A 288,358-nucleotide genomic window follows, 5' to 3' on the forward strand; every position below is an offset into this window, starting at 1 on the left:
AATCATGGTTTACAAACCATAAAAAAACTTCCACTCACAAATCATGGTTTACAAACCATTAAAAAAATGTGCACTCACACAAATCATGGTTTACAAACCATAAAAAAAAGTTGCGTACACAAATCATGGTTTACAAACCATAAAATTCTATTACGATCGTCTCTAAAACCTCCTTCCCAACTCTGATCGGTTCCCATTTCACCCCCATTTCACCCCCATTTCCCCCCATGCAACTATGGCGTGTCAAACGTTGCATTATTCGATAATGTACAATATATGTGCGATGTTTCTCATATATATGCGATAATTGTCACATATGTGCGATATTCATTTGATGTATGCAATAAATGTAATATATATGCAATAAATGTAATATATATGCAATAAATGTAATATATATGCAATAAATTGTAATATATGTGCGATAAATTGTAATATATGTGCGATAAATTGTAATATATGTGCGATAAATTGTAATATATGTGCGATAAATTGTAATATATGTGCGATAAAATGTAATATATGTGCGATAAATTGTAATATATGTGCGATAAATTGTAATATATGTGCGATAAATTGTAATATATGTGCAATAATTTGCAATATATGTGCGATAATTTGCAATATATATGAGATAATTTTTAATATATGTTTGATAATTTTGTAGTATATTATATGCGATCATTTGTATGCGATGTTTTGTGACGGTATACATGCGATAATTTAATATACATGTGCAATGTTCGTTCTTATATATGTGCGAAAACGGAATTGTGGGATATAGTATGGCTTCCTGTCCACTTGATCCCCGTATCCGTAATGTTTTAGATCGGGCCAGACTATACTCTGGACGGTATAGTATGGTTCCTATGGTTCAATGAGATTGGCGTAGGGTTTATAGTTATGGTCAGGGTACGAGACTCGAGCAGCGTATTTCTGGGGCCTTTCTCAAACCACGGCTTGGGCTCCGGCTCAGGCTTAGGCTCCGCGTGCTGTGTACGCAGCTTGCATATAACCTGCATTATGGAGCAGCGCGTATTGCACGGATATCAGCACGCGGAGCCTGAGCCGGAGCCCAAGCCGTGGTTTGAGAAAGGCCCCCGAAATAGTCAGCCAGCCGCGTATTCGGATAATAGAACACATACAGTACAGGGAGGTGACAAAATATTGCATTTTGCTCAAATCTTAAGGTGAAGATCTGTTTTACTCGAACGAATTCTGCAATATTAGCATAGTTTAGAATTGTTAATTGATAATATGTCAATTTCATAGCTTCACATGATTAAAAAATAATTTATAAAAAGTGAAAAACATTAACAAAACGTCAAAAAATGACCCGCAAACAAAAAGGCAAACATTTTTATTTCGTATTTTTTGCATTTTTTAATATGTCAAAAAATCATCACTGTGAAATACAAAACCATAACTTGAAAAGAATTTATACCCTTCGTTAAAACAAAACATTTAATTTGTAATCCAGAACTTTCAAGACTAATATAATGGGCGTATCAAATTTTGGAGCTGGGTAAATTTGGTTCACTATCTAGTGGTTAATTAACCACAGTTATTCTGACGCCATTGTCAATGTACATTCCGCCCAATTACATAGACGGTGGACTTAAACACAATTTGAAAAGAATTTGAACCCTTCGTTTAGACAAAAAGTTGCTTTCTTGTTCCAGAATCTTGAAGGAAGATAGACTGGACGTATCAAATTTTGAGCTGGCTAAATTGGTCAACTATTATTGATTTTGCCATAAAAAGAAAATGTTTGTCTTATCAATTACTAAATAAATTGTTTTATTGTTCGTAAGCATATATTTTTATGTTTGAAAGAAAAACACTTCTATTTCCAGGTGACTTTAAATTGTAGAACAGTTTAAGTTAGTAAATTACCGAGCTATATCTGAAACACTCATGATTGATTATTTTGATTGTTGTCAATAAAATTTAAAAGTTCTTGTGCTATAAAAATTCAACTGTGTCTTGTGTGCAAAATCATTTTTCAAATTTTTGGAATCTTAGTCACCACATTTATAGTTATGTCAGCCGCGAGCAAAAGGTGGTGACACCCTTCGATAAGACAAACATTTTCTTTAAACATTTTCTTTTTATTGCAGAATCAATAATAGTTGACCAATTTAGCCAGCTCAAAATTTTATACGTCCAGTCTATCTTCCTTCAAGATTCTGGAACAAGAAAGCAACTTTTTGTCTTAACGAAGGGTTCAAATTCTTTTCAAATTGTGTTTAAGTGCACCGTCTATGTAATTGGGCGGAATGTACATTGACAATGGCGTCAGAATAACTGTGGTTAATTAACCACTAGATAGTGAACCAAATTTACCCAGCTCCAAAATTTGATACGCCCACTAAATTAGTCTTGAAAGTTCTGGATTACAAATTAAATGTTTTGTTTTAACGAAGGGTATAAATTCTTTTCAAGTTATGGTTTTGTATTTCACAGTGATGTTTTTTTGACATATTAAAAAATGCAAAAAATACGAAATAAAAATTTTTGCCTTTTTGTTTGCGGGTCATCTTTTGACGTTTTGTTAATGTTTTTCACTTTTTATAAATTATTTTTTAATCATGTGAAGCTATGAAATTGACATATTATCAATTAACATATCTAAATTATGCTAATATTGCAGAATTCGTTCGAGTAAAACAGATCTTCACCTTCAGATTTGAGCAAAATGCAACATTTTGTCACCTCCCTGTACTGTATGTGTTCTATTATCCGAATACGCGCCTGGCTGGCTATTTCGGAAATACGCTGCTCGAGTCTCGTACCCTGACCATCACTATAAACCCTACGCCAATCTCATTTAACCATAGGAACCATACTATACCGTTCAGAGTATAGTCTGGCCCGATAAACATTACGGATACGGGGATCAAGTAGACAGGAAGCCATACTATATCCCACAATTCCGTTTTCGCACATATATAAGAACGAACATCGCACATGTATATTAAATTATCGCATATGTATACCGTCACAAAACATCGCATACAAATGATCGCATATAATATACTACAAAATTATCAAACATAATATTAAAAATTATCGCATATATATTGCAAATTATCGCACATATATTGCAAATTATTGCACATATATTACAATTTATCGCACATATATTACAATTTATCGCACATATATTACAATTTATCGCACATATATTACAATTTATCGCACATATATTACAATTTATCGCACATATATTACAATTTATCGCACATATATTACAATTTATCGCACATATATTACAATTTATTGCATATATGTTACATTTATTGCATATATATTACATTTATTGCATATATATTACATTTATTACATACATTAAATGAATATCGCACATATGTGAGAATTATCGCATATATATGAGAAACATCGCACATATATTGTACATTATCGAATAATGCAACGTTTGACACGCCATATGCAACGTGCGAGCCAGCAATATGCAATTCACCGTGTGTGTCATTGCTGTGATCAATGCACCGTGTGTGTAATGCTGATGCAATAATTATGGTGGCCCTGAAGGGACATCGCATATCGTAAACGTGTGCGCATACGTATGCAATGTCGTGAAACAAATCGCAAATATGTGCGCACACGTATGCAATCTCGTGAACCAAATCGTGAATATGTGCGCACACGAATGCGATTTGTTTTGCAATGTCGTGAATTTTATTGCATACCATGTTGCATACCATTAGGATGATGTCATAGTTGTGGATAATTTGTTACCGATCTAGGGAGTACTGTGGCGCTACAGCAGGCTCCCTCTGTAAAGCATGTGTATACCCAGGAACTTGGCACCAGGCCAAGGAAGACCATCCGCCTCGCTTGCCTCACAACAAAGACTACTGCTTCAATGACTACCGCTTATCTCACTGTTGGAAAGAAACCCCCCAGATTATTAGATATTTTATTCAAATGCAACATGGTATGCAATAAAATTCACGACATCGCAAATAATATTCGCAGACGTGTGCGCACATATTCGCGAATTGTTTCACGACATTGCATACGTGTGCGCACATATTTGCGAATTGTTTAACGATATTGCATACGTGTGCGCACATATTCGCGAATTGTTTCACGACATTGCATACGTGTGCGCACATATTCGCGAATTGTTTCACAACATTGCATACGTATGCGCACACGTTTACGATATGCGATGTCCCTTCAGGGCCACCATAATTATTGCATCAGCATTACACACACGGTGCATTGATCACAGCATTGACACACACGGTGAATTGCATATTGCTGGCTCGCACGTGGCATGGGGGGAAATGGGGGTGAAATGGGAACCGATCAGAGTTGGGAAGGAGGTTTTAGAGCTGATCGTAATAGAATTTTATGGTTTGTAAACCATGATTTGTGTACGCAACTTTTTTATGGTTTGTAAACCATGATTTGTGTGAGTGCACATTTTTTTAATGGTTTGTAAACCATGATTTGTGAGTGGAAGTTTTTTTATGGTTTGTAAACCATGATTTGTGAGTGCACGTTTTTATGGTTTGTAAACCATGATTTCTGAGAGCACATTTTTTATGGTTTGTAAACCATGATTTGTGAGTGCACGCTTTTATGGTTTGTAAACCATGATTTGTGAGTGGAGTTTTTTTTATGGTTTGTAAACTATGATTTGTGAGTGCACGTTTTTATGGTTTGTAAACCATGATTTGTGAGTGCACGTTTTCATGGTTTATAAACCATGATTTGTGAGTGCACGTTTTTATGGTTTATAAACCATGATTTTTGAGTGCACATTTTTTATGGTTTGTAAACCATGATTTGTGAGTGCACGTTTTTATGGTTTATAAACCATGATTTCTGAGTGCACATTTTTTATGGTTTGTAAACCATAATTTGTGAGTGCACGTTTTTATGGTTTATAAACCATGATTTTTGAGTGCACGTTTTTATGGTTTATAAACCATGATTTCTGTAGTGCACATTTTTTATGGTTTGTAAACCATGATTTGTAAGTGCACTTTTTTTTTATGGTTTACAAACAACGTTTTTGAGATGTGTAAATTTTCATGGTTTGTAAACCATGTTTTTTAAGAAGTCTCAATTTTCATGGTTTATAAACCATGTTTTTTTAGAAGTCTCGATTTTCATGGTTTATAAACCATTGTCACAAACCATGATTTTATGGTTCATTTGTTATGGTTTATAAACCATGATTTGTAAACCACGATATCTTAAATTTTCATGGTTTGTAAACCATGTTTTTAGATGTCTCAATTTTCATGGTTTGTAAACCATGATTTGTAAACCATGAATTTGATGCTTTATTTTTTATGGTTTATAAAACATGTTTTTAAGATGCGTAAATTTTCTTGGTTTATGAACCACGATTTGTAAATGTTTTTTGTATGTTCATGGTTTGTAAACCATAAACTTAGACGCAACAAATACTTTACTGGTATGTAAACCATAACAGGATGTGGCAACAGTTTTTATGGTTTACATCTAATTGCTGTAAACCATGGTAAAAACATGCCTTAAAATTGTCAAACAATTAATGGACAAACGGCGCCCCATACTTCTTTACTGAATTTTGAAGCAAACAAATCGGCCTTTCCTGTGATGAATTATGACATTTGTTAGGTTTTGCTGATCGGGAAAATTATGAAAAATGTGGTATTGATTGTTTTATCATGAAAAGAATGTCGGTGGTCTCCGGCCGTTGGAAACGAACTGAGATTGTTTGCAAACGCTTTTCCTAGAGGGGGATATGCATTTGAACGGTAGACACAATTAGACACAAACTGAAAAAGGGGAATATAAAAGGTTTTTTTTTTCTCTTTTTTTCTTTTCTTCTTTTCTTTTATACAATTTCGCGTAGGATATTTTTGGTTAAGAAGATTGAGAGAGCCGTAATTATTCAACTGATTTTGTGTTTGTTTAATAAGAATACTACAAAGAGGTAATTCCTATTGCATTTTCTTTTGCCAAAGTCATTGAAATGTCGTTATTCATAGCTAAAATAATCCTTGCCTTATGTCGTTGGTTGAGAAGGACGCTTGAACGCAATGCAATCTGTGTATTTTTCTGTGGCGTACTGGGTAGCTAGTTCTTTATACTTCGCTCGTTAGGAAATGCGCCCACAGATGTTTCTGCCGATTAGCGCTGGTCGTTATACGCCCGCGGTAACACACATGGAACCTTTGAAGACGACTAGTTGTAACTCCTTCTGTTCCTTGCTCTATGGTTTGCCACAGTGATTTGTATTGTGACCCTGCCCCTCAACTCAGCCTCCCCAACACGACGCTACATCTGCAGCATTTTATACTCATAGTTTTCTAGTGGGGTTGCCGCGCTTCGCGCGGCATCCCGCTAGTCATTCAAAGATGGCGGCGCCCATGAAAGAGTCACGTTAAATGAATTTTTGTTTCAACCTTCAAGTCATCACAGCTGGACAAAGTCATCATTTGGTAAGCCCTGTTATGTGTCATATGAATTCCACAAATGTAAGGAATAAAATGAGGTACGTTGGAGTAGTAGGCCCTATAAGGCTATTTTATATGATTTTTCTAATTGAAAGAGAGAAAATTGCCATCAAACAACCACGCTTTTTTAAAAATGATTTTGCGACCTTTTGAAAACTTAGCGTTTTATTTTAGACACATGTATTTAAGGTGGGCCGTAATGGCGATTATGATGAGACCGATGTTCAAAGAGAGACATTTATTTACAGCTCAACAAGGAGGCCGATGTTCAAAGAGAGACATTTATTTACAACTCAACAAGGCTGGTGTCATAATTTCCAAAAGCAAAAGCTGGACAAGTTTTAGATGTGCCCCTTTCTTCATTTTATAAAAAGTTGATAAGAATTAGACAGTGCAATCTCCATAAAATATTAGATTTTATTATGTTTTCATCCATTGCTGTGTACAAGGAAGTCTACTTCTAGAAACTATAACTATAAGGCTCCACTGTGAGCAGTACAGAGTCTAACCTGTTCCGTTATAGCACGAATTCGCGCCGTTGCCAGATTTTATTTTCAGTGCATAGCTAGAAGTTCCTGCCATGGCACGAATTGAAAACTACGGTAGCTAAAACTATAGCCCTAAACGCCTTACCCGCGGGACTTGTAAACGTGTCTATAAATGATCTACACACAAAGACTCCCTAAAGGCCTAAGTTGCTGAATTTTTAAAATTGCTACCGACAGGTGCTAATTTGATTATTTGATTTAGTCGTAGTTTCGCTGATATTTTCAATGGAAAATAAATTGCTGAATAAATAAATTTTGAATAATAAACCACAAGGGAAACTGACTGGGTAAATTTTAAAATGATTTTGGGTTGAACAAAGAAAAATTGACTAGAGCGGGATTTGAACCAACGACCTCCGGTTTAACGTGCCGGCGCACATAGTCATGATACTCAGTTAACTTTTTTTAAACTTGATGACTTGGCAAATAATTTATGTCTAACCAAGCGAACCAAGGTAGTCTGTGTCCACATGTTGTTTTCATTGACGCAGCGCTGTAACATGACGAACGCTGAGAAGACCGGTGCGTACAAACTCTGACAATTCTACGAAAAACAACAATGCACTAAATAACGGAAATACGGGTTATAGACTCTGTACTGGTGAGTGGGGAGGCTTAATAGTTTCTGGAAGTACAGGAAGTCCAGGCTCTGTGGCTGTTGTGTAAACATGTTACAGGGGTAAACATGTCTCATAGTTCTCATAATTCCGTGGGGCCAGAATTTGTTGTCAATACTGAATACGTCACCTAGACATTTTTTATACGGCTAATTGGTAGCTGAGAATCCTTTACCGATCTGGTAAAAAGATAATATCTGAAATATTGTGTTTTTTTTAAGTAGTTTTTTACATTTTTAGGTGTTCGGGGCAACAGCCCGGAACACCTATTATTTTTGTTCGTTTTTTTAGGTGTTCGGGGCAACGGCCCGGATCACCTCTTATTTTTGTTCATTTTTTTTCTCTTCTTTTTAGGTGTTCAGGGCAACGGCCCACAACACCTTATTTTTGTTCGTTTTTTTCTTCTTCTTTTTATGTGTTCGGGGCAACGGCCCGGAACACCTCTTATTTTTGTTCGGTGTTTTTCTTCTTCTTTTTTGGTGTTCGGGGCAACGGCCCGGAAAACCTATTATTTTTGTTCGTTTTTTTCTTTTTCTTTTTTTCTTCTTCATACTTATTTCTTCATCTTCTCAACGTCCCTTGTCTGCTAACAGAAACAACTTTCCCAAACTAGTATGAACTTGAAACTTCGAACATTGTTTAAATTCACTAGGAGAGGAAAAATGCATAAGTTACGTCATGATGACGTCATCCATTCTTGAGTTATGAAAATTCAAAGTTTATTATTTCAAAAAATCATAACTTTTGATCCACATGACGGATTCCTACAATCGATACATCATCAGAAAGGCAATTAAAAACTCCGTAAACGCCTCACAGACATGACCCCATTTTGACCTTGTCTTCCAGTTCAAAATTGAGGTTGAAGAATTCCACCATTGGTCTTGCGTACAGATTTAACACATAAAACACGTGTTGAGTCAACACGTGTTGAGTCACGCTCCAGTGCTCATCCATAGAGCGCAATGCTTCGCGTATAATTAATAGTCTTCGTTCAAGGCGTGTTCAACATACAGTTCCCTTACGGTATAGTCTCTTCTGAAGTCGTCAATATTTCATAAGTTCGTATTATTTCCTCAACCACACAAGCGATTTTGACAATCTATACATCATATTAAAGGGCTTTACATACTTTACAAAAATGGATATGTTGGTGACCTTCTCGTTACCTTTTGAACTGTCCAAACTGGAATTACCTGTAACATACTTTGAAAAGGCGTGATTTAATTGATTGTAGGTTGATATACACATTTTGATGCTTTACCATTTATACCTGGGGCCTTATTCATGAAGCCTTCTTAGGCCTTAGTAAGCACTTACCAGTTAATAGTTCGTTCTTAGCTAGTTGCGTCATATTCACGAAGCACTCGTAACTTCAATCGAGTGCGTAGTGTCCTTACTAGTGCTACGTGGGGTGTTTTCGGCTTTGTAGGGTTTTCTTAAGCCCTTTTTAAACATTCCTGGCCAATATTTCTGGGCGAATTGAGCTTTATGTCAATAACAACAACTTTTTATATGTACTACAATCCTTGCGACATTTTCTCAAACTTTCTCAAAATTTTTGAATATTAACTAACCTATTTTTTCTCACTTTTTAGTAAATTTTTCATGATTTTGTTATTTTATTTCATCATTAAATAATTATTTATGTTTATTTATTTAGTTAATAGTAATAATGTCAGTGGGAATTAATAATGCGTGGGTATCCGTCTAAATATGCTCATCGCGCAGTGACACATTAAACGGGAAAAAGTTATGAAGTCCTCATTAGATGAGGCTTGAGGGAAGTTTTGAACAAAGCTATCGATGGAGAAAGTTTAACATGATCCGGCAAGTCGTTCCATAATGAAGGGGCAGCAGAAGTAATTGATCTTTCACCCCATGATGTTTTGGCCAGGGGTTTCCTTAAAAGATGTTTGTTATTAGATCGCATATAGACTGGCGGTTGGAAGTATGTGGTTGGAGTCCTTCTGAGAGATACATGTATGGTGATACAGTGCCTTTTGATATGAGCGATAGACATACACAAGGATCTTGAAGATGATTCTATCCTTAATGGGTAGCCAATGTAGATCTTGTAGGATAGGTGTGATATGTGACTCTAGTGTTGGACCGGGTTACAATTCTGACAGCAATATTTTGAAGGCGAGACAAGCGGTAAATTTGATTATTATGCAGTCCAGAGAGGAGAGAGTTTCCCATGTCAAGTCGGGAGGTTACAAAGGTGCGAACGAGTTGCTCTGTAGTATTTACTTCATTTACTTTATTTACTTCGTTTATTTACTTCGTTTATTTATTTATTTTATATTTTTAGTTTAGGGGTAACCAACTACATTTTGTACTCTCAATGCATATTTGCGTCGTGTGAAAGCTTGCGAAATCTCAGCAGGCGAGAAACTTCGCCTTCCAATGATCCCCTCTTTGCCTCCTCCTCGCGTTGCGGACCATGGTCTTCCTCCTTGCTTTAGTCTGGCTCTCCATGTTTGCAGGGTGACAAATATCTTCTAAATGACTTTAGCCAGTCCAGTCACTGTATAAATACTCGTTCTGGACAATGAGATCACGCTCCAGTGAATTACATAACAAATGCATGACTGTTCAGCTCAAGCGCGTTCCCGCTTAATAAGCGATAAGAATGCTTAGTGAATAACATGTAAGGGCTTACTAAAGTCTTACTTAGAGCCACGTAAGTGACCAATTTACGAGGGCTTCATGAATAAGGCCCCAGGTCAAATGTAGTTTTGAGGAAATATTTCTATAATTATGTAGCTGAACTGACACAAGTGTGTCTTTGATTTCTCCGTTTCTAATCACTAATCGGTCACAGCTGCCGCAGCATTGTACAGTCGACATCAATACAATTGTAAATTAAGTTTATATTAGTGTCAATATCATAGTACTTTTTACAGGTAATAAGAATTCGTGTGACAGTTACACAGTCGATATACTAGTTTATAAGTGTACAAAAAGAAAATACAAGAAAACAAAACAGCTTTTCCTACATCAATAGTATTTCCAAAGTACTTAATGTTGGGGTCAACAATGTCAACAATTCCTAGGAAAAAGTTGTTGGGAAACGGGCCTTTGGGGTGTGATAGTCACTATACTCAGTTTCTCAGAGAACACCAAGGTGCGCCTGCTACGAGGACTGGTGTTGTCGGTCGCGCATATAAATCGCTATGAATAATGAATGGAATAGCATATTGCATAATGTGCTGTGCTTGGTAAATGACCCTGTGAATAATTTGCAAAAAAAATTAAAAATGATATAACAGACCACATCCTTTGTATGCTTCATTGACGATGTAAAAATTAATGAGAGGTTGTTACATTTCAATAAACATTAGTGTTCACCCAATCACCCTTCTTCTCGTATAGTTTTTCACTTTTCCTTGCTTTTTAACTGACCGTTTTGCGCATCATTTTTTTTTTTTTACACGTTAATGAGATAAAAAGCAGACCCAAGCAGATGAAAGTCGCCATATTGTAGGGCAGACCGTATGCGCGTCTCAACGCGTACGTCAATGCAGCATGCAGCGTTCCCGGTTTGATTTCTACGGCACCATAGATATAGAATAGAATTTACGGCACACGTACGAACAGGCTCACGCACACGCTCACAGACGCCATGTTGTAGGGCAGATATTTTAATGGTGACGTCATATTCAATACGGTCTACAACGATAAAGACTGCCTAGGTGCCTTAAAGCTATAGTCCATTTGCAGCCAAGTAACGAGCGTATTAATAATGAAAAAACACACTTAGTTGAAAGATAGTAAAGTGGACTAAACTCACTGTGATTAATCTTTCTTGCAAGCTATCAAGTAATCAACGAAAGAAGGCCTTTCAACGGTGCGTCTTAAGACGCACACCAAAGGAAAATTTTAATAAGAAGTTCGTTTTGTTCATAGATATAACTAGATCGGGTTCTGGCATGGGTCCGCCAATGGCCTATCTCCCCTGTTCATTTTCTGTGCGTTGCCGTGGTCACGTGACTTGTTGCCGTCGGCACGTGACATTTAGCGCGTCCAAAGCCTATCTCCCGTGTGCATTTTCTGCGCGTCGGCTTTCGAACGTGAAATCGTTACCGCGTCCATGGCGAACCAAAACATTTTCTACACAGGCAATGGCGCGTGTGTACGCGCGGCCGTTCATGTTATTTTAATAGACCCTTCCCATGAAATATGTAAATTGCACAAAGCGCGTGTGCACTAACGTTTTGGTTGGCAAAATAAGGGAACATCGCGCTGTTTTGTACACGGCTAATGGGTGCGTGATGCAGACGCGATTGCGCGTCTGCTTAGTGCACAACTCTATGGCGTTTGCCAACCAACAGGGTCTGTACGCATGCGTGAATGTGATTAGCATATTTCATGGGAAGGGTCCATTCTATATCTATGGTATAGCCCGGTTCTAGCCCTGGCAGCCTTACACTTTTGTATTGTAATACAGTGACATCCTGGACATCAGGGTACATTTCTGGGGCGGCAAACTTTCACAGCTTCATAACTCAAATCTTACCTGCAAGAAAGCACCAATTTCAACAGATTCACATTCCATGGCAGCATATGTTTTTCTGCGGTAGGTTTTGATCAGCAGTTATTCTTCACAAATCCGTCATTTTCATGAAATAATGCAGCTCCTAACGTTAAGGAATTACCATTTTTGTCCGCACTCTCACAGTCTGCCGTGTGTACGCAAGACGCACGACGCACAAATTTTGAAATGTGTGGCGTGTTAACGCTGTGCAGTCAAGATACGGTGATCAAGAATTCATGCGTCTGAGCTTGCATCATGCGTCTTGCACGCGAATGTATACGCGTACACACGACAACAGACAACACTGTGAGAAAACGATCGAAACGGGAATTTTTTAACGTTGGAAGCTGCATTATTTTACGAAAATGACGGATTTGTGAGGAAAATATGAGGACCGAAACCCACCGCAGAAAAATGTATGCCACCATGGAATGTGAATCTGTTGAAATTAGTGGCTTGTTGCAGGTAAGATTTGAGTTATGAAGCTGTGAAATTTTTCCGCCCCAGAAACGGGCCTAAATAGTTAGGACTCTGTTCCTGTGTACAGAGAAAGAGTCCTACATGTTAATGTATTTATGGCTAAGCCTGGTTCATACTTCCTGCGAATTCGAATGCGAAGCGAATGTTGACGTCACAATTCGCAACGAATAGTTCGCAGCAGTTGAAATCTGCTCGACTCACTTGCGAATATTGCTTCGAAATGAGGGTTGTGACTTCTTTAATTTGGACTTTTCATGTAAATTCGGACTTCATCGAACCTTAGTGTCGATTCGGACTATCGAACCTTATTGTCGATTCGGACTATCGAACCTTATTGTCGATTCGGACTTTCGAACCTTATTGTCGATTCGGACTGTCGAAACTTATTGTCGATTCGGACTTTCGAACCTTATTGTCGATTCGGACTGTCGAACCTTATTGTTTTTGATTCGGACTATCGAACTTTATTGTCAATTCGGACTATCGGACCTTATTGTCAATTCGGACTATCGGACCTTCGAAATATTTACCCTTATCCTATTTTCGGACTAACAGGCCATTCGGACTATCGAACCTTCGGACTGTCGGACCTTCGAACTATTTAACCTTCGGACTAACGAACCTTCAGACAATCGGACCTTCGAACTATTGAACCTTCGAACCATCGAACCTTCGGACTATCGAGCGGTAACCGCTTTGCAGAGGGCGCCTTCAATATTTGTTTCTAACACCTAAAAAAATGCGCTTAAATAATGGAAATGCTAGACTAGGCCCCTGTCTTTATCCGCAAAAAAGGATAGGCCCTAAAGACAGGTAGGTACCTATTCAGATCCAGTGATTATGATACCATTTAGTGCTGGGCGAATAGTGAAATTTTGTTATTCGGATACCGCTGGCCAACTATCCGAAATTAACCGGATATTCGAATAGTTTTTTCGCCGCTAGAGGGCGCTATTTAAAAAATAATTATAAAAAAAAAGAAAAGATTTTAGCGGTAGAGGGCGCTATTAAAAAAATAATTATTAAAAAAATAAAAGAAAGGGCGCTGTTTGTTTGTGAATGAGATCTTATGGGCGGATTGATATTAGTTTCAGACAGTGTCACTCGGTTCATTCATAAAAATGACCGGATCTAATTTAAAGATGGCGATTTGCTTTTTCTTCTGATCGTGATTGACTCAACGTGAAGGAAAACTTATGTAATCTTTGACCAAAATACGTCAGAAAGGTCATTGTTTTAACTCTTCACGGAGGTGAGCATAGTTAAATACTTAATTAATGCTATTTTATGCTGTCTTAATAGAAGTTTCATAAGGAATTCAGACAAAACATTCATGTCAGTTGTCGCCCGACGTCCGCGGATATTCGGATATTAAAGAATATCCGGTTGCTTGGTCGTAATTACAGAATTATCCGGTTTATAAATAGCTATTCGCGCCTTATGTGGATATCCGGTTAAGAAAAAAAAGGCATTCGCAGTTACGGATAGGAAAACCTATTCGCCATTAACCGGATATTCGAATAATTCGCCCAGGCCTAATACCATTGGATAAATGCAGTGCCTAAAAGCAATCAGATCTGTACAAGTAATTGTTGGATATTGATAGGTTTGGTACTGGAGGCTAAAATAGTCAAGCTACAGTGTACAGACATTACCTAAGAACCCACTCAATCATAGTCCAACAGCACTGAACCGTTGGAGTATGATGGATTGTGTATTCTTCCAGTAGGCCTATAAGCTGCTGGAATTATGATGGGTTGTGTACTGTTCCAATAAGTAAACTATTGGAGAATTATGGTTGTGAAAGCATTCTGGGACAAATGTTTCAGCAATGTCCTTTGAAGCTTAGGCAACATCCCCGTGACATTTATCTCTGCGTCTGTAAGCTTGGTTGCTAGCTTACATTAAACTTATACTAGTATTCACAGCTTTTGTGTTTGAAGATATAGGCCTAAGGCCTACATTTAGCTGTCGTTTCACAGAATGTTCTGTTGTATTTTTACCAAACTGGCTCTCGAAGATTACTTTTTGTGTGTCACTTATTCTGTTCGCGAAACCGGAAAGCTTTGTCGCAACTATGGAAATCATAGTTAATAATGACATTCTGGAATGTGTTGACTGCTTTAAATACTTGGGCATTCACCTGAATCAATCTCTAGACTGGAACAATCATAGTAGGAAGATTAATTCTAAGCTTGCTGTATTAAGGCATCTACGACCCTTTCTTACTGAACAAAGCTCTAGACTGCTCGCTAACTCCCTACATGTAGTTCAACCACACTTTGATTATTGTAGTTCTGCCTGATCAAATTGTAATGCCAACCTCAGAGATAGTCTTGTCAAACTGCAAAAGAAAATGGGACGCAATTACTGCAAGCTGACCCTTGGACCCCTACTGATGTTGTATTATCGAAATTAAGATGGGTTTCTATCGGGTTTCTTTCAAATCAAATTAGTTTACAACGCCATCAATGGTAACTCACCCCTTTATCAACAAGACTTATTTTCCCGTACGGCTTCAAGGCATAACTATTCCACCAGAAATGCAGAGAGTAACGGGTTGTGTGTGCCTAAAGTTAGGACTGTTATTTAAAGTAATTTACCCCGTGAGTTTGGTTCTATTCTACTATGTGCTACATATGTGCCTCCGGATGCTAATGCTAAATCCGCTATTGATCAACTTTCTCGTATTATTACGCAACATGAAAACAAGAACCCTGGATCGATCAGCATTGTCCTCGGTGACTTTAACCACACCAATCTGAAGAAGGGCCTGCCCAAGTTCTACCAACATGTTAGTTGTGCCACTCGCCTTGACAATACTATTGACCACTGTTATACTACAATAAAGGGTGCTTATCGATCTCTAAAGCGTGCTCCACTGGGCAACTCTGATCACAATATGGTGCATTTAATTCCCACATACCGTCAGCAACTGAAACGCGAGAAGCCCACAGTAAACACTGTCTCGCAATGGACGGATGCGGCCACAGAGCGACTTCAAGGGTGTTTTGCATGCACGGACTGGGATATGTTTATTGAAAGTTCAGCTGATCTTGATGAGTGCACTGACGTAACGATGGAGTACATCAAATTTTGCGAAGAGTTATGCATTCCCAAGAAAACAGTGAAGAGGTTCCCTAATGACAAACCCTGGTTTGACCGTTCCGTTCGTACCGAACTTCTTGCTAAGGAGCAAGCATTTAGATCCGGCGATGCTCCAGCCATCCAAAAAGCTAAATACGCCGTTCAAAAGGCAATCCGGAATGCAAAACTAAGGTTTCGCAATAAACTCGAAGATGACATCTCTGCGACTAATTCAAGGATCAACTGAATGGATCAACTGAATGACTTTTTTACACGCTTTGATCGTCCAAAAGACCGTTTACCGGATAGGAGTGAAACGCTACCTCCCCCATTTGAAATAACACTCACAGACACTTGTCGTGTCCTACGTCAGCTAAAACTCAACAAGGCACCTGGACCAGACGGCATCACCCCACGACTTCTCAGATCTTGTAATGACTTTTTATGCAATATTTTATGTAAATTATTCAATTGGTCTTTGAAAACAACAACAACAACAACAACAACAACAACAACAACAACAACAACAACAACAACAACAGCAACAGCAACAGCAACAGCAACAGCAACAGCAACAGCAACAGCAACAGCAACAGCAACAGCAACAGCAACAGCAACAGCAACAGCAACAGCAACAGCAACAGCAACAGCAACAGCAACAGCAACAGCAACAGCAACAGCAACAGCAACAGCAACAGCAACAGCAACAGCAACAGCAACAGCAACAGCAACAGCAACAGCAACAGCAACAGCAACAGCAACAGCAACAGCAACAGCAACAGCAACAGCAACAGCAACAGCAACAGCAACAGCAACAGCAACAGCAACAGCAACAGCAACAGCAACAGCAACAGCAACAGCAACAGCAACAGCAACAACAACAACAACAAATTCCGTAATTCTCGTTATCGAGAATTGATATTGTTTTAATGTTTTCTCAAAAAGTAAAGCATTTCATGGAATAATAATTCAAGAGAAGTCTTTCACCATTACCTTCTGTAAACCCTGTAGTTATTTGTAAATCTGTGAACTTTTTTTTTTTTTCTGTACCGAAAGTGTCCAATGGCTTTAAATCTTAAAAAGAAATCTGAAAATAATATTATATATTATTATTTTTTTATCATTTTAAGATCGTAAAATGTCAGCTAGAGGTTTGTTCGACACTGACAGTGAGGAGGAGTTACCAGCTGGATGGGAAGAAAGAAGCACCACAGATGGAAAAGTGTTTTATGCAAAGTATGTGTGTAACTTTGCCTTTTTATCAATCTGGTTCTCAAACATAAAACACAACAGATATTACAATAACTTACCATTACATGAAACATTTTAAAGAAAGTGCATTCATGTACCTCAAAATACAATTGTAATGGTAATGAAAAGAAAACCCTAATTTTGAGCACAAAGAACTGATCTAGACCAAAGTAACTTCCGCTTGTATTCACACATTTTTTTTAACCATGTGTTCTTACATATTGCTTTGTGTACAAAAACATTCAGTTATAAACCGAGACATGCAGTGTTCAAAATAAGTATGGCATCTTCTTCTTTATAAAAAACATTTGCCTTGTACGTGAACGTTTGTGTATTCTGTAAATGTGTGGCTTTCGCAGCACCATCGGTTCTTGCCCCCAAAAAACCCAATTAGTATGCCTGTGGATTTTGTTTCACAGTACTTTTGTGATAAGTATTTGTTTTTGAATGGATTTTCACAGTGGATTGTAAATATTTAGCCTACTTTTTGCCCATGTTGCACACTCTGTGTACATTTAGCCTACAGCTGTATACAAGCTTTCAGGGTTCTCCATTGTTTCATACCCGCTCATGCCGCTAGGCGCCCTTTGTGATGTCAAAGTCATAGCGCAAGCATCCAGTAACTTTGTGCGTACAGTGCAAGCAAATAACAACACACGGGAGGCAACAAAAAACGAAGCGGGTATAAACGGGAATGGTAAAGAATCACTAACTGGACCCTTGCAAAACTGGAAACATGAGTTACATTATGTGCATTTTAATGCACATGTATTTGTATTTTAATTCATTCTTTGGACTGCGACAAACAGATGTTTTTTACAATAAACCAGTAATAATAATAATAATAATAATAATAAAAATAATGTGCAAACATTGGCAGGCAAAGAACAATGCAATGCACAGGTCGCGTGTTAAATATGGGACAGGAGAGGGAAGGGGCACACGATGGGACAGGGGACGGGGGAATGGCTAAAAAACAAAAATGATGAGAACAAATGAAGTGGCTGGGGATATAATACGGGAAAGGAAAAAGAAAAGAGGCTTATTAAACTAAACTGTGAAAAAAATAAATGAAACAGAGTATACGGGACTGGGAAAAAAAGCACTAGCGGGACCCTCTCAAATAGTGAGAAACAGTGGAACAAAAAAAATGGGAAGTGTACGGTTTCACAAAGCACAAATATTCATCTTATTTTAGGATTGGTTGCTTGCCACAATGATTTGTATTGTGACTCCGAGGGTCCCTCCATTTGCCCCCATCCCCCGTACACCACGCGACACTTGCAGCATTCTATATGCAATGATTTTTAGCAGGTGTCGCGCTTCGCGTAGCATCCCGCTAGTGTAACGGTTTTTGCTTTCAGATGACAATTGTTTTTAGAATGTATGGTTTAATATTCTTTGATTTGCTTTATATGTTTGTTGAAAATTTCAGCCACCAGAGTTGTGAAACACAGTGGGAACACCCTACAACAGGCAAAAAGAAAAGGATTACAGGGGGTAAGTAATAAGTTATGAAGAAAAAGGCCTGCATGTGTGTCCTTGGTAAACATTGGTAAACAATGTCTTTGAGTTTTTAACACACAACATTGATAACAAAACAAGATTTATCTAGGGATTTTGGTTGGGGTTTGTATGACACAATATCCTGTACTTCTCATCATAATATTTTTGGATTTTTATTGATGTTTATAGAGCTTCCATATGGTTGGAGTACGGAAACAGATGGCCCATGATTTTTTGACCAAATATTATGTTCTAATACATGTATATGTGTATAATATTTTTGGATTTTTATTGATGTTTTATAGAGCTTCCATATGGTTGGAGTACGGAAACAGATGGCCAGAACAGGAGAGTTTTTGTTGAGTAAGTTTGCTTTGTGTTTAAAATATTTTAACTGTATAAAATAAATAAAAAACTATGAGGGAAACTGGTTTGAATTCTTGCACAAAATTGACAATGGCCTGGCATTTCAACCCCAACAGTCTTTTTCAAAGGCTAAATGACAATACAACACAATACAACACAACACACATACACATAAACTAGTCATACATTGAACACTGTAATAGAAGCAGTCAAGTTGAAATGTATAAACAGGGAGAGAGAGAGAGAGAGAGAGGGGGGAGGCAGAAAGCACACAAGAAGCAAGGGGTAAACATTGAAAAACATACCAGGCATGCCAGGGAGTTTGGATGACCGTCCACAAAGTCGGAGACCTAAACGTCTCAAATGACATAACCGTGGAAACTACATTGAAGATGCCATACCCCCCCAAAAAAAACAATATGTAGGAGGTTCTAATCGTAATCTAAAATCGATGCGCAGGTTAGGGCTTTAATAGTGTACAAATAACGAATGTTATACAATTGCACTCATAAACAGTCGTTATTTGTATACTTGCGAGACACAAGTAGGCATATCATTAATAAAAACAACAAACAGCATTGGTCATAGGATTGAGCCCTGCGGAACACCAGAGGTGACTGGAAACCAGTCTGATGAGCTTATTATGGAACCAGGCAAGGAGTGTGCCATCGATACCAGCACACCCGAGCTTCTCAATAAGCTTATTAAGAATGATTGACGGAGTCAAAAGCCTTTGAGAAGTCCAGGTATACCACATCAGTGTCACACCCCCTGTCGTAATTAGAACCAAGATTGTTCGTGAATTCAACTAATTGTGTGATGCAAGAACAATTCTAAAGGCATGAACCCCTTTTGGTACATGTATATGTCATGTTCATGTACATGAGTGTACAAGCTAAAGTGAGATTGTTATATACTTGCAAGTATTTTTTTGTAATTTTCAACTAAGTTTGTCAATAATTTGTTTAATTTTTTTTTCCAGGCTCAAACATTGACCTCTCCTGGATTAAAAAAAAAACAAAACTCAAACTAAAGTCTTAAGGTTTTGAAATATATTGTTTAAAAAAAAAAAAACTCTATGTTTTTAAATTTTTTTACATGATCCTAGGGTGCGCGTCCCGGAAGGATGTACTGTCCAGAAAGTTTACATGACAAATTATTTGAGAATAATGTACAAAATTAATGAGGCGGACACTCGGTGGTAAAAAATAGTGGATAGATATATCTGCTGCACTGCATGTTCATATAATTCGCTTTATTTTTTGCTCTGACAATGTTTTTATGCAGCTTGGAATGTGACGCTCGAATAAATCAAAATGAATTAGATAAATAGCTCAAGATTCTAAAATCGTGTAAACATTAAAGGAAACAAAGTAACAAATCATTCAACAAAGCAACCAATCATTAAAGACACTGGACACTATTGTTAATTCACAGTTCGTGTATCTCAACATATGCATAAAATAACAAACCTGTAAAAAGTTGAGCTCAAACGGTCGTTGCAATTGCGAGATATTAATGAAAGAAAAAAACACCCTATGTCGCACCATGGTCACATGAAGTTGTGTGCTTTCAGATGCTTGATTTCGAGACCTCAAGTTCTAAATCTGAGGTCTCAAAATCAAATTCGTGGAAAGTTACTTCTTTCTCAAAAACTGCTCCACTTCAGAGGGAGCCGTTTCTCACAATGTTTTATACTATCAACCTGTCCCCATTACTCGTTACCAAGTAAAGTTTTATGCTAATAATAATTTTGAGCTTTTACCAATAGTGTCCACTGCCTTTGAGAGTATTTATTTTTGATCAAATTTTGTGGAAATGTGGAACTTTGTCGTTAGCATCTGTTCAACCTGATTGAACAGCCGTCCATACCATTCGGCGCGGTGTGCTAAGTGTTTACCGACATCTTCTTTTTCATAAACTTGGCTATTATAGATGTTAAGTTTGCATTGGGGATAAAGAATATTTATTTTTGTTTTTACCCATACACGTGTTAGCACTGTATACTCAGTACTTTCCTGAGTCCTGTGGAAGAAATATCACAGAGTAATAGTACTCGGATGGGATTCGAACCCATGACCCGTGCAATTCTAGAGCAGTGTCTTATGTTTTGGCAGCGGGTACCGCAATGATATAATAGATGTTAAATTTGCATCGGGGTTGAAGAATATATATATTTCGTGGCTACTGGCCGTAATCTTACAAGCCTTTTTAATCGGATATCTCCGCTGCCATTACTGATGGTGATAATTGTTGAGGAGGGTACCAGACTCTAATGAGCCTTTGGTCGCGTAACTAATTGACAGTGATTAGGGATTTGTTAAGGAGGGGACCAAAATACCACTGCTGATGCCAAATTCATTGTTTTATATTAAAATATTGTCTGATTGGCTCTTTGAGTATGACCTCATGATTGGTCGACAACTATTATAACACTTGTAAGTGAATTATACCCATCATTACCATTTTTACGGTCGCAACGAGATTCCTTTCACAACGTCCCGCCAGATGTGCTTATCAGACTTGTTTGAATTTACCCATGCACTCAATATAATAAAATAAGTGTGTGCTATATTTTTATTCAACTGGGTAATTACCCTTGGAGTCAACTTAGAGGGAAAACGTGTAGTAAACAAAATTAATACAACAATGACAGAGCCGATTGAGTTAAAACTATGCTAAAATGAGGGACGAAATAATCTACATTTACCGGTTTACGGATTTTGCATACTTTGTCTTCATCCACGTCTTTTTTTATAGATTGACATGGCCTCATAGTATTATTTCCCCTAAATATTTTTCTCCTAAATTGTAATGTACTCCTATCCAATCTTAAGCATAATAAGGCAAAATAAAGGTAATACACAATTGAAAAACTGTCTCGTGACACACTCACACCCCTGTTGCAATAAAATTATTATTACATAATCAACAATTTATTAGTCTAACAGAACGAAATGAAGAGACACACAAATCCACAAAAAAAAGGAAATACACAAAACTAAAAAAGGCCTTAGGCATATAACATTGTCCACCACTAAACTTTAACATCGATATCAAGGAGCAATTAGTATTTCATTATTTCACCGACTCAATATAAAAATCTGTCTGTATTCCAAGCTGTTATGACAACCCTGTTTGAAAAAAGAATTTTGATTATACCATGTTCGATTAGCAATTAATGACTTAAGGTGCAAAAAGTAAAAAAAAAAATCATAGTTTGTTTTGTGATGGCATCATCATGACGTCATTTCTTAATTTACCGGAATTTGCCAATACCTAACAATCTACCAATTTTCAACATGATCGCACTAATACTTTGGGAGTTACACGACTTCAAAAAGTGCACCTATAATGCCACGTCACGTGACCCTCAATGACATCATCTGAAACTTCACACATATGATGGCTGCCTGACGATCAACATGTGTGGCAATTTAGAAGTGATGACACAAAACTTCAGCACACACATCTTAAAAAGAAAATCCACCTTGAACTGTTTTTTACCTGCAGCTAGAGGGTTCTCTTGTTTCGTGATGTCATCTGTACTTTTTTAACTGCACACCCTTGCCAGGCACTAACATCGTTGAAAGTAACTTTATAACTATTCCCACTTATGAATTAGAGGGCACTTCTGGTTTCGATCGGAAGTAGAGGTCATGTGATTTCATGCACACAAAATAAGATGAGGACCTAATTTATCCCTACTCAATCCCACAAACTAATAAATGAATAAATTTAACTGCTATGCCAAGGCTATATTACTAATAAACTATACCACACAGATATTGAAATGGATTGAGGTAGTGATCAAACTTGCAAAAATTGTCAAAACAACATGATTATTATTATTATTATTTATTCGACCAGAACAACACAAAATAACAAACAAGCAAACATAAGAAGTACACCTATTAACAACTTAAACTTAAACGTCATCATGACGTCCTTTCGAGTTCAAGAAGTTAATATCCTCACAATACACCAAGTTTCACCTCAGTCGAACTTTTGATTTGGCAGACAAACAGCTTTGAAAAGTGAACCTTGACAGCATACCACATGCCACATGACATGTCATTAAGCTATGAGTCCACAGATATGTTGCTGTTATGAAGGAAATTATTTATACCAATTTTGAAACAATTATCATAAACTCTGACACAGACATCTAGTTAAGGTGTATATTAAGATGTTTTTAATTTGCCGCTAGAGGGCGCACTTATATTTGTTGACGCATCGGTATATATTTTTTTAACCAGACCTTTGCCAGACTTGTATTTTGTGATGGTAAAGCATCAAAAGCTGTACATTTCAACCTAATAAAAGCCATTTATTTAAATATAGTGGTTTAGGAAATATGAACTTATGAAATATTGACGACTGTTGAAGAGACTAACTAATCGTAAGGGACATATTTGTTTTAAACGCCTTGAACAAAGACTATTATACCCAAAGCATCACGCTCTATGGATGAGCACTGGAGCGTGACTGTGCACCGCTTACAATACATATGTTGTACATGTAAAATCTGTACACGCGACCAATGGGACATTAGGTTTTGAATTTTTCAACCTCAACTTTGAACCGGAAGACAAGGTCAAAATAGGTCATGTCTGCGAGGCAATTACAGAGTTTTTAATGACCTTTCCAATGATGTATCGATTGTAAGAATCCATCATGTGGGTCAAAAGTTATGACTTTTTGAAATTTTTGGAATTTTCATAATACAGGAATGGACAAAAGCACCTTTCCCAAACTGGTATGAACTTGAGAAGAAGAAGTATTAAGAAGAACAAAAATAAAGAAAAAAATATAAGAGGTGTTTCGGGCTGGGTGTTCCGGGCTGTTGGCCCGAACACCTAACAAGAGGTGTTCGGAGCTATGCTCTGCTCTGCTCTGAACATCTAAAAATCTTTAGGAAAACAAAGGTGGTTTCATCTACCAGGCCGAAACACTAAATAAAAATCTTTGAGGAAAACAAAGGTGGTCTCAGCTACCAGGCTGAAACACTAAATAAAATAAAAATCTTTTGAGGAAAACAAAGGTGGTTTCAGCTACCAGGCTGAAACACTAAATAAAAATCTTTGAGGAAAACAAAGGTGGTTTCAGCTACCAGGCTGAAACACTAAATAAAAATCTTTGAGGAAAACAAAGGTGGTCTCAGCTACCAGGCTGAAACACTAAATAAAAATCTTTGAGGAAAACAAAGGTGGTCTCAGCTACCAGGCTGAAACACTAAATAAAATAAAAATCTTTTGAGGAAAACAAAGGTGGTTTCAGCTACCAGGCTGAAACACTAAATAAAAATCTTTGAGGAAAACAAAGGTGGTCTCAGCTACCAGGCTGAAACACTAAATAAAAATCTTTGAGGAAAACAAAGGTGGTCTCAGCTACCAGGCTGAAACACTAAATAAAAATCTTTGAGGAAAACAAAGGTGGTCTCAGCTACCAGGCTGAAACACTAAATAAAATAAAAATCTTTTGAGGAAAACAAAGGTGGTTTCAGCTACCAGGCTGAAACACTAAATAAAAATCTTTGAGGAAAACAAAGGTGGTCTCAGCTACCAGGCTGAAACACTAAATAAAAATCTTTGAGGAAAACAAAGGTGGTTGCAGCTACCAGGCCGAAACACTAAATAAAAATCTAAAACAAAGGTGGTTTCAGCTACCAGGCTGAAACACTTAATAAAAATCTTTGAGGAAAACAAAGGTGGTCTCAGCTACCAGGCTGAAACACTAAATAAAAATCTTTGAGGAAAACAAAGGTGGTCTCAGCTACCAGGCTGAAACACTAAATAAAAATCTTTGAGGAAAACAAAGGTGGTCTCAGCTACCAGGCTGAAACACTAAATAAAAATCTTTGAGGAAAACAAAGGTGGTCTCAGCTACCAGGCTGAAACACTAAATAAAATAAAAAATCTTTTGAGGAAAACAAAGGTGGTTTCAGCTACCAGGCTGAAACACTAAATAAAAATCTTTGAGGAAAACAAAGGTGGTCTCAGCTACCAGGCTGAAACACTAAATAAAAATCTTTGAGGAAAACAAAGGTGGTCTCAGCTACCAGGCTGAAACACTAAATAAAAATCTTTGAGGAAAACAAAGGTGGTTTCAGCTACCAGGCTGAAACACTAAATAAAATAAAAATCTTTTGAGGAAAACAAAGGTGGTTTCAGCTACCAGGCTGAAACACTAAATAAAAATCTTTGAGGAAAACAAAGGTGGTCTCAGCTACCAGGCTGAAACACTAAGTAAAAATCTTTGAGGAAACCAAAGGTGGTTTCAGCTACCAGGCTGAAACACTAAATAAAAATCTTTGAGGAAAACAAAGGTGGTTGCAGCTACCAGGCCGAAACACTAAATAAAAATCTAAAACAAAGGTGGTTTCAGCTACCAGGCTGAAACACTTAATAAAAATCTTTGAGGAAAACAAAGGTGGTTTAAGCTACCAGGCTGAAACACTAAATAAAAATCTTTGAGGAAAACAAAGGTGGTCTCAGCTACCAGGCTGAAACACTAAATAAAAATCTTTGAGGAAAACAAAGGTGGTTTAAGCTACCAGGCTGAAACACTAAATAAAAATCTTTCCCCACAAATCTTTCCAAAACATTACCCCACTGTCTTTCGACTTCAGCCACCGCCAATTAAACCTTTTCTTTACCTCGATCAATTTGTTTCAAATTAGCTTCTCTTTCATCATCCATAATGACTCACTGGTTAGCGCCAAAAACTCAGTCGGTATGTCTCAATGGTAACGCAAATTGTCCGCAAAACAACATTCTGAGAGCAATTTCATGTACGGTCCAATGATGTGTATGGATGTACGCAGAAAATAAACTGCACCAATAAAGTATCTAAACACTTACAAATGGTCAGATATATCGCAACCTCAAATAGTATGCACCAAATTAAGTAGTTAATCCGATGCACAGTTATCTTCTGCATATTTTGATTTCACTTTTGTTGCGTTATGATGTTGTTTGGGGGATTTATGGGTACTTGAGTGGCTTAAGGCCAAATTTCAAAAGTTGCAAAAGCCCCTATTCAAGCAAGAGCGATGTACTGTGACGAAGTAGATGAGCATTTTTTTGCCAGCCTTTTATAAATGATTTGTTTGTCGCGGTTTGGATAATTCGATTGCCATGAACATCAGCACTTATTGTCAATAACATAGCAAAGGGGTCAGAGATGGAAGGCATAAACCAATGGGTTTGAAGCGAGATTCCCTGGCAAGACATAGTAGAAATGTGGTTCGAGATACAAAGCAACGATGCGTCGGCTGAACTGACCAAACAGATCAGAGGTATTGAGAGTATGAGAAGACGTATGTATCCTTGTTGCTCAGGACAGTGATGGAGGACGCACTAAGTATTGAGGACTGTCTTCAGTCAGCAGTCAGAGTTTGTAAGATAAAAGCAGAGAGTACCTTTAAGCAGTGAAGTTAGAAGTCTGAGGAGCTACACGTACTGCACAAAATTTCATCGTTAAGTGAACAGAACAAATTGGTGTCTTTTGTCTTGATTTTGTCTGTGCGAGTTCCCTTCTGGAATTGGGGTAGTCTTGGCCCAAGACGATGGTGCTTGATTCTGGATAGTGTACTACGCGCGGTTGAATCGCCAAAGCGCGCCCGCCACTGTATGATTTAGTTACGTGGACGGCTCGAAATCTAGACTACACTCTGCAAGCTACCATCGTCTTGGCAATCCTGCAGCGCTGTGTTAACTTTTTCATTGTTTTCTTCTACAGCTTTGTGTAGAACCAATCAGCGTGCGATCGTTGTAATAAATTAACATAATGTATTAGTTGACCCCGGGGTCATTCATGTTATGATTACACGGCATTGGCAGCTGCGTGTTTGTCGTGGAGGAAAAATCGTAAGAAAATAGGAAATATTCACGATTATGAATGCTAAAGATGAACAAGTGAGCCGAAGCTATATTGATCTGCTATCTAGATGGCAATTAATGAACGACTATGTCAAAATATACCAGCTAGTGCCCTCTCTGCGGACGGTCTGGTTTTGCGATAAACTCCGTCAGTTCTCGTGTGCTTCGTCTGCTGCATGCAGGCAGCAGTTGGACCATGGAGGTAGGATGTCCGGGTGTGAATAAACTATAGGGAACTAGAGCATGATACCACATACGACCAACGTTTGCAACTGAGCAAGTCATGGATCCCAAGTCATTATGTAACTGTCAGTGTCACAAAGTGGTGAGTGGAGAGAATCTTGTTTATATTGATCGAATCTGTATAGAATTAGAAAACGTAAAGTCATACATTTGTAAGTAGTCATTGTTTGTCATGTTTGAATACTTCAAAACTTGTTGTTATTTATGTAGGTAGACCTCCTTCCTGCTAAATAGCAGTGCTATTTCATCATGCGAAGCACAATTTTCTTGTGTCTCACTTATGGAAGGGCAGCTCGTAAAAGTATTGCCTCACCAAAATCCACTTCGCATTCGCATTCGAAGGAAGTATGAGCCTACTCCTTGGTTTTGTTTCGGTTTGGAACGAACATAGCCCAGCTTTATGTGAGATTGGATTTGTCTGACTCGAGTCACCAACACTTCAATGCACACAGATACATATCCCTCGATTTGAAAATGGCTCATTGGCTGACATTTTTTTTTTTTAACTTACATTTTTCTTCTGTGCACAAGCAATTAACACTTGTTTGCAATTGCTATAGTTGGGTTGATTGATGATCGTAACCCTCGCTGGTCAACGGTTTAATATTAATAATCAAAACAGATATACATTTTACATTAAGCTTGATGCAGAAAAAGTTTAGCACAATGAGACCCAATATAATCACTGAACTTATTCTATGATTTGTATTTGTTTCATTCTTCTGATAGGGCACATTTCCAGGAAAGGAGTCTGCTTTTAGAGAACTGCTGCATGCCCACCTTGGAGTACTGATACTTTTTAGGCCTCGTCTTGTCAGATGAATGGGTAGTCGACTGCTCTGCAATTAAGGAATGGAGTTCTTGATTCAAGAGAGACAAATCTGTGACAGAATCAAGATTCAAGCGTATATAATTGTGGAAGAGATATTTTGCTGCAGAGGAAGTCTCAAGAGAAAAGGAAAAGATGGAACATCATATTAACTGTCAATCAAGAAAGACGTATGTGAAGAACTGTACTCTACATTTTGCTGCAAAGTTCCACCACTGTATCACAATTTATTGTCGACATGTATCATACCATACCAATACAGAGATTGACTTTCAAGATGAGTTTACATAGCTTTTTCAACACTGGGGGAACTGTGTGCATACTCTTAGCAACCGATGCTTTTGGACTGGGGTTGATGTTTGTCATTATTTTGAACACCAAGATGAAAATGTACAACTAAGTGGAAGAGTTGGGCGAGATGAGCAACATGGTCTTTCAACTGCCATAAACTATCTAAGACACAGAGAATCAGATGAAAACTGCATTGTACCCCACAATGTAGAAGAGTGGTCGTAGGCTCAGCCGCTCATACAGGTACATAGTACAAACAGTATTGTGTATAACTGCTGTGATACCTGTGCACTTTAAATGCTGCTGTGGGAAAGCCTGTGATTGGCGACTAGTGGTACGCACTACGATTGATGTCGAAATCGCAACTAGTTATTGCTTAGTCGAGTTGCGACTGCCATTATTCACCTACTCCGTAAATCGAGCCACCACAACAACTAAAATAGTTGCGACTATTCCTGCTTGCTGAAAAAATTGTGTCGCTCACAGTCACGACTTTTCATGACAACATAATTTACCTATGAAACACAACCAGACATCATTTAGCCTGGGCCACTAGTGTAAGTTACTACTCGACTAGTCACACCTCAAAAAGTCATGACTACGACACTAGTCACGACTTGTTTGCCGCAGGGGCAATATGGTAAATTTCGTGCTTAGAGGATTGAAGGATTGTCACTGGTGTCACCGACTGTGTTTCGTAAGTAAATTATGTTGCCATGAATAGTCGTGAGCGATACAATAGACAGTTCACCAAACAGGAAGTTGTTACTATTTTTGTAGTACACGATTATTCAATTAGGAATTTAAAAAAAGTAGTCGCAACACGACTAGTGATTTTAATAATCTCGACTGTGCGACAAGTTTGACACTGTGTCGCACTAGTCGCCCAGCCCTAGACATAAAGTGACACAATCCTTAAATCCTTTCAGCGTGAGTTTTACTCTATTGCACCTGCAGCAAATAATACGTCGCAATGCATTTTGGGGCATGAAAAATGACTAGTGTATTGAAGTTGCGACTATTTGAGGCACGAATAGTTGAGAAGCAAATTTCACTAGTCGCTCAGGCTTTAATTGTGGGGTATCGTTGTTATAGCCTGTTTACAAACCTGATCATTTTAATAGCCACTGTTCTGTGAAGAATTTGTGTTTGGCAATAAAGAAATCAATTTTATGAACAAGTAATTTGTGTTGGCCTTTATTTAGAAATAATTTTAATTAAACTGTATCAATTGTTTTTAGACATTATAACATACTGACTATTAGGTATTCATGTGATTGTGACACAATTAGTAGCCCTAAAGTTTAATACATGTGCAAAGTCATATGAGTCGATGCCTGAACGACAATTAAATTGTACATGTACAGTGAATAGTGTTTGCTGTAGTAAAACTACTATATACGGTAGTATCATGGAGGTTTCTACCTCCATGTGAGTATAATCATGGAGGTACCTCCATGGTATAATATATGCACTGCGGGTAGTTCGTCTGTCTGTGGTTCATGTGATCTGCCCACGACAAATCATTCGGGAAGTATAAAACCATAAAACAAACACGACACGTAACGAAGATGCAAGCATTTTGTTTCTTAATTCCTCCTTAGTCAGTTTTCTCTCAGACATTCTGTAGTCAGCTATTCTTCAGAATAACGACAATAATTATTATTTGGTTTTCTGGGAAAAGGGGATGTAGAATTTAAATCCCTGCATTGCGTTCGTTTAGTATGGCTAGGCAAACCATACTATAGTATCACTCGTTCGTCCCGTACGTACGTCCGACCGTGGCCCGACTTCATTTCATGCTGCTGGGCGCTGCCATGTTGTTCACATATTGAATATGCATTACACAACCTTGACAACGGCCTTATTTACATAATACGGCAACGCCCACAGTGCACGCAGCGCTGCAGGATTGCCAAGACGATGGTAGCTTGCAGAGTGTAGTCTAGATTTAGAGCCGTCCACGTAACTAAATCATACCGTGGCGGGCGCGCTTTGGCGATTCAACCGCGCGTAGTACACTATCCAGAATCAAGCACCATCGTCTTGGGCCAAGACTAGAATTGGGGTGAATAGGGGCTTTTGCAACTTTTGACGTTCGACACAATAGGGGTCAAAATGCGTAGAAGATATTGTGAATCGAATTAACTAATTATTTTGTTGCATATCTGACCACTTGTAAATGTTTAGATACTTTATGGGCGCAGTTTACATCAGTGATACATGCACACACGCACACATTCAACAGAAAAGTCTAGTCTTCGCTCAATACTTGGGGGCATTAACAATACACATACGAACGCTCGAGGGCGCTTTCAAAACATATTATCGTTAATATGAGATGCTCCAAACGAGCGCCCTTGGGCCATATCTCGATATTATCGAAAATCGCGATACCATTTCTTAAACGATTACCATATCGTCTCGATTTTTTGTTAAAGGGACACACCGGCCGAATTTGGCTATTTGGGCTACAAAACAGACTAAGAAATGAATTCAACGGTCTTCCAGGAATGAAGAAGAACAGTCTCTAAAAAAATCATAAAATTTGGCCGTTTTTGGGCATTTTAAAACAAAAACGAAGGTCACGTGATTGTTCTCACCAAAAAGTGGTACAAACAATCACATCTACCTGCTTCCGGGCTAGTTTGTCTTCCAGCCGTCAAAAAGTAACTTACCAAACCAAATTTAAATCTTTTTTTTTACAAAATTATTAACGAGTAATTGACGAAAAAGATCATGTATTCAAATTACCGCTACAAAATGTAAATAATGGTGAAAAAATCTAACGTAAGATTCTCATTCAAAGAGTCCGTGAAACGGAAGCTTGTTATATGGCCCCACGGCAATTGGAACGTAAGCCTCGGGGCATATCACGTACCACACACGCTGTGTCTCACGGGGGCTGGAGGTGTAATCCCGGGCGCTATGAACTCCTCGCTTGCGGGTCTCGCTGTGAGCTTGGGAGGGGTTGGGAGTACACGTTTGTCATCGTGGGTTTGTCAGTCGGTACACCTCGTGTCGAATCCGTTATTTCTTATGATCACAACGTTCCAATAATATGCTCTGTTTTGTTTCATGGCTCCTAATTTCTTTTTGCTAGGAGTTTTCAGGTAACAATAAAAAAAGATTGATGTCAAAATGTAGAAATACCGCATTTTGTTATTGACAGTGTTATTCTGTGAGTAGCTTTAAAAATGTTTTATGAAAAAGAAAAAAAGGATTAAAAAAACGGAGCCCCCGATCGAAAAAAAAACAACAGGTGAATAATAATTTTGTATTAAAAGGTTGAAAAAAAATTCTCTCAAAGCATAAGTTCGACGTGTATGCAACATGTCAGAGATGTCGCGTTTGTTCGCCGAAAAAAATGTGCGGGGTCTGCTCCGGCTGGTCTTCCGCGGATTGGAGATATTTTACGGCCTGGCAGGATAGTCTGGCCATGCCTACTTGTACCCAACGGGAAGGTTTCCAGGTTTTGTCGGAGACTTCTTCTTCAATCCAAACGATGTTTTCACCAGCTCCCCCGCTGGAGGTCAACTCGTCAACGGCGAACTGTGGAGCTTTGGAAGATTTGTCTTTCCCCAGTCATGTTTTTTTTTTGTCCGTTCCCCGCCTCTGCCGGACAGTCTCATCTACACCGGGTTCCAGCGAAGGAGTTGCGGGCATTCCCTTCACACCGCACCGCCAACTTCCGGCCCTCAAAATGGTCTTTCTTCCCTGGCGATCCTTGCAGATTTCAGTCAACACCCTTTGGTATTTTGCTGGCTACTTCCCGCAGGAACAGCCACCGAATTACGAGGATCTTTCTCGCTTGGACGTCCGCCCACCACCGCGATAAGCTTCGGTCTGATAAACCTACCCGAAAAAATATCTTCCCGGATAAACACACTAAAGACCTCAACAGTTCTCTTGAGAAGCAAGACCGTCATTTATGCTATGGGGCCAAGGTTTCGAACATGTCTGTATTATTGTCCGATACTCTCGCTCGGGCTTCAAAGGACCCTGCGACAGTGGATCCAGAGCTCCTGCCAGTCATGTTTAGTTTTCTTGATGACTGCCCCGGTTCATGTTTACAGTCAATTACTACCAGTTCGGCTATGGCTACTTCCCTGCGTAGGTCGCTCATTCTCGATCAGCTCTACTGGCCCTCACAGTGCTCCAGAGAACAGATGGAAAATTACCTTTGCTCGGGAGTGATCTCTTCGCAAATGAATTCAACGATACTATGCTTCAAGAGGCCAAGCTTCTTAAGACTGACGGGAAGATCAACCTGTGTCGACCCTCGAATAAATCTTCTATTTCAATGCCCCCACGCACCAATAATAAGGGCAGGAAAAGCGACAAATGGCCTCTTCGTCGCCCCTACCAGTCCAATTTTCGTCGACCAAGGGCCAACTTTTCTTGCTCAGCAGCCAAACCAGGTTATCGCTCCCAATTCTCTGCAGCTGAGGCAACACCCTCTAGCTCAACCCACTCCTTCAAGACGCAGCGGTCACGAGGACCCAAGAGACAATGACTCCAACATAACCGCTTACCTCATGTCTCACCTGCTCCGGGATCGGTGGGTGGTCGGTTGTCAGACGTTGGGACTTCAATCGCAACAGATTCTCAAAAAAACAAACCCCCAAAACGCTTCAGTCCCTCTTCCTGAATACTAGATCGGGCTTCATCTCCTTCCTTCTGGCTCCCAAGTTTTTTCAACCAGTGGCGACCGATCATCAATCTTCGGCCCCTCAGTGCCTTTTTTGAACCAGGCATTTCCTGATGAAAACGCTAGGAGCTGTCCTTAAGAGTCATACATATCACCGGAGATACCTCCAGTCAATTACCGACACAAGACCTACCAGTCCCGATGCCTCCAAGGGTCTTTACCAGAATCACTTTCTAGGTACCTGGTCGACTGGCTGATCCACTATTCGGACACTTGTCAAAGCTCTTTAACGAACCTAAGGCTCATTATCAACGTAGGGAGGTCTTCTCTGGTCCCATCTCAAAGCCTAACATTTCTTGGGGCATCCCTCAACATGACGACCGGGAAGGTTAATGTGGCCTCACCAGAGCGGCATTAGTTCAAATATTCCTTACTCCGTCAATTTTCCCAGCCAGGGTCTGACTTCGTCTTTTGAATTTGGCCAGTCTTGAAGACCCAGTACTGTCGTGCAGAATGCTCATGCGCCATCTTCAGCTTTTTCTGATTTTCTTTTTTCTTTCTTAACTGACCCCAAACAGACATAACCAAACCAGTTCTGGTCAGCTCTCTCATCCAATCCCATCTCAAATGGTACATTCTTCATTAGAATCTCCCCTGCGCTACAACATTCCTGCCACCCACTCCATCAGTGACTCTCAATACAGATGCCTCACTGTCATGTTGTGGAGCACGCCTAGATGAATTCTTCAGTGGCGGGAACTTGGTCACCTACAGAAAAGATACTTCACATCTACCTGCTTCTACCATTTCAAGGGGCTCTTCAGCATAAAATAAAATAAAAACAATCGTACAGTCCTTATAAAGACAGACAATTCCACAGGGTTCCTACAGAAATCTGCTAAGAGGGTACCCACTCACCTTCCCTCTGCATGCACACGTGGGAACTCCCAAAGTGGTGCATTCCCAACGGGTAAGCAGTTTTACGGAGTGGTCCCCCCACTACCCTCTCAATCACAAGCTGCCAACTCTCGTACACAACACGCTTTTCCCTGACAGGCCTCCTTTTTTCCCATTTTCCCTGCTACATTGAGTACTACAAAGGATCAAACAACAGATCTGCAAGGGACCTTGCAACATTGGATCAAATGGTGCAGCTAGAAAGTATTCAGCCCCCATTCTGCATCTGTAAAATCTCAATCATCCTTTTCAAAGCTAACTGTTCGGCGCTATGAGCAATGACTGTTGGATTAGCATCTTAAAAGGGGATGGGGATTCTTCTTCTTCACCTGTTTCACTCAGACTTTCAAATTACAACCATTCTTGACAACAGATCTGTCATTGGTGTCTTACTCGGAGGGCTGGGCTATAACTCAAACCTATATAAACACCACTTCCATTTTACACCGTTTGGGGGGCATGTTCGATGACATACCACGCACCAAAAAGCTTACCCCTTCATGGGACCTCTGCAGCGTACTTCTCAGTGGTCAAAGTCTCCCTCGGACCCTGCGGGATCCTGTTCCTTCATTTGCTGACAGTCAAAACAGTCTTCCCGCTAGCAGCTTCCATGGCCCGTCCCAGAAGTAAATTTCACGCCCTGTTCCTAAAACCACACTTGCGCTGGGAACCAGGGGGCATTCAACAAATTCCACACTTGGGCTTCTTGACTAAGAACCAGTCGCCAAATTTTTCAACCCCAGATATCTTTGTCGTAGTTAAACACGCGTTTCAAACATCTAGGATGACAAGCTGCCCTGTCCACATTCTAAAATATTTTATTTTGTTCGGACGAAAGGGCTGTGGGGTGACGCAATGCAGAGCTCTATTCATCATGACAGTTCTGCCATACCATGCAGCCTCTGCAGCTACTTCTGCTATGTGGATTGTTGAAGCTATGAGCCCAACATAAACTACAACAGCCTGCCGCAGAGCCGCTACTCAGTCACTTGGGTCTATGCCTGGTCCTCCAAGTAGAGCATATGAAAACCAGCCAGCATCAGCTCTGCCAGGTGAACCGTTAATGGTGCAAAGCGTCTCAGGTTCAACAAGGCCGCCACAGGTGCGACATGCATCTATTAGGCCATACCCATTCTACCAGCTCAGGAAGAACCGTTTACGGCCTTGAATTTCCGCCCAGGTTCAATCTCAGCCACCACAGATGTGGATCACATCTCAGCTGGCTGTGGGTAGACCCTCTCTGCAAGCCAAACAGGGGTTTGGCCAAACAGTCGTCCAAGTAGAGCATATGAAAGCCAACCAGCGTCAGCTCTGCCAGGCAACCGTTAACGGCGCGTCTCAGGTTCATCATAGGCCGCCACAGATGCTAAGACATCTTCTAGGTCGTACCTATTCTACCAATTTTCCTGAAGGCCACCACAGATGCGAATAGACAGCTCAGCTGGCTATGGGTAGACCCTCTCTGCAAGCCCAACCTGGGTCAACGTCCGGTTCTCCAAGTAGAGCATATGAAAACCGGCCAGCATCAGCTTTGCCAGAAAAAACCGCTAGCGTTGCAAATAGCATCTCAGGTTCATCAAAAGTCGCCACAGATGCGAATGGCATGAATATCTTTCCCAGGTTCAATCTCAGCCACCACAGATGCGAATGGCATCTCCGCTGGCTATGGGTAAATCCTCTCTGCAAGCCTCGAGTACATCAAAGATGATGTGAAAGGCATCAAGGCTCCGAACCAAGCGCCAAAGGCAAACAGGGTTCCGATCCGAGCTCACTAAGCAGGAAGTGTGACTACATCTTAGCTCTCTTTCGGAGGGTGACTATTCCAGGGATTGTGCATGCAGCCTGCTAAGAAAATCCCTCAACATTCACTTCCTGCAACCTGCAAGATGTGCTGCAGTCAGACAGTCGCATGGACAGACAAGTTCAACGCTCAGCAGCACAGTCAACAACCCGGAGACACAGTAGAATTGCCGACTTGACCTCTTAAGAGCACCTCAAGTACAGCATACTGGTATGTCTTAACATCTCCTGTTTTTCATTGTTTCAGGCATAATTAGTTAAGATATGTACTCTCTGGGCACTACACTGCATGTCCTGTTCCCTCCCTATCTTGCGGCTTAACGGTGCTACTCTGTATTTGTAGGTATCGGAGGTGAGCTATTTTCTGTAATAAAATCTCCCAAAATCTGCAGGGATTTTCTATTCTATATAAGAAAATACTCAGCTCCGATACCTTCCCTCCAAAAAGGTTTAAAAAGGGTCCAGGGACTTAACACAGAAAAGGCTCAGGTAAAAAGAAGGGCGTTATTTGTGTGTACACACGGCACCTGCAGTGCAAGGAGGGGTGCTTTGTTTTTGTTCAGCGGAGTCGCTTGCGCTTGCGCATTGTAAATGCATTTGTAGGTATCTGAGGTGAGTATTTTTTTATATAGAATAGAAAATCCCTGCGGATTTTGGGAGATTCCCAGGGAATTTTTTTAAAGATCTTGGGTACGGCGTAAAACTTTATTTGAATTGTCAAAATTGTAAAATTGTTAACTTGATCAAGTCCTTATTCCATTTATGACCGATGTTATTGCGTTTTTTTGTTCAATGTACATGTACATACATTTCTTATGGTCACCGACTAGCACAAGTCTAAACTTGTTCCCAAAATTTGACAAGCTCTGAGCGTGGTGCGTCGAATGACCGGGTTCGTTTCAGGCGACAAGCGTGGACGTCGAAAATAGACCGCCTGGGATTTCGAATGATTTACGGGTAAAGTCACCATGTTTGCGCCGGGGACCTTTTGCCTAAACTAATTCCAGTATTTCGCTTTACTTTCGGAAATTAGACCATGACAAACAAAAGCTCTTTGTCAGGAGTAAAAAAGCAGAGATTTTATTATGCTTACGATTCTCTGATGGTTGAGTGGCTAAATTTTATAGAGCTGTTTATAACAAATAGGCAAAAAATTTTGCTTTAAAAAATTGCAGAAATTGAGCAGAGTACCTGGATTCACAACTTGTACATGAGGCATGGTATTTGCTGTGGTTAGCTGCTTTTTGTTTAAAAAGCTATATGTGGTTTGGTCCTGGGCCAATGGCTTTTAAAGAAAATAATCGCAGTGCTTACGTAATCAGGGAATTGTTCTTATGCTTAGCGTATCAGCTTAGTCGGGATTGTGTTCTTGAGCGTCACAATTCGCAACAACAAAATTGCTACAGTTCGACTAATTGTGCTCAACTCCTGCGAAACTTTCACTGAGAAAACAGTGACTTAATAATTTGATTTGCATTCGCAAGATAACCGTGCTTTACTTGTGCAAAAGTACGCCGGGGCGACTAGTGTGCTTTAGTGTTAAAGACGCGACTACAAACTATTATTCGAGTCGCGACTACTGTTTTTCTCTACGGCGTTATAATCGTGCCCACACGTTGACTACAAAAATTGACCCGACTACCTGTGTGGTGAAACAGTTGTGTTGCTTACTACTATTCGCAACAAGCGATAGTCCCTCAAGGAACTATCTTTGGCCCATTATTATTTTCTATTTTTATTAATGATATCACCTCTGTGACTGAGCATACTAAAGTTGTTCTTTATGCCGATGACACTTCTATTTTATTATTAAAGTAAAGATATCCATCAGATTAATTTATATCTAAACCATGATCTGCAGAAAATATCTAACTAGCTCAACTACAATAGATTAAAATTGAATACTATCAAGTCTAAGAGCATGTTGATTGGTTCAGCCCAAAAACTTGCCAGATGTGAACATCCCAATCTTGATATTTTTGTGAATGATAATTGCCTGGAGCAAATCACCAGTTATAAATAACTTGGTGTTCATATTGATTGTAAATTGAAATGGACAGAACATATTGACCATGTAGCATCCTCTGTCTCCAAAAGAACAGGTATCTTAAACAGACTTAAAAATGTCTTGCCTATGCATACCCTTAACCTTATTGTAAAAAGTCTTATATTACCTCAGTTTGATTACTGTGATATTGTTTGGAGTAATGCATCCAAAACCCTGTTACAGCGGCTTGATGTTCTTTTGAATAGAGCAGGACGGACTATTCTTAAGGTCCCATCTAGAACATCAACTTCAGTTGTCATAATGAACTAGGCTGGAAAACTCTTGAAGAAAGAAGAGCCGTTCATTTAAATACCATGGTTTTTAAGTGTTTGACAGGCACTGTTCCAAGTTATCTTAACAGTGTTTTTGTTCCAGTCAGTGAATTACACCGTCACCAAACTAGGAATAGCACTGTTGGTAATGTGACCCTCCTGCCCCCTAGAACAGAAAGTGGGAGAAGAACGTTTAATTTTAGGGGTGCCCAGGCTTGGAACAACTTGCCGCATAATCTGAAATCTCTACAGCCAAAAGAGCTCAATCAATTTTTAACTCGACTCAAACAGCTCAGTTTATCCCATTTTTACTGACTTTCTTAATCCCAATTTTACAGGCTTTTGTTTTTACTCCATTGAGGTTCATCTGTTTGTTTTTTTGTATTTGGTTCTGTGTTTTTAATGGATGTGTATTTTTCCCCCTTTGAATTTCTTCGTCCTTTTTAAAAACGTTTTTTTGTAGTTTTCAAAATGTATGTGTGCTTGGATCTTGTGCTTTTTTTAAATGAATGTGCAATGTTTTTCGGTGTAAATTTGTAATATTTTTATCTTAAGTTCACTTCTGTAGTTTGTTTTTAGCTGGGATCCATGGGAAATCAGTGAGTTTTTCTTACTGAATGAAATCTCCCAGGATAAACAAGAAATAAATAAATAAATAAATAAATAAATATAATTGATATTGCGCTTGCGGCACATTGCTGCACAAATCTTGAGAATCCGTAATTTATCTCGACAAGTGTCGTAGTTGGGTTTGAGGTGCGACTAGTCGAGTAGTAAATTTCACTAGTCACCCAGGCCTATCATGATGGGAACTTGCTTAATGAAAAATCTTGTGCGAATGGGCCCAATGTCATGCTCTGCTCAGTGCTTAGCAGAGGCAGTGAATTCTGTGCTTACGTCAAGCAAAATAGACTGCTTAGCAGGGCCGTCTTTTGTTTGTGTGCAAACATTATATTCCCCGCTTGCAAAGTTATCGGAAAATGGTGATTGTAAGCGCAGAGTTTTGTGTTTATCAGAACCATGAAATTTTGCCCTGTAAGTAGGTTTGGTAAGGCCTACACTTCCAACATGTAAAAGTGAAGAAGAAAAAAATTAGTACATGAGGGGAAATCTTGTGAGACTGGTCCAATTTGACGCTGTTTCACTGCGTAAGCAAGGAATTGACACTTGAATTGAATTGAAGCATGGATATTACGCGCTTACATTGTACATAAAGCATATTTCACAGATGAGCAGGGATATTTTTGCGTGTGCGCGGGGAAACTCATCATATGTAATCTTTGATTCGAACTTGCACAGATATTTCAGCGCTTGCACAGTAACGAAGAATGGTGGTTGTATGGGCAGAGTTTGGTTGAAACAGAGCCATAAAACTGGGCCGTATGTGTTCTATAGGGGGCCTACATGTATATGAGGGGAAGTTATAGCTTGACATTTTATGCCAGATTTGGTCTCTGCGATGTACACGTACAAATACAGAGTCAGATACAGACATTGTGCAGAAATCGTGCAATTGAAATCTCTCATAAGAGCGCACCTATTGGCAGGAGCAGGAAAGGAGTACCCTACAAAATTATGTGTTTTTAAACACGTATAATCAAATGGAAGCTTAGGACGTCAGCTTAATTCGTATCGTAAAAAATATTAACATTCTTTATTAATTAACCATGTGACCCACATTCGCTTATTTAATTAGGAAATCTTTGCAGCATCATATCTCACCAACTACACAGCCGATTTATAAACTGTTTGTAGTTATAGACTCCTTGGGGGGTTAGAGACTAATTTTAAAAAAATGTGACCTCAAGTTAACCTCTACTTCCTGTTCAACCGGAAGTGGGACCTTTTTGGGGCCTTTTTTCAGATTTAGACTCCTTGGGCTTTCAAAATCGAGCCTGGGTTAAATTTATTGAAAATGATGGCCATGACCTCATGTTGACCTTTTATTATTGTTTTTAAACTCCTGTCGATTGAGTATCGGAATCAAGACAATGTTAACGACATGTCATAAAGTTGTAATGTGTGTGTTTTATTGGAGATTAGAAAACAATTAATTAGCGGAACAGCTGTGTGATTGTTTACAATCACTATTTCTAGTTGTTTTTATTGTTATTTTTTGTTTCTGCCTAAAACCCCATTGCATTTGTACATGTTTTTTGTTTAAAGGCACTGTACACATTTGGTTATTGTCAAAGACCAGTGTTCTCACTTGGTATATCCCATCATAAGCATAAAATAACAAGCCTGTGAAAATTTGGGCGCAATAGGTCATCGAAGTTGCGAGAAAATGATGAAAGAAAAACAGCCCTTGTTGAACGAATTTGTGTGCTTTCAGATAGGAATAAAAGACTTCCAACTAGAAGTCTTTTATTATTTTAGTGAGAAATTACCTCCTTCTCAAAAACTATGTTACTTCAGAGGGAGTCATTTCCCACAATGTTTTATACTATCGACAGCTCTCCAATGCTCGTTACTAAGTCAGTTTTAAAGTTAATATTTGTTTTGAGTAACTACCAAACATGTACCTTCCCTTTAAGCCTAATCTCCCAAACCATAAATTCAAGAGAGTTAAATCATATACCAAATTGAAGCTTAGAACATAAGCTTTACTCTTTAATGTAATTTTTTTTCAAGTTCTTAATTAATTAATTAACTACATGACCCTCATTTGCATATTTAATTAGGAAATCTTTGTAGCACCATATCTCAAAAGTGCTCAGGCGATTTTTAAACTGTTTGTAGTTATTGGCTCCTTGGTGATTGAAGGTTAATTTTGAAAAACCATGACTTCAAAATGACCTCTACTTCCGGGTCAACCGGAAGTTGGACCATATCTCAAGAAGTACAGGGCCGATTTTTATACTGTTTGTAGTTATAAACTCCTTGGGGATTGGAGGTTTTTGAAAACCGTGACCTCAAGTTGACCTATACTTTCGGGTCAACCGGAAGTGGGACCATATCTCAAGTACTATACAACTTATTTTCAAACTTTCTCAGTTTTAGACCTCTTATGCGTATAAAATAAATTTTGAAAAACTGTGACCCCAAATTGACCTCTACTTCCAGGTCAACCGTAAGAGGGGCCATATCTCAAGAACTACACAACCGATATTCAAACTTTTTTTCAGTTATAGACTCCTTAGACATTAATATTGACTTTAAAAACCATGACCCCTTATTGACCCCTACTTCCGGGTCAACTGGAAGTGGGACCATATCTCAAGTACTATACAACCGATTTTCAAACTATACATAGGTACTATACATTAATAAAGAACTATACATTATTTTTCAAACTGTTCTTCGGTTTTAGACTCCTTGGCACAAAATCCAAGCAAAACAACACGGAACAGATTTGTGTTTGTCCTCAAACACCTAATGTCTAGTTTCAATTATTCTTGTGTTTTCTTTTCTTTGATTAATTAAGTTAGTGTACCATGTCTACTTTACCTTTTTTTGTTTTCACAGTGCTTGGGAGCTTTAATTTGAAGTATGGATTGGCGCTGTATAAAGGCATTGTGCTCTTGGTTTTAATTGTTTGTATGCAATTTATTTCCTGTAGCCATGTGAATAAGCGAACAACCTATACAGACCCTCGTCTTGCTTTTGCTCATGAAGATTGTGGGAGACCTGACGTTATATCCCAACGGTTTGATGCTTACAGTTCAGCACTTGGTGTGTTACAGGGCAGAGATCTCTCTGACAAGTATGCAGTGGTAACAGGGGCAACTACAGGAATTGGTAGGTGACTCTTAAGGCCTTTTCACACAAGGAAAATAAACAGGGGGTCCTTGGGCCTAAAGAATACTATGTTGTTAAGTCAGTCTCGTGAGAAAAGTGTACCTCTACTCTCCATTAGCAGAGGTCCATTTTTTTTAAGACCACGGTCAAGACCAGCGGAAAAAGAACACAACGTTGTGAACAATATACCATGATTGTCTGTGCGAGCTGTTGGAGCTTACATGTACCACGTGTGCACTCAAGGAAAAACGCATGATGCAAGCATAGAGGCAAGTAAGTCAAGATGCTAGACCCCATTTATACAGTACATTTATACAGGTCCATTTTTTTTTAAGACCACGGTCAAGACCAGCGGAAAAAGAACACAACGTTGTGAACAATATACCATGATTGTCTGTGCGAGCTGTTGGAGCTTACATGTACCACGTGTGCACTCAAGGAAAAACGCATGATGCAAGCATAGAGGCAAGTAAGTCAAGATGCTAGACCCCATTTATACAGTACGTTAACCTTGAGAAGCAATCTTTGAACGTAAATATGAGAACTTGTGCAGTACTCCTTTCTGAGCAAGTCATCAAGATTGTTGAGATACTTTGAAAAATCACTCTCGAAAATCATTTGATTTTACCCCAAAACGTTAGATGTTTTAAATCAAATTTCAGCACTTGAGGTCCAAGAACTATGAGGTTTGAGAGGATAGCTCAATGAGACGATAGCGCAATGAGACGATAGCTCAATGAGACGATAGCGCAATGAGCTGATAGCTCAATGAGACGATAGCTCAATGAGACGATAGCGCAATGAGACGATAGCGCAATGAGAAGATTGCTCAATGAGACTATAGCGTAATGAGACGATAGCTCAATGAGACGATAGCGCAATGAGACGATAGCTCAATGAGACAATAGCTCAATGAGACAATAGCTCAATGAGACGATAGCGCAATGAGACGATAGCTCAATGAGACGATAGCGCAATGAGACGATAGCTCAATGAGACGATAGCGCAATGAGCTGATAGCGCAATGAGACGATAGCACAATGAGACGATAGCTCAATGAGACGATAGCACAATGAGACCATAGCTCAATAAGACCATAGTGCAATGAGACGATAGCTCAGTGAGGCGATAGCTCAATGAGACGATAGCTCAACGAGACAAAAGCTCAATGAGACGATAAGGCAATGAGACGATAGTGCAATGAGACGATAGCTCAATGAGACGATAGGGCAATGAGACGATAGGGCAATGAGACGATAGCGCAATGAGGCGGTAGCGCAATGAGGCGGTAGCGCAATGAGGCGGTAGCGCAATGAGGCGGTAGCGCAATGAGACGATAGCGCAATGAGACGATAGCTCAATGAGACGATATCTGAATGAGACGATAGCTCAATGAGACGATAGCGCAATGAGACAATAGGGCAATGAGACGAAAGCGCAATGAGACGATAGCTCAATGAGACGATAGCGCATTGAGACGATAGTGCAATGAGACGATAGCACTTCTGTTGTTCATTAAGCTCCACATTTATTGCATGCTTCATCGCACATGAATAGCCCGTTATTAAGAACCTCCAAGCAATTGCTGGGCTAGCTTGAAAAAAAGCAATTAGTCAAAGCATAAGGTTATGTATACATTTTTAAGCAATTACTTTTGCTTCAGCTTCTGCTGAAGGACATTTTACTTTTGCTCGGTGCCTGTGCTTGTAAGTAATTGCTAGTTTTTATGAATTTGGCCAATGAAGTTGCGGTAAAGTTGCGATATAACTATGAAAGAAAAGACACCCTTGTCGCTCGAGTTGTGTGCTTTCGGATGCTTGATTTCGAGACCTCAAATTCTAAATCTGAGGTCTCAAAATCAAATTTGTTGACAAATACTTCTTTCTGGAAAACTACTTCACTTCAGAGGGAGCCGTTTGTCTCAATGTTTTATGCTATCAACCTCTCCCTACTACTCGTTACCAAGTAAGGTTTTATGCTAATAATTATTTTGAGTAATTACCAAAAGTGTCCACTGCCTTTAAAAGATAAACCCGAACAGGTTTAGACTTAAGACCGCCCCTCTGGACGGTCTAAATTTTTGGGTTTAGACCTGATCTGTTCTATATTTTTTTGCATTCAGATGCAGAAAAGCTGAACCCGAACCAGTCTAAGTTGAGTTAGACCAACTTTAGTACGGCGTGTGAACAACCTCTAGGTGAATCAAATAATAATCAAGGCCAGTGTAAACGCAATGCTGGATCAGACCGAGCAATTTGGTCGAACAGACCGTATGAGTGTTGAATAAAAAAAAAGCGAAATGTAAATTGGTCAGAATGAAAGGATTCATAAGTATCAAATCTTGTGCATATTGAAAAAAAAAAGTGTCGTAAACAAGTGTCGTAAAACAAGTAATAATAATAATAACAACAAATAATAACATTTATAAAGCGCCTTTAATATAAAGGCGTAAATTTACCAAACAAGGAAAAACACTAGTAGTTTTGTTACTGAGGTTGAAATTTAAATAAGGGAATAATAGGGTAGCTACTAGTTCTTTCATGGTCGAATTGCCGTATGATATAAAGGCCCTCGCCGCGAGGGCCTTTATCACATGGCGATTCGACCATGCATGGTTTTAAACGGCTGTGAAAGAACTAGTAGCTACCCTATTATTCCCATTCATAAATACCTTTTTGGTTAAAAGGCACAATAAAGTAAGAACCTCTGTAAAACTAATCTGTTTCCGAGTGCTTGAGCTCTGTATGTTTCCACCTCCATGGTATGTTCAGTATACATGTACGACGTCCGTACGCGTGTGTTTTCCGGTTCCGTTCGTGCGCATGCGTGTATAGTCTTGGTGCACATTCGCTGGTTTTCCTTTCACACACAGCACGGCCAACTCATGGACAGCGCCTGCATTGCCCATAACAAGAAACGTCTTGCATCACAACCGATTATAAACACTGGTCATTATCAAAGGTTTAAACACCCCCACGTGACGTGCTCTCCACCAATAGGAATAGCGAAACTGTCTGAGGTATTTATGAATACAAAATTGTTTGTCAACTTACAGGATTTGAAACTGCCAGGTCACTTGCACTACATGGTGTTCATGTAGTCATAGCCAGTCACAACCTGAAGAGTGCCAATACTGCTGCAGGCAAAATCAAAGAGGAACTTTCACTGGCTGAAGTCAGTACTATGATTCTTGACTTGGCGTCTTTCAGAAGTGTTAAAGAATTTGCTGACAGCTATAAACTTCAGGGTTGGTAAGTGTAGCACTTGATAAAATAACAGTATGAGGAGATTGTGTTTACTATAGCCCCTTTCACATGTGAGGAACTTATAGTAAGGGTTCCTTGCTACATGTATATTGTACCATGTTTGTACATTTTTTACAAAATGTATCTCGTGTATCTCGTGTGAAATGACAATAATTTTTGTAGTGTCCAGGGTTCCTTGTCTTCCTTGTAAACCTTGTTACATTTTGTCTGAGGCGCGAAATCATTGTGTGAAGGGAACCCTTGTTTAATTAACGTGCCCGAGGTGAAACAGCCCGTACAGCGTATGCATGGCGGCCATCCATCTTAATCTGGGTGCTATCTTTTCCCATCAAGGTGATCAGGATTACCATTTCATCATATCCCCATGACTTCTTGTTCGTCAATTTTTATGATTTGATATCCAGCACCACAGTGGCAGTTCGGTTTTTTAAAGACCGTACATATGTAAAGAAGGAACATTATCTAGAAATGTCTGGTCCATGTCATCCATTCTGAATCTGATTTTTATTTTGTTTTATTTATTAGGTTACTTTTTTCGCTTGTTTCCCCCACTCTATGGCGTCCAATCGATAAAACAAGTATCAGTTTAAGGTTGCTAGCTGGTTGGCATATAAACACAACATAATGTAAAGCATAAAGCTGAACACCAACCAAAGTATTTCTGTTATTACGTTGATATTTATTTTCAAAGCTCATAGTCTGGTTTGGCAAATATGCATTGAAAGTTAAACCTGGTTGGGGTTTTAACAAAATGGAAAGCGCCAACATTGGCTAGATGTCTCAGAGAGTGCCAGCACATTATTATTGATCTCTCACTCTAGTCAAAGTTCAACACCAAATTATTTCCAATTTACACATTCATTTTCCCTTGTGTTTTCTTATGTGTACATTGTGGGTAGGCAGGTGATTGGTCTGATGCGACTGTAACTCTCCTCAATGGTATTAAGCAAGCTGACATTGACCGTCTACAAAGGCTCCAAAACAATGCTGCACGTATCATTTTCTCGCAACCCAAACACACACACGCATCCACTCTTCTCAAACAATTACACTGGTTACCAGTTAAACAATGCATCACCTTCAAAACATCAGTGAACATGCACAAAGCACTCTCTAACGTACTTCCACAATACCTTACAGAGTCGCTAAATTTCAACAAACCTGGCCGAAGTGGGCTCCGCTCCAGCCAGAATCTAACAATCCCTCGCACACACAAAAGAGGAGGGGACCGGTCCTTTTCAGTCGCTGGTCCCCGGTGCTGGAACGCCCTACCAAGTCATATTCGGAACACCAACACACTCCAGACATTCAAGAGTAAACTAAAAACACATCTATTCTCATAATCGTCTTTTCCGTAGCACTCTTCCAGCGCATTGAATTTTGTAAAATGCGCTTTATAAGTCTTGTTTATTATTTATTATTATTATTATTACAAATTGGAGCTCCCAACTATGACGTTTTGAGAGTGATTACATGTACGTAACAGAGCTTTTCGCAAATCTCTTAGAAAAGCTGGATAATGGTATTCAAAATGATAGTTTTTTTTTACACATTTAAAATCTATTTATAATCATATGACCGTGGGCCTTTGGACCGGCGCGATGACACGCAGCGGCCCTTGCTCCGACATTTCCTTCTTTTAACGTCCGTTCCTGTCCTAGTTCCACGTTGTTTTGCATTCCATCATCAAGTATTATCGTCAGTGTTTACTTCGAGTGTGCCGCTGGGTGAATTATAGAAAGACTACTGACTTTTCGAATAAATTTTGTAATCTTCAGTCATCGAAATGCACCTCCACGTTTTTCACCATGTGTACAACACTGTACTTGCGTATTGAACAGTTTAGCTGGTACCCAGCAATACGATGCAGCAAGTGACCATCATCGTGTACCAGTCCTATATGGCCGCTGCAATAAAGGACCACAGAATCACCGTGACCGTCATCAATATTCCTGTTCTGAACTCTTCAAACTCAGGACGCACACAGGTAAACAATCAACTGAATTAACCCATGAATTATTGTGTACATTGGAGCCTCTCAACATTTGTAAAATTAAACGAAGAAGAACTAAACGGGGGACGAGAGCGGGTAGGCGTGGTACTCGCCGACCCCGTGGAATAAACGTCACAATTGATAACAAACGTCGACTACTTGTGAAAAACTATGACGATGGACGATCTTACGGTTCTTGCCCGTCTAATTTGATCCCACTAGCCCAAGAATATCGACAAGTGCAACCAATAAAAACACCCAGTTTTATTCTGATCAACACAAGATCCCTTGTTCAACGCATTGATGAACTCCAAATGATTCTTAATTCCAATCATACCGAGATCGCTGCTATCACCGAAACATGGTTTCCACCAAGTGTCAACCCATGTTATTTTGATGTTCCAGGCTACACCTTAGTCAGTAAACCCCGGAGGACCAAACGAGGGGGTGGTGTCGCCCTTTACCTACATGACTGTATTCAGTTTAGAAACCTCACATACATAGATGTTCCCGAGGAACTTGAGGCATTGTGGGTCTGGGCCCGCCCAGCCAGTCTTCCCAGAACAGTGAGTGGACTACTAATATGTGTCGTGTATCATCCGCCATCATCACCACATGATGCTCTGCTAATTGATCATTTTTCTACCTCACGGGGATCCCTACAAGCCAAATATCCATCGTCGGGTGTTGTAATCCTTGGGGATTTCAATCAACTAAATACAGATCAATTGTGTCGTTTAACTGGTCTTGTTCAGACGGTTAACACCCCAACCCGAGGTCAAGCCATTTTGGACAAAATCCTAACGAACATGCAACACCACTACCGTATTCCGCAAATAACTTCACCAATTGGTTTAAGTGACCACAACTGAGTTCTCTGGATTCCATTGGAAGCTGACAAGAAACAAAACGCCTTTCATCAGAAGATTGTTCGTCCAATTAGAGAATCTGACAAAAGGAACTTCGGACAATGGATCACTGAATGCGATTGGAATGATGTCCAATCGGCACCATCTACATCTACTAAAACTGACGCCTTTTACCGTTTACCAAACTGTTCAAAGTGCCTTGGATCAGTTTCTCCCAACAAAGAATGTCTCAGTCCATTGTAATGACAAGCTGTGGATAACACCTGAACTCAAGTCGCTCATAGTTAAACGACAGAAAGCCTTTAACAGTGGCAAACTTTCCTTGAGGAGGTTACTACGCAACAAGGTGGTTAGACTCATTAAACAATCCAAACTTGCTTTTTATAACTGCAGTGTGGCTAGACTTTAATCCACCAACCCAAGACAATGGCACCGTGTTATCCAGAAAATGAGTGGCCTCAATTCACGCAAAAACTTGATTCTGCCCGGTTCCTCCCCATTGGACATAGCCAATGAGATCAATAATACCTTTATCGCGGCTACAAAAGACATTCCGGCTCTGGATCATGCTCGTTTACCTGCATACTTGCCTTCAGACTCACCACCTCCTACCATCACCCCTGAGGAAGTCTACAAGAAACTCAAATCAAAATTGGCAAGAGTGGAGGTCCTGACTGCTTTCCTCCCCATCTCATCAAAGACTTTGCATACAAACTTTGTTTTCCATTAACAAATATTTTTAACTGTTCAATGCGTGAGGGAATTGTTCCTGACATCTGGAAAATGTCTTACATCATTCCTATACCTAAGTCTAATCCTCCCACATTGAACAATTTACGCCCAATTTCACTCACATGTATTTTTGCCAAAATATTTGAAGACTTTGTGGTTGATTGGATACTTGAAGACATCAGAATGCTTATTGACAAACATCAGTTTGGGTCACTGAAAGGTTCTTCAACTACACATTATTTAGTCAAACTTTTGGATGACATTCAAAAGGCCGTTGATTTTCCTAAGCATTCTGCTGCCTTGATCACTACTGATTTTAATAAAGCTTTTGATCGTATTGACCATCACATTTTAATTGAAAAGTTCATTCATTTAGGTGTGAGAACCTCCATTTTACCATGGATTTGTAGTTTTTTATCTTCTTGTTCACAAGCAGTGCGGTATAATGGGACACTTTCAAACTGGGAAACCGTCAAAGCCGGTGTCCCACAAGGTACCAAAATTGGACTGATTGCCTTTTTGGTCATGTTTAATGATTTTGTCACTGATCATCAAGAGGTTACTCACTATAAGTATGTAGATGACATGACCCTTAGCCAGTCTTTTAAAAACTCTGAGAATGCTACATGTATTGGTTTGCAAAACGAATTAGACTGTCTCCAACAGTGGGCTGACACTAACAACATGAAAATCAATCCTCCCAAGTGTCAAGCTTTGAGTATTTGTTTCCAACGCACCCCAGCTGTACCACCTAGTTTCCATATTGGTAATTCAGCCATCACTAACAGCTGTATGAAAATTCTTGGGGTTCATCTACAGAGTAATCTTAAATGGGATACCCAGATAAGTTCAATGTGCAAAGCCTTCAACTATAAATTGTACCTTCTGCGCCAATTAAAACGGTGCTGCACTTCTATTGATGATTTGTTGAGTGTACATATTATGTATGTTAGACCAACTATTGAATATGCTTGCCCAGTCTGGTATTCAAGCCTCATGAAGTCTCAACTTGGATGCCTTGAAAATTTGCAGCGCAAGGCTCTTTGTATTATCTTGTCCTACGATTACTGTGAAACTAAGTCTTTTGCTGAAATTTATTCCCAGCTTGGCCTCCCTGCCATGGATGTTAGACTTGAGCAGCTGTTTGATAATGACAATGTTGTAATTGGGGGAATGTACAGCTCTTTCCTCAATTTTCCACGTGGTGGTAAGGAGACACTAGGGGGTGGCATTGGAGTGCTCTATAAAGTATAAGACTCAATTAAACTGCATGTCTTTAAGTAGTCCTATTGCTACCACTACATTTGAGCACACCCTGGTTACTGATCAACCAAAAGAGAAGGGGTTTGCCCTGGTGTTCCTGGCTGTGGCTGCTAAATGCGCCGTAGCACCTTGTAAACCCTTATAAGGTGCTACTTTATAATTGGGTCTCATACATGTAATTCATCACTTCAATAACATATCTTTCTGAAAGTTTGTTTGTACATACTCAGCGCCTTGAGTACCTTGTTTGGTACATGTAGATACGTGCGCTATATAAGACTTCGATATTATTAGCTGTTCCGAACTTCAGTCGGAACAGCTATTGAAATCGTCAAGATTTTTATTTGTTATTATTATTATTTGTTTCCGTCAAAAGCCCATAGGTTTAACCAGGGCATTTTGTGAAAGCCAAAAATCATACTTGGCTTAGTATAAAAGAGTCAGACCCTATATCATATTAAAGCTTAGGTCTTGAAGTTGCAGTTAAATGTAATTTGCATAAATTAAATAATTAATTAACTAAGTTATAACGACATGAATATTTAATTAGCCAATCTTTAGACTGCCATATCTCACAAACTATACGTCCGATCGCAATTTTTTTTTCAATTTTGTACTTTTTGGGTACTGTATAACTATTCCATGGCCTTAAAATCCGGACGACGTCACCATGACGTCATGTATTGCACGTTTTGTGTCTGTGCACAAACACAATGGCTCTTCAAATGTCAACATTTAAATGGTCAAAAACTTAATAACTTCAAAATTATTCATCTGTTTGTTTCCTAAATTTGATATTTTGTGTCAAAAATAATACTGATTCAAAAAATAATGGTTTCCGTCCATTAAAACCAATCAAGGGATGTCTATCATTAACGAATAAATTAAAATCTTGGCGTCATGGTTACAACGTAGTACTTCTGGATGTAGTCACTAAACTGGGTGCGGTCATTTACATGTGGCTGTACACTTTCTCTATGGGTGTTTGCAATACAGTGTGGACCTGTTTGGATTGAGGACTTACTTGAGGGGAGTCTACCACGCTGTCCTGATGTTGGCATCATTGTATTTTTTTTTCTAATCGTGTTCTGGACATACTCCATTGGATTTGTACACAACCAATAGGCACACATTGGAATCCTACGATGGTTCAGGGTTTTCGTTAAAACGAATGTACGTTCTAATAGGTTTTTTGTAAAAGGCATTGGATTGGGGTAAGTTACACACCATCGTGTACCTTATGAAATTTGTTAGTACGAAAAACATAATTTTAAAACTGTGACGTCATCACGTGATAATTTATTATAATTAGAAGCTTTAATGAGTTTTTCTTTGCAGCACTATATCTCAAGAAGTGAACGGCCGAACTCAAAGTTGTTTTCAGTAATAGACTCCTTAGGCATGATAGATTTGCATTGGCTAACCGTGACCCTTATTTGACCTCTACTTCCGGGTCAACCGGAAGTGGGACCATATCTCAAGAGTTACACAACCGATTTAATGTTTTTCTTCAGTTATAGACTCCTTAGGCATTAAATTTTGTTGGGGAAAATTCGTGACCCCAATTTGACCTCTTTTTCCGGGTCAACCGGAAGTGGGACCATATCTCAAGAACTACACAACCGATTTTCAAACTTTTTTCAGTTATAGACTACTTAGACATTAAATATTAACTTTGAAAACTGTGACCTTGTGTTGACCTTTATTTCCGGGTCAACCGGAAGTGGGATCATTTCTCAAGAACTATACAACCGATTTTCAAACCTTTTCAGTTATAGACTCCTTAGGCATTAAAATATTAACTTTGAAAACCATGACCCCCATGTTGACCTTTTCTTCCGGGTCAACCGGAAGTGGGACCATATCTTAAGAACTACACTACCGATTTTCAATTTTGTTTTGGTTATTAACTCCTTTGACATTGGACATTCGCATTGGCTTGCCGTGACCCCATGTTGACCTTTACTTCCGGGTCAACCGGAAGTGTGACCATATCTACAGAACTACACAACCAAATACTTCTCGATCTTTTCCATCTCCTTCGAAGCTACCCTTATATCACCTGGCACAGCTATGTCAATGAGATGACACATCTTCTTCGTCTTATCTAATAGCACAACATCCGGACGCCTATGTGGTATAACATGATCGGTCTGAATGTTAAAGTCCCAAAGGATCTTGACCTGGTCGGTCTCTACAACTTTTTCCGGAACATGTTCGTACCATTTCGCAAGCACTTTGACACCATACTTCTTACACAGATCCCAGTGAATCACCTTGGCCAGCTTGTCATGTCTTCCTTTGTACTCCGTTTGGGCCATCTTACTGCATTCGCTAACAATATGAAATACAGTCTCCTCTGCTTTATTGCACATTCTACACATAGGAGAGACGTTTGCTTTCTCTATCCTTGCCTTCATTACATTTGTCCTTAGAGACTGGTCTTGCGCCGCAGTAATCAAGCCCTCTGTTTCCTTCTTTAGTTCTCCACTCTTTAACCAATTCCATGACTTGCTGCTGGCCACTTCCTCAGTACACCTCAAGAACCGGCCATGAAGTGGTTCGTTCCTCCAATCTTTATGTCTTTTCTCCTTCCTTTCTCTCTTGTATTCCTTCGGCCCAACTTCGTCTGCCCTCGTGTACCTTTGTCCAACTTTCAACAGGCTCTCCTCGGTCCTCCTGACATGACAATGCAAGCTTCTGAGCTCGATGTTAACACTGTCCGCCACGCTAAACAACCCCCTTCCGCCCTCTGACCTCGGAAGATAGAGTCTACTAACATTTGACCGCGGGTGTAGCATGCCATGCATGGTCATTAGTTTTCTTGTCCTCCTGTCAGTGACATCTAGATCTTCCTTAGTCCACTCGACAATACCCGCACTGTACCTCATCAAAGACACGGCCCATGTGTTAATCGACTTAATCATGTTCCCCCCGTTTAGTTTAGACTTCAAACATTTTTTTACACGCCTGATGTATTCTGCCTTCAGCCTTACCTTTGATTCCTCGTGAAGGACATGTTCCGATTCAAGAACACCAAGATACCGATAACTCTCCTCCTCACCCAAAGCCCTCAACTGTGCACCATCAGGCAGAGCAATGCCATCGGAATGTACCCTCTTCCCCCTCTTCATGTTCATTGAAGCACATCTCTCCAGACTGAACTGCATCCCAATGTCATCACTGAAAATCCTGACGGTTTGCACCAAAGAGTCGATCTCGGCCTCATTCTTCGCAAACAACTTCAAATCGTCCATAAAAAGCAGATGGTTGATCTTGCATCCGTCCTTCTTCATTACATAACCTGCACTCACCTTCCTTAGAATCATCGACAGGGTCATCAGTGCAAGAACAAACAGCAGCGGAGACAGAGAGTCCCCTTGGAAGATACCTCTTCTTATGCATACCTTGCCCAGATTATCATCGTTGGCTGTCAGATTTGTTCGCCACGTCTTCATGCTCTCACCTAAAAGACGTTTTACTGCATCAGCCACTCCAACCATATCCAGACATTCCATTATCCATGTGTGCGATACCATGTCATACGCCTTCTTGTAGTCAATCCATGCCATTGCCAAATTAGTCTTTCTGCTCCTGCAGTCCTTCAGTACAGCCTTATCGATGATAAGTTGATCCTTCGTACCTCTGGACCGCTTCTTACAGCCTTTCTGCTCCTCCGGAAACAACTGTTGGTCATCCATATGGCGGTACAGGTCTTCTGCAATCATACTGGTGAAGAGTTTATTATTATTATTATTATTATTATTATTATTATTGTTATTGTTATTGTTATTGTTATTGTTATTGTTATTGTTATTGTTATTGTTATTGTTATTGTTATTGTTATTGTTATTGTTATTGTTATTGTTATTGTTATTGTTATTGTTATTGTTATTGTTATTGTTATTGTTATTGTTATTGTTATTGTTATTGTTATTGTTATTGTTATTGTTATTGTTATTGTTATTGTTATTGTTATTGTTATTGTTATTGTTATTGTTATTGTTATTGTTATTGTTATTGTTATTGTTATTGTTATTGTTATTGTTATTGTTATTGTTATTGTTATTGTTATTGTTATTGTTATTGTTATTGTTATTGTTATTGTTATTGTTATTGTTATTGTTATTGTTATTGTTATTGTTATTGTTATTGTTATTGTTATTGTTATTGTTATTGTTATTGTTATTGTTATTGTTATTGTTATTGTTATTGTTATTGTTATTGTTATTGTTATTGTTATTGTTATTGTTATTGTTATTGTTATTGTTATTGTTATTGTTATTGTTATTGTTATTGTTATTGTTATTGTTATTGTTATTGTTATTGTTATTGTTATTGTTATTGTTATTGTTATTGTTATTGTTATTGTTATTGTTATTGTTATTGTTATTGTTATTGTTATTGTTATTGTTATTGTTATTGTTATTGTTATTGTTATTGTTATTGTTATTGTTATTGTTATTGTTATTGTTATTGTTATTGTTATTGTTATTGTTATTGTTATTGTTATTGTTATTGTTATTGTTATTGTTATTGTTATTGTTATTGTTATTGTTATTGTTATTGTTATTGTTATTGTTATTGTTATTGTTATTGTTATTGTTATTGTTATTGTTATTGTTATTGTTATTGTTATTGTTATTGTTATTGTTTTGTTATTATTATTATTATTATTATTAATCTAGATCCATACTGTTCATTGTCATCTACAGACCGCCACCATCTCAAGCCAATAGATTAAAACATCTGAATTCCTTGTTGAATTTGAAAACTTTATTTGTGAAATTTCGTTGTTCCCTGGTAAACCTATCTACCTAGGTGATTTTAATGTAATAATAATAATAATAATAATAATAATAGTAAACATTTATATAGCGCCATATCCATCGAAAACAATGCTCCATGGCGCTAATACAGAGAAACATTTAAAATATAGATAATCAGCAAAAACAACAAGATATAAAAATAAGTTTAAAATCAAGCGAACAATGACAAGCAATTAAAGAAATTAACAATATACAATGGAAAGGTATAAAATATACAATAGGAGTATGCACAATTTAAAGCTGCAAAGAGATTGTACAAACAGACCAGCTGTACATGTACATACATGGATGAATTGTCTGAATTTGTTAACATTCTCTTCAGTGCCAACCTCCATAATTTTGTTGAGGGCCCTACTCACAAATTAGGTCACCAGCTGGATTTTGTCATTGCTATTGTTGAAGACCATTTGGTGAAGGATTGCAAAGTTCATAAAAATCTATTGTCTGATCACCACTCTGTTCATATCAAACTTAATCGCAAGAAGCCTCAGTTACCCAGATCATATACTCATTGTCGGGATTACAGGTCTGTTTAATAATATGATGAAGGATTTGGAATCCAATCTAGTTCCTGTGATGAGTATTGGTAATGTTGATGACCAGGTATAGTTTTATGAGAATACTATTCAAGCGGTTCTGGACAATTACTGTCCTGTCAACACCCGTAGTAGAATTGTACGCCCCAAAATTCCATGGTACAATGAAATCATCTTGCTACATGTAGAAGGGTTAAAGATCTAGTAGAGTAGAACGGATTATTGATATAGCCTATATTGCTATTTTTGTTCAAGAAATGTAAAATAAGGACTGATATTTGAGTACTATTCAATAAAACCTTTTCCTTCATGCAAAAAAACACAAATTTGCGTGGCGTACTCCGACCCAGAAAACCTCAGTTTCGGCAAAAGCTGGTGACCCACGAACCATTCATACTCTGTGTGTGACGTCACACCACGTACGGAAGCTCTGTACACAGTGTATCGGGTCAATCGTGTGCGTGCATTTTTATATATACATGTACATGTACATTGAATGCGGAATAACATCGGACACTAATAGGCTGCATTTTTTTTCGACCAAAAAAAACCCAGCGAAAATGTCCGATGGTAGCGGTATTGGGAAAACCACAATAAAGATGAGGAAAAGGCATTTCCGGGAGGCACTTGAGAGGAAAGTGAGGGCTCTAGCGATGAGGGGAGCTCACCAGACGAGAGAGAAGCCGAAGACGTGTTACGAAGAAAGAGTACGTGGCGTTACCGTTGATGAGCCATACCGGTTCGAGCCATTTGCGGTGCATGTAGTTAACCAGCCCGGGAACGGTGATCGTCAGGCCAAAGAGGATGAGCCAAATCCTGATGATTGACAGCTAAAGACAGACAGGTAAGGCCACAAAATGATTCATGAAATATACTGAATGATGCTTCGTTTGATCAGTTTATTTCTGCTGCCAAAAATAGTTGAAGGCATCCTTGACTAAATTAAAACATGAACGAACATGATGGACAAGGTTTATTTTTTACCTCCATTCACGTTATAATACATGTATGTGAACAACACATGCACTTAGTCAGTAGAAATGTGAGGGGAGGGGTAATTTATGTCTTGCGTTTTATAACTTATTGGCAAAATCCATACATTATCAATTTAAACTGATAATGTAGATAAAGCTATGTTGTTTTTCTCCACCAAGTAACTGCGTGGTGGTTGACACATGTGCATCTACACAAATATCTCACAGCATTCATTACATACATGTACATGTAAATGTACATGTATGTAACTTTTACTTTGGATTATGATTGCCTTCTGGCATGGGTATAGTTTTAAAGCAATTCAGGTACACACATACAATATCGACACTTCACCAAGCAAACCACAAATCTTTTGTTAATAATTTTGTATGAATTCTCTTGTTTTGTTTTACAGAAAATATTGCAATGTTGAACATCAGCAAGTGGTGAGCTTAGGACTATCTTGTCCGTTCAACCGCTGCCACTGACATCATGTTTGATGGCAGCAACACGAAGGACGTTTCCAAACCCTGATGTACAGTACAGTGGAAGGATTTTCGTATCCACCAACGGATTAGGCAGCTTTGCTTGGGTTTATTTGTCTTACAATGTAAGTCGTAACAATTTTCCTAGTTTTAATGTTCCGGAGGGAGTTACAAATAATTTTATAAGCCATAAGTTACGCATATATTATTTCATTTTGTGTCTTTCAGAGGGGTGGGTGGTTCAAATTGATTAACTTAGCACTTGTGTGCAATAAACTTGTCCCATGTTGTCAACAATACACTATGATTAACATGGTAACATCATTCAACTTGGTGAGCAGAAATATGAAAAAAAAACAGTAGCCTACATGTACACTTCCATAATAATGACAACACAAAAAATGTATGTATTTGCAAACAACAATAGAGTTTATTTTTGAGTTTAAAATATCAAAATTGAAAAAAGGTTGCCTAGTGATAGCGAAATCATCTGAACATTCTGTCTTCAAATAAAGTTAACTGTACAACCCTGTCAACGCCCCCACCCCCCCCCCCCCTAAAAAACAACCTAAGCCATGTACCAAGTTAGCTGTGGTTCTTTTGTAAACTGTAAATTGTACAATAAAAGAATATAATAAAATCAATGTGTACAGACCATGTCATTCTGTCTTCAAACAAAGTTGATTCTACTACCCTGGCAACCCCCCCCCCCCAAAAAAAAAAAAACATCAATGTGTAGAGGCTAGGGCCCAATTTCATGGATCTGCTTACTGTAAAAGAATCGGCACTTGCGGAAGCAGGGAATTCTGTGCTTACCGCATGTAGCCACTCTCAGACACCCGTCACAGATCACCCAGTCCCCATCCCAGTCGCTATGACCGTAGCTGCCATGACGACCATTACTCCAGTAGTACCCGCCGTCCTGAGTCCCCTTATAGAGGTCGTCACAGTCATACCAGACCACACAGTCGAGATGACCGATCACAACCTTGTGACCCCTCCCCACCTTCTCTTCCACCCGAGAAGCGCTCCACACCTTCAGTGTCTGAGCCCCCTGTCACCAAGCCTGTATATGTTAATAGTATTTTCACCCAGACCCCCATAAAAACTACAACAGCTCCTCCCACTAAAGCTTGCAACTTTCAACCTTCATCATTTATTATTGATGCACACCTTATTTGTACTCTTTCCACCGAGGGTTACAACATTTAGCAATGTCAACAAGATGACCCAGACCTTTCATTGGTTACATGTATTTCTTGGGTCGAAAATGGATCCCGTCCCCAACGTTCCACATTACCCAAGCAACCGCATGTCTCACGTCGCCTATGGTTGGATTTCCATAAACTCCACCTAGTCGATGGTATTCTATGCCGACGCTATCAGCCTTCTTTTGCTGCTAAGCGTGTCAATCAAGTAATTATCCCCACCTCCCTACAGGCCACAGTCCTTGCCTATTCACATGGTAACTCCTCTTGCAAACAAAGTGTCCACATGGCCCATCCATTCGTAATGATGTAACAAAGTATTGCCAAACTTTCCACCAAACTGAGATTACAAGTACATATACCTCCCTTTCTCAGCCTAAGGTTCGCACAAGTACTCCTACCAAATCAAAGCATTGTGCACAACCCAAGCTCTATTCTCCGGGTTTGGATCGGGTTTGCTGCCCATTCCAAAACAACACCTCTCTCCTGTTGTTGTTTTTCTCCATTCCCCTACAGCCCCAACCATCAACCACTCTACCTCTATCTACCCTCCCAACTCTCTGCCCATAACCCTACGCCCAACTCCATCATACAAATTTCCTCCAACCCCAATTCATTTGCCTTCTGACCGCAGTTGATAATTTGATTGCAACAACTTGTCTTTCTGATAAGATCTTTGTTCTGATTAATGCCACAATTAACTTTCCATTGTATAAACTTGGTAAATTGTATCGTAGGCCCACCATTGCCTATGACCATAATTTTAATTTCAATAACTTAATGTAATTGCGATATTCTTTGCCGTTCATACATAATTTCATTCTAAGCACTTCTACTCATTTATCAACTTTTACTTGATATAATTATCCAGGTGTTATCTTGCCATTATTATTTTTCATGTTCAAATGTTTACAAAGTTTGAATGCTTTACCAATGTTTTGTGGGGTGCTTACTTAAATTTCCAAATTCATTCTATACTTGTATTTGGTTTTCTTTCGATAATTATGGTTTCTTTTAATTGATACCTTGAAAATGGGGACATTTTCTTTTCCCCAGATAAAAGTAATGTAAGGATGATTCCCACGGTTATCTCTAGAATTCCCAAATAGAGGAGGCAGTGCCAAAACTGAGTAGTGATCACAAGTTCCTTCAAAGATGAAGAAGTTGGACATGACTGACGTCCTTGTAGCAAGCCGCCAAGCGTGTTGTACCCAATATCGGTAACTGATGGGGTGAGCCAAATGCAAAGAGTTTAGTATCCACGGATTGCAGCATGGTGTGCGAGCGTTTGTTGATACTGTAAGGATGATTCCCACGGTTATCTCTTGAATTCCCAAATAGTTGTTCCCACCTCAACAGGTGGCCCATATCCTCTGTTAGGTTAGCCCATGTCCAGTAATTAGCCACCACTCACATTCCTGACCACCCACTCATACCCCCCCCCCCTCTGTTGAACATTACATCATCTCACTATGAATGTGCCAATTTGGCAATAACCACAGGTCTTTCCTGATGCTGGTAATGATGTCACCAATATTATGTTATTTCTGTGTGACATCATTTCTAAATTAAGAGTTCCCCCCACCACCAAAATCCTATATAACCTCTGCCCAACTTTCACTCTGGGCCTCGACTACTCCTTCAACTTTCTCTATACAAGAGACTTGTCTCTCCAACCTACGAGCTAGGTCCAGCACCTCTGTAACAATTGTACTGGTATAAGTCAACTTGTAAATAAACCAAGACCGGACCCAGACAATTGTCTGAAGTGTTTTCTTCGGTCGTCGTCACCACTCTCTACTCCAGTCCACTTGGAACACATTTCTTCAAGTAATAGTTAACCAGAGTCTTGCCAATATTATCATCTAAATCTCTGCGTTAAAATACTGTCAAATGTAGAGCGACCCATTACATCCACAGATGCACATGTATCGATAAATGCATCATTATTGGGTTGATTAATAAGAATCTGTTTAGTGTGTGAGCTATGAAGCATGAAGGCATATTCATCATCTGATGAATGTGGAGCTTGCCCTGGAAAATCAGGTTCCTGCAGATCCACTGCATATTGTACATGTACAGTAGATTTTTGTGTCTTCTTAGACCTGCACATTTTCGCAAAATGGTTAACAATTTGGCAATAACCACTGGTCTTTCCTGATGCTGGGCAAGCACCTTGGGATGATGGGGGTCACTGCCGCTGCAGTAGCCACAAATGCCCTTTGGCTTTGCTTGTGTTCAGGAACAGATGTACATGTACATGTAACACCGGAATTCCACTGGTTAGATGGTCGATTGGAGGGCTTTTATTACATGTATATTGTTTCGTGATTGTTCTGGGTGACAACGAATAGCACTACAGGGGAAGGATTAATTGCCGCCATGTTGCTGAGTTGAGCAAAGGCCGTTGTGGATGCCCTGATTTTACATGTATATTGTTTTGTTATTGTCCTGGGTGACAACGAATAGCACTACAGGGGAAGGATTAATTGCCGCCATGTTGCTGAGTTGAGCAGAGGCCGTTGTGGATGCCCTGATTAATGTGACTGCTTTGTCGAGAGTGAAAGATACTGGACGCTGTTTGTAATTGTCACTTGATGTATCTCAACATATGCATAAAATAACAAACCTGTGAAAATTTGAGCTCAATTGGTCGTCGATGTTGCGAGATAATGGAAGAAAAAACACCCTTGTCACATGAAGTTGTGTGCTTTCAGATGCTTGATTTTGAGACCACAAAATCTAATTCTGAGGTCTCAAAATCAAATTCGTGGAAAATTAATTCTTTCTCGAAAAATACACGTCACTTCAGTAGGAGCTGTTTCTCTCAATGTTGTATACTATCGAAGCTCTCCATTGCTTGTTACCAAGAAAGTGTTTTTGCTAAAAATTGATTTGGAGTAATTACAAATAGTGTCCACTGCCTTTAAAGATTGTAAGCAATAAAACTGAGGTGTTGCTGTGGTTATTACGGAAATAAAAATGAGCAATAGTCACGTATGAACAATGACAGACACTTTTGTGACAAAATTCTGTCCGTGTTTGTACGCACACATTTGTTTTAAAAACTTAAATTTCTTAAATACCAGGGAAGAAAAGTTCTTAATTTTGGCTGGTAACTATCCCTAAGGGTTTATAGAATTGGTATTTGGACATCATTGGACAATACTTTTGTTTTAGTATAACTTCAAATGATAACCAAAGTGTATGACCCGTTACGTATGTATAAATCTTGAAGACTTATCTCCTCCAGTTTCTTAAATACTCGGTCGTTTAACTTTTTAAATTTTTTTTTTACCACAATCCTCATGTGCTTGTGAAGGTACACAGACAAAAATACATGATAACATACTCCATTTTATTACTACTATTAGTGTGGAATTGCCAAAGTTGAAAATTAAAAAATGTATGTCAAGAACTACAAATTTCCCCCCATTGGTCGTGCATTTTACATGTACATGTATGTATAAACACGTGTAGTTTATGCGGTGCAGATTTATGCTCCTGTGCTCATCCTTAGAGGGTGCTATGTAGCTTCATGTATAGTCTGTGTTCAAGGCATTTTCAACATACATTTCCCTTTCGGTTACATGTAGTTAGTCTCTTCTACAGTCGTCAATATATCATAAGTTCATATTTCCTCAACAACATTTAGGTATTTTGACAATCTGTACATCGAATGAAAGGGCTTTATGAACTTCCCAAAAATTGATTAGTTGGTGACAATCTCTTGACCTTTTGACCTGTCTAAACTGGAAGTGCCTGTAAAATGCTTTGGCAAAAGTGTTATTTTATGGCTTTTTAGGTTGAAATTTAACCTTTAAGATGCTTAACCTTTACCATAAACGACATCCATTAACTTTTTGATCTTCTGCCTTACAACATACATTTCCCTTTTGACCTGTCTAAACTGGAAGTGCCTATAAAAAAATGCTTTGGGAAGGCATTATTAAATGGATTCTAGGTTGAAATGTACACCTTTTGATGCTGTACCATATTACACATCAAGAATACATATTTATTCTGATTTCTTTGCATTTTGACGAGCTATTAACAACATTCTTTTCATAATAACTCAAAAAGCTGAACACCTGGGGCGGATTGCAATAAAACGGTCCAAGTAAGTGGTCTAAGACCAGTCAGTTAGGGTCGGCTATCTGCCTTAGACGGTCTTAGCTTAGTCAGTCATTAAGCCTGTTGCCATAAGCCGGTCTTAGATAAGTCGGCGAAAAGTAATGAATACGAACAATGTCCCCATAAGCACTTCTGCAGGCACTGGCGGTATGGCATTGCTTTGGTTTGAATCATCGGATATCCAATCTGTGAGTTGTATCATTTTTACTCTAAGGAACATAGTTTTTACATTTACGATACAAAGTATCACCAATGGGTGTTATCTATTTCTAAAATAAAATCTCATCGTAGAGCTCTTTGTATCAAATCATCTGCAACTAATAAATGCAGCACCATCTTTAAAAACCAAAACAAAGACCGATTATAGCCAGCTCAGAGCAGGCTTAAGATTTAAGACTGGCTATAAATAAAGACCACGCTATTGCAATTGGTCTATAATTAAAGACTGTCTAAGCGCGTTTCAAGTTAGCTGGCTATAGCACATAGACCGGTTTAAGACCGCTTGGTGCAATCCACCCCTGGTTTTTGTTTACATACATGTAGAAAAATAATTTGATTTTTTTTTTAAATTTATTTACTTTCTCTTCTTTTTTTTGCAGGCCTTTACACATGTTAATTTGTAATGCAGCAGTATTTGGTATTAAGTGGCAGCTTACAGAAGATGGCTTAGAGAAGACTTTTCAGGTCAACTATCTATCCCATTTTTATCTTGTAAATCAACTTCAAGATGTTCTTATCAGGTCCTCTCCATCAAGAGTGATTTTATTGTCATGTGAGTCTCATAGGTAAGTCTTTTTTAAGGTACCATACATATGATTTGGAAGGAGTACATTGATTATATAACATCCTCTTGTTTCTAACATCTACCCAACCAACCAACCTGAGACAATATACTACCCAACCAACCTGAGACAATATACTACCCAACCAACCTGAGACAATATACTACCCAACCAACCTGAGACAATATACTACCCAACCAACCTGAGACAATATAGCTTTTGCTCTTTTATATGTGTTTTTTTCATAAATATAAGGTGTTGCTCTTATACATGTATATATGGTTTTGCTTTTGTAAATATGGTTTTGCTTTTATAATATGGTTTTGCCCTTATGGTTTTGCTCATTTCGTCATAAACGGCCCCTTAAAAAAAAAAAACTTGTTTCTCATAACAAGTTACATGTAGTCGTTTAAATTAAAATGTTTTCATTTTGTTATTGTGTTTTTCTCAAGGTTCCTTGATGCATCATCTACCAGTTTGGACCTGAATAAACTTTCAATGCCAAAGGCAGATTATCAATCCTTATATGCTTATGGACGATCCAAATTATGCATGATCCTCTTGAGCTCTGAATTAAATAGACGCCTAATGAACAATGGAGTAACATCTAATTCGGTTCATCCAGGAAATATGATCTACACAAACCTACAACATAGTTGGTGGGGATGGCAATTGCTATTTTTGCTGGCAAGACCATTTACAAAATCCAAGGTAATTATCATTCAGTATCAAACAATAGATTGAAATAGGTTGACTTTGTACATTCACTGTAGAAAGTAAAGATAGAGCCCAGAAGAAAATTCCTCAATGAATTGGCCTGTCACGGCCTAGCGGTTAAGAGCACTAGATTCAAACTCAGTGTTTCTGATTAGCAGAGTGTGGGTTTGAGTCCCAGTCATACGCCAGTGTCCTTAAAGACACTGGACACTATTGGTAATTGTCGAAGACCAGTCTTCTCAGTGTATCTCAACATATGCATAAAATAACAAACCTGTGAAAATTTGAGCTCAATTGGTCATCGAATTTGCAAGATAATAATGAAAAAAAAAACACCCTTGTCACCGAAGTTGTGTGCTTTCAGATGCTTGATTTCGAGACCTCAAATTCTAAACTTGAGGTCTCGAAATCAAATTCGTGGAAAATTACGTCATTTCAGAGGGAGCCGTTTCTCACAATGTTTTGTACTAACAACCTCTCCTCATTACCAAGTAAGGTTTTATGCTAATAATTATTTTGAGTAATTACCAAAAGTGTCCACTGCCTTTCAGCAAGAAGACACTTAACCATTCGGATAGGATGTAAAGCCTGTGTGTTGTGTAACCCATTTAAAAGAACCAGTGCACTTATTGGAAAGAAAGGGTTGGTTCCGTTGTTCCTGGTTTGATGGCAGCAAATTGTCTACAGCAACGTGTAAACCATTACATGATGCTATGTAAAAGGATCATTGTGCATGAGTCTGTTCAACAGTTAGCCCTGGCGGCCTTCCACTTTAGTATTGTACTACAATGATGTCCTGGACATCAGGGTACATTTCTGGGGCGGAAAATTTGCACAGCTTCATAACTCAAATCTTACCTGCAAGAAAGCACCAATTTCAACAGATTCACATTCCATGGCAGCATATGTTTTTTCTGCGGTGGGTTTTGATCATAATATATTCTTCACAAATCCGTCATTTTCAAGAAATAATGCAGCTCCCAACCTAAGGAATTCCCATTTTTGTTCGTATTCTCACAGTCTGCCGTGTGTACGCAAGACGTACGACGCGCAAATTTTGAAGTGTGATGCGTGTTAACGCTGTGCAGTCAAGATACGGTGACCAAGAATTAATGCGTCTAAGCTTTCATCATGCGTTTTGCACGCGAATGTATACGCGTACGCACGACAACAGACAACACTGAGAAAACGATCAAAACAGGAATTTTTTAACGTTGGGAGCTGCATTATCTCATGAAAATGACGGATTTGTGAGAAAAATGTATGCCGCCATGGAGTGTGAATCTGTTAAAATTTGTGGCTTGTTGCAGGTAAGATTTGAGTTACGAGGCTTTGAAATCTTTCTGCCTAGAAACGGGCCTTAATAGTTAGGACTCTGTATCTGTGTACAGAGGAAGAGTCCTATATAGGGCTTTTCAATAGTTATGGCTCTCCTTGGAACATAAATCTTTACCGTGACCCCATCTTGACCTTTACTTCTAGGAGATGCAAAGTTCAGAGGCAGCTAGGCGTGAGATTTTTCAGAAACTTTTTCAAAACCTGGATTACAGAATCATCGCCTAAAATAAAATTGATTGTCAGTAAAAAAGAAACAAAATTAAAGAACAAACAAAATGCTCCCAACTAACCTTCTGCATTTGAAACATCATGTTTCATTAGTACCTTACCGTATTGCTAAATTTGTAGTCATGTTTGCAAAATTTCACGGTGTCTGTTTTACAAGTTTATTCGTAAGAATCTAACATAAAGGTGAGGTAAATGTACACCATTCTGAGGTCGTTCAGACACAGCACTAAAGTTGGTTTAACTCATGGTTCAACCCGATCGAGTTCAACTCTGTGTGTCTGAACGGTTCTAAAGTTAGTCCGAATCGAGTTCAACCCACAAAAGATAAACCATCCAGGGAGGGGATTTATCTTTAGACCGCTTCGGGTTTATCTTTTAACGCTGTGTGTGGACAGAATAAGAAAGACCTCATCCAGTTTAACTCACAACAGACGACCCATTGACCTCCGTAATCATTCTGTAAACACACGGTGACCAATGAACAGGCCAATAAACAGGATGTTAGAGTAACGGGGTCGCGTTTTTTTTGACCTCTTAAAACCAAAGATAAACCATATCGGGTTTAACTCAGTGCTGTCTGAACGCAAGGGGGTTTATTTTAACGGCCACCCCCTGCTGCTCGTAGAAGTTAAACCGGTTCGGGTCTAACTTAGTACGCTGTCTGAACATACCCTCTGTGTTGTCCCGCAGTGTTCAAGATGTTAAAAATTTATTATCAGTGTCTTTGCGCCCACACGTTTGTCGTCGTCGGCCAAATCTGGCTCAACCAACCCCCGAATATCCTTGGATTCCACTTCAGAGTCATCCTCATCAAGTGGAGATGATTAACAATACAACTGTTCACAGCTTGCATTTGATACTTCTATATAATCGAGGTCGCTTTCAGACATTGTCATGCTTCCTTATTTTTACTGTGGCTGTGTGTTGTTGTTGTATGTGTGTGTGTGGTGCGCGATCGTGACATGTCCGCTAGTGCTACACGGCAGGTCCGCGGCGCAGTAAACAGTCCTTTGGTTATCTCCCACGTCCAGTGACATCACCTTCAGAGCCTTTCTCAAAATGCACCCGACAGCTTGTTTGAGTTTTTGCTGCGTGCAGGCAGACCCAAAGCAATTTTCCATAATTTTTTGTCAGGAACATAAAAATTATGACATGACAAAATTTGGGTTATTTCAACTAATAAATATAATATATATGTTTAAAATGGTGAAAGTTTGTTGTACCATTTTGAATGGTCTTAAATAAATCAATTTTGTGTCTGACGCTCATGGAGCTCATTCAAGGAATTTGCTTAACGACTTGGGACAAACTTGTGAGCAATCTGCGTTTTGCCACCTTCTCATGACACCCCACAATGCCACCCAACAATGCCGCCCTACATGTACAATGTCACACTACAATGTCGCCCTAAAATGCCACCCTAAATGCTGCCCTACAATGCCATCCTAAAATGACGCCCTACAATGCTGCCCTAAAATTCCACCCTTCAATGCTGCGCTACAATGCTGCCCTACAACGTCGCCCTACAATGCTGCCCTACAATGCCACTCTACAATGCCGCCCTACAATGCCGTCCTAAAATGCTGCCCTTCAATTCCGCCCGTACAATGTCGCCCTACAATTCAACCCTTCAATGCTGCCCTACAATGCTGCGGCGCTCTAAAATGCCATCCTACAATTCCACCCTTCAATGTTGCCCTACAAAGCTGCCCTACAACGTTGCCCTTCAATGCTACCCTACAATGCCGCCCTACATGGCAACCCTACAATGCCGCCCTACAATGACTCCCTACAATGACGCCCTACCCTGCCGCCCTACAATGCCGCCCTTCAATGCCACCCTACAATGCCACCCTACAATGACGCCCTACAATGCCGCTCTACATGTACAATGGTGCCCTACAATGCCACTCTACATGTACAATGGTGCCCTACAATGCCGCCCTACAATGCTGCCCTACAATGCCGCCCTACGATGCTGCCGCGCCCTACATAGCCACCCTACAATTCTACCCTTCAATGTTGCCCTACAAAGCTGCCCTACAACGTTGCCCTTCAATGCATCCCTTCAATGCTGCCCTACAATGCCAACCTACAATGCCACCCTACAATGCCGCCCTACAATGCCACCCTACAATGCTGCCCTACAATGCCAACCTACAATGCCACCCAACAATGCCGCCCTACAATGCCACCCTACAATGCTGCCCTACAATGCCACCCTACAATGCCACCCCACAATGCCGCCCCACAATGCCGCCCTACAATGCCGCCCTACAATTCCACCCTTCAATATTGCCCTACAAAGCTGCTCTACAATGTTGCCCTTCAATGCCACCCTTCAATGCTGCCCTTCAATGCCGCCCCACAATGCCGCCCCACAATGCCGCCCTACATTGACGCCCATCAATGACGCCCTCCAATGACGCCCTACAATGCCACCCTATAATGCCGCCCTACAATGCTGCCCTATAATGCCACCCTACAATGCCACCCTGCAATGCCGCCCTACAATGCCGCCCTACAATGCCGCCCTACAATGCCGCCCTACATGTACAATGCCACCCTACAATGCCGCCCCACAAAGCCGCCCTACAATGCCACCCTACAATTCCACCCTTCAATGTTGCCCTACAAAGCTACCCTACAATGTTGCCCTACAATGCCGCCCTACAATGCCCCCCTACAATGCCGCCCTACAATGCCGCCCTACAATGCCAACCTACAATGCCACCCTACAATGCTGCCCTATAATGCCGCCCTACAATGCCGCCCTACAATTCCACCCTTCAATATTGCCCTACAAAGCTGCCCTACAATGTTGCCCTTCAATGCCACCCTTCAATGCTGCCCTTCAATGCCGCCCTACATTGACGCCCATCAATGACGTCCTACAATGACGCCCTACAATGACGCCCTACAATGCCACCCTATAATGCCGCCCTACAATGCCGCCCTACAATGCTGCCCTATAATGCCACCCTACAATGCCGCCCTACAATGCCATCCTACAATGTTGCCGTACAGTGTCACCCTACAATGTTGCCCTTCAATGCCACCCTACAATGCCACCCTACAATGCCGCTCTACCATGCGCCCTTAAATGCCGCCCTACCATGCCACCCCACAATGTCGCCCTACTTGCGCCTACAACGCCACTCTACAACGCCGCTCTACAATGCCACCCTACAATGCCACCCCACAATGCCATCCTACAATGCCGCCCTACAATGCCGCCCTACAATGCCGCCCAACAATGCCGCTATACAATGGTACCCTACAATGCCGCCCCACAATGCAGCCCTACAATGCTGCCCTACAATGCCGCCCTACAATGCCGCCCTACAATGCCGCCCAACAATGCTCTGAACATTTTCATAATCGAAATCCTTCCAGTGTTAACAAAATAAAAAAATAAAAAAATATTAAGGGTCAAATTAGTTTCAGTCATTGCATTCAAGTTGATCGTTTAAGGGTTTTGTTTTATTAATTTTGGTTTTTACCCATCTGCCCATACACCGATGTGTGTTAGCACTGTATACTCGGTACTTTCCCCTAGTCCTGTGAAAAAATATCACAGGCATGTTACACAGGTTTTGTTTTTGTCTAGACTTGTCCAATTTCAGCTGAATGGATTTCTTTAATTTTTGTTTTATTATAGCAACAAGGAGCAGCTACCACTGTATATTGTGCTACATCTAGGGAGTTAGAAGGCAAAGGAGGTATGTACTTCAACCATTGTCAATTATGCCAAGCATCAGAAGAGGCAGAGAATGAGGATCTAGCTGCTGCCTTGTGGGACCTTAGTAACAGTATCATCAAAGAACATCTCAGCAGATACTCTCTCTAATGTAATACTCAAAAAAGAATTGTGTTAGTCTGATAAATATAACAAAGAAAGTAGCGGTAGCACCTCAAGACTAAGTACATAAAGAAGCTGCAAAACAGAGCTTTCGTATCAAAAGCTACATGTACTTTATCAGATGCAAAGGAGGGGGGAAAAATCCAAGTTCAAGTTATTGTATATACAAGAAAGTAATGGGTGCATGAATTTGAAAACAAAAGGCATCTATTCCTAGTAGTGGGACATGAGAAGATGGTCCCTAAGGTGTGTCTGGTTATGTGACGGTACAATGTAAGTACTGAGTATACAGTACTAACAAGCATCTCGGTGTATGTCAAAACCAAAATTTATAACTAGACATGATTGCATTTGTGCACAAAGCATAGCTGTGATGATGTCGTCATGTGATGATGCCATCATGACGTCATTTCACAATTCACAAGAACTTGCCAATATCTAACAACCTACAAAGTTTCAACTTAATAGCATCATTACTTCGGAAATTATACGACTTCAAAAAGTGCACCTTTGAAGGAACACGTTGCCTTGGATCGGTCCAGTTGGTCTTTGTGATGATCCTTGATTGAGACACATCATTGCACCAATACCTTTCATCACTGAAAGTTTCTTCGCAATTGCTCTTAAGGAACATTGCAAATTAGCACTTATAAAAAAACTTCTTGAGATGTCAAATAAAATAAAAATAAAAAACTTTAACAAAAACAAGAGCTGTTTCGCTGCGCGACGACACAGCTAAAAAATAATTAACTAGACATAACTGCATTTGTGCACAAATGCAGAGCTGTTTTGAATTTGAAATTCTTCTGGCATCAAAGCAGTTATGACCAATCCAACCTATTTCAATTTTTTTTTTTTGGATTATACCATGTTTAGATAGCAACTAATGACTTAAAGGTCCAAACTGAAAGAAAAATCATACAAAATCATGTGATGACGTCATCATGACGTCACTTCACAATTTACAAGAACTTGCTAGTATTTAACATTCTATCAGTTTCAACTTGATCGCATAATTACTTCGGGAGATATACGATTTCAAAAAGTGCACCTTTAATGCCACGTCACGTGACCTCTGGTGACGTCATCGATCTGTAACTTAACACATATGACAGCTGCCTGACGATCAACATGTGTGAAAATTTTGAGGTGATTACACATAACTTCACCACAAACATCTTCTAAAAGTTCATTTTACCGAGTTTCCAACCTGGAGGGCACTGTTGCACTTTGTGATGTCATTGACATGTTTTTTGAACTGCCCACCCTTGCCAGGCACGAACATTGTTGAACGCAACTTCATAACTTTCCCCACTTTTGAATTAGAGGGCACTTCCGGTTTTGACCGGAAGTGACGTCACGTGAGGTCACGTACACAAAAGAAAATGAAGACCTGATTTATCCCTACCCAATCGCGCACACTTCTGTCTACGGTCTCTTGTGGCTGAATTGATATAGATTTTCAAATATTTAAAATTTTAAACTTTAAGATGAAGTCCCGTGACATGTGATGACGCCATAATGACATACTTGTCTTGTGAGGATCTTTGCATCATTGCACTGAAAGTTTCATTGCAATCGCTCAATGGCAACATTGCAAAACAGCGCGAACAACATTTTGGGTTCTGAAAAAAAACCACCCAAAAAACACTTTAACGAAAACCAGAGCTGTTTCCCTGCGCTCAAAACAACTAAAGACTTCTCTACTCACTCTCTGATACTATTAGATGAAGGCAATTTCAAAACATTTGCATTTTTCAAATATCAGGAAGTTGTACAACTTCATTGGGAACCTGTTCACAAATTAAAAAACATAAACTAACCGGTGCAAAAGCCTGTTTGTTTTGTCAAATCAAAACAAATAGTAAACGTTTAAATATAGAATTATACTTGTTTTTCCATTTGCTTTGGTTTATTTTCAACTCGGTCCAACTCTTATCAGACTGAATGCCTTTCTACCAGTGTGAAATTAACAGCCACCATTCATCACTCTGAAATTTGCAAGAGCTTATGGCTTTGATTTATTAAGTTTTTGTTTGTAAATAAATTTTAACACTTTATAAAGATTTAAATCACTAAAAATTAAAGGATGTCTGTAATTTAAACAAAATACTAGCATTGTGTGGATTGACAAAGTGTCATTTAAAAAACTTAACACCAAGAAATCAAAATGTTTACAATAAAGTTGAAAGATACACAAATATTAACCTGGTGACAAGTTATACTGGTGAGGTTGTCTTATAGCTAATAATTATCAATATAACTGTAAAAACAAAACAAACATAAAGTTACATCAAATTCAAACAAAGTATAACTATGTACATGTAGTTGAAATCATTGACATGTACATGTTCAAGTATATGTAAGTAAACAGAGATCTACAGATAAAAGTGAAGGCACACACAATGACTGGAAGCCGGTGGCCCTGGGAATTATTCAAAATATCAGGGAGTACAACTTCATTGGGAACCTGTTCACAAATTAAAAAAACAAACTAACTGGTAAATTTCCTGATAAGACAATTTTTTTCACTGAAAGTGCGTTATTTGCAAATTAAAGGACTAGACTGAGTATGCTTTAAATGTTTGCCCATATTATGCTCATTATTTCTTTGTCACATACATGTACATTATATATACATATAAGTTGTAAGACAAATGCAGAAACATGTATGTGTGGAGAAAGCAAGCTAAATTTCATTATAAATTATGAAACACTACTTAAATCGCTGAATGCACTTACATTATCACTAAAGTATACTATAGTTTGTACAGATTAACTGGTAATAATCACCATTTACAAATTACTTAATTAACATCTCTTTTTAAGAAATCCCAGTAGTCCATTAAATTTTGTTAGAACAAACTGTCATTTAATTGATACGTGTCCCATGAAATATTTGTAGTTTGAAGTCAATTTCAGTACCATACAATCAAATGCAAAACACTTGATTATTACACCTACATTTATAACAATATTGGGCAAACAAATTTGCAAAAAGGACAACATTATTTGGGCCAACAATCCTGTAGTGGCTTAAAAGTTAAATACAGCAGATGTTATTATCAAATAAGCTCCATTTTATACAGGGCTTATACCAAGAAAAGGGGACACTATTGGTAATTACTCAAAATAATTATTAGCATAAAACCTCACTTGGTTACGAGTAATGGGGAGAGGTTGATAGTATAAAACATTGTGAGACATTGCTCCCTCTGAAGTAACGTAGTTTTCGAGAAAGAAGTAATTTTCCACGAAATTGATTTCGAGACCTCAAGTTTAGAATTTGAGGTCTCGAAATCAAGCATCTGAAAGCACACAACTTCGTACGACAAGGGTGTTTTTTTCTTTCATTAATATCTCGTGACTTTGACAACCAATCAAGCTCAAATTTTCACAGGTTTGTTATTTTATGCATATGTTGAGATACACCAACTGGGAAGACTGGTCTTTGACAATTACCAATAGTGTCCATTATCTTTAAGCTACAGGTAGTTTCACAATTCAGGGTCATCCTTTCATCATGGCTATGAAGATGTTGGAACATTTTAATTGTTCTTAAGGTATGGTATGGTGAAATAGAAATGTTGGTAGTTTTTTTTTATGGTATGGTCAATTATTTGCAATGGTACTACAAAGTAAACCTTGATACAGTTATATGGAATTGGTGAAATGAAAGAAAGTTTGTGTTATTTAAGTTGTGTTAAGCAAGACATTACGGAATGTTTCATCACATTTTAGTGCACAAGTTTTTTGGGCAAATAACATGGAATTCACTGACAAAACAAGCTTAATTTCATTACCACTGCACTATATTTTGTTATACATGTAGGTCAAATACATTTCTCATGTTATTAGGAAATGACATGTCGGTAACATAGTACAAATGTCGGGTTCACAGAACAAATATATTACAATGCAATGCAACTACACAACCTTTAAAGGCAGTCGACACTATTGGTTGTTACTCAAACTAATTGTTAGCATAAAAACTTACTTGGTAACAAGCAATGGAGAGCTGTGGATAGTATACAAAATTGTGAGAAACGGCTCCCTCTGAAGAAATGTTCACATATGTAGTTTTTGAGTAAGAAAACTATAATATTTGAATTTGATTTCGAGACCTCAGAATTAGATTTTTGGTTCCCGAATTCAAGGATCTGAAAGCACACAAACTTCGTTTGACAAGGGTGTTTTTCTTCCATTGTTATATTGCAACTTCGACGACCAGGTAAGTTCAAATTTTCACAGGTTTGTTATTTTGTGCATACATGTATGTTGAGATACACCAAGTGAGAAGACTTGTCTTTGAGAATTACCAATAGTGTCTAGTGTCTCGAAACAAAAAAATACATACAGGCTGTGGTAAAAAGACCAATTCAACTGAACAGATTTCCAGAAAAGTTAGCAACTATATGACATATTGTCTTTTTTCCCCGTTTTATCTTTTAAAAAAATTATTGGGGGAGGGGGGGTTAGATAGTGTCAAAACATGTCAACATATCATAATCACACAAAGTTGCTTTGTTTTCAGGTGAAAAACAAGTGATGACTGTTTGATTGTTCTTCTAAAGCTACATGAGTGACACAAATGAAAATCCTGATTAAATTTGTACAGAGGTATCGCCCAGAATTTTCAGGAAAATACACTTCAGGCAAATTCTCTCTATCACTTCTTCAAATAGTGACATATTAAAAGTGGTTGGCTCAAAGACGTGAAATGGTCATTAGCAATGTTGTAATGGACGAGGTTGATTATTTATATATAAGAAAGATTTAGATTGCTTGTAGCCATAATGTGACGTTTGAATTGGTCTGTTAAATTGGGAACAATCAACTGTTTTGATTTGAATACCCCAGCAATTAGTTATTGTGTAATCCCAGACTCCAGACCTTTTTGTGGTAAAAAATGGTTCATACAACAAAGGATTGCCACTATTGTTTGTATTGTATTGAGAAGGTCCCAATACTTTGAGATTTCAGCATACCATGGCAGATCAGCTATCATTGCTCTGTGAATCACACTGAGTGCCTACTCATATTTTCTCAAAGACCACACATCCCAGTGCTAATAAAGTTTTATTTCCTTTGTGAAGTCAGCGTTCCATTGTAGCAACGATATTTTCAAAGGAAAACGAATACTCAGTGTATGGGGTATGGAATTGTTTCAGTGAACTGATGATATTACATTTTACTATACCTCATAAATATATTGATGACCGAGTAGAGTTCTCATTGGTCCATTCATCACCACATGCCAGGTGTTAATTTTGCTAACTACCAAGCGCGCACGTGAGTATTCACACAAGTGGTAAATGCGAATGACAAGTAACATCAAGGGCGCTATTGATCGTGGCACTATTTTGTATACACGCATGAACAGCGCTCTCTTGATCACAGCGACATCCAACACATGAACAAACTTATCATGTGCATTTTGTTTCACAGTCATCATTTTCTCTTGCTCAAAACTCATGTTCCGGTACCTGAATATGTATGAAGTATAGTAAAACAAATATAACATGGTTTATTTCGGGTGACTAGTCGATATTAGCTCCCCTTGGTACTGGAAGTTGACAAACTAGTTCCCGAGGCGAACTAGTTTGTCAACTTCCAATACCTCGGGGAGCTAATATCGACTAGTCACCCTCAAACCATGTTATATTTGTATAATATTAACTACCACAAAATGAACATGTGAATGTATTTTTGGTTTTGGAAAAGCCTTTAGCCTTTAGGTTTTCCAGGATGCAAAAATGAGGTTTAATGAGGAAAAAGTTGTTGTTTGTTGGGGGGGGGGGTTTGTATTAGCTTTAAAAAAGACAGATTTTTTAGAAATTTTTTTAACTTGAACCCTCTTATTCAAACTTTCAAAAGCTCATCTGTGTACAATTGGTATACAAACATGGATATCATCAAGTTTATAACTCTTTTGTAAGCATGTCATCTAATAGTCTGCCCCATCCCTTACTTGTTTAGCTAAAACCCTAACCTTCCTACAAACAGACACCTTAATAGAAACGATGAGTATTGACTGACATTGCCATCACTGTACCATTACAAGAGCCAATATAATGTAGTTCCTTATTTCACACACAAAATTGTTTTATAATGAAGTGTTGTTTGCTATATTGTACCAACTTTGAATGACTTTTGTTGGCATATGTACATGTACTGTACATTGTCTGTATATGATTTACAACATAATGTATTGAAATCCAATACCGGACACTTCAGCATCTCAAACTTGGCACCTTGCAAACGCGGCACCCACCAGGCACCAAGAATGTCGGCACCATACATACTCGCATCGGCCTTTTTTGACTAACAAACTCGGCACCAAACAATATCATCTCGAAGAGTCAAGTGGTTAAAAAAAAAAGTAACGTACATGTAATTACACAATAAAAAATTGTTTGATAGTTAATAGGCTAGTAGCATTGTAAACGCTGTTAATGGCGAAATCACTAGTTATGTTAGCTGATAAGAATTGACCACTTCCGAACTTTCCAGAAAATTGGGGCACCCGGGAAATTTATCATCCATTTTCAGTCATGGAGTAGAAAGTTAGTCAACAAGTTTTTAAAAAGTTGTTTAGGCCTACGGATGAATTGCATCCATATGTAGGTTAAAGTGCGGAGCTATTTTTGATGTTTTGGGCTTTGTAAAATGTTGCGTTTGGTTTAGGGTTTTAAATGGATTTTTGCTTTTTAACAGAGCGTGATTTGCCGAAAAGGGGACGGCTCGGCGACAGTTCTGTGCATGCATACTCCATTCTGTGTTATTCCTGCCCCTTTGAGATGAAGTATCAAGAATGCTCATGATCAGTTCATGAACATTCATCAACAGTTCAAAACTGTTCATCACAGCAGTTCAAGTTCATGAACTGTCCATCCATTCATTTAATGAACATTTAGTGGACTTTCATGAATTTCATGAAATTTCATGAAAGTCCATTAAAGCCATTATACACTTTCGGTAAACAGTATTGTCCAAGTCCCACACTTCGTGTATCACAACTTATATATAAAACAACAAACCTGTGAAAATTTAGGCTCAATCAGTCATCGGAGTCGGGAGAAAATAACGGGAAAACCCACTCTTGTTTCCGCGCGTTTCGCCGTGTCATGACATGTGTTTAAAATAAATCCGTAATTCTCGCTAACGAGAATTTATATTGTTTTACCGTTTTCTCAAAAAGTAAAGCATTTCATGGACTATAAAAAAGTAAAGCATTTCATGGACTAATATTTCAAGAGAAGTCTTTCATCATTACCTTCTGTAAACACTGTAAATTGTTTGTAAATCTGTGAACTTGTTTTGTTTTTTCTGTACCGAAAGGGTCCAATGGCTTTAAAACTTTGTTTGCAGTTAATGAACTTTAATGAATAGCAATAAACTCAATTTCAGATCAACAATTCCAAGGTAATTCACGTAATGTTTGATAAATATTCATGGTTGATCGTGAACAAATTCATCACAACTTTGTTTTGTTTTTTAAATAAAGATGAACAGTGATGAACATTCATGAGCTTCATGACCTCATTATATATTCATAATGTAAAAGAAATCAACTAATTCCAAGGTTTTTATATATAGAAAATGGGTAATTCATATGATAACCAAATCTTGGGTTAAAATTTGATGGCCCAAAAATATCATTGTTCTATATTATTTAACTGTAAGAAGTAAAATAAAAATAAAAATTAAAAAAATTAGATATAAATAGACGTTTCCCACCATAACTAAAAATGAATACGAATAGGGGCACTTAAACAGGAAACCGGGTGTTTATATTGATGTATAGCAAAGCCCTATATGTGTGTGTGCATAGTGTGATAATTGTTAAGGTGTATACTCAAAAAGGATCTATATACAATATTAAAATGTAATGTAGAGAGTATTAATGTTGATTAAACCTTACCAGTAAGTGAGTTACATTTATAAGTTATTAACTGTCTGCCACTGGGTAGTATCAAGAATTTACATTTGAATTTTTAATGAACATTGAAAAATGTTCATGAAAAATGTTCTTGACAAATTCATGAAAACTGTTCATGAAAAGTTCATCAACCAATTGTTCCATTTGTTGTTCAAGAACATTCATGAACTGTTCAAGAACATCATGAAAAGTTTGATGGCCATTTCATGAACTGATGTCAATGAACAAACATGAACTGTTCATGGATATTCATGAACAATTCATGATCATCTCACTAGGGTAATAACTTTACAGGATCAAGCTTTTTATGGGCATGTGGCTGTGGGACTGAACTGTTACATCAAATTACATACTGAGGCCTACCACGCAGTGTGAAAATCAAACGTTTTCAACTGGATGCCGAGTTTGTATTTGTACATGTGCCGAGTTTGCAAGGTGCCGAGTTTTTTTGTACCCTCGAAATGTAGTCATCATGTTACATATAAGAGATGTTAAATTTGCAACGGGGATAAAGAATATTAAAGAAAAAACATGTTTCTCAGCACTGTAAACAAAAACAATGTGTGGACTTGTGTCAGTCCCTACAGTGTGTGAACCTCTTTTGGTGTCGGGTCCACATGTTACACTTAGAGAGACACAATGCCTTGAATCGAGCGAGTTCGTCTATGAAAAGCGTATGTTATAAAATGTATATGGTTAGAAAGATGTTTTAAAAGTAGAATACAATGATCTACACAAATATGCCTCGCATTGGCATGGTTTTCCTTTTACGTTGTAAACTAACACTGCACACCATTTTGTGCAGTCAAGTTCTTGATTCCATAAACTAGTTGACTAAGTTCGCAAAGTAAAAGGAAAAACCAAGAACTTTTGAGGCATGTTTGTGTGGATCATTATATTCTACTTTTAAAACATCTTTCCGACCATATTGATTTCATAAGAAATGGTTTTAAATGCTTTTCATGGACCAACTCCACCGATCCAAGGCAACGTGTCCCTTAACACTAACGGGTGTGCACACATGCCTATGGACACATTATGCACATAGGGCATAATATTCACACATGACCACGTATACATGTACACAGGGGCCATCACATTGAGCTCAAGCACATATGGGCCATAGCATACAGTGTGCACAAGCATTATTTAGACCAGCACAATGCAGACATGACGTCAATCACGTACAATATTTTTCACCTACATGATAAACTAGACATCTAAACTAACAAAACACAATTGGATACAAGCCATAGGATTAGAAAACTAATGTCTGCAATTATTGCCAGTTTGAATCATTCACAGTATGCAAACAAAAGATTTGTAACAATGTTTGTAACAATGACACACTAAAACTGCTGTGTTTGAATTACTGTTCATAAATACCTCCGACAGTTTCGCTATCCCTATTGGTGGAGAGCTTGTCACGTGGGTGTGTATAAACCTTTGTTTATGACCAGTAAAAAGTGTTGAAACATGGGCGTGACACGCGAGCTTGCACCTGTGCTTATAAGACAGTTTTTTCATTCCTATTGGTCGAGAGCAACGGCTGAAACAGTTGTGCCACATCACGCGATACGCGCGACGCGCACAGCATTCCCTTATAAGGAGTTGTTTACCCGAGGGCCTTACCATTTCATAGCTGGAGGGGTGTTGTGTTGAAAGAAATCATTGAACAATTATAATTTTTGCATTTATTTTACTTTTTTGACCGAAAAGGTACTTATAAATGGGAATCAAAGTGTGTTGAATCAGTTTTCAACTAGTGGTTTAATCCCCCCAAGGCCTGGTTCTTGTTAATTTACCTCGACTTCGTCTCGGTAAAATTATCAAGAACCAGGCCTCGTTGGGATTAAACCACTAGTTGAAATCCTCTTCACTACACGTTGATTCCCTTATTAATCAAACTTTGCTGTATTAATTACAGCTTAAACTCTTTAACTCTTTGCTGGAATCACAAAGACCTACACAACAAAAGCCACATTTTCATTGTCTTCTTAACAATTTTCATTTAATTTGTACAGTTATTCCTCAAGAAGATGTTTTGGGGTTTTTTCTGGGTTTTTTTCTTCTTCTTTTAGGTATAGTTTTTGTATTTTTAATGTTTATTATTATGGGTCTAAACAGAATCACTCAGTATACAAAGAACAGAATGCGAATTTTAACAGTCCAATAATTTGAGTCAACCTGTAAATATCTCCAACAGGTTCTGTTGTTACTCTATTTTGTTATTATTGATTTGCCGGTATATAGTTAGTACATGTAAGTTAAGTTTTGATCTAAACTTCTGGTCCCAAATTCTCAGACAAGAGGATGGAAACAGTAACAGATGGCTCCAGTGTTCGCAACTTTTACAAGATAACCTTGCCAATAAGAATTCCAATGATAATGGCAACAACCAGCGCAACCACAGATGGCATGTTGTTAATCTTGGTTTCCATCACAGATGGTTGAATGGATGTCATCTGAGAATCTCCACCAGCTCTACGCTGCCGAACACCATCCTAAAACAATCAATCAAATACTAAAAATAAGTTCCCTAAAACATAACAAATTCAATTGCGGGAAATAAAACAACCATGCCAATACTATCAAAACCGGTTAAGTTTTTCTGTTCTGTATCATTATGTTTAATTAATTTCATGTTGTTAGGAATGTAAAACAAAGTGCTAGGCAAGTAACAAACGAACAGGCAAGTAATATTTAAGAAATTTCAAAATAACTAATAGACCTAAATCCTGATGGTTACACTTGAACTCGGCTTCCATTTACTGGGAACAGATTTAGAATTATAGGATTTGAGGCATTGCATGGTGAGGTATCAATGTATATTTGGTTTGTGGTAACACCATGTGTGTATCTACTTGCCAGGTAGAGTTTGTTCTTAGAGAACTGTCTTGCATTTATTCTACTACCGCGCAGTAGATATTCAGGGGTTCGGGAGACTTCTTTTTAACTATTACCAGGGCGGATGGTATAGAAAATAGACTACTACTTTAGCTTATAGGATCGTAATTAACTGTACTGCTGCGAAGTCAGTTCTGAATTGGTCTCAACGTTTCGACTAGCTTGCTCTAGTCATCGTCAGGAGACTGAAGAGGTGAGAGAAGAGTGGGCTTATTTATAGGGGTTCATTGGATCCACTGCAAGTCAATCAATGCTCTGATTGGTTGTGTGGTTAAAGGCTCAGGGCTATTGTTAGGGTTGCCCATTGTGTGAGAAACCCCTTGGGTGTAGTGAGGCGTGTCAGTAGGTTGGGGGTTGTTACAGCAGGAGGGTGGTAGGATAGTATGCCAAATGCTGCTGATGAAATGACCTTAATCTTGTGGCACAGTGTCGTGTCTGTGTATTTTGATAGCTTCCCTTATACGCCATGTATACCAATGTCTCTCAGGTGCTATGATTTGAGCCTGATCCCAATCTATAACATGGTCTAAATCGGTGGAGTGTTTGACAATGGCAGATTTGTCATATTTCCTTCTGCGGCCGTGTGCTTCAAAGTAGTAGTCCCAGTCTATTTTTTATACCATCCGCCCTGGTAATAGTTAAAAAAGCAGGACAGATTAAGAATGGTTGGCCACATGATCATGAAATTGATGTAAACGCTTGTTTTGGTCGCAATAAAATTGCCTGACGCTGTATTTGCCAGACACAAAGCCTTTTCACTGCAGTCTATGGTCAATAAGGTGACAACACCCTCTTTAAACTGCGTCAGTTTTACACCAGTGCAACCATCGTGTGTCTGCATACATAGCAGTTTTTAGTGGTCATGGTGGTTACACAAATTTGGGGATAGGTTTCTAAAACGTAAAGCTCAAATAAACATCTTTGCCCCAGAGTTCATTTTTGTCACTATAATAATTAACTAAATATTAAAAACAATCCAATCCACCCACTTCACTCAGTGGAGAGCCAGTTGGCTAGCAGCTTAAATCCAGACACAGCGTCCTTGACAAGCCCATTAATAACCAAAGGATGACCTTGTGGTCTAACCACCTCTCCCTCAGCCCCAAGGAATCCCTTGCATCCAGCTCCAGCAAGATTTTGTACTTGATACTTGATGAAGTAATCCCTTTACAGCTGGTGAAAGCTGGGATGATGTGCTGTGCATGACGCCGTGTGGTGCAATAAAAGTGTAGGACAAGACAAAATTAACATTATACACTACATTGGAGGGAGAAATGAGAGGAGTCTGTCAGACAATTGCGGGCCCATCACTCGGATCTCCGGAAGGGCTGCAGCCTAAATGCTTGGATGGAGGGTGCACTGACGACAGTAGAAGATAATCTATTCCAGATCCTGATGGTACGAGGGTAGAATAAATATTTGTAGCAGTCCAGGGAGACAGAGGGCATGCCATATATTAGGTGATGATCATATCTCAATGATGGGGAGGTTGGTAGCTGAATGATTGATGGAAATGGTATATTGACAAGAAGGTAGTGGATTTTGAAAAACATGCACAACATTTGGAGAAGGTCACTGTTGTAAAGTGTATCCCAGTTAAGAATTGATAGCATTGATGTTACATAAGCTTGGGCGGTTCCTTTGATTACCCGGTTAAGAACCGGACCCGCGGGTCCATTCTTCCGTGGAACCGAACACCCGCTTTTAATCGGTTTCGATTATGTTAAAAGACCGACTCCCAATTCCAAATGACTCTGTGGAGCCGGTCCTAAGACCGAACAGACTCAAAAATTTGAGGCTTTATGTTGAAAGCACTGACCACAGATACACTGCAAAGGCTTCAAGCCGACATAAGTATAAAATATCACCTGTGGCTGCATGTACATGTACAACACAGTAGGCATCCATGCATAGGCATCTACAGCCACACTCAGTGTAGTGTAGCATGCATGAGTCCAAAGTCCACAAACTAGCCAACAGTCGACACGTTGTGATTGGCTGCCGTTATATCCATATTCATATAAGCTTGCCCCATCCACAACACACAGTGCAGTCTATACACATAAACAGTCTACAAACTGCAAGCACTGTGTGGGTTGGCTGTTGATGAATATTCATATTCATGCTGGGCTGTGTAGTACTGCATGTACTGCCAAACCACGGACTTGTTTATGGAGGGAGAATAGGCGCTCCATGGCGGTGGCACTGTGCCGATGTCTGATTGACTTATTTTTGGTGGGCTAAATTAGATTGGCTCAATTGTGTGTGTGTGAGCTCAGGACCGATGTCTGATTGACTTTTTTTTTCTTTTCTTTTTTTCAGTTAAACCAAGTTTCAGAACCAAGTTTTTTTTTCAGAACCGGAACCGAGTCCCAAATTTCTGGAACCGCCCAAGCTTAACGTTACACTGGGTCGGTAGTCATAGGCAAACCGCGCTCCTTGCCGCTGGACCTGTTCAAGCTGGTTTATATCAGTGATGGTTGTTGGGTTCCATGCCTCACATGCATAGTCTAGTTGGGGTTTAACAAGAGATTTGAAGGCTTTTGCTTTGACCTCTGTTGTACATGGTGATAGTGTCCTGCGCCAGGAGGCAGAGAATGCGATGAGTTTTTTTAAATGACTTTGGTACATTGCTTGGACCAGCGAAGATCATTGGAGATAGTGACGCCCAAGTATTACGTGTTCAGTGACCCTATTCAAATGGTCACCAAGCATTGAGTACTGGTAAATACTCTGTTTTCTCTTACAAGTGATTGAGAGAGTGGCACATTTGGTGATATTGAAGGACATCAGCCATGATCAGACCACACAGCAAGGGTGTCCAGGTCTTGTTGGATAATTATGTGGTCTTCTTGTGAGCAGATCTCCCTGTATATAGGATGCTTTCATCGGCAGAGAGACGGACAGTGGATTTTGTTGAATCTTGAATATCTTGAATATAGTGTAAAGCAGGAATAAGACTGGTCCCAGCACTGATCCTTGGGGTGCCCCAGATGTGACATTTATGCAAGGTGAGTGGACACCATTGACAGAGATTGCTTGGGAGCGATCTGCAAGGAAGGCCTTAACCCATCCTAGTGTTGGTCCTCTGATGCCATAGTGATCTAAAGACTGCCAAAAAAGTTACGCGACTGTTGTAAAAGCACCTATAATTTCAAAATTGTTACTCATATTCTAAAAATGAAAATACCTGGAGACATCAAATTTAATTACAATGATTTTGACATCTTGTTTGTTACAATCGGTTGAGTATTGTTGTCCCGGTAAGTGATTACAGGTGAAAAGTGCCCATTTCCATTGTTGCAGTTACTCCTATTGACAAAAAAATTGCCGCTATTAGCTTCGCGCTGAATCAGAGGAGAGATCAATCATGTCAATAGGAATTACTGCAACTATGGAAATGGGCACTTTTTACCTGTGAGCACATACCGCGACAACAAATGTAACAAACAAGGTGTCTAAATCACCGTAATAAAATTTTCCGTCTCCTGGTATTTTCGTTTTTAGAATTTGAGTAACAATTTTAAAATTATAGGTGCTAACAGCCGCGTTACCTTTTTTGCTGTCTTTAGTTTAGCTACTAGAAGCCTGTGTGGAACTTTATCGAATGCCTTACTGAAATCAAGTAAGGCTACGTCAGTTTGGCTGCGTTTGTTTAGAACGTTGGCCCAGTCATCTGTGGCTGATATGAGTTGTGTTGCATGAGTTGACAGGCATTGACGGAAGCTCATGTTGGTTGTCTATCAGGATGTCGTGGGTATTGAGATGTTTAGATATATGACTCAGGATGACATGCTCCATGATCTTACAAAGGAGACAAGTGAGTGATATAGGTCTATAGTTTGACGGGTTGACTTTGAACCCTTCTTGTAGATGGATGTTACAAGGGCTTGGCTCCATTGCTGGTAGTTTGCCACTGTCATAAGACTGCTGAAACAAGAATCTCAATGCAGGGGCTAAATCATTTGCAACGATCTTTAAAAACCTTGCTGCCAGCTCATCTGGCCCTCCAGACTTTGTTGGGTTTAGGTTCGAGAGTTGTTAGCAATACCAGCAGTGTGAATCTTTAGGCTTGGTATACTTGGGTACGGTGAGGTGCCTTTGGAGGGGACTGCAGAGTCAGGTTCCTCAGTAAACACAGATTTGAAATGAGTGTTGAGTGCGTTGGCTTTTTCTTGATTTGTGGTGAACAGTCTGTTGTCTTTCCTCAGTGGTGGGATACCAAGGTTTTCAGTGCGCTTGAGTCGCACAAAGTTCCAGAAAGTTTGGGGGTTTTCATTAAAACTATCACCAATGACGTTGTTGATATAAGTTTGTGAGCTTGATCAACAATCTTTGCGACATAGTTTCTTTGCTTACGAGAGGCATTCCAATAATGGTGTAGATTTGACTGACGAGCTCGACTAAAAAATTTGTCACACTTCCTCATCTGGCGTTTGATGGGGACTGTTATCAATGGTAACTGTCGGTTGTTTTTTTACATTTTGGAAGGAACATGCGCCTCCATTACCTTTTGAAGGTTGTCTCTAATAGTACACCAGTTGAAGTCCACAGTGTTGTTCCCTGGGTTAGAGGCTTGAAAGTCGTGAACAAAATGAGGACACTTTGGATCGTAGTAAGAGAGGGTCTGACTTTTTGTAAGTATAGACTTTGCGAGGTGGTTTGTTCTGGAAATTTGGTCTAGTGTTGATGTCGAATAGAACAATGTTGTGATCGGAGATGCCTGGTAGGACTTCTACGTTGTTCACAAGTACCGGAGCATGAAGTAAATTTAAGTCAACTTGAAATCGGTCTGGTAATTTGTCTGACCATTTGGGAGAGCGAGTTCTCAAATAGCAGCGATAGAAGTTTGGGGTGACTTGAGGCTGTAGATGAATTTGTAGTTTGCCATGTGTCCCAGTTTATGTCTGGTGCATTAAAATCACCCCCAATGGTTATGTTTATACATAAGTTTGGAGGTGGAGTTGTTTAGTTCCTCTAGTGAGACAGAACTTGCTGAGGGCCGTCTGTAAAAGCTTGCAATGTAGAGCGGCTTTGAGTTGCTAAACTGGAGATATAGAGCGGCAGCCTAGAGCACTTTGGTTAAAGGAACGAGGTACCAATATTTGAGTACAGGAACATTTAGTGGATAACCTGACATAGTCAGATATGGATGTCTGCCGGAGACCCCCCGCTGTGTAGCGCATGGACCCCCAACAAAGAGGGCTGAATCAAACATTCTAGGTACCACATGAAACCAAGTGAAAATGGTCATTACCATGATACTAAGTAAAAAATATCAACCGCCAGTAAGCTTGGGCGATATCGATTTATTTTATTCACGATATATCGCCGACAATATATCGCAATATTCGATATAATCGCGATTAATGAAATTTGACATCATCAGTCTTAAAACTCCAAGTGAAAGTTGTAGAAGAGACAGTCCTAGCATAAGAGAGGTGTTCTAATGACCTATTCTTCTGGTTTTACTCCAAACCTATGGGGTGCAAGATGTCTCAGCTAGCAAATACATCGCGATATTTAATTGATATATCGATATATCGCGATTATCGCGATATATCGATATTTCGATTAAAACCAAATCCATCCGATATCGAAATCGTGTCCAAATTAATATCGCGATATTCGATAATATCGTGATATCGCCCAAGCTTAACCGCCAGTCAAGTTTTCTGCTGCATTAGGCCTGCCAGACACCCTCCCCCAAATATTTAGTGTACAAACCTATGGGTTGAAATTAACCAGTTGTCAAATTAGCTCAGATTTACATGAAACTTTGTCTAACTGTTCCACTATGGCTTAAATGAACACACACCAAAAATTAAATCCATACTCCATATCGTTTCCGAGATACAGCCTCTTAAAATATGCTAAAATCTCCCCCACCGTGCGTTGTGGTGGTATTCTTTTCAAACATTAAGAGCCCGTAATTTAATAACGACACCAGAGGTGTATGCTATTTAAGTTGTGGCCCTTGATTCATAATTTGGCTGCATTGGGCCTGCCAGACACCCCCACCCCCGGGGTTAAACATCGGAGGAACGACCTAAAACCAAGTTGAAATTACCAATAGGCCTAATGCACTATTCTTAACACAAGACAGTATCAGCCGCCAGACAAATGTTTTGCTGCATTGGGCGCGGCCCGACAGACCACTACCCTCCCTGAATTAAACATCAAAGGAACCACCTGAAACCAAGTGGAAATGACCAATAACACTATTCTTAATACCAGTATCAATCACCAGACGAAAGTGTTGCTGCATTGGGCCCGGCAGACACCACCTCCCCTCCCCTGGGTTAAACATCAGAGGAACCACCTGAAACCAAGTTGAAATGACCAATAACAATATTCTTAATACAAGGGGAAGTATCAACTGCCAAACGAAAGTTTTGCTGCATTGGGCCCGGCAGACACCACCTCCCCTCCCCTGGGTTAAACATCAGAGGAACCACCTGAAACCAAGTTGAAATAGTCAATAACAATATTCTTAATACAAGGGGAAGTATCAACTGCTAGACGAAAGAAAATCGTTTGTACAACGGCGACGTTTGTTGGGCCGAAAGCTGGACACATTGCGGCATTGTTCAAGTGCAAGCACGCTCAACAAGGGGGATCAACACGTTGCGGCATGTTGGAATGAAATGACAATCTGGAGGATTGCGGCATTTTTCGAACGAAAATACGGTCTCAGTGTCTGAATAGCCTTGTTTGACCGCATTATTGAGTAAGGATTCTTCACACAAAGATCGTTGATTTGAACTGGACAAGAAGGTAATTTTTATTTCACGCAGTGATCATAAAAAAAATGTTTTGTGGGTCTAAAAGTCAGATAAGATGCGTCTTATCCGCAGGAAAATATGGTATTCACCATTGAAAGTCATATGTATGCAGACTCTGGCTCTCTCTCCCCCCCCCCCATACCACATATCTTTGTTTTGAGTTAAATGAAAATGACTTACCCTTAAGGTTGTGTTTTCTGTCCTAAGATTACTTATCTCCTGTCTTAAATTCCTACATTCTTCCACTACAGACTCAAGATCCCTCTCTGCTGACTTCCCTGGACTCTCCACTTTACCAGTTTTTCCTGAGTTGCCCGTCTCCAACTATCATTATTTTAAAGATATAAAAACAATCACATTATTAATCACAATGGATATTGTGAAATAGAAATAGGAAATGTGTTTTGAAAACGCCTTCAACGCAGATAATACACAAACCTCCATAGGGTGCTCTAGGTAAATGCCTCTCTTAATATTTATGCATGGGGTACGTCACAATGCTAACCCATAACAAGGTGATAGGCGCAGCCACTGCAAGTGGTTGTGACATGCGGCGCCTATAGCCTCATTTTGGGTAAGAATTATGACGTCATGCATAAATATTAAGAGAGGCACATGGAGCGTGAAACTATGGGGATTGACATATTTCTTTACTATATGAATTTTTGAATTTTCAACTTCCGATTTGAACCGTAAGACAAGGTCAAAGTGGAGTCAGTGTCTGTGAAGCGTTAAAAGCTCTTTGCAAGACCTTTCCGATGAGGTTATTCATTGTTGGAATACCTTTTTAAAACTTCTTGAGTTATGACTTTTTGAAATAATAAACCTTGAATTAGTATATTTCACCAACAGATGACGTCATCGTGGCAACTTTTGTATCATGTACTGGTTATTATCTACCTGCATGCAAAGTTTCACCTTAATTCAAGCTTCGCAACTATTTTTTTTCTTGCGGAAAATCGACGCGGAGAGGAATAATACCCCCCCCCCCCACCAAGAAAAACCACACAACTAGATTTAGTGTTTGTAGAAACAAATACACAAACACTAGATGTTCGGCTATTGTTGGTTCAGTGTTTGAATCAATGAAAAAATTGTTGTTAATAGCTCGTCAAAGTTCAAAGAAATCAAACATTTCAACCTAAAAGCCATTAATTAACGCCTTTATGCAGGCACTTCCGGTTTAGAAAGGTCAAACGGTCAAGAGAAGGTCACCAACATACCCATATTTGTGAAGTACGTAAGGCCCTTTCATGTGATGTATAGTTTGTCAAAATAGCTTTTGTGGTTGAGGACATAGGAACTTATGCATAATGACAACTGAAGAAGAGACTAACTAACCGGAAGGGAAATGTTTGTTGAAAACGCCTTGAAAACAGACTAAAAACGAAGCTTTTAATAGGAGAAGAAAAAGATTAAAGAAAAAAATGAATAATAAAAAATTTGGTCATCAACTGGTCTCCCATCCAAGTACTGATCAGGCCCGATGTTGCTTAACTTCAGTGGGCGGACGGGAACCGATGATTTCAACACAGTATGGTCATAGATAAAACCAAAAATTTCTTTTTGAAGAAAATATACACCTGTACAATAAATTTGATTTGAATCAGCAGACAAGGTCAAAAGGAGGTCATGTCTGTGAGGCGTTTAGAGAGTTTGTAATGACCTTTCCGATGATGTATTGATTGTAAGAATCCCTCATGTAGATCAAAAGTTATGATTTTTTGAAATAACAAACTTTGAATTTTAGTGTATCTTGTGACTTAACAACTTTTGTATTGTCTACCTGTGTGCAAAGTTTAAACTTTGCAAGCTCCGCAAGTATGCTTTTTCTTGCGGACAATCGACGCGGAGAAGACGAAGAAACCCCCCCCCCAAAAAAAAAAAAAAAAAAAAAAAAAAAAAAAACACACAAAACGAACAAAAACAAAGAGTTGTTCGGGCAAGAGTTGTTCGGGTTGACATTGCCTGAACACCTCACAAAGAGTTGTTCGGGCTTTTTCCGAAAAAAAAACTAATTATTTTTGTATTCTAAGCAGTTATGACCTTTTCAAACTTCACACATACATGTACATGTGTACGGTTTGAGGCCTGCCTGACAATCAACATCAGAGATGCCAAGTCCAGAGGCCAGCTATGCGTGAGATTTTCCAAAGCTCAACCCCCCCCCCCCCCCCCGAAAAAAAAAATTGCCAGTTTTAGAAGGCCTTTCTAAATCGCCGCCCAACTTTCTTTTTTCTTTTCTTTTTTAAATTAAAAAAAAATCAGAAATTTAATTGTGGACAAAAAAGTGTTCCAAAATGCATCAAAAACGTCTTCAGAATAATTAAAACTCACATGAGGTACACAGGAGATGTTGATGGTTAATATGGAGGTACGATTGTGTCAGATTATTTCCTTCCAAACTAAAAAATTTTTTACTAAAAATGATGTCCAAAATCCTCCGCTCACTTCTTCTGCCTGTTGTGTCTTCGCTAGTGGAGTGCACTTAACGAATTTTCTAAACGAATCGGGAAAAACTTGTGCGCAATAAAGCGTGCGCAATCAGCAAATTTGCGCTCTGTTTGTACAAAGTTTGTACAAAAAATGATGATTCTGATAAACTGCGTGCAGTGAAGATTGTGCAAACATTGTAGATTGCGTTTTTTTGTACACACGAGCGCGATTTGGCAATGCATGTCGTTAATTTTTATGTTTTCTCGGTCTGGCCCCAATGCGTGAGAAAATGGTTGCTGTGTGTGTGAGCGTGAGACAGAGCCCAAATGCGTGAGTCTCACGCCTAATGCGTGAGACTTGGTAGGTCTGCAACATGTTTGTAAATTTTTAAGTGACTACACAAAACTCCACCACAAAATTCCTTTTTGAAGACTTTTCAACCTGCCGCTATAATAATATAATAATAATAATGTAAGGGTTAGGGTTAAACCGGAGGTCGTTGGTTCAAATCCCGCTCTAGTCAATTTTTCTTTGTTCAACCCAAAATCATTTTAAAATGTACCCAGTCAGTTTCCCTTGTGGTTTATTATTTGATAGATAATAATAATGTAAGCATATTTATAGCGCCCCACAAAGATCGGAGCGCTTTACAATTTACATACAAACAAACAATGCAATGACAAAGATACAAAAAACAGTACAAGCAAAAACAAAATGGCCAGATTAAACAAATAAGTGAGTTTTGAGCATATTTTTGAACTGTTCAAGTGTGTTGGCTTCCCGGATGTTACTGGGAAGGGATCTCCCGTGCATGATTTAATTTTGGTGATGTGAAGAAGTGTTTTGTCGTGCGATGAGCGGGTGGCATAGGCGGATGAGTTAAAAGAAATTCAAAGGAACCACACCTAAAACCAAGTTGAAATGGCCAATTACACTATTCTTAGTCCTTCTCAACCAAACGGCATACAACAAGGATGATTTAAGCTAAGAATAACGACATTTCAATGATTTTATATTAATTTTTGTTTTTACCCATACACTGGTGTGTGTTAGCACTGTATACTCAGTACTTTCCCTAGTCATGTGAAAAATTATCACAGACATGTTACTCAGGTGGGATTCGAACCCGCGACCCTTGCAATTCTAGAGCAATGTCTTACCAACTAGCCTAACGAGGTTGCCCGGTAGCTAGAGGCAGTTCGAATCCTATGTTTTGGCAGCGGGTACCGCAACGATATAAGAGATGTTAAATTTGCATCGGGATAAAGAATATTATTATTTTTTTTTTTACCCATACACCGATGTGTGTTAGCACTGTATACTCAGTACTTTCCAGAGTCCTGTGAAAAAATGTCACAGGCATGTTACTCGGGTGGGATTCGAACCCACGACCCTTGCAATTCTAGAGCAGTGTCTTACCAACTAGCCTAACAAGGTTGCCAGGTAGCTAGAGGCAGTTCGAGTACTATGTTTTGGCAGCGGTTACCGCAATGATATAAGAGATGTTAAATTTGCATTGGGGATAAAGAATATTAATTTTGTTTTTTTACCCATACACTGATGTGTGTTAGCACTGTATACTCAGTACTTTCCAACTGTTTACTCAGTACTTTCCAGAGTTTTGTGAAAAAATATCACAGGCATGTTACTCAGGTGGGATTCAAACCCACGACCATTGATCAATGATTTTAGCAAAAGAAAATAATAATATCGAATTCTTATATAGCGCACGTATCTACCAAACAAGGTACTCAAGGCGCTGAGTATATACAAACTTGTGTATAGGAATCACCTCTTTGTAATATTCTTATAAAACAAACACAAAATCAGTTGAATAATTACGGCTGTCTCCATTTTCTTAACCAAAAATATCCCACCCCAAATTGCCTAAAAGTAAAATAAAAAAATCAATTTTATATTCCCTTTTTCAGTTTGTGTCTAATTGTGTCTACTGTTCAAATGCTTATACCCCGATAGGAAAAACCTTTTGCAAACAATCTCAATTCGTTTTCAACGGCCTGAGACCACTGACATTCTTTTCATGATAAAAAAATCAATATTACATATTTCACTATTTTTCCGATCAGCAAAACCTAACAAGTGTCATTACTCATCACAGGAAAGGCCGATTTGTTTGCTTCAAAACTCAGTAGAAAGCTCAAAGTCGACAGTTTCTAATGTAGCACTGTGCGCATGCAACGTGGCTAACATCGTCTTCTGCGCACAGCGTTGAGCTTGTTTGTTGCTACTTTACCACTCCAATAATTATGAATGGAAAACGACGTGATACCAGCGACGGCAGCGAAAGGCGGTAACACACATGGGGTACAAAGAGCTAGCTGCGGTCGGAATGTGGGCAGCCTTTTACAGGCGCTGCGATTCACATCCATAGTGTTTCCACTGGAGGTGGATGCAGTACTAATCGGGTTAATTTTGAGCTTCGGTGATTAAGACCGGAGTTGTAACTCATTCTGTTCCTTGCTCTATGGTTTTACGCTGTGCCGATGATCAATGCATATAATAATAATGGCGGAACCTACGCAACGGAAACGAATGCATGTTCGGCGTCAAATTATTTCCTTTTTGTGAAGGTGGAATTGAAGACAAAGTTTTGATGAGATGGTCACCTACTTCACCTAAGACTTTTAATTACGTGAAAAAATACAAGCACAAAAAGACGAACTTTGGTCATGTTTTGATCAACCACTGGAATGAACAATTCAGCAGAATGGTTTTGGATCCAGTGACAGACTTCCACTCACTGTGTTGCATTCCTTATTTCCATGATACACGTTACAGGTAGAAATAGTACTTACATTTGTAACTCATTATGTTTCTAGTCAAAATTCAAGAGGGGCTTAGGTTTGCCGTTTCCTCGGTTTGCCTTTGTTTTACATTTTGATTAAAAACAAGTGCCCCTTTCAATGACCCTTTCAATTCTGAAGATGAATTGAACAAAATCTTCCTGCGCCTTGGTGAGCAATTTAAAGTATCTGGCCTTCCGACAAGTTCGCACTGTATGAAATAAAGTTTGACCCATCCTTTAAATTTACAGATAATGACGTGAACAAGTTAATATTTGCTTTCGTCTGCTGACAACATTTTTTGTTAGTTTACTAAGTACGTACATGTACTTAAATTCAAATCTCTCGATAAGAACTTAGCTATGACGTCACAAGTTTAGAAATCTGTTTAACAAAAGTTTACTGTTTTGAAAAATGCTATCAAGAGCAAAATGATTTTCAGCTTGTTTTTTTCTTGTGAATATTCGTTGTATGCATGTTGTTTATAGTTCCCGTTGAAACCATGGTGGTAGAAATAAACAATTGAAGTGTATACAAGTAATCCGTTTTCACTTTGATTTCTTTGGATTTGACGAGCTATTTCCAACAAGTTATTCTTTTCATAGATTCCAACACTGACCCATAGATACCCGAACACCTAGTGTTTGTTTCTACAAACACTAAATCTAGTATATTTTTCATTTAATCTACATTTAAGAAGCAATATCAGATTTAAATTTTAAATCGGTACATCCGTGCAATAAGGAGATTAAAGGTTATCATTGTTCTGGAACATGGTATCATTCAACTGGAACAAGTGATACATTCTTTAAATCTAATCTTTTCATGTAAATTCACATGTTCAAAGCAATATTTGATTCAAGTTTCAAGTCAGTACGTCACTGCAAAAAGGAGTTATGACCATTTAAGGTTTTCATTGTTTCAGCTCATTCAACTGGAACCAGTGTTGCACTCTTTGAGTTTGATTTTTTCATATGCATCTTTATGTAAGAAGCAATATTTGATTTCAGTTTCAAGTCCGGACATCATGGAAATAAGGAGTTATGCCTATTCAAGTTTTCATCGTTTTAGCACACTTAACGGAAACCATTGATTAATTCTTTGAGTTTTATCTATTCCTATGAATCTACATGGGAGAAGCAATAGTTGACTTGAGTTTCAAGTCAGTACATCATTGCAACCAGGAGTTATGATCGTTTATGTTTCCTTTTCCTTCGTATAAACTTCTTTGTTTTTGTTTTTTTTCCTCTCCAGCGCCTCAGATTTGTTGCCTAGATAGATGGCGCTATATAAATGTTTATTATTAAGTTTTTCATTGTTTCAGCTTATTGAACTGAAACAAGTGACAGAGAGTTTGATTTTTGCTTAAAACAAGTTATTTAAAACTTTAAGATTTCCAGATGTCAATGTTTGAGCCTGAAAAAAATTATTTTTGTTATTTCAAAACCTTTAACATTTTTTTTATTCAAAATACTTTAAAAAAAAATTATTCCAAAAACTTCAACATTATTTGAAAATATAGGTGAGAATTACCAAAAAAATGACTGGCAATTATATATAACAATCTCACTTGGGCTTGTTCATACCAAAACAACTCAACTCAAAGACTTAAACTTAAACCAAAAACTTTAACATTTCCAAAAACTTCAACGCAGACGGCCGGACGGACAGACGGATGGAAATTGGTATTACATAGGCTCGCCAAAAAATGGGGGGGAGAGGTGAAATCTATCACTGATGGAGCATTCGTGTGAGAAGCCTTTACAGCTTGGGGTCCGGGCCCGCTTAAGGGCCCGCTAAAAAAATTTCATTTAAGATGCTTTGTGGTAAATCTTAATAATATGGATTTATAATGCGCACTTCTCCACTTCTCCAGTAAACCGATCAAGGCGCCTGCATACTCATTTTTAAAAAACATTTTACAATAGAAAATGAAGAATAAACATAAGTGAACTTGGATAAAACCCAATGAAAGTCTAAGTAAAAAAGTGTGTAGGGAAACCGCCAATATAGGGCTAGATAGCTCAGTTGGTAGAGCGCCGGCACGCTAATCCGGAGGTCAAATCCCACTCTAGTCAATTCTTTGTTCAACCCCAAAAATCATTTACAAATTTACCCACTCATTTTCCCTTGTGGTTTATATTGATATAAATAAGTGTGTATTTAGTTCCCTCTTGAAGTTGATGAGTGATGTTGTTTTGCGAAGTGAGACAGCTTATTCCATAGGGGAGAAGTAGCTTTGGCAAAAGCCCGGTCTCCATAATGAATTGTTCTAGACCTTGGCTCTACCAGCAAGTGAGATCCAGCAGACCGTAGAGCACAACTTCTGTGCTTAGTGGAGATTAGTTCACAAAGATACTGTGGGGCTTTTCCATGCAGAACTTTGAGCACAAGGAGGCAGATTTTGAAGGTGATCCTCTTTGCAAGGGGGAGCCAATGTAGGCGTCTTAGGACGGGCGAAATGTGGTCGTATTTTTTGGCTTGGACAACGACTCGAGCGGCATTATTATGTACACGTTGCAGACGAGAAGTAGATGTAGCTGGAAGTCCAACCAAGAGCGAGTTGCAACAATCCAAGCGGGAGGAGACCAGAGCATGGATGACTTTCTCAGCTGTACCACGAGCCAAGTAGTTACGAATTTTGGCATACATGTATGTCATGTATGTTACAAAGATGGAAGTTAGCGCTTTTCCACACACTTGAGGTGTTGAACAGTTTGTCAAACACAACTCCAAGGTTGCGTGCACTTTTGGAGGCTGACAAATCGTGGTTGCTGATTGAGAACTGTTTGTCCAATTTTGAAGGGGTACAATTGATATAGTGTCCCCCACCCTTCAAAAAGTCATGTCATCCTTTGCCCCCAGGATTAATTAGCCCATCATGCCCATGGCAGGACACAGGGTTTGGCTTTACAACTGCAATACTTGGGCTTCACAGACCTGCCAACATTTGTATCCCAGAAATAAGGACAAATCTGGACTGATTTTGTTGTTGCGGGAGGTGAACATCGAAAACTGTATACATAACTATTTTAGGGTCAAACTTTGGTTGGGTCGCCTGCAAATTTTTTGTTACTAGCCCATTTGTAAAATTATTTCCCCCCACAGAAGTGTGGGCAGGGTCTACAAGGGAATACTTACCTGTAGAGCACAATACTATTTTTGCATATTTCCCTATACCGGCAGGCATCGGTTAACAACCCGCCCCGGTCACCCGTGATGTATTGCACTGTGCCAGGGGGGCCCGAGAGGCCAGAACCCATTGAGCCATGACGGCTAGCCACAATGGGCTGCCCGGTACTCTGGGTTTGGTCGGTGGCAAGCATCAGACCCGGTACCACGTCTTGCTTACCAACTCGACCTTTCTTAGACTTAAGTTCCGCCTTGGGGGGCTCGGGTAACTCGCCCCTTGGACACAGCCTTGCATTTGCCAGTCCCACTATCTTTGGCCGATACCGGGAACCGAGTACTCGGCCCCCCGACATCACCAGTGGGACTGCCAGCACCCGCAGCCGACAGTGGCTGTGGGTGCTGGGCGGTAGACTGGGACGGCAACGTAGTGTCGCCGACACAGCCTACCGAGGACTCGGACTGTCCCGAGGGGGTGTAATTTCCCTCAGTTACGACAGACTTTGTCCTCCCAAAACGCTTCATTTTCTTCTCACACAATTAAATCAATCAAAACACCACAAACTACGACAGTTCCACGAACCGTACTGGTCGTAGGATTTTATAAGAAAGCTTCTCAAAGCAGAAATGGGGACGTTTTAAGAATAAATCTTGCTAGTTATTAAAAACCACGTCTCACCCTCCTGCCGCTAAGAGAAAAGAGGAAGATCACTTGGTACCCTGCGGGGCACTATGGGGTGCTATTTAATTCTTAGCGATATTACCTGCCGGTATAGGGAAATATGCATAATAGTATTGTGCTCTACAGGTAAGTATGAGTGAAGTAGACGCAAACAATTTTCAAAACATGGGGAAAAAAAGTGGGGTTTTTTCGTTATCCATTTTTGGACAATCTTACCCCCTAATTTCTGCCCTTGGTAATACTTTTTTGGTCAACAACCCTTTTTATGGGTTCGTAATTTGAGGATCAGTTGTATAAAAAACTCCTTTTCCAATAAAATGTTCATGATTTAACAGTCGGTCAGCAACGCACATTGGGAAATAGGGTCCAACTACTTAGGGACAGCGTTAAAAATACTTTTATCGGCGAGAAGCGCCGAGGGTCGGCGGGCCGCGGCCCGACAAACCTCGGCTTAGTGCGGCGCATAGAGTATCATGCGTAACAATGGACCATGATCATTGTCCTATTTTCTAAAGATTGTGACCGACTGCAGCGCGCCGCTCACTGTGCATGCAGAGGATTAAAAAAGCCCCCCAACACAGAGGCAAGGATCGTAGCAAAGTCAACGGACAGACAGATTTGTGTACATTTTTTCTGTGGGTACGGCATGTAGGCTACTGCCCAAGGTTGTTGGTGAAGGAAAACCCGCCGAGCTCTCATGATTTCCCGCCCGACCACCACTGACGAAATGTTCTCTCCTTCCGACCACCATAAATTGTACAATGATTTGAAATGATTACCTATTTTGCCGAAGCATGATTTATTTAGCTGAATGAGAAATAATGAATTGTGTGAAAGAAAATCTACCTCTAAATTATAGATACATGTATCCAGCTCGAAGTTCCACCGTTATATTTGGTCGAATTCCCCCACATCCACATTTTGCATGATGATTTTTCCTTTGTGTTTTCGCTGGTGTTTCCATGTTTTCGTGGTCATTATTTTCATTATCTTATTCAAGCAAGTTGTTTCATCTGCGGGCTGGATGGGAACTCAAAACTTCCGCCCAGCACCTTTTAGAGCAAAAACAATGTGCCACACAGCGCAGATTTCTCCCCAGATATAGATCAAAATATTGTCTACTGTTCCTTATGTGTCTGCTGAGATAAAGGGATTGACCTCGGACACATAATCAGCCCTGATACTTCACGACGGCGACGACGGCAATGTTTGCCGTGCCCTTTTCTCATCAGTGCCCTTTCTCTCAAAATTTTTTTTATTCAACAAAGTCCAAGTTCGAAAATTAGCCAAAAAGTCCCGATGTACTATGTCTGTGTAAATTTCACGCACAGAAATCGCACCCAATTTCACGCACGTAATGCACAACAACAGCAGATTTCAAGCCCGCTAGTCATTGTTCTTTACGTGCGACATAATAATACAAGAAACATTGAACGCTAGAGGGCGTTTAAGAACAATGCGATAGTGTGAGACTAAACGCCCTCTGTTGGTAAAATTACGCGAACCAGCAACACACGCCTTGAGACAACGACTTGACAACGTCTGCACATGCTCCCCCACGATGCATGCATAATTGTACATGTAACATACACCATGTACAACATAGTCGTCGCGCACCGCATGGATGTATATCATTCTGTCAACATCTTGTCAAAATGGAGCAGTTACGTGGGAATTTTAGCGTCTCAACGATATTATTTTATTGTGTATTGTAAGATTTTTTCTTTATCTTGTTAATTTTGTTGAGTTGGATGAATGCTTTCTTTTTCTGTGGGTTAGTTGTTAGTGCATTCATTGACATTGGGTATATTATGAGGCAATCGATTGAAGTGGACAAAATTGAAGAACTATTTTTTACTGGCATCACGAAGTTGTGGTTTTTTTTCAAATTGCCGTTGTGCCCTTCGCAACTTTTTATTTTTGCCTTGATGCCCTTTGAAATTTTTGAAAATTGCCTTGGTGCCCTAAATTTTTACAAAAAGTCAAGGCAAAACTGCCTTGCCCCTTAAAAGCTGAAGTATCAGGGCTGCACAATGCTGAGTGGCCAAGTGAGCAGCGGCGGACAATTTTTTTTCCCTGTCCCAGGTTTATTTCCCATCCAAGATTTATTTTCCTATTTCCGTTTTTTTCTTGTTCCCGTTATAATTATTTCGTCATCCTGGGAACTGTTTCCCCGGTTTTTCTCTGTCCCTTGATATATTTTCCCATCCCAGGTTTATTTCCATTTCCCGTTTGTTTTCTTGGTCCTGTAATAATTATTTCGCTGTCCTGGGTTGTTTCCCCGTTTTTTCTCCGTTTCCCGTCCCAGGTTTATTCCCCATCTCAGGTTAATTATTCTACCTCCATGATTTCCCCTTCCTGTTTTTTTTTTTCTCCCTTAGCAATTCCCCGTACCAGGTACCAGGATGTTTCCCCAACCCAGGTTTATTTCCACTTCCAGATTTGTTTTCCTCAGTTCTGTAATAATTATTTCGCCGTCCTGGGTTGTTTCCCCGTTTTTTCTCCGTTTCCCGTCCCAGGTTTATTCCCCATCTCAGGTTTATTATTCTACCTCCATGATTTCCCCTTCCTGTTTTTTTTTCTCCCTTAGCGTTTTCCCTTACCAGGTACCAGGATGTTTCCCCAACCCAGGTTTATTTCCACTTCCAGATTTGTTTTCCTCAGTCCCGTAATAATTATTTCGCCGTCCTGGGTTGTTTCCCCGTTTTTTCTCTGTCCCTTAATATTTCCCGTCCTAGGTTTGTTCCCCTTTCCTGTTTTTTATCCATACGCATTTCACCGTCCCAGATCTATTTCCCCGTCCCAGGTTTATTTCCCAATCCCAGGTTTATTTCCCGTAGTATTTCCCCGTCCCTTCCCCGTCCCAAGGTTATTTCCTACTACCCAGTTTTTTATCCCCTAATATTCCCCCATCCCTTTTTTATTTCCCAATCCCTTTTGTATTCCCCCATCCCTTTTTTATTCCCCCCTTCCCATGCTTATTTCTCAGCAATAAGTGTGGTAATGTTGGCATACAAAACAAAAAATGTCAAGCATTATTATACTTTGTATCAAGTTACAACAAATGTTACATTTTGTATAAGAATAGTTACAATGGCTGCACATCTAAGGGGATTTTTTGATTTTTTTTACCTTTGATGCCAGGAGTTGTTGGGTAGATAAATAAAACAACCAGGGACTAGAAAACAAAAACTGGGAAGGGGAAATAACCCTTGGGGTGGGGTTGGGGTTAGGGGCCTGGGGATATAATAGAACAAGAACAAATAAAACATGGGACGGGGAAATGAACATGGACCGGGAAATATAAGGGACGGGAAATATTAAGGGAATGGAGAAAAAACGGAAAGAGGAAATAAACCTTGGACGGGGAAATAAACATGGGCGGTGAAATATTAAGGGACGGGAAAATATTAAGGGAATGGAAAAAAAAAACGGGAAGAGGAAATAAACCTTGGACGGGGAAATAAACATGGGCGGTGAAATATTAAGGGACGGGAAAATATTACGGGAATGAAAAAAAAAAAACGGGAAGAGGAAATAAACCTGGGACGGGGAAATAAACATGGGCGATTTAAGGGACAGGAAAATATTAAGGGAATGAAAAAAAACGGGAGGAGGAAATAAACCTGGGACGGGGAATAAACCTGGACGGGGGAATATTGAGGGACGGGGAAATATTAAGGGAATGAAAAAAAAACGGGATTGTTTTTTCAGAAAGTCGATATCCCAAGGACTTCACCCTGAAGTTGGTATCCCGCCTGTTGGTATCCCGCCACATGATTTACAAGTGAGATGGTGGTTCTTGTGCAATTTGCCAACTTCCATGTAGAAAAATAACAATATTAAACAACTTGAGTCTTTTAAGCACAACTGCAATTGTAGGAGACATCAGTTTAGTTTACATAAACCCCAAAATTGCCGTCGCTCACATACATGTAGGTCTGGAGAGCCAAACTGCTCTGGAGAGCCATACTGCACAGTACATTGTATAGGGGAGAGAACCAGACACACAAACAAGCGGACAAACTAAAAAAAAATACATGTATTTCTGTAGTAGTCGTCCGGAATATTTCAGTACTGCTACACATGTGTTGGAAGAGAGGAGCCTAAATGTTGGCCTAAAATGTATTCCAAAATAATTTGGGAGAACAAGAATGGTATTTCATCATGGTTTCATTAAGATTTCAGTCCACTGTTATTACAATCACGGCCGGCCGCAGTTCGCCGCACTTCTCCAGTCCATTGTTTTGTATCCAGCTGATGAGATACCAAAAGGGAGATGGGAACAAACGAACGTTCAACAAAAACTAAATTTGTATCGGAAATAAAATTATACTTTACTTGTGCTTTGTCTCGTGGTAAGAACATGGATCCTTTAAGAAATTCTAAACGAAACAGTTACAAATTCATAACATCGTTTTTATAGTCCAAAATCTTGCAGTAATTAACACACTTTTAGAGAACCAGAATGATCAGTTTAATCAAAGCGCAAGGACCAGGCCTTGCTCTATTCATCTATTCCTTCTATACAATTTCATGATTCAGTTCACTGCAGTTTACAACCTCGGCCGGCCGCAGCGCGCCGCGCTTCTTCTCCGTCCATTGTTACCCAGCTGATAAGACACACAATAGGCAAAATTTAATGAGTTGCTAACCCTTCGGCAGCGCCGCAGCCAAAAACTCCTCAGAGGGTCAGGTCGGCGGCGCCGCAGCGATAAAAATATTTTTTACGCTGTCCCTTACCGTCAACTTGCTTGGTTGCGTCAACTCGCCGTCAACTCCTCCAATAAACATTTAAATTCCACAAATTTTGATAAGTTTTATGTTACATTTCGGTTGTAAGAATTTTGAAAAAATTACCGAAGGGTCATATGTTATCAACCCTCATATATGTTTTCGAACCCAAACTTTTATTCACGTTTACCGCGAGCCTGTGCAAGCTCCACCGCGCAGATGACAGAAGCTCTGCTGTTTACTCACGGTCTATATTTTTGTCAGGCTTAATCGTGCTGAGAATAAAGTTTTCTGTTGTAGGTAATGCTCAAACATTTATAAAATTACGAATTTTTGGCATAAATCACTAATGCATTATTATGCCAACAATCAAATGAGTCTAAGAAACATCATCCAACCTCTAAATTTCAAAACAAAATTATTATCTGCTAGGTTGAGTTTCATTCTCCTTTAGTCACTAGATCAATCACGTGATGTGGTTGCTATTTGGGATTCTATGGTGTGCCCTGATAAGTGTAATAAATAATATGTCTACATTAGAGAGAAAATATAACAGACTGGTTTCTTCTCTCCTGAAACCAAACATTGCTGGTCTGAAATGGGGGAAAACAGATTGTTTTCAAGTGTTTGTGCTTCAAGAGGGTTGGGGTGCTTTACTGTCATGCCTTGTGATATCCCGGATTTTAATCAAGTCTTGGCACAAAAATGGAATTAAATTTGTTTAATAGTATTTGAATGAGATTTTGTTTTTGTTTTTTTGCACACCATACTAGCTTCTGAATATTCAATAAAATACCAACCAATGAAAGGTTTGAAAACATATGACGTCGCTCCAATGTCGTACATACATTAGCAATGTAAATAGTGGATTATCTCTCGGAACAGAAAAACAAAACTTTTAAGATTTCAACACACAATGAAGTGTAAGTATCATTGTAAAAATGTTAGATAGATGATTTATAAAAAAAGAATTTAGTTTTTGATTGTGAACAATTTTCCTGTTATCCTACTGAAAACACATGACACCAGGATATCTCTCAGCTACAAAGCGGTCGGCTGCCATCTTGTATTTTCACAGGGCTTGTACAATATCGACAACAGAGGGCGCTTTCCTGCAGGTGTCAATGATCGGTACTGCATGTGTATTTGTACTGCACTTTATATTAAATGATCGCTGACGCCTTGGGTCAAGACTAGTCCATACCCTGCCATTGGTGAGTTGGCGTAGTGGTTGAGTTGACGGCACAAGCGAGTAGACAGCGATTTAAAGGCAAATAATAGGACCGGTGCATGCGTTAAATATTCGCGCGCGATCACAGCCACATTAAATATAGCGCAAATCAAAACTTGTCAAACCATTCAACGAACTTTAAAACATGGATTTTACCACCGTACCCCTCATTTATTACAACAAGGAACAATGTTTTGACTCTAAGATACAACTAGACTTGTTCTCAGTTGTTCACCAGTAATTGTTTATTTTTTTTAAAATAAAATCGGGAAAGTTGGGAAACCGAGACAGTCCAGATTTTTGGAGTCTTCAAAACTCAGAAACCGGAACTGTCCCGGGACAGTTGGTAGGTCTGGCTTCATGATAAAGGTGGTAAAAAACATGGGGGTGGGGGGAGGGGGAACTTTGATTTAATGTCCCCCAAACTCCAAAAGATGGAGGGGGGGGACACATGTCCCCCTGTCCAACCCCCCCCCCCCTCCCCCACCCCCCTGATTGATGCCCATGCCCTGTTCCTGTCCCCATGTGTTGGATAACTCGTCCTCTTTTTTTGTCCGACCTGAACGAACGTGTTTTATATTTCCGCCTTCGAACGTTTTATATAAGCTTTCTGCCATAAAATGTACTTACCACTGAAGTGGCAGTTGTTACTTGGTTTGCAGGCAGCTCAAAAACACATTTCAACTTGGTGTCCATTAAAGCACCTCCTTCTTGTGATTTCCACTGAATAAAAAAGAAATTTGGGATTGAGAAAAAGAAAGATTTATTACACATGTAGAGCACGATTTGAACCAACAATCTCCTGAGAGAACTTGCAAGAAGTTCGAAAAAAATTATAACCTTTGCTCATTCCATATCAAACGTATCTGAACATACATGTTAGTTGATCTGGTTTCCAAAAACTAGCGTTCAAACGGAAGTATTTCCATTGTTAGTCATCTCAGATCAGTTTGGTTTTCTTCTGGAGATGTTCGATGGACTCTCAAAAGTCAGTAAATGGCTGATGTCATTTATTTGACACATTTTTTTGCGCAAGAATATCATCACACAGAAAACATGTGAGTTCCGTGCATGCGTAAAAACCCATTGTGGGGGCCAAACTGCAAGAGGACGACAGAGGGGGTAAGGCTTGTGTCGGTGATATGTGCTCAATAACAATAACAATAACAATAACAATAACAATAACAATAACAATAACAATAACAATAACAATAACAATAACAATAACAATAACAATAACAATAACAATAACAATAACAATAACAATAACAATAACAATAACAATAACAATAACAATAACAATAACAATAACAATAACAATAACAATAACAATAACAATAACAATAACAATAACAATAACAATAACAATAACAATAACAATAACAATAACAATAACAATAACAATAACAATAACAATAACAATAACAATAACAATAACAATAACAATAACAATAACAATAACAATAACAATAACAATAACAATAACAATAACAATAACAATAACAATAACAATAACAATAACAATAACAATAACAATAACAATAACAATAACAATAACAATAACAATAACAATAACAATAACAATAACAATAACAATAACAATAACAATAACAATAACAATAACAATAACAATAACAATAACAATAACAATAACAATAACAATAACAATAACAATAACAATAACAATAACAATAACAATAACAATAACAATAACAATAACAATAACAATAACAATAACAATAACAATAACAATAACAATAACAATAACAATAACAATAACAATAACAATAACAATAACAACAACAACAACAACAACAACAACAACAACAACAACAACAACAACAACAACAACAACAACAACAACAACAACAACAACAATAACAATAACAATAACAATAACAATAACTATAACTATAACAATAACAATGACAATAACAATAATAATAATAATAATAATAATAATAATAATAATAATACTTGTAATGCGCACATATCCACCCTGCTGGGTGTTCAAGGCGCGCACATATCCACCCTGCTGGGTGTTCAAGGCGCAGTAAAATTAAAAACAAAACTAAAAACAAAACAAAAACAAAACAAAACAGACACAACAAAATTAGTACTTGAAAACCTGTGACATAAGATAAGTTTTGAGAAGAGTCTTGAATTTTGCGGTACAAAGACAAGATCGAAGATTAAGTGGTAGAGAGTTCCAGATGCGTGGCGCGGCTGAAGAAAAAGACCTGTCACCCCATGAGTGTCGAGACTTGGGTTCAATGAGGAGAAGCATAGAACTTGATCGAAGATTCCTTGATGGAGTGTAAACTTGAAGCAGTTCAGAAATATAGTGGGGAGCCTTGCCATTAAGAGCTTTGTGGACAATGAGCATCAGCTTGAAGATGATTCGTTGAGAGATAGGGAGCCAGTGTAGTTGTTTCAGAATGGGGGTGATAGAACAGGATTTTTTAGACAGTGTCACAATGCGGGCAGCAGTATTTTGGAGCCGTTGAAGTCGGGAAATCTGGTTGTTAGGAAGACTGTAGAGAAGAGCATTGTCGTTGTCAAGACGAGAAGTAACAAATGCGTGAATGACCTTTTCAGTGGCACTTTTGTCCAAGTACTTGCGAATCTTACCTATATTCCTGATGTGATATGATGATAAACGAACAATGTTGTTGATGTGTGGCTGAAGGGTCATCGATGAATCAAAAACAACCCCTAAGTTCCGAGCTTTCAGCGAGGGAGCTATCCGAGCATCACCAATGGAGATGTATGGCACCGAAACCTTAGTTAACTGTTGACGTGACCCAAATAGAAGGAACTCTGTCTTATCATCATTTAACTTCAGGAAGTTTTGTTGTGTCCAACGTCGAATCTCTTGGATGCATTTCTCAAGTCTTGCAATAGATGCATTGGCGTTTTCTTGAGAAGATTTAAACGTGATGTATAGCTGAGTGTCCTTTGCGATGTATGGTAATTCAGATTAAATTTCAGGATGATGTCACAAATCAGTAAAGTGTATAGCGTAAACCACTGCGGGCCGAGAACCGACCCCTGTGGCACAGAGTGGTTCAAAACAACAGGGTCGGATATCGCGGTGCCATTACATACATGCTGAGTTCTATTGTAGAGATACGATTTGCACCATGCTAGGGCTGTGTCCTCTATGCCAAGGTGATTCTGGAGCCGAGAGAGAAGGATGTTGTGATCAACAGTGTCAAAAGCAGCACTCAAGTCTAGCAGGACTAGTGCTGTCAGGTTACCATTGTCCATAGAAGAGAGAATATCGTTGCTCACACGGACTAGTGCAGCCTCGGTCCCATGGCAAGGCTTGTATGCTGACTGGAACACGTCGGACAGGTTGAAAGCATGAATGTGATCAGAAATACGTGATGAAACTACTCGTTCGATGACTTTTCCAAGTTATTTTAAGTTTGCAACGGGTCTGTAGTTTTTGAATACCTCCTTGTCCAGGTTTGGTTTCTTATTGAGTGGCCTGATGTAGGAAACTTTGAGGCTATCGGGGAAACAACCGGAACTGAGAGATTCGTTTACAAGCTTAGTGATGTAGGGTACAAATATATCAATGTTTTGCTTCATCATGGATGTTGACACTGGATCCAGCTCACAGGATTTTGAAGGAGATTTCATTATAACCCTTTGAATCTCAGCAACAGTCGCAGGCTCAAACACAGACACATTGATTGATTCTAAGTATACGCAAATACGACTCCATCAGTCTTCATCCTACATTCGCTTCCCATCACTCAAAGAATCTCCTTCAAAGTTAGGATCCTGATGTATAAAGCGTACCAAAAGCAAGCTCCTGGGTATATCATGGACATGCTCGAATTAAGATCTCAACAATTAAGATCTTCGTTCAACTACCTCATGCTCCCTTTTTGTTGTGCCAAGAACTCACTATTCTACTTTTGCAGAGAGATCATTCTCTGTAAATGGCCCCAAAATGTGGAATAAGCTTCCTGCACAGATCAGAAATGTCAGTTCACTAACCTTATTCAAGACACTCCTTAAAGCTCACCTGTTCCAGCAGGCTTTCTAACCATTCAACTGTGCCTCAGCGCCTTAGAACAAACTCTTGATTTTGGCGCTCTAAAAATGACCTTTGATTGATTGATTGATTGATTGATTGATTGATTGATTGATTTGAATCCCACCCGAGTAATATGCCTGTAATATTTTTTCACAGGACTCAGGAAAATTCTGAGTATACAGTGCTCACACACATCGATGCATGGGTACAGGGCAGTTCCACGGGGTCGGACGTACATTTCGGACACTTTAACAGAGTGTGTTATTACAGTGGTATAAATGAAAGGAATTTTTATTCTGGATAGAGGTATAAGGATAAGGCAGTCACTAAAGTTATTTTATCAAATAATTATTCATCCACGTCTTTGGATATAAACGCCATTCGCCCAAAACACCATGGTGTCGGACGTACTCAGAGAAAGGCCTTTTTATGAAAACCAATATTTGTAGTTCAAACTCTGTGATGTGTTTGAACTTTAATGCAATTTTTTCTTATTTATGGATTCATCAGACCTCTGTCATTACACTTCACCATAAGACATTTGGTTTTTAAATTTTAATTTTAAGGAACGGCATTTAATAAATTGGTGTCGGACGTACATTTCACAGTGTCGGACGTACTTGTCCGAAATTGCATTCAAAAATAGGTAACAATCAGTTCAACTTTTCACTTTTGTTAAAAAATAATGATTTAATCTGCCAATTTGGTGTTGTAATATCAGATTAAATCATTATTTGTTGAAAAAGTGGTTTCATTGTCAAATTATACCATGTTTTGAGATCAATGGAACAATGTGCATGTGTAATGCAACTTGTACATGATGTACATGCGTATCCTTATGCATTGCTGTGGCAACCAAAACTGGGCAAAACACCCAAGTTTCAAAATGTTGCCTAACAATGAAAGAGATGAGTCTGCAAAACAACATTTGGTCCAAATATATTGTAGATTGGACTTGTATTTAAAAAAATTAAAGTTTAAAGTTCTTGGTGGGTAACTGTTGCCAAGGTCAAAGGTCACCAAGAATTCTGGTGTTAAATGTTTTGGTATTTTCTCTCAAGAACCAACTTTAGAGCATTGTCAACAGTTTACTAAATGAATAAGAGCTCTATCCTTGCTTGGGGGTAACCACATGTCTGTATTTGACAAATATACTGCAAAAACCAAGCTTTTCTTATATTAATTATAAGTACCAGTGGGTTTGGAAATGGACATTAAAATTTTCGGCGGATTAAAATTATTGTGTTTTTAGCAGCCAGTAGAAAAAAGATGAATGAAATACACTTGTTCTGAGGCAAGATTGGAGTGATTTGGGTGAGAGTTACCCTAGGTACCAATTTATAGCTTTGTAGGATATTTTAAAGGCATTCAAAAAGGCGTTCACATAATTATTTTGGAGGTGTCGGACGTACTGGTGTCGGACGTACGAACAAAATGCACGTCCGACACCAGGATTTTGTACGATTAAGAAGATTTTTTTAAAGAGATAATTCCATGTTTAGATAGAGGGCATCAATTGTGCTTTGTAGTGTAAATTTGAAAATTTTCTGCCCCTGGTTGAAATAGGGAGATTAAAATATTCACTATATTGGTGTTGGACGTACATCGGAAAAGTAAGTTTCCTAAAATATTGAATATCATAAAATTTTTGAAAGAAATTTTAAATTTTTTTCCCATCATTGTGTTGTTACCATAGCAAACTTCAAACAGGTACAAACCAAAACAAACACTATTTAACTACAGTAAAAATTTGGATTAATTTGGCAAAAAAAATTTTGGGGGCCAATTTCACTATTTTAAAAGTATTTTTTCAGTCGAAAATAGCACTTGAGCCGCAGAATATTTTCAGTAACAAATTATATTTTATTAAAATTCATACAATTAGCTACAAAATGATGCCTCATTTGTCACATTAGTGCCATTTTGAAATTTTGGCACTGAGGTTTACATTTCCATGGAACTGCCCTAAAACAAAATTATAATAATATTCTTTATCCCCGATGCAAATTTAACATCTATCAAACCATTTCAGCATAAACAAAACCAATCATCCCAAACTAAAATAACTCTTTGTGCACAATTGCCTGATACAGTCACTCCCGTTATTAAGAGCTCGCATATTACGAGGTTCTGGTTAATACGAGGTTTTTTGCCGGTCAATACATTAAAATACTGATTATACGAGCACGGTAGTAGCAAGAACACGGCTATAACGAGGTAATTTGGGGGACCCATTACGAGCAAAACATTGTTTAAAACCCTTTTATAACGAGAACAATTCAAAAACCAACAAAGGAAATACCTGTACAGCCTGTAAAGTCGTTATTTGTGGCTTTTAAGACATACAACAGAGGTGTTAAGTTAGTGGACGCACCACAAGCAACACTCATCCGAAATCGGGAGTCACGAGTCAGCAAGCAAGGTTGATAATTCCAAACTCACGACAATGGTGGGATTAGGAGGTTTGCATGGTTCAAACAATGGAGAAATCTTTAAAAAAGATACTGATCCACTGAGTTTGTAAGGGACGAATTCAAAATTCAACAAGCGGTAACTCGGGGGCATTTTAAGAATCACCTGAGGTATTACAGGGTACAACCTTGCACACGAACAATAGAGTCATGAAGCACATGCTGGGTCAACTTGGTCGTGAATGGGTGACCGCTGGATACAAAGAACAATCTAACAAAAGGCCAGATTTGCGTGTGGGATTATGTCAGCAAGGGACTATCGGATTAGTGACGGGCTCCAATAAACGTTTTGCTGATCCATTAATAAATTATGATTATGAACGATAAGCCCAAATATTGTTATTTTACAAGTCTCGAATCGTTCTTGTCTACCAAAGTATTACATAGTTCACTTTTTGAGCGATCAAAATCGGCTACTAAACCGTAAATTTACCTATTAAAACGATATACCTAACCATGTGTTATTGCAGATCGTCGTGTTCATGACCAACGTGCATCGTTGAAGATACGATCCATACACCATCCGATTCCTCCAAACTGAATACACCACTAACGTACATGCATTACTTTGGATATTTTACTCTCTGGGTTCACAAGGCTGAAGACGAACGAAAAAACTTAGTTGTTTTTTGTAATGTTTATAAGTACTGAATTTTTTTTTTTTTCACACAAATTGTCTACTTCTAAAAAAACGTTAAGATGTTTGATAATAAGGAGCCGCTTATTTAAAAATGGTTTGTAAATAGTGATGAAAAAGTGTCAATTTGTTTTGTTGTCATACACAGACCATTTTGCTATTTGGTGTATTGATTAAAGTAAATGAGTAACAGAATGTTTTTTTGGTTAACTATTTAAGTTTTGGTGATTTAGCATTTTGATCGGAAAAGAAACAACCAAACAAACATAATAAGCATGCAATTGGACCCATCCTGGCTCGTTTTTCTTCATTGAAGATTCTGTAAACCTTAACATCTAGTAAATTTTCACTATTTGCAGGGAAAAAATACATAACTTGATACCTTATTTGAAATATCAGTTTCTCTATAATTTCTCAGAGCGCAAGTTTTGGCTTCCTTGAGGTATTCAATGTTTCTAAAGAAACACAAACTCCACTTATCTGTTGTTGAACAATATCAATTACGGATTACCCAAGCCTTTGCCAAACCGCAGCGCGGTCAGCGGCGATATCAATGAAGTAAGCTTGGCTCTCTGTGGCTGTCGGAGTGATGTTCATTGACCTGTAGATAATGAGCTCATTATGGCCTGACTTCCTTTTGCCTCGTAATACCCCGGGGGGAAATGAAGATTTACCCCGAGTTACCGATTGTCTTTTAATTTTTTAATTCGCCCCTAAGCGCATTATGCATTTTCAGAAGAAAAAAAATACCCGCAACTTACAAGCAAAACTAGTTGCGTGATCAATATTATTGAATACAAAAGATTTTACCTGGTATCCCACATTGGCAATGAACCATCTAACATGACACAGGTGTTTACCAATGAAAATCTAGAGTGTATTGCACATGCACACACACATGCAGGAGCATGAACACGGAACGGCAAGATCTTCCCTGGTGTCTCGCGTTAGCAATGAACCATCTATTATTACACTAGTGGTTACCAATGAAAATCCAGCTTTTATTTTATTGACTGCCACGGCTGAAGTTTTTCACAGCGTGGACTTTGGTCGTCATATATTCCTCACAAATCCTTCATTTTCGTGAAATAATGCAGCTCCCAACGTTAAGAAATTCCCGTTTTGATCTTATTCTCAGTGTCTGTGCCATGCGTACGCAAGACGTATGACGTCTTGTATGCCTATGCTGTGCAGTCAAGATACGGTGACAAAGAACTGCCTACTCTTGCGTCTTACACGCGAATGTACTTGCCGCACAGCAAACAATGAATAACAACAGTGAATGCTAATAATCATTATGCAAATAGGAACAAAAATATGTTGTTGCCTTGGAATGGTTACATTGAATGATATTAATGGGGAAATGTCAAGATGGCTGCATCATGATAAAGGTCTATAGCAGTACGTATTGTTTACATTACAACCAATTCACCATGCCAACAGTTTCTTGAGAGTCACCTGTTACAGACAAAAGGCCAAGACAAATGGCTGTTGTGGCCGTAGTTAAGCGTAAGCCAAAGTTAACAAAATCATCTAGCATTAAACAAAATTAGAAAGGCTAACTTACGATGGATTCCTGATCCACTTCACCAGGAGGAGCAATGAGTGACTGCACCATGAACTTATGTTTGTTTTTCTCATTTGGATCATACTCAAATGGCTGCAGCATAACTAAAAAAGGAAAAAAGAAAAAGAATACACATAAAGTATGCTACAAGTATGCATGTTTCATACAAAATGTATTGATCTGTCATTTTCCACAGAATCCTGCTATTTCATGTATTTTTGTTAAACATCTTTGTTTAGAAAGAGAATATGATTTTCATTGTTATTGCCAATCAATGGACAGACTTTGGGAAGATGGACTCAAAAACCAGTACTGGATACAAATTATAGGTTGCTGTTTACAGATAATAAATTATAGTCTCAAACTTTTGAGCGGAAAAAAACATTGTTTTTTAACTGCATTACAATGTATATTAAAACACCCAAGAGATGCAAACAATGAAATCCAAAAAAACTCTTGATGTTTCAAACAAACTCTACAACGAACAAACGAAATGCCCTTGAATTTGTAGCAGGAAAAAAAGATGGTCATGTTTGCCGCCATCGAGTTGAAAAAGCTGCGGAACCAATCTACAAAGAAACTGCAGAATGTATGTGGTATAAGGTGCATTGCACTGCACCGCGTGTCACTCAGTTGCCGATACAGACGTCATAGTAAAAAAAATCCAGAGCGCGATGGTTTATGGGATCGTGGAGATGAGATTGGTACCTAAAATAATCTGAATGAAAACGCGTGTGAATTCGCTGCTATCATATCACGCGGGCATGGAGTTCATGCTGCCTGCTGATGACGGTCGATGACGATGACCGTCCGTTAAAATGAAGTCATGCGTTGTGTATTGCACGTGCGTTGTAATTGTGTAATGTGTGGTTTGTGCATTGTGTTTTGTGTGTTCGCGATGTGGTCAGCGTGTTTGCGGCAATTTCGAGTGTATTGTTGTATGATTGTGTTGTTGAAATTTTGATTCAAAAAGAACTTGGGTAATCTGGTAAAACCAAAACTAATTTTACTCACTGCTGTTTTTAAACTTTTCAACAAAAACAATGATGATAAAGTTAAGTAATTTTCACTGAAATTATTAGACAGCACGGCTCCAAATGCTTCAACCAAGCCGTGCATCAAACTTTTGCCTGTGTTTTCAGCCCAACTGGCCGTGCTAACACGGCCTGCATGGCTCGCTAGCTAACACGTTGATCCACATAGCTGTAGAAGTTACTGGGAAGCGAGGAGTTTCGAGGGCTCTTCAAGGGTCACTGACCCGTGAAGACAAACGTTGATTTCTGAATGAAGAGGGTGCCATACAGCTGCTCTAGGGGCTACACAGAAAGGGTTTTGAAATGTGTAACACATCTTTGGTACAAAAATAATGTATTACATTTCCATATTGACAAAACAGGAGTTCCCTGTCAAAATTTGTTGTCTTCATTTTCTTTCCTTGAATCAGATGTGAAATTCGCCTGTACCTCATTTTGTGATGCAATTTAGATGGATTTGCTATGCAATTTTAAAAATAGTTATTTCGCCGTCCTGGGTTGTTTCCCCGGTTTTTTTCTCTGTCCCTTAATATATTTTCCCGTCGCAGGTTTATTTCCAATTCCTGTTTATTTGTCTTGGTCCTGTAATAATTATTTCGCTGTTATGGGTTGTTTCCCCATTGTTTTCTCTGGTTCCCGTCCCAGGTTTATTCCCCGTCCCAGGTTTATTCCCCGTCCCAGGTTTATTCCCCGTCTCATGTTTATTTCCCCGTCCCAGGTTTATTCCAAACCTAGGTTTATTTCCCCGTCCTAGGTTTATTCCCCGTCCTAGGTTTATTACCTTTTCCTGTTTTTTTTTTCTCCCTTAGCATTTCCCCGTACCAGGTTTATTTCCCCGACCCAGGTTTATTTCCCGTCTCAGGTTTATTCCCGTCCTAGGTTTATTTCCCCGTACCAGGTTTATTTCCCCGTCCCAGGTTTATTCCCTGTCCGAGGTTATTTCCCCTTCCTTTTTTTTTTTCTCCCAAAGCATTTCCCCGTCCTAGGTTTATTTCCCCGTCCTAGGTTTATTTCCCCGTCCCAGGTTTATTCCCCATCCTAGGTTTATTTCCCCTTCCTGTATTTTGTTTTTCTCCCTAAGCATTTCCCCGTCCCAGGTTTATTTCCCCGTCCCAGGTTTATTCCCGTCCTAGGTTTATTTCCCCGTCCCAGGTTTATTCTCTGTTTATTGGTTTATTGTGGCAGTGTCATGGCCGAGCGGTTAAGAGCACCGGACTCAAGCACTGGTGTTTGATCAGCAGGGTGTGGGTTCGGATCCCGGTCGTGACACTAGCTTCATAAAAATGGGGAGGTAGTGCTTTCTGCTCTACTGGCCAGGCTTCGAATTGATGATACCCATGCCTACATTCGTATGCACTGTGAAAAGGGTAACCCTGTTTCAGCCCTAGGAGTAGGTGGCAACGGCCTCTGGAAAATATAATTGTAGCCCACACCTTGAAGTGGCCTTCAGGCCATGTGTGTCAGGCGACTTGCATAAAAATAAAAAATAAATAAAGGTTTATTCCTCGTCCCAGGTTTATTCCTGTCCTAAGGTTTATTCCTGTCCTAGGTTTATTTCCCCGTCCTAGGTTTATTTCCCCGTCCAAGGTTTGTTCCCGTCCTAGGTTTATTTCCCCGTCCAAGGTTTATTTCCCCGTCCCTGGGTTTATTCCCGTCCTAAGGTTTATTCCCGTCCTAAGGTTTATTCCTGATCTGGGTTTATTCCTGTCCTAGGTTTATTTCCCTGTCCCTGGGTTTATTCCTGATCTGGGTTTATTTCCGTCCTAAGGTTTATTCCTGTCCTAGGTTTATTTCCCTGTCCCAAGGTTTATTCCCTTCCTAGGTTTATTCCTGTCCTAAGGTTTATTCCCTTCCTAGGTTTATTCCCTTCCTAGGTTTATTCCTGTCCTAGGTTTATTTCCCCGTCCTAAGGTTTATTCCCGTCCTAAGGTTTATTCCTGTCCTAGGTTTATTTCCCTGTCCAAGGTTTATTTCCCTGTCCCTGGGTTTATTCCTGATCTGGGTTTATTCCCGTCCTAAGGTTTATCCCCGTCCCAAGGTTTATTCCCTTCCTAGGTTTATTTCCCTGTCCAAGGTTTGTTTCCCTGTCCCTGGGTTTATTCCCGATCTAGGTTTATTCCTGTCCTAAGGTTTATTCCCGTCCTAAGGTTTATATCCGTCTTAGGTTTATTTCCCCGTCCCAAGGTTTGTTCCCGTCCTAGGTTTATTTCCCCTTCCTGTTTTTTCTCCCTAAGCATTTCCCTGTCCCAGGTTTTATTCCCCGTCCCAGGTTTATTTCCACTTCCCATTTTTTTTTTTTAGGTCCGCTAATAATTATTTCGCCGTCCTGGGTTGTTTTCCCCTTCTTTCTCCCTAACATTTCCCCCTCCCAGGTTTATTACCCCGTCTCAGGTTTATTCCCGTCCCAGGTTTATTCCCGATCCAGGTTTATTACCCTCCCCAGGTTTATTTTCCCTTCCTGTTTTTTTTTCTCCCTAAGCATTTCCCCGTCCCAGGTTTATTTCCCCGTCCCAGGTTTATTCCTGTCCTAGGTTTATTTCCCTGTCCAAGGTTTATTTCCCTGTCCCTGGGTTTATTCCTGATCTGGGTTTATTCCCGTCCTAAGGTTTATCCCCGTCCCAAGGTTTATTCCCTTCCTAGGTTTATTTCCCTGTCCCAGGTTTATTTCCCCGTCTCAGGTTTATTCCCGTCCTAGGTTTATTTCCTCATACTTGCTTTTTTCGTTCAAAGGACCGCCCGTGAATGTTTCAGTTTATTGAACAAGTCCAAACGTGTCACCTGTTTCATTTGACTCGGGAAACTGTATGACTGACCGTGTTTTTTGTAAGGAAAGAATCCTTGAAGTCTATTTTGGATGGTAGCCGTGAAACCTCTGCCAGAGTATTTCCTTTGAGATGCCACGCCGCCTGCGCGGTCATCACAAAAGTAGGCCATACTTCTTCCACTATCGACTGACTGACGTGATTGGTTCCCCAACACAAACACAAACACAGTTCGGCGTCGTGCATTGTGCGCATTTTATGGTTCACGTTCACTGGCCGTCCTTTGAAAGCGAAAAAGCAAATGGCCACTTTTCGGCCACCTACTGCCTAGGTAAAATATGATTTTCCGGTCGGTATCTGAAAGAAGAAAAGGAGATGGCCACTTTTCGGCCGCCGAAAAATTTATCATATAGAAAACATAAAATCTGCTTTTCTGCTATTCCGATACCAGGAAAGCAGATGGCCACTTTCCGTCCTCCATAGTTTAAGTTTCACTCTATCAGTCCTCAGTTATTGCTTGTAATTTTGCTGTATCTCGTTTTGCATTTGAAGTCGTTTTCATTTTTGACTATATGGTTCACTTTTGTCTCCCTTCTCTCAAGTGTTTAATAATGTGCATTTTCATGTTATTTAATGAGCTATTTATGTATTTGTTATTTATAGTTTCACCTGTGTCAATTATACTACGCTAAGTGCGAGATAAATGGGCGAACTCATACATGTCATAAGAGAAGGTCTCTTCAGTCTCCTTTATGCCATACATGTGACAACCATGAACGCCTTTACACGCAATAATAATGGTGAGGACGCCGTGAACCCGTTCACTTTCTATGTTCATAGATGGGGCTTACATGTATAATTCAAACATTGTACGTACAATATGTATGCTTCCTTGTAAAAACAATAATGAGTACTTCCAGATGCCCTCTGGTGTTACAAAGTGCTTTGAAAGAATTGAATACTATGCTATTATTTTTACTGGGTAGTTACTGTCTCAAACTTACCTGAGACCTTTACGGACTCTTTAGGACCTACAATACCGCTGTTTGGTCTCACACAATACCTTCTGGGAGCCGTTGTTTTAATCTTAAAGCAGACATTTTTTTCTGAGGGGTTGATCAGCTTCAATTCAGAAGACACAACTTCAGTAAAAGGACCTGTAATCAGAAACATATTTAACTTTATACTTTTAAGAACAGCTGTACAATTTAGGATACCACATACTAAGCCTGTGACGTTGAAACAGTTTTCCTGTTTACAAAAGCACTATCCATTTAGTACTTTAGTAACAGTTAAAACAAAAACAAGAAATATTTTTGTTGCTTTTGTCACTTTATTTTTCTGTGTATGTAATAAAAGTATATTGTTGACGTAGCTCGACCATTACCAAGACACAGATACTTTTATATTTCCCGCAGGTCAAATCCCCCACAAACTGTAACAATAACAAGTTTCCAGCTGTTTTATTGTGGTGCCCATAACAGCACAACCTGACAATGGACGTGAGATAGGTTCACAAACAATACCGCTTCTTTAGAGATGCCAAAGATGATTGGCCTACTCTCCATTTAGTCGCACCTCGCTTTAGGACATGTTCTCATCATGCAAACAGTTAATCCTACCTTGATCAACCGCCCCCCTTATTGTATCAATGTGGAACAGCTACTTTCCTACAGATATTGAAATTCTGGACAAATTTCTCAGTCAGTATTACGTATTATAACACCCGTTACAAATATTCTGCCTTTTCATTGATTTAGAGCGCGTCACATGATATGTCTTAGTTTTACTAGACGGTGGCCGTGTGATAGTGCATCGTTCGCCGTGTGATAGTCACACTGCGTGCAGTACCCAGACGTCTTTTTACCAACCTCGAACCAAATAAGTTGTGCATCTGTGTATAATCTGAAATGCTCGTACGAACGTTACGTGTAGAATGATGATAAATACTCTGTTGAGGTGTTATAAAACAAAATAGACTGCTTTAACTCGTGCTATGGTTAAAACTACGACTCCCTCAGTGATCCCCAGACGGTTCCATTTTCCCTCGGCTGTGTCTCGGGAAAATAGAACGCTCTGGGGATCAGTTTGGGAGTCGTAGGGAGTGTAGATTTAACCACAGCACTCAAAGCAGTCAATATTTGTATGCTATTGATGAAATGGTCATTGGCAAATCACCGCAATAACCTTGGCGTAAACAGGGTTGCAAATGGCATCTTCAAACTAAATCTATGACTAATTCTGCCAAGTCTGATTTGAAAATACAAATTCCTGGTGTTGCAGAGATGCCAAGTGCATTATTTTTAATTCTTTTCCCGGTCTGGTCCCGATGCGTGAGAAAATGGTTGCGGTGCGTGAGAGCGTAAGACAGACCCCTAATGCGTGAATCTCACCCCTAATGAGACTTAGTACGTCTGGTATTGATGGTTCTGATTATTGGAAACATTGCAAATCAGGGCATAGAATTTTTTTTTTAAATAATAAAAAAACATTAATGAAAACAAGAGCTGTTTCGCTGCGCTGTGCTACGAAACAGCTGAGAACTAGAACAGTGAAGCTGCCATGGCGAGCTAATGTTCACCAGATAGAACCAATGACTGACAGACAAACCAATAATTTAATCAACTGATGGTCTAAGGGGTGGGGACATTGGCAAGTATGAAGTAATGACTATTTAAGATTTTCATTCAACTGACACCCGTGAAAAACTCGAGTTTCATCTTTTCATATTATCTACTGTATATGTACATGTAAGCAGCAACATTTGATTTAAGTTTTTAATTGATAAATCATCGCAATAAGGAGTGATAACCATTTAAGGTTTTCATTTTGTTAGCTCATTTAACCGAAACCAGTGAACAACTCTTTGAGTTTTGTTTTCATATGAGTTTACATGAACCTTATTTTTAGTCAGTTCATCATTCCAATACGAAGTCATGACCATTTAAAGTGTTCATTCAACTGGAACCAGTGATAACTTTTCGAGTTTTTATTTTGGATGGGAATTAACATATATTTGGTTCAAATTTCATGTCAATAGCCTACATCATTGACTTAAGGAGTAATGACCATTTAAGGTTTCCATTGTTTCAGCTCATTCATTTGGAACCAGTGGTGCACTCTCTGAGTTTTATATTTTCATATGTATTGGTGTGTAAGAAGCAATATTTGATTTTAGTTTCAAGTCATTGCATCCTTGCAATAATAGAGTTATGACAATTTCAGATTTTTCATTGTTTCAGCTCATTCAATTGGAACCAACGTTAGAGAGTTTGATATTTGTTTTAAACAAATTACTACAAAACTTTAAGATTTAGTTTGATTTTGGTTCTTTCAAATTCCAAAAACCTTTAAAAAACAAGAATGGTGTGTTGACAACACAAATGCTCGGAAAACATTTCTTTTGTTTTAGCCATAACTTGTAAGCTTAATTTTTATCTGAGGGGATCCAAAAACAATAGGCGTCTAGGGGATCCCACACCATTGCAATATTGATGTTGATATTCTTTCAAGCATGAATTCTAGTACCCTGGTCTTGTATGAACATTTCTGGTCCAGCTAAATTGGCGAGATACATGTACAGGACAAGACCTGCAGTCTCCTAGATTCTTCCTCAAAATTTTGAGCTCTCTAATGGTCTCAAGATCACCTATTTAACCTGAATAACATTTGAAAACAGTATGCATGGCTCACTTTTTTGGGTCTAAAAGTAACTATCAAATCAGACAACTATATTGTAGGCCTGGCGGAATATAATTCCTTGAGAATTTATTACCATTTACATTTTGAAGAAAAAGGTCAAAAACCAGATCCCGGAGCAAAATGCGTACGAGGTTGAAAGAACGACCGTACTCATAACTTCACTTCATGATCTCGGTGTACAATGTATACCTTCATGTACAATGAGTACGTTGCTCACGTACGCACTGCAGTTGTTGCTGAATCGTCCGGCACACAGAGCCAAAGCTCCACCCACTTAAATTCAAACTATCAACCTGGGAAATTTGTGACTGTTTCGCTCCCGGATTCGGCAAGTTTTTGTCCTTTTTCTTCAAAATATTTCCTCAATGGTGTTTTGAGTGTTATGGAATGGTTAGACATTGAGGATCAAGTTCGTGTTCCGATAACTGGGGACATGATTTTCGAAAGTGGCAAATATTGAGCAAATCTGTTGACTAGCTGTCAAAATTGTACGTATTAATTTTTGATTTTTACCCATAATACGCCGAAGTGTGTTAGCACTGTATACTCAGTACTTACCTGAGTTCTGTGAAGAAAAAAAAAACCTGTTTTAGGCATTTTACTCGGGTGGGATTCGAACCCACGACCTTTGCAAGTCTAGAGCAGTGTCATACCAACTAGACCACTGAGACTGCCTGGTGGCTAGAGTCAGTTTGAATCCTATGTTTAGCAGCGGATACTGCAAACGATATAATAGTTGTTAAATTTGCATCGGGGATAAAGAAATTAATTTTGATTTTTACCCATATACGCACCCGGGTTCTGTGGAAAACAAAATCACAGGCATATCACTCGGATGAGATGTTTGACTATGTGAATGTCCTTTTTAATGTGAAGCTAATATTTTGTATAAAGTTACTACCGCCAAGGACAACATCTTCCGCCCATATTTTTTACAAATACTTTAAAGTCAGACAATCATGCAATCGTCAAAAGGGCTCCTTAGTCCCAACAAACTAGTAATAGGCCTAATTGGTTTGATTTGCTTTTATTTCATAATCATCCGATCACAAAACACAAAATAATCATAAACGATGCAGAAATCCGGATTTAGTACTCAAGTGACTCTTGAGAAGGTACGAAGTGTCCAAAGTCACTTCGTACCTTGAAAAGGTACGAAATGTCCAGGGTACAAAGTGGCAAAGGTACAAAGTGTCCTGACATATATAATCATAACCCTTGATTGATCCTCCCAATGCATTGCATGGGTGTCAATCGTGGAATGGGGGAGGGGGACACAGGGGGACATGTCCCCCCATCTTTTGGAGGGTGGGGGACACAATATCAAATGTCCCATCTTTTTGACCACCTTTATCATGAAACTCATGTTTTGCACTGTGTAAGACCAAACCCTGTGTCCCACCATGGGCATAATCCTGGGGGCAAAGGATGAAACAACTTTTTGAAGGGTGGGGGACACTATATCAAATGTCCCCCTCAAAATTGGCCCTAGATTGCATCACAAAGCATCTAAAATGCAAAATTTTCCTGGGCCCTTGAGTGGGCCCGGACCCATGCCGTAAAGGCTTCACACTCGCATACTCGTGTTTGCATATTTGCCCCCTTCAACTTGTGTCATAGATCCGCACCTGAAGATGCTGTTAACTCAAAAGGTTCAACTGCTGCTCACATTTTAAAGGCATATTTTTCTGTTCCATTCCGTTTGCCTCTTATTGGATTGCACCACACAGCATCTAGAATGCAAAATTTTCCCCGGCCCTTTGGCGGGCCCAAACCCATGCAATTAAGGTTTCACACTCACGCGCTCACTCTTTGACAGATTTTCCCCCTATCTAAAACTTGTGTCATAGATCCGCACCTGAAGATGCTGTTAACCCAAAAGGTTATACTGCTGCTCTCTTTTTAAAGGCTTTATGTTCTGTTTGCCTCTTGTTGGCCTAAGATTGCACTACAGAATATCTAGAATGCCAAATTTTCCCGAGCCCAACAGTCCTCATTACACCAAATTCCAACAGTGCTCCTGTTGGGATATGATGGTTTAGGTGATGTGTACTATCAATGAAGTGAGGGAGTGTGATGGAATGGGTACTGTGGACTTGCAATTACCCTGGTGGACTTTGATGGGTTAGGTATGGTGAATGTTAAGATGTGATGGAGTGGTTGATTGTATTAGGGTGATGGGGGTTTTCAGGGCAAGGTGGTGGAAAAAACAGCTGATTAAGGCATGTGATGCGCATGTGATGTACATGTGGTGTATTGTTGACCCCATTGTTTCTTACAATGGCAGACCCAACCATTTGGGCGCGGGGTTGACTGGTTTCTGTGAATTAAGTATCGAATGATTGATTGTAATTTTAATAGCATTGTCATAGTAACAATATTTCCTATTTAAATGGTAATTACGTATTATGTAATTTTATGTAATAATTACCATAACTAAGACACCTAGGGCTATATAAGTGGCTGTTTCTTGAGGCTCATCCCCAGTCACACATTGACTAACAGTCACGATGACATCTCGAGAAGTCAAAAATCTTCAGTATAGTTTGACCATGGATGAGAGAAACATGTCGTCGAGTCCACTTCTATGAGAAGGACTTGGCAGGAGAAGAAAAATGAAGGAGAGGGAACAGGAGAGAAGAGAGGAGGAAAGGGGAGGGGAGGGGAAAGGAAAGGGGAAAGGCAAGGGGAAAGGCAAGGCACGCCTTCACACCTCTCAATACCCCACTGCGATGGAGAGACTTCTTCAAGTAGAAAACAGCCGCTTGAGAGCAGCCATCAGATCCAGCATGCAAGATGCCGGCATGAGGATGGGTAAAACCTACCGAGCCCTGGTGGAGACCTCAGAGAGCAAGGAGGAAGCTTTCCTCGACCAGGCTGTTGCCGAGGCAAGAGGCACTTCACCCTTCACCCTGGCTGCTGAATGTAGTGGGGAAGCAACAGACAGCTTTGAGGCCGAAGACAGCTTTCAGACAGGAGGGGACGAGGGAGGGGATTCCGAGGAAGAGCCATCTACTTCTTCCAAGAAGAAGGAGAAGAAAAAGGAAGCCAAAGAAGCAAACACTGGCTCGGTTGATTCGAACAGCTCTCAGACAGGAGGGGACGAGGGAGAGAACTCCATGGAAGAGCCACCTACTTCTTCCAAGAAGAAAGAGAAGAAGAAGAGAGAGCAAACACCGGCCCCAGTTGATTCCGATGACGACCCTAATCCCCCCTCCGCCTACCAGAGGGACATATGCGCCAGACGACCAGGGTTGGACCCACCATCTGGAACACATCCACGTCCACAACTTCAAGGGAAAAAAACCCAGAGGCCCAACTTTCGGGAAGAAATCAACACCGGTGAAATACTTCCTGAAGCTTTTTCCACTTCTCCTCATGACATCCATTGCAAGTGGACCAAACCGAAGTTAAAAGCCCGAAGACTGCCTCTCACTTCCCTACCAGAGGTCAAGGCGTGGGTGGTTCGGGATTCATATGCTGATGGGTCTTGTCCGAATAAATAACTACAAGGACTACTGGGCATCCCATCTCAGCCTGCGAAACACCCTGATCACAAATACTATGAAGAGGCACACGTTCAACACAATCAGCGAGCACTTGGCCTGTGCTGATCAATCCAAGGACCCCGACCTTATTCGCGACAAGGCCCATCGCTACTCAACCAAAAAGAAACATCCCCTCTACCCATTACAGTCCCTGTGGGATAAGGTTCCCCACGCCTGCCTGAAGCTGTACAACCCTGGCCGAGAGGTTACCATAGACGAGGCGATGATCAAGTACAGAGGCTTCAAAGCTAGCGTGAGGAAGTTCTTCATGCCTCTGAAACCAATCCGGGCGGGCTTCAAGATATACACCATTGCCGAGTCAGCCAGCGGGTACATCCTCAACTTCATGGTGCATCCGCATGGTGATAGACCTGCCAAGATGGCAGCCGTAGCAATGGCCTGTGCAAAAACATCAGCTGAACGTGTACCACCACATCTTCACCGACAAGCTCTATACCTCAGTCAGCCTTGCAAGGTCATTGCTTGCCAAGCAAACCTATCTCACAGGGGCTATAAAAGGAAACAGCAAAGGTCTGCCTTCCGATTTTTCAACAAAGCCTTCCAGCCTGAACCGCTTGAAATTGAAGCGCCTACAAAAAGCTCCGAGGGGTACCTTCTACACCAGACAGAATAGCCAAGTGACAGCCGTCGCTTGGAAAGACAGCCGAGTGATGACCCTCCTCTCATCAGCGCACCAAGGCTGGAGGGATCCTGTGACCCACACCCTCAGACGTAGAGTGTCCGGACCCGTCTACTGGCCGCCGCAAAATGAAGACCGTTGCAGCTCCTCCTCAGGCGGTGGACTACACCAAGTGTATGGGAGGAGTCGATCGTGGTGACCAGCTGCGATCTTACCATACTTGCGCCCGGAAATCGCAGTTCTGGTGGGGTAACATCTTGTACTTCTTGGTTGATGTTGCCAGAGTCAACGTGTGGTTTTGCTTTACCACAATCCAGCCGGAGCCCACAGTGATGGCAGCGCTCAGTGATAGTGACATCAGGGAGGAGGTGGAGAACAAGATGACCCACTCCCAGTCCACTTTGGCCATCGCTACCAGTCTTGTTGACGGACACGCTAGAGGGGTGACTGCAAGACGATCGTCAATCGCACAACCGGTCCCGGCACACAACATCAGGGGGCACTTCTCGGACAAGACGCCAGGAAAACACGCTCACTGCTGCAAGTACTGTCGTCAAAAAAACAACGTGACGAAGTCCGGTAAGCCCAAGACGACCAGACGAGGCTGCCCAGTGTGTGGAGTAAACCTGTGCCCGGGGCAGTGCTTCATCAAATACCACCAGGCTAGCGAAGACACCACCACTACTACTGAGTAGAAGTCTTCTTCATTCAAAGTCTCCTTCACTCCCCACCCAAAAAGAAAAAATTTTTAAAAAGGGCAGTGATGTTCAATTGTAATGTGAAACAGCCAATGTTTTAGTCGCTAAATCTCAGAACATGTGCGACACCGTAAACACATAATTGGTCTGAGCCCTAAAAAAAATTTTTTTTAAATTACCCTAATAAAATACTGCACAGAGTTAATAGATTTTGATGGACTGTGTAAATGCCGAACCCCCCTCTATATTCTTTGTACAGTACCAAGGATACCCACTCCACCAATATCCAACAGTTTTGATGGATTAGGTACTATTGCAAATGTACTGTTGGAGTTTGATGGGTGAAGTCCAGTGGAAATAGCAATACATGTAGCACTATGTTGGAAATTGATGGATAGGGGAAGATTAAAAAAAAAAAGGCTTGTTGGGAGTTAGGGTTTTAAAGGCAGTGGACACTATTGGTAATTACTCAAAATAATTATCAGCATAAAACCTCACTTGGTAATGAGTAATGGGGAGAGGTTGATAGTATAAAACATTGTGAGAAACGGCTCCCTCTAAAGTGACGTAGTTTCTGAGAAAGGAGTAATTTTCCACGAATTTTTGAGACCTATATACATGATGCCTGCCTGACAGTTGACGTGTGTGTAAAATTTGAAGTGATTACAAAAAACTTCACCACAGACATCTTCAAAAAGTCCAATTTGAAAAGTTTTCAACCTGCCGCTAGAGGGCGCTGTTGCATTTTGTGACGTCATTGACATTTTTTTTTAACTGCCCACCCTTGCCAGGCACTCACATCGTTGAAAGCAAATTCATACCTTCTGCCACCTTTGAATTAAAGGGAGTGGGTCAACCTCTGGCACACGAAACAAAATGAACACCTAATTTATCCCTACCCAATCCCGCAAACAAAAACCTACGGTCGGCTATTTAAAAAGATAATTTAGATTACACCATGTACAGTTAGCAATTAATGAGTTAAAGGTGCAAAAAATGAAAAAAAATCATAAGAAATCATGTGATGACGTCATTATGACGTCATTTTATAATTCACAAGAACTTGCCAGTAACTAACATTCTACCAAGTTTCAAGATTATCACATAATTACTTCAGGAGAATACGATTTCAAAAAGTGCACCTTTAATGCCACGTCACGTGACCCCCGATGACATCATTGATCTGAAACTTCACACATATGGTGCCTGCCTGACAGTAAGCGTGTGTGTAAAATTTGAAGTGATTACACAAAACTTCACCACACACATCTTCAAAAAGTCCATTTTAAAGAGTTTTCAACCTGCCGCTAGAGGGCGCTGTTGCGTTTCGTTTGAACTGCCCACTCTTGCTAGACACTATCATCGTTGAAACCAACTTCATAACTTTTGCCACTTTTGAATTAAAGGGCACTTCCGATTTCGACCGGAAGTAGAGGTCGTGTGAGGTCGCGCACACAAAATAAAATGAAGACCTAATTTATCTCTACCCAATCCCGCAAACAAAAACCTACGGTCTCTTGTGGCTGATTTGATATAGATTTTCAAACACTTAACATAAAACACCTTTAAGATGATGTCACGTGACCGGTGATGACATCATCATGACATCATTGCAATATGCAGACCATTACATCAATACCTTTCATACCTGAAAGTTTCATTGCAATCGCTCAATGGGAACATTGCAAATTAGAGTTTTTAAAATGTCATTCCTGAAACAGACAAATAAAAAATAAAATAAAAAATAAAAAACTTCAACGAAAACAAGAGCTGTTTCGCTGCGCTGCGCTACATATAGCCAAAAAAACTTTAACAAAAACAAGAGCTGTTTCGCTGCGCTACGAAACAGCTAAAAAGAAGACAACAAAATAGTTGCAACATATCCAGAAGCCTATTAGTTTACGGCTATTTTAGTAAATTTGTAACCATTATGGAATGGTCGGTGTTTGTGTCACCGTCTGTTTTGTGAACAAAATTTTCATTCAAACAAAAGTGTTTAAAAAAAGCAACAAACAACTGCGCACGTGATTTTTAAAGGCCGTGGACACTATTGGTAATTAATTGTCAAAGACTAGCCTCCACAGTTGGTGTATCTCAACATATGCATAAAATAATGAGCCTGTGAAAATTTGAGCTCAATCGGTCATCGAACTTGCGAGATATGAATGAAAGAAAAAAACACAGTTGTCACACGAAGGTGTGTGCGTTTAGATGGTTGATTTCGAGACCTCAAGTTCTAAATCTGAGGTCTCAAAATCAAATTCGTGGAAAATTACTTCTTTCTCGAAAACTATGGCACTTCAGAGGGTGCCGTTTCTCACAATGTTTTATACCATCAACCTCTCCGTATTACTCGTCACCAAGAAAGGTTTTATGCTCATAATTATTTTGAGTAATTACCAATAGTGTCCACTGCCTTTAACATGATTGCGTCTTTATCACGCAAGTCTTTCTTCAGATCACCCCGCAAAAAACTGTCCCCAAAACCGTGCATGTGAACCCTTATTTTATTGCGTCTTCATTTGCGCAATTGCCCCGCAAAACAAAAAACAAGCCCCCAAATTAAAACAAAATCGGAACGGAAGAATCTTACATCCACAAGTACTCTTTTTTGCTCATCCAGTTATTCTAAAGTGGTCATTTTTGTTGAATGAAGCCATTGAAGCCTACACCGTCTTCAGTTTTTCGTAGAACATGACACGCTAAACTTTATTCCCACAGATATCGGCTCGTTGACGACCACGCTGTTGTATTGGCATGCAGGCAGAAAATGCGTGTTTTGCTGTGTGTGGTCTTTTGTCAAAGCGGTTGAAACTAGTTGAGTATGCTATCGTGTAATTTCACCAATAGAGGGCGTTTAGGGAGCACGTATCTATTTAACCGCCCAAGAGCTAGGCCGAAAGTGGCCGAGCCTGAAGGTCTGCAGCTCTGAGGGCTTTCACAAAAGAAATGACTGGTGTCATGAATAATCCGCATATCGGGGGTTAAAGAGGTCGTTCACACGCCGTACTAAATTTGGTCTAAGTCCACTTAGACTGGTTCGGGTTCAACTTTTGTGCGTGTGAACGCAAATAAAGTTAGACCGGATCGGGTTTAAACCCCAAAACTTAAACCGTCCAGCGAGGCGATCTAAGTCTAAACCGGTTCGGGTTTATCTTTTAACACTGCGTGTGGACAGAATGACATCCGGTTTTAACTCACAACGGACGACCCATTGTGTGGTTCAATGCACACGCCCGGGACCCGGAGTGCTTGTATACGGTTTCTGTTGCCTCTGATGCTTAAAAGCACCGAGTATTTATATTAATTTCTTGCCGCTTACCGAGTTGGCGAAACCCTCTCGATCGGTGTATGCAGTTTAACACAGGCCCACGCCCATGATTCATTAAATTCTGAAACAAAATTATATTTTCCAAGCTTTTTTTGTTGAGTGTCCTACAATAAATTGAAACTGTTTTTCATGCGTATACTACGAGCGCAGCGAAGAAGCATATTTTGTAATGCTTCTCACATGTGTACAGTGATTCCGTGGATGTGCCTTTCTATTGCCGTCCCCGTTACTAGCGTGCTGTACTTTCATTCTAGGAGAATGAACTGCAGTGGGCGCGAGGCTGTGTGTAGGGGAAATTCCCTACGCCAGCAATGTCACCACGTTGTTGGGAAGTTGGGAAAATACTGCAAAGTAATGTATTTACGTAACTTGCACGTGTGTAGTTGTGTTTATGAACGAATCGGAATAAAAATCGCGGCACCAGCTGTTGAGAGATCGCAACTTCCAATCGATTGAAGTACAAACTAAAAGTATTTATTAAATCGGACACAGTGGTATAAAACAAAACACAAAAATGAAACGTGTTCTGTTTCATGGAATATGGAAAATATTTTGGTGAGTTTTCTCGGCGGTTTGTATCAATATTTTGTTTGTTTCAAAAAATAATTTCGAGTCGTGTTCATGTTTGTTTTAAGTGCCCATATCCTCCCAACGGTAAAACTGTTACCGCGTTCGAGTGAGCCATTTGTATCCAATAATTATGCCCTGTCTGATCATCCAGGGCATGGGGCACTCAGTATCTCGGCATACTCGGTGCGTGAATCTGATGAATAAAACCGGATGTAGAGCAACGGGGTCGCGTCTACTTTGACCTCTTAAAACCGAAGATAAACCGGATCGGGTTTAACTCTGTGCTGTCTGAACGCAATGGGTTTTTATTTTTACGACCACCCCCCGCTGCTCGTAAAAGTTAGACCGGTTCGGGTCTAAGTTAGTACGCTGTCTGAACATACCCCTAGTTGCTCACCTTTGCTCATTAAATCTTCACAACCTCAACACACTGGTTGTTGGGTCTGGATGGGTCCAGGTCTGGTGGCAATAATAGGCATGACAAGTCCTTTGTCAAGTGGTTGGCAATTAAGGGATTATAGGATTACTGCCCTCAACTTCAGACTGAATAGGCTGTTTGAAACAGCCAGAATAATTTAACTTTTATTTCGCTACCACAAGTCATGTGCACCGAGACTTACACTAATTTGCTGATTATAAAACAACCGATTTATTCCTCCATGCAATGTACATTTGCACAGGGTCTGCCGTGATGGTTTGCTCACAACAACACTACCACAGGTCGTGTGCTAGACGTGTTAATACAATTGCGTGTGTAATACATTAAGGGAACCCTACTATAGAGCGCCGGGGGGGGGGGGGGGTTAAATAGATACGTGCTCCCTTATTCTCACGCTATCGAATTATCTGAAACACCCTCTAGCGTCCAATGTTTCTCACATTTGATGTCACACGTGAAGTAATACAAAGACTACAAATTTTGTACTTGATCGGAATTAAGTTTGCCCAGCGTTCAGCGGCACATTCGAGTGAATGTTTTTACGTTTTATCAAAATCTTGATAAAATTTAGTGAATATTTTAACGTTTTATTTGAACCTTAAAATAATTAATTAATAAAAATAAATAGTCATAGTTCTGTAGTACCAAATAAAAATAAAAAGGGGAAAAAAGTAGCCAGCGGTAAAGGAACGAGTAGCCGGTGAAATCGCCGATTGCCAGTGAAATCGCCGACTGCTGGCACTTCTGGACAACACTATAAACACCAAGCTGGCAACAGCCGATCTCTCTCAAACAAACATTGGTTTGAAATTGGTTTAATGATTATGAATTACACAAATTAAGAAGTTGTGACTTAGACGCCCATATTTATTCCAGTCATTGTGAAGTCAGCGGTTAGCTGGGGGATTCGAACCCACAACCTTGTGATTGCAAGTCCTGCAGTCTAACGACTTGACCCAACAAACCCACATTATCAATATTATGCCCTGATCTACTCCTAGAACTATGAGCAGGCCTGATACTTCACTGAGGCAACAAAGGCGATTGCCTGGCATGGAGGCTCCATGCCTCATGGTCCTTGCCTTGGTGCCCTTGAAATGCCCCAGTAGAAGGAGAAAATGCCTTGGTGCCCTTGCTCTTTCGAAAACGGAGCACACAGGCCTGTATGAGGTTCGTTCCGCTAGATGGTAGCGGAACGAACATAGTTCTACAGGAGTAGTTGCGATAATGTAATCCTCCTCCCGGGAGTAGCCCTGATCATGATTATAAATAAGGGAATCAATGTGTGGTAAAGAGGTTTTCAACTAGTGGTTTAATCCCAACGAGGCCTGGTTCTTGATCATTTTACCGAGACGAAGTCGAGGTAAATTTTAATAATAATAATATCAAAGTCTTATATAGCGCACGTATCTACAAAACAAGGTACTCAAGGCGCTGAGTATATATAAACTTTCAGAAAGATAGGTTATTGCAGTGGTGGATTCTGAGACCCAATTATGTAGCACTTATAAGGGTTTACAAGGTGCTACGGCGCATTAACCAGCCACAACCAGGAACACCGGGGCGAACCCCTTCTCTTTTCGATAAGTGCACTGGGTTTTTTTACATGCATTACACAACACATGGGACCAACGGCTTTCTGTCCCATCCGAAGGACGAAGCAATGGTAAAGTGTCTTGCTTAAGGACACAAGTGTCACGGCTGGGGATTCGAACCCACACTCTGCTGATCAGAAACACCAGAGTTTGAATTTGGTGCTCCTACCATTAGTTGAAAACCGATTCAACACACTTTGATTCCCATTCATAAATACCTTTTTGGTCAAAAACATCATCACTTTTTGGTCAAAAAGTAAAATAAATGCAAAAATTATAATTGTTCATTGATTTCTTTCAACACAACACCCCTCCAGCTATGAAATGGTAAAGCCCTCCGCCGCCCTCGAGTAAATACTCCTTATAAGGGAATGCTGTGCGCGTCGCACGTATCGCGTGATGTGACACAACTGTTTCAGCCGTTGCTCTCGACCAATGGGAATGAAGAACAGGTGCAAGGTCGCGTGTCACGCCCATGAATTAACACTTTTTACCGGTCATAAACAAAGCTTTATACACACCCACGTGACGCGCTCTCCACCAATAGGAATAGCGAAACTGTCTGAGGTATTTATGAATACATTTTAACAAAAGTACATTTTTAAAACATCAACACCATGAACAATTGCTTTATAATTTGAACCATGTTTGAACCCACCACAAGTAGGGGTACCGATCACCTCGGTCCGAAGCCAACTCGGTCCGAAGCCAACTCAGTCCGAGTCAACTCGGTCTGAGGTCAACTCGGTCTGAAATCAACTCTGTCCAAATGGAGTGTTAAATCACTATTGCCACAAGAATTTGGACACAAATAAAAACAAATCTCTCTGGCAGTTCAAGTGCAAATCATTTACTATCTATAAACAAGGGATACAAACTTGCTAGGCTCCCGAAAAGGACAACTTCTTGATTTCATACTAAAAATATAACAAAAATAGACTGTGCAACCATGGAGGTAGACCTCAACTCAATGGTGCAACTCTTGCGCACTTTTTAACTTCCCGGACCATTGTCCTAATCTTAGTTACAATGAATTATGGAGTTTTACATTGGAGAGATTTTGTTTCGTCTATTATTTTATTTTTAAGTCACCTGGAAGTGGTATTTTGTCAAAATAAAGTTTTTGCCTCTAAAGTATGTGTTTCTAAAAATATAGTTTCCATTTTATTAACAAATTTAAAGTAGGCCCGACCTGAGAGGGCGCTGTTTGTGACGTCAATCGAGGCGCGATATTTGAAGCACGCGGCTCAAAGTGTTTGCTGCACAGCGCTGAGAAAAGACATTGTACCGACCCACTTTGCAAACTGACCCCATTTTTAGCTGTTTTGACTAGGCCTGGGCGAATTATTCGAATATCCGGTTAATGGCGAATAGGTTTTCCTATCCGTAACCGCGAATGCCTTTTTTTTCTTAACCGGATATCCGCATAGGGCGCAAATACCTCTGTACAAACCGGATAATTCTGTAACAACAACCGAGTAACCGGATATTCTTTAACTATCCGAATATCCGCGGATGTCGGGCGACAACAGATATAAATGTTTCGTCTGAATCCTTATGAAACTTCTGTTAAGACAGCATAAAACAGTATAAATTAAGTATTTAACTATGCTCACCTCCGTGAAGAGTTAAAACAATGACATTTCTGACGTAATTTGTCCAAAGATTACACAAGTTTTCCTTCACGTAGAGTCAATTACGATCAAAAGAAAAAGCAAATCGCCATCTTTAAATTAGATCTGGTCATTTTTATGAATGAACCGAGTGACACTGTCTAAAACTAATATCAATCCACCCATAAGATCTCATTCACAAACGAACAGCGCCCTCTATTGGCAAAAAAAAAATTTTTTTTTATATTTTTTTTAAATAGCGCCCTCGTGGCGAAAAAAATTATTCGAGTAACCGGTTAATTTCGGATAGTTGGCCAGCGGTATCCGAATAACAAAATTTCACTATTCGCCCAGCACTAGTTTTGACACCTGGTCGACATTTCCGGAAAAATGCAAGAAATAAACCTTTTTTCGAAACGTACAAACTCACGACTAGGACTTGCATGTACAATTGACTCCCATTATTACGAGCTCGCATATTACGAGGTTCCGGTTACTACAAGGTTTTTTGCCGGTCCCGAACTGCCCCATGCGTGTTTCAATGCATTAAAATATTGATTATACGAGCACGGTAGTAGCGAGAACAAGGTTATAACGAGGTACTTTGGGCGACCCATTACGAGCAAAACATTGTTAAAAACCCTTTTGTAACGAGAACAATTCAAAAACCAACAAAGGAAATACCTGTATAGCCTGTCAAGTCGTTATTTGTGGCTTTTAAGATATACAATACAGGTGTAAGTGGACGCTACACTGTAGCAACACTAATCCAAAACCGGGAGTCACGAGTCGGCAAGCAAGGTTGTTAATTCCAGACAATGGTGGGATTGGGAGGTTTGCATGGTTCAAACCATGGATGTGTTCAAACAATGGAGAAATCTTTAGAAAAGATACTGCCGTCGATTTCACATTATGAGTGAACGGTGTGCAATGCAAACGGACAGCGCGCACACGCACTGCAACATTGTAACACCCCTTTTACAGAATGGTTTAGCCCATCAACAAAATAATGCGTTTGCAAAGCGATGCGACAGGTTCAAAATATGAACCTGGGAATTCGCTCCGGGATCTGGTAAGTTTTTGTCCATTTTTTTTCGAAATATTTCCTAAATGGTGTTTTGAGTATAATGGCAGGCTGCATTAGACATTGCAAATTAAGTTCGTACCCTCAGAATTTATGTCATGATTTTTGAAAGTGGTAAAAATGGGGAAAATCTGGTGACTAGCTGTCGAAATTGTACGTGTTGGACCAGATTAACTGCTTTTGCTCGAACCTATCTCGTAACCTCCGGCCTGGCGGCCGTCGGGAGGAGGGTTACGTTACGTTATTGCAACTAACCAGGGATCACCTCGAGAGTCATAGTTTTAACCATAGCACTCGAAGCAGTCAATATCTAAACCAAAAAAATATAAAAATTATTTGTATACTAGTTCGACCCGATTATCGCAGCAGTGGCTAACGACAGTCGCACTAAATACCATCAACTCACGAGCCCTCACGACAACTCACGACAACAATTTTTAAATGCACTTAAACAGAACATTTGAACATATTAGTCAACCGTTAAATACGTGCACAAGAGTCATATGTATCTAAATCATCTTCAAACTTCTTGTATTTTTAACTGTAAAAAATGTGTTTTTTACCCCAAATTTAGTAACAAACGAAAATATTCGCCATGTTGTCGTTCGACGTACTTGGACGATTCAATTACACTGCAGGGGGCAGGGGAAATTTCTGAGGGCTGAGTTGTATTTTTTTGGATAACTTTCCGCATGGCGCCAACACTTTTTTACTCATTTTTACAAAGAGGGATATATCAATCAGGTAAATTAGATACTCTATTATTTTATTTCGAATGAAAAAGTGGTGGCGCCATACAAAAACTTTTCCATTTTTTTCTTTGGAAAAGTTTCCGTATGGCGCCACCACTTTTTCATTTGATATGAAATAATATAGTATCTAATTTACCTCAATGAAATATCCCTTTTTGTAAAAATGAGTGAAAAAGTGGTGGCGCCATACGGAAAGTTATCCTTTTCTTTTTGGTTTTAGCTGCTGTTTTTTCTTTCTTGTTAGTAACTAAGCTGCCACTCTGGAATTTGAAGTTAAAAGGGGAGGTTTGAATATTTTTAAAAACTCCATGAGAGGCACATAAAATGGTAAATAATTATCTTGCATATTGTATCACCCCTGCGGTGTAATGGAATCGTCCACGTACGTCGAAAGACAACATGGCGGATATTTCTGTTCGTTACTAAATTCGGGGTAAAAAACACCATTTTTTTACAGTTAAAAATACAACTTATTCAGCAGTTTGAAGGTGATTTGGGTGCATATGACTCTTGTGCATATATTTAACGGTTGACTTATGTTCAAATGTTCTGTTAAAGTGCATTTAAAAACAATTGTCGTGAGTTGTCGTGAGGGGTCGTGAGTTGTCGGTATTTAGTGCGACCCGCTAACGATAGAGATAGGTACGATAGATGCTTACCTCTAAATCTGAGCTCATTCGGAGGTTCAATGTCGAGAATTTGATCCGATTTCGACATTATAATGATCGTCACCTATTGATCTGATCACAACAAAAGGTGCTTTCATACACTGGTTTTCAAATGGTCAATAAATGCATCAATTTGTCTAAAACCAACAACCATTTAAAGTGAATTCGGTCAGATGAATCCCTTCTCGCTCGTATTAAACCTCGACCTCATTCGCAGAGAACTACTAGCAGGCGATGCAAAAGCGCATAGAGATAGAGCTGGGGTCCTAGCGGCGGGGCGACGTACTTTTGTGAAGTCTGGTTACCTGTCTTTTGAGGAGGTCGTACTAGCAAAAATAGGCAAGTATTATCCAAATGGTGATCAGCGCTCCTGACTATACTGGCATCAAACTAAACAATGGGGGCGCTCTCTGAACATTGACGTCACGCTTCGTAGTCGATCCGGCCAATTTTATTTTTTTGAAACCACGGCTTCTACTCGGGTTTCGGACGCCGTGGACGGATGGAGATTATTATTATTATTGTCGGGAAATATAATTGCCCTCCTTTAATATGTTTTATAGAAGTTTTGACTCCTTGATGTCTGGGCAGATGGTTTGTTTACAATGGGCCCTGTGGAGTCACAGTGACTATGAACACAGGGCTTTTAGCAAACTGGTAATCATGGGTGATGATTGGAATAGTTACCAGACCCTTCACAAATACTATTGGTCTCATTGTTTCAAGGATCTCTTCCCACAGCCTTGACAGTTATTTTGGGAGTTGGGGTACATAGTTAATTGGTGTCATTGAGTAATGAAGCAATCAGTTTTTAAAGGAACACGTTGCCTTGGATCGGACGAGTTGGTCAAAACAAAAGCGTTTGTAACCGTTTTTTATAAAATGCATATGGTTGGAAAGATGTTTTAAGATAACGTTTAATGTTCCCTTTCAATTCTTTCATTTATATTTAAAAATTTCAGAAACCAGAGGGCTAGGTTGTCTAAGAAAATTGTTTCATTAATGTTTCCTTCAAATTCATATTGTTTTTTATAATTATGTTGACACGTGGACGATCTGTTTGTCCTGTGTTTAGGCAACTTCTTCTTTGTCGTCATCTCCAAAGCCCATTCCGATGTTTCCTCATTTTAATTTAAGCCATGCTTTGTCGTCCTCTGCGGCTGTTTCATCAGGTTCAGATTGTTTGCCAGCCTTTGCTAGGCCCTGCTTAGTGCAAAATAATCGATGGTTGCCAAAAAAATATTCACGGTCTCCTGGCTTACGATTTACATTTAACATTCAAAATTTTGACTCCCATAAATGGCCGACCATGTTAGTTCGCACAGTAGAAGGAAAACCACGCAATTTCGAGGCAAACTTGTGTGGATCATTGTATTCTACTTTTAAAGCCATTATACACTTTCGGTATAGGGAAAAAAAAATCGCAGATTTACAAATAATTTACAGGGTTTACAGAAGGTAATGGTGAAAGACTTCTCTTCAAATATTGTTTCATGAAATGCTTTACTTTTTGAGAAAACATTAAAACAATATAAATTCTCGATAGCGAGAATTACGGATTTGTTATAGACACGGCGAAACGCGCGAAAACAGGAGTGGGTTTTCCCGTTATTTTCTCCCTCCGATGACCGATTGAGCCTACATTTTCACAGGTTTGTTATTTTATATATAAGTTGTGATACACGAAGTGTGGGACTTGGGACAATACTGTTTACCGAAAGTGGAGGAAACAAAGCTTACTCATCAGCTGCCCCAATGCAATTTGCTTGTTTTGTTACGGATAATTATGTAGACACGCAGGTGCATAATAGCAGCCAAGATAACATTGACTTAATTTTTTTTAGAGTCCTTTGAGATGACACTTGAGTTTTGAACTTCCATTCCAGTCCCAAATATGTTTTTGTTCAAGACACTAGACACTATTGGTAATTGTCAAAGACCAATCTTCTCACTTGGTGTATCTCAACATATTTTTATGCAGAAAATAACAAACCTGTGAAAAGTTGCGCTCAATTTGATCGTCGGAAGTTGCGAGGTAGCAATAAAAAAAAGTCGTGTGCTTTCAGATGCTTGATTTCGAGACCTCAAATTCTAAATCTGAGTTCTCCAAATCAAGTTCGTGAAAAATTACTTCTCGAAAATTACGTTTCTTCAGAGGGAGCCGTTTCTCATAATGTTTTATACTATCAACAGCTCTCCATTACTCGTTACCAAGTATGGTAATAACTATTTTGAGTAATTGCCAATAGTGTCCACTGCCTGTATCGTTGTTTTCTCTTTAACTTCACTCTCTTAAATTTAATTTTGACTTGCTTTTCCTCGATGTGCACCTTTACCTCCGTCACCCATCCAATTTGATTGTATAGTGCATCAGTGGATCTAAATGCGCTCAGAGTAACGGTATTTAATAACATCTGGCTACGACACTGCTGAGAAAAGTTCAACGTTTGGAGACCAGTCGGCAGGTTTGAATTCTAGATCCTTGTTGTTTTAACAATATTTTCGTTAGTATTTTTCTCACAGTATCGACCGGCGTTGACTTGCATTATCCGGAGTTAATATTATGTGCTTGAAGTAATTCAATTGTTTTACCAAATAAAATACTGAAAGAAAACCTTCACCAAATATTTTTGTCTATCGGAGAAAAACCAAGTTTCTCGGTTACAAATGTGCGTCTGCTGTTGCGAGCAGACGACGCGTTACAAACAGAAATAGTACTCAACATGGCCGACGGCGCGCACAACGAACTTTTTGCGGGGTCACGCAACCTCTCTATAATCCCTCCATGGTTTTACACACATTTAGCGTGGATTCAGGGGGGCCAAACGAAAGGGGGGGGGGAGAGGAAGAAAGAAAAAAAAGGGGAAAAAAGAAAAGAAAAAAAAAAAAAAAAAAAAAAGGAGAGAACAAAATAAGGCGAGAGGAAAGATGAGAAGCATCATTCTAAAACAAATATAATTTAGTGAAATCTTTTGTCTTATTTTAGTTATTTTTTTGTTTTCCCTCTGCCTTTCAACCGATTGTCTTTTGCATATAATTTATGTTTAACTCACCGATTTCTACTCACCGTTTCCTGACTCTTTTTAGTAACTAAAAGATAAAAACTAAAGCCTGACACCTTCACTTCCCCAAGGCAAGTGACTGTGGGCTGGGTTAATGCCCTATCTATCATATCCTGGTGTCATGTGTTTTCAGTAGGATAACAGGAAAATTGTTCACAATCAAAAACTAAAAGTTTTTTTTTCAAATCATCTATCCAATGTTTTAACAATAACACTTACACTTCATGGTGTGTTGAAATTTTTAAAGTTTTGGTTTTACGTTGCGAGAGACAGTCCGCCATTAACAGTGCTTATGCATGCACAACACTGGAGCAACGTCATATGTTTTCACACCTATCATTGGTTGGTATTTTATTGAATATTCAGAAGCTAGTATGACGTGCAAAATAAATAAAAAATATTATTCAATTACTACTTAACAAATTTAATTACATTTTTGTCCTAAGGCATTATGGCTACTATTAGAATCCAGAGATATCATAAGGCATGAAAGTAAAACACCCACCCCCTTGAAGCACACACACTTCATAACAATCCGTTTTCCCCATTTCAGACCAGTAATGTTTGGTTTCAGGAGTGTTTCTTTGACTCATTTGAATGTTGGCATAATAATGCACTAGTGATTTGTACCAAAAATCAATCATTTTATAAATGTTTGAGCATAACGACAGGAAACTTTATTCTCAGCATGATTAAGCCTGATGAAAATACAGACCGTGAGTAAACTGCATAGCTTCTGTCAACGGTGCAGCTTGCACAATCTCGCGGTAAACGGGAATTAAAGTTGGGGTTCGAAAACATATGAGGGTCGATAACGTATGACGCTACGATAGTAAAGACTTCCATCGGTGGCTGGGACTGGCTAGGTGTCAAATCACGGCAACGTTGAAGAATTTGGATGAAATCTGACTGTTTCATATTTAGTTATTGAGACATTTTGGTCAATGTTAATGATACAACGTTGCTTGACTTTTCCCAATACTTATTATAAGAGTATATAAACCTGGTCGAATTTAATACTCTCTAAAAAAAGTGTAAAAGAGTGAAAAACACCACTCTTTACATTTCGAGCTGTCTCTCATATGTGGCTCTTCAAAAAGAGTGGTGGTTGTTTCACTCTTTGAGTGAAAAATCACTCAAAAAGCAAACTTCAATCTAAAAGAGTGGAAGACCACTCGAAAAAGAGTTGTCCTTCATATGGCTCTTGAAAGAGTGCTTTTTCACTCTTTTACATTAAGAGAGTAATTACTTTTTGCGTTAGCAAACTTGCAATAAACTACAGAAGTAACATTCCTTCCCCATGGAAAAAAATGTCTGTTCGCACCTCATGAACTTGTAGCGTTTTATTTCCATTATTAAAATACATTTTGCTAACTTTTAACCCCTGTACATTACCCCATCAACAGTCCAGTATTTTACCTTAGAACAATTCCTCCCCGATTGATTATTGATTACTCACTGTACCAAGGCCCAAGTGTATGCCTTGTCATTTGCCCAAGTGCATTACGTTCCTTCCAACCACATGTCATCGCCTATGTTAAAAGCCCATTAACATTCTTCTGGTCTTTGGTTTATGATGGCTCTTAAATTGGAAAGCCTGACCCACAATACATTAGTTACTTCCCTCACTCTATTTTCAACCACCAAACGAGACACATGTCTCTGTGCTTCTACTTGTATGCTATATTGCTTACTAGAAGTATTTCGTTGCTTAATAAAACCTATCGCAAGATCAGTATATGTGTGATTCCATATTATTCCATCAACAAACTCCCAAACTGGTGACCCAGACGTGATCTTTACACAACATTGGAACTTTGGAATTAACAATGCCTATTCCGGCTACACTTAACACCAGGAGCGCAACCACCTGTATTTAAGCCTCACCGCAGCAATCGGCCTAAAGCTCCCACCATACTGGCCATCCGACCCGACTATATCAGCCATTCCATGGTATTTGCGCTTCATAGTAAAAAAATTAAAATGGTTATCGGTGAAGTTTTTACATTTATTTTGAAACAAGAACACCTAGTGCTTCTATTTCTAAAAAGACTTTATAAAAATATTCTTTATTGTTTTTGTGACAGCCTTGGGAGTAAAGGGTAAAAAGTGTACACTGAAGTCTGAAAAATCCTTGAAATTCAGGTTTTGAAAAAAAAATCATGAAACAATAGGTGTTCAGATTTAATCATTGTGTATAAACAACAAAGAGTCATTAGTAAGGACAGCCAAAATTAAATATACCTTTTTGAACTATTGACTTTTGAAAAATGGGAGTTAATTTTTACCCTCGTTTTACTGTCACGCGAGTCACAAAAAAAATGATTATAGTATTTTTTCTGTTATAGACCCTCAACATTTTGTTTCTTCTCTCTCATAATAGTGGTCTTTTCAAAGGGTCTTTCAAGAATTTATTAGGTTTTTTTTACCTAGGCATTCTACTTTTTAAAAAAAACACCCTCGAGTTTGTCACGCGAGTCACGGCAAATGCACTTAATGCACATGGTTGGCAAAAGCTACCAAAGTAATCTGGGGATGATGTCTACATGGAATGTTAAAAAAGCACCCCAGCCCACTGGAACATACTACTATGCCCCTGAAATTATAAATTTATGTTAGAAAAAGGAATTATTACAGTGTACAAATATGACTTGGCACACTGTCAGCAGATCATGTTGAACTACATGTACCATGTGTACACTGCATACTGCACTGTACAATGTATTCACATCTGCATAATTTAAATAATACAAGGAATGATAAACTTAAAACAAGAACGAACAAAAATATTTGATGAAACTGGGTATTTTAAGACAGTATTCTTAAGTTAGCCTTGGAGAGGGGCATCAATAAAGAAATTACTTAACAGATGTACATGTACTCAGCCTAACACAGTCTAATGCCATTAGAACTTGACACCAAAATTGGTTGTTTCTTATCAACCTACTCTGCCAAGCGTAGTGAGAAAAAAGTCCTTCCCCCAATCACAAAACAATATAATAATTTCTAGTAAGGGTTCTCTCTATGAGTTTGAGTGGTTCTGAAAAGAACTGGTGGTTTCACAACTCTACTTTTCGACCAGACAGTGTTGTTGAACCACCAATTCTTTTCAGAACCGTCCCAACATTACCATGTTTAAGTCAAAGCCTCTTCAGATTCTTAATTTTCCTTTAAATGTTGCTTCAGGTGTTTCTTCCTTTGATGAAAAGATTCAATTTCAAGTTCTAAGTGTTCTGAATGAAATAAATTGTTCTTGCTATGCAGTATCCTGTTTAGCTATTGTATATTTTCTCACTTGTCACGCGAGTCACAAACTTCTGTCACGCGAGTCACGTTGCATTTAACAAATTTTCATTTTTTTAAAAACTTTTTATTTTGTACTTTTTATTGTAAAGTATAGTGCTTCTCTTGTACTTAAAAAAAAAGTGATCCGGGACTAAAAAGTTTCTCTGAGTTCTCACGAATGGGCAACGGCATACAGGGATACAAGACTTTTCATTTTTTGGCAGTCACGCGAGTCACATTTTTGGAACACCTATAAAAACATGATACCTACACAATTTGTGTTCGTTTTTTATTTTTTATTATAGGGCTCTTTACTAAGTTTATATAAATTGAGTTACATGAGAGCCACGTTTTATATTTTGGAGTATAGATCTTTCAAAAGTTGAAAAACCAGTGAGATTGTCACGCGAGTCACAATGGAATGGCTGATATGGTTCACCCAAGTGGAGGCGCAGTTCACCACTCGGGGGAATAGTGTCTGAACATACTCAGTTTACCAACAATAGCTCAAGAGGTGAGAGATATCTTAATAACGCCACCCGCGGATGCTCCCTACACCACGCGAAAAAAGGAGCTTATTAAACGGACAGCGGCGCTTGTGGCTTTGGATGTGCAAGGAGAGTGTGGCGTTCGCAATTACGATTGATTGTGTATCGATTCGGGACTATTATTTTTGAACTACCAGGTTACTCGTGCCGCCACGACTACTAAAAACATAGTCGTGACTACTTAAAATAATTATAGTCCGTGACTACCTGTTTGGTGAACCAATTTTTTTCTTCAAAAACAGCCGTGCCATCTGTTTGGTGTGTCGTTTACGACTATTCATGACAACATAATAATTACTTACAAAAAAACAATCAGACATAAAAAAAATAGTGGCACAATCCTTCAATCCTTTCAGCTTGAACTTTACTATAATTACGCCTACGGCAAACATTACCACAATCGATACATCTTGAGAATTAAAAATTAGTCTCGACTAGTGTCGTAGTTGCAATTATAACACCCCTTACAAGTATTCTGCCTGCTCATTGGTTTAGAGCGCGTCACATGACATGTCTTAGTTTTGCTAGACGACGGCCGTGTGATAGTGCGTCGGTTTGCCATGCGCTAGTCCGAAGACTAGCACACGGCGCCATGCGCTAGTCCGACAGACTAGCACACGGCGTGCAGTACCCAGACGTCCGTTGCGTGCACGAGGATGATAAATTAATAGTCTGTAACCATTTCGGATTGCACGACACTACATGCAACACAGTCAGTAAAAGTGTTTGCAATCTGTATTCGCATCGTCCGTGGATTGTAGCATTCAGGTCTGTAACTTAATAATAATAGTACAGTATTTAGAAATGTTTGGGGTGTTATAAAACAAATATTGACTGCTTTTACTCGTGCAATGGTTAAAAACTATGACTCCCTCAGTGATCCCCGGAGCGTTCTATTTTCCCTCGGCTTCGCCTCGGGAAAATAGAACGCTCCGGGGATCACCTCGGGAGTCATAGTTTTAACCATAGCACTCGAAGCAGTCAATATTTGTATACTATGTGCGACTTGTCGAGTATGTATGTACAGTAGTACATTTCATAGTCGCCTAGACTTGATTCAAGTCTTAGATCGCAGTTATTCTTCTGCATCTCCATCCATAGAGCTATATATATTGACTAGAGCGTTAACTTGCTCTGCGTTTTGAAGCCACCCTGAGCGCAGCCATGTTTGATGTGTTGCGTGAGTTCGGAATGATTTTAATTTTAAGAGAACACACATTGCCGCGATTTTTTTACATTCGGCGTGTGCACTGACGTATGCGACTGTCCACTCACGTACGTCCGCGCTACGACTTGATTGACGTACTAAAAAAAGTATACGCGCCTTTTAAACATGACGCACATGACGCTCGCAGTTTGTACGCTAATCAGCAGATTGTGCGTTCACATTTGCTGCATTTTTTGCTTCGATGACACATAAAAAAGAACAAACGCACTATCATGCAAATAGCCGTACAATTGCCGTACAAAATTTCAAGCTTTTGTATTGGTTTGTACGATGCGCCCACACGGCTTCAAAACCTACCAGCAGCACGTGACTTTTAGCGCGTCCATAGTGTGGTTAAAGGCCTATCTCCCATGTTCATTTTCTGCGCGTTGCCACCAGCACGTGACTTTTTAGCGCGTCCATGAAAAAATAGAAATGTTTGTGTACGGTTTATGGCGCGTATGTACGCACGGCCGATCTAGGTATTAGGCATAGATATAGAATAGAATAACTAGATCGGTCGCGCGTAAATACGCAGGTTCTGGCATGGGGGCTGCCATTGCCTATCTCCCGTGTACATTTTCTGTGCGTTGCCGTCAGCACGTGACTTTTTGCCGTCAGCACGTGACATTTAGCGCGTCAAAGGCCTATCTCCCGTGTTCATTTTTGCGCGTCGCCTTTCGAACGTGAAATTTTTACCGCGTCCATGGCGAACAGTTTTATTTTCTACACAGGTAATGGCGCGTATGTACGCGCGGCCGATCTAGTTATTTAATTCTATATCTATGGTATTAGGCCCATAGATATAGAATTAAACAACTAGATCGGCCGCGCGTACATACGCGCCATTACCTGTGTAGAAAATAAAATTGTTCGCCATGGACGCGGTAAGAATTTCACGTTCGAAAGGTGACGCGCAAAAATGCACACGGGAGATAGGCCTTTGACGCGCTAAATGTCACGTGCTGACGGCAAAAAGTCACGTGCTGACGGCAACACACAGAAAATGTACACGGGAGATAGGCAATGGCAGCCCCCATGCCAGAACCCGCGTATGTACGCGAGGCCGATCTAGTTATTATATTCTATATCTATGATTAGGCCGTGTCCGAATTGGCGACTTCGGCTACAGCTACGAATCACGCACCCTAAGGCCCATGTCACACACGGCAATTTACGGGCAACCCGTTTCGGGCAATCTCCATGAAGAAAAGGTATTCACATTTGAATGTTCACCTATTTCTCTTGTGGATCGTAAGACAATGTTTGAAAATTGACCCGTGTGCTACCAAAGTGGTCATGTAGTATGCACTACAGTTGGTTGCCTCCAAGTTGCCTGCAAAAGTTGCCTCGTCTGACAAGGCCCTAACTCTCGTCAGTCTACCTGCAGTACACTCGATTTAATAAGTCTCCTTTGTGATTTATCTGCGCGAGTAGGCGTGATTTTTCACGCGTGACCTCGGTTTGAATAATAATTAGTCAAAAGGGCTTCTGAAATTCAGTCTTTTTCGGCCTTTTCTGAAAAGTCTCAACCAAAATTATGTACCAGTGAATTGAAACAAAGAGCATATATGTCGTTATGTATAAAAAAAATCGGTGCAACTCAATTTTTAAAAAGAGAAATGTTTACGTGAAAAATGGCTTCCAAAACGGAGAAAACAAGTCACCAAAAACACGGCAAATTTTCCCGTTATGAACGTCGGCAACAGTCCTCAATTAGTATGTTTGGATAGATTATTTAATATTCTACCTAAAAATGTTAAAAGCGAAACCGGATCGTACCTAGTCCAATCATGATACAGCGATTTCCACCGTTAATCCAAATCTCACATTACGAAAAAGTCAACTATTAGACAGAACGGTTATACCATGGCTGAATGGTCCTCATTCAGCCCATGTAGAGCGGCAGCCCAGAGCACTTTGGTTAAAGAAACGAGGTACCAATATTGAGCTAAATCAAACATTCTAGGTACCACATGAAACCAAGTGGAAATGGTCATTAGTATACTAAGTAAAAAATATCAACCGCCAGACAAATTTTCTGCTGCATTAGGCCTGCCAGACACCCCCTCCCCTAAATATTTAGTGTACAAACCTATGGGTTGAAATTAACCAGTTGTCAAATTAGCTCACATTTACCAAAAATTAAATCCATTCTCCATACCGTTCCGAGATACAGCCTCTTAAAAGAAATTCTCTTAAAATATGCTAAAACCTCCCACTTTTGGAGCTCCGCCCCCGGCAGACGCCCCGCGTCATGCTGGTATTCTTTTCAAACGTTAAGAGCCCGTAATTTAAAAACGACACCAGCTGTGTGGCTGAAAGGTGTGAGCTATTTAAGTTGTGGCCCTTGATTCATAATTTGGCTGCACTGGGTCTGCCAGACCACCCCAACCCGGGGTTAAACATCGGAGGAACGACCTAAAACCAAAAAGGAGGAATTCCTCCTTTTTCGAAGTTATCCGGAAAAAAAAGAAAAAAATGTTGTCGTCAACATTCGGACAGTATCGTTGATGTTCGGTATGGAATCATAATGTCAGTCCTGTCGGCCGTAGATCCAGGAGTTGTGCCTAAGTAAAGCGTTTGCAAAGCGATGCGACAAGTTCAAAATATATATAAACCTGGGAAATCGCTCCGGGATAAGTTTTTGTCCTTTTCTTCACAAATATTTTTTCAAAGGTCAGTCCACCCGCAGAACACTCGATTTAATAAGTCTCCTTTGTGATTTATCTGCGCGAGTAGGCGTGATTTTTCATGCGTGACCTCGGTTTGAATACTAATTAGTACAAAAGGCTTCTGAAATTCATTTTTTCGGCCTTTTCTGGAAAGTCTCAACCAAAATTATGTACCAGTATATTGAGACAAAGAGCATATCTGTCGTTATGTATTTACAAAATCGGTGCAACACAATTTTTAAATAGGGAAATTTGTACGTGAAAAATAGCTTCAAAAACGGAGAAAACAAGTCACAAAAACACGGCAAATTTTCCCGTTTATGAACGTCGGCAACAGTCCCCAATTAGTATGTATGGATAGATTATTTCATATTCTACCTGGAAATGTTTCAACCGAGACCGGATCGTTCCTAGTCCAGTCAGGATACAGCGAATTCCACTGTTTCTAAATCTCACATTACGAAAAAGTCAACTATTAGACAGAATGGCTTTCCTGCACGGTGATTGGCTGACGATCGTACGGTACCCTGACCACCAAGCCTAAGTTAGTCAATAACAAAAGAGCCCGTCTATACCATGGGCTGAATGAGGAATCAGCTCATTCAGCCCATGGTATAGACGGGCGGTTTTGTTATTGACTAACTTAGGCTTGGTGGTCGGGGTACCATGCCTACGAAAAAAGGCATGCTGCCCTATCAGTCGATGATGTCATTGTCAGCCAATCACCCGTGCAAGAAAACCATTCTGTCTATAGTTGACTTTTTCGTAATGTGAGATTTGGATTAACGGTGGAAATCGCTGTATTCTGACTGGACTAGGAACGATCCGGTCTCGCTTTTAACATGAAAATTTTCCGTGTGTTTGTGACTTGTTTTCTCTGTTTTTGAAGCAAATTTTTACGTACAAATTTCTCTTTTTAAAATTTGAGTTGCACCGATTGTTTTTATACATAACGACAGATATGCTCTTCGTTTCAATTTACTGGTACATTATTTTGGTTGAGACTTTTCAGCAAAGGCTGAAAATGACCGAATTCCAGAAGCCCTTTTGACTAATTAGTATTCAAACCGAGGTCACGCATGAAAAAACTAGGGTCCTCTACTTGCCGTCAACTCGCCGTCAACTCACTTGCGCCTTCAACTAAATAAACAAAGAGCAAAGAATAAACAAAAGCAAGCAAATCAGTTGAACAGGTGGGTTTTGAGAGATTTCTTGAAGGCTGCTAGTGAGCTAGAGTGGCGTATGCTGTGAGGTAAATCATTCCAGAGTTTGGGGGCAGCAGCGTGGAAGCTTTTTTCCCCAGTAGTGGTGCGTATTTTGGGGATGGCAAGTAGTCTGGTGTCAGTAGATGACCGGAGGTATCTGTTAGACCGGAGGTAACTGAATGAGATCCGTTAAGTATGAAGTATCAGCTCAAAGAGAATTCGCGAATTCTTGAGGGTTTTTTTCGTGAAAAATTTATCTCGAAACGGCAAAACCGTCGGCCGCAATCTTGCTTTTTCACATTGATTAGTCTTGGCCCAAGATGTCAGTGATTGGTCCTTTTTTTATCAACACAAAGTCGTTTTTGTGAATGAATTTTTACCGAAAACCATGAGAAATATGTAGTTTAGCCCAGACTTAACACTTCCGTGCCCCATTTAAAAAAAAATCATGTCAATTTAATGAGTTGACGGCACGAAAATGAGTTGACGGCTATAGTAGGATCGAAAAAGGCTGCATATCCCTGCAGATAAATAACAATGGGGATTAGTGTACTGCAGGTAGACTGAGGTGTTTTGACTTGAGTGTTCATTAAACATTGACTGAGGATTAAGATTCATGATTTTTGAAAGTTGTAAAATGGGGCAAATCTGGTGACTAGCTGTCGAAGTTATACGTGTTGAACCAGATTGTCATTAATTGCCGATCAACATAATTTCGTACCCTCCGGCCTGGCGGCCGTCGGGAGGAGGGTTACGTTATCGCAACTAGTGCAGACATGGTTTCCCTGGAGATGAACCCCGACCCTGACAAGTTGCGTCATGCTCATAGGTCATGCTCTATCCGTGGGTGATACCTGACCTAAGATTTATAACAAGAGACGTAAAGAAAGCTTTGGTCAGGGGACATAGAGTTATCTATACTATTAAAGCCGTAACCCCCGCCATCTTGGATTGAAATTAGAAGGTCCCGTGGCATGGCATCCTTGTGGAATTCAACACGGTTGTGTCGTTTCAGACGTCTTGTTGCAAGTCTACAAAACCCTGACCCGAAATCCCTCTTACGAGTTGTCTGATTGGCTGGAGTCACGAGCGAAATCTTCTTACATGTGTGGTTGTCTGGTTTTAGTCACCCATGTAGACCTACCCAAGTTTCCAGCATTTTTTAAACGCATCAAACAGCAACCCATTGTTGTTAATAACTTTATTTGTTCCATATAAAAATAACCATGTACCATTGGTGGTACAGTCCATATGTCATCCCCCAACATAGAGAACGTATACACGCAAAAGTTGCAACATTTTCAAGAAGAAAGTGAATACATTACTGATTCTGTTCATAGGTTTTGTCAGTTCTTCAAAAGACTACACGAAATTACCGTTTAACATTCCATTGGTCAAAGTTCTGAAGCAACACAATTTTTAGAACTTAAAGCAGTTTGGTCAGGACTCAGGATGTACATTTTTCCAAATCCGTTTTGTATTAAGCAATCGGCCGTCGCGTTTAATTTTGCGTGTTAAATAACAACTATTTATGAGAAACAAAAATACATGCGCCTGTCACTCATGTAGGCGTACCCAACTTTCCAGCATTTTTTAAACGCATCAAACAGCAACCCACTGTTGCTAATAACTTTATTTGTTCCATATAACCCTGTACCATTGGTGGTATGGGGTACAGTCCATTATGTCATCCCCCACACACAGAACGGATCATACACGCAGAAATTACCGTTTAAGAATAGTATGCTTTCATAGTTACGAACTTTGTGAAACATCAACGGCTGTTTTGAAGCTGTAAACGAACATTCCATTGGTCAAGGTTCTGAAGCAACAAAATTGTTAGAACTTAAAGCAGTTTGGTCAGGACTCAGGATGTGCATTTGCCAAATCCGTTTTACGGTATTAAGCAATCGGCCGTCGGGTTGAGCCCTCATGTGCGGCTGAATCAGGTACTATACATTTTTACGAATTTCTCCACACAAAATTAACCAAACTTGACGTACAAACCCTCAAAATAACAAGGTCAATGTTTTCTAAAAGTGAAATAAGTGAGAGGACGTATTAAAGACCAATAAAATTACCGTTTCTATTATTTTAGTTTGTATAGGGTTCCAGAGATATGATAACATATAAAATTAGATGTTTCATCAGGGGACTTCGTCACGCGGGGCGCGCGCCACGGCGGATGTTCACCAGAAAGTTTACATGAGAATTAACTGATACTAGCGCGATGCCGCGCTTCGCGCGGCAACCCCGCTAGAAAGCTCGACGTAAAAATGCTGCGAGTGTAGCGTTGTGTACAGGGGAGGGCTAAAGTGGCTGGGCAGGGTCACAATACAAATCACTGTGGCAAACAACCCATTCTAATTTAAGACGAATCTTAGTGCTTTGTGAAATCGTACACTTGTCCGTCTTTTTTTCTGTTTCGGCATTGTCGATCTCATCCATATTTTCCAGTTTCCAGCGGATCCCAATAGTGGTTCTTTCCCAGCGTTTATATCCCGTTTCGTTTATTTTGTTCCCATTCAGTTGATTATTTTCTGTCCTGTATAGTTTTCAAACCCCTTTGCTTTTTCCCCCCTCACCAGCCTCGTTCGTTTTTTCCCCAACTCCCTGTCCCACCGTGTGCCCCTTCCCTATCCCGTCCCATATCTAACCCACGCCACCGTGCCTCTCTATCTCCCGTCCCCGCGATCCCCTGCATTGGCATTGTTCTTTTCTTGCCAATGTTTGCCAATAACTCATATTTTCCAGTTTCACGCGGGTCCCGTTTGGGGGGTTTTCCCGTTTTTTGGGCTTGATTCCCCCCCTCCCCCCCATTCAGTTTAATATTTTCCTGTCCCATGTCCCATCTCCCTGTCCACACAACGTGCTCTAAAAAAACACCACCAGTCTTGGTCCTGTCGTCGTGCCTAGCTCCCCCCCTGCATTGTTCTGTACTGTATGTACGCGCAAAGTTACTGGACGCTTGCGCCGTGACTGTGACATCACAAAGGACGCCTGCACTCAATCACAAAGTGACTACACGCTCGCGCTTTGACTGTGACGTCACAAACAACACATGCCCCAACACGGGTACCCCGAAATTTACCCCAGGACGCATCATTTTAGCAGGGTTCGGGCACCACTTGCCAAACAACAATGGCGGCGCCCATGCGATTTAAGCGCTTTTATAATATAGATGAGAGAGGCCGACGCTCTGTTACTCCCCAAAAGCGGTGGTAAAAACAGTAGATTATCTGTTGCACAGCATGTTCCGAAAACTCGCTTTATTTGGTGCTCCGACAAATTTGTATGCGTCGTTTGACGTACACTCGATAAATCACGATGGGGGCCCAAGATTCTAAAATCGTGTGAACGTTATCATATTATAGCCATACAAGCCTTTTCAGTCGGGTATCTCCTCTGCTATTAGCAGCGGTGATTATTGTTGAGGGGCGGGGGGGGGGGACCAGACTCTTGCGAGCCTTTAGTCGAGTAAATCCGTGGCTATCGGTGACTTCGGATTTGTTGCGGAGGGAACCAAATACCACTGCTGATTCCAAATTCATCGTGATATACAATATTGTCTGATTGGCTCTTTGACAAAGACCGCCTGTTGTCGGCAATATTTGAATTATACCCAATGTGCTCAACACAATAAAGTAAGTGTGTCATTATAGCAGTGTACGTGCTATATTTTTAGTCGACTAAGTAATTACCCTTACAGTCATCTTAGCGGGGAAATACTCGGTGCAGTGAATAAAACTAATACAATGACAAAAGCCGATTGAATTAAAAGTATGCGTAAAAGAGGCGAAAAATAGTCCATATTTATACAGATAATGCGTTGGCCCGCTCGATCAACACTAAAATAGCACGAAAAAACCTACATATCATGCCATGAACCATCATTGCCAAGTACACCCTTCCCCAATATTAAAGCTCAATTCCAGAAACAAACACCAATTCCTTTAGTTGGAGAACGCAAGAGAGGTTATGAGAGGGACGTTTCACAACTATGTTGTGCACGCTCAACAATTTATCCAAATACAACAAATGACAATATTCCATACCGATTATAAATACAATTTCTAATCCAATCCTACGAAATGATTATTACCTTTAAGAATACCTCCCTTACCCCACATTACCTTTCACAACATTTGTATATACTAGAATCCTCATCTAGTGGGGTGGTGATGCCGCGCTTCGCGCGACATCCCGCTAGTATATATAACTTTATAACACCCCTTGCAAGTATTCTGCCTGCTCATTGGTTTAGAGCGCGTCACATGACATGTCTTAGTTTTGCCAGACGACGGCCGTGTGATAGAGCGTCGGTTTGCCATGCGCTAGTCCAACAGACTAGCACATGGCGTGCAGTACCCAGACGTCCGTTGCGTGTACTGGGATGATACATTAATAGTCTGTAACCACTTCGGATTGCACGACACTAAATGCAACACAGTAAGTAAAAGTGTTTGCAATCTGTATTCGCGTCGTCCGTGGATTGTAGCATTCAGGTCTGTAACGTAATAAGAATTGTACAGTCATTAGACATGTTTGGGGTGTTATAAAACAAATATTGACTGCTTTTACTCGTGCAATGGTTAAAAACTATGACTCCCTCGGTGATCCCCGTAGCGTTCTATTTTCCCTCGGCTTCGCCTCGGGAAAATAGAACGCTCCGGAGATCACCTCGGGAGTCATAGTTTTAACCATAGCACTCGAAGCAGTCAATATTTGTATACTATGTCAGGGGACCAGTTTTAACAAGAGACGTCTCCATAGGGTGTGTACTAAACGCCTTCAGTGTGGTACATCCATAACACCCCAATACATACCTGTACACTGTATGCTATATACATTATACAGCGACCTCTATTGATAACACTATTGGAAATGTATTGCCTGCATATCCCGACGCGTGCGAAGGAACGTTGCACAATACAATTTTAACCCTTCTTTTTTGTAGACCCTACAACCCTACTCCATAAGACACAGTGTTAAAGAAACCCTACATACACTCCTACTCGCCAAGAAAACCCTACACGCATCTACTGTACGTAAATGAAAATCGGCATTTTCCTACCCCTCTCATTTTGTAGACCCTACAACCCTACTCCATAACACACAGTGTTAAAGAAACCCTACACACACTCCTACTCGCCAAGAAAACCCTACACGCATCTACAGTACGTAACTGAAAATCGGCATTTTCCTACCCCTGTCATTTTGTAGACCCTACAACCCTACTCCATAAGACACAGTGTTAAAGAAACCCTACACACACTCCTCGTCAAGAAAACCCTACACGCATCTACTGTACGTAAATGAAAATTGGCATTTTCCCACCCCTGTCATTTTGTAGACCCTACAACCCTACTCCATAAGACACAGTGTTAAAGAAACCCTACACACACTCCTACTCGTCAAGAAAACCCTACACGCATCTACTGTACGTAAATGAAAATCGGCATTTTCCTACCCGTCATTTTGTAGACCCTACAACCCTACTCCATAAGACACAGTGTTAAAGAAACCCTACATACACTCCTACTCGCCAAGAAAACCCTACACGCATCTACTGTACGTAAATGAAAATTGGCATTTTCCTACCCCTGTCATTTTGTAGACCCTACAACCCTACTCCATAAGACACAGTGTTAAAGAAACCCTACACACACTCCTACTCGTCAAGAAAACCCTACACGCATCTACTGTACGTAAATGAAAATCGGCATTTTCCTACCCGTCATTTTGTAGACCCTACAACCCTACTCCATAAGACACAGTGTTAAAGAAACCCTACATACACTCCTACTCGCCAAGAAAACCCTACACGCATCTACTGTACGTAAATGAAAATTGGCATTTTCCTACCCCTGTCATTTTGTAGACCCTACAACCCTACTCCATAAGACACAGTGTTAAAGAAACCCTACACACACTCCTACTCGTCAAGAAAACCCTACACGCATCTACTGTACGTAAATGAAAATCGGCATTTTCCTACCCCTCTCATTTTGTAGACCCTACAACCCTACTCCATAACACACAGTGTTAAAGAAACCCTACATACACTCCTACTCGCCAAGAAAACCCTACACGCATCTACTGTACGTAAATGAAAATCGGCATTTTCCTACCCCTCTCATTTTGTAGACCCTACAACCCTACTCCATAAGACACAGTGTTAAAGAAACCCTACACACACTCCTACTCGTCAAGAAAACCCTACACGCATCTACTGTACGTAAATGAAAATCGGCATTTTCCTACCCCTCTCATTTTGTAGACCCTACAACCCAACTCCATAACACACAGTGTTAAAGAAACCCTACACACACTCCTACTCGCCAAGAAAACCCTACACGCATCTACTGTACGTAAATGAAAAAGGCCTTTTCTTACCCCCTGCCATTTTGTGGACCCTACGACTTCTACTACAACCCTCTGGGTCTTAAAGGAACACGTTGCCTTGGATCGGTCGAGTTGGTCTTTGAAAAGCGTTTTTTGACCGTTTACTATAAAATGCATATGGTTAGAAAGATGATGTAAAAGTAGAATACAATGATCTACACAAATATGCCTCGAAATTGCGTGGTTTTCTTTTTACCTCGTCCAAAAACACGGTCGGCCATTTATGGGAGTCAAAATTTTGACCCCCATAAATGGCCGACCGTGATAGTTCGCGACGTAAAAAGAAAACCGTGCAATTTTGAGAGATACTTGTGTGGATCATTATATTCTACTTTTAAAACATCTTTCTAACCATATACATTTCATAACAAACGGTTTCAAACGCTTTTTATAGACCAACTCGTCCGATCCAAGGCAACGTGTTCCTTTAATAAAAGGAATTTTTGGAACTGCTCAACAATAGTGTGTCAAACATGCTGAGTCAACTAAACTTGGACGAACTGGCTATTCGCAGAAATAAATGCCGACTAATTACAATCTACAAGGAAGTTCATGGTCTCACTCCAAACAACATCAGTCATCTGCAAGTACATCAACATAAACTCACACGCTCATCTCATAAACCAAGTTTTCAAATCCCCACGCACTATCCCCCAATGGAACATGGAACTCCCACCAGAAGCAATTGTCCCAGAGGTCCCAGGGTTTAAGATCATGCTAGAAAAGTGCAAAATTATTTAGCAATGCTTGTAGGACCGCACGTCAAGAGCCGCATCTGAGGCGATTTGGGCAGTACAAGATCAAGACCCTACTACCTACGACTGTGTTAATTTTTTAGTTTATTCCATTGGTTTTTGATTGAATGTTTTATTATTAGGTTGTTGTTGGTCACGCAAGAACTGAATAAAACGCGCCTGTGTGTGACTAATATGCTAGCGAATGTGCTTACGAATGGAAATATGACAATTGCTCAAGCAACATTCGCCACAAATTCACTACGTTCACAAGTCATTCTCTACCTCCTCTTACGAAGATCGGTCACTTTATGCTGCTCTTACACGGCACCATATGCTAGTGAATATGCTAACGGAAAGAAAATTATTTGACACTCGCTCAAACTTCGCAACATTCGCCGTGTCTTCGTATATTATGTTGGTAACAAATTCGGAACGTTCACAAATTATTCCCCACCTCCTTACGAAGATCGTTTCTAAATGTCAGCAAATGTTGTGAAGACAGTCATTAGCCGTCGATTTTCGTAAGATTGGTAACGTTGGTAAAGCGTGCGTAAGCGTTGGCAACATTCGTAAAGGGATTGGTAAAGCATTCGTAAAATATAATATTCGAAGGATTTTGATATAATGAGAGGGCCGACCGAGGACGATCGAGGGTTGAGACCGAATTTCAATATTTATATTCGGAAGAATATTCACCAAAGTGTGAGAATAGCATATTTCAAATAGTCATATTCGGAAGAATAGTTTGCCAAGTGAGAGCATCATAACACGCTTACATCAGTGACTTGTAGAAGGCCTATACCGAAATTTGGACAACCCGAATAAAAACAAAACGCGTACAAGCGCGCAGACGGCCGGGTGTAATAAACTGGACGAGAACAACTGACAAAATAATAAGAAAAGTGGGGAAATGGGACAACACAAACTAATGAACAATACGGGGAAAAATTAATGGGGCTGGGAAAATATTACGGGAAGGAAAAAAGGTAGGCCTTGTAGGCCTGCTAGTAAAATTCAGGAAACAAAATAACGAAACGGGATACAAACGGTAATGGGAAAGAACTAAACTGTGGTAGATAGAATGTTGTGCCTGGTTTTTATAATCTGGTCTTTTTGTTGTCCCTTTTTGTTTGTCTTCAATCTGTCCACGGTTTTCTTGTTTACTGCCTGCCTTAAAGCCATTGTAACCTTTCGGTAAACAGTATTGTCCAGGGTCCACACTTCGTGTATCACAACTTCTATATCAAATAACAAACCTGTGAAAATTTGGGCTTAATCGGTCATCGGAGTCGGGAGAAAACAACGGGAAAACCCACCCTTGTATCCGCGCATTTCGCCGTGTCATGACATGTGTTTACTATAAATCCGTAATTCTCGTTAACGAGAATTGATATTGATTACTGTTTTCTCAAAAAGTAAAGCATGTTACGGAATAATATTTCAAGAGAAGTCTTTCACCACTACCTTCTGTAAACCCTGTAAGTTATTTGTAAATCTGTGAACTTTTTTTTTCTTCCTGTACCGAAAGGGTCAAATGGCTTTAAAGGCACTATTGGTAATTACTCAAAAATAATTATTTGCATAAAACCTTTCTTGGTGACGAGTAATGGGGAGAGGTTGCTGGCATAATACATTGTGAGAAACGGCTCCCTCTGAAGTGCCATAGTTTTCGAGAAAGGAGTAATTTTTCACAAATTTGATTTCGAGACCTCGGTCCAGATTTAGAACTTGGGGTCTCGAAATCAACCATCTAATCGCACACAACTTCGCGTGACAAGGGTTATTTTTCTTTCATCATTATCTCGCAACTTCGATGACCGATTGAGCTCAAATTTTCACAGTTTGGTTATTTTGGGCATATGTTGAGATACACCAACTGTGAAGGCTAGTCTTTGACAATTACCAATAGTGTACACTGCATTTAAGGCCCGACCCCACTGCAGCGATAACGATAACGATCAGGACGCCAAGAGATCGCTTTCTATTGGTTGAATTGCTCCACGCAGAATACGCACGGCGCCGATTTTTTTTTTATAGAACTTGCGTTCTCTTTGCGTCATGGTCGTTATCGGTATCGTTATCGCTGCAGTGTGACTCGGCCATAGAGCTAAATATATGGCTCTATGTACTCGGCCTTTAGGCTTTTTTGTTTAACTTAATTCTGTTGGTTGCTTTTTGCGTGATTTATTTATTTATTTATTTACTTTTGTTGCATTATGGAAAAAAAACCTGTTTGGACCGACAAAGAGTGAGCACTATATGGGAACGGACGGGCCAGGTACAATTTCACAAAGCATGATGGGTTCACCACTGGGATTTGTATTGTGACACCACACCTTGCTTAGCAAACTCATACACACTTAAAATCATTCTCAGTGCTTTGTGGAATTTCATTTCAGTCCAACGGTAAATTTGGCAATTTCCAACCACTAAATGACACCGTAACCTACAATTTATATCTCTCTCTTTCTCAAAAATAAATAAATAAGTAGTCCTAAATAAATAAATCATTCAAAAACAAGCCCGTAACAAAATCCATATGAGTCCCGTAAACTGTACATGGCCAACAGTGGACCCAGGAAAATAAATTTCCCAAATGTTTATCGTCAGCGTTTCCACGAACCAGTGAATCCGCCCACGAAGCTTCATAGTATGATTTTCTGTTAGGTTGGTCGGAGGGGGGGGGGGGGGGGGGGGGGCGGGGGCGGGTGCAGGCGTGCAGCTCACTTAAAAAAACTCCCATTCCAACCAATGCTTGCTGCTAAAAATTCGTGAAAAACTCAACAACTGCTCTCTGTAACTCTTGAAAACTGTATCATCCCCACCCGCCAGAAGAGGGCGGTAGTTACTGCTTGGAGTTCAAAAATTGTTGTAAAAACTATTAGTAAGGGAGGTCGAGGGATGGCCGAAGAAAATATTTACTAGCCTACCGCAATTTTTGGGCGAATTCATCGCGAATTCATTTTTTTATTCATTTTTGCAAGAGAGAGAGCATCAGTACACGTTTACAGGGACTTGCTTTTCTATGGAATCTGCTGCCACCTAGCGTTCCAAAATCCGGCTCATTGAAAGTTCTCCGTTGGGATGTGGAACTTTTCCACTGGAAGTGCAACTTCCAATGTGATTTATGGCTATATTAGATTTATTGTGATGCTAATTGTGCTGTAGATTTAGTTTTCATCCCCTAGTGGTTCAAGTGCATGCAGTGGCAGCGTATAGGTTGGTATAAAACTGTGGGTTTTTTTTTTTTGGGGGGGGGGATCAAGGATTTAAATGGCACAAACATTTTGGGAGTTAATTAATTTGGGTAATACTTATACAAATACTTATTCAATACATGTACTTAGAAACTACAAGGAAACAGATGCAAAAGTACGTTAAACACTCTTTTTATTATGAGAGAACTCAAAAAGTCAGTTCAAACAGTATAGATTAATACATTTTTCTGTTAAAAAAATAATCATTTCAAAGTTTCAACTGCATCGTAATAAAATTCATTCAGAAAGCTTGGAAAACAAACCTTCAATGTTGGCAATAAAATTTCTGTCAATACCAATGATCTCATTTAAAAAAGCTTTTGGTTTACCTGTTCAATGCATTGTAAATAGATATGCGAGTGTTACAAGGCCCATTCCAATTGAAGTGGGAACTCAAAATCATTTAAATATAAATTTATGGTAATTACCAACTACAGTTGTACAAGGTTGATTTCTTTTCTTTGTTGAGGCTATTTCAGAGAGTAAAACGGTTAATTAGAGTTAATTTATTTACAGTAAAACAAATTGACTTAATTTCAACATAGTTTGAAATCTAACAAAAGCCTGAACTAAATTGTTTAGATTTGGATCAAGTAGTACTTTCTTGTTTGTTATATAGACAGTGTTTACATTGTATTTGGTTTGCGGTAACACCATGTGTGGATCTACTTGCCAGGTAGAGTTTGTTCTTGGAGAACTGTCTTGCTTTATTCTCCTGCCGTGGAGTAGATAATCGGAGGTTCGGGAGACTTCTCAGTTCTGAAAAGAACTGTCCTGCTTATTAACTATTACCAGGGCGAATGGTATAGAAAATAGACTGGACTCTGACTTTAGCTCATAGAAATAATTAACTGTACTGCCACGGAGTCAGTTCTGAATTGGTCTCAACGTTTTGACTAGCTTGCTCTAGTCATCGTCAGGAGACTGTAGTCCAGTCTATTTTCTATACCAAATAAACATTGATACCTCACCATGCAATGCCTCAAATCCTATGGCGTGTCAAACGTTGCATTATTCGATAATGTACAATATATGTGCGATGTTTCTCACATATATGCGATAATTGTCACATATGTGCGATATTCATTTGATGTATGCAATAAATGTAATATATATGCAATAAATGTAATATATATGCAACAAATGTAATACATATGCAATAAATGTAATATATATGCAATAAATTGTAATATATGTGCGATAAATTGTAATATATGTGCGATAAATTGTAATATATGTGTGATAAATTGTAATATGTGTGCGATAAATTGTAATATATGTGCGATAAATTGTAATATATGTGCGATAAATTGTAATATTTGTGCAATAATTTGCAATATATGTGCGATAATTTGCAATACATATGCGATAATTTTTAATATATGTTTGATAATTTTGTAGTATATTATATGCGATCATTTGTATGCGATGTTTTGTGACGGTATACATATGCGATAATTTAATATACATGTGCGATGTTCGTTCTTATATATGTGCGAAAACGGAATTGTGGGATATAGTATGGCTTCCAGTCCACTTGATCCCCGTATCCGTAATGTTTTAGATCGGGCCAGACTATACTCTGGACGGTATAGTATGGTTCCTATGGTTCAATGAGATTGGCGTAGGGTTTATAGTGATGGTCAGGGTATGAGACTCGAGCAGCGTATTTCCGAAATAGCCAGCCAGCCGCGTATTCGGATAATAGAACACATACAGTACAGGGAGGTGACAAAATGTTGCATTTTGCTCAAATCTGAAGGTGAAGATCTGTTTTACTCGAACGAATTCTGCAATATTAGCATAATTTAGAATTTTTAATTGATAATATGTCAATTTCATAGCTTCACATGATTAAAAAATAATTTATAAAAAGTGAAAAACATTAACAAAACGTCAAAAAATGACCCGCAAACGAAAAGGCAAACATTTTTATTTTGTATTTTTTGCATTTTTTAATATGTCAAAAAAACATCACTGTGAAATACAAAACCATAACTTGAAAAGAATTTATACCCTTCGTTAAAACAAAACATTTAATTTGTAATCCAGAACTTTCAAGACTAATATAGTGGGCGTATCAAATTTTGGAGCTGGGTAAATTTGGTTCACTATCTAGTGGTTAATTAACCACAGTTATTCTGACGCCATTGTCAATGTACATTCCGCCCAATTACATAGACGGTGGACTTAAACACAATTTGAAAAGAATTTGAACCCTTCGTTAAGACAAAAAGTTGCTTTCTTGTTCCAGAATCTTGAAGGAAGATAGACTGGACGTATCAAATTTTGAGCTGGCTAAATTGGTCAACTATTATTGATTCTGCAATAAAAAGAAAATGTTTGTCTTATCAATTACTAAATAAATTGTTTTATTGTTCGTAAGCATATACTCTTATGTTTGAAAGAAAAACACTTCTATTTCCAGGTGACTTTAAATCGTAGAACAGTTAAAGTTAATAAATTACCGAGCTATATCTGAAACACTCATGATTGATTATTTTTAATTGTTGTCAATAAAATTTAAATTTAAATTTAATTCAACTGTGTCTTGTTTGCAAAATCATTTTTCAAATTTTTTGAATCTTAGTCACCACATTTATAGTTATGTCAGCCGCGAGCAAAAGGTGGTGACACCCTTCGATAAGACAAACAATTTCTTTAAACATTTTCTTTAAACATTTTCTTTTTATTGCAGAATCAATAATAGTTGACCAATTTAGCCAGCTCAAAATTTGATACGTCCAGTCTATCTTCCTTCAAGATTCTGGAACAAGAAAGCAACTTTTTGTCTTAACGAAGGGTTCAAATTCTTTTCAAATTGTGTTTAAGTCCACCGTCTATGTAATTGGGCGGAATGTACATTGACAATGGCGTCAGAATAACTGTGGTTAATTAACCACTAGATAGTGAACCAAATTTACCCAGCTCCAAAATTTGATACGCCCACTATATTAGTCTTGAAAGTTCTGGATTACAAATTAAATGTTTTGTTTTAACGAAGGGTATAAATTCTTTTCAAGTTATGGTTTTGTATTTCACAGTGATGTTTTTTTGACATATTAAAAAATGCAAAAAATACAAAATAAAAATGTTTGCCTTTTCGTTTGCGGGTCATTTTTTGACGTTTTGTTAATGTTTTTCACTTTTTATAAATTATTTTTTAATCATGTGAAGCTATGAAATTGACATATTATCAATTAAAAATTCTAAATTATGCTAATATTGCAGAATTCGTTCGAGTAAAACAGATCTTCACCTTCAGATTTGAGCAAAATGCAACATTTTGTCACCTCCCTGTACTGTATGTGTTCTATTATCCAAATACGCGGCTGGCTGGCTATTTCGGAAATACGCTGCTCGAGTCTCATACCCTGACCATCACTATAAACCCTACGCCAATCTCATTGAACCATAGGAACCATACTATACCGTCCAGAGTATAGTCTGGCCCGATCTAAAACATTACGGATACGGGGATCAAGTGGACTGGAAGCCATACTATATCCCACAATTCCGTTTTCGCACATATATAAGAACGAACATCGCACATGTATATTAAATTATCGCATATGTATACCGTCACAAAACATCGCATACAAATGATCGCATATAATATACTACAAAATTATCAAACATATATTAAAAATTATCGCATATGTATTGCAAATTATCGCACATATATTGCAAATTATTGCACAAATATTACAATTTATCGCACATATATTACAATTTATCGCACATATATTACAATTTATCGCACACATATTACAATTTATCGCACATATATTACAATTTATCGCACATATATTACAATTTATCGCACATATATTACAATTTATTGCATATATATTACATTTATTGCATATGTATTACATTTGTTGCATATATATTACATTTATTGCATATATATTACATTTATTGCATACATCAAATGAATATCGCACATATGTGACAATTATCGCATATATGTGAGAAACATCGCACATATATTGTACATTATCGAATAATGCAACGTTTGACACGCCATAGTAGACCCTACACGATACGTGCGGTTGAAATCTCGTCCCATATCGGGCACCAATAGCTCTATGAGAGCCAATGGGAGACTTTTTGAAAGCTCTGCCACTAGAGGGCAGCAGACCTACCAGGTAAGGGTGCACAACCCCTATAGCAAACAATGGTAAATGCTAAAAGTTCAAAAATACTAAAAAAATATTTAAAAGTCTCTCAGCCTCTTGAAAATTAAATCAGATACATTGTCATACAACTAAATTTCAGATTACTTCTCCAGTTTTGGTAGGTCAGCATTTTGGAATTTTTGCTTATTACCCTAGAAGAAACACTCCCCAAAACTCATAGACCTTATCGCAAATACCAATGCGCAAGCGCAGACTGTTGAATGAGGTGCATTGTGGGATAGATACGCATCAAGTTTTGCTACCAGCTAGACCACAATGCACCTAATTCCAAGCTTTACGCGCGCGCCCCGGTATTTGCGAAAAGGTCTATGCACACCGCTTGTTATCCTTGGGGGAACTCGTGTCCAGTACGTCCTGTTCCAGAACAGTTTGGTTTATGCTGGCAATGTGTTATGAAAAACAAAATACAGTTTGGCTAAATCTAAAATACAAAATCAAAAACACAAGGTATTTGCTGTCGGTGACCGTCACTCATGCTTCTCCTATTCCTAAGTTGTTGACATTACCTGGTGAAGAGCGCCCTCTCTTGGTGATTGGCAGATAGTCTAAAGTTTCTGATCATCAAGAGGGCGCTGTTTGTAGCCAAACAACCGTTAAAAATGCCGAAATCTTTTCTTGTTAAGTGTTCAGTTAACCACGACTGCTCCTACAGCGAAAACCAAAGTGGAACACCAAGCTCAGATTCAGCTTGTTTAGAAGGTAAACAACGTTTATAGCCCAGTGGCGGCGGTTTGTGCAGTAACTTAAAGACAAGACCAGACAAGAGAAGACAAGGACGAATTCGGGTCATCTCGTACCCAAGTCAACTCGTACCCAAGTCAACTCGTACCCAAGTCAACTCGTACCCAAGTCAACTCGTACCCAAGTCAACTCGTACCCAAGTCAACTCGTACCCAAGTCAACTCGTACCCAAATAAATGTTTACATTTTTTTTTACTCGTACTGATATAGTGATACATTTGTAATTGTATTGTAGTTTAATTTATTTATTTATAATATTAGCTATGCATTGTTGCAATGATTTTGTTTTCTTGGTTTTTTTTCATGTTGCAGTTTTTTTTTACTTAGGCCCTGCTGTGGGGAAAATTAATCAGAGAACTTTTTTTTAAATATAGGCTTGTTACTTATAGAAAAATTTTTTGTTTTTATTCGGAAAAAGATAAGCAGAACTTACGCAAAGTGTTTTGGTTGGAAAAAGTGGAACAGTTTATTTGTTCAAATTTACTTGTTTGAATCGGAAAACGATAATCACAACATAACGCAAATGAATGAATTGAATTAATTTTTACAATGAAATTTTCTTTTGGGAACAATTTAACAGGAAAAACGCCAAGGTGAGGTAAACATGAACGTTTGCGTTTTATACATAGTATATTTTTTCATTGAAAATAATTGGTTTCATATGAACATGGAGGTAGAAATATTTATGCCTCCATGATATGAAGAACTAGTCATATCTGATCTGCTCAACGCCTTTCACGGCGACCCCCTCAACACGGGAATTTAAAAGAAAACACAATGGATCTGAATGAATATCCTAGCGAAAAAAACCCAGAAATGAGATGAACAAACATTATTAAAAACGAAATTCGTGAGATTATTATAATTATTAATAAAAGTGAGTTCCATATGATGGTACATGTAGAACATCATTTTTATTTCCTATCGCTTACAAAATCACACCGCACGGAAATTCTCCGTTTCGGCATACAATGTACGTTATACGATACAAGTTGACTTGGGTACGAGTTGACCTGGGTACGAGTTGACCTGGGTACGAGTTGACTTGGGTACGAGTTGACTTTGGTACAATATTTTGGGTACGAGATGACTTGGGTACGAGTTGACTTGGGTACGAGTTGACCTGTTTCGGACAAGACGTTTAGTTAGTAGTACGTAGACATAGGTGACACCTGAGCTGTGACACTCAGCTGCTCAGAACACTGACACGTTTTTAATGGCAGTGGAGGGGGGAAGGGGGGGAAGGGAGGGGGGAAGGGAGGGGGAAGGGAGGGGGGAAAGGGGGGGAAGGGAGGGGGGAAGGGAGGGGGAAGGGAGGGGGAAGGGAGGGGGGAAGGGTGGGGGGAAGGGAGGGGGGGATGGTGGTGAGCTTTGAAAATTCTCACTGGCCTCTGGACTTGGCATCTGTTAGTGTAATGTTTTCTTTTTTGTATCGTATCGGTATCGTACGGAGCCCCTAACCTAAGGCTAAAAAAAGGATTTTGATAAACAAAATTTGGGTACAAAAACTACAATTATAGTATAGAAAGCAGGTCCGCATGCATGATATGTACTTCTAAAAACTACATGTATAAGGCTCCCCCGTTAGCCTTATAGGGGTCTAATATTTTGGGCCTCCTTAATGCTATACGTTTTTCAAATCGGCGTTAAAGTCAAAAATGTGCGATGCGGCATAAAAACAACAAAAAAAGTGAGTACTGAGTACCTAGCAGTAAATTGCTTTTTTTGACGATGTTTTTTAATTTCACTCAACAAAAAGGAAATGCAAGCATTATGAATGTATATTGAGTATGTGGGGAAAGTTTTGGTAGTGTAGTACAACAGAAACTTCAGTTATTGCTGGCTAACGTAACGGTCGTAAAACTTTCACCTATCAACGCTGATTTGAAAAACGTTAGTGTTAAGGAGGCCCAAAATATTAGACCCCTATAAGGCTCACGGGGGAGCCTTATAGTTTCTAGAAGGGAGCCTTATAGTTTCTAGAAGTACATGATATGGCCCTGTTTTCTGGATTCTTTTTCAATGGGGAATATATAGAGGTAGCTGTGTGGAATGAATTATGGCCCCTGTATTTTTCAATAGTTACTCCCAAAATAAAAAAATAAATTATCTCGTGCCCACGACTTATTAGCTTGTGCGCACGTCATATTATCACCTGCACACGACATAATTATCTTGTGTGCACGACATATTATCTTGTGCATACGACATAAATCAGGATTCCTAGAAGCAGCCCTTCTCATCGCAGCGCTGCCATTATTATCACAAGCCATGAAATAAACTGCTTAAAATGTTGAGTAAACTAAATGCATCGATTTAAGGCACTGGACACTAGGACCTGTTTGTGTTTACTCAAAATAACTGTTGGCATAAAACTTACTTGGTAACGAGCAGTGGAGAGCTGTTTGATAGTATAACATTGTGAGAAATGGCGCGCTCTGAAGTAACATAAATTTTGAGAAAGAGGACCTAATTTCTCACTAAAATATTGAATTCGAGACCTCAGCTTAGGTCTCGCTTTTAAGCATCTGAAAGCACACAACTTGTGCGACAAGGGTGTTTTATTTTCCATTATTCTCTTCCAACTTCAACGACCAATATTGAGGCTTTTTGAGCTCAAATTTTCATAGTTTTTTAATTTTTATGCGTTTATCTTGGGATACCAAGTTAGAAGCAAAGGTATCCAGAAGTGCATAATATTGTATGGTGGGTTAGCGTATAATACGTAACAAAAAACGCATAGTTTTTATTGTTTGAATGACACACAGGAGTACCCGCCGTATGCGTCACATGACTTATACTCGGGTTACTCAAAATGAATGAACCGTGTTGTGATTCATTCATTTGAGTGCATGTCAGTATAAAAGCAGCGTCCTTAGCAACAGAATCCAATTCAGGCCGCTGCTTACTCTGCTGTAGTGTTGGTGTCGCATTTCGGCAACAGCGTATTTTATATATACAATATTAAGTTCGCAATGTCAACTGATAAAGATCAACCCGCGTTCAAGAGAAACGAATTGATAAACTCAAAGAATACTTCAAGCATAAATTGGAAAGCATTGAAACTTCCAGCAAAGACACAGCTGATCAAGTTAACATTAAGGAGCTCACAAACAAATTGGAGCCAAAAGTAGTGACAAGACCCGTGATGTGAACTCGGCACAATCCGAAATCTGCGGAAAAGTCGGAATCGCCCACGATAAAATCAAGGCTGCCCTCGAGAAGAGCAACATTCCAGCAGCCATTGAGGCACTTAAAGGAGCCGAAGGCATCATTGCAGAACGAAAGAGAACAATCAAAATTGCAGACTGTAGCAAGGCTAGCTGGGCCGCTGTACAAGAGCTAGACAAGACGGGGAATGATAGAACGCCAGAAGAGGCCAAAAGAATCATAGTAGATGAGGAAGCCGCATTAAAAGCATCGAAAGAAGAAAGAAGTTTATCCATTCTCCAGATAACCCCACTGTGGCAATGGCACTGCTGCTGATTGGTATCTTTTTCGAGTTAAAAGAAGGGACATAACACCCACCTTTTGATCTTTGTAAATTCATATGCAGTTTAACAACGGCCCACTCCCATGATTTAATAAATTCTGAAACTAAATAATGTTTTCAAGGTGTGTTTATTGTGTGTCCTACAATAAAGTTTTTCTGTGCGTATGAGCGCAGCTAAGGAGCATGAAAATGTAGTTTTTATTGTTTGAATGACGCACAGGAGTACCCGCCGTATGCGTCACGTGACTCATACGCGGGTTACTCAAAATGAATGAACCGTGTCGTGATTCATTCATTTGAGTGCATTGATGCATGTCAGTATAAAAGCAGCGTCCTTAGCAACAGAATTCAATTCAGGCCGCTGCTTACTCTGCTGTAGTGTTGGTATCGCATTCCGGCAACAGCGTATTTTATATACGATATTAAGTTCCACATATGGAACATGTTATGTTTTCCTTTTTCTTCTGTTGGTTTTTTAATTCTTTGCTGACAGGCATGTCGAACGCTGACGTCTGCTACAACTGCAGAATGCAAGGACACTGGTCCAAAGAGTGACCACTCCATATCGATTAGACCAAGACCTAGAGCCAGAGCTGCCCACTCACTCAACTACACCACAGGAGCCCCAAGTCAGCATTAAAGAGGCAAACATGTTTGACAAGTTTGTATATATGTATTTAGAGGTACGATGTGACTACTAATCATGTAAAATAACGGTCTTGAAGTCTGATAAATTTATGGTCAAAGAAAGACACGCACAATTTTGGTACTAATTTTGTTCATCTAATTGATCATGTCTCGTTTTTGAAATGCCGCCCCTTGGTCCTTCCGAATTAATAGTTCAGCGTTAAATGAGAAAGTTTTCGAAATAGTTTGTATCATGGAATTGATTTCATCTCAATTAATTGTAGAGGAAACAGAGCCCTCTTTCACTGCGGGTCCCTTATCAGTAGCTTATCAAGCAACTGGTAAGAAACGATTGATTCTAGATTTAAGCAGATTTAACAAATTCATTCAAAAAAACAAAAAAAAACAAAAAAAACAACAACAACAACAACTTTAAACTAGACGATTGGAAGGTTGCAAATTCTTTCACAAGATTCTCTTAATGTTCTATTTCAACTAAGTCTAGGTTACCATCATCTCGAAATTTCACCACCAGTAGTCTCAATACCTGCCGTTCTTGATCATTATGATCCATAATAATGTGTAAAAGCTGATGTTTATTTGCTTGGTGGCAATCCTCTGTTTTGGGCCGATTTTGTGGTCTAGCACTTAACTTGGATTAAGGAATATATTATATGAAAGGCCCGAATGCATTTAAGAGACAAACTTGTTTGACAAGTTTGTAGATGTATTTAGAGGTACAATGTGACTATTAACCATGTAAGATAACGATCTCGAAATCTGATAAATTTATGGTCAAAGGAAGACACGAAAAATGTTGGTACTAATTTTGTTCATCTCAATTGATCATGTCTGTGATTATGAATGGTTATAAAATCTCGTTTTTGAAATGCCGCCCCTTGGTTCTTCCAAATTAACAATTCAGCGTTAAATGAGAATATTTTCGAAATAGTTTTTATCATGGAGTTGGTTTAATCTCAAATAATCGTAGAGAAAACAGAGCCCTCTTTCATTGTGGGTCCCTTATCAGTAGCTTATCAAGCAACTGGTAAGAAACGATTGATTCTAGAATTAAGCAGACTGAACAAATTCGTTCAGAAACTTCAAATTAGACGATTGTAAAATAAGGTTGCAATTTTTTTCACAAGATTCTCTAATGTTCTAATTCGAATAAGTCTGGTTACCACCGTATCGAAATTTCACCTAATGATGCAAAGTAATTCATGGTTGTACCACCAGTAGTCTTATGCTGTTCTCGATCATATGATACATAATAATGCGTAAAAGCTGACATTTTTATTCCCTTGGTGGCTATCTTCTGTTTTTTGCCGATTTTGTGGTCTAGTTACTTAACTTGGATTAAGGAATGTATTATATGAAAGGCCTGAATGCTTTAGAACAACAAAGAAATAAGAATTCCTTACTATATAGGGTCTTCAGTTTTCAATGATTTAGTTTCGTGTTATACAAATAGATTGTACTGTTTTTCTTACTGTATAACCTTTGAGATAAGTTACTCTCAACCCTTTTGGTCAAACTTCCCAAAATGTCTTACTAAAGTGAAGAAACAAATTTTCAACTAAGCTGTATTAGCCAAGACCCCTGGCACATTAAATACATGTAGCACTTGTATAACTGTAGAAATCGTTTTCAATTATTTGAAAAATAAAAATAAAAAATTGATATAAAACTGTCAATTTAAAGCTAAATCGTCGCAGCTTATCTTGTTCACAAGAAAAACAGTGCCAAACTATTAAACCCTCTCAGCCTCTGCCATAAAATAGATACATCAATTCTGTATTCACCATCGGTACAAAATATACACAACACTATAGTCAACTCCACAATCTCCCAATGCAAAATGAACCAAATTTCTCTTGACCAGTATAAACAAAGTAGTTGACAAATTTGGGGGTCCGATTAGGCACTCCCTCACCGTGCAAAACAGCAAGCTTGTGTACCTCAGATCAGAAAATAGTAACACTAAACTCGGATGCTTGTATTCTTACGAACCATTAAGAATAAGTATTGGAGTTACTATAACTTGAAAATAATCGTATAACATTACACTTTAACTAGTTTTATCTTCAAGAACGATACGTCATACAGTTTTTTATTATAGAGTGAAATTAAAATGTATCAGCTATGTACGATTATAGTTAAAAATAAAACTATAAATTCGAGAGATATCAAGAATGTTTTCAAAGGTACATAAAATATACTTTTACCCAATGCAATGATTTATTATATAGAATAATCGGTACAATTATCAAAAGTTAAACAATCCGATACAGGAGGATTATAAGGAACCATCATATGAACTGTTTGGAATGAACTATAATGCGAAGTTTAATTTGAGAGAGATCCCAGAAGAAACCCGGAGGGCTTAAAGAGCCATGATTCAGATGAATCAAGAGAGTTGTCAAAGGATAGAAAGGAACACTTTACACATGATATAGAAAACTTGATTTAATCATTATTAGTATTATTATTATAATTATTATTATTTAATAAAGTTAAACAATCCGATACAGGAGGCTTATAAGGAACCATAATATGAATTGTTTGGAATGAACTATAATGCGAAGTTTAATTTGAGAGAGATCCCGGTAGAAACCCGGAGGGCTTAAAGAGCCATGATTCAGATGAATCATTGAGAAACGGTGACATGTACTAACTACTAACTTATTAATAATAAACTGTTATACTAATTGTCTACAACTACACTGTATTCTAATGTTTAGTACCAACTACACTATGCAGTTTAACAACGGCCCACTCCCATGATTTAATAAATTCTGAAACTAAATAATGTTTTCAAGGTGTGTTTATCGTGTGTCCTACAATAAAGTGAAACTGTTTTTCATGCGTATGAGCGCAGCGAAGGAGCATAAAAAAAATATATATTAAAACCTCATGGGCCAGGTCATTATCAAGGTTACCATGGGCGTGTTCCTTAAACCCTCTTAAACTTCCGTGTAGTTGTGCCCGGCCCATGTGGTCTGGATTTGTGAATTAGACCCTTCAAAATTTGGTGAACAAAATTTAAAGTGAAATTGTCCGTATATGTGCTCTGCAAAGTACGGATTTTGTTGGTTAAATTTGTTGATTTTTCAAAAAATCTGAAAGTTAAAACCTCATGGGCCGGGTGTGTTCCTTATTGGACCCTCTAGTTAATGTAGGTGGTGCCAGTGGGCCAATGGGGTATGATCTCAAACGAGTAAATGGTCCTTGTTTGATGTCGTCATTTGACTTTCATGTCAAACAAGAACTAGGTAGTCGTATGAATGTCAAACAACAGTTACTGGTTTGACATCAAACACCATTGGCCGGTCGCGGTGAGTCACATTGGTGTTTCATGTGTGTGATCGTTGCGATGAGACGGGCTGCTTCATGAATAAAAAAAATTGTCGTGTGCACGTGATAATATGTCGTGCGCACAAGATAATTTAAAAAAATAAAAATTTAATGTCCCTTTTAATAGGGGCTCCGTAGTATCGTGTACTTCTAGAAACTATAAGGCTCCCCCGTGAGCGGGGGAGCCTTATACTTTCCAGAAGTAGGTATCATGTATCACCCGCTCTCTAAAATTCTTACACTGTGCGTGCATCAAGCGACTCATTCCTTTGAGGTAATTGCGGCACACAAAGCAAAATGTAGGCCTATAATAAATTGTACGTTTTGATTTAGTTTTAAAAAGTAAAGTCAATCATTCTCCTAAATGTAGTGTCGTCGGGCGGGGTGGGATGAACATTGTAACATTATTTTTAAGAAAAGGTTTTTCTCAACAGCTCCCCATTACTCGTTACCAAGTGAAGTTTTATGCTAATAATTATATAAAGTAATTACCAATAGTGTCCACTGCCTTTAAAGCAATCGCACAACATCGGTAAACAGTATTGTCCAAAGGCCCACAATTCGTGTATCACAACTTATATATAAAATAACAAACCTGTGAAAATTTAGGCTCAATCGGTCATTGGAGTCGGGAGAAAATAACAGGAAAACCCACCCTTGTTTCTGCATGTTTCGCCGTGTCATGACTGTGTTTAAAATAAATCCGTTATTCTCGATATTGAGAATTGATAATTGTTTTTATGTTTTCTCAAAAAGTAAAGCATTTCATGGAATAATATTTCAAGGCAAGTCTTTCACCATTACCTTCTGTAAACCCTGTAAGTTATTTGTAAATCTGTGAACTTTTAATTTTTGTTCGGTTCAGAAAGTGTCCAATGGCTTTTAACAGTGTTTTGATTGTTCTTTTTTCCCCGTCTTTTTGCAGCTGCTGATAGCGATGATGTTGAGGTACATAGTGGCGTCATCTCCAAAACACGCTCTCTTCCTTGGTCATTTGGAAAATCTTGCGATGATGAAAAGAAGTACTACTTTTGGCAACAAAGTATGTTATTCACACATAAATTGTCCGTGAAGTATTCTTGCAGCATCCATAAAATGGATCAAAAAACTGTATCTTTTGCCAGCCTTAAACTAGTACAAGGTGCAAGTAAGTCCTGGTCACCTCCCATGTCGACTACTGATACACCTTCTGTTGTGTTGACAACCAAATCTGAAAGCGTTCACAACAACGACAGCAAGAACAGCCACCTTAAAGTTCATACATCAAAACAAAAGTGTCCTGAACATGTAATGGTTTGCAAAACTTATAAGGGACTGTTCAAACAAAAGCAATCTCATTGTGGTGATTATAAGCTGGAAGATCCCCAAAGGTATTTTACCTGCAAGTACTGTAATAAGCACTACATGTCTTTGGGAGCTTTGAAGATGCATATTCGAACTCACACATTGCCATGTAAATGCCAATTTTGTGACAAGTCATTTTCAAGAGCTTGGCTGCTGAAAGGTCATATCCGCACTCATACAGGGGAGAAGCCATTTTCTTGTTCTTATTGTCTGCGTGCCTTTGCTGATCACTCAAACCTTCGAGCTCATCTTCAAACCCATTTTGACATGAAGCGGTACAGCTGCCAGTCTTGTTCCAAGAGCTTCTCAAGAATGTCAATGTTGGTCAAACACCAGGAGACGGGTTGTTTGACTGAAATCCATCATTCAAATGAACTTTACATCTAAGTTATATAGCTGGTCATGGTAAAAATAACTGTTGAACACCACCAATTCAATATATTGCAAGAACGTGGGATACAGAAATATCATCTTGTGTTCTTCATCAATGTTTCAAGGCAGTGGACACTATTGGTAATTACTCAAAATATTTTTTGGCATAAAAAGTTACTTGGTAATGAGTAATGGAGAGCTGTTGATGGTATAAAACATTGTGGGAAACGGCTCCCTAACATAGTTTTTGAGAAAGAAGTAATTTTCGACGAATTTGATTTCGAGACCATAGAATTAGATTTTGAGGCATCTGAAAGCACGCAACTTCAAGCGGCAAGGGTGTTTTTTCTTTCATTATTATCTCGCAACTTCGACGACCATTTGAGCTCAAATTTTCACAGGTTCGTTATTTTATGCATATGTTGAGTTACACCAAATGACACTGGTCTTTGACAATGACCAATAGTGTCCAGTGTCTTAAATAGAGGTGACCCTTCAGCTAAATTAAGTATTAATAACCCTGTGGGACAGGATATTGACATTGTGCGAAATTACAATTACCTGAGCATAATATCTGACAGTCTGTGGAATTAGAGTGATCATTGCTCGGCGCTCATCACAAAGGGGTGCCAGTTAAATGTATTTTTTATGTAACTTAAATTATTTTCATGTAGACACGGAAACTATGATTCTATTTACTTATCCGTTTTTGAAAGTTTTACTCATAACTGTATGGTTTGTAACAATGGAGCAAGAAAACAAGATACTGGTATTGGTAATTTTTCACAGGACTTGGGAAAGTACTGAATATACAGTGCTAACAGTAACACACATCGGTGTATGGGTAAAAAAAAAAAATTAATATTCTTTATCCCTGATGCAAATTTAACATCTATTAAGACACTGGTAGAATGAAACGGGTTGTGTGAAACAAGCATCAACAGTCCTAGGGATAGACATGGATCTGGATTGAAACTGGCAAAGAAAAGGTCCTATCTAAACCAGTCAAAATTAACATCGAACAAATGGTGCGGTAGGCGATGGCAGTCACTTTGATGCAAAACAATGATCAGCCCATACGTTAATTACATTCATTACTTTCCGTTAAGATGTTGTTTAATTGATTCCCTTGTGGTTAATTATTTTGTTTAATTTTATTTATCTAAATAATTGTCAGTAGTTAATTATTATGTTTTTTTGTTTTGTGTAATGCTTGTAATGTATAAGCACTGTTTCCTCCATGTAGGACCATTAAAAATGAATTGAATTGAAATTGAATTGAATTTCTGTTTATAGCAAGCTCCCAAGCTTGTACAGATAAAATCCACATTAATAACATTTCAGAACAAATGAAAATCAGCGCAGGCAACATTGTAACAAATTGGATGCAATGAGTTGGGATTAAACTCCACCGGGGGGGAAAAATAAGGGAGCAAACAAAACTAATTGGGGGACATAATCCACATTATTAGCATTACCAGAAGAGAAAAGTGTTTGTTTTTTTATGGTGCTAGCTAGTTATGATGGATGAAACTGAGATTATTATTTTCAGCGCAAACAACATTGTAACAAAAATTTGATGTAAACAAAAATAACTGGGAGGCATTTGCTCTCCCCCTTTCATATTTCATGGTACTTACCCTCAAATTTTGAAAAATTGCTTTGTTGCCATGGTAACATGTTTTATAGATCAGACTAATTTAAACTCGTCAAAGGCACTGGGCAGAGACAAGAAACCATGTTGAAGTAGGTTAAAAACAAAATGTTATATTTATATGATGACCAACATCTCCCCACACGTTTCCAGGTGTACTCCTATGTAGTGATGACCAACAGGGATTGTTATCATGGGTTGTGTACTCCTGGACAAAGGGAAGAAACTATGTTGCCAATTTTTATCTAAATAAGTACAATGACCAAAAAGGGTTAATCTCACCCAACCTCGTTCCCAGGGGTGATCGATCTCACCACGCCATTTTTTCCCAGCATGCCTTGCTCGATCATAGAGGTATCGCTACGGCGTTTGCTCATGGTAGCTGAGTTGTTTGCTGAACCTCACCATACTCCTGCGCTAAGGGAAGAAACTATTTTAAAGTGTTTAAGCAACTTAGTTTTGTTTGAATAATATGACCGAAGTGTTAATCTCACAATGGGTGTCCATGTGCACTCCTGGTCAAAGGGAAGAACTATGACGATGTTATAAAGGTCTATTCATAAATTCCCCAGACAGTTTCTCCATTTTGATTGATTCAGAAGACTGTCACGTGGGGGTGTTTAAACGGATGATAAAACCGCAACCAGAAGTGTTTAAACATAGGCGTGAAACGCGAGCTTGCACCTGTGCTTATAAGACAGTTCATTCATTCCTTTTGGTTGAGAGCAACGGCTGGAACACCTGTGTCACATCACGCGATACGTGCACGCCAATCTCCTTACAAGGAGTTTTTACCAGAGGGCCTAACAGAGTGTTTAGCAAACTGCTAAGCAAATTGTTGTGCTTAGCAGCTCTATGAAATTGGGCCCATCTGTTAAACTTACCGGGTCGGTAAGTTAACTAACCGGGCCGGTAGGTTAACAATAGCAGTACAGACCCAAAAGTCCAATGCGAACATAGACTTGACTCTTGACTCAAGCCACGAATTTTGAAGTGACCAAACAAAGCCCCTTTCGCACTATTAGACTTGATTCAAGTCTCTTTCCTTGTGTGAAGGTTCCGGACACCCCATGGAGCATATATAGCTCTAATATTCTACCTCCATGCTCTATGGGACACCCATGAAATTGGGCCCAGGTTGCGAAAATGCTACGGAAGCAGGATAGTGCTAGGAGATAAACGTGACATCCGCCGGATAATAAGGGCACTATCAGGCTTCCGTAGAATGCAAGCATCACTAAACAATAGTTTTCTAGCACCGAACGTGACGGGATTTGGACTAGCCATGGTGCAAGACGTTCTTGTTGAGTTAGTAAAACCCATAGAGCTATATATATTGACTAGAGCGCTAACTTGCTCTGCGTTTTGAAGCCACCCTAGGCGCAGACATGTTTGATGTGTTGCGTGACTACGGAATGATTTTGATTTTGAAGAACACACATTGCCGCGATTTTTTTACATTCGGGGTGTGCGCTTACGTACGCGACTGCCCATTCGTGTACGTTCGCACTACGAAAACCGTAAATTGACGTACTAAAAAAAGTATACGCGCCTTTTAAACATGACGCACATGACCCTCGCAGTTTGTATGCTCATCAGCCGATTGTGCGTTCACATTGATGCATTTTTTGGTTCGATGACACATAAAAAGGAACAAACGCACTATCATGCAAATAGCCGTACAATTGCCGTACAAAATTTCAACATTTTGTATTGGTTTGTACATAAACATGGATGCACAGCTTCAAAACCTTAGTGTGTGTACATTGGGGTGTTAGCGCTCTAGTCAATATATATAGCTCTATGGTAAAACCATAAACCATAAACCATACTCAACATAACACACTACACACACATCGTGACTAAACCGCCGATAGAGGGTGTCCTCTGGAACCGCGAAATCCGTTGTTGTGGGCACGGGATGGGTGCACCCTAGTAAATGACAGATTTCAGGGCCAAAACTTTCAGGGATTGTTGAAATGACCCATGCCATTGTATCATGGGGTTACCTAACTCACAATTTCAGGTGGTTTGGGTGAGCCAGGCCCCGACAAAATGGTCCTATTTTTCGTTCACAAGACACCTTTCCCATGGCTGCTTCTGTGTTTCAAAGTAATCACCTCTGTGACGTTTTTTTTTCCATTGCGACTGCCGTATAGCTAGTTAGCTCGGGGGACCCCGGACTAGCTACCCACATAAAATAATATAAAAACTGAAGTTAAACTGAAGTTTGCATGCACTAATATTGTCGTTAGTACCACGAACTGACCTAACTCGTTCACTGTTTTAAAAAATGTGTTCGGAGAAAATCACGGTTGAAGTTGCACTACTTTTCAAACTGCTCTTTCGGAGTCTGCTTACCAACTTTATTGTATTATTTTATGACGAAAACAAAGCTGAATACTTCATACAGAACTATCAATGTGTTCTCATCCCTAAAACTATTTTAAATAGCAATTAATTCCTAAACAGATAGGTCACTTCGTGAAAATGAAAATTTCATTTTTGCCTGTAGCGCGCTGCGTACAAACCAATGTGTAATAGAGACCTATCGAGATCGGTCACATAGGATTTGAGAGCATACCAAATTTGAGAGCTTTCAGAGCATACCAAAGTCCAGGCCTACAAGGCTTGTTTGGTGAAAACGCTCCTCTATTGCAGTGAACCCCGTTCCCTAGGCTCCCGTCAAGAGCATAGACTCGATGCCTTCCACATGCATCTCCTTGAGAGACCACATACCAATAACACATTGCTTGATAGAGCGGCAAGTCTCCATGTTTACCACCCTCAATGTAGAGACGCATGCCTTGGCTGGGACATGTCACCAAGTGGAGGACGGACGTATCCCAAAAGACCTCCTGTATGGAGAGCTGGCATCAGGGAAGAGGCCGTTTGGAAGACCAAAGCTGCGCTACAAAGACACTTCCAAGTGTGACCTCAAGTCCCTTGCCACCAATACAACCACCTTGGAAGCAGCCACTGCAGACCGATGCGCCCGGAAGCAGGAGGTGCAGAGAGGTATTTCCAAGTTCGAGGAAAGCCTGTAGCAACGAGCAGATGAGGGATGACTCCCAAAGAAGGCCCAGCCTCAAGCAGTTACTGCGGTAGAGACTGTCATTCCCGCATTGGACTCTACAGCCACACCATACGCTATTCCCTAGCCAACATCCAACGGCACAACTCCGTGGTTCTCAAGGATTGACGGATGCCTATACTACTATTAATACAACAAACTTCATTTTTGACCCTCTGTAAGACGTTATAACGCCCTAAATTATGGCGTTATAACGCCCTATTAGGGCGTAATAACGCCCTAAATTAGGGCGTTATAACGCCCTAAATTACGGCCGTAATTTAGGGCGTTAATACGCCCTAAATTACGGCATTATAACGCCCTAATTGAAAAATAGGGCGTTATAACGCCCTAATAGGGCGTTATAACGCTGTTCAACGCCCTATTTTTCAATTAGGGCATTATAACGCCGTAATTTAGGGCGTTATAACGCCGTATAGGGCGTTATAACGCCCTACTGAAAAGGTGATTATTTGTTGGCGGAGATCAGCCACCGTACTATACACTACATCAAGCACCATAGTCTACTAAGACTAGACTATAGGATTGTAGTCTTGGTTCCAAGACGCTCCAGTTGTGTAGTCACAAAAACCTAACCGCTATCTAAACCGATATCACCCCGATAACCACTCGCCACTAGAGGGCGCTACCATTTCTGTACCGCCAGAGCCGTATATTGGGAGAATTGCGACAACTTGCGATTAGAAGCCATTTTGTGTCCAAAACAAACGCGCGGGACCAGACTAACGTGGACTACACCGTGAATTAAACATGTAGGATGCGACGTCCCACGACGACCCGACTACTCGCGCACACGAACAAAATCCATCGTTTTGTATCGAGTAAAAACAGAGTTTCTTCTGTAGTTTTGAGCAGATCAGCAGGGAAACAATGTTCTGCCAAACAGGTAGTGATATAAAATCGTTTAACCTTCCACCCAGGATCTTGTACGTTAAAGTTGTATGCATGTGAAAAGTTTGTTATGATACTGACTGACCTCACTGAACTCATGCTGAGACAGTCGGCGACTTTGTAAACAAGTTTAATTAAACAATACAGTGACAAATGTGGAACATGTCATTTCTGAAATTCTTAACTCTTGAATATTTAATAACTGTTTACATAAAAATGTACTGGACAAAACACTGGGAAGAAGAATGCCTCAGTTTGTTCATGGTGGTACTGATGGAGCATGAAGGAAAGATTTTCTTCCTGGTTTGGAGCAAAAAGTTTGTTCAATGCCGACTCTACCTCCATGCTCTGTCCGTGTATCTACTGTTCACAATAAATGCAATGGCTAATAGTAATATTAAAAAAAATTGTCAAAAAAAACCCACCCCAAACTGAGCCATGACTATTGATTAACTCACATTGAGCCACGAATGGCTCCCAGTCAAAACTGGGCCAGTGGTAGTTGTGATAATCGTAACCCTCCTCCCGACGGCCGCCCAGGCCGGCCTGGGCGGCCGTCGGGAGGAGGGTTACGATTATTCCTCCGGCCTGGGCGGCCGTCGGGAGGAGGGTTACGATTATCGCAACTAGGCCAGTGGCTCAATGTCTTTTTAATTTTGTCAAAGTTTTGAGCCATTGTGAACAGAGGAGCCGGCATTTTTGGCTCAAACTGAGTTTTTTTTGCAGTGAAAGATTTAGTCATTGATAAAAACATACATAATACAAGTGTGGAATGTATAGTAAGCCAATACTGTACTGTCCTCTGTAGATATAATTTTAAAATGTTTTATACTAAAAATGCAGGATTAATATAATTGCAATAACGTAACCCTCGTCCCAACGGCGAGAGAGGAGGGTTACGTTATTGCAACTAGATTAACAATGAAGTGGCTTAACATGATTTGTGTGGTTTGCTTTGACCTTCTGGGTATTCTCCTCACTGAAAGAACCATGGAGGTAGTTCTAACTATATAACAAAAGCCAAAATGTATTTTAAAAACATAACCTCTCTACTTTAGCTAGGCTCTAATCTAACTGCAGTCTTTATTCAGCAAATAGGCCTATGCAGTCTTCTTGTATGATGGCGAAAATAATGAAAACTATACGTTCTACATTTCTTAGCTTGACCAAGTTTATAAAGTACATGTATCTCATTGACTAGTTGCGATGACGTTACATAACCCGTTACATAACCCGCTGTCGAGAGGAGGGTGTTATTGTAACTACTCTTATCTTCAAGTACGCGCTAATCTTCCAATCAGAATCACAGATTTTATATGGTACAAACATTTAATCCTATAGTCGCAACTATGGTTACGACCTATCTTATAATGGTTAAAACAAAAGGTAATCTTCACACATGACACATCGCAAACCTCATGTTTCGACCATCCATCGGAATGAATTAGGACCCTTACAATTACCGCAACTACCCCTGACCCAAAAAACCCCTGACCTATAAGATTGCCTTTTATTTTTGTATCTTTAAAATGGCCCGATCAACTAATTCTTTGAGTTTTTCAAAGCATGTGAACCAGGCAATGTATTTTTGGCTGAATGCCCTACATTTATCTCTGTGTTAAAAGAGGCAAAGTATCACCTGCAAGTAAACATAGCTGTGTCATAAATAGTTCTTGCCCCCCCTCCCCAACCCTGCAAATCAAAAGACTTGCAAATCAAAAGACAAAAGTAGTACAGTTAAAAGAACACAAATGGTAAAATTATTTTTTTGTTAAATACTCTTCAAAAGTTGAAACATGTTTTGTGAAATGTCTATGGCCATATTTTTCTTTCAAAAATACTTTTAAATGATAGGTTAAAAATGTCTGTTTTATAAATGTATTGGTTTATTAAGCTATCCTGTTGTATTAAGTCATTGCACAAAATGAATTATCTTCAAGTAGGCTTGAATCCTTCTTTTTGATCAATCATTCCATAACAACAAGAGTGTGTTAAAAACCCATATTACACGGCCCTTATCACACCCTGCGTCTTGTGTGTTCTAACTGAGCGGCAAGTTTGTTTAAAGGGTCTATGTACTTTTTGTAGTACAAAAAACCAGTGTCTACAGATTTACACTAAACTTACACAGTTCGAAGATAATGATGGTAGGAAAGCTTTCCTGAAAATATTACTTGCTGAGGTGATGTAGTTTTTGAAAACAGAGTAAAACAATGTCATTAAAATAATTTTCGTCTCAGTGATGGTGAGACGAAAATTATTTTAGATTGTAGTTTAGAAACACATTTTCATGACATTGTTTTACTCATTTCTCAAAAACTACAGCACCTCAGCAACTAGTATTTTTAGGAACGCTTTCTACTGTCATTGTCTTCAAACGGTGTCAGTTTAATGTAAATCTGTGACACTGTGTTTTGTGTTACAAAAAGTACCGAAATCCTTCAAAGATAAATACGCTATCACACTATAATATTTGTGTATTGTAAAATAAATTCAGGTAAACATTTAGAGAAAATTTGTTTGAAATTGTACAGCTAGATTCTGTAAACAACACAATCTGCACACATCAAATATTACAATAAGTGGCCCAATTTACAAAAATACTGAAATAACTTACCAGTAACTTCAAGATGTGGAAATCAAAAACAGCCAAATATTTTGTCAACAAACACTGCAAAATGTTAACAACACAGGAAAAAACATGCAAACCTTATTTTGAAAAAACATATCTTGAAAATAGAACACAGGTCACCTAACTCAAATCTTAACTCTTCAGTAGTCATGCACCATTTTTTTGTACCATACTCATTAATGATCATGCTACCAATTTGTATCTCACAAATTCTGAACTAAGCACCAGTGGAATCAAACCACTCACATCTGCTCTCATGGTTGCAGTTCAAGAAAATTGCTGCTATTCCAAGAGAACTGTGTGTCAATCTGAAGTGCTTTGTATTAGTTACAAAACAGTGAGTAACAACAGAACAATTTGAAAAATAAATTTGTATGAGCATCTTTTGTTTAAAAAACTTCTATAATTCTTACAATTTTCAGTGGACGAGCATAGTGGTGCTGCAGAGTAGGAATGCTCAGCTGATGTTGCTTTGCTACATGTACCTTCTCTCGTCTTGCATGTCATGGGAGGCATGTGGAGTCTGTTTCGGGGCGACTTCCTCAGTTTGGATACTTTGCGATGAGAGAAGATGGTTGGAACAGCATTCTGCTTTAACTTTCGGTCTGATCGTCGGGGTTCAAATTGTTTTGTGTCAAAGTGCTCCTGTAAAAAAGTTGAACAGAAATGCAACCACATAGTTAATTTTAAGGAATATTAATAGGCATAAATTGTTTCAACAGTAGATTCTGTGAGTTCTGTGTTATTTTTAAATTCCAATTCCAAATTGTATCAATCCATACTTAACCATTCTGTGTTGAAGGGGTAAACTTGGATTATCTTAAGAGTTGAAGATAATCCAAGTTCACCCCCTCAACACAGAATGGCTAAGTATGGATTGATACAAATAATAATTCCATATAACTTTAAACAACACCTTCCTCTCCCCGAAAAAAATGTAAACAATATAATTTGAATCTAACTGAAACTCTCCCTTGTTTACCCATATAATGATTATGGATGTTAATATTGATTTTACGGCATGCTATGATTTACCCATATTATGGGATGCTACATGTACATATGCACATCATATAAATAAAAGACAGCCAGAAACCATTTTCTCAAAAATACCTCTCAAAAAACGTCAAATATCTAGAGGATGTACGGAGGGATTTTGTTTAAACTTTCAGGAATGAAAGATCTATCCCTCATCACAACATTAAGTAAAAAAAATCAGAGGATGAACGATAATTTTTTTGCACATTATGTCGATGTTTATAGCCATTTTAGGGGTGACGTTTTGTAACAAAACTCCCGCCTGGACCCATTCGTACACGTTGGCCGCTGCAATAAGCCAACGGAAAATTTCGGTAAAATGTTTAAGCATTTTATGTCAAACTAACCAGTTTAACAATTGAAAATGCTCTTACAATAAGTACTGTTATGTTTTCAGTGCTGTTAAAGAGAGATTTTCAGCGGTATTCATGTTATCTTTTCTTGTTTAATATTGTCATCACCTATTTTTAAAATGGAGTGTACCCAAAACGCGCTAGCAAATGATTGCGCAATACCCCTTCCGCCCCCCTGGGTTTTCGTGACTACATGGTTCGTGACTACACAACTGGAGCGTCTTGAAACCAAGACTATAGACTGTGCAAGTCTCGCGCGGATTTGAACTTCCGGGACCATTGTGGTCCCAACCTTATGGAGTTTTACGTTGAGGAGATTTTGTTTCGTCCATTACTTTAGTTTAATATAGTTTCTGACCATAAAAATGACATATGCTGTTAAAAATGTAATACTAATTAACAACATTTATAAAAGTAAAAATAAAGTCATCATAAAAACGAAGAAAAACCGATGTTTAAACTTGACCTCAGGTCAGGTTTTACTTGTAAAAAATTAAGAATTTGTGCCCATCTTCGATCACGAAACTTACGCAGACGCTTGTTTTGGCAGCGCGGGGTGGAAAGGCTTTTCATTGGTCGCTTAGGCGTCGGCTTCCTCTTTAAAATGCGTCACGCGTTAATCTAAAACGCCCTTGCGACCATCGTGCGTCCGCGTATAAACCAGCTTTCAGTAGTTTCACATTCGGGCGTAGATTTACAAAAGGGGTTTCAAAACATTTAAGATCAAACAAACATCCTTGTCCCAGAGTTTTACTTTTGTCTATACATAGACTTTAACCGATAATTGTGTATTAGTTTAAAAAGCTGAAACTAATTTAAACAAGCTCTAACGGGTATTTTTGTTGTTCAGATTCGGCATTAAGAAAAAATTAAAGCAAAGATTTGATTCATAAAAAAGTTAAGTTCTTCAGTTGTCGTGTTTTCTCGCTCCGGTGCGCGCGAGACTTGCACAGTCTATTGCGGCTCAGAATTATTCGCGGTGGCCACGGAAGAGGAGTTTGGAAAATCTGGGCTCTGGTAAGGTTTTTCCCTTTTTCTTTAAAACATATCGTCAAGTTTTTCATTAGATATGAAATAATTATAATTTACCTCAATGAGATATCCGTTTTTAAGTTTTACTTTTGTAAAAATGAGTGAAAAACTGGTGGCGCCAACATGATGAACATGCCTACTCTACCAAGTACCATGTCTACGGTACGGAAAGTTACCCGATTCATCCAAACCATTGCCAGATTGCCTGGTATTTTGAGTTATGAACTGTTGCATAAACTTAGAGGATCAAGTTTGTGTTCTTATAATTTGTGTAATGATTTTTGAAAGAAGTAAAAATCGGGCAAGTTGTACGTGCTGGACGATTTCGCCCCGATGTGTGCACAGATTCTCGATCTCGTAATCCTCCGGACCCTCCCCCACCGTTATCGCAACTTACACGGGTCCTACTACTTGCCGCCAACTCGCGGTCAACTCACTTGTGCCGTCAACTCGCCGTCAACTCGCCGTAAACTCATCAAATATACATTTAAAATCCACGGATAACTTTCCGTATGGCGCCACCACTTTTTCACTCATCTTTACAAAAAGGGATATCTCATTGAGGTAAATTAGATACTATATTATATTATTTAATATCGAGTGAAAAAGTGGTGGCGCCATACGGAAACTTTTCCCTGTAAAGTATCAGCTAAAAAAGAAATCATGTAAATTTCAGTCTTAGCGCAAAATCGATGCTGTCAAAACAACTTTTTAACACCATCTTTTGTTGCATTTAATCGTAGGGTCATACTCATAATATATGCCCAAGGTGATGTCAAAACCATGACTATGCTCGAAGCGAAGCTGAGGGCATAAATAGCCATAGTTTTGACATCACCTTGCTTGGGCCGGCTGTGCCCAGATTTAATATTAAGCAGCCGATATTTCTTTTATTATATATCGAATAAAGATTCTTCTGAATCTAATCAACAACACTACCTAAAGGTCGTCTGCGAAGAAAGGTCGCGCTGTGACACGGAACGCTAGTCGTATACATATAAGAGTTGCGTTATTTTCAGGGCGGGCATAGTATTAATATACACATATTGACTGGCAAGAAAGTATACGTTTATTCCCACGAGGGACTTTGAGTGACCAGAAGAGCGACCTATTTCTAGAGGTCGAAGGCCGATGGAAATAGGCCCCTCTTCTGGTCACTCACAGGCCCGAGGGGGAATAGACGTGACACTAGTTACCGAATTACGCCAGTCAATATGTGTTTTATAACACAGCTCGGTCTTAAATGTCAAATAAAAACAGAAAAAGGAGTTTTGTTGTTGTTGTTCACGGTTCAAGTCAAGAGAGGGTGCTATTACCGCGGGCACTATATTAAAAGACTATTGCCCGCTCTGGTACTATTCCCGCTAAACACGCGAGCGATCACTAGCCTATACTAGTTCATCCCACGTGACCGTGTTTCAGCCAACCAGAATACAGAACGAGGAAGAGGTGTGTTATAATAGTAAACTATTTGCACCACTGCTCACTTGGGGGCTCAAGACTCTACATTTAGGTTTAGATATGGGTGTAAACGATTTGGGGTGTAGAGTCCGGAGTTTCCCTCCGGAGTGGGATGCAAAAAAAAAAAAGGGAAAATGTTACACAGGTTTAAAAGGTGTTGTACCCTACTCAGACGTACTGTCAAACCGGCCCAGTGGCCAAACCTCACTGTACGCATATTTAGCCATTACAAACTTCTAAATTTGAATTAATACATTGTACTGATTTTGCTATTTACTTTGACCTAGGGGGACCACGGACCATATCCAAATGTTTTGGACCAAATAATGTGAAAGTTGTGCCCCTCACTAAACAACCAGACGGACTTTTAGGGAGGGGTACACCAAGTAGGAGGGTTAACAGTTCTTATACTGATCCGGGGAAAAGGGGGAGGGAGGGTGGGTACATTTTCCCCCTTTTGCTAACCTACAAACCACTTGCTGCATCACTGACCCCGTACCCCTCTCAACCTTGAGCCCGCCAGAAACGCGAATGATTTGAATCATGCGCCCTCTTTGTTCACAGTGGTGCAAATAGTAAACTTCTTGCACCACTGCTCACTCACGGGCTCAAGACTCTACATTTAGGTTTAGATATGGGTGTAAACGATTGTTTGCTTCTAACCCTGTGGCGTGCTTTCTCACGCCGACAAAGCAAAGGAAACCCTAAACCTCCCATCTCTCACCAAACCCCAGTTCGCCTCAAGTCCCCGTTTCTTACCAAAACTCCCCATTTCTCACCCAAACCTAAATGACGGCCCAAGGGTTGAACGCCCGCCATTCGGTCAAACTGCTACGCCAGCCGGCAACACAGCTAAATAGCCAACTTGTAAAGCCTTTTTGTACTGAGGTTTGAGCTCTATGCTCGGTAACATCTTCATCTGATGAAGACCCCTGCAATGCTTCTCATACTTTCTCTATGACCATTGACCGTCTGCTGAATTCTCACATCTTTGAGATGCCCAAACTCGGAAACCCCCAAAATCGACCTACGTGGGCACACAATGCGCAGTCATCTCGACCCGCTGATGCTGCGAGAAGCAGTTAGAATCTACTGCCTCCTGTGGTAGGAGATCGTCGGATGGAGCAAGCAAAAGGACAAAACAGCAAAAACCCATCCACCAACTCATTTTTGATGAAAAGGCAAACTGTGTCCAGCTTAGGGGCGACAACCAAGGGAGGACACATCCCCGCAGAGTTTGCCAAGGAGTGATTATAGACAAAGATCACTGCTATTAGACCTCGTCACCTTTTTTTTACCCCTTTTCTTTTTTAGTTTTTTTTTTTTTTTTCTTTTCTTCTTTTTTTTTTCTTTTTTTCTTTTGACCTGATGGGAGCTAGCGTCTAACCTCGCTTACCAACGAGCTGGTCTCGACTAGAACGTATGGATATCTCCTTCCTCGTGACGTGGGCCTCTGACTGCTCCAAAGGTTGAATGTACTTCTGTACCCGTTGCAAGTATTGGCCTATACAAAATAATATACTACTTGAGTGATATCCCTTTTCTCATGTTGGACCCAAGCCATTTGGACCCAAGCCATTAGGAAGAATAAAAAATAGCTCTACCTGAGGACCCAGCCGATTAAAACTAAAATCATCCATAGTATGGAGCTATAATTGGTACCTCCGTGTCCTTGTGAGGTTGCCGTGTAAGGTCATTACCCTCCGTATGAGGCTACACGTGTGTCCTATCAATCAAACTTGACTACACCATCCGGGTAGAGTTGTCGTCTAGATGGTCATCCCCAACCGTATGATGGTCAGCAACCGACATTTAAAACAGAAATATAGGCTCTAACCAGATATCTAGTCTCTTTAAGGCTGTGGGTTGTACGAAAAACGTCGAGTCTGCCGTTAAGCTCGGCCTGACTGTTTCCTGAGAGCTACGGGAAGGAAAACATAATTGCAGTAACGCTTCAAGGTCACCATAGTTGGATTCTGTCCTGACACAACTTCCTCAATTTGGCGATGACCAATGCAACGGTATTTCAACGGCACCGTGTAGGACAGACTGCATACCACGAAACCAAATAGACCGACTAAGTTCCGCAGCCCATGGTGAAAACTTTTCCACAGACATGTAATTTTTTTTTTTTTTTGTTGAATAGTTGTTATATATCCACCATGTTAATAGATTTGGTCACCACTCATATATGGATCTGGAGGCTGCCTAAGTATCTTTAGAAAGAAACATGCAAAGCCAAACTGGTCTGTCCAATTTCCCTTAAAATAATGTGACTTTCCTCGACGACTCCCTTGGGTGAGTTTCGCCCGATTGTACTCCGAAACTCCAACAGTACTAGAAGTCTGCCTCCATTCTAGAAGACCACAATCTGTGTCAGGCCTGTATGCTTCGTTTTTGAAAGGGCAAGGGCACCAAGGCGTTTTCTCTTTGGCAAAAGGCACCCTATGAGGAAATTGTAAATTTCTACTGGAGCATTTCAAGGGCACCAAGGCAATGGCAAGGGGCAACGGAGGCAATTGCCTCCGTTGCCTCCGTGAAGTATCAGGCCTGCTGTGTATAGGTGACCCATTGTTTTGCCCGATTGTACTCCGAAACTCCAATAGTACTAGAAGTCCGCCTCCATTCTAGAAGACCACAATCTGTGTATAGGTGACCCATTGTAAACCTTTGTTGCCTTCACCCTAGACCTTGTCAAATGGAAACTCTTTAATCTATCTACACGCGTGCCATTTCTTTCTTTCTTCTTTAAAGCCAGCGTCCATGACATATCCACCGAAGGGTACAACCCTTCGCTTGCCGTCTCTCTTGTTTCCTCTGGAATGATTTTGAAGTGGTGAAATATTCTCCCCAAGTGCGTCTTGAGTATTTTGAAGGTACCTTCCATACTCCTAAAAACAAAACAAAAACATGTCCCGTTGACCGTTGAGGTACTGGGAACGGGTAAAAAATTTGCCACACAATGGACGCTGTAGTGAAAATATTTGCGTTTTGTTTGTGCCTAAACCACAACTGTTGCAAACACCGGCCTTTTTAAGTTTACCCACTTCAAGGAAGAAGAGGGAAACAATGCAAAAGGACGGGTTTTTTGGGTTTTTTTTTCCGGCTCTTTCACTCATTTTTTCCCTTTGCCTGTAAATATTAGCTTCATTTGATTTAACTGCAAACAATCGTTATACTTGACATCTTCCTCTGTTTGTTTGGCTAAGCTTACATACACACTTTTTAATTTTTTTTTATTATTTTTGTTTGTTTAATAAATGATATAAATTAGTAACAACGGCCAACTGGATTTTTTCTTCTTTTTTTTCTTTTCAAATGATGTGTACATGTACACTGCTAAACCCTTATCATGGCTGATAATAATTGCATAATTCTGACACGCCGCCCGCAAGCAGAGATGAATAACGTACGCCCCCCTACCCTGTCTCTATGAAACGGCTTTGAGAATTCAAGCCATCCATAGCATCATGTTGCTGACGTGGCACGGATTAAAATTCACATAAGATACACACATTTATTTAAATTACAAATTTCCATAATACAATTCGACACTTACTGCCGTTTTGCACTCGTGTACTAGACTACGGAGGGACTGCACCCGTGCTGGCGCCGAGCAAGGTTTAACGCCACAACCGATGATTGTTCTTTGCCAAGTGATCGCACGATTTCGGAACCAACTATAAATAATAACACATTTTGTTACGAGTCCAAATTTCTCACACGATCGCAGAAAAAGTAACTGCATCTTAATATCTATTGAGAAAAAATTTATCTCACCACCTCGGCCCATTTCCTCCAGCACTCTTTATACGGTAAAAAATATTTGGTTCCGTCCCCACACCTATGAACCCAAAAGCAAATTATTGAACTTTTTTTTTTTTTTTGACTAAGAAATCTTTATTTTTTGGACTCAATTAAATACAATATATAATTCATCTCTAGCCATCTCGGGAGATGCTTTTAATTTGAGGCAATATCATTTCATAACCTTCTGCGAGGCCGAATCACCTCGCAATCTGTAGGCATTGTAATGTACTGTATTTGTATTCCCTCTGTGGAGCAAAACATTTTGGGGTCTTGGGGTTGCACCCCATACACAGTCTATCTGTGCGGCAGGTCTACCGCATCTCACCGTCTCGGGGCCCATCCCCATATATTTCTGGTGTATTTATTTGAACACACTACAATAAGACACTGGTGGCCCAAGGACCGAAACTCGTTTTAAAGCACATGGCTTAGAGGCCCTAGAATCATGTTTAAATTCATTTTTTATTTTTTTTATTTTTGTTCTTTGTTTTGTTCACATTTAGTAAATAATCCATCCTGTGCGGCAAGTTCATCTCCCATAGGTTTCTAGAATATTTCTTGACCCCTCTAAATAAAACAAGTGGAACAGGGACCAAAAATTTGCTTTAGTGCACAAGGCATACACTGATATTCAAATTTACAAAGTGACATTATACATACTCCATCTTGTCGGGGCAAGTTCATTTTACAAACTTGGGGCACATCACCATTATACGTTATCTCCGAGGCAGAACCATCTTATCATCTCGTGCCCATCCCCATAATATTATTTAATTCGTGAGGCCAATTATATAGCAAATGACTATTGATATTAATATAAATTCCTTTATAAGTATCATTTGAACTTTCTTTGAGGCCAAATCCCCTCACCACTTCGGGGCCCATCCCCATAAATATACTTCTCTGAGGTAAATTTCGTCTCACCATCTCGGGTCCCAACCCGTAATACTTTATCTGTGAGGCACAAATCATATCACAATCTCGGGGCCAATCCCCGTAAAACTTTTCATGAAAGATACAATCTGACTATTATTATTATTACAAATATCATTATTAACACCATATTAAAACTTATGTGAGGCCAAATCATCTCACGATCTCGGGACCCATCCCCATAGTACTTAATCTGTGAGGCCAAATCATCTCACGATCTCGGGACCCATCCCCATAGTACTTAATCTGTGAGGCCAAATCATCTCACAATCTCGGGGTCCCACCCCGTAAAACTTCATCTGTGAGGCCAAAACATCTCACAATCTCGGGGCCCGTCCCCACAAAACTTCGTCTGTAAAACTAGATATATACTTACAACTAACCATAATTAGTACATTACTATAAATACTATTTTAAATATCAAATTGGTACTTATAATGTGAGGCCAAATCATCACCACCTCGGGGCCCATCCCCATAGTACTTTATCTGTGAGGCCAAATCATCTCACCACCTCGGGGCCCATCCCCATAGTACTTAATCTGTGAGGCCAAATCATCTCACGATCTCGGGACCCATCCCCATAGTACTTAATCTGTGAGGCCAAATCATCTCACCACCTCGGGGCCCATCCCCAAAGTACTTCATTTGTGAGGCAAACTCATCTCATAATCTCGGGCCCCATCCCCACAAAACCTCGTCTGTAAGACTAGATACATACTTACAACTGACCATAATTATTATAAATACTATTTTTAATATCAAATTTGTACTTCTGTGAGGCCAAATCATCTCACCACCTCGGGGCCCATCCCCATAGTACTTCATCTGTGAGGCCTCATCATCTCACCACCTCGGGGCCCATACAACTAACCATCTGACCATAGTTAATGTGGTTTTATTCAGTGGGATAACTTATATTCAAAGCACTCCGCGCCCCGCAAAGTTTATCACGTGATAGGATGCAGCATATTCAAAACAGCTCACTGAAGCGTGATCCTATAAATAGTACACTTTGCTGATGCGTTTGGTTGTGTTACTACATTTGACTATAGCTTTTATGCTTGTTTGGTTAAGATTTTAAGATGACATCCAAAAATGAGCAGCCGCGGTACAACCCTGAAATGCTATCCAACAGGTTCAAAGGTTATTTCAATCAAAAGTTCGACAGTATAGCCAATAGCAACAAACAGGGTGAGGACAACGGGTTTAAGGACTTAAAGAATAAGATCTAGCGCCGGCACATAAACATGCTTGATTAACCTGGAAAAACCCCACCTTAAAATGCCTGTTGTCTTAAAAGAGTGTTGTATTATTCGTTGTCGAATAGACTGCAACTGTCTTTCGTGCGAATGAGCACAGCGAAGTAGCATGAAAATATACTGTTATAAAAACTATTCTAATACCGTATTGATACTTTTTCGAAGGCCAAATCATCTCACCATCTTGGGGCCCGACCACATAGTACTACATCTGTGAGGTCAGATTATCTCACAATCTTGGGGCCCATCCCCGTAAAACTTTGTATGTTACAAAACTTACTATTGTCATTAGTATTTCAAATACTATAATTGTTATCGTAATAATACTTTCTGTGAGGCCAGATCATCTCACAATCTCGGGCCCATCCTCATAATACTACATCTATGAGGCAAAGTTTCATCTCACCATCTCTGGGTCCAACCCCATAATACTTTTTCTGTGAGGCCAAATCCTCTCACAATGTCGGAGGCCATCCCCATAAAACTTCGGCTTTGAGATCAAATTATGTTCAAACTGACTGTTATTGTTATTATAAATATCATTATAAACATCATAATTAATACTTTTTGTGGGGCCAGATCATCTCACATCTCGGGGCCCAACCCCATAAAACTTCGCCAATGAGACAAAATATAAATATACAAACTGACTATAAATATTATTATAAATATCATCATTATTGTCATAATTAATGTTCTCTGTGAAGCCAAATCATCTCGCAATCTCGGGGCCCACCCCATAAATTTTTGCCTTTGAGACCAAATTATACAAACTGACTGTTATTTGTAATAATATAAGTGTATCATTGTTATTATCATAATTAATACTTTCTGTGAGGCCAGATCATATCACAATCTCGGGGCCCATCCCCATAATACTTCGTCTGTGAGACCAAATTATATATATATACGAACTGACTGTTATTTATATTATAAATATCATCATTATTTCATAATTCAACCTTCTGTGAGGCCAGATCTACTCACATTCTCGGGGCCCATTATTATTATTCATACGTGAGGTCCAACCATCCTACTATGTTGAGACCCTGCCCCGGCTAGTACTCTTTTGGCCTACATGTACATTGTGGAATTTTTGACGTACTAAACTTGCGAAGTTAGAAAGGGCCACAAAGCCCGTTTTCAGGCATGTTACCATATTGTGGTGCCCCGTTTTGTATAGCCGCTTTGTTGCACTATGGTAAAAGTAAAACAAAGCAGCCTTCAACTATGATGACAAAATATTGCCCTTTGATGCACGCCGCTAAACGGTGGAAGCGCACTATTATGCTGAATATTTTGGATTGATAGTGAGTCTTTTGGATTGATAAGAATGGTTGTTTGACATGTACAATTCCACAAAAAATACAAAGCACACATCTCCCGCGTCTTTATCATAAGGATTGGCCTTGATCCTTTCAACAAAAATTTATGTATTTGTGTGTTAATCTACATGGCGTATAGTTATACTTATGTAGGCATATTGCATACCCATTGTTGTCATCCCAGCCTGATCTCTACAACTCAAACTGATGTTTATATCCCGTGACTCTTCAGGTAATGGATAATTAATAAATATTGCTTACTCAGGCTTGTCTCATGACACTACAGCGATTTTTACACACTCATGACTGTTTCTAAATTAATATTATACCAGTACTAATGCAGTCAATGCTATCAAAAAAGCTTCTATCATTTTAAATGGCCACAAATCTTTTGATATGCCGCACAGTTTCTTTCAAATAGTCTTCCTGAGCATATTCGCCAGGCCAATTCTTTTCACTGTTTTAAATCACGGTTAAACTCATTGTTTGAAACTGCTGATTTGTAATCTGCTTAATTGTAATTGCACCTTTCTCTCATTGCATAAATAATTTATATCTTTATGCCCTGAGAGACTTATGGAATTTGGCGATTTTAAAAGCTACATCCACAAGTGATTCCTAGCTGACTGGGCCCGTTCCGCTTTGTCCATCCAACTTTGCTTTGTAAATGATATTACATATGTACATGTGAAGACGGCCCCCTTATTTGGCCGCCCCATAATGGTCACCATCGAGCCCAGTGTTGGCTACATTTAAGGACGTAACATTTACATGACCATGAAGTGTTTCTTTGAGCGGCAAATGACACAATCTTTGTGCCAAGGTTTCCAATTTTGTTACAGTGTCTTTACATGGCTCGCTTCCCAATGTTGATCGGCTTCGTCCCGAGTACCGTCTACCAGACCTTTGAAACACCGGGGGACGACTCTAAACTTTCAAAGCACTCCTCGGAAGCTTATGCTGCATGGCTCACATGCGGCCCCATTTATGCCTCCGCATTTTCGAAATTCCTGGAAGAAATCAATTCAATTCAAATCAAATACACCTGTATTTCCATTCTTCCATGAGAAATATCGACAGTAACATGTGCAACGGAATCAGGCCAAATGTTAGTAAGTTTATAACAGTAAACGTACATGTTATTAATGAAATAAGCCGTTTGGATTTTTAGCAGGCTTATAATAAAAAAAAACAAAAGGACCGGCACTGACTGTTGTTGGTCTTTTAGGAGCGTACAAAATGCCGAACCCTGAACTATCTGCTCAAACCAAGACTAATTGTATTGATCCAGCCTAAATTCGGTGGCTATCTTTTACTGCTTTCCAAACCATTAGTCTTACCATTACATGTAAACCAACAGTTCTATTCAGAACCACCCCAACTCATTAGAGTTAGTCACTACATGGTGTTGCCGCAAACTTTTCCATATCGTATTTGCACCATGCAAAGTTTCAAACCCTACTTAGGCCTACCATTGTTTAACCCCACAGCGAATGTGTGGGACTCGGAACAAAGAAGCTAGTGACTTTAAAATACTGCTCACCTGGACAATCTCTGACACATTTCTTGCAAGTTAAGTCCATGGCTCAGTGACCAAAGATTCGACAAACACTGATGACCGGTGTAGGCAAGCTGAAAAGCCGCGTTCGCAAAGCACAATGAAAACGGTTCAGTGCATTCAGAATTTAAATACCGGTGATCTATTCATGGTCTGAGGTTCAAGAAGGCACAACCAGTGTACACAAAAGGTCCCTTTGTACGCCATCTAAACCCATTTAAATTAAAATTGCCCCAAAGTAAACATGGTACCGAAAATGGTTAACGAAAATACAATTCGCAAATTGTGTGCATTATTTTATACGATGAAACTGGCACGTTGAATTTATTATTACTTTAAGGGGGTTCCTTTCTGCATTTGACTGTAGCTCCCTTTAATACGTTTTCGTTTACGTTGGTTACTCGGCAGACTCCTGAAGGGAAGACCCGATGTATACAAAAGGCCGCAAATTATTTGACCCGGCTGACATGGAATAATTTTAAATGGATGAAAAGGCAATGAAATACGAAGAAATGATGGTATCTACTACCAGCTCTGAAGGAAAACTTTCTCCGTGTGCCCCCTATGTTAATACTCCCTGATGTGTACCAGTATGCACCATTCTGCTCTAAAACCGCACTACTGTGCCATAGGGCATGTTCTACAATAGCGCAAAGAGACACACCAAGGCGGCACCGACGATCCTTCTTCGTAAACCAACCCCTCGCTTGTGCCAGCAAACTTAAGGCTGTAACACGGCGGAAATACCCCGAATAAAACATGTTCACCTTTTCGGGGTTATACCCTTAGTCACTTTACTACATGATTAATTGTATACATCACCCGAAATCCCTTCAGAATATTGCGCTCAATAAGGCCTCTATGTGTTTCTGATCCTTCAACCGGAGACGAACCAGTTCACGTCCAGCTGCGGGTACGCCAGAAACGCGAATGATTTGAATCATGCGCCCTCTTTGTTCACAGTGGTGCAAATAGTAATTATATACCTCACATATAGAATCCTCTAATCTGATTGGTTAAAAAGGGAGTCATGGAAATAGCTATGCCCGCTTTTTCTTTCAAGATGACGTCATATTGACTATGCCCGCCCTGGAAATAATGGATCAGTCTCAACACACTGTATTCCTACATGTAGGTGGCGCATGTGTGTGTATTGCGTTGTGTGTACGTTCGTCGTGTCACGGCGCGAACTACATGAACTATAGCTGTGACCTTTTTTTCGCAGACGACCTTTCAACGTAGTTTGTGTGGGAAATTTGGTTGTTTGTGTTCATGTCAAACTCGCAACGTAAAATGGCTGAAGCAAGATTTCATCTCGTTGACAACCACATGAAATCAACCACATGTTTCTGTTGACGTTGACTGATGTTGGATTTTAACTGTTATCCCAGTTGGATTGGTATATTTTTTACCCATGTTGGATTTTAACTGTTACCAACATTGTTGGTATCTTCATGGGAAATGAAAGACATGATTTTGGTAAGTTATTAGTTACACTTTTTTGTATACACTTCAAAATCAAGGCCCAGTTTATGACATCTTTTAACCAATCAGATTAGAAGAATCTATATTGTTTGGTATATAAAAGTAATATTGACTGCTTATTATTCGGGGGACAGTTGAAATTATAGGCCCTCGGTGATGTCAAAACCATGACTATGCCCTCAGCTTCGCTTCGGGCATAGTCATTGTTTTGACATCACCTTGGGCCTATAATTTTAACTGTGCCCCTCATAGCAGTCAATATTTCCATACTATGAAGTCGTCTTGATAGAAAAAGGGGCATAGCTATTTCCATGACTCCCTTTTTAAACAATCAAATCAGAGGATTCTATACATAGTAATCGACCCTCATATATGTTTTCGACCCCCCAACTTTGATTCCTGTTTACCGTAAGACTGTGCAAGCTCCGCCGGTGACAGAAGCTCTTCTATTTACTCACGGTCTATATTTTTGTCAGGCTAAATCAGGTTAAGGAGAATAAAGTTTCCTGTTGTACTTGTAGGTTGTTATGCTCAAACATTTATAAAATGATTATTTTTTGGTATAAATCACTTCATTATTATGCCAACAATCCAATGAGTCAAAGAGTTATTTTGATCAAACCTCAAAAAAATAAAACAAAATTATTATCTGCTAGATTTAGTTTCATTCTCCTTCAGTCACTATATAGATCATGTGATGTGGTTGCTATTTGGGATTCTATGGCAAGCCAATATTGGAAAAAATTAAAAAATTTAAAGTGAAAATGAAGTCGGATAAGGAGGTATTGTTTTCGTATAGTTTTTCAAAATGTTTTAGAAACGTTTTTCTTGGTTTCCGCCAAAACGCCATACGTTTAACGCACGATTTTTCTTATAGCCGTAGAAACAGTAGAAATGACAGACTTGAGTCCTAAATTGAATCGAAGCTTAGTACGCAACTTAATTACTCAACTTGGTGTTGTTTAACTTCTTTATCAATTAGCTGAGTTGTAATGACATGAATATTTAATTAGGCAATCTTGTTACCACCATATCTCCCAAAATAGGCCTAAACGTCCGATTTTCAAATTTTCTTCATGTTGATTCTCTGGGTATTGAAGTTGTGCAAAATGAAGTAATTTTATATGTCACGTCATCTTAAAATTATTTTAAAGAATTATATACAGTTATTATATAATAAATAAAATCACTCAAACCGCGTTGAAGATCTGTTTGGCACCGCGGTTTACCGTGTTTATTACCAAGCCAGTGATCTGTAGTTCGAATCCCCCGGGAATCTCGTCGAAATCAATATTATAAGGCATAAAATTAACGACCGACCCCGCCTTGCCTTGGGCGGGAGGAGAACGTGCTAGCGCACAGCTACAGAACCCTGAGCCAGAAAAGGGGTCGCCTTGCCCTTCTTCCCAACGGCATTCTCCGTCCTTGGCCCCGAGAGTTTCTCGAGTTCCACAGGCACAGTTTGTTGCTAACACCGGTATGGGTATTACCTCGCCTTGGGTTGCCCCTGCTGCTGCACCGCCGGGAAATATCACGGCAGGAACCGCTCATCAACAGTGGAATTTTCCTGCTAACGCTAGAGGGCAGTATACCAACATGGCGCCGCCCATGTACCCGGTTTACGGTGGGATGAATCCGTTCATGTTCGGACAATATGGACAACCTATGACAGCCCAATGGCCACAATTTCAGCAACAGCGTAACCCCGCTGCTTCTCCTGCTTCTTCTCTAGCTCTTCCGAACCCCGTCACTTGGGAATCTGGAGTTATTGACCAGGTTAGTTATGATGTTTCTGCCGCTCACTCCGACGCTGCTGATCGTTTTATCACTGATGCCGATGGGGCTTCAGCCTCGGGGACGTCCGGGTCCGACAGTCATGAAAACTCCAGTCGTATTGGAGTTGCTGAGGTTGTGTCACGACCAATATTATCCAATGTGGAAAACCTTGCAGTTAGCCGCATGGAAGCTATCAGGCAATCCTTATCAGCAAGAGGTGTTTCGCAGCAAGTGTCTTCTGTTATCTTATCATCCAGGCGCCATGGCACTAATGCCCAGTTCAATTCAGCATGGAACCGATGGCGTCGCTGGTGTGTTCAACACCAAGTTGATCCTATTCGAGCACCTCTAGCTGACATCCTCGAGTTTCTTGCACAGTTTTTTCCAGCAAGGACTACAATATAGAACGATCAACGTGTATAGATCAGCAATTTCTTCAGCTCATGTTCCGGTGGAAGGAGCTCCGGTTGGTCAATATTCCCTGGTTTCAAGATTTTTGAAAGAAATCTTTAACATTCGTCCACCGCAGCCTAAATATTGTACAACATGGGATACCGGGAAGGTCCTACAGTACATCCTTTCACTCCCTCGGAATAGAGAGCTGAGCTTAAGGCTTCTGACTTTGAAAACAGCTATGCTGATTGCACTTGTTACAGCGGGACGCTGTTCATCCTTAATCGCTTTGGACTTGCAGTTTATGCAAAAAACAAAAACAGCTTTTGTTTTTACCCTGGTGAAACCAACAAAGTGCTCTACAGCCAGCAAGACTGCCAAGAAAAGTGATTTTATCACATTATTCCCCGACAGTAAACTCTGTGTGGTGAAAGCCTTGGAAGTATATCTTCAGAGGACAAAGCCTGCCCGAGGACAGGGTAAGGACAAACTTACCAGTCTGTTTTTTGTCATTTGTGAAACCCACTCATGCTGTGGTGTCCGCTACTATCGCACGGTGGTTGAGAACCATTATGGCTTCATCTGGCATAGATGTGTCTCATTATCGGGCACACTAGGGGAGCAGCCACCTCGGCAGCTGCTCGAGCAGGGGTATCTACAGCACAGATCCTGAAAGCTGCAGATTGGTCATCAGAGTCCACCTTTACAAGGTTTTACAGGAGAGATGTTACAACGTCGGAGTTCCAGACAGCTGTCCTGGCTTCGGTCAAGCGTTGAAATATACAGGGTGAGTCTGACGACTAGGCTGAAATATAATTTCAAATTATGTTAAGGTACTTACCTGACACATAATTGTAATTATATGAAGCCGTAGGAGGAGAGACTCACACTCCCTCCCTCTGCATCTCAGATTATCTTCTTCTTGCCCATCCATGAGTCTACCTCAGCCAGCTACTTACCTTCACTTACCTACAAAGAGACATGCTTCAATGGTTTGGAGAGGTATTTATGTGCTGGGGCATGGGCTCATTTGCATTTTTATGAATGGAGGAACTTTCCATTTTATTTAAAGGGTGGTTCAGACCGTATTAAATGGAACATAATACAGGGTGAGTCTCTCCTCCTACGGCTTCATGTAATTACAATTATATGTCAGGTAAGTACCTTAACATAATTTGAATTTTTTTTATCTTCAACGCGGTAAGCTGTTTAAGCTGTGTTTTATATTATTGATTATAAAATTGGGTTGTAACATAGTTACGATTCTGAATTTTGCACGTTGTGTGAAATTACTGTAATGGCGGACTGTCCACAGGGTACTTCCTCGTCCTCGGACAAGGTTACACCCATCATACGAGGTACAGAGATACCGACATACACGATTTGGGCGTAGCAAATACAATTTCGAGCCGTGACTGCGACGCTACGATAATACTCAATAAAACACGCTAAACAAGCCGCCCAATATAATTTTATTAAATCGTACGATACATGCAAACAACGAATGAACTATTAAGTGGAAATAAAAATTAAGAAAAATATCCTAATAATTGTAACAGAAAAGAAAAAACACTTTTAATTTTAGAACGCAGTGTTGAATAATAGCGGCGAATTCACTCGAACAATATAGTGTCTCGACGTAATGATTGTTGCGTGCCCTCTGATCCCCCGCTGGCTGGCCGGCCGGATGAGTGTTTTTACGTTAGTGCATTGCTGCACGATCGTACCCATTTAACTCTATTACACCATGGGGAATAGTGCACACGTGTGTGGGGAATGAGGTTGTGTGTGAGCTAACGTGTCACAGTAACCTCATTAGCTGTTCCGATCCAGTCGGAACAGCTTTTGTTTTCGTCGAGATTTTTATTATTTTTATTATTATTATTATTATTATTATTCTTTGTTTCCGCCTAAAACCCCATAGCGTTTGTACGGCGTTTTTGTTTAGGCCACTACTCCTAAAGTATTAGGATAAAATAGTTAAATCATATATCAAATTGAAGCTTAGAACCTAAGCTTTACTCTCATAAAAAAGTGTAACAATTCTTCATTAATTAACCACGTGGTCTTCATTTGATTTTTAATTTGTAAACTTGATGCAGTCACTTTCATGTTATTGTGAAATATTCTCTTTGGTAATACAACACAGTATGTACCTCTATGAGTTGTTGACTTCTTGAGAGGAGTCTATACTATATTGTTTCCTACCCGCGTTCTGGACACATTACTCTGTACACGCACAACGTACGGAGGTTTGGGATTTTCGTTAGAACGTGCGTTAAATTTGTCCTTGTTTTTCTAACCGCGTTCTGGACCAATTACTCTGTGCATGGGTTTTCGTTAAAACGAACGTGCGTAATTAGATAGGGGTTTTTAACGACATCGACATCGACGTCGTCGTCAAAAACCCTAAAGGCATCTAATACTACATTTCAACCATACTTAAAAGTTATATTAATACTTAACAGTTCATATTTAGTGACAATGGTCGCAAAATCATGAAACGAGAATTATTTCGCCGAATCATAATCCCCTCTGTTAATGCACACATGTAAAAACCCACCATTTTTGCATCGTGCCCTTCTAGCCTAGTGGTCATCAGTCGCGACTACACATCAAAGAATTGCGAGTTCGAATCTCCGTCCGATATCAAATTTGTTTTTATCCCCCAAATGGGCAATTCCACCAAAAAGTGTCCTCGGCCCAAAAAATTGAAGTCAAATTTGTGGATTTAAATTTAAAGTAGCAAGAAAGAGTGATACCCAGTGATTTCAAATCTTTGTTTGTTTCATTTTTTTTCCTTGGTTTTCCATGTTTTTCATAGTTTATTAAAAAAGTTTTTTTTGAGCCAAATTCATGATTTTTGGGAAATGTTTGGCACAATTGTCTAAAATGCCCTCCTGGTTACATTTTAGATGATATTTCAATTATTCTTGGCTTAAAACATATAACTGGTGGTAAGTATTCACAATTTTAAAGAAACTTCATTGTCAATTTATTCACAGGGTGCTGCCACTCGTTTTAATTAGCCCTTAATTACCAATTATGAAATGTAATGTCCATGACATTGCATGGTGTTTAGTTTTATATTTTAAAGCCAGTAAGAAATATTTTTATGAGACTTCATACGCAAAGCTAGTTTTTAGGGGCTAATCCTATAATGCAAGAAAATTAATAAAAAATTAATTACAACTGTGCTAACGAGCGTCATGGACATTACATTTAGCGTCATGGACATTACGTCATGGACATTACATGTCACATGAAACTTACCTTTTTGAAGGTAAATGCTACAATTTATCAATTGGACCTATTGTAGGTAAACCTGGACTAGTCAAAGAGAACATTTGTCATAGACCTCATCAGAAATTTACTTCAAGCTCTTTTTTAGCAGCGCGTTTAGTGGCAACATCGTGCACAGATTCTACAAACTGACAGCTCAAATCCGAGATTTTCAGGTGAGTTTTCTCATGGAACTGTTCTTTCCTAAAAACATTCAAGTGACATTGAAATGTATGTGAACTGTTGGTGAGACATGTTTAGATGAATGTAGGACATTATAAACAGACTTTATCATCAAAGAAGACTTCTCAAGGCCTAGGCGTAATGCAGATTTGTACACATCTACGGATAGCTTGGATACAAAGACGTCATACATAAAGTAATTTTTTATTTTTACATAATTTCAGAATGGCTAAGACTTGAGTACAGAGGCACAAAAAGTATAGAGAGAAAACGTGACAAAACATGGAAACATGATTGTGATAAACAAAGCCCAATGCAGCCAATCTTTCCTTCATTTGTTGTTCTCCGTTCTTGTTTTGCATGTCAATCCAGGTGGAACGTGTAGAGGATGACCTCAATGACTGTCTCGTATTTGGAAAACTAAGGAAGCATCTCTGTTTGACCTGTTCCTCCCAAGAAGTCCTCCCAACTCATTTTAACTGATCTTCTGGGAATTGTTCACCCAGTCTTGAACATAGCAGTATTCAGATCAACTTGGAAAATTACAGAAACCTTTGATGTTTAATTTCCATTTACTGTCTTCACAAAATGTTGACGCAAGATGTTCAGTATATTACTCAAGATGAACAATTACCATGTGAGAAACACATAAAAGGGAATTATGTTAAAGATAATTAGAAAAAAAGGTTACTTCATGTATACCTACATCTCTGGTCTATCATAACTACTCCAAGGCCTGGTTGGATGTGGACGGAAAGTGCAAAAAGGGGACTTACCGAGGGGCGGGGTTTAAGTGAGATTCTGGGGGAGGTTTGGTTCTTAAAAATGTTTGGAAGAGGTTAAACATTAAGATAGGGACATTCATTATAGTTTAAAACCCATATTAAGAGCAAGGCAGCACATGGGTTTACAAATTCAGGGTAAAAGCATGATGCATCATTTTACAAGTTTGACGTAATGTCCATGACGCTAAAAATAACCCAAAATGTAATGTCCATGACGCTCTATTAAGATGTGTAACAAGAAAGTTGACAGGTTTTCTTAAAAATATTATCAATGTTCATGTTAACTACTTCCCTGTATAGCAAATAAAAAGGTATTCTAAAAATTTTGAACTTTAACTTCACAGGGTTTTGGAATTGAGTGTGTTGTACCCAAAACCCACTTCCGTTTTTCGTAATGTCCATGACGCTCGTTAGCTGTGCTCTGACTCCTTAATTAATTTGAACTTTTCCAAATTCATAGTATCATTTGACTTACTAGGACACAAGATACTAGTATCAAGCACAAAACTATAAATCAAAGCTACTTGGTGTGTTTAACTGACCAACAAAGTTCTAAAAATGTCTCAAAACGTAATGTCCATGACGTGGAATTGCCCAAAACTAAAAATATATTTCTTTTTGTAATAGTTAAGTTTGATTCTTATCTCTATATCGATAGTGTTGCCTTTTTTTTTTCTCAATTGTAAGCCCAACATAACCTGTGTGCATGCATGACATGATATGATGTTTAAAAACACAGTAAGCGAAAAATGGTGATCATAAGCATAGCCTTGATCAAGGCTGTTGACGTACTGTTCCCCGGCCCGGTTCGCGGCACACGCATGCAGTACATTCACAAATGTACATTACCATACATTGTACAGCGAGAACAGTATAGCGTAGTCGTGAGAACGGTCGTGTCTTTGTATTTTCAACCTCATACACGTGGCTCAAACAACAGCCTTGATGGGTTTGTAATGCTTTGTCGGAATTCCGATAAACGGGTATTCATGATGTGGGCGTGTCATTCTAAACATTGGCCAATCACAGGCGCGATTGAGAATGACGTATTACTGCTAGCAATCATGCCACATCCATGTGTGTGTACGCTGAACGCTAGCTGTATATGTACATGTAGTGTACTACGTGCTTTTTATAGCAGTGTCGGGAGCGTGGTGTATATATAGCTATGATTGTAAGGGGTCTGAATGCGCTGCCGGACGGGTGAGCCGGACATGACTCGCCCGGTCGGTAATGGTGTGGAACAACTTCGAACAACTTCCGTTGTCTTGCGTTTCATTATAACACGAGGACTATAATTACAACGTAGATGGTAGATTTGTCCCTGAATTGGAAGCTGCTGTACTATATAAGTGTAACGTTGTAGTGTAGTACTAGTAGTATGGCAAGAGTTAGTTTATGAAATTGAACTTTATTTAGTTGTTGTTCAGCCACACGCCATCTTCTACCGTCTGTCGACAACACATATTTTCGATCCCCAACTTTGATTTACCGCGAGAAACGTAATGAATAATATATTTCTACCTTAAGACAAAATAAACAGCTGGGTTTCTTATCTCATCTGGTCTGTGTTTTTGCTTCAAGGGGATGGGGTGTGTAGTACTGTCATATGCCCAACACCTAAGAATTCTTACCAAGTAGCCATCTTGCCGGAAACCCATGACACCTGGATACTTTTTTAACCTTTCTCAAACACATTTCACATGGTCTAGTTTCCTTCCTTCTATTTCTAAACCCATGATTGATGCATTAAACGCGGCTGTTATGTTTTGTTGAAAGTTTCTGTAGTTGTGTTGCAAATTATACACCATTGATTTCCAGCGACTTACAGTTTGGTTTTACTAGTAGGGATTTCTCCCTCGCCCGCCGCCATTATTGCAACTATACTACAGCCACTGCTTGTTTACAATACGTCGACGAGCACATGTGTGCGAGTGCTTGCAGAACAACGTTGTGATTGACAGCGAGAGTTTATGGGTCAACCAACAACCATTGAGAACGGGTTGTTAGTAAACATTAGCATAATGAGCTCCGCCCTAAATTTTGGCAGATACAAAACCATCAAGGCGCTACTTGGGAAGACCCATGTACCGTAAGTGTACCGTATACTGATGGTACATGTACATAGTACGTATGTGTACATACGCTGTACACGTATATGCACTGGGTTATGTATGGGGGTGCGCTGGCGGAATTCAGTGATGGGGGACTGGGATTTTGCAGATCGCGGCTGGCTGTAGCGCCTTGATCAAGGCTATCATAAGCACAGAGTTTGGTGGTTAAGAGTTATGTGAAATCAACTTGTACTAGATCAAAAATCAAACCACCGACCAATTTTTTTTTTATAATTTGAATTAATTAACCACGTGACCCATATTTACATATTTAATTGGGAAATCTTTGTAGCACCATATCTCAAGAATTACACGGCCGTTTAACAGACTGCTTGTAGATATAGACTCCTTGGGGATTGGAGTAACTGATTCTAATAAGAGATGTTTCAGTCCATTAAAATCAATCAAAGTACGTCTATAATTAACGATTAATTAAAAATCTTGGCATCATGGATACAACGTAGTACCTCATAAACTGGATGCAGTCACATTCAACACATTGCAATAGCTTACCACGGTTAATGCAATACAAAATTGAGATTTTGCACAAGGCATTGGATTGGGGTAAGTTGCATACCATCGTGTACCTTATGAAATTTATTAGTACGAAAAATACAATTTTAAGACTGTGACGTCATCACTGGTTAATTTATGCTAATTAGAAGCTTTAATGAGTTTTTCTTTGCAGCACTATATCTCAAGAAGTGTACGGCCGATTTCAAAGTTTTTTTCAGTATTAGACTCATTAGTCATAGGAGAATTGCCTCGGGTATCCGCGACCATATCTGAAGAGTTACACAACCGATTTAATTTTTTTCTTTATTTATAGATTCCTAAGGCATTAAATTTTGTTGGGGAAAATCCGTGACCCCATTTTGACCTCTTCTTTTGGGTCAACCGGAAGTGGGACCATTTCTCAAGAACTACACAACCGATTTTCAAACTTTTTTTCAGTTATAAACTACTTAGGCATTAAATTAACTTTGAAAACTAAGACCCCCATGTTGACCTTTATTTCCGGGTCAACCAGAAGTTGGACCTTATCTCAAAAACAACCCAACCGATTTTCAGACTTTTTTCAGTTATGGGCTCCTTTGGCATTGGACAATCGCATCGGGTAGGTATGACCCCATGTTGACCTTTATTTCCGGGTCAACCGGAAGTGGGACCTTATCTCAAGAACTGCACAACCAATGTTAAAGTTCTTTTCAGTTATAGACCCTTTGAGCTCTAAAGATTGAAATTGGATTACCTTGACCCCAAATTGACCTTTACTTCCGGGTCAACCGGAAGTGGGACCATATCTCAAGAACCATGCAACCAATCTTCAGTTTCTATTCAATTATAGACCCCTTGAACATTGAAAATTAAAAACGGAACAGCTCTGTGTTTGTTTACAAACACTTGATGTCTAGTTCCTCATGTATCCACTATTATTGTGCCCACGCTGTCTGTACATGTACTTCATCGAAGCTTGGCACAAAAAGTAAGAAATAATGGCATCAAAAAAGGAGACCTTCTGAACAAAACTACCTTCAACTGAGTGGCCTGTGAGATCTAAGCTAGACAGTTTCCATGTTTTCTTACTACAAAATACTAGTAATTGTAGCGCCGATGTCCAGACAATGCCCAAAATACGGACACGTATTTTTTGCCCAAAATCCGGACAGGTTTTTTTTTTTTTTATTTCTCTCCCAATAGCTTGTTGTTGCATTTCTGACCATTAAAACAAAAACATTTAAGTAAGGCCACCCTTTGTTATGTTTTTTTTTTTTTTAAACAAAGTCAGAAGATGAGGGATTTTTTTTTTTTTCCCAGATTTTTTTTTCACTGGCCATTATAAACATTTGTAGCTGTTCTGGTGGTGCATACAGAGGTAATTGTTATTTCACGACAATGCCTGAAAATGAGCTAATTAGCATTGTAGAGAGTAATAGAAAGATCGGTTTAGGGAGCCCAGCCCAAGCCACGCTCGCCCTTAACTTTTGGGAGATGCTACTCTTTTTTAAAGTTCAATGTTGGCATCTCTGGAGGTATGGAAAAGGACAAAAAGCGCCAGAGAGAACCCAAAACTGGCAGCCTTGGTGGTGAAGTTACACCATCAAAATGACAAAAAACATCTGATATGAATCCCGGTAGCGGTGTTACCGCTCCAGAAGGGAAGCAACCGTCTCAAATGTCAACCATTTTGAACATGTACATGTAGGAACATTGTGACAAAGCTGTTGACAAAGATTTGGCTGACATGGTGAATGGTTTGTTCAGAGATGCAATCCCTGATAATAAATACACTGAGCTCGTCAAGGAATACAATAAACCTGAAAATTGTGTTGGGCTCACCAGTGTATGTGTAAACCAGCTGGTTTGGGACATTATTCGACCGGAGTCACGGTCTTTGAATGTTAAATTCCAAGCAATTCAGGCATCCCTCGTGAAAGGGTCCACAGCTATTACGCAACTAGTTGAACAACTAGCCCATGCGACAACAGACAAAGCCGAATCTGGGAACACACAACAAAAGCTACTCGATTTGAGTACTGATGCATTGGCATTGTTCGGAAACGCACACCGACTTCTAAATCTCAGAAGGCGTGACTGCATGAAGTCAGACTTTAAGCAAGATTACTTGCATTTATGTTCCACTACTGTGCCTTTTACTGACTATATGTTTGGGGACGATGTCTCTAAAACAGTTAAAGATATTCAAGAAGTAAACAGAGCAGGTCAGAAGATAAATACATCTTGGTCACGAGGTGGTAGTAGCCGTGGTAGAAATCAAGCTCGAGGCACGAGATTCAGGGGACGAGGTCGTGGCTATTTTCGCAAGCCATACCAAGGGCACAATACTTCGATAGATGGTGCAAAAAACTTCCAGAAGTACCCCAGAACGCAGACGAGAGGTCAGCAAAACCAGAAGTAGCACAAAACTGCAGTCTACAGCGATGCTGTAAGTACTTCAGTTAAAATAGAGGCATTTGAAGCAGGTAGACTGAAACATTTTGTAAGAAATTGGCGAGAAATAACGTCAGATGTCAATATAATTGACATAGCTGCACATGCCCATAATGAGTTTATTGATAAACCACCATCACAAAGTAAACTACCTTGGCAAAACATCGGTAGTATTTCAGAACGAAATGTTATCAATTTGGAAATAACAAAATTGCTGGATAAAAAGGTGATTGTTAAGTCGCATCACTGCCCAGGGGAGTTTATATCTTCTATATCTTTGATATTTACTCAACCCAAAAAGGAGGGCACATCCAGAATGATACTTAACCTGAAAGGTTTTAATGAGCATGTGAAATGCCATGATTTTAAAGATGGATACCTTTGAAACGGCTGTAAGACTTACATGTATTACACCAAATTGTTTCATGGCGGCAGTGGATCTTAAAGATGCTTGTTACACAGTTCCTTTAGCAGAGGAGCATCAAAAATATCTCAAGTTTATGTGGGATAATACTTTGTTTCAGTATACATGCTTACCAAACGGGCTAGCCTCGGCCCCTAGAATGTTTACCAAATTATTGAAGCCTATGTTTGCCACGTTACGTGAACAAGGACATATCATTTTAGGCTATATTGATGATTGCCTTTTACTTGGTAACACTAAAGATGAGTGTGTCATGAATGTTAATGAGACATTGACAGTAGCTAACCGACTTGGATTTATACACCATCCATTAAAATCAGTCTTGCAACCATGCCAAAAACTTACCTTTCTGAGGTTTTCTATAGATTCTGTTGCGATGACAGTTACTCTAACCTCAAACAAAGTTGATAAACTTATTGAGGAATGCAAGGCGCTACGTCGTTCAGATATGATGCATACGATCAGTGGCTAAAGTTTTATATGTCTCTCGAAATGGCAAAAGTGGATGCATTGAAAGAACACTGGCAATTATGACACATTCATGAAAATTACTCAGGAATAAAAGAAGATTTGAGTTGGTGGATTGAAAATCTTCCTCGGCAAAATCGAGACATAACAAAAGGAAATGCAGAGATGTCTTTATCATATGATGCCTAAAACAAAGGTTGGGGAGGCATTTGTGGAAAGTTGAAGTGCGGGGGAAGGTCGACGCCGAACCAAGCTAGTCTACATATTAATGCACTAGTACTTAGAGCAGCTTTCTTTGCATTGAAAGCATTGACTTGACTGCCCAGAAAAAGGTCAAACATGTCAAGTTGCTTATGGATAATAGCCTAGTAGTGACATATAAATCACATGGGTGGTGTCAAATCCAGAACATGTAACGATATTGCCAAAATCATTTGGCTTTGGGCAAGAACAAAAGGAATTTAGTTAACGGCAAGTTACTTGCCAGGAACACTGAACTTTGAAGCTGATCATAAATCAAGGGTATTTAATGATCGTACTGAATGGCAATTAGATAAAGTTGTGTTTTCAATGATCACTGGTATGTTGGGACTCGCAGACATTGATCTTTTCGCCACAAGACTAAATAAACAATTGACCAAGTTTGTCTCATGGCGACCTGATCCTGATGCTTTATATATACACTGTAGATGCCTTTACGTTAGATTGCCACTCATGGTATTTTTATACTTTCCCTCCATTCAGTGTTCTTGGGAAAACACTGCAGAAGGTGGCATTGGATCAAGCAACAGGCATCATAATAGCCCCGATTTGGACAACACAGCCATGGTTTGCTCAAATATTGCAAATGTTGGTGAGCCACCATCAATTCTACTGCCAATGAAAGCAACGTTGCTTCAGCTCCCAGGGACGGCCCAACTACATCCACTGAGGACAAAACTTAGATTGATGGCTTGCCTGGTTTCAGGCAATGGCTTGAAAAGTAGAACATTTCTGGAACATTTCTGGAGCAACAGCCGACATTATCATGTCATCATGGAGGGAAAGCACCCACAAACAGTACCGTTCATATGCTGAAAGATGGCTGCAGTTTTGTTCTGAGATCAAAGCAGATCTGTTGCATCCAAATGTAAGCCAGGTGCTTAACTTCCTCACTAAACTGTATCACACAGGAATTGGACACAGTGCACTGAACACAGCTTGATCTGCAGTATCAGCATTATGCTCAACAAATGACGGTGTACCTCTAGGCACTCATCCGCTAGTACAGCGTTTTATGAAGGGTGTCTTTAATTTTAGACCAACAAAACCTCTCTACAGTGTGACATGGGACGTCAACAAGGTTCTTGACTTTATTAGGTCATCTTTACCGGTAGAAGTGCTACCTTTGAAAGAACTAACTTTAAAATTGGTTTTGTTAATTGCTTTAACTACAGCGGCCAGAAGCCAAACTTTGAGTTTATTGAGATTGTCAAATATGACGGTAACCGAGGATGGATTTAGATTTGATTTTGATCAACTGCTTAAGCAAAGCAGACCGGGGTATGTTACCCCAACTATTAACTTAAAGGCTTACACGCCAGACATTTAACTGTGTGTGTGTTACTTTGACTGAATATTTAGCTCGCACTAAACCTTTGCGAGGGGATGTTGAACAGTTGTTAAACCATACAAATCAGTATGTACAATGTACATCGACTATCAGTAGATGGATTAAAGATGTAATGAGGCTGTCAGGAATAGATACTGATATGTTTAAATCACACAGTGTGCGAGCAGCAACTACTTCTAAAGCTAAGCAGAGCTTAGTTCCAATTGATCTTATTTTGAAGACAGCAGGATGGTCTTCCCAAAGTACGTTTGCCAAGTTCTATGACAGGGCCATACAGACGGATGTTTCCTTTGCTGAAGAGGTGTTAAAGTATTGAATTAATTTACAAGAGGTTTCAGCTCATAATGTAGTATTGACTGATGTTCATGTACAATGTACTTCCATGCATTTTCAAGTATTAAATGACATTGAATACTGAACTCTGAACTCTCTCACACATCTTTGCTTTAAAGTCTCATTGGTCACTGAAGTGTAAGTGACATAATAGAATCTCAAAATAAAACGAAACTAGAAGTTGAAGTTTGATGGAGATTATGAAGTCATCATGAACACGAAGGGATCACACCCTCCCTGTATACCCTCCCTGTTTTAAGTTTGGTTGGTTTTATGTAAGATGTGTTCGCTCGGCTTTAAAATCTGAATCTACTGGTACGTGGTGCAATCTCATGTGATCCCTTTGTGTTCATGATGACTACATAGAATCTCCATCAAACTTCAACTTCTTGTTTTGTTTAATTTTGAGATTATGTTGTTGTGAATAGTTGTAAGCCACACAACTGGTTCACCAAACAGGTAGAGCACTGTTTATACTTCCTGCTAATGCGAATCAAGTTTTCAAGTCAAGGTGCTGTTTTCGCAGCGAAAGTTTTGCAGGAGTTGAGTACAAGTCAACTAAAGCAAATTATTTGGTGCGAATTTGTGTTGTCAAAATTTGTAGCATTCGCATTAGCTGGAATTAATAAATACCTTGGACAGTTTTCAGTATATGATTGGTCAAAACCGATCGCGAGGAGATGTATTATCGGATGATTAAGGACCGGCTTTGGAAAACAGCGAATAAATGGCCCCTAAACCAGCATACATTGTGTACAAATAGTTGGGCTTTGCACTGTATCGCATGTTTATTTATCATAGTTTCATAGCAACTTCGAACACATGCGCGTACGCAATTAACACAAAACAGAAACCTAAGCCAGAGAGCGCCCTCTCCGGCGAGCAGATTTACCAATCGGCCTGCTTGGGTTGCCAGGGGTGCTCCGACGTGGAGTCGTGCTGCCGCCCCCTACCGATCGATCGCGACCGCCGCTACAGTATAGGGCCCCGTGCCAGTTTATCCGCAATTTTTTTTTCGCACTGACGATCACCTTTCTCCGCTTACTGTGCTAGTGCCAAATATCTGGCTAGCTTTAGAGCTATAATAATGCAAATAAGCGAGGATATAAACACGCTCAAGCATTCATTACCTGCTAAGCTGTAAAATACACTTTACAGAAGCGCATAATTGCCTGCTTCCGTAAGCGCCGATGCTTCCCCTATGGTAAGCAGAGCCATGTATATCAATAAATAGAATCACTTCGCTTATTCTGAATACTTTTGCTGATGCGTAAAACATTTAGCTTATTTGTTACAGTTTCACTCATTACACAGATGCTTGCTGATGTAGATTTGTAAAGGTAATTATACTCAACATTACATCATTCAATAATACACATGAATGATATAGTACCATTTCAATTTTTCACTAATAACAAAATGTGAATGAATCAATTTGTGTACTCAGAATCACTTCACTGATTTGGAAACATTAATTTTGGTTACTACCCATACACCGATGGGTGTTAGCACTGTATACTCAGTACTTTCCCGAGTCCTATGAAAAAATATCACAGGCATGTTACTCGGGTTTGGAAACAGTTTGCTTAGTCTGAATTATGTCGCTTTCGGAAATCATTCGCTTATTCTAAATAATTTTTTTGTCATTTTGTAACCATTTCGCCTTAGTTACGATTTGCGCTCATAATTCATTCGTAACCATTATGCTTGTTGATAAAGATTGTGAAATTCTTAACTACACATAACACTACATCTTTATGATTCACCACAAAAGACACTTACAGTTTTTACATGCATTGATAGTACATGTAGGCCTACCATACCATTTCGATGGTCATTTATAAAATGTGTATGCTGTGTAAACTTCCAAATCTCAGGCAGGTGTAATAGTCCATGTACGGTCCACTTTTACTAGTCGTACAGGGTATGACGCCTTGATCAAAGCCAAATAAGAAACAAGTTTTTATGTTCCACATAGGTTTGTCTTCAGTGATAAGTTTTAGACAGAAAAGGCTGGCACTTTGTCTTGATTGACCACATACATAGAGCGAAAAACTGCAAAATAAGCGCTATATTACTATTAGCGAACAAGTTGTTGTCGCATGCTATACATGCATGGGGGCAGCAATTTCTACCTCCATGAAACATGTAACCATGGAGGTAGCTTAGCTGGTAGCTATAACCTGATGCTTCGTAAAATAAATCGTAGAACCATGTATGTAGAACCTCCTAAAGAGTGATCATTTGAATGTAGGTACATAATTCTTATTGTAAAAAAAAAGTAAAAGGTTCATTGAATAAGATTGATTTCTTTGAGGTCCCGGGGTATTCGAACCACAGATCACCTGGGTAATAGCACTCGCGGTTAACCGTGGCCCCATCGGATCTTCAACACAGATGGAGTGATTTAATTCATTATATAATAAGTGTATAAATTTAATCAAAATAATTTCAAGATGACGTGACATATAAAATTACTTCATTTTGCACAACTTCAATACCCAAAGAATCAACATATATGAAAGAAATCTGAAAATCGGACGTTTATTTCGGGAGATATGGTGGTAACAAGATTGCCTAATTCAATATTCATGTCATTGTAACTTAGCTAATTGATAAAGAAATTAAACAACACCAAGTTGAGTAATTAAGTTACGTACTAAGCTTCGATTCAATATAGGACTCAAGTCTGTCAATTCTACCGTTTCTAAGATTACGGCTATAAGAAAAATTGGCGATGATAAAAGAAAAAAAAACCTTGTTGGACGAATTTGTGTGCTTTCAGATAAGAATAAAAGACGTCTAGCTAGAAGTCTTTTATTATTTTAGTGAGAAATTACCTCTTTCTCAAAAACTACGTTACTTCAGAGGGAGTCGTTTCCCACAATGTTTTATACTATCAACAGCTCTCCAATGCTTGTTACCAAGTCAGTTTTTAAGTTAATATTTGTTTTGAGTAATTACCGAACATGTACATGTACCTCCCCTTTAAGAGCCTCTGCCTGTAAGAATGTAACAAATTAGGGGGGGGGGGTGTGATTCATGTTCTCAGATCTTCTTCCAAAAAATTTGAGTGATACCATCATACCAAACGAATAAATCCAAAATATTAATTTGCTGACGCTTTCGGTTTTGGAGTTATCAGTAATATTGGTGGGCTAACATGATCCCGATTGTTTTTCCATTGAAATCTGTTTAGGAACACTCAACTTAACCAAATACAAGAAAACATTGATGGGATCTTGTTGGCACAGATACTTACAGTGATGAGAAAAGTGAATGTTGTACCAATTCTAGGCCAAAATGTGTGGAATGCCAATACTTAGAAAAACTTTAAAAAAATCTTTTGACATGCAAATTGCAGAGTCCCAAGATTCTTTTTTCATTTGTCATTAGATGAAAACTGTTCCAACACCCGGTTGCCATTAAAAAAATTGATGTTGGCGCGCGAGGTTATGGAGATGCGAAAACGCAATATATTGGTAAAATTTTAACTTTGACCTTTATTGTCTCTCTGCGCCAACGACATCCCACGCACTTTGCACTTAAATTTGTTTTAGGGATGCAAGCTCTTTCATGTGAACTTGTTTAATTCATGGGATCTTATAGGCGCATTGGAGTTATCAGGCGTTGAAAATGGCACGAGGGCACTGTTCGTCAAAGGTTCAGTTTCGCGTAACATGACGCGCCAGCAAGATCCCAATTTTTTTTTTAAACCTTTGTTATAAGCCCAACTGGAGGTTTTAAAAAATGTTTTACTTTTGTTGGGACGAGCTTGGCGCACATTTTTGTGTTTACGGGAAATTTACTATTTGTTTCACGAGGGCGTTTTGGCCAAAACTTTGATAACTGATAACTCTAAACCCAAAAGCGTCAGCAAACTAGTATTTGGGATCTATTCATCTATGATGAAGTATCACTCTAATTTTTTAGAAAAAGATCTGAGAACCCATGAATCGCCATGAATTTTTTGGGGTCGTATTGATTGCTTCCCTACTGTTTACATAAAATAACTTTGATGTATTTGTTCAATCTATTATAAATTTCGAAGGTGTCTTTGTTTGAAATTATAGGAAGTACAACTCTATGAGAAGTATTCAGGCTGCTCAACAATGCACACAAACGTCTCCCGTCATGCTGATTACACAGAGGGGGTACATCCAACTGATGATAAGAATGGTTTTTTTGCTAAAGGACGAGATTTTGAAAGCAGATACGTAAACCATCAATACACAGAACAAGAGAAGAAAGTTCTTGCCAGTTATGAAAGTGTTGACTATCTGCCTCCACACAGTCATGTCTATCTAAATTGGCTTAGACAGCAGCCAAAAAGGTATTTACACCAAAGCTTTTATTGTTTAAATTTTAAACTTAGGTTGTGGGTTGTATGAATAATACACTGAATCACTGTACCTTGCTTTAGATTTAATTCATTTGCAGTGGAACATTTATTTGTGTGTACCAAACTATAAAAGGGTTAAAATTGTGTACTGCTGTCAACTACTTAAGCTTAGTATTGTTAATTATTGCTAAATCAGCAGTAACTCATGTGTACACAGAACATGTTAACTAAAAGAAGTGAAGGTTTACTGTACATGGTCAATTCCACGATAACTAGTGCCACACTTTATGGTGTCCTTTCCAATACTTTGCAGGCTCTAGTTATTAAAGGAGCACGTTGCCCTGGATCGGTCGAGTTGGTCTATGAAAAGCGTTTGTAACCGTTTGTTATAAAATGCATATGGGTAGAAAGATGTTGTACAAGTAGAATACAATGATCCACACAAACATGCCTCGAAATTGCGTGGTTTTCCTTTTACCTCGTCGACTAACACGTTGGCCATTTATGGGGGTCAAAATTTTGACTCCCATAAATGGCCGACCGTGTTAGTTCGCACAGTAGAAGGACAACCACGCAATTTCGAGGCAAACTTGTTTGGATCATTGTATTCTACTTTTAAAACATCTTTCCAACCATATGCATTATATACAAAACGGTTCCAAACGCTTTTGTTTTGACCAACTCGTCCGATCCAAGGCAACGTGTTCCTTTAAACATATTTGATTTGAATCTTAATGTTTTGTATTTTGAGAGCCAACATCCAAGGCTAGATCCTCATAGTAATTTGACGAGAAAAATAATAATTGTTGTATGCAAGGGACAGCTCTGAATATCGGTTACTCGTGCTACGAGCAGAGGACATGCTAAAAAATTACTCATTTTTATTTTGATCGTGTCCTAAAACAAAAACCAATCAAGTCTATTGAATATATGATTAGTAACTATTATGCCTTTAACATGTTTAAGTTAATTATGGTATACCTTTAAAAGATGTGCTGATCTTAGTTTCACATTGACATGCAAAAAACAGTGTAACTTGTGCTACAGTTTGTCCGGCCATTGTCGAAGTACTATCATTTCATAAAATGTCAAAGTTTCTCAAATTCCTCAGCAACTTGTGAAATAATCAAATCAGCCATTCCATGGTATTTGCGCTTCATAGTAAAAAAATTAAAATGGTTATCAGTGAAGTTTTTACATTTATTTTGAAACAAGAACACCTAGTGCTTCTATTTCTAAAAAGACTTTATAAAAATATTCTTTATTGTTTTTGTGACAGCCTTGGGATCAAAGGGTAAAAAGTGTACACTGAAGTCTGAAAAATCCTTGAAATTCAGGTTTTGAAAAAAAAATCATGAAACAATAGGTGTTCAGATTTAATCATTATGTATAAACAACAAAGAGTCATTAGTAAGGACAGCCAAAATTAAATAAACCTTTTTGAACTATTGACTTTTGAAAAATTTGAGTTAATTTTTACCCTCGTTTTACTGTCACGCGAGTCACAAAAAAAATGATTATAGTATTTTTTCTGTTATAGACCCTCAACATTTTTTTTCTTCTCTCTCATAATAGTGGTCTTTTCAAAGGGTCTTTCAAAAATTTGTTAGTTTTTTTTTACCTAGGCATTCTACTTTTTAAAAAAAACACCCTCGAGTTTGTCACGCGAGTCACGGCAAATGCACTTAATGCACATGGTTGGCAAAAGCTACCAAAGTATTCTGGGGATGATGTCTACATGGAATGTTAAAAAAGCACCCCAGCCCACTGGAACATACTACTATGCCCCTGAATTTATAAATTTATGTTAGAAAAAGGAATTATTACAGTGTACAATTATGACTTGGCACACTGTCAGCAGATCATGTTGAACTACATGTAACATGTGTACACTGCATACTGCACTGTACAATGTATTCACATCTGCATAATTTAAATAATACAAGGAATGATAAACTTAAAACAAGAACGAACAAAAATATTTGATGAAACTGGGTATTTTAAGACAGTATTCTTAAGTTAGATTTGGAGAGGGGCATCAATAAAGAAATTACTTAACAGATGTACATGTACTCAGCCTAACACAGTCTAATGCCATTAGAACTTGACACCAAAATTGGTTGTTTCTTATCAACCTACTCTGCCAAGCGAAGTGACAAAAAAGTCCTTCCCCCAATCACAAAACAATATAATAATTTCTAGTAAGGGTTCTCTCTATGAGTTTGAGTGGTTCTGAAAAGAACTGGTGGTTTCACAACTCTACGTTTCGACCAGACAGTGTTGTTGAACCACCAATTCTTTTCAGAACCGTCCCAACATTACCATGTTTAAGTCAAAGCCTCTTCAGATTCTTAATTTTCCTTTAAATGTTGCTTCAGGTGTTTCTTCCTTTGATGAAAAGTTTCAATTTCAAGTTCTAAGTGTTCTGAATGAAATAAATTGTTCTTGTTATGCAGTATCCTGTTTAGCTATTGTATATATTCTCACTTGTCACGCGAGTCACAAACTTCTGTCACGCGAGTCACGTTGCATTTAACAAATTTTCAATTTTTTAAAAACTTTTTATTTTGTACTTTTTATTGTAAAGTATAGTGCTTCTCTTGTACTTAAAAAAAAAGTGATCCGGGACTAAAAAGTTTCTCTGAGTTCTCACGAATGGGCAACGGCATACAGGGATACAGGACCTTTCATTTTTTGGCAGTCACGCGAGTCACATTTTTGGAACACCTATAAAAACATGATACCTACACAATTTGTGTTCGTTTTTTATTTTTTATTATAGGGCTCTTTACTAAGTTTATATAAATTGAGTTACATGAGAGCCACGTTTTATATTTTGGAGTATAGATCTTTCAAAAGTTGAAAAACCAGTGAGATTGTCACGCGAGTCACAATGGAATGGCTGAAATGTATCTTTTGTTAAGTACAAATAAACAGTTTATAAAACATAAACAGTGTACATGTATTTGTACAAAACGTACAAAATGTATGCGGCAGTGACAACACAAAGAAATGTGAAATACATGTTGCCATAGTTTGCATTAGGGCGATTCTGCGGTAACACGCGTTACGTTTTAGAGGGTCCTTCATCATTCTCCATTCTCTGGCTGCAAGACTTATTAGATTTTAGTGTTCATCTTTTGTATTTTAAAACCCAAGGTTTCTAGGCTAGATCCCAATCAAACAAAAATGAAAGATCAACTGGTTTAGCTGAGAGAGCTCAGTGAAAATCGGTAACACGCATTACGCTGAATGGAAAGGCCCCAAAAATACCAAACTTTATCTCAACTTTGTCCTTAAATTAACCAGTCTACAACAAATTGGTTTCTATTGTCATCACAAACCTTAAACTGGAATAATAACAATAATTAAAGTGTTACTTTTTTAGAAAATTACAAAATTTGTAAAGTCGTACACTTGACTGTCTTTTTATTGTTTCTCATTATTTGTCATTAATAAATACCTTGGACAGTTTCCAGTCTCTGATTGGTCAAAACCCGATCACGTGGCGATGTATTAACGGATGATAAAAGACCGGCTTAGGAAAATAGCCAATAAGTGGCCCCTAAGCCAGCATACATTGTGTACAATTAGTTTGCACTTTGCACTGTATCGTAGGCTTAGTTTCATTCCTACTTACCGGTAGAGTTGAATTACTAGTCTGAATATTCCCTATGCTGCCAGGCAATATTGCTAAGACTTTACACACAATGGCTTCCTCCACCGTCCTACCCACAATGCCCAATGACATGCTTGCCACGAAGTCGTCCACTTTTCTCTTAGCCACAGTTGGGTGAGGACGTAAATAATTCTGCGTCCAACAGTTTACCGTTTTTTAAAACACCTTTGTACCTTTATTGCTGAGATCTCAAATAAAGACTGAGATTGAAGATAGTAGAATTGTTGTTTAGTTCAAGTGTTTAAGTGAAAGATCGTTGATTAAATGAGTAGTTCAAGGAAATTAGGGACGGCTCCGACTGTCGGAACTGGGGGGTACGTCCATTCCCCTGGGACAGTCGGAGCTCTCGGAGGGCTGCACCGGTGACACTTCGTCGCTGGGCTCACAGCCCTTCAACCGGCCCTCGCAGCCTCAGTCGACTGGGGGACCCACTGACCAAGGAGGGAGCCTTCCCGCTCCACCTCTTCGGTCAGCGTACGTGGGTCCACCCAATCTAAGGTCAATCGCCCCAGCAAGTCCAAGAAAACTTGTGCTGGGGCGGCAACCAAGAGAGGTAGGGCTAAAGGTTACTCCATTCCGGAGCTGCAGCCGGAGGGATTCCCCCCTCCACATGGCTCAGCGTACCCGGCCCTCGCCGACTACGTGGGTTCCCCCACGACGGTTGTTGACAGGCTTTTGCGAGGCCACCCTACCGGATCGACACCTGCCCACGCCATAGGCTGTGGTGCGCTTGCGATGGGTAGAAGGATTGGTGACGTGGAGCCAGGTAGCTTTGAGTACTAACATCTCCCCATTGCTTGTAATCAAGAAAGGTTATGATAATAATTATTTTGAGTAATTACCAATAGTGTCCACTGCCTTTAGTTTAAGATTATGTGGAAACTGAATAGATTCTGGCTATTTCTTAAAGCCATTGGACACTTTCGGTAAACAGTATTGTCCAAGGCCCCCACTTCGTGTATCACAACTTATATATTAAATAACAAACCTGTGAAAATTTAGACACAATTGGTCATCGGAGTCAGGAGAAAATAACGGGAAAACCCACCCTTGTTTCCGCTCGTTTTGCCGTGTCATGACATGTGTTTAAAATAAATCCGTAATTCTCGATATCGAAAATTGATATTGTTTTAACGTTTTCTCAAAAAGTAAAGCATTTCAGGGAATAATATTTCAAGAGAAGTCTTTCACCATTACCTTCTGTAAACCCTGTAAGTTATTTGTAAATCTGTGAACTTTTCTGTTCCGAAAGTGTCCAATGGCTTTAAACTAACGGGTAAATCATTCCAGTGGAGAGGCCCAGAGTGCCTAATGCTATGTTTAAAGGCAGAGGTTCTAAACTTAAAGAAATGTAAAAGGGGAGAAGACCTGGTATTGTGGCTATGAACATTATAATTTGTTTGAACCATATTGGCAAAATGTTGGGGATGTTGAGTAAAATGGTGTTTATAAATAAAAACCAGTTGCTGAAAGACAATCATATTATTTATAGGAAGGAGATTACAACTTTTGAATAACGGGTTGGTGCTAGCTTGAAAATGACTATTAGAAATGATCCCAATAGCTTCTTTTGGAAAAGGACTAAATTATGTAAATTACTGGGAAACCCATTGGTCCAGACAATATTACAGTAAGAAATAAGGTAAAACGTATGCAGAATAGTACCTGGGAAAACTGATCTGAGACAACTAATGATACCTATAGATTTAGAAAGTTTGTTACAGACGGCACTAATGTGAGGCTTCCAAGTTAACTGGCTATCAATAACAACACCAAGAAATGTAGTAGAATCAACCTGAGGGATTTGTTCATTGCACATGGTGATGTCAAAATTATGAAAAGTTTTTTTTGTTTTTTGTTCCGAATCTCATGAAATTGCATTTCCTATAGTTGATAGATAATCTGTTAGCAATGAACCAGTTGGAAAGCTTATTTAAATGAACATTTTGCATCCTGAAATAATGTACAACGGTCCTTGTTTGATCACAACACATTACATGTAGTATCGTCTGCATAAAGTATGAAAGAAAACAAGTTAGAGGAATTGTACAAATATCATTCATGTAAATGATAAATAAGAGGGGACCCAATAAACTACCCTGTGGAACGCTGCAAGAAATTTTAGAAAGATGAGAAGTGGAATTGTCATAAATTGTACATTGGGTACGGTTGGATAAGTAGCTAGAAAACCAATCAACTGACACACCACAATAGCCATACATAATGTACTTACTTGTCTAGTAAAATACGATGATTAATTTTATCGAAGGCCTTTGATAAATCTAAGAAAATACCCATAGTATACAAGTTATCTTCCTAACAATCAACAATTTTGTTAGTTAAATCAATCAAAGCCATAGCAGTAGACCGATTACTACAAAACCCATACTGGCCATTATGAAGTAATTTAAACTTTAAAAATTTTACTGTCCTGTTGAACATAATTCAAACAGTTTAGAAAAACGAGATGAACAGAAATAGGGCGGTAGTTACTAATGACAGTTGGATCTCCACTTTAAAAAATTGGAGTTACTCTAGCCACTTTTAACTTGTCTGGAAAAATACCGGTGATTAGAGAAAAGTTAATAATATAACGGTGTGGTACACTAATGCTCCTAATAACAGATTTAACCACCCTCGGACAAATAATAACAATAATAACTAGACATGATTGCATTTGTGCACAAATGCATTATAGCTGTTGCGTCAATAGAATTTTCAAATTTCTCAGCTGAATTTGATTTTTTTTTGTGTTTTCAAAGCAGTTAGCAATTTATCACTTAAAGGTGCAAAAATTGAAAAATTCCTAAAAAATCATGTGATGACGTCATCATGACGTCATTCCACAATTTAAATGAACTTGCGAATATCCAACAACCTACTTAGTTCAAAAAGTGCACCTTTAAGGCCGCATCATGTGACCCCCGATGACGTCATTGATCTGAAACTTCACACATACATGTATACAATGCCTGCCTGACAGTAAACGTGTGTGTAAAATTTGAAGTGGTTACACAAAACTTCACCACACACCTTCAAAAAGTCCATTTTAAAGAGTTTTCAACCTGCTGCTAGAGGGTGCTGTAACATCGTTGAAAGCATCTTCATAACATTTGCAACTTTTGAATTAGAGGGCACTTTCGGTTACGACCGGAAGTAGAGGTCATGTGAGGTCACGCACACGAAACAAAATGAAGACTTAAATAATCCCTACCCAATCCCGCAAACAGAAACCTACGGGTTGTTCTAAAACCCCCTCGACCCCCACGACCCACGACCCCTTGACGTCCGCCCCGTATTCGAAGAATGTCCCAATTCCGAATTCATAAAAATGTCGCTTTACGACCGAGTAAGAATTAAGTCCCCGATTTAGCATTCAGTGTGTGATCCGCGACGTAACTTCCTTCCACGACTAGACTTGATTTCAAGTCTGAGACTGCGGTTATATTTATCTGCATCAGCCACACAGAATTGGGAGTATTTACTCTCCGCTTCCGCACGTCACGTGCACACCGATTGGGGACCCCAAAACACATGTGGACCATGTCTACAACCTTGCGCTCCGCTTCTAGTAGTACCATGCAGCAGTGAGGAATAGTACACAGGACGGAAGCGATCGGCCGGAAATGGGTCTCACCTGATCATCACGTAATGAGTTGGCTGTAATTAATCTCGGATCGGCCAAGAGATACGCGTGGAAATGCTGCGGTTTTTTATCTGTACATCACAATTGCCACAGGCCCGATCTCAGCAGCCAATCACGCAAAGTTTGCTTCGTGCATGCTGCGTGTGTATGGTCTGTCTCGTACGCTGTGTTGTTGTGATGTGCAAGGCATGGTTGTCGACGTCAGCATACAAAATTGTGTGCGTGATTGGCTGAGGTTGTGAACTGTGGCAATTTCGGTGTACAGAAAAAAAATCGCACAAAGGTCGAGGGGGTCGAGGGGGTTTTAGAACAACCCCCACACGAAACCACATCCATGGGTTTATTTAATAATTTTGAACGAGAGTCAGGCGTGGAATTTTGTTGATACACACGAGAAAAAAAAAAAGGAAAAACAAATCAAATGTTGTCAGACTCTAGACTAAGAGTTTTAGTCTTCTATTTCTTATGTCCCTTCCCATGGTTTTACAACTTTGCAAGTCATTCCCCCAAGAGTGTAACTACTCCATTATGAATGAAATTCATGACAACACCAACACCAATGGAAGCGCGCTTGAATTTCTGGTTGCATTCTTTATTATCATGTCTGTCTGTCCAAGTGTTTTTTTGTTATATCCCTATCTGAGATCATCCCTTGCAGAAGCAGCCCGTGTGCTTCGCATGGCTTAATCTTTGTTCTGTGTGTAGCGAGGGCTTATTGATCTGCTTCAGCAAACACGAAGACCTCGTCTCTAAAAGATGGTCCTAACTAGCCCCTTTGTACTCGCTCGCTACGAGGCGTATGCACTCGATAGGGGTAATAACACCCTCGTTACAGCCCTTGTTTCCCCTCTGTGCCTCGATGGCAATTTAGTGGCTGTACTGTCAAAAGACTGGTCACCAGGCCAGTGCCCAAACTAATAGTTACTTATTACATAGCCTAACCCTGCTGGCATCGGTAATGTTTTGACCTTTTCATGAGACGGACGCCTCTAACCTTATATCTATTATGGAGGACGAAAAGTGGACATCTGCTTGTCTGGTATCAGAATTGCAGGAAAGCAGATTTTATGGTTTTTTATATCAATTTTTCTCCTTTTCTACTTTTCTGCCACCTGAAAAGCAGATTTTACTCTGGCGGACGGAAAGTTGCCATTTGCTTTTCTGCTATCAGAATAGTAGAAAAGCAGATTTAATGTTTTGTGTAGAAGCAAGTCTACTTCACTCTAGTTACCGGTAGAGTCAAATTACTAATTTGCATATTCCCTATGCTGGAGGCAATAATGCTAAGACTTTCACACACGCAATAGCGCCCTCCACCGTCCTACCCACAACACCCTGCGACATGCCTGCCTAGGAGTCGTCCTCTTTTGTCTTAGCCACGAGTGGGTAAGGTTGTGATAAATCTGTGTCAAACAGTACACTGTTTTTGTGATAAAATAAAAACGCCTTATCCTTTGCTGAGAGCTTTTTATAAAGACTAGAAATTGTAGAGTTATAGTTGTTGTTGTAGAGAGTTTGAGAAATAAAATAGTTTGATTTCTTCAAGTTAAATTAAGAGTAGTGTAAAGAAATTGGGGAGGGCTGCGACTGTCGATACTGGGGTTACATCCGTTCCCCCGGGACAGTCGGAGCTCTCGGAGGGCTGCGCCGCCGACACTCCGTCGCCTGGCTCGCAGCCCTTCAACCGGCCCCTGCAGCCTCAGTCGGCCGGTGGACCCACCGATCAAAGAGGGGATGCTTCCCGCTCCCCCTCTTTGGTCAGCGTGCGTGGGTCAACCCAATCGAAGGTCAAACGCCCCGGCAAGGCCAAGAAAACCAGTGCCGGGGCAGCGACCAAGAGAGGCAGGACAAAGAGTGGCTCCATTCCGGAGCGCACAGCCCCCTCTCCCAGCACCGCCTCGGGGTCTCTGAAGCCGGAGGGCATCCCCCCTCCACACGGCTCAGGGTACCCGGCCCGCACCGACCACGTGGATCCCCCCACGACGGTCGGTGACGGTCGTTTATGAGGTTATCCAACCCGAATGGCACCCGCCCACGCCATAGGCTGTGGGGCGCTAGCCATGGGGAAAAGGATTGATGGTGCAGAGTCGGGTACCTGGGATTCCCCCGGAATACCCCACTCACAGGGCCAGCCCTCGTCTTCGGGTCCCTGTCACTAGGGCTTCCTCTGAGAGGGCCTCGGATTCAGCCCGTGAACGGGTATTGAACAAGAGGCAGAAGTCCAGAAAAGGCGGGAACCAAGGAGCAGCAAATACACGCACGCCCACCCAGGGCCAGCAGCAGGAACAGTCGCGCCAACCACACCCGAAAGGCGTCCCAAAGCACTTCACATTGGGTGCGTTCGATAAGCTTCCCTGGGTCAACCCCGCAGAGTGCTCACTCGGCTGCGCCCCTGACAAGAGCTAATCGAACAATCACACTCGCCCTCTCAAGGTGACGACATGCACCTCAGGTCACCCCAAGTGACCCACTCCACAAGCAAGGCACTGGGGGCTGACCCGGGTGAGCCCCCGTCAAAGCTATTCAAACGTACCGGGGTAGACCGGGTCGACCTGCGGGGAAGCTTAACAAACGTACCCATATTTACCCCTGGTCACTGCACTGACTTTTACATGACGACGCTAAACAAATTCACAAATCATCACTGGAATTCGTTTTTTTCTTCTTTTTTTCTTTCGTTCCCCCCCCCCCATTTTTGTCCAAAATGTTGCGAAACTTTGCAAACTTTTTTGTTTCGACATGAGCAATATATATAAAATGCTGGAATCACTGTTGAGGACGCTATTATACACATATTGACTGGCAACTAGGTAACTAGTATACGTCTATTCCCACAAGGGACTTTGAGTGACCAGAAGAGCGACCTATTTCCCGAGGCCGAAGGCCGAGGGAAATGGGCCCCTCTTCTGGTCACTCACAGGCATCATAATTGTTTTTGCCAATTCAAAGAACAAAGCATAAAACCTTGAAAACAGGATAGGGGACGAAAATCTCTTTCTAAAGCCGTGTTCGCACTGGATTAATATTTTGGGTAACTTAACCATGACGCTGGGTAACATTCCGATGGGTAAACTTTCCCACCGTCCGCACATTTGGATTTATTTGACTCGGGGTAAACTTACCGAGACCGTGGGCCCGAGCTGGCCCCCTGCGTAACACTTGACAGCACTTTTCGGATTTTGGCTCGATCTTTCGCAATTTTTCAGCTGAAGAGTTGCATTCCTGATTTTTGCTACCTTGAACAGTTCGATAATCCCGAAAATCTTCTTTTTCCATGACAAATCATGTCAGCTTCTTCGGGTCACGGACGGATGGGAGATTTACCCGAGTCCTTGCGACCGCATTGGACTTTCTGGCTTGGTTAAACTGACCTGGTCAATCTTCCTTGGCACATTTGGCTCGGTTAAACTACCCATTCGGGTCGGGTAAGTTACCTGGGAGGAAAACCTCCTGGGCTGTTTGCATTGGACTTAAAATGGGTAAGTTACCCATTGGCTCGGTTAGTTTACCCAAATTAAGTCCAATGCGAACAGGGCTTAACATTGAAACATTGAACCTTGGACCTTGACATTACTCAGTACTGGGTGTTATTAACATTTGGAACTGGCATAACTCAAAAAGTAGTCGGCTGGCTGCCCAAAATTGAAGGAAATGAAAAAAGGGTTTAATTGCCTTCATTTAATTTCAATTATATGATGGATTGTTCAATGGATCAGGAGACATTATTTAGTGTGGTGCACCCACAGATCTTGCTTTATCATAATGCAGCCATCTTCAGTTCTCCCATCAAATCAATGTAACCAAAACGAGACAGCACTGTTAAAAGAAACAGGGCAAATTACCAGGATGGTGGCGGCATAATACAGGTCTATACGTCGGACTGCCCGAATTCTGAATTATTCTGAAACACAATGAGTAAAATCACGGGAAATCCATTTTTTAAAGGTGCGCGGTTCGTAAATTGCCGTAGGCCAAGGAACAACAATAGAAAGACCCACTTAAAAAACAATTTGTTAAATATATCTTTTTAATAGGGTCATTCCGTGTCAAATCACCCAATGGGTTAAACCCTACCCTCGTGGCTCAACAAGCTCAAATTTCAAATTTCAGCTCTATCCGATAAACGGTTTTCGCGCTACGACATGCTCTTTCTTGTTGATTTCGGTCAAAATGCGCCTGACCTCTGACATTCAAACGACCATAAATCGGTAACCTTTGGGTCAAATTGGTTGAAATTGGTGTCTTTGGAAAGGAAATTGTGTAAGCTTTCCAAATATGTCTTCTTCTTTTTTGTAGGAACATGTTTAGGTATGATAACCTTTTTACCTCTACTTTGACCTTGAATTTGACTTTGTGGATCACGTGACCCGGCGACAAACTTCGGTGAAAATTTACCCTTATACGTTTTCTCCACAATATAGACAAATTAGAAATACAATAGTTTTGACTTGCCTTCAGGCTCCACTCAAAGTTACCCTACTTGCCTATTCCTATGCAAAGTACATGTACATATACATACCTGTTCATACGCATGTATATCAAGCAAAATCATGACATGTATACATACGTATGGACATGTATTAAATGTACATGTACATGTACTTTGCACAGGAAAAGTGAAGTAGGACAACTTTGAGTGGAGCTTGAAAGCAAGCCAAAAATATTATATCTCTAAATTTTTGATATTGTGGAGAAAACATATAAGGGTAAATTTTCACCAAAGTTCGTTGCCGGGTCACATGATCCACAAGGTCAAATTCAAGGTCAAAGTAGAGGTCAAAAGGTTATCATACCTAAACATGTTCCTACAAAAGAAATAAAGACATATTTGGAAAGCTTACACAATTTCCTTTCCAAAGACACCAATTTCAACCAATTTGACCCACTTTTCGTCCGTCAGCATGTGGAGAAAAAGTAAAACCTGCTTTTCTGGCAACAGAAAAGTAGAAAAGTAGAAAATGCATTTTCACAAAAAGTTCAATCTACTTTTCAGGTAGCAGAAAAGTAGAAAAGGTGAAAAATTGATAAAAAAACACATAAATTCTGCTTTTCTGCAATTCTGATACCAGTAAAGCAGATGTCCACTTTTCGTCCTCCATATATCTATGCTAAAATTCTAAACTAACTGGCAAGGTGACCATAGATGAAGACACACTAAAAAGCGGTTTTAAAAAGGTGGGTTTTTATATTATATTTAAAAAAGATGAGCTTCTGTTCGCTACATATGTGAAACGGTAGCGCATTCCAAGGCTTGGGGGCTGCACCAGAAAAAGCCCTAGCACCAAATGTAGTCAACATTTTACCAGAAGGATAATCTAGGAAAATACCAGTATTCCATGACCTAAGTTTATATGTAGATACTTTCCGGATGGAAACAAGATCCTGTATGTACTTTGGAGAAAGACCACGAAGAGCTTTGAATGTCAACAACAGGATTTTAAAATGAATCCTGTACGAAACAGGCAGCCAATGTAATTGACGAATTATAGGTGTGATGTGTTCAAATCGGTGTGTATTAGTAACAATTCTGGCAGCTGCGTTTTGAACCCTTTGTAGTTTAGCTATCTGTGACTTTGGCAGACCATACAAAAGGCTGTTACGATAATCAAGACGACTGGTCACAAATGCATGAATTAGTTTTAAAAGAGAGTCTTGTGTAAGGAATTGACTACGTATAATGCGTTTGATGTTGTGAAGATGAAAAAAGGCTGCAAGCAAGCTTTATTGATGTGGGTGTTCATTGTACAGTGTAAGTTCAGAATCGAACCAAGACCCCAAGTTAAGAACACATGTTGTAGGAAAAATGGTAGCTTCACCTGTCATTATATCGGAAATATTAATTTTCTTCAACTGCTGCTAATGATCTGATGATCAAAAATTCACTTTTAGCATCATTAATTAAAAGCCGGTCATGTATCATCCATTGCCTGATGTCCCTAATGCAATCTTCGATGATAGTCACAGCAGCTTGACAAGATTTTTTCTCAGTTAATTTAGAAATAAATTGTAAGTTACTGATTGGTTGGTAGTTTTCTAATTTCATATCAAGATTGTTTTTATTTTATTTTAATAAAGGGCATATTAAAGCTTCTTTCCAGTCAGTAGGAAATGTACCAGAAACTAATGATGAGTAATTACTGGAAGTAAAACAACAAGGCACTCACCCACAAGGTTAGTAGGCATGGGATCCAGAGCGCATGATCCCTTAGAAGAATTGACAACAAGCTGTTTTACCTGTGAGTCACAGGTTAATGGTGCGAAACTATCAAACAGGTTATTACCGGACATTGTTTCAGGTGTAAAAGAAAACGGTCTGTCAACAGAGGTTGAAACTTCCAAGTCATCAAGTTTAGCATGAATATTAGATATTTTCTTCACAAAAAAGCTACCCATATCATTAGCAAGAGTCATTTTATTTTTAAAAGGTGGATAGAGGACGTCAACACTATGCCCAAGCAGCTTTTTAGATGCTCTAAATAATTTCCTCTGGTCGGAACTATTACTTTCGATAAAGTCTTTGTAAAAATTTACAGCGAGCTTTGTTAAGAAGAAAGGTAACCTTATTTCTTATAAGTTTATATTCTGAAAGCTCAGAGACCATGTTTGTTCGTCACCACTTCTTTTCTGCTTGTCTCCTCATCCTCAGGGCAGAGTTGATTTCTTGACTAAACCAAGATAGACGGGGCCTAGTGGTGACCATCTTAGACTTGAATGGGGCATGTGTATTGAAGGCAATAGCTAGCGTAGAGTTATAGCACTTCGTAAGCTCCTCAAGACCTTGAGGAGTGTCCCATAGCCTAAAAGAGACTACATGTAAGTCACCTTTCAAGCAATTAATGTCAATGGATTTAATATCCCTATAAACAATCTGTTTAGCAGGAAAAGCAGACTTGTTTTGTTACAAATTGCAAATAACAGAAAAATGATCAGACAAAAGGTGGTGGGGTGTTAGGGGGCTATTAAGAACCATGTCCGATTTCCTGGTAATAAAAAGATCTAGTGTGTGACCCATCTCATGAGTAGGTTTGTTAACATGTGGAGACCCATGGATTCAAGAAGTGACAAAAAATGTATAGTGTTAATATAATAGACTGTGCAAGTCTCGCGCGGATTTGAACTTCCGGGACCATTGTGGTCCCAACCTTTTGGAGTTTTACGTTGGGGAGATTTTGTTTTGTCCATTACTTTAGTTTAATGTAGTTTATTACCATAAAAATGACATATGTTGTTAAAAATGTAATACTAATTAACATCATATATAAAAGTAAAAATAAAGTCAACATAATAACGAAGAAAAACCGATATTTAAACTTGACCTCGGGTCAGGTTACTTGGTAAAAATTAAGAATTTGTTCCCATCTCCGATCACGAAACTTACGCAGAGGCTTGTTTTGGTCGCGCGGGGTGAAAAGCCTTTTCATTGGTCGTTTAGGCGTTGGCTTCCTCTTTAAACTGCGTCACGCGTTTATCTAACGCCCTTGCGACCATCGTGCGTCCGCGTATAAACCAGCTTTGAGTAGTTTCACATTCGGGCGAAGATTTACAAAAGGGGTTTCAAACAATTTAAGATCAAACAAACATCCTTGTCCCAGACTTTTACTTTTGTCTATACATAGACTTTAACCGATAATTGTGTATTTGTTTAAAACTGCTAAAACTAATTTAAACAAGCTCTATATGGTATTTTTGTTGTTCAGATTCGGCATTAAGAATAAATTAAAGCAAAGATTTGATTCATAAAAAAATAAAGTTCTTCAGTTGTCGTGTTTTCTCGCTCCGGTGCGCGCGAGACTTGCACAGTCTATACTAGCGGGATGCCGCGCTTCGCGCGGCAACCCCGCGGCAACCCCGCTAGAAAGCTCTACATTTAAAATGCTGCGTTGTGTACAGGGGAGGGTTAAAGAGGCTGGTCAGGGTCACAATACAAATCACTGTGGCAAACCACCAATCTAAAGTTAAGACAAATCTTAGTGCTTTGTGAAATCGTACACTATTACCAGTGTCCGTCTTTTTTCCGTTTCTGCATTATTTGTCAATCCCATCCAGTGTTTTCCAGTTTCCAGCGGGTCCCGATAGTGGTTCTTTCCCAGTCCGGTTTATATCCCGTTTCTTTTATTTTGTTCCCGTTCAGTTTATTCCTGTTCTGTATCGATTTCAAGTCCCCTTTCTTTTTTCTCCTCACCAGCCCCGTCCATTTTTTCCCACTTCCCTGTCCCACCGTGTGCCCCTTCCCTATCCCGTTCCATATCTACCCACGCCTCCCGTCCCGCGATCCCGTGCAATCGCATTGTTCTTTGCTTGCCACTGTTTGCCTCTAACTCATATTTTCCAGTTTCGCGCGGGTCCCGTTTGTGGTTCTTTCCCGTTTCATGGGCTTGATCCCCCCATTCAGTTTAATATTTTCCTGTTCCATGTCCCATATCATGATAGTGCCTTTTCATTTTTTCAATCCCTACCCCAGCCCTGTTATTTTTCCTCGTCATTTTATTTTTGCCGTTCCCCCACTCGTCCCCCATTACACAGACATACCACTTTGTGCCCCTTCCTCCTGTCCCCTTCCTAAATCTAACCCGTACTTCCTTCCCTACATCCCGCCCGTGAATTGTTCTTTGCACCTTTTTCCGGCCCATAGCTTTCCCCATTCCGCACGGGTCCCGCCAGTCAGGTGGTTGTCCGTTTTGTGTATTTTTCTCTGTCCAGTTTATTTTTCCCTGTCCAATGTTATCATTAGTCCCTTTTCTTTTTCCCCTTTCCGTATTATTATTCCAGCCCTTTTACTATGTTCCCTATATTTTTTGCCATTCCCCGCCCCCTTCCAACAGACGTACCACACTGTGTGCCCCTTCCTTCTCCCTGTCACACAACGTGCTGTAATAACCCCCACCAGCCTACGTCCTGTCGTCGTGCCTAGCTCCCCCCCCCATGCATTGGTCTTTACTGTATGTACGCGCGAAGTTACTGGACGGTCACGCTGTGACTGTGACATCACAAAGGACGCCTGCACTCAATCACAAAGTTATACACGCTTGCGCTTTGACTGTGACGTCACAAACAACACATATCCCCAACCCACGGGTACCCAGAAATTGACCCCAGGACGCATCATTTTAGCAGGGTGCGGGCACCACTTAACGTGAAAACAACATGGCGGCGCCCATGCGATTTAAGCGCTTTTATAATATAGATGATTAAAACCTGCTGCTGCATTTTTAAAAGCCCCAACAATTTTACAAATTTTGAAAGAAGAGGTTTGATCCAGAAAGAAAGAATTTGTATTGGGCTGATCAAGGTACCGCATAAAATGGTGAGGGGCAGGAGGGATCTTTTTGTCCAAGGATGGTCCAATTTATAGTAAAATAGTTATGAAAAGCGGTTCGCTATTTCAGTGGAATCATCAATAGTCCTGCCCTTATAACTAAATTTGACTTGACGACGCACTTTAGAATTTTTCTTCAACTTTTTTCTTCTTTGATCGACTGCATCAGTAGTAAAAGTCAAAGCCGTTTCCATCTCCGTCTGCTTGTTTTCCACAATGGAAAGTCTATCCAGGAGCTTTTGTTGATTGAGAATGACTCGATCCAATTTGATGTTAATGTCAGATCTCATGTCATTCAACATGGCGGCGAGACGTCAACACGCAGAGTACCAGTACCATTGGTAACTGTGCCGCAGGCACCATTGCTTGCGGCATCTAACGATCCCATGGCATCCCTGGTTCTGGAAGCTGTGTTGAAGCTGGTTTTTTTGTCCTCTTAGTGACAATTATGGCAGAACAAAAAGTTCAGTAGATTCAGCAGTTAGTTGAAAACTCCCTGAAGCGGGATTAAGCCGATAACTTAGACGAGGATGGACAATTTTGATAGTAAAACCGAAGTGCGGAGCAAAATGAAAGACGTCTTACATCTTGAAAGATCGCCTCTGTTAATTCTATTGGAAGACCAATAATCACAATTTAAGACAACAGTTTTTTTTATTTTTATAAATTTATTGTAAATGGTATTGCATGGAAGAGGGCCGGCATTAGGCTGCTCTGTACTTCAAACATTAGAAATGTTATTATTATTTAAATGTTATTATCTAGAAAATACAAAATCATCATTTTTATAAAAGGAAAATTAGGCACAAAAATCTTTTCTGGTAACTTTCTCTTGTTAATCGCTCTGGGTGTTATTCTTTTTATGTAAAACAAGCCTGACCCCTATAGATCCTTTGAGCACCGCTCGGTAACATCAATCTTTGATTTACAAAACATGTACAATAAATCTCAACACACAACCTTCAAAAACTGATAAAAACAGTCTTTTTTTTATACATATTTTTAAACTGGATTATGTCCTTCTGGTATTGCCCGGTAAACTCAACCTTGTTTGAAAAAATAAAGACGAGAATTAGATTACAACACGACCCTAAAAGGCTGGTCAAAAAACACTCATTACTGACCTTTTTGGGTTCTTAGGGCAATACACTTTAAGATTATAGCAACAAGGACGCATCGTGCTTGTGGAATTACACTAAGGAATGCTACATTCTGTGAATGTTTTGTCTGCGCTGTAGTTTAAAAGCCTTTTAACGTTTGTAGTACTGGCCAAAAATCCGGACAAGTTTCCCGATGGCCCAAAATTCGGACAATGATTTTCCGTTTTTTTTTTTCATAGGTTGAGTGAATAATTTTCGCAGGTGTAAATCAAAATTAGCTGCAAAATGTACCCTTGAAAATTTGTTAGAGTCTAAGAATGAATTTTTGTTCTGCCCTTGTTCTTATGCTGTTTGTCCTTCAGCGTGTACATGTAAAGGAAACCAGACATCCATGGCTTGTAACATGATCATAACAATTGCCAGATCACTGAAGAAGTACACCAGGGAAAAACAAGGGTTCCTTTCCCTTTGAAATAATGGACATGCTTCAGAACACTAGGGATCAGAATAACTGGTGGAACTAACAAACTATTTTCTCCTGCCCAGTTTTGTGAAAAGGCATCAACCCCTGAGGGGTCCCCGAGGAGAAAGAACGAGATAGTTGTGAGTTATAGAAACAAGCAAAACAATCAATGCAGTATGGACCCCAAGTGTTCACTAATTGTACTGAAAAACTTATGTGAAATCTTCCAGTCGTCGGTGTCTATTACCGTATTTTCCTGCAGATAAGACACTCAGAGGACAAGGCGCAGGACCCTAAAATGACCCAAAAAAATTCAAATGTCAGCAGACAAGGCGCACTGCCGCACAAAGCACACCGCCGCACAAGGCGCATGTTTAACCGCACACAAAAGAACACCGGGCGCCACCCGGTGTCGGTACATTGACACAAAGACATAATTTTGTTGCCTTTAGAACCTACGTATACCGACCTTCATCCAATCAGCCAATGCTGTCAATTGTAATATAAAGTCCGGCCCAATCAGCGGGCAGAAACGATGGTCCACGCACTGTCTGAAGTAAATTTTAATTGCAACATGAACCCAGACCCTCCCTGGACATCGGACGTCCCACAATGAGGATCCCTGCTGATACAGATAACATTGCAACGACAGACGTAGCGTGTGTGTAGTAATATATCCGCCGGCCAGGAGGTCGCTGCATACATGCACATTATGCACATGTACTTGTGCGAGTTCGTAAAGCTTGCAATCTGTTGTTTGCGCTGCTCAATCTCGAGATTGCACAACAGATGTAGGGCACCGTATTGAGCGATGTTCGCCGACGGGTTGCGCTACGCCCTCGCATTTGCGCCGCCTGAAAATGCGCTAAAATTCCCACGTGACCGTACGGATCCCAAGCATGCCCAGACACGTCGAGTCTTGTCTCCATGGGTTTATTGCTGGTTCGCGTAATTTTTACCAACAGAGGGCGTTTAATCTCAAGATATTACATTGTTCCAAAACACCCTCTAGCGTTCGTTGTTTCTTGTATTTATTGTCACACGCAAGGTAACCGTGTGGCTGGGTATTTGTTCCGAAAACGATTGACAGTCAATAACTTCATACAAATGTCATTTACCCAACCGCTATTGTGTGGTAAACTTTGATTTTTTTTTATTGTAGAGAACAATGATCTCTGAAGTGTGCTTTAGGCTGAACGTATTTTAAAAGGATGGGGTAACAATTAGGTGTTCGGGCCAACAGCCCAGAACACCTCTTATTTATTTTTTATTTTTTTCCATTTTTTTTAAATTGATACTACTACTTCTTCTTCTTCTTCTCTACGTCCCTTGTCTGCTAACAGAAACATCTTTCCAAAAATCATATGAACTTGAAATTTCACACATAGTTAGATATTTATTAGGACAAGAAACCGCTGAAGTTACGTCATGATGACGTCATCCGTTCTTGAGTTATGAAAATTCAAAGTTTATTATTTCAAAAAATTATAACTCTTGATCTACATAATGGATTCTGACAATCAATACATCATCGGAATTGTCATTGAAAACTCTGTAAACGCTTCACAGACATGACCCCATTTTGACCTTGTCTTCTGGCTCGAAAGAGAGGTTGAAAAATTCAAAGTTCATGTCTAAAGAACTACGTTAATCCCCCATTGGTATGTGCATACACATTTTACACATAGGCCTACACCACGTGTATTGAATTAGCGGTGCAGCAGAGTCACGCTCCAGTGATCACACATAGAGCGCGAAAAAGCTTCACATACAATAGTCTTCGTTCAAGGCGTTTAAAACATACGTGTCCCTTACTGTTTGTTAGTCTCTTCTACGGTCGTCAATATTTCATAAGTTCATATTTCCTCAACCACATAAGCTATTTTGACAATCTATACATTATATAAAGGCTATACAAACTTCACAAAAATGGATATGTTGGTGACATTTTCTTGACCTTTTGATCTGTCTAAACCGGAAGTGACTATAAAACGCTTTGAAATGGCGTTATTTAATGGCTTTTAGGTTGAAATGTACACCTTTTGGTGGTTTACAATCACATATAAGTCTGGCAAAGGTCTGGTTTAAAAAAAATCATACCGATGACGTCACAAAAAATTAGTGCGCCCTCTAGCGGCTGATTTAAAACATCTAAAAACACACTTTTACTAGATGTTTGTGTCAAGAGTTTATGACAAATGTTTCAAAATTGGTAAACATAATCTCCTTCATATTAGCAACATATCTGTGGAGTCTTAGCTTCATGACGTCATCATGTGTCACATGGTATTGCTTTAAAGGTGCATTTTTGAAAGCTGTGTGTCTGCCAAACCAAAAGTTTGACTGAGGTGAAACTTTCAGGTGTGTTGTTAGTCAAGGACATTAACTTCTTGAACTCGAAATGACGTCATGATGACGTCGCCATGTTGTTTTGACAATTTTTGCAGTTTTTATCATTTATTACAAATCTTGAGAACAAAGCAAGGTGCAATATATATATTTTTTTTTATACCAGGCTTTTACTACTGGAAACCGAACACCTAGAGTTTGTTCACAAACTCTCAATGTCTAGTTTATTTTTGTATTTGCCTCTTTTTAGACCTTTGTGATTGATAAGTGCTTTGGGAACTTAACTGTCATCTTTGGTAGGACAAGAGTTTTATATTATTGTTACAATAAACGTTCAAATCGTATTAATATTTATTGCCTCTTTTTAGACGGTTATTTTAAAAAGTATTATGGGAACGTAGCGTTATCTTACTAGGATATGATTTGTATTTGTTTGTAAGGCCAAATAAAAAATAATACAATACTAGCCAAAAAAATTCACAGGGACGAAAACACATTTTATTTTATTGAATTAATTTATTGCTTCAAAACTTCGGGTAGGAACGGTTGTTAAAATCATGTTTGCCCTTGCATGAAACTTGCCTGTAAAATCAACGATGTCCAAGTTCAGACTCGAAAATCTCTCAAAATGACACAGAAAATTAGCCCAAAAACGCAACCGTTCCGAGGTCTGTAAATTTAATCACGCAAAACAAAAGCAGATATCACACCTATAGTCGTTGTTACTGTGCGTGCGACAATAAATACAAGAAACATTGAACGCCAGAGGGCGTTTTGGAACAATGTAATAGCGTGAGGCTAGACGCCCTCTATTGGTTAAAATTTCGCGAACCAGCAATAAACGCATAGAGACAAGACTCGACGTGTCTGGGCATGCTTGGGATCGGCACAGTGAGTCACGTGGGAATTTTAGCGCATTTCCAGGCAGCGCAAAGAGGGCGTAGCGCAACCCATCGGCGAACATCGCTCAATACGGTGCCCACAATCCCCAACATCTGTTGTGCAATCTCGAGATTGAGCAGCGCAATCCACAGTGTACATGTGCATATTAATTTGCATGCAGCGACATCCCGGCCGGCGGATACATTACTACACACACGCTACGTCCGTCTGTCCTTCCCTTGCTCTATGTTGCAATGTATCTGTCAGCAAGGATCCTCGTTGTGGGACGTCGGATGTGTGTTTATGTTGCAAATAAAATTAACTTCAGACAGTGCGTGGACCATGGTTTCTGCTTGCTGATTTGGCCGGACTTTATGTTTTTAACAATATACAGCGTTGGCTGATTGGATGAATGTCGGTATACGTAGGTTCTCAAAGGCAACAAATTACGTCTTTGTGTCAATGTACCAACACCGAGTGGCGCCAGGTGTTCTTTTGTGTGCAGTTAAACATGCGCCTTGTGCGGCGTAGTCTTGATGCAAGACGTTTCTCTTTTCCCTTTCACGCACAACGCGGCCAATTCACCAACCGCACCAACTCACCTGACTTAGTCCACTCACCGCCACGGAGAAACGTCTTGGTCCGTTTGCATGTTTGAGTTATGTGACCTCACATACATTATTTAACGTGTGGGTCAACAAAATACTACTCACGCGCACAACTGGAAACAGACAAGCGGGCCAGCCGAGTAAAAGCCTCGCTGCATCATGCGGCGGGAACCCGGGGAAATTCACACCATGTGCGTTTTGTTGCGCATGTAAATCACTGATCTGTATGTTATTACTAATTAGAGTAGAGGTCAGCGGTTGCGATCGATTGTTGGAGGGAAGAAATTGTTAGTCAATGAAAAAATACTTTAACAATATTGCTGACCGCATCGGCAAGACTCAAGGAGTCGAGTGTTTTATTTGCAGATGAGAGAACTTGTAACTTGTGTGGGTATATTTGCACAATATTTCGAAAATAAAGAAAGATATCCTGCATGGCTATCGGCACTTAACTATAAAGCACAGTTTGGGGAGAAGAGGTCACAATCGTTCGCCAGAATTGTCCTCCATGAATACCTTGTGAACAATGTCACATCTAATTGTGGCCAAGTGCGTAGGCAAAGGATGTCTGACATGTACATGTACCTTCTTGTACACATGCACACAGTACACAACCGAATGACAACGTGGTGTTGTGGCTGGGCTTCTTATCTTCGCGAAGACGTGTCAAATTACTCATAGGCTTAGATATTTAATGGTGGTCGACCACCGGTTGATTTTGACCAAGCTGTGTGAGTATGATACGGAAGTTTCGTATTTACATTGTGTTAGTTTTTTCTGCATAAAAAATTACTTTCAGGCACTGCGACCATATAATTATTTTTACCTACAAAGTTACCCTTTGGACTAAGACTAAAGATGCCAGAAAATCCCATGTTCGTGTACATCGATCTATTTTTGTTAGCTCTGTTGCTAAACTTCCTCGTTCATAACATTTTAGATTCCATTCCCCTCAATTAATTGCACTTACAAAAATTCTCAAAATCTTCCCCCAAAAAGTATTTTAGGGCAAACTAAAATTCACACATCGTTCAGCAGCAGTCATGTTTACAAAAATTAAAAAGTCGAACGTAAATATACAAGCCCTACACACCAACCAACATACGAGGAAGCCTGTCTGTTTCTGGTTGCGTTGCACCGAAGACGTACAGATACCAGACTGTGGGAAATTATGCTGATACTGCTACATCAGAGTTATGCAGGCCCAGCGCAGCATGGCATGGTTTGAATGTGCTCGGAATTTCCTGAGCGATCTGCAAATGGACCAAGACGTTTCTCCGGGGCGGTGAGTGGAGGTGAGTCTGTGTGCGGGCGCTGTCAGTGAATTGGCCGCGGTGTGCCTGAAAGGGAAACGAGAAACGTCTTGCACCAAGACTATGTGCGGCGGTGCGCCTTGTCTGCGGACGTTTGAATTTTTTTGGGGGTCATTTTAGCGTCCTGCGCCTTGTCCGCCGAGCGTCTTATCCGCAGGAAAATATGGTAGCTCGCACGTCATTTTATGTGTATTGGTCCTGTTGTTGCTGGATCAGGTAGCTCGCACTTCATTATGTGTGTGACAAGTTCATAAAGTTTAACCACGTTGTTGCAATAAAATTGACGAAGAAAGCTGCTTTAAATTGTTCAACTGATTTGATTCTCTTCAGCTCCTATATATCAATTATGTGTATTATTCAACAACTGTGTGTGATTCCTGAAACAAGAAGAAAAAGTAAAAAAACCTTGTATAAGTACAGGTACACACTATAATTATGCAAAACTGAGACAAATCTCCTTAATCTAGCTCTTCTCTGAACTTGTGCAAAACCCTAGAAAACTCTGACTACACTAATGCCTAGCAAGAAATCACTCAAAAAGGCAAAAACACAGCCTAACTACACTGGCCTAGCTAAAACCTAGAAACGACTGCAGCGAGACTAACTCTGGGCGGCGACTCACCAACCTACACAGACAGATATCAGTACGCGTCACAGAATGACCGTAGCACCGCTATACTAACTTGAACAAAAAGTACTACGTTGTAACGATCGCCACTTATATAAAAATACACCAAAATGAATCAACTAAGATGGACATTAGTAAACACCTGAACCTATCGCAGATAAATCCTAAACTCCTAGTTATTTAAACCACCAGCAATTATGAGAACTAAAGAGGGGCAGTTACTACGCAATATCTCTGTTAGTATCTCTAACAGTTGGGTTAAGTTTTATCAAATTTTTATCAAATTTGATCAATTTTTTTAAATTTGTGCATTCATGCCTACAGTTTCTTCTCCTTGTTAATTCAGAGTTTGTTGTCTTTTGTAATTTTTAATAATAATGAATTATGAGTTTTATCAAATTTTTATCAAATTTAATCAAATTTTTATCTTTTTTTTGTGCATTCATGCCTGGAGCTTTTCTTCTCTTCTTTTAAGTCAGAGTTTTTTTGTTTTTTGTAATTGTTAACAATAATGAATGTACATGTAAACACGCCAATTTAAGTCTTTTTAACTTCTGTTATGTATTTTGTGATATTTTTAATAAACCTTAATGAATTGATTGAATTGAATTGAATTGAATTGAATATCAGAGCAACCCTAAAAACATGGCGCAGGCTTCATGCTGTGAATGCATACGACTAGGCAGAACTGTGGGGGAATTTCCAACAAACGATCTAAACCTACACTAAAGAGCTTAACAAGGAGTAATGCAAACCCACAGACCGAACCTGCCTTATCCTGAAATAATCCTACGATAAATAAGTAAGATCTACATACCTTAAAACGGCATCCAATCGAAGGTCAAACGCCCCGGCAATGATGTATCGATTAAAAGCTTTAATCAAATATTGCTGCTTACATGTATATAATATGAAAAGATAAAACTCAAAGATCACTAGCTCCAGTTAAATGAGCTAAAGCAATGAGAACCTTAAATGGTCATTACTTCATACTTGTCAATGTCCCCACCCCTTTGACCATCAGTTAATCAAATGATTGGTTTTTCTGTCAGTTATTGGTTCTATCTGGCGATCAGCAGCTCGCCATGGCAGCCTCGCTGTTCTAGTTATGTTTTATATTCGCCAAACACATAAGGCCTAAAGGCCACGTCAAGGTGTAGGCTACAATTATTTGTTTTTCTTCCAGGGGTCGATTGCCACTTACTCCTGGGGCTGGAAGGGGGGGGGGTACCTTCTTTACAGTCCATAGGGATGTAGGCTTTGGTGTCATCAATCAGAAGCCTTGCTGGTAAAGCAAAATAGCACTACCTCCTCAACTTTACTTTACGTAGCAAGTGTCACAACTCTCGAACCCTCACTCTGCTGATCAAACACCAGAGCTTAAATCCGGTGCTTTTAAATTCACTGGATACTATTGGTAATTACATAAAGCCATTGGACACTTTCGGTAAACAGTATTGTCCAAAGGCCCACACTTCGTGTAAAATAACAAACCTGTGAAAATTTAGGCTCACGCGGTCATCGGAGTCGGGAGAAAATAACAGGAAAACCCACCCTTGTTTCCGCACGTTTCACCATTTCATGACATGTGTTTAAAATAAATCCATAATTCTCGATATCGAGAATTGATATTGTTTTAATGTTTTCTAAAAAAATAAAGCATTTCATGGAATAATATTTCAACAGAAGTCTTTCACCATTACCTTCTGTAAACCCTGTAAGTTATTTGTAAATCTGTGAACTTTTTCTTTTTCTTTTTTCTTTTCCGAAAGTGTCCAATGGCTTTAAAATAAGTATAAGCATAAAACTTTACTTTGTAACGAGTAATGGAGAGCTATTGATAGTATAAAACATTGTGAGATACAGCTCCCTCTGAAGTAACGCAATTTTCAAGAAAGATGCAATTTCCATATTTGATTTGATTTCGAGACATCAGAATTAGAGTTTGAGGTCTATCTGAAATCACACAACTTTCATTATTCGCTCGCAACTAAGACGACCAATTGAGCTCAAACTTTCACAGGTTTGTTATTTTATGCATATGTTGAGATACACCAAGTGCGAAGACTGGTCTTTGACAATTACCAAAGGTATCTAGCGTCTGGAAGCATTTTATGTTTTTCTTTCAAACTAACTTATATATTTTTGTTCATGGTCAGATTGGACTGGGATCGATGGATAATGATGGGTCTTATTGGCTTCAGTACTGGATTTATCGGATTTCTACTCCACCAGATGATCAGTCTTGTTTCAAGCTTTAAATGGGATTACACTCAGGAGTATCTTACGGTAAGCTAAACAGTGTTCTAGTCTGTACAAACATAATCAACACAGCAAGTAGATCATGCCCCATATCCAATGATTTGAAGCTTTGCATAATGTACAAAGTAAGAGTTCAGGTAATGAAGTTTTTTTGTGCTACAGCACCTCTTCTCGAAGTTCTGTCGTTATCTTCAAACATTATTACGACGGAGTATTCATTGTTTTATAAGCAGACAAACAAAAAACAATCCTTACTGTTCCCTCGAACCCGCGGGTGTTTCGTACACAGCGCTGGAAATCAACCAACATTGGGAACGATCAAGGTGATGTACACCGGTATACATCACTTTTCATGTTACCCAGCCTGTCGAGACATGTAACATGCGTTTTTGTTCGTGTCACATGATTGGTTCTCGACCAATCAAATTTCACAGTTTGTTGCCGAGGTATAATAAGAATGTTTTGATGAACGTTCATGATTGATCGTGAACGAGGTTCATCATCACTTTAAAAAATAAAATAAAGGTGAACAGTGATGAACATTCATGAACTTCATGACCTTCAAGACCTCATTACATATATGCATAGTGTACAAAAAAAATCCAACAAATTCCAAGGTTTCTATGTATAAAATGGGTAGTCTATTTCACTCACTTACCCGTAGAGCCACTACCGTAATTTTCGGATTATAAACTGCGCGGCGTATAAACCGCACTTCCCAAAAATATACCAAAAAATATTTAGAAGTCTGAAGTCTAGCCAAGATTTTATGAATGGAACTATCAACGGCCAATCACCGCATGCGTACACACAAAGGGGCCGTGCACACAAAGGGGCCATGCTTGTTTGCGGTCCTCTTTGTGGCGATGTGCAGTGACAGGCGGGCGGCACATCAGTCAGTCTTGTATAGTTGCCGCAATGTGGGAGTTAAATCCTACTTTATTTGTAGGTAAGTGAGTTCGTGTTGCAATAAAAATTAACTTCAGACAGTGCGTGGACCATCGTTTCAACATAGGATTCGTCTGCAGAAGCAGTGATAAAGAACAGTGCAGAGATTTATATCCAAGGAATCCTTTGCCTTCCGTTTTGTATAAATAGAAAATAGACAAAACCAAAACTAAACAGTCCTTTTCAGGGCTACCACGTCACAAACGAGAGTATTGTCTATGACTGTTGTTTCTGTTTACAATGTATATAGGAACATTTTTTAAACATGTAAACAGCTCCTAACAAAATTTCTTTTTAAAATATAAAAGAAATAATAATGGGGACGGCTAAAGTTTTTCCCTCACTTTTATTGTATAGCGGTAGTAATGAAACAAAATGCTCTACCTTCATGCGTAAGCACAAGGACAGGGATTCACTTTGATTAAACATCGGAGTAGACGGGAAATAAGGTTGAAATGGGTCTTTCAATAAGGGAATTAAAGAAAAGTGGTTGGCCGGTGTTTCTCCCTCCCTTTTATTGTAGTCCCACAACGAGGATCCACAACGGTATTTGCAACGACGGACGGGCGGACGGGACGGATGTAGCGTGTGTGTAGTAATGTATCCTGCAGCGTGCACATTAAGCACATGTACACATGCGAGTTTGTAAAGCTAGCAATCTGTTAATTGCGCTGCTCAATCTCGAGATTGCACACCAGCTGTTGGGGGCACCGTATTGAGCGATGTTCGCCGACGGGTTGCGCTACGCCCTTGCATTTGCGCCGCCTGAAAATAAATTGTGGTGGGATTTTCAACAGGTTTTTGTCACCACACAGGCAGGTTTTTGTTCTCGTTTAAGAAAAAAAAAAACATTATTTAGAATATTTTACAAACGATCTTTCTTTTTAAAAATGCCGTTTTTTCTCTTAAATATTTATACGTCAGCTTACAAGCCGCCCGGAGAATAAACCGCAGGAGTTCAAAAAAATGTAAAAATCAACATATAAACCGCGGTTTATAATCCGAAAATTACGGTATATCGCATTTTCCCTAACTGACAGGTTTGATTTGCTAAGAGTTTTACATATACACATAATAGCGCCCTCTCTCGTCCACTACTGCCCCGCGGTCTGGCCGCCATGTTATCTTCCTCTTTTCTCTTAGCACCGACGTGAGTAGACGTGTTTTTTTCTGCTCTGATTATAAAGTGTTAAGTTTCAAGGTTTTACAATATTTTTCCTGATAAGAAGTAGAGTTTTTGTTTTACTGGATTACATCCGTTTTTTAAAGTTCCCTAGAGCCTGTTTTTTGTTGTTTGGAAGAGTTTTTTGATTGAGATATGGAGAAACGTGTTGCCCTCTCTAGCGGGGGCCGAGTTGGTGGTATTGCCAACACTGACTCAGACCCACGGGACATGTCGGGGAGCACGGTAGTGTCCTCTCCACGGTATGCTGCCCGCCCGGCACTGGGTAGTGTCGGGAACCCCACTGGCCAAGCGGGGGGCTCAAGCAAGTCCTTCAGTCCGACGTCGACCAGTGGGGCGAGAGCCAAGGCAAAATCGACTAGGGGTAAGAAGTCCAAAGCTGGTTCCATAAAAGGAAATTGCGGGAAGCGGGCTCGGGCGAGCCCGCAACCCCGGCGCAGTCCAGGGATGGCTACGCGGAAACCAACTCGGCCTACCGTAGACGGTTTCTCAGGTCCCTTCGCTTCATCACCGAGTATTAGCGTCCACCCGTCAGGAGGACTCGCTGAATCAAACTCGGGGGATGCCTAATGTGGAAATCCGCTACGCGTAGCGGAGCATATTCCACTCGGCTCACGTGGCGTCACGGGCATACAGTGTCGATCGGACGTGCAGCAGCACACAGACTCACACCCACCCGTTGGGTTCCATGAGGCTTTAATAGACCGCCCGCGCGTGGGCGCCCACGAGTTTGCAAGTGGCAGCTCGCATGGCAAGGCGGGCGTGACTGCACATGATCATTCACGGGCGGCGAGCCTGGCGACTCATGCTGACCCTCTGGAAAAGGAGGAGTCCTCAGATGACTCATTGGGGTCAGAGGAAACAGTTGACATGCATAGGCTCTACAATTTTGAGACCCAACTTAGGCTGGTCCAAAGGGACATGATAAGGGTCCTGAACCTTCCAACTGAGGGGGACACTGAGGCAGTCCCTGCCCGCCAGTCTTTTAAAAGACGAACGGCCCAGTCGAGCCGAAGCCAGAGACTTTTCCGGCCATGCCCCTGGACTGATGACATTATGGCTATCGCCGAGGCCAGTAAATGGAAGCCAGTAAAATCGCGTGAAACTGCGTATTACCATTTTCCACAGGCAGACTTTGAGAAATTTTTCTCAGTCCCATCGATCTCTGATTCCGTCATAGACAAATTAGTGGCCGATGGGGCAGCCTCAGCCCCCAAGGGAGTTTTTACGGACAAGGTCAAAACCAAAATAGAGGACTCTATGCGCAAGGGATGCGGGCATCTTCGTTCCTGCTCCTGTTGATCAAATATTTAGTCAGTGGCTGCGAGGAGGACTCAACCATCCCACATGCTCATGGCAGGTTTTAATTGTATGGACGATGGCATTCGCTTCCTCCTAGGTCAGTTCACTCGTGTCTCCATGATGTCATTCCTGACCCGACGCAACAATATTTTGGACGCCCTCTTCCTCCCGACGGAGGGAGCCCGTAAACGCCTCCTTGCCCTTTCACTCCTTGGCAAGGATTTGTTTTTTATACATTCGATCCGAGTAATTGTTTGTAATGGAAGGAGAACGGTAGAGCCGACGCCCTCTCCCAGGGTCGGATTATTCCAACAGAGTGGTCCTTTCACCCGGGTGGCCCAGTCGCTCTTTCTGCTGATCGACCCGCCTCACGTGGACTTGTTTGCCTCTCTTGCGAACAATCAGCTGCCGATCTACTGTGCCAGGGGTCCCGACCCCGAGGCTTGGCAGATCGACGCTCTGGCCATGCACTGGGATGGGCTGCCGGCAAACGCCTACGCCATCTCCCTCATTCGGCAAGTGTTGACCGAGACCGAGCAGGATCACTGCAAGGTTCTCTCGATTGCCCCAATCTGGCCACCATAGCCCTGGTTCCTTTGGCTGCACAGGCCGATGGTCCTCCCGAAGCGACCTGACCTTATATACCAAAGTGATGCATCCGGCTCTGGGGGCCCTGCACCTGACTTGCTGGGCGCTGTCTGAGGATCCCTCAGAGCAGCTGGACTCTCGAGACGGGCTGTGGAGGTCGCCGCCCAATCCCGGAGGGCCTCCCGCTCGGAGAGTATACAATTGCTGACTACGCCATTTCTTTAAATGGTGTAGATGGCGAGCTATACATCCCGCCAATACATCTGTAGAGAAAATCAGGGATTTCCTCTGGCCCTTTTTCCGAAAGCTGGCTGGCGACGGCCCGCGGTGAATAATTACCGGTTGCCATCGCAGCGGTTACAAGGGGTTTTGCCGATGGTGTGACAGTTTTCCGATAACTAGGCAATTCGGCAGCTGACTAGGGGGATGTTTGTTACCCGTCCCCCTGTGTGCAAGGTGGTGCTATCCTTGGACCTCTTTAACTAGCGTATTGTCAGTCCTAACCAAACCCCCCTTCGAACCGCTATCGTGGGGCCACATTGTTGCACTTGTCCATCAAGGTGGCTTTTTTTGGGCAGTTGCTACACTTGCAGACGTAGCAAACTCCACTACCTTACAGTGTTGGCTGGACACATCCGGGGGAACCCGAGGAGTCCGCCTAATACCTACTGCGGGGTCTTGGTTAAGACTCAGTCCGATTCTTTTTCTTTAGAACTCCCAGACATATTTGTTCCCAACCTTAGAGCCTTTTTCGTCGGTAGTGGTCGACAGACTTTGGTGCCCTGTATGGGCATTAGGTTGTACGTCGCCGGCACAAAGTCAATCAGAACCGGCCACGAACAACTGTTTGTGTCCACGGTTCCACCATTATACGATCGCTTGTTTGATAGTCATGGCTATTCGTTTGGTGTCGGGCGGCGTGGCCAGCGGCCGATGGTCCGGTTCATGCCCACAAGATGCGGGGGTGTATTCCTCATGGACTTTCTTTAAAGGTGTCCCCATATAGGATATACAAGGGCGGGCTTCCTGGAAGAACCCTTCCATGTTCTCCGACTGCTACCTGAATGACGTTCTGCAGGTGAATGGAAGAGAAGGTCGAGTTGTGTTGCAGGCGGCCAGCCGAGCTGTGAAGCCAGAACAAGCTCCACCTCGTCACGGATCAAGCTTATAAGTGATTTTCCCATAAAATAGAGTCTAACAATACTTGCGCTTTGTTCACCCATGGAGACGAAACCTCCAAACGTTTGGGCATGGACCAAAATCAGGCCTATGGTTTGCGAGGCGTTCTCTGGAATTTGGAACGCGCCTGGGTCCTACGCCCCCTGAAAGACATGCAGTAGCACCGCGTATACCCACCGCCTTTCCTCAGTGCAAGTCTTTGCGAATTAGTAATTTGACTCTACTGGTAAGTATAGTGAAGTAGACTCCCCCCACGGAAGTGTGGATGGGGTCGACGAACGAATACTTACCGGTAGAGTATCCCTCCCTCCTTCCCTACATACTCGGTTCTTACATTTTGTAGGGCTCATAGAAAAGAGGACGACTTCAAAGCAAGCATGTCGTGGGGCATTGTTGGTCGACGGTGGAGGGCGCTTTTGTGTGTAAAGTCTTAGCAATATTGCCTGGCGGCATAGGGAATATGCAAATTAGTAATTCAACTCTACCGGTAAGTATCCGTTCGTAGACCCCATCCACACTTCTGTGGGGGGGGGGGGGGTTAATTTGAATCGTCGAGCTGCAGCCTTTAAAAAGGGTACAACACGTGATCGTCGGCGATATGCTTCGCGTGCTGTGCATAAGTTAGACTATCGTTGGGCATAAGTTGTGAATGCCGGCAACACACTAAGTATCCGTTGGCTAAATGGTATGGAAACGTTATATGTATACGTCCAACTTGTTGTATATGCATACGCTTTGTATACGCTCAAAATTGAAAAATCAAGCGATAGTTCATCATATGCTAGCCCTATATAGGACTCTTCCTCTGTACACAGATACAGAGTCTTAACTATTAAGGCCTGTTTCTGGGACGGAAAATTTTCAAAGCTTCATAACTCAAATCTTACTTGCAACAAGCCACTAATTTCAACAGATTCACATTCCATGGCGGCATACATTTTTCTGCGGTGGGTTTTGGTCCTGATATATTCCTCACAAATCCATCATTTTTGTGAAATAATGCAGCTCCCATTGTTAAAAATGTTTGGTTTTTATCGTTTTTTTTCACAGTGTTGTCTGTTGCCGTGCGTACGCATATACATTTGCGTGCAAGACGCATGATGCAAGACGCATGAATTCTTGGTCACCATTATCTTGACTGCACAGCGTTAACACGCAAACGCAACGCAATATTTGGGCGTCGTGCGTCTTGCGTACACACGGCAGACTGTGAGAGTAGGAACAAAAATGAGAATTCCTTAACGTTGGGAGCTGCATTATTTCATGAAAATGATGGATTTTTGAAGAATATATGACGATCAAAACCCACCGCAGAAAAATATATGCTGCCATGGAGTGTGAATCTGTTGAAATTAGTGCTTTCTTGCAGGTAAGATTTGAGTTATGAAGCTTTGAAAATTTTCCGCCCCAGAAATGGACCCTGATATCCAGGACGTCACTGTAGTATTACGAAAGTGTAAGGCCGCCAGCCGTCGATTTCACAAAACTCTTCCTAACTTAGGACTAATCTTAGGACTTAGGACAAGTCCCAACCCTGCACTGTAGCATGCAGACCTTAAGATTAATCCTAAATTAGGACGAGTTACTCGTCCTAACTCGAGATAAGACGAGTCCTAACTCTTTGTGAAATCAACGGCAGGGCTAATCGTATGCCAGCGTTTTGGAGAAATTTGTCAGCATACGCTTACTAAAACGTCCAAAGGTGTGGCAGGGCCTTTAGAGGGGTGAACTTTTTAAAGAATGTTCCAGTCAGCCAAAACATTTGTGTTTTTATGAAAAGAATGTTTGATTAATTTTTATTTTGTGTGATTTGAGTGTCTTTAAAAATTTAAGCCTAAGCCCCAAATTTTTGATTGTTTTCAAGTAAAGCATGAAACCATAAACCAACTAACCTTATTTTTTTTTGCAGCATTCCGGTAAAGCAGTTGCATGGCTATGGGCAGTGAGCATCAGTCTTTCATTAGTCTTCTTTGGAAGTGCTATAGTTGTGGTAAGATTCAAATAATTTAAATTTATGCTAGAGATAAATCCATATACTGTACATTTGTACTAATATTGATTTATTTTAAATATCAAGTTATAAATCACAAAGGAAACTGACTGACTAAAGACAAGTTTTCTAACAGCAGGACTTGATACTGTTCCTGCCAGATTAAACCAACAGTGGAGACCTGTCAACGACACTGCTAAGCCACTTAACCCCCTCCAACCTCAATCCATCAACAAATCTGATCCTAAACATTGTCTACAGAATCCCAAGCTGGCCTCTCAACACAGTGCTCTGCTGATCTCCCAGGCCACAACAACACCAGCCCACTGGCAGAGCAAAAGACCCCGCGTTATTCTTCACAAATAAATAAATAAACAAATAAATTTAAAAACAAAATAAATAAATAAATGTGTCTACTTCACTCATACTTACCTGTAGAGAACAATACTATTTTTGCATATTTCCCTATTCCGGCAGGTACTATCACTAAAGAATAAAAGAGGGCCCTCTATTGGCCGCCCCATTATGCCCCGTTGCGTACCAGGCTATCTTTATTGTAGCGGCAGGTCGGGTAAGAGGTGTTTATATAAGCTATTCAATTTATCCTAGAGCGTCTCCCAAAATTGTGTTGAGAGATTTAACAAAGATATTATTAAAAGATATCAGTTTGTGTATATTATTAAGCGTTTTGGGAGGCAAATACACCTCCTCGGGACAGTCTGAATCCTCGGTTGGCTGTGTCGACGGTGTCACGTTGCCAGCCCAGTCTACCACCTAGAATCCACAGCCACTGGTGGCTTCGGGTGGTGGCAGTCCCACAATGGCCCTGATTAAAGATGAAATTTTAATTAATAATTAATTTAATTTTCTAACGAGTTTCATTGAAGGTTTCCTGGTTTATTAATATATTTTTTTTCTTCTGAGTAATGTTTGAATTATCCTTGTTAGAGCTTACGGATACAGAGGAGCTAGCAAAAGAAACATCACAAATTTAGCTTTAGGCACGAGGCATTCACATACATGTAGGTTGAATAAAAAACACACAGATATGTCAGATTATTTTTTAAATAATTATTTATGCTATATGAAAATAAGTTTTGGGTCTAAAAAGTAGAAACTGCCAAGAGGAAAAATAGACCAGCATCAAATTTGTTCAAGCCTGCAATATTCTTTCAAAATTATGTTAGATTGATCAGTTAGGCTACATGTACAACACAAAGGTATTTGTAACAATACAACCACATGCGTCACAGCAAAATGTTAGCAGCAAACAGAATCATTTAGGTAAATAAAATTGTATTTCAGTTAAGGCAGGGTAAAAACTTAGCTGTCAAATTGTTTTCGAGCTGCACATATACTTGAACAAAATAGTATACATTGAAAGAAAGTCAGTCGGTCAAAGACTTTGTAGAGTGGCCGTGCTCTTGTATATGCACCGTCCTCTGACCATGGCAACACTGTTGCTAGGCAGCGTAAGAACTTTTCAAACGCCTATGGGCCTTGCCGCGGCAATTATTTCATAAAGAAAGCGGTGTAACCCTCAAATGACAGAAGTCATTTATTTTTGTGTTTATTTTGACGGAATCGGAAGATTTATTTGATGGCATTACAATAAAGAAATTTGCGAACTCCAGCGCCATCTCAAAGGAATCAAGTTTCTTTGAAGATGAATTTTATAGGTTCATACAAAAATATTTACGTTCCAAACATACGTATATATGCAGGGTCAAAAACCGTTACCTGCCAAATTGGTTTCGAGCCACACACTAAACTTGAACAAAATAGTATGCATTGAAAGAAAGCAAGTCGGTCAAAGACTCCTGTAGAGTGGCCGTGCTCTTGTAGGCACTGTCCTCTGACCATGGCAACACATTGGCTGATCCCCCACTTTGGTTGGTGGATGGCCAACTTCACCAATAGTGCAGCTGCTAAGGTGAACAATTGTGCACTTTGTGGTAAAAGCATGAAATTTGCTATGATGGTTGGTATTGGGCTAATTAACAATTTAAGACCGAGACCCACCTTGGGTCTCGCCTATTTAGGGGCGGAGCCTCATTTGCATAAAAAGGGGGGTCTTTGATATAAATATTGGGCAAAATCATACTTAGAAATTTTCTTTTTGTTCTTTTGACCAGAAATATAAACTTGAAAATCATAATTGTAAGTGAGAACATAAAATTAGTGGAAAAAATGCCCTTTTGTGGGCGGAGTTTCAATATTTCTAAAAGTAGGCGTTTTTAAAACAAAGTGTTACCTTCAGTGAACTATTACTGTTTTTTAATTGTTTTTTTTTCAGCTGATTTATGTTATTTGAATAGAAATACTATACAAGAATACATTTTTTCCATTAGTTTAAATAGTTTCTTTATTTCCCCCTCTTTTCTGGGCGGGGCCAGAGTAGTAAACGAGGGTTCGCTAAATTACACACGTGTAATGATCACTAAGCTGTAGCATACTTGTCGGAATACTGAAATAGGTAACATGTACAGGGAAAAGGAAAAGTGGTGAGTTGGTATTTGATAAGGCCATTAGAGAGGCCATTGAAATCTACCAGTACGACCCAAGTTAATGGGGGTTTAGGAAATGTGCTGTGGATAGAGGGTCGATATCCATTGGTCAGGAAGAGTAGGAGCCAAATGTCACTTAGCTGGAGGCTAATGTTCTGAAGAAGGGTGTTGTGCTGGTAACTTCTTCTTATCGTGTCCACACACACTATATATTGTGTTTCAGCCAGAACTGGACACAGTTCCTAGCAAGAGCGTTGTACTCTGCAAGGTCCTCAGTTCTGTATTCCTGCTCCGTAGTTTGTGGCTCTGTCTTACATATGTAGGTAACGTCTTCAGAGTCTTGATATCCCCACTTCTTGAGAGACACGTTGCACCGGCCAGTTGATGTTCTTAGTCTGTTGAGGCACTTCTATTCAGCCCAACCTGAGTCAGCATCAGGGGGGAGTTCTTTCGAAGCACTTATGTCCATGGATGTTCTAGGTGGAAGTTTACCAAGTCTCTCATGTCACATGGCAGTTCGAAGAGCCCCGGCTTCTGCACTTGGTTTGACTTTGTTGAGGAAGCTTTTCCTGGACCGAGTCTATTCTTAGCAGGTGTGTGGCTGAATTGAGGGTTTCGCTCGTGGTATGGCTATACCAGAAAGTTTGTACAGACTATCAGTTGGTGTTGGTCTGAGGCATCCAGTGATGAGTCGGCATGTAGCATTGATGGCTAGATCAATTTTCTTAGCGTGGGTAGATCTTTCCCAGACTGGGCACGCATACTCTGCAGATGAATAACAAAGGGCTAAGGCTGTTGATCGAAGAGTGTCTGGACTGGCGCTCCATCTTGTTCCAGTAAGTTTGTTGACAATGTTGTTTCTTGCACAGACTTTGGCTTTGGTCTTCGCAACATGGGTCTTAAAGGAGAGGCAGCGGTCTAGGGTGACACCTAGATACACTGTCTGGTCACAGTTTTCAAGAAGAGCCCCAGACCAGGATTCTTTCAGTTGTTATTTGGCTTCTCGATTACAGAGATAAAAGGCTGAATGAGAGTGATGACTTCTGCAGCACTATAGTCAATTCGGGGGTCGGTAAAAGAATCCCTCGTTTTATGATGAAGTTTCTTGTGAGCGGAAGGTATATTGGCCTTATGCCTGCTTGATGGAACATACACGGAAGAGTGAGTAGTGGTATGTGGTTGACCTTGGGTATGGGAACATATAGTTAAGTTTGGGGTGGCTTGGTGGTGTTAATCTGGTTGAAACTGTAGCTGTCCATACGATTGCGGTGACCCTACAACTGTCTTTAAAACTCCTCTGCAGAAAGTGACTGTCAAAATTGGGGCCAGAAACAATACGATCCACAATCTCACTGGTAAATTCTTGGTAGCAAATGCCGGAACACTTTGCTCATCGGCGCTAGCTGGGGGCTGAGTATTGTGATCAAGTTTAGAGAACCTCTCAAGCCTACTCGATATTCAACTGAACAGCACCATGAGGACCATCGCTGATGCTGTTAGCTGCACAAAGACTGACTGGCTACCAGTCCTGAGTAAGGCAAATTTCCCTATTCAGATGATCCAAAGAGAGTGTGCCATATCAGTGATGGTTCTCTAAAGCTAAAGCAGAAGAGCGGCGCACGCAGTGGCAAGGTCCAGACGGCACAAGTTCCTGATGAAAAAGAATCGCACCATCCAGTTCCCGGGGATAGACCTTCCCAATGGTAAAGTGTACCTCCTGAACCGGTTCCGCACTAACTCGTCACTCCAACTAGCCAATTCTCTTCACTCTGACTCAATTAATGAACTGCAGAGACAGCAAGGGTCAGTCGCACTACGATCTCCTGTGTCGACGTCCTATAGAGCTTTGTGGTCGATTTCACTAGGCCAGGCAGTTGTTTACCTCAAGATGATCTTGGACAGCCTCTAGATATTTTCCAGCCAGGAGCTGGTGCTAGGCCTCCCCTGGAGTTACTGGCGATGCGAAGAGCCTTTTTAGCTGGGGTGTTGTCAGCCACGCGAGCGACATGACAAAGGAAAGCAGAACGGCGGCATTGAATTACTCAGACTGGCAAACCCACAACTCCAACAGACCAACTCACAACTCCGACAAAGGCTATCCTGTCCTATATATTGAACACCATAGACACAAGTTGTAGGAACCATGAGCAAGATGGTGTGTTTAGATGCTAGGGTAATGAAAGAAGAACTGGTGTACAACGGTCAATGTTGGTTATTTTTCATTGGAAACTGTGGTGGAGGGTGTTGTCTTGTTTCTTTGTGGTGAGGATCAGGCATAGACAGCTATTGCCAGACTGCCCTTGTCCCATGGTGAACACGGTGAACTTGATGCTTGGGTGTTGCTGGTTGAGGTATCTGTATAACATTTTGGGGGCTGATGGGTAGAGTCGGGCCACATCATCAGTTCCAATGAGCTCTTGTGGGAATTTGGAGAGGCAAAAACTGTGTAAGAATATTCAATATTAAGGCATCACTGCTGGTTTAATTTGTTTAGCACCCAATCGTTTACTCTCAAGAGGGAGCAAAGAAGTGCTGTGAGTAAAATGTAAACACTGTTACTGCAACTTAAATTGTAGAAATATTGTAAATAAATGTCTATACATGTATTTACACGGTTTTGCATGTACAGTACAACAACCAAGGGGCTAGAAATGGTTTTACTTTATCCCCACTTTCAAAAAATGTGACTCCCCCACACAAGGGGGGGGGAAGACAGTAATTAATTTTTAAATAACTATTTTACTGTTATTATGTATTTTAGTATAAAAGCTATGAATGAGCAGAGAAAAGCAAATAATTTAGTCAAAATTAACTTATTACATTTTTTCTGCCCCCCCCCCACTTTCTTACAAATATGACTCCGCCCACTAAAGGGGCAGAAATCAAGACAGTTATTAATTTTTAAATAGTTATTGAACTGTCATCATGTATTTTAGTCTAAAAGAAAGAGCAGAGAAAAGTAAATTTAGTCAAAATTAACATTACATTTTTACCCCCCTTCTTTCTTAAAAATATGACTCCGCCCACAAAATGGGCAGAATTCTAGACAGTTATTAATTTTAAAATAATTATTGAACTGTTATCATGTATTTTAGTCTAAAAAAATTAGCAGAAATGTTTTTCAAATAGTCAAAACTGACATATTAAATTTGTTACCCCCACTTTCTTAAAACGTAGCCCCACCCCTAAAATGGGTGAGATCCAAGATGGGTCCAAGTCTTAAAATGATCTTTAGGGTGTATATAACAACTGTAGGAAGTTTATGCTTTTACCACAAAGTGCACAATTTGTCCACATATGGGCCTTAGCAGCTGGACTACAAGATCGAGCAATCGTTCTGTCCACCCCGTCCATCCTTGACCATCGTCACTGATGCGTCTCTGTACAACTGGGGGGCGACCCTTCACCCTCGCCAGATAGCAGGGGTGTGGGGCCCGGAACATCTCTCAACCCTGGAAATGCTGGGCACTTCCTGGCGCAGATAATGGGGCAAGCCACGCTGGTGCGCTCCGACACTGCTACAGTCGTGGTGTATATCAACCACCAGGGTGCCACCAAAAATGACTCTAGAATTGTCGGACTTTGATCCTGTGATAATGTTGTAATGTATCTGTTTTTATTTACAATACACAACATCAACATCGTATGGCAATAGATCATTCTCTCATTCTTCATTAAGGTAATGGCTGGTCGTCCTCTTTTCTCTTAGCTGCGAGTGGGTTAGGTTGTTGTAAATCTGTCTACAGCATTTTCTGAACAGTTTTAGAAGATAAAATAAAAATCGTTTGCTTTATTGAGTCTAATTATGAGTAGCTCAAAGAAATTGGGGAGGGCTGCGACTGTCGGTACTGGGGGGAAGTCCGTTCCCCCTGGACAGTCTGAGCTCTTGGAGGGCTGCGCTGGTGACACTTCGTCGCCTGGTTCGCAGCTCTTCGACTGGCCCCCGCAGCCTCAGTCGGCTGCGTCAGCTGGGGGACCCACTGACCAAGGAGGGAGCCTTCCCGCTCCCCCTCTTTGGTCAGCGTTTGTGGGTCCACCCAATCTAAGGTCAAGCGCCCCGGCAAGTCCAAGAAAACTAGTGCCGGGGCAGCGACCAAGAGTGGCAGGGAACTCCAATCCGGAGCACACCCTGCTCTCTCTCGACACCGCCTCGGGGACATTAAAGCCGGAGGGCATCCCCCTCCACACCGTTCAGCATACCCGGCCCTCGCCGGGTCGCTGATGGGCTTTTGCGAGGCCATCCTACCCGACCGACACCCACCCATGCTATAGGCTGTGGTGTGCTTGAGATGGGGAGAAGGATTGGTGATGTTGAGCCGGGTACCTGGGATTCCCCTGGCATACCCCACTCACAGGGCCGCCCTCCTCTTCGGGGTTTACCCATTGCTCCCAGTCACTCAGGTTTCCTCCGAGAGGGCCTCAGATTCAACCCGGACGGATCTTGGCACAAGGGGCAGTAGACCGAGGAATACCGTCACGCCCAACATTCACCGTCAAGCTCTGACGGGTCCTCATCTGGGCTCCCAGAGGGGCAAGCATCGTCGGGGTAAGGAGTTGTTCCCTCGGGACATTACGAGCCCTGGGAGGGCTGTGCCGTGATTGCAAGGAGGGGGAGACTTCCGTTCTCCTTCTTTGGTCAGTTGCGTGGGTCTACCAAATCGAAGGTTAAACGCCCCAGCAAGACAAAGAAAGCTTGTGCTGGGGCGATAACTAGGAGAAGTAGGGCTAGGGGTGGCTCCAATCTGGAGCGCTCCGTGCCCTCTCTTGACCCGTTTTGCCCAACCACATAATGAAGAGCTTTAGTGCTGTGTAGATGGGATAGATTTTTCTTGAGGTCGCTGCAGCCGGAGGGCATCCCCCTCCTCACGGCTTGGCATACCCGGCCCTCGCAGAGCATATTCCACACTCGCATGACCGCACACGTGACTTGTCAGGTGGAGACGCGGACATGCAGTACCGTTCAGACATGCAGTATCGTACGGACTCGTGCTCAGGCATTGGGTTTCACGAGTACGTGATCGATTGCCCATGATCGATTGGCCGCGCATGAGTGCGCGCGAGTCTGCAAGTGGCAGCTCGCATGGGCCGGCGTGACTGCACACTCCGATCCGATCCACTGGAAAAGGGGGGTTCCTCTGATGATTCTTTTGGGTCTGAGGACACTGGATATGCACAGACTTTCTAATTTTGAAACCCAGCTGAGACTTGTCCAGCGGAACATGATTAGGGTGCTCAACTTTCCGACTGAGGTGGATATTGATGCAGCCTCTGCCCGCCAGTCCTTCAAGAGGCGAACAGCTCCAGATGAACCAAGGCAAGCAACCTTTCCAACCATGCCCCTTGACTCAGTTTGCACCGATGAAATGACAGCTATTGCCGAGGCCACCAAGTGGAAACCAGTGAAATCCCGCGAGACGGCTTACTACCATGTCCCTCAGGCAGACTTTGAAATTTTTTCTCAGTCCCATCGATCTTTGATTCCATCAAGGACAAGCCAGTGGCCGATGGGGCAGCCTCGGCCCACAAGGGAGTCTTCACAGACAAGGTCCGAGCCAGAATGGAAGACTCCAAGCGTAAGATCGATCTCGGATCGATCTTGCCTTGGGATTCGGGCATCCTCGTTCCTGCTCGTGTTGGTTGAGTATTTGGTCAGTGGCTGTGTGGAGGATTCAATCATTCCACCAAACATATTTACAGCAGGTTTCAACTGCATGGAAGTTTACCTTTACTCCCCATAGGCCAGTTCACTCGTGTCTCGAGTTAACATATTAACATATGTACGATGAGAAATTAGCAATGGTATTTTGATGATGACGTTATGGATCAACTAACACTAATTCTCAAGTTTGGAATTTCAAAAATTCATTTCAGAATATCCACACAGTTTTTTATAATTTAATCTTTGTGTCATTTGTTTAGGTTTGATGCAATTGTAACCCAATTTGACCTTGCTTCCTAGAAAATGTTTTATGACAAGAATTGTTTCTAATTTTAAAAGTAATAATCGTGCAGATATGTTTTCATTTATTTTCATACAACTTACAGATCTTAAGACCCTCTGCAGCAGGTTCAGGTTTACCAGAGTTGATTGGCTTTCTGAATGGCACACTTGTGAGACATATCTTCAATGTGAAAACACTTGCCGTGAAGTTTGTTTCCTGCATTTGTGCTGTTGCAAGTGGCTTGCCGGTTGGACCAGAAGGACCAATGATTCACATGGGGTAAGACTTTGTCCACTTCGTAAAATTTGTACAATTGCTTTATTCACTGGGTCGCACTCGCTTGCTTTTCACATGCATACATGTACCACATGTGTCCCTGGCTGTGTCCCCGACTTTCCTCAGGGCGGCCTCCCGTGCTTGGTTAGCTGTGCACCAGCCTCCCCTCATAGCCACAATCACGCGCCTACCGCTCACGAGCTTACATGTGTGTTGCAGGGCAGGATGGACGGTCGTACACTGGCACCATCCCCGCCGGGGATTAGCCTTTGGAGTCACTCGTATCCGATCCAGGATCAGATCACCATGGTTTGCCAAAGGGTGACATGCCTTCGCAGAACTGTCCCGTTTTTTCCGCCAGGGATGCCCGTTTTCCGGCTTTTGCCGGAATTCCAGCTTTTTCAAATTTTCCCCGATTTTTTCCGGCGCTCTACATGTATGTTTCATCTGGCCGGGGAAAAAAAAAAGGGAAAAAAAGGAAAAAAACTTTTCCTGCGCTCTGTATTTCATCTGGCCGGAAAAAATGTATTTTATTGAAAGCAGATTTCCGGCGTTCCGTTTTTCATCTGGCCGGAGAATATATAATTTTTGAAAAAAGATTTCCGGCGCTCCCTATTTCATCTGGCTGGAGGAAATATATTTTATTTAAAACATATTTCCGGCGCCCCGTTATTCATCTGGCCGGAGAAAATATATAAAATAATATGTGCCGTCAACTCGCTGTCAACTCAACCACTAGGCAGGTGGCAGGTATGAACTAGTCTTGACCCAAAGCCTAAGCGATCTACTAACATAAAGTGCAGTACATACTACACATGTAGTACTAAATCATTCACACCACCTTGGGGCAAGACTATTCCAAATGCAGGAAAGTGCCTTCTGTTGTCAATTTTGAAAATGTGAAAATGCAAGATGGCGACCGACGGCTTTGTAGCTTAGAGATATTTTTTTCACAAACAAAAAAACTAAATCCTTATAATCGAAGTTCATCCTAAAACTTTTCAAATTCTCTTTCAGCTTATACTTTGTAGTTTTATGCATCTTTTGTGGATATTAAATTTATTTTGGAGGAGTTGATGGCAAGTTGACGGCACCAAGTGAGTTGGCAGTAAGTTGTTGGACCCTCCCAATAATGTGTGTTGCTGACACCGTTCGAAAATTGTTTATTGCAAAAGAAGTTTTTATACAACCGATCCTCACATTACGAACACATAAAAATAATGGTTGTTGACCCCAAAAAAGTATTATCAAGGGCAGAAGTTAGAGGGTAAGATCGTCCAAAAATGGAAAAAAAAAAAGGGAAAAAAAAAATCTCAATATTTTATTTGTTTTGACATTTTTCTTCTACAATTTGAAATTGCTTAAAACTTGTGACAAATAAAAACGGAATATTCGAGACCAAAATTTGACTTTGCCTGACATTTATTGCAAGGGGGGGGGGGGTCAGAGTTTCCTTTTTCTTTATGTTTTATAAAAAAATGCTGTTATGTTGTTTTTAGTTTTTTGGTCGGGGGGGGGGGGGGCAGTGACCCCTTTTCCTTCAAAAAAATGTTCAGGCTCTAAAGGAAAGAGCCACTGGCATCCAGGTCTCTGAGTTTTGAAGACCCTAAAAATCAGGACTGTCCCGATTTCTGAACTTTCCCGATTTTATGTTTAAAAAGTTACAAAATTAAAGGCAGTGGACACTATTGGTAAGTGTCAAAGACTAGCCTTCACAGTTGGTATATCTCAACATATGCATAAAATAACAAACATGTGAAAATTTTAGCTCAATCGGTCATCGAAGTTGCGAGATAATAATGAAAGAAAAAGTAACCCTTGTCACACAAAGTTGTGTGCTTTTAGATGGTTGATTTCGAGACCTCAAGTTCTAAATGTGAGGTCCCGAAATCAAATTCGTGGAAAATTACTTCTATCTCGATAACTATGGCACTTCAGAGGGAGCCGTTTCTCACAACGTTTTATACCATCAACCTCTCCCCATCACTCGTCACCAAGAAAGGTTTTATGCCAATAATTATTTTGAGTAATTACCAATAGTGTCCACTGCCTTTAATGGTAAACAACTGAAAACAAGTCTAGTTGTATCTGTGAGTAAAACAATGGTTCCTTGTCGCAATAAATGAGGGGTACGGTGGTGAAATCCATGTTTTAAAGCTCGTAAAATGGTTTGACAAGTCTTGATTTGCGCTATATTTAATGTGGCTGCGATCGCCCTGGGAATATATTAACGCATGCACCGGTCCTCTTGCCGTCACCTCTCCGTCTACTCCTTTGAGCCTTCAACTTGCCGTAAACTCTACCACTACGCAGATGGACTAGTCTTGGACTAGACTAATTTCGACAAAAGGCGCCAGCTTTCAAGTAACATAAATCATGTAAAGTGCAGTACATACTTTCACATGCAGTACCGATAATTTACGCCTTGGGCCAAGACTATTCCAAATGCAGGAAAGTGCCTCTGTTTGTCGATGTTGCACAAGCCCTCTGAAAATGCAAGGAGGCGGCCGAAGGCTTTGGAGATGATCTTTTCACAAGAAAACAACTAAATTCTTATCACCGAAATGTTACCTTAAACTTTTTGAATTCTCTTTAAGCTAATACTATATAGTTTTATGTATCTTTTGTGGATTTTGAATTTATTTTGGGTGGAGTTCACGGCGAGTTGACGGCACCAAGTTGGCGGTAAGTAATTGGACCCTATTTCTCAATGTGCGTTGCTGACCGAGCCCGTTAAACCACAAACATTTTATTGCAAAAGAATTTTTTTATACAACCGATCCTTAAATTACAAAGCCATGAAAAGTGTTGTTGACCCCAAAAAAGTACTATCAAGGGCAGAAATAAGAGGGCAAGATCATCTGAAAGAAAAAAAACTTTTTCCCCCATTTTTGTTTTGTTTTAATAAATTGTTTGCATAGTGTCACAAGTGGGTTAGTAAATCAATAATTGAAGGCTACCAAAAGTTTGAGCCCCAAAATAGTAAAGTATACAGTTTCCGATGTTCACTTCCCGCTACAAAAAAAAATACTGATAACTGACTCTCTATCAGAGTTTTCCCGGGTCAGAGTCAAGAAGACCAAACAAAAGCGTTCAGTTTCCTCTCTTGATGATTCTTCAGCTACATTGAGGATCAAAAAGAAGAAGAAAGAACAGGATACCATATCCCCGGCAGCCTTTATGAAGGCGTTTGATTCAATCACCGCTTCATTGGCGACCATCGCCCAACAGCAATTGGGGACGGCACCCACCTCACAGCGGGCTCCCCCACCATCCACCTTCCCGGACCCAGACCCGGGATTGATTGTTCAGGGGCCTATCAGAGCAGCTCCAGTCGATACCGGATCTCTACACTCGTCCGAGGTAATCGATAGTGGGTCGGAGGTGCCTCGCAATAGAGAGGTTCTCCTACGGCCATCTCACTGCACCCCTCAACTACCCTCGAAGCACCCGACGGGGAGGAGCCTGATGAGGAGCCCGAGGGGGAAAGTAGCTCACGTGAGTCACGTGCACGTTCCGAGGAAGACGAGCCCAAAGAACCGACCAGTTTCTCATCATTTGAAACTCAGCTTCGACTGGTGCAAGGGGACATGGTACATGTCCTCAAGCTACCGACCAACGATTTCCCAGAGGATTCATCGGATCGTTGCTCCTTTAAGACACGAACTGGAGGGGAAGAAACACGAGGGTAAGAGACACGCCAGTTTTGGCGAACAGGGAAAAACGCCTGGCTCTAGAGAAGGAGATATCCTCCCTACTAAAAAAGCAGGCAGTGCGTCTGGTGGCGGACTCGGAACAGTTCCAGGGGTTCCTCTTGACGTTCTTTCTAACGCCAAAAGAGGGAACTGCCGAATGGGGACCTATAATCAATCTGAAACCACTCAATCGGTTCATCAGACTGAGGCGCTTCTGGATGGAAACACTAAAAGTGATCCTGGAATCGCTACCCAAGGCGGTATGGGCAGCGTCAATCGACCTCAAAGACACATACCAATCTTTTTTGAGCACTCCCGATACCTCCGATTCAGATATCAGGGGCGCAATTCCCGGCCCTCCCATTTGGACTCTCATCGTCACCAAGGGCATTCACAAGAGTCACACGATCAATCGCAGCCTATCTGCATCGTCAGAATACTGTATCATGATCTATATGTACCTGGACGACTGGCTGATTGTCGGCAGATCGGAAGAGGAAACAGCCCGATAGCTGCAGACCACCTGCGAGGTGACAAGGGCCGTAGGCTTCATTAAAAACAAAGAAAAATCCAGTTTTATACCAACCCAACCAACCCAGTCTCCGACCTTCCTAGGAGCGGTTGTCGACCTCCGGAACGGCGTGGCCTTTTCCACGCACAGCGCATCACAGCTCAAAAGAAACAAACTCAAGAAATAATTTGTTAAAACAAACTCTCTGTCACTGGTTCCAGTTGAATGAGCTGAAACAATGAAAAACAAGAACTCCTGATTGCAATGATGTACTGCCGAAAAACTTAAGTCAAACATTGCCTCTTCTGTAGATTCATATGAACAGAGATAACTCAAAAAATAATTCAAAGGTTTCAGTTGAATGAGCTAAAACAATGAAAAACATTAAATGGTCTAAACTCATTATTGCAATGATGTACTGACTTGAAACTTACGTCAATATTGCTTCTTACATGTAGATTCATATGAAAAGATAAAACTCAATGAACTAATCTTAAGTCAATATTGCTTCTTACATGTAGATTCATATGAAAAGATAAAACTCAATGAATTAATCACAGGTTTTCAGTTGAATGAGCTAAAACAATGAAACACATTAAATGGCCATAACTCCTTATTGCAATGATGTACTGACTTGAAACTTAAGTCAAATATTGCTTCTTACTGTACATGTACATGTAGATTCATATGAAAACAGATAACTCAAAGAATTAATCACAGGTTTCAGTTGAATGGGCTAAAATAATGAAAAACATTAAATGGTCATAACTCCTTATTGCAATGATGTACTGACTTGAAACTTAAGTCAAAAATTGCTTCTTACAAGTAGATTTATATGAAAAGATAAAACTCAACTAATTAATCACAGGTTTCAGTTGAATGAGCTAAAACATAAACTGACTTCAAACTATATTGCTTTTTACATATAGATTCATAAGAAAAGATTAACCTCTCTTTGTGCATCACTGGTTCCAGTGAGCTGAAACAATGAAAACCTTGCATGGTCATAACTCCTTATTGCAATGATGTTCTGACTTGAAACTTAAGTCAAATATTGCTTCTTACATGTACATTTATATGAAGAGACTTGATCACTGGTTTCAGTTGAATGAGCTAAAACTATCAACAAATTGAATAGGCATAACTCCTTACTTCCATGATGTACTGACTTGAAACCTAAATCAAATATTAATTTTTACATAAAGATGCATATGAAACGATAAAACTCAGAGTGCATCACTTAAGAGTGCAAAATGTTAATCAAATATTGCTACTTACATGTATATAATATGAAAAGATAAAACTCAAAGATCACTGGTTCCAGTTGAATGAGCTAAAGCAATGAAAATCTTAAAAGTCATAATTTCATACCTGTCAACGTCTCCACCCCTTTGACCATCAGTTGATCAAATGATTGGTTTTTCTTTCAATCATTGGTTCTATCTGGGCTTGGCCTCAGACTGTCTGGTCTTGGTCTTGGACTCAGACTGGTGATCGGCAGCTCGCCATGGCAGCTTTGCTGTTCTAGTTTATATATTTATTTATCTCTTCATAGAACCGTGCCTGTTATAAGAATCAAACTAACTGGTGAAAAGTTGAACACAAAAGGTTGTAGCATTTTTGAGACGTTGCCGAAAATCTGGTTTGGTTCAAATGTCTCCATGCAGGAAGAATGCTTCTCTATTTTTGGGGGAAAAAAGTGACATATTTTTCCATAACTTCTCAAAATACATTATGTATTCCTTACTTTATGTTATTTTCTCAACAACAAAAATGTACTTAGGTTCTTGTACTTTGTAACTGTAGGGTACATGTAGGTTCTTATACTTTTTCCAAACATTCAGTTCCTGGAATCTCTAATCCTATGCTTGAAAGGCCATTTTTGTACAAGATCTTGATCCCTGCTTCACACTTTTGAGCAAATAAAATGCATTGTTGAGGATTTTTATTTTATTTTCAGCTACAGGTGGCCTCCAATGTTCGTCAAGTACTGAACTTAAAGCAACGTTAATGAATAATGATGAGAAAAGGGTCAACAAATTATCAATAGTCCTAACTGCAAGATATGGATGACCATTCAAAGATGGTCTTGGTCGCAGACTGTTGGTCTAGGTCTTGGACTCAGACGGCCTAGGGCTTGGCATCAGACTGTCTGGTCTTGGTCTTGGTCTCAGACGGCCTTGGGCTTGGCCTCAGACTGTCTGTCTTGGTCTTGGACTCAGACGGCCTTGGGCTTGGCCTCAGACTGTCTGGTCTTGGTCTTGGACTCAGACGACCTTGGGCTTGGCCTCAGACTGTCTGGTCTTGGTCTTGGACTCAGACGGCCTTGGGCTTGGCCTCAGACTGTCTGGTCTTGGTCTTGGACTCAGACGGCCTTGGGCTTGGCCTCAGACTGTCTGGTCTTGGTCTTGGACTCAGACGACCTTGGGCTTGGCCTCAGACTGTCTGGTCTTGGTCTTGGACTCAGACGGCCTTGGGCTTGGCCTCAGACTGTCTGGTCTTGGTCTTGGACTCAGACGGCCTTGGGCTTGGCCTCAGACTGTCTGGTCTTGGTCTTGGACTCAGACGGCCTTGGGCTTGGCCTCAGACTGTCTGGTCTTGGTCTTGGACTCAGACGGCCTTGGGCTTGGCCTCAGACTGTCTGGTCTTGGTCTTGGACTCAGACGGCCTTGGGCTTGGTCTCGGACTGCCTGGTCTTGACTACAACACTGCTCAATAACGACACAATGTTATATTAAAGTCTGGGAAGTGCTCCATGAAATTTGGTTTAAATTTTGGCATCAACAAATTCCACAGAATCAAGAATGTTGATACATGTATGTTGATTTTGGCGTCAACAAATTCAGCAGAACCGAGAATGTCGACATAGAGTAGAGCTATCCCCAAAGTTAAACAAAATATTTTGCAGAAAAATTAAAAAATATTAGAACCTTCTTTACAGACATAAAGAACCTTCTTTATGTCTGTGGTGCAGCCATTTGGTTCATAGCGCCCTCTTGAGCCTCAAGTTGAGGGTATTCGTTAGAATTTTGCGTAACAAAACTACACAGCTCACTTGACGCGAACGCGTACGGTTCGATATCTGTATGCGTATTCGTATCCGCAACTCTGCGAAACCTCTCTATTAACACTATACATTTAGACACCTCAATTGGGTAGGAAACTCTAAAACTTGGAATTTTATCTTCGTCGCCAATGTAGTATACATGTAGAGCGCATGGCTATAGGGTGAGTTCTGGGTCCCGGCTGATAAAGGTGCGGAGGACACTAGTCTTACATACATGTATTTAGCAGCTGTCTCAAGACTGCCTCGTGGCTGGCCTGCTTGCACAGACCAGCTTGGGTGACTTTACTCTTTGTCAATCAATTCTTTATAACTTCAAGGTTTACAACATCACTACATAAGCCTTAAAAAAAATACCCCATGCACTTTGTGTGCAATTAACATTATGCAGTTTGTACTTCATTTCAGGTCCCTGATTGGTGCTGGAATGAGCCAATTCAAATCAGACACGATGAACTTTGATATTCCTTTCTTCCAGAGATTTCGCAATCCTGAAGACAGGTTAGTTAATTAGTGGCAATAAAGTGAAAATGTTAGGTTTCTCTTGTAGATCCCTCCCGCACTACATTACATGGGGAGGGATATAAGCAGGAAATGACAGGGCTTTCTCATAACAATGTCTGCAATTTTTTTGCAATACCATGTGACTCTTGCAACTAAGTAGGGTAAAGAACTGCAAAGTTTATCACATCACAACATCACAGCAAACAATACTACATGCTTTCTCTTAGCATATAAGAAACAGATCAGGCATGTTTTAGAATAGCTCCGTAACCTTTGTCTTGATCCTTTCTTTGAGTGTCACAGCTAACTCTATAAGGCAGCCACAGACGACTTCAATGCAAACTTGAATAATTGCAGAGAAGTGATGCCAGAAACAAGGGCATCAATCGGTGGGATGGGGGGGGGACATCTTTTGGAGGGTGGGGGACATAATATCAAATGTCCCCCCATCTTTTTGACCACCTTTATCATGAAGCCCAAGTATTCAGGTATTGCACTGTGTAAGACCAAACCCTGTATATCGCCATGGGCATTAATCCAGGGGTCAAAGAATGACACAACTTTTTGAAAGGTGGGGGACACTATATCAAATGTCCCCCCCCCCTCAAAATTGGGTCAAGAAATTGCACCACAGAGCATCTAAAATGCAAATTTGCCCGGCTCTTAAGCAGGCCCGGACCGCATGCCGTAAAGGCTTCTCACACGAATGCTCCATTGTTGACAGATTTCTACCCCCCCTTTGAAAGGTGGAAGGGACGTGTCCCCCCTCCCCCCCCCTTTGGAATGGTTGGGGACACATTATCAAAATGTTCCCCATGTCTTTGACCACCTTTATCATGAAACTCAAGTAGGGGGGAGGGAGAATGTTCCCCTTTTTGTGTTAAAGGGACACACCAGCTTCGTTGGGCTATTTAGGCTACAAAATACACTAAAACATGATTCTATAGGTCTTCCAGGAATGAAGAATAGTTGAATAGTTGCTAAAAGAATAGTTGCTAAAAGAAACCATCAAATTTGGCCGCTGTAACACATTTTACAAAAACGAAGGTCACATGGGTTATCTGAACCACTTTTTTGGTTTGGATAACCCACGTGACTTTCGGAGATAGTTTTACTTCCAGCCGTATAAAAATAAAGTAAAAATAAATTACTAAACCAAATTTTTTAATTTTTTGTTACAATTATTCATGAATATTTGACAAAAGTGACTGTATACAGATTGCGAATAAAAACTGTAAATAATTATGAAAAAAGGAACGTAAGATTCTCATTCAGAGAGTCCGTGCAACGGAAGCGTGTTTCACAGCGCCTCGGCATGGGAGCAATCGGAACGTAAGCCTTGGGGCATATCACGCAACGCACATGCCGTGTCTCCTGGGGGGCTGGAGGTGTAATCCCGGGCGCTATGAACTCCCAGCTTGCGGGTCTCGCCTGGAGCTTGGGAGGGGTTGGGAGCCAGACATCAAAGTACATGTTTGTTATCGTGGGTTTGTCAGTCGGTACACCTCGTGTCGATTCCGTTATTTCTTATGATCGCGACAGTCCAATGAAATGCTCTGTTTTGTTTCATGGGTCCTAATTTCTTTTTGTTAGGAGTTTTCACTTAATTAAAAAAGATTGATGATGTCAAAACGTAGGAATACCGCATTTGGTTACATTGGCAGTGTTATTGTGTGAGTAGCTTAAAAAATGTTTTATGAAGAAGAAAAAAAAGGATTAAAAAAAAACGGAGCCCCCGATCGTAAAAAGAACAGGTGAATAAGAATTTTGTATAAAAGGTTGAAACAAAAATAATGATAAAACAAAATTCCCTCAAAGCATAATTTTGTCCAAAAAAACCCATTATTTTTTAATTCTGTGAATGAAGTGTTATTTTTGAGATTGTTGAGGTATTATTTGGTTACGTTCCAAGCTACGCGGCTACTCAGCTACGCGTACTTTCTTTCAAGTTACACTATAATATCAACGCGTACGTTTTCAACCCCGAGTCAAGCTACGCTTACGTTCCTTACGCACAGCTACGTTTCCGTTCCAAGATACCAAGCTACGCTTACCTTCCAAGTAATGCTTACGTTCCAAGCTACGCTTACATTCCAAGTTTTGTTTACGTTCCTTCAAGTTACGCTATAATATTAAAAGGTACGTTTTCAAGCCCACTCAAGCTACGCTTACGTTCCATATGCAGCTACGTTTACGCTCCAAGATACCCAGCTACGCTTACCTTCCAAGATTTGCTTAGGTTCCAAGCTACGCTTACATTCCAGTTTTTGCTCACGTTCCTTCAAGTTACGCTATAATTACAAAAGGTACGCTTACAATCCTGAGTCAATATACGCTTACGTTCCATACGCAGCTACGTTTACGTTCTAAGCTACACAGCTACTCAGCTACGCTTACACTCCAAGTTTTGCTTATGTTCCTTCAAGGTACGCTATAATAACAAAAGGTACGCTTTCAACCCTGAGTCAAGTTAAGCTTACGTTCCATACGCAGCTACGTTTACGTTCCAAGATACCCAGCTACGCTTACCTTCCAAGATTTGCTTAGGTTCCAAGCTACGCTTACATTCCAGATTTTTGCTCACGTTCCTTTAAGTTACGCTATAATTACAAAAGGTACGCTTACAATCCTGAGTCAATATACGCTTACGTTCCATACGCAGCTACGTTTACGTTCTAAGCTACACAGCTACTCAGCTACGCTTACACTCCAAGTTTTGCTTATGTTCCTTCAAGGTACGCTATAATAACAAAAGGTACGCTTTCAACCCTGAGTCAAGTTAAGCTTACGTTCCTTACGCAGCTACGTTTACGTTCCCAAATACCCAGCTACGCTTACGTTCCAAGATATGCTAACGTCCAAGCTACGCAGCCACTCTGCTACGCTTATAAATACAATCCAAGATTTGTTTAGGTTCCAGTTACGCTATAATCAAAAGGTACGCTTTCAATCCTGAGTCAAGCTAGGCTTACGTTTCAAGATTTGTAGCTACGCTTACGTTTCAAAATACATTCCCACAAGGACGTTTTGAATCCCTCAAGATTCCCTTCCCTCCGAGATAAAAAAATCTTTAGTTTCATCTGTTTAGCAGAAAATACTGATAACAAAACTTCTTTACTATTTAAAAATTTAGTTGGGCACCAGCCACAAGTTTTCAAATTTTATTTAAATTTGGCTGGTAATTGATTTCTGCTATGCAATACTATTTTGTGCTAAGCAAATTTTTGTGCCACTATACAGGCATTATGAAATTGGGTCCTGGCACGTCGGGAGCATTCCAAATCGCATTCCAAACTGCATCATGGCTATGCGGTAGTAGGCCTAGTTTATTGGGGCCAGGAATGCTTTGTTTACTTGTCACTGTTCCATCATATTCTCGATTAATTTCTTTGTGTTCTTCGTGACGATCTTTGGATGTATTTCGAAGCACGAAGGTCTACCTCCATCGTCGAAGGATTTGCCTGCTCCATATATTTATACTGGTTGTTTATAATACATGGATAGACTGGATCCTTATGCTGCGTCATAGTAAAACGTTGCTATAAACAAAGCACCAGTCTACTTGCAACATTGTGCGAAAATGTCATGAAGATTTGACAGTTGCAACGGCTGGAAACACGTATACGCTGGCCTTTTATCGCTTTGGTGTTTTTTAATCATTTTTCGCTAGTTACGTGACATTTTGATGATTTGTTTTTACAGCAACCATCTATAAAAACATTATTTATGATTTTACACCCCTAAATTGTGTAAACGGTGAGCCGGTGTGTCCCTTTAACTCATGTTGTCTTAAAAGGGCACGTACATGGGTGTCATCTCCATACCTTTTAGTTTTCTTGTAGTTACTGTATTTTTACTTTACGGTAACGCGCTGTCTCTGTCTGCCATTGCCGTTCTGCTGCCACTATGCCTCTCTATGCCTCTTTTCCATTTGACACCATATTTAATTGAGACGCTTCTGAGATTGTTTTTTTCCCCCCGCAAACCTAGCGTACAAACATTGCAAATAATCAACTACACATACCCATCTTTTTCATTTTGTTTTAATGAAAGTTCAAGTATTTCCAAAATCCAAAAAGGCTCAAATTCCAATGTTCAAATTTTGAAGGCTTATTGTTCTGTTACGTTTGCCACTGGGCCTCTAAATGGCCTAATTATGCACCACAGAGCATCTAGAATGCAAAATTTTCCCAGGCCCTTAAGCGGGCCCAGACCCATGCCGTAAAGGTTTCACACTTGCTTGATAGCACTCTTTAACAGATTTGCCCCAAAAAGTAATGTCATAGATCATCACCTGAAGATGCTTTTAACCCAACATTTTTTAAAGGCTTTATGTTTTGTTTCATTTCTTATGCCTGTAAATGGCTTAAGTTTGCACCACAGAGCATCTAAAATGCAAATTTTTTTTAGGCCCTTGAGCGGGCCCGGACCCACGCCGTGAAGGCTTCACACCCGCTTGCTCACTTTTGGACAGATTTTCCCCCTAAAATTTGTGTCATAGATCAACACCTGAAGATGCTATTGACCCAAAAGGTTCCACTGCTGCTCACATTTTAAAGCTGTTATACACTTTCGGAACAGAAAAAAAAAAAAAATAGAAGTTCATAGATTTACAAATCACTTACAGGGTTTACAGAAGGTAATGGTGAAAGACTTCTCTTGAAATATTATTCCATGAAATGCCTTACTTTTTGAGAAAACATTAAAACAATTATCAATTCTCAATATGGAGAATTACGGATTTATTTTAAACACATGTCATGACACGGCGAAACGTGCGGAAACAAGGGTGGGTTTTCCCATTATTTTCTCCTGACTCCGATGACCGATTGAGCCTAAATTTTCACAGGTTTGTTATTTTATATATAAGTTGTGATACACGAAGTGTGGGCCTTTGGACAATAATACTGTTATGCCTGTTATTGGCCTAAGATTGCACCACAGAGCATCTATCTATATGGTGAAGTACATTCCTCTTGTAGTAGAGTATAGTCGTACTGTAAAAGGTGCAAAGTGCGCGAACAGGAACACGACATCCTCTATTTACAAGTGGAAAAAAGTGCAAGTAAAAAACGCCACCTATCTGTTCTAATGTAGGGTCAGTGGACTCAGTCTGCTCCTAAACTGCTCCATGGTTTGGGCGGTCACATCTGATGCTGGCAGGTTGTTCCACAGGCAGATGGCGCTTGGAAAGAAAGAATACTGGAATGCTGAGATCCGGTAGTGTTGTATCTGGAACTGGACGGGATGACCTCTGGTTTGAGATGTACATGTAGATGGAACTACATTGTAGGTGTGGTGGACAGGATGGTATTGCCACTAAGCCATGAATGATTTGGTAAAGCATGATGACTTTGCTTTTTGCTCGTCTCTCGCACAGTGTCTGCCATTGCAGATCTTGTAGCATTGAGGTTACACTGTGACGTGGGTCGTAATCATGCTTGACAAAGCGGGCTGCTCGTCTCTGTACCATGTCGATCTTGGAGATGAGGTCTTGAGTGTGTGGATCCCAGACTGTTGAGGCAAACTCCAGGGTAGGTCGGACATAGGTTTTGTAGGCTTGTTCTTTGATTTTGGGTTGGCACTTCCTCAGGTTGCGTTGAAGGAAAGCTCTGGTGCTGTTGGCCTTCTTGCAGATGTTGTTAATGTGAGGCTTCCAATTGAGGTTGCTTTGGATCGTCACACCGAGGTATTTGGCTTGGGCGACGGTGCGAAAAACAGTCCCATGGATGGTGTATTGTGAAGACAAGATGTTTTTCTTCTTGTTGGTGACACGTAGAACTTCACACTTGTCTGGGTTGAAGGACATAAGCCATGTGTCTTCCCATTCCTGGAGACGCTTTAGGTCGTTTGCCAGGTCAGCAGCATCATTCTCTGATCGGATCGGCCTGTACAGTAAGGCGTCATCGGCAAAAAAGGCGAATCTCGGATGATACTGCGTCTGGTAGGTTGTTGATATACACTGGGAAGAGTAGAGGGCCTAGGACCGTCCCCTGGGGGACACCAGATGAGACCGCTGAAGTGCTGCTTGCCTTTCCTTCCAGGATGACTTGTTGGGATCTGCCTGTCAGAAGTCTCTTATCCAGGATAGAAGTGTCCCACGAACTCCTACGTGATGTAGTTTAAGAAGAAGACGTTCATGTGGAACCTTATCAAAGGCCTTAGAGAAGTCCAGCAGGATGGCGGCAATCTGCTCCTTGTCCTTTAATCCTTTTGCAAGATCGTTTATTGTTAGGATGAGCTGCGATTCACACGAGTATCTCTTCCTGAAGCCAAATTGCCTGCTTGACAGAATCCCTTTGATCATCAAGATGTTGAATGACTTGACTGTGGATGATGTGTTCCATGATCTTGCAGGCAATGGATGTCAGCGAGATAGGGCGGTAGTTTTCAGGCTTGTGTCTGTCTGCTTTTTTGAAGATGGGCGAGACGTTTGCTCATTTCCATTGTTGAGGGATTTTGCCCTGGTGGAGTGTGGCCTGGAAGAGGAGAGTCAAGACTGGTGCAAGCTCATCAGACCCTTCCTTGAGTATGTAGGCAGGTAAGTTATCAGGACCTGGTGCAGTAAAGCGCTTGATGTTTGAGAGAAGTTTACGCACTCCTTCACAACCAATTTCAAACTCAGGTACTGTTGGGTGGAGACTAGTGCCAAGGGATGGAAGTGTGGCTGTATCCTCATTGGTAAACACTGATGTAAACTGGTCGTTTAAGATGTTTGCCTTCGACTTGCTGTCACTGTGTAGGATGCCATTCTTCATTAAAGGGGCCACGCCAGAGTTGTCACATCGCTTACTGTTGATGAAGGACCAGAACTTTTTGGGGTTTGTTGACATTTCATCGCAGATCTTGTTGTTAATGAAGAAGTTGTATGCTTTTCGGCAGCCTTCTTGCATGTTGGATTTGAGCTTCTTATAACGAGCCATGTCGCGTTCATCTCTAGTAAACCTTGCCATCCTGTACGCTTTCTTCTTCCTCCGTGCTAGTTTCTTTAGGTCGCGGTTAATCCAGGGTTGGTTGAACCTTGTTGAGGACATCTTGGAGGGTACATAACTGACAAGCAGTGATTGGATCTTTGCAGTTATCTTGTTCCAGATGTCGTCTACTGGAGAATCAACGTTGTTGGTTTCAAGGAATTTGGAAGAAAAAACACGTTGGTCCGCTTTGATCTTGTTCATATCCGCTTTCTTCCACATAAAGACTTTGCGACATATTGCGTTCTAATAATAATAATAACAATAAATCTTATAAAGCGCTGGTATCTAGAAAACTATTCACTGCGCTAAAATATGACCAAGGGAAAAATTAATGGTAGGCTTGACTGAATAGGTAAGTTTTGAGATTGGATTTGAATGAAGAAATGTCAGGTTGTGATCTAAGGGTGAGAGGCAAGTCGTTCCACAGGCGGGGGGCTGCAACCGAGAAACTTCTATCCCCATAGGTTTTCAACCTGGAAGGTGGAACGGCAAGCAAGTTGGCATCACTGGACCTTAGCTGGTGAACGGGCTTATACGGCAGGAGAAGCCTCTGCAAGTACAACGGGGATGAAGTCTCTGTCATACAACGGTATGTTGTGCAAAGGAGTTTGAAGATGATGGGTTGCTCAACAGGGAGCCAGTGTAATGCTTTAAGAACCAGGGTGATATGCTCAAACTTTTTTGAGCGTGTTAGGATACGAGCTGCAATGTTCTGGATTCTCTGAAGGTGATGCAAGGTGGAAGCTGGAAGTCCATATAAGAGTGAGTTGCAGTAGTTGAGCCGAGACTACCACGGATGTTTGACATCGTGAATACCATCTCGTGATCGCTTGCTCCTGGAAGAGGGATACATTTATTCACAAGGGATGGACGATTGGTTAAGAATAAGTCCAGCGTGTTGCAGTTTCTTGTAGGAAAGTCAACCATTTGGAATAAACCGAGGTCATGGAATGTGATAGGAAACAGTTGTTGATTGCCAAGGTGTATTGGTGACCCTTGATTGAGTCTGTCGTCTAGTCGATAACTGGTAAGTTGAAGTCACCGCTGAGCCATAGAGTAGCAGAGGGATATTTGAGGGTGATGTTACGGATGGCTTGGCAAAGACGTTGTGCGTAGGGCAGATCATTCTTAGGAGGTCGGTAGGCTGACATGATGATGAGGGGTTTCTGGCGGGCAAGTTCTATTTTAGATGTTGCTGTCTCACAGTCAATGTCTATAGTAAGTGTAGTATCGATTAGGTCACTACTGGTTGCGAGTAAGACTCCCCAATAGCCATCAGAACACTCATTCCTGTTAGGAACATTGTAGCCAGGAGGCATCATCTCGGCACTGGTCATGTCTGGTTTCAGCCATGTTTCATTGGCGATGATAACGTCTGGACGACTAGTTGAGATGGCTTCCCAGAATGCTTCCTTTTGGGCATTTATACTTTGCAGGTTGACCGATAAGACTTTTAGGGGTCTTGCAATGTTTTTCCTCCTTGATGTTTTGATTGGAGAGGATTGTTGTAGAGGTGGACCAATATCTTGATCTGAATGTTCTGATGTATTGCCTGAAGTGATGTGTTGAGGGCTTGGAGAGGCAACAACTTCAGGAGGATTGAACAACGGTTCAAACTGGTTAATCGATTCTTCGTTGTAAGAATCCATGAGGGATTGGGAGTGGTTTGGCGTATCGCAAGAAGCGCAGATCCATGAGACATCAGATCCATGTAGTTTGTCGTATGAATCATTTGACATTCCCATACAGTCTGTGTGATACCATGTATCACATGAGTCGCAGGCAACGGCTGTCCTTGTACAGGACCAGGATACTCCTTTCTTACAAGCACCGCATGGATATTTAGGTGTACCTTGGACTTGGGTTAACTTCGGTATCATGAGATTGAGTTATTAAAAGGATGCTGAGGTAGAGTAAGACAGATATTCTGTTGAGATGTAGCTTATAAGACTTCATGAGGCTTGGACACGAATGAATAGACGATAGCATAGAAGCCTGCAGGGACTGGTGGTAACAGTAGTGGTTTGGGCTAGCGAAGCTGGCAGCAGGATACCACATAAAAGAGTCAATGTTTAGACCTTGACATTGAGCATGATTCAGTTTGTAGGGTATTGCAAGTTGATCAGTGAAAACAAAATTACTTAATAGGGTTGGTATGACCTACAGTAGTGAAAGGTGGGGGTCAAACATGATGAAGAAGTCAAGTGATGCTCACTTAGATCTCCACAGTTCATATCGCGGGACTCTTGCCAAGTTTCTGAGAACAACTCGCAGAGGATTTTCCGGTGTCCAGATTTGGGTATAAAAAGTGGAAGAACAAGAAGGACTCGGCAAAAAAGAATTACACACTCCACAAGTAGCCTCAGATTCCAGAATGTGGATGACAAATGGTTCAGGAAGGTTGCATGCAGACAACAGAAACCAAAAATGAATTTTCCTACCTTAGATCTCCACGGTTGAAATCGCGGGACGAGTTGACCCATAAGTGAAAGCTCACACAGAGGATTTTCCGGCGTCCAGAATTGAGTATAAAAAGTAGAATAAGGACCCGGCAAAATAGGACAAAGCACACTGCACAAGTAGCCTCAGAATATGGATGACAAACGGTGAGGTAATTGAGGGTTGACAGAGGCTGAGATTTGCAAAAAATAAGTGAAAAGAGAGAGCGCAAATCAAAGTGTCATGTTTCCCGCTCGCAACCTTTGACCTCTCAAACGCTGTCTGAGCATTAAATATGCAGAAAAATAATATAGATAAATACGAAGCTATAATTGAGTTGATTTTTTAGATACAATTACCAATAGCAAAAAACAAATGTGCACCAATGTGCATCTATAGAATGCAAAATTTTTACAGGCCTTTAAGTGGGCCCGGACCATTGCTGTAAAGGTTTCACATTTGCGTTCTCACTGTTGACAGATTTGGCCCTAAAGTGTCATAGATCAACACCTGAAGATGCTGTTAACCCAAAAGGTTGCTCACTGCTGCTCACATTTAAAGGCTTTACATCCTGTTTTATTCCTTACATGTATGCCTGTTATTGGCCTAAGATTGCACCACAATGCATCTAAAATGCAAAATGTTCCAGGGCCCATGAGCGGGCCCGAACCACACGCCCCTGCTAGATTTTGACTTTGTCAGGAATGTACAGCGATTGATCTCAAACTGAATTCTCACTATGTTTCGTAGACCGTGAAAAACAGTCTGACTTGTGTTTTGTGTGTGCCATGCCCGTGATGTATGCATCTTAATGCTTACGTTGAACTTAAAAAGGACTAACTGTCAAGTCTATCTGCACACGTGTGTTTACAAAGTTTTTTATTGAGATTGCTGCAATCAAAATGACACTCGGTGCCGTACATGTTTACAACGTGAAGCCGCTAGGATGTCAAGGAAAAAAAAAAAAAAAGCGATAACAAAGAAATGAAATAAATGGTACTGGAATGGTGTTGGTTCTATCTTCCTCCATGGTTTTGCATTTTTGTCGAGCAATCCGCAGGGTTCGAAAGTAGCAGTCAGCCTGTCGCCCTGCCTGTCTGCCTGTCGTCTGGTCACCATATGCGAGTGAGTGATCCAAATCTCTTCTTTTACTAGTCCGCAGGGCTAGTAATCAAAAATCTTTTACACAATAAATGAGAGGTACAGCAGTAAAATCCCAAACAAGGATTATTTTTTAAGTTTATAAAAAGATTTTGCCGCGATCTCGATCTTCCATGTTCTTTGTAAATCGACGGTAAACAAACCAACGATCTCGCTGCATATTTTTATTCTAAAAGTACATTTTAGATCATGAAGTTTTCATTGCAAGTTCTATCTGCAACTGATCTAAATAATTGTTGATGAGAAATTATTATTAGATCAGATCGTCTATAATCTCAAGTTTGCAAATGTCTGGGTTTCTTTCTTTGCAAGTAGAAAACATCAGTTTAGTTAAAAAAAATCCCAAGTCACTTGCGTGGCTGCCGTGAATTTTTAGGCCTGAATGTAACGGGTACCCGAAAGAAAATAACCTGAAAATGCACAGCCTTATTTGTCTGTGTTTTTTTCACAGAACTTAAAAACCAATATATAATTGTCATGTATCATTTACCCTCATATTCAGAAATAATCAGACTTTAGTGAAATTCACACCAGAATATCAAACATTGAATTTGTTGTCTCCTTGATATATATGTTTATTACTACAGGAGGAACTTTATTTCTGCTGGTGCAGCCGCTGGTGTTGCCTCTGCATTTGGTGCACCTGTTGGTGGCCTTTTGTTTGCTATGGAAGAGGTATCATCTTTTTGGAGTATGAAGCTTTCTTGGCAAGTCTTCTTTTGCTGTATGATTTCTACATTCACTACTGATTTGTTCAACTCAGCTTTTCACAACTTCAAGTATCAGGGGGATTTTGGTCTTTTCCGGTCCCAAAATTACATCATTTTCAAGGCAAGTTAATTTATTTAAAGGTAGTGGACAGTTTTGGTAATAATAATTATTATCATAAAACCTCACTTGACTACGAGTAATGGGGAGAGGTTGACAGTATAAAACAATGTGAGAAACGACTCCCTCTGAAGTAATGTAGTTTTCGAGTGTCCGAACAGAGGGTTAACCGATCCACTTCCCGAATTCAAACGACAATAAATAATACGTGGATGACAACTTCTTGCATTGGTACTAATGTATTATAAAACAATTGCACAACTCCAGCACCAATCAATCTATATGTACACTTGCACATTAACTAATTATAATCCAAACATCTCCCTCGAGCTCGAGTAAACCAAATGAGTATCCTTAGCCCCACTTAGGCTCTACAATTAAAGGAAAAATAGTGAATTGTTTACACAGCAGTATTCTCAACTTTGTCAATACAAACTTTAGAATGTTAAATAAATTACAAACTGAGGATGAATATCCCCACCACTGTTCTTCAAGATAGGTCGTAATACAAAACTAAAACAACTTCTCGTCGACTTCCTTTCGTTGTTTTGCCCCACACCTTGAGACGCACTCCACTTTACTCACAATAAAATACTTGGCCGAGGGGAATTATATTAAGTGTGTTCACAGTTCATTCTTGTGCTGTATACTCAAAACTTGCCCATCCAGCGAATCATGATGGTGATGGTGGGCGTACACGTTCCCCCTCAAATCTGGTTAGGGACAGCGTCGGCCCGACAAACCTCGGCCCAGTGCGGTGGCGCATAGAGTAACATGCATAACAATGGACCATGATCAGTGTCCTATTTTCTAAAGATTGCGGCCGACTGCAGCGCGCCGCTCACCGTGCATGCAGTGGATTAAAAAAGCCCCCCAACACAGAGGCAAGGATCGTAGCAAAGTCAACGAACAGACAGATTTGTGTACATTTTTTGTCTGTGGGTATGGCAGGTAGGCTGAAGCATTATTTATTTAGCTGAATGAGAAATAATGAATTGTTTGAAAGAAAATCTACCTCTAAATTATAGATACACGTATCCAGCTCGAAGTTCCACCGTTATATTTGGTCGAATTCCCCCACATCCACACTATAGGCATGATATCTGCTCTTCGTGACTAAATTTACAGACCTCGTTTGCGTTGTTGGGCTAAATTTCTGAGTCATTTTGAGAGATTTTCGTGTCTGAACTTGGACATCGTTGATTTTACAGGCAAGTTTCATGCAAGGGCAAACATGATTTTAACAACCATTCCTACCCGAAGTTTTGAAGCAATAAAATAATTCAAAAAAATAAAATGTGTTTTCGGCCCTAATTTTTTGGGCTAGTGTTGTATTATTTTTTATTTGGCCTTACAAACAAATACAAATCATATCCTAGTAAGATAATGCTACATTCCAAAAATACTTTTTAAAGCAAACGTTTAAAAAGAGGCAATAAATATTAATATGATTTGAACGTTTATTGTAACAATAATATAAGATGACAGTTAAGTTCCCAAAGCACTTAACAATCACAAAGGTCTAAAAAGAGGCAAATACAAAAATAAATGATTACCCCATCCTTTTAAAATACATTCAGCCTAAAGCACACTTCAGAGATCATTGTTCTCTACAATAAAAACCCTCAAAGTTTACCACACAATAGCGGTTGGGTGAATGACGTCTGTATGAAGTTATTGACTGTCAATCGTTTTCGGAACGAATACCCGGCCACACAGAAAAACCTTTGTACACCGCCGATGCCTGTTGGACTGAAAGCTAGACGCATTGCGGCATTGGTGGAATGAAAGCACGGTCACGGGGAATAAAAAAGTTGCAGCATTGTTGGAATAATTGGACCGTCTGGGGGATTGCGGCATTGTTCGAACGAAAATACGGTCTCAGTGTCTGAATAGCCTTGTTTGACCGCATTATTGAGAAAGGATTCTTCACACAAAGACCGTTGATTTGAACTGGACATGAAGGTATTTTTTATTTCACGCAGTGATCATCCAAAAAAAAAATCAATCGTCAGCAGACAAGGCGCACCGAAAGATAAGACGCATCGATGTTTATGGGGTCTAGAAAGTCAGATAAGACGCGTCTTATCAGCAGGAAAATACGGTAGTACATGTAACGTACACCATGTACAGCATAGTCGTCGCGCACCGCATGGATGTCATCCATTCCATTGTGACTCGCGTGACAATCTCACTGGTTTTTCAACTTTTGAAAGATTTATACTCCAAAATATAACACATGGCTCTCATGTAACTCAATTTATATAAACTTAGTGAAGAGCCCTATAATAAAAAATAAAAAAGGAAAACAAATTGTGAAGGTATCATGTTTTTATAGGAGTTCCAAAAATGTGACTCGCGTGACTGCCAAAAAATGAAAGGTGTTGCATCCCTGTATGCCATTGCCCAGTCGTGAGAACTCAGAAGAACTTTTTAGTTCCGGATCACTTTTTTTTCAAGTACAAGAGTAGCACTATATTATACTATAAAAAGTACAAAATAAAAAGATTTAAAGAAATTGAAAATTTGTTAAATGCAACGTGACTCGCGTGACAGACGTTTGTGACTCTCGTGACAAGTGAGAAAATATACAATAACTAAACAGGATACTGCATAACAAGAACAATTTATTTCATTCAGAACACTCAGAACTTGAAATTGAATCTTTTCATCAAAGGAAGAAACACCTGAAGCAACATTTAAAGGAAAAATAATAATCTGAACAGGCTTTGACTTAAACATGGTAATGTTGGGGTGGTTCTGATAAGAGTTGGTGGTTTAACGACACTGTCTGGTCGAAACGCTGAGTTGTTACACCACCAGTTCTTTTCAGAACCACTCAAACTCAAAGAGAGAACCCTTACTAGAAATTATTATATTGTTTTGTGATAGGGGAAAGGACTTTTTTCTCACTGCGCTTGGCAGAGTAGGTTGATAAGAAACCACAAATTTTCGTGTCAAGTTCTAGCATTAGATTGTGTTAGGCTGAGTACATGTAAATCTGTTAAGTAATTTCTTTATTGATGCCCCCTCCAAATCTTACTTGAGAATACTGTCTTAAAATACCCAGTTTCATCAAACATTTTTGAATGTTCTTGTTTTAAGTTTATCATTCCTTGTATTATTTAAAAAATGCAGGTAAATTATGCAGACGTGAGCACATTGTACAGTGGAGTATGCAGTGTACATGTAGTTCAACATGATCTGCTGACAGTGTGCCAAGTTATAATTGTACACTGTAATAATTCTTTGTTCTAACAAAAAATTATAAATTCAGGGGCATAGTAATATGTTCCAGTGGGCTGGAGGTGCTTTTGTAACATTCCATAGACATCATCCCCAGAATACTTTGGTAGCTTTTGCTAACCATGTGCATTAAGTGCATTTGCCGTGACTCGCGTGACAAAGTAGAAGGCCTAGGTAAAAAAAACTAATTAATTCTTGAAAGACCCTTTGAAAAGACCACTATTATGAGAGAGAAGAAAAAAAATGTTGAGGGTCTATAATAGAAAAAATACTATAATCATTTTTTTTGTGACTCGGGTGACAGTAAAACGAGGGTAAAAATTAACTCCCATTTTTCAAAAGTTAATATTTCAAAAAGGCATTTTTAATTTTGGCTGTCCTTACTAATGACTCTTTGTTGTTTATACATAATGATTAAATCTGAACACCTATTGTTTCATGATTTTTATTTCGAAACCTGAATTTCAAGGATTTTTCAGACTTTTGTGTACACTTTTCCCCTTTACTCCCAAGGCTGTCGCAAAAGCAATAAAGAATATTTGTATAAAGTCTTTTTAGAAGAAGAAGCACTAGGTGTTCTTGTTTCAAAATAAATGTAAAAACTTCACTGATAACCATTTTAATTTTTTTACTATGAAGCGCAAATACCACGGAATGGCTGATGTGTATTCATTCTGTCAACATCGTGTCAAAATGGAGCAGTTTACGTGGGAATTTTAGCGTCTCAACGATATTATTTTATTGTGTATTGTAAGATTTTTTCTTTATCTTATTAATTTTGTTGAGTTGGATGAATGCTTTCTTTTTCTGTGGGTTAGTTGTTAGTGCATTCATTGACATTGGGTATATTATGAGGCAATCGATTGAAGTGGACAAAAATGAAGAACTATTTTTTACTGGCATCTCGAATTTCTTTTTTTTTCAAATTGCCGTCGTGCCCTTCGCAACTTTTTATTATTGCCTTGATGCCCTTTGAAATTTTTGAAAATTGCATTGGTGCCCCAAAAGTCAAGGCAAAGTATCAGGGCTGCACAATGCTGAGTGGCCAAGTGAGCAGCGGCGGACAATTTTTTTTATTTCCCTGTCCCAGGTTTATTTCCCGTCCAAGATTTATTTTCCTATTCCCGTTTTTTTCTTGTTCCCATAATAATTATTTCGCCGTCCTGGGTTGTTTCCCCGGTTTTTCTCTGTCCCTTGATATATTTTCCCATCCCATGTTTATTTCCACTTCCCGTTTGTTTTCTTGTTCCCGTAATAATTATTTCGCCGTCCTGGGTTGTTTCCCCGGTTTTTCTCTGTCCCTTGATATATTTTCCCATCCCAGGTTTATTTCCACTTCCCGTTTGTTTTCTTGGTCCTGTAATAATTATTTCGCTGTCATGGGTTGTTTCCCCGTTTTTTTCTCTGTTTCCCGTCCCAGGTTTATTCCCCATCTCAGGTTTATTATTCTACCTTTTTTTTCTCCCTTAGCATTTCCTCGTTCCACGTAACAGGATGTTTCCCCCACCCAGGTTTATTTCCACTTCCAGATTTCTTTCCTCGGTCCCGTAATAATTATTTCGCCGTCCTGGGTTGTTTCCCGTTTTTTCTCTGTCCCTTAATATTTCCCGTCCTAGGTTTATTCCCCTTTCCTGTTTTTTATCCCTAAGCATTTCACAGTCCCAGGTTTATTTCCAAGCCCCAGGTTTATTTCCCGTCCCAGGTTTATTTCCCCTTCCGGTTTTTCTCAGTCCCGTAGTATTTCCCCGTCCCTTCCCCCCTTCCTCGTCCCAAGGTTATTTCCTACTACCCAGTTTTTTATCCCCTAATATTTCACCATCCCTTTTTTTCCCTATCCCATGCTTATTTCTCAGCAATAAGTGTGGTAAATATTGGCAGTCGGCGGCGTACAAAGCAAAAAATGTTGAGTACAAAGCAAAAAATGTCAAGCATTGTTATACTTTGTATCAAGTTACAACAAATGTAACATTTTGTATAAGAACCCTAGTATAGTTACAATTGCGGCACATCTAAGGGGATTTTGTGATTTTGTTTACCTTTGATGCCAGGAGTTGTTGGGTAGATAAATAGAACAACCCGGATGACAAAACAGAAACTGGGAAGGGGAAATAACCCTTGGGGTGGGGTTAGGGGCCTGGGGATATTAATAGACCAAGAACAAATAAAACATTGGACGGGGAAATGAACATGGACGGGGAAATATTAGGGACGGGGAAATATTAAGGGAATGGAAAAAAAAACGGGAAGAGGAAATAAACCTTGGACGGGGAAATAAACATGGGCCGTGAAATATTAAGGGACGGAAAAATATTAAGGGAATTAGGAAAAAAAACGGGAAGAGGAAATAAACCTTGCACGGGAAATAAACATGGGTGGTGAAATATTAAGGGACGGGAAAATATTACGGGAATGAACAAAAAACGGGAAGAGGAAATAAACCTGGGCAAGGAAATAAACATGGGCGGTGTAAGGGACGGGAAAATATCAAGGGAATGAACAAAAAACGGGAAGAGGAAATAAACCTGGGACGGGGAATATTGAGGGACGGGGAAATATTAAGGGAATGAAAAAAAAAAAAAAGCTACCCCAAGGACTTCATCTTGAAGTTGGTATCCCGCCTGTTGGTATCCCGCCACATGATTTACAAGTGAGATGGTGGTTCTTGCAATTTGCCAACTTCCATGCAGAAAAATAACAATATTAAACAACTTGTAGTTAGTCTTTTAAGCACAACTGCAATTGTAGGAGATATCAGTTTAGTTTACATAAACCCCGAAATTGCCGTCGCTCACATAGGTCTGGAGAGCCATACTGCGCAGTGCATTGTAGGGGAGAGAACCAGACACACAAACAAGCGGACAAAAAAATAAAAAATACATGTATTTCTGTAGAAGTCGTCCGGAATATTTCAGTACTGCTACACATGTGTTGGAAGAGAGGAGCCTAAATGTTGGCCAATAATGTATTCCAAAATAATTTGGGAGAACAAGAACGGTATGTTTCATCATGGTTTCATTAAGATTTCAGTCCACTGTTATCACAATCACTGTTTTTACAATCACGGCCGGCCGCAGTTCGCCGCACTTCTCCAGTCCATTGTTTTGTATCCAGCTGATGAGATACCAAAAGGGAGACGGGAACAAACGAACGTTCAACAACAACTAAATTTGTATCGGAAATAATGCTATACATTACTTGTGCTTTTTATCTCGTGGTAAGAACATGGATCCTTTACAAAATTCTAAACGAAACAGTTACAAATTCATAACATCGTTTTTATAGTCCAAAATCTTGCAGTAATTAACACACTTTTAGGGAACAAGAATGATCAGTTTAATCAAAGCGCAAGGACCAGGCCTTGCTCTATTCATCTATTCCTTCTATACAATTTCTTGATTCAGTTCACTTAGACCATGGGATGATCGCTAGAATTGTTCAAAACCGTAGCCCCCACTTTTGGACCACGCAATTTTTGTATGTAGGTATGAAATAAAATACGGAAAATCAATTACTTGCTATTGCTTGGCGAAAATCCTGCACCGAATCCCGAAAAGAAACAATTACAGCGACAAATAGTGATCTAAAAATCCTCGGAAGCCTGCGATGTGGGTGACGTCATTCGAAGCATTATCGTGTTTCGTTCCCACACTGTACCATTATAACATACAGAGTACTTCTTCAAACCCCTGAATAAAAGAATGCCGATTCATAGGCTCGTTCGACAAAATTATAAGTAATCACACAAGCGCGAGTGGAATACGAACAAAATAGTGCGTCTGCGTCCCACATCTAACTCGGCCGCGCGTGTGATAATAAAAATTTAACACACGCACGTCGTAGCAACAAAAAACAAATGGCATTGTACTTGATGTTCAATCAATAAAAATCATGGGTTTTTGTTCTAGGCCTTTGCATGTTAATTGGACAGAAAAGGGGAAAATTTACATTGTTCCTATTAAACACTTGGAAAAGGTTCTTGCACTGCCGTGAACGATTGGTAAATAGTCCCAGTGTATACAGACGTTATCAAAAAATACTGTTTTTGACCTAAAATGACCCAAAAATTGGTCTGTTCACGAACTGTGCAGTTTTAGAGCTTAGCAACAACCAACTTCTGATTCAGTACCATTGAAAACCCTTGTGGGTCAAATTTCATGCGGTCCGGAGATGGGGACCACGAAACCCCTAAAATAGGCCCCTTTTCAATACCCATCCCATGGTCTAACTGCAGTTTACAACCTCGGCCGGCCGCAGCGCGCCGCGCTTCTTCTGTCCATTGTTACCCAGCTGATAAGACACACAATAGGCAAAATTTAATGAGTTGCTAACCCCTCGGCGGCGCCGCAGCCAAAAACTCCTCAGAGGGACAGGTCGGCGCCGCCGCATAGAGCTGCAGCGGGCCGCGGCCCGCCGATAAAAATATTTTTGACGCTGTCCCTTATATCGTTGTCTCACTCCCACTCCATCCAGGGGTGGTTTATTGATGTACCACCTTCGACAATTACACTTGGGTGCGCCTTCTTGCGCCCGCCTTCACACTCCTATAAAGGCGATCTGAAAATTCATATGAAACACACTTTGCCATAATTTTGGCCATTTTATAATAATACATGTACACCCATCCTTCATAAATAACTTCAGTTTGAGTTTATACTCCAATATGTACCATGTATACACAACATTAAAGTCACCTGGAAGTGGTATTTTGTCAAAATAAAGCTTTTGTCACTAATATATGTGTTTTGATGAGTGGAATGTGACTGTTCGTGACGTCAATCAAGGCAAACTCGACTTGGACTTGGACTTGCATGTACTTTGCACGTGTGTTTACTCTACGCATCAAGGCAAAGTCTGCCTCGATTGACGTCACAAAAGGGGTAGGCGGAGTCAACCCCCCAAACAACTTTATCTATTTTTTAAACATATAAATCGTGACAAAAAATTACAAAAGAAATTGTTTTATTGTTACTTAACATACTCTTATGTTTGAAAAAATAAAAATTCTATTTCGAGGTGACTTTAAAGATCGTCGATCTTAATACTTGGTGGGTTACTTTCCCTGTGTCCCTAGACACCTCAGCTCAAATTAGCTCAACGTCACTTCAAACCTATTAATACCTTACTTAGGTTTTCACTTAAATCCAACACAGCTATACACTTGGTTCTTCCATGAAAATAATAATAAAAGGATTTAACTTACGGTTGATGATCGGGTTGGCCAACATGTCTTCCTTGTTGCCAAAGTCAAAGATTGGGTGAATAAATCTAAATCTAACCCTCCGTACTCGGCTAGCATAATATTTACTCTGGCTTGCAGAAAATGTACCCTTAAGATTATTGGTTTTAAGGAATAGCTTGTACCTATGTCTAAACAAATATTTTAGCAGCAGAGCAGCAGAACAAATGGCATGCACTTGTCACGGAGTGATATAAGTTTTTTAAAGAATTACTTAAGTTTCCTCAGTTTGCTGGCCGTTATGTATAATACAGGAAGAAACAAGGTTTTAAATAGTTATGGCCAAAGCGCTGCAATCATGGCTTGGCATTTTCTTTTCATTGTGTTGAAGTTCTGTAAAGGTTAGTAAACTTTTGGGGCAGTTTAAAGGTTCTGATTGGCCAAGAAGGCATCGGACCAATAGTTCTTTTATGTTAAAGGTTTGGAATGCGTGCAAGTCACGAGATCTTACAGCGGGAAGTTATTTTGTGTTAATTTAAGGGGAACAGAAATTTAGGTGTGTGACTTTGCATTTTGAGATTCCCGAGGAGAGGACTCTGTCAGCCTCGACGATCGAGTTATTGAGAACTCCTGTATTTTGCTTATGGGTTATTGAGAGCCCTAAGTATACAGTCATCAAGCCTTAGTTGCATAGTTTTTGCAAAAGCAGTTTATTCTGGCGAGTGAGACACACCGAAATTTTGTTGAAGAGACCCGCCACTGTAGAAACCAGGATCGACAAATCGACCTGTTTTTTCCCGCAAGGGTTAAAACGCCATACTTGAAGTTGATGTGCTAAACTGAGGGCTAACAGAAGGCCGGGCAGAGATACGACCCAGTGCCAAAGACTAATCTAAACTTAAAGAAGACTCGGAAGACGTGATGGGAGCGATAATAAGCTAGGAACCGAAAGAGACACAGAGAGAGAGAGAAAGAGAAGATTGTAATAACCGGCAACCTTTATTGAAAGTCACTGATAGGACAACGTTTATTTTATTATTTTTGTGAAGACACACTTAATGTAAATTGTAAATAAATCTGTATATTTTCTTGTAAATACAAACTTGTTTCCCTTGCCTTCAATTCTCTGTTTGTCCAACAACTACCGAAGGTCATGGCCGCCGAGGTCGGGGAAAGACTCGGGGCATGACAGCACTCTTCACCACTGGAGACTCAACTGAATCCTTCCTACTATTCTTTCTCATATACTTCACACACACTTCTATGTACACTCTATCAGCCGACACCCTGATCCTTTCTTATGATAAACTTACCCCAAGATTATGCAAATAAGCTGTAAGGTTAAACTTGAGGTTCACTGCTCCTCATGTTGGGGTATCCCCTCTGGGTCAAAAGTACGCATAATGAATAATTAATATTGACCCCAAACAACCATGGCCAGTTGGGTCCTGGCACCAAGCCTTTCATGAATATTTACACAGAGTTAAAGAGAACTTGAGCAAATGTTAGCAGTATCTCTGACGGAAAGGAATGAATATTCATATCACATCCAGGCATTTGCATTTTTCTGTGACATCGAGAAAGAAGTAATTTTTCACAAATTTGATTTCGAGACCTCAGATTTAGAATTTGAGGTCCTGAAATCGAGCATCTGAAAGCACACAACTTCCATGTGACAAGGGTATTTTTTTCTTTAAACTTGCAACTTCGATGACCGATTGAGCTCAAATTTTCACGGGTTTGTTATTTTATGCAAATGTTGGGATACACCATGGTGAAGAGTACATGTAGTCTTTGACAATTACCAATAGTGTGCACTGTCTTTAATGGGAGTTACAAGTATAACTTGTATGAAAGTTATCGGTAATATACATGTACACTATAGTTTTGTTAGATTCAACGGGTGAAAACCCAAAGACATCAAGAGGGCCTATTATCACCAACATTTGAAACCAACATCACTGTGGTTCTTTTGCAGGTCATGGACAGTCTTGATGTTAATATCATCATGTTCCTTCCTACGGTAGTCCTTGGGGTTGTTGGTGGTCTGCTAGGAGGAATGTTTGTTTTCATCAACTTAAAGCTCGCAAGACTAAGGCAAGCCTTTATTTCCAAGGCTTCAAAGAAATGGAAAAAAAAGTCTTTGAAGATAATGGAACCATGCCTTATTATTGTAAGTAAACATTACTTCATGTTACTTGAAATTGTCAATTGCCCTTTTAAATTTCCCCAATTACATTCATATGAGGGGTAACCAATATTGTTATGTTTTACCAGTATTGCATGGGCGTCATTTCTGTCTTGAAAGGTTGGGGGGGGGGGGGACACCATTAGTCAAAACATTTATGGCGTGGGGGGGGGGGGGGGGTCCTGGGGCCTGCTTTAGGTCCCCAAAATTGTTTAGGCCGTAGATGGTCATTTGTGCAATCTGGGGAGTTGGAAATGTTAGAGATAATGGAATTTAGTGCCTATTTCAAGCTATGATGCAATATGCTATCATGGTTATTGTATCTAAAAAAGACAACTCAATTAAAGCTCCGTATCCATATTACTTAATGCATATAATGCCCAGACGGCGATTCATCCCTATCATCACCAGCATCGCCAAGGTTGGACCAAGACAAGAAATTTTAGGGGGGGGGGGGGGTTGTCGGTTGGGGCAAAACTATTAAAGATGGAGCACACTATAAAGCAGAACGCAAAGCCTTTTACGGCCATGGGTCCGGGCCCGCCTAAGTCCCCGGGAAAACTTTTGCACTCTAGATGCTCTGTGGTGCAATCTTAGGCCAATAAGAGCACAAAAATAGAACATTACCCTTTAAAATATGAGCAGCAGTATAAACTTTTGGGTTAACAGGCAGATCTACATGTATGACACAAGTTTTATGGGGAAAATCTGTCAAAGAGTGAGCATGCGAGTGTGAAACCGTTACGGCATGCGTCCGGGCCGCTTAAGACTGGGTTGCTCACAAAAATCAAAGAAGTGGTAGCAGACTTTCAAAAATGGATTTCGTTTAAACTTTGCACAAGTGAAGGCCATCAACCAAAGTGTAAAAATAAAGCAAAATTTTTGCATTGCCATATTTCACCTAATTTAGCTCTTTTCATGAGTATAAGTTGAGGGGAGGGCTTCTCTGTGTAAAAACCAAATAGTGGACCTACCTCTCAGCTGGATTCAGGATGTATACATCCTTAATCTTTCCCAAAATGCATTTGACAAAAGTTTAGTTAATTGTGATTGGAAGATTCCATTATTTCAAAAAGGGGTGTTTTGAGGAAAAGTCAATTTGGGAAATGTAGGGGGTTGCTCAAGTTGTCAGAAGTCCAAAAGTAGCATATTTAGGAAAGTTTTCTTCCAGGCTTGAAAGATAAGATACTGGTCTGTAGGAATTTTAAAAAAAAGTTTTGGTATTTGTTCTACTGGGGAGCAGTGCTGCCACTAACTTTGTGCTTTTTTGGGAAAAAAGGTGTTTAATTTCAAATTTGTGAAACAAAAAAATATGAATTTTGTTTTGATGGATTTTGTTTACTGTTTTCACATGTTAATTCCTTCAACCAAAGTGTAAAATGAAAGCATAGTTTGTGCATCCGCACATTGGTTTCCATGGCAACGATTAAAAATAAGAAAATTGCAATATATTTCACCTACATGTAATTTTTCTCTTTTCATAAGTAAAAGTTACCCAATGTTGAGAGCTCCTCTGTGTGGAGACCAAATATATGACCTGCCTCTCAGCTGAATATGGTAAATATACATCCTTGGTCTTTTCAAAAATGCACCTGACACAATTAACTGTGAATGGAAGAATCCAATATTTCAAAAAGGGGTGTTATGAACAAGGTCAATTTGGGAAATAGAGGGGGTTGCTAGGTTCGTCAGAAGTTTGAAAGTAGTATGTTTAGGAAAGTTTTGCTACCAGGCTTGAAAGATAAGATACGGGTCTGTAGGAATTTCAGAAAAATGTTTTGGTATTTGTTGAACTGGGGAGCAGTGTTGCCAGAAACTTCATGCTTTTTGGCAATTGTATAGATTTAAAGTTATAAAAACATGCTCTTTTTTAGCCTTGCTCAAGGCAGTCGAATTATTCTCTCCGAAAAAAGACTGCCGCTGTATAAAAACCCACCCGTATTCACTGTTGCATAAAATGTGTGTAACCACATCGCACGACACGATGCCTCGTACACTATCCGCCTGCGTCGGCCGTGAGGCCGACAGCCTTGTAGGGTCTGTGTTGAAGCCACTGACCTCATTACTATAATAAGCGAAGAGTTCCCACGGTCAACTCATTACCATAATGCCCACGAAAGACGAGACATGTTTACATCACACCACCACCATGGACGCTCAGCATGATAGGGTCCAAAGGTCGTGATAAGGGAAGTGCGTGATTGGACGTCAAAATGAATAATTCATTTGCTTCACATCCTGTGTTTGATAGGTCTGACGAAAGATATACATATTCATGAGCTGCATGCTAGCATATCTGAGAGCCCCCCCCCCCCATTTTTTTCCAATAGTGGAATTTTTTTTCATGAAACACATTAAACCCAGAAGTTACAGACCCACTGGCCTCCGCATGCGGTTAGTGGTACGAGTGCGGATGACTTGTGTGCACAGTAGTCGTACGATGTGACAGTGTATATGGTGGGTCGTGCCTCAAAGAAAATACAAATAACTGGTAGCTGTTTCGCCGCCACAACATCCACAGAGTCACCTGGATCTCAAACGACGGCCACGCACGAAAGTAACTTGACCACTTCTTCGTCAAGAACACTCTAAAATCATACAGGGTCAACAGAGGAGCTGAAGCCCCTACAAACACAGATCACCACCTGCGTATCGCATCCCTAGCAATCACTCTTGATTCCACTCCAGGAAGCCCCCACCCCATTGTATGAGGAACGAGTCACCAATGACAAAACCTGGCATTCAAATGCTCTGTCACAATCCAAAACAGTTCGCGAAACAGCCGAGAAAATCATTGGGAAAAAGAAACGCTTCAAACATCATCCTTGGCTCTGAGGAAACTCTCCAAGTTCTGGATGAAAAATCAAAAGCCAGGCTTAACAACCAACACACAGAGCGTAGACGCATGCAAGGAGTCTTTCGGAGAGCTAAGGCGACTCAGGACAGGGAAGCTCACCTTGAGAGTCTCTTCATGAGCACCGTCAACAACTTCTCCCACCAAAACCTCAAATCCGCTTACAAAGTCATCCAAGAACTCCGCCCAAAATCCATCAGGAGTTTGACCATCAACAAAATCAATGGTTCTTCCTGTTTTTCCGACGTGGAGACACTAGACAGATGGAAGGAACATTTTGAAGCTGCCCTCAACCACTTGCCAGCTCCATCGTGCCAGACTTGGACATCCCCCTACAACTCCTCCTCCAGACCAGTGAACCCTCGTGGAGGTGATATCAGCCATCAAAAAGCTGAATGCAGTAGCCATCGTCCCATCACGCTCCTCTCTGTTCCAGGGAAAGTCTTTGCCCATGTTCTCCTGGCTCGTCTGAATCCTCTGCCTGTCGAACACAGTTGCCCTGAGCAATCCGGATTCACAGTTGCCACTCCTGCATCCTGTCTGAGCTGCATCGTGAGTTCTGCCAACAACAACCTTTGTTTGTGGCCTACGTCGACCTGAAGGCTGCTTTTGACTCTGTCGTTTTGACTCTGGAATGCTCTCCAAGGCATCGGGATTTCCGGACCGTCTCCTCCTCACCCTCATTAAGGATCTTCACACCAATACCTCAGCCAAGGTACATGTACCTCAAGGAAGGAGCACCTCTGAATGCTTTCCCACGAGATCTGGTGTAAGACAAGGCTGCATCTAGGCACCTTCCTCTTCTAACGTGTTATAGACAGGATTCTTGACAGAGCGACCACACAGGGATAACCATCGGCCAAAGGTCTTAGACATGGACGCAGATGACGTTGCCATGGTCAGCAACAACGCCGAGGATCTGAGCAACACACTCTATTCGTTTCAGAACGAGGCTATAAATCTGGTCCTCACTATCTCCTGGCAGAAAACGAAAACCCAAGTTTTGAACCAGAGTGGCAATGGCGCTCCCTCCCACTTTATGGTAAACGGGCAGTCTGTCGACGTTATCGAGGACTTAGTAAACCTTGGAAGTCAAATTTCCCTCTGATAATTCTGATTCTCGTCCACGAGCCTAACAAAGATAGGGCTAAAGAAGCTACAGGCCCCTTACCCCCTGGGGATGGAGAGTCTTCTCACCCAGATCAACCTGTTTGCTATTCTTCAGGCACTTACCCCCTGGGGATGGAGAGTCTTCTCACCCAGATCAACCTGTTTGCTATTCTTCAGGCACTTACCCCCTGGGGATGGAGAGTCTTCTCTCCCAGATCAACCTGTTTGCTATTCTTCAGGCACTTACCCTCTGGGGATGGAGAGTCTTCTCACCCAGATCAACCTGTTTGCGTTTCTTCAGGCAAAGAATCAGGGGACTCTGTCATGCTTTCCACAGCCGACATTAGACTGCACCGGGTTATTCAGGATATGGTTCGTGTCCTAAATATCTCAGGGGAGGAGCCTGACCAAGAAGCCCGCCATTTGTTCAAAAGCCCAGCTGAGTCTAGGGCCCAGTCTTTCCCAGTCCTCCCTGTAGACCGCCTCTCCGCTGACCGTATTGAGGTTATCGTAGGGGTTAAGAAATGGCCCCCTATGGCTAAACGTGATGTCCGTCATTTTTTTCGAGTCCCGAGGAATGACTTTGACGGAATGAAGTTTTTTGCAGTTCCCACTTTTATACAACGTTCACAATTTTTGTCTATCTTGATGATTGGTTCGTGGTAGGCGGAAGCAGAAGCACACTGGGTGATGGATCCCCTCTCTTTAACAAGAGATTTGGGATTCATCATCAACGAAAAGAAGTCGCATTTGACACCTTCATTGAACCCAGCTTTTTTCAGGGCTGTACTGGACCTTCAACAGGGCATAGCCACACCCACGGAGAAGAGGATTCACAACCTCCTGAAGTGTGTAAACCTCTTCATCTCTGCAAGAGTGGCACTGGCCTTGGCCTGGTTACGCCTCTTGGGACTAATGGCAAGCCTAGGAGATCTAGTTCCCTGGTGCAGGATGCGCATGCGCCTAATCCAACTTCATCTTCTTGCCAAATCATCCAAAACGAGACCCCCTGTCATTATTGGTACCGATACTTCCCCAAGTTCTCTTACATTTCAACTGGTGGCTTCAGTGGGAAAATATCAGCTGCGGCAGAGTTTTTTCCCTACCTCAACCTTCCGTGACCCTAACCATGAATGCATCCCCCTCAGGGTGGGGGGCACATACGAGACCATAAACCACTGCTGGGACACATCAATGCTCTCGAGTTACTGGCAGTCAAGCCCTGATACACTTCACTCCCAAATTGGGGGGAAAACATGTCCTCATCATGTCCGACAATTCAACTGTCGTCTCTTACATCAATCGACAAGGGGGGACTCGGTCCCCACTCCTTAGTGTACAGACATGGGACCTCCTCAATTGACAAAGGGGACTCGGTCCCCGCCCCTTAGTGTACAGACATGGGACCTCCTCAATCGACAATGGGGGACTCAGTCCCCACCCCTTAGTGTACAGACATGGGACCTCCTCAATCGACAATGGGGGACTCGGTCCCCACCCCTTAATGTACAGACATGGGACCTCCTCTGCTGGTGTCAGGCAAACAATGTACACTTGTCTACATCCCACCTTGTAGGGAAAGCAAACGACTTGTCAATTGCCCTGTCCAGGGGCAGGGTCACCCCCACGGAGTGGACTCTCCACCAGGCAGTGGTGCAATCAGTCTTCCTGAGGTTCGATCGTCCTCACATACACTGTAGATCTATTCGCATCATCCCTAAACAACCAGCTACCGGTATACTGCGCCCCCAGACGGGATCCTCAGGCTTGGGCATCAGACGCCCTCTCAATCAACTGGAAAAACATGGACGCTTATGCTTACCCCCCCCCCCCCCAGTCCTTCAAACTTTGTCGTCCTCCGGCCTCCAATCCTTGGTGAGGATTTCCATCTTTCCTTTCTTGTTTCATGGTTTTGAAGAACACAAAGGGACTATAAATAGCTTTTGGTTTTTCCGAGTGGTTGTTTTTACTACTTCATGTCTCACCCTTTGGACCATCATCTTCTCTTCTGTGCCAGTCTAAACAATTGTAGGTTTAATAGGTAAGGGAGTCCCTGAAGTGAACTCCCCCAAATCAAAGGAGTCCACGAAGGGACGATACTTACCTGTTGAACCCC

The 288,358-nt window shown here is 40.1% G+C and overlaps 5 protein-coding genes and 2 pseudogenes across 7 annotated transcripts in view; 6 read left to right on the forward strand and 1 right to left on the reverse strand.

Annotated features, from left to right (window-relative positions):
* Window positions 1-6,387: 6,387 nt before the first annotated feature.
* LOC139935364 (WW domain-containing oxidoreductase-like) lies at window positions 6,388-71,333 on the forward strand. The gene is made up of 9 exons (XM_071929910.1): window positions 6,388-6,470; window positions 16,888-16,993; window positions 18,444-18,508; window positions 18,820-18,877; window positions 41,416-41,594; window positions 44,650-44,845; window positions 62,484-62,669; window positions 63,119-63,377; window positions 68,611-71,333. Exons 2-9 carry the CDS (start codon window positions 16,896-16,898, stop codon window positions 68,797-68,799), a joined length of 1,230 nt encoding a protein of 409 aa, XP_071786011.1. The 5' UTR covers window positions 6,388-6,470; window positions 16,888-16,895; the 3' UTR covers window positions 68,800-71,333.
* Window positions 71,334-72,375: 1,042 nt separating this feature from the next.
* On the reverse strand, window positions 72,376-132,894 carry LOC139935365 (vesicle-associated membrane protein-associated protein A-like). Its single transcript, XM_071929911.1, has 6 exons — window positions 132,615-132,894; window positions 114,988-115,140; window positions 110,188-110,291; window positions 102,092-102,184; window positions 86,626-86,769; window positions 72,376-79,257 (listed from the first exon to the last, which is right to left on the reverse strand). The coding sequence occupies exons 1-6, from the start codon at window positions 132,670-132,672 to the stop codon at window positions 79,105-79,107; spliced, it is 705 nt and encodes a 234-aa protein (XP_071786012.1). The 5' UTR covers window positions 132,673-132,894; the 3' UTR covers window positions 72,376-79,104.
* Window positions 118,845-122,568, forward strand: LOC139934393 (piggyBac transposable element-derived protein 4-like; annotated as a pseudogene).
* Window positions 132,895-159,492: 26,598 nt separating the features above from the next.
* On the forward strand, window positions 159,493-171,991 carry LOC139934335 (uncharacterized). The gene is made up of 2 exons (XM_071928514.1): window positions 159,493-159,905; window positions 168,350-171,991. Exons 1-2 carry the CDS (start codon window positions 159,806-159,808, stop codon window positions 169,153-169,155), a joined length of 906 nt encoding a protein of 301 aa, XP_071784615.1. The 5' UTR covers window positions 159,493-159,805; the 3' UTR covers window positions 169,156-171,991.
* A 1,577-nt stretch (window positions 171,992-173,568) lies between these two features.
* Window positions 173,569-203,120, forward strand: LOC139934448 (uncharacterized). The gene is made up of 4 exons (XM_071928692.1): window positions 173,569-173,812; window positions 192,968-193,754; window positions 194,454-194,601; window positions 202,407-203,120. Exons 1-4 carry the CDS (start codon window positions 173,569-173,571, stop codon window positions 203,118-203,120), a joined length of 1,893 nt encoding a protein of 630 aa, XP_071784793.1.
* Window positions 174,327-288,358, forward strand: part of LOC139934334 (chloride channel protein C-like) — a 191,558-nt gene continuing 77,526 nt past the window's right edge. The window contains exons 1-9 of one of the 3 annotated variants that reach the window (XM_071928511.1): window positions 174,327-174,774; window positions 177,834-179,819; window positions 210,063-210,322; window positions 236,475-236,604; window positions 243,687-243,767; window positions 252,320-252,495; window positions 260,171-260,263; window positions 271,428-271,671; window positions 282,069-282,263. In XM_071928511.1, coding sequence (XP_071784612.1) covers window positions 210,102-210,322; window positions 236,475-236,604; window positions 243,687-243,767; window positions 252,320-252,495; window positions 260,171-260,263; window positions 271,428-271,671; window positions 282,069-282,263 — 1,140 coding nt within the window. In that variant the 5' untranslated portion in view covers window positions 174,327-174,774; window positions 177,834-179,819; window positions 210,063-210,101. Of the gene's footprint in view, window positions 174,775-177,157; window positions 177,277-177,833; window positions 179,820-210,062; window positions 210,323-236,474; window positions 236,605-243,686; window positions 243,768-252,319; window positions 252,496-260,170; window positions 260,264-271,427; window positions 271,672-282,068; window positions 282,264-288,358 lie in introns of those variants that run through there. The other 2 variants (XM_071928512.1, XM_071928513.1) reach the window with 2 other exon arrangements.
* On the forward strand, window positions 205,072-205,973 carry LOC139934449 (uncharacterized; annotated as a pseudogene).

The sequence above is a fragment of the Asterias amurensis genome, chromosome 3 (genome assembly GCF_032118995.1).
Source record: "Asterias amurensis chromosome 3, ASM3211899v1".
Classification (NCBI taxonomy): Eukaryota; Metazoa; Echinodermata; class Asteroidea; order Forcipulatida; family Asteriidae; genus Asterias; species Asterias amurensis.

What these genes read in the sequence shown, in the direction of transcription:
- LOC139935364 (XM_071929910.1), top strand. Translation starts at nt 16,896, where the DNA reads ATGTCAGCTAGAGGTTTGTTCGACACTGACAGTGAGGAGGAGTTACCA. An exon ending in AACAGGAGAGTTTTTGTTGA is followed by an intron (nt 18,878 to 41,415) that starts GTAAGTTTGCTT and finishes TATTTCCTGTAG; the next exon opens with CCATGTGAATAAGCGAACAA. An exon ending in AGCTATAAACTTCAGGGTTG is followed by an intron (nt 44,846 to 62,483) that starts GTAAGTGTAGCA and finishes TTTTTTTTGCAG; the next exon opens with GCCTTTACACATGTTAATTT.
- LOC139935365 (XM_071929911.1), bottom strand. Translation starts at nt 132,672, where the DNA reads ATGTCGAAATCGGATCAAATTCTCGACATTGAACCTCCGAATGAGCTC. An exon ending in AAGTGGATCAGGAATCCATC is followed by an intron (nt 102,185 to 110,187) that starts GTAAGTTAGCCT and finishes TTTTTTATTCAG; the next exon opens with TGGAAATCACAAGAAGGAGG. An exon ending in TAACAACTGCCACTTCAGTG is followed by an intron (nt 86,770 to 102,091) that starts GTAAGTACATTT and finishes AAATAATGATAG; the next exon opens with TTGGAGACGGGCAACTCAGG.
- LOC139934335 (XM_071928514.1), top strand. Translation starts at nt 159,806, where the DNA reads ATGCCGAAATCTTTTCTTGTTAAGTGTTCAGTTAACCACGACTGCTCC. An exon ending in AGATTCAGCTTGTTTAGAAG is followed by an intron (nt 159,906 to 168,349) that starts GTAAACAACGTT and finishes GTCTTTTTGCAG; the next exon opens with CTGCTGATAGCGATGATGTT.
- LOC139934448 (XM_071928692.1), top strand. Translation starts at nt 173,569, where the DNA reads ATGTTTACCACCCTCAATGTAGAGACGCATGCCTTGGCTGGGACATGT. An exon ending in GAAGCAGGAGGTGCAGAGAG is followed by an intron (nt 173,813 to 192,967) that starts GTATTTCCAAGT and finishes CAATATTATAAG; the next exon opens with GCATAAAATTAACGACCGAC. An exon ending in AGACAGCTGTCCTGGCTTCG is followed by an intron (nt 194,602 to 202,406) that starts GTCAAGCGTTGA and finishes ATGTACATGTAG; the next exon opens with GAACATTGTGACAAAGCTGT.